This window comes from Pogona vitticeps, chromosome 2, assembly GCF_051106095.1.
Source record: "Pogona vitticeps strain Pit_001003342236 chromosome 2, PviZW2.1, whole genome shotgun sequence".
Lineage (NCBI taxonomy): Eukaryota > Metazoa > Chordata > Lepidosauria > Squamata > Agamidae > Pogona > Pogona vitticeps.
In genome coordinates this window covers 267,365,273-267,611,927 of record NC_135784.1, presented here as the reverse complement: position 1 = coordinate 267,611,927, position 246,655 = coordinate 267,365,273, and the positions used below count along the sequence as shown (strand labels likewise).

Genomic DNA, 246,655 nt, shown 5'->3' with positions numbered 1-246,655 from the left:
CTTTTCTTTTCCTGCTCTGTTTGGTTACATTTCAATGTACACTGTAAATCTTCCCCCTCTCTCTTCTCTCTTTCTCTCTCCCGCTGGAAAACAATACAAGCACTTCCTGAGTCAAGTATATCTTTTATTGTGCCTCATTAATATGCATGTTTTTGGCACTCAGTTGGGTTCAGCTGGTATGCTTTCCAATATCTCATTCTTTATTTATATGAGACTGGGAGGTGTGACCTATGGAGCCAGTTGGCTGTCATGAATTGGAATATTCATTAAGCCTTGTGAATTATGCATCTGACTGCTTATAATACCATGATCAACACTAGATGCTGCCAGAACTCTCAGCTACTTCCTGTTCAATGGAATGCTCCACAACTGGGTTGCAAAGCACATGTACGCTGAGCACTCTGGAAATACAGCTGATCTGTGATGTATTTTCAGCATGGTGATGCCTAGAAAATTTTTATAATTTAGACATTAAAAATAATCAGGGCATTTCTCTGTCTTCACATTACAATAAACTGGTGATCTGAAATTTTTATAATTTCATTGACCCTCACCTCAGAATAAAACCTTTCTGCAGTATATATCTGCTATGGCTTAAATCCTCTACGAAGTTACCATTAGAGTTAGGCCATTGAATCAGTGGGGTAAGACAACACCTATGTTAGTTCCATTAGCTCAATTGGCTTTCTTTCTTTCTTTCTTTCTTTCTTTCTTTCTTTCTTTCTTTCTTTCTTTCTTTCTTTCTTTCTTTCTTTCTTTCTTTCTTTCTTTCTTTCTTTCTTTCTTTCTTTCATATACCACCTCATTAGTGCACAGCACTGTTCTGGACACTGTACATGTAAAACCAAACAAAATGGTATAATAACATAGTCAAACATAATAAAACCAAATGATAGTAGGCTAAAATAGAGCAAGCGTTAAGCCTAGATGGCACAATGAAACCAAGCAGCAATATGGAATGGGCAAGATCAAAGGAGGCCGCCACCAAAGACTTCTTGGAAGAGATGAGTCTTCAGCAGCTTCTTGAAATGCAGGCAAGAGGAGGTCAGGTGTAGCTTCATCAAGAGGTGATCCAAAGAGTTGGTGCCATCCCTGAGAAGGCCTGACTTCTTGTGGGAGATTTTCTGGCTACTTGAAGGAACATCGCCTGAAAAGACCTGGTGGTGCAGGCAAATAACCTTGGGAAGAGGCACTCTGACATGACCCCAAAACATGGACAGCTTTGTAAGTGAGCATCAGGACCTTGAACCTCCTACTGGATTTCAGCCTCTGATTCTTTGTGTATAGTAGGAAACAGTAGTAAAATGTTCTTTATCACAATTTCATTTTGGTTTTTCTGAAGAAAGCACTATGTTGTGACAGCGCCACAGATGCAAAGTATCCAAACACCATACCAATAATAAAGGGTTGCTAGTGTAGCAGCTGGCAGTTGCCGGAAATTTTAAGGCCAAAACCTGAGGCCTGGGAGTGCAGAAAACCTCTGTGGGAGTATCTCTCACTTTGGGGTATGGGGAAGTTAATTTTCACCCACCTACTTTTGCCAGTGCTATTCTAAAGCAAAACCAATTTATGCAAGTGCTCTGGATGGTTGCTGTAAACAAAATTGCAGCAAATCACTGGGTCTTGCAAAAGAACAAAAATCATTAACATGGAAGAAAAGCCATAAATTAATAAGTCAATGTTGTTAAAAAAAAAACCTTTCATTTAGTGATAGCTTGCAGTTTTGCTGTACGAGGGCAGGTCCAAAGGAACATTTTCATGTATTATGCAAGCATGGAGAGGTGAAGCCATATTGCAATCGCTTTTACAAAACTGAGCATCCTTTTTAAAATATTTGCATGTATACCTCCTCCAAGGAATACAAACTTCTCCCCATTCATCACAAACCTGCAAAGACTGAGTCAGGGCCATTTATTCAAGACCACGAGAGCTTCATGGCGGATGACTGGGGATGTGAAATCCAATCTCTCCTGACTTCATCCAAATACTTCACTGAATTGGTACTCAGGAGTCTAGAAGCAATTTTTGAGATGCTGCTGTTCTTTCCAGAGTGACCATGTCTCAGAGTGTTGCCTGAAGTCTGAGGGAATTGCTGTGCTTTTCTGGGTTGTTAGGCAGTGGGATCAGTCTCTGGGTGAGTAGTGCTAGAGAAGGAAAATGTTTAGGGTGTGGTATGGTGGTTTCAATGCTTAGGTATCTGGCTCCTCCCTACGGATCACATTGGTGTAGAGTCAAGGTGTCTGTATGTGTGTTGCACACACAAATTTTAAGTGCAGCACATTTCGGTCCTATTCTTTCCTATACATAGCTGTGCACATGTATGAGTTTACAATTGTTACACACATGGGCCCCCTTTCCACTTCAGTCCCTCTTTCCATGATCTGCTCCTTTTAGTCACTCCCCACACTGCCAGGGAACAAAATGGGGGCAGGAAGTCTATTTTTTCCTCACCTGCTTCCTGTGAATCCAAGCCATTCAGTTTATCATTTGATCACTGTTTATCACTGGCATTAAGTTACCCAATAATACTGAAAAACCATCAGATATGAAATAGTTATGTTGATTTTATCTTAATGAGCTGGCTTTATCCCCTCTATAGTGTAGATTCACACTTTTTTTTCCTCATGATTTTCTTTAGATCTCTTAGCAAAACTAAATCATGCACATAATAAAATTGTATGAAGCACCCGTAAGTGTGGAAACCCCAGGCCAAGATGAATACAGGAAGCTTGAACAGCAATGGTAGAACACTGATCAATCATTAATTGTGCTTAGAATTTGAGCCCCCTCTAGTTTTAAAAAGCAAACTCTCCATTGCATCTTCAGTGAAAAGAATCAGGAGCAAGGGATGCCTATAATCTTGCAGACCTGCTACCATTCAGATTAAACAAAACTAAGCTAGGTAGACAAATATGACCCAATGTAAGGCAGCATCTGTGCTCATCATTCTACCACTAGTCCCAAGTAAAAGTGGTTCCACCAAATCCATTGTTGAATGGTAAATCAACTGTGATTGATTGATTGATTGGTTGGTTGGTTGGTTGGTTGGTTGGTTGATTGATTGATTTGATTTGATTTGATTTGATTTGTACTCTGCCCATCTGGTCTATACGACCACTCTAGGCGGCTTCCAATAAAACATAAAGCAATAAAATAACACAAAATATTACATAAATCATACAATAACAAATACAATACAAAGCCAGAATAAGAAATAAAGGAAGGGCAGAAAGAAAAATCAAATATTAGCTGGAGGGAAGGCCTGAATATACAGCCATGTTTTTAATTGACTTTTAAAGGTGCCCAGCGTGGGGGCCACGTGAATCTCCAGAGGGAGGTTGTTCCAGAGGCGAGGAGCCACCGCCGAGAAGGCATGATTTCATGTATTTTCCTTCCAGGCCTCTCTCAGCGTCAGGCTCCTCAGCCTCACCTCCTGACTCGCATGGGTGATCCGGATAGATCTTGGTGGGAGCAGGCATTCCGCCAAATATCGAGGTCCTAAACCATTTAGGGCCTTATAAGTAAGCATTAAAACTTTGAAGTCGATGCGGAAACGAATGGGCAGCCAGTGCAGCATGGCCAGAATAGGAGAAATATGCTGGAATTTTCTTGCTCCACTAAGGAGTCTGGCCGCTGCATTCTGCACCACCTGAAGTTTCTGCATCAGCCTCAAAGGCAGCCCCACGTAGAGCGCGATGTACATCCTATTGAGTCAAAATCTCTACTCCAATTGGGAGCAGCAATAGGAGACTGGTCTATGCACGTACCCCTTAGGTAGATTAAAAAACAAAGTATTCTGCTTATCTACCACTCTCTGGGCAGTTTACACTTTCATTGTGCAGGCTATACATTGTTCCCTCCAGCAAGCTGGGTGCTCATTTTAGTGACCTCGGAATTATAGAAGGTTGAGTCAGCCTTGAGCCAGTTACCTGAATTCCCTGGTATCAAACTAGTTCATGAGCAGAGTTTCACTGTAGTACAGCAATTTAACCGTTATGCCACGAGGCTCTTCTAATATAGATTAGAATGAGTAACCCCAAAATGTCATATCATATATTGCAGTAAAACAACTTGGTTATGTTATGTTGGCCAAAATCCGGTTGCTCTGTGTAGAACATTACACTAGAGTAGGCCCATTGAATCAATGGGGATTTGGTGAGTCAACCTCTCCATAGATTCCATTGACTGTAATCGGCCAACTCTAAATGCCACTTACTTCAGTACAGTAAATCAAAATTAGAGTAGGCCCATTTAAATCAATTGAACTTAAAGAGAAGTTGACCTGCTACATTCCCGTTGATTCAATGGGCCTATTCTAGTGTGTTTTACTACATTAAGCAACAGAATCTTTGCCCTTGTTTCATAGCTGGGCCTGGATTTGACTCTTACTGCTTACATGATTGCTAAAAATTGATTTGAAAGTTGGGGAGGTACTTATAAGGTACTTATTTGGTCCTATAATTAATAATTATGTGCCATCAAGAAGTTTCTAACTTATGGCAACACTCCCATGAGTTTTTTCAAGTACAACATACTCAGAAATGGTTTAGCAGTCCCTCCTGATGGTGGTGGTTCTGGGGCCATGCACCTTGCCAATGCCACAGATGTGTGCCACCATTACCACACACACTCCAGGTAATCTTGGCTGGCTCATTTCCCAGGAGGCACAGGAATCTGAACTCCCAGCCCTTAGCTTCACAGCCAGGCATAGCAACATAATTTGTCCTATAGTCTACAGTGCTTACGTTCAGAATATATCACATGTTTCTGGAGAATTTGGATTCCGTATTTGTTGCTCTTCCCTTCTGTAGAAACAAATGAACTTCACATCAACACTGTTTTGCAGAAATTACTAGAGAAACTTCAATTTCTATTAAAACAACACTCCCTGACCCATGATATCTCTTTACCGTTTTGTCATTAAATGTTATTATTTAATTAATGCCCTTAATTCAGTTGTTGTGCCTGAGTAGAGCAGACCAATTGAATCAATGGGAACTTGGTAAGCCAACATTTATTAAAGTTCCACTGATTTAATGGATCTATGCTTACTGTGACTAACAACCAGAATTAGACTATAGTGTGTTTTTGTACTAAACAAACGACAAGGGCAATGGTTGGAAAGGTGGCACATTCCCATTTTTGAGAAGATGTAAAGTGGAATAGTTGAGGTTGTTTAAAAATCATGACATGGAAAGATACATGAAAGATTTTAATAGCTTTGGTTATCTGGAGAGCCATAACCAATTTTAAAGCACCACCATTCCTTACCCACCTTATGATCTGTCTGCAGGGCTTTCCAGATGACCGCATGAAAGCTGGAATTGGAACATAGTTCTTTTAAACAAAAACATTCTATTTGGTTTCATTCCTTTTTGAACTCTGTAACAGTCATTTTTCTTGGAACCAGCATAAGCAACCAACCTTTCTTCTCCTGCCTTGCTGCCAGAGAAAAGGAGCAAAAAAAAGAGAAAAAGAATGTGAAACTAAATTTTTTGAAAAGTGCAACTTACAGCATAATCTATATTCACATTATTGTGTTTGATGGGTTCTGTGGCCCACACTGGCCTAGAAGTAGATAGGCTGATCTCTGTAAAGGTCATGGGTGAGGCCTGTGTAAAATGGCATTGTTTATAACTTTTTTAGTAGAGAGATTAGCTGTCACTTATTTTCACATACCTAACTGAAGAGCTTTAAAGGTTCCCAGTGAGAGCATGTTCTCATCTCTTTCTCAGCCTGTCACATCCTTGTCAGTTTCAATAAAATTACTTACCTGAATTATGCAGATGAGCTTTTGTTGTGTCCGGCACCCATCATTGTTCCTCTCCACTACAGCTGAAACTTCTAGCAGGCATCTTGCTTTTACTGTCTGATTCTAGCACTCCTTAGGTCAAGACCTTTCAACCCCAGAGCTTGACTTATGCCACAACCATTTGACAAATCGCAGGGGCTCTCACAAAAGCTGGTTGAGCTCCAGAGTGAGGGATCTCTATGCACCACTGTTTCACAGTTTTGACATTTCCTTCTCACTTTGCCCTTCGGTAATTAGACAAAAGAAGAAAAAGACATTTGTGTCTGAGGAATGCTTTCATTTGAGATGTGATAAATGGCCATTCTATCCAAGAAGCTTTGGTTTTGCTGCACAGTCGAAAGTGCCAGAATTTGAGATAATGTTATCCTTCAAAACACACTGGTTTTTCACTAATACCTGATGTCTAAAACCAGAATGCATTATTAACCGAATTATTTTCTTCGTTTAGAAGCTTGCACCCAATAATGCAACAGCTTTGAACAACCATCACATTTGAAATCACTGCATATGACTTTAAAAACAGCTACACTGAAGGGACGGATCAAGCAAATTTAGGTTAGGAATCCTCTAGTCCCTGGGAGGGCATTCTAGGGACCACAGGACAGTTTGGAACAGACAAACACCTTTGAGAAATATGTTTGCCCATGGAGGGCCAATCTGACTTTGTATGCCTGATCTCCATCTAAGTGAAAACCCCTGTAGCCTTTGCTTTCCCATGTTGGACCTCCATCATTTATAACAACCAAACAGACAAACAAACAAATGGGTTAAATAAGAGGCACTTCATGAGCATCTTGGGAGAGGCTTTGCTCCACAGACTCCCCAACTTAATCCTAATGTCAAGGAAATACATCCTAGCTTTGGAGTTGACATACAGAGGTTCTCATCTGTTGTTCCCAAGGGAAAGGAACTTGTTATTTAAAAAAGGAAAAGAAAAGAAAAGAAAAATGCAACAGGAAAAGAAAAACACACAAGCATTTTTTTCCTCCCCCTCCATTTTAACAGAATAATAAGAGGCCTCCTTGATTAGACAGATGATCTGTTCAAACCAGCATCCTGTTTCTAGCAGGGGTCAGCCACAGGCTTCAGGAAAGCCCAGAAGCAAGACTCTATAGCAACAGAGCCTAGAGATATACTGCATTTCAGTAGAGTAGAAGAAACCTAATCTGCAAATGTACTCACTAATAAGTGGAAATAAAGTATGGGTGGTGAAGTATATTAACGTGATGCCACAGATAGCTTTCTCTTCAATAACCTATCTATGGACCAAAGGGAATTTGGAAGTCAAGACAAATGAATGAAAATATAAGGCGTAGGAGTCTCTTTCAAGTCACTTGGACTCTTCACCTTGGCAATGTTTTGTATGTTGCCACTGGTGCTAAAAAGCAGATGTGTGCTATACATTTACCCACAAACATTGTTGTGTCTGTTTTTTTTACCAAACCACACTCTCTACAGCTAATCTATCTCTTTTGTTTCTGGAACAGCATTAAACAGAGTTTTGACAAATCGGATTACCAAATACCTCAAATTACTTCTATGTTCAGTAACACTTCATAAAGGATAAAAAAAACTTACAAAGCTATCCAAGAACAAGTTTTTACATATAACATGTAAATCCTTTTGAAATTAAGGCTTTCCATCTGAATTAACAAAACAACAACAAGAAAAGGGCCTAGCCTATGTGAAACCATCAATTAAAAATCAGCTAAGGGTTATATTTACTGGATTTTTCTGATTCTAAACACTACAGTCCAAAGAGGGTGGGGGGAGGGAGGGAGGAAGTTGCAAACCACTACATTTAAAATGTTTCACTATCTCTGTCTGTCCATTCTTGCTTTCCTCTTTTGTGGATAGAGCTGGACAATATCAGGGTTGTTCCTCAAATAAGAAATGGATTCCTTGAACAGGTCATGCTTTAAAGGTTTCTTTGAATATGGATCCTTTAATACTATTGCAAAGTTATGTGCTAGACCTGCATCCTTATGCACCCACAACTGGGAGGTTGGGAGTTCGATTCCCCACTGCGCCTCCTTGACAGGGGCTGGACTTGATGATCCATAGGGCCCCTTCCAGTTATGAAGTTCTAAGATTATGATAATGATATTGTGAATGCATTATTTTCCTCTGCAAATAAATATATTCAGTAAGAAGAAAAGAGTCATTGGAACTCAGTCAATGTTTAAGACAAAGTCACACATGCAGTCACACACACACATATTGTTTATAATTTCACTTAACTGATGGGAGCCAAGCTATATACAATCTTAGATAATCTTATACCTGCAGAGCTGGAAGGGACCCAATGGATCATCGAGTCCAGCCCCTGCCAAGGAGGCACAGTGGGGAATCAAACTCCCAACCTCTGGCTCCAGAGCTAGAGGCCTAAATTACTGAGCTATCTATAATGTGTCTGGTAAAGGTAAAGGTTCCCCTTGACAATTTGCACAGTCGTGTCCTTCTTTAGGGAGCAGTGCTCATCTCCATTTCCATCTCATAGAGCTAGCATTTGTCCAAAGACAATCTTCCGTGGTCATGTGGCCAGCACAACTAGACACGGAATGCTGTTACCTTCCCACCATGGTGGTACGTATGTATCTACTTGCATTAGTATTTACATGCTCCAGGGCATGGACTCACCTCCCTCTATTACCATCTCTACACAAGAATTGGAGGTTGTTCATGACTTTGTGTACCTTGGCTCAACAATCTTTGACACCCTCTCTCTAGATGTCGAGCTGGATAAACGCATCGGGAAAGCAGCTACCATGTTCTCAAGACTCACAAAGAGAGTATGGCTCAATAAGAAGCTGACGACATATACCAAGATCCAGGTCTATAGAGCCTGTGTCCTAAGCACACTCCTGTACTGCAGTGAGTCCTGGACCCTTTGTGCATGGCAGGAAAGGAAGCTGAACACATTCCATATGCGTTGCCTCCAATGCATTTTTGGTATCACTTGGCAGGATAAAGTTCCAAATAGAGTAGTCCTAGAATGAGCTGGAATTTTTAGCTCATATACATTACTGAAACAGCGATGTCTACGTTGGCTTGGGCATGTCGTGAGAATGGCTGATGGTCGGATTCCAAAAGATCTCCTGTATGGAGAATTAGTGCAGGGAAATCGCCCCAGAGGTAGACCACAGCTTCGATACAAGGACATCTGCAAGCGGGATCTGAGGGCCTTAGGAATGGATCTCAACAGATGGGAAATCTTGACATCTGAGCGTTCAGCCTGGAGGCAGGCGGTGCATCATGGCCTCTCCCAATTTGAAGATAACCTCGTCCAGCAGGCCGAGGCAAAGAGGCAGTTACGAAAGCAGCAAATTCAGGGAGCTGGACAGGGGACAGATTGGATTTGTCTTCAGTGTGGAAGGGATTGTCACTCTCGAATTGGCCTTCTCAGCCACACTAGATGCTGTTCCAAGTCCTCGATACAGAGCATGATACCATAGTCTTTCGAGACTGAAGGATGCCATTGACTCGCATTTTGCATTTTGCATGCTTTCGAACCGCTAGGTTGGCGGGAGCTGGGACAAGCGACAGGAGCTCACTCTGTGGTGTGGATTCGATCTTATGACTGCAGGTCTTCTGACCTTGCAGCACAGAGGCTTCTGTGGTTTAACCCGCAGCGCCACCACATCCCTTAATGTGTCTGAACATGCAAAAAATATGGAAAACTGTGGGCTCTCTGTTGTGGGAAGTATTTAGGCTGCACAAGCATCCTTCAAGGATGTTTTAATTTTTATTCTGCAGTATCGATCTTGCACTGAACAGAGGGTTGGATTAAGTCTCCATCAAAGGCCATTCCAACTCAAAAATTCTATGATCCTTTAATTGGGGAGAGCATGCCATGTTAGAGTTCAAAAATTACATTTTCCAGAAAGTTTGACAGGATTAATACTAAGAAAGTTGAAATCCATTTTTTAGAGGTTTGTAGTTCTAACTTCTTCCTTAAGTCAGTGTTTTCAAATGTACAAGGTATACCTTACTAAAGAAGAGTAGATTGTTAGTAGTAAGAAAAGCATGTACCACTACCTGAGAACAGCAATTCATCTGATTCGATGGTAAGATCCTTGATCTTGATCACACCAGGACACCAGGGGTCAGTCAGTCTCAGTTCATTTTAAAACACTTCTCTTCCTCTCTCTTTTCTGTTTTAGGCTGACATTCAAATGGGTTTCATTATGATCTGCAGTGATAGTTCTGGGAACTGAGTACATAAATGAAACACTGCAATTGACTTTTGGTTCAAAGCTGGGTCATAGTAACACAGAGTGGTTGTTCATTTTTGAAGCACGGCCAACTTCTACCAGTGTTTTCAGCTTGTCCTCCAGGACTAACAAGAAAGAAGACTGTCAGAGTGGCAGAAGGAATGGTCCTAGTCTCACCACTATTGTTGGTTTCCTAAATAGAATGCAAAATAATCATACGAAAATGCAGGGGATTTTTCCCCCTGTGGTTTTACAGAGTGACTGAGCTGCTTCAGAAATATACAATAACAGGAAGCCCAGAAATTAATGGGGAAAAAAATGAAATGGCATGGCTAACTTGTATAGGTAGGTGTGTCAGTTAATAGATGTGATGAAATGTCCATGATTTCAGCTGAGCTCTTCCACATTTTTGCTCCATTTGTTTATCACTTGACTGCAAGGGTTTGCAAATGGAAGAACTGTTGGCTCCAAAAGCTTTTGTAATATTTAGTGCTACATTTGCCACGGCTGCTCCTAAAACCACTGATGCCATTTTTGCTAGAACAGCCACACCACTCAATGGTTAGTTAGAGCAGGGTACAAACCTGCTTTTTTAAAACCTTCCGTTCTCCTCTAGAAGGGGAGGAGGGGGGTATTCTGAAAGCCCTTTGCACCACAGAAAGCCAATGTACATGCTGGCAAGCCCTTTTCAACTAAAGGGGTGAACTATTTTAACAGTTTTACACAGTGGTTTAAAAATGTAAAGAACGTGAGATTCCTTGGAGACAACATTTTACACCATCAACCATAGTATCCTTCTGGGATGGCCCACAAGAATGGGGACAATGTACCTTACTCTACCTTGGGCTACATCTGAGACACTGGAGTCTGAGAATCATTACTCCCTTCTATTGTCATCAGATTATGAGGTGTTGCAGTTTGTGAGAGGGCTGCAGATAGGTTTCCATCTTCTCCAGACTTTTAAATATGTGCAAGACTAGTGGGTGACGTCATCCAGATGAAATGTTATCAGTACCCAGTTTGTGTCCAGTTCTATGTCTCCTTTTCAGCACATGCTAGAGTGGTGGTAGAAGTCCTGAACCTAGAGGCAGTGAGAGACCAGATGTGAGAAAAGAAACAGAAATTTAATCAGGTGACAAAAGTATGGCTGGACCCGGATCTGCAATTATCTGTGCATAAAGATGTTCCTCTCTTGCAGCTTGACTGTATTCTTTCAAAAGGAGCTGGCGTTAGACCTAATAAACAAAATGTTTTTTTCTAAAACATAGCTAATGAAAGTATTCACACCCGTGAAAAAGGCTGAAAAGTCCAAGCAGAAATGCACTGGCTTTTATTTTGGAATAAAGTGCACACTACAATTTTTATATCCTGGGACTACAGCCTCTCTTTGCTTTGGTGGATGTACCAACTCCTTTTTGAAATCGAACATAGATGCAGTCTTTCCAGGGATATGTATAAACGGCTTTGTTCCAGACAAAGGTTCAGGGGTGTTCTCTGATCCAGCTCTGGATTTAGATGGTTAAATGAATGCGATGATTATAGATCTTCTTTTCTCACTTCGAAGCACTGCCATGCATTATCCCCAAATGACTTGCTTGAACCCAATTACTGTCTTTCAATCTTCCTTCTACCTCGAGTGGCAAGCAAACATTTCAAAACAGAACTAATGCATGCACACTCTTTAGGTTGGTTCCAGATTTAGGTACAAACCACTTGACTGGCAGAAGTGTAATCCTCCACTCTTCTCCGCATGCAGCCCTTCCAAACCCCCTGAAACTGCTGCACGGGGCCCTGGAAACCTGGGTGAGCTTTGATGCAAAGGTAGAAGGGCAATCTGGACAAACATCCTTTCCATCCATGGAAGTTAGATCTTGGCCCAAACCCACCACAAATGAGATGGTCATCCAGCTGAGTGCAAGCATAATGCACATTCACTAATTTGAAAATCAATGACACTGTTTAATAAACCAGTTCTAGCATTTTTTTAAATAAGATTTATCATGGAAAACATAGCATGTGCAAGAATATAAGTTCATTTTGTGCTGAAAAGGGTTCTGACTTCCAAAATAACCCACACTAATTGTTGCACCCTCTGTGCCCAATTATCACCCCTCCTATTCTAGTAATAGAAGCAGAAGATTGCCAGCCATTAAACACTGTTAGCAACTGTGGCTAATGCAAAAGCATTTTTATTAGTTATATTGAAGTCCCATCAAATCTTTAATTTGTATTACCGGGTTTCCCCCGCTTTGATCTCATGCTGAATTTCTAGAGGGAGGTGGCGGTAAAGTGGAGCAGAAAGGAGCAAAAGCAATAGGAGCAGGTGGGAGGAAATTAAAACTCTATGGAACAACAAAGAAGAGAATTGAAAACAAACAGTGAAAAGTTTACAAAGAGGTACCACAAAGAAGGAGAAGGTGGGACAATAGTAATAATAATAATTAGCAATAAAATAGTAACCATATGCACAAGAAGAAATAAACAGAAAACAATGAACTAGTGTAAGGAATAAACACAGCTGTTGTGTGGACAGAGGACAGAGGACATACTTTTCATCTGATTTCATATACACCAGTGGTAAAGGACTTTGCTATCATTTACTCACTCGTTGCAAGTTACAGGGAATGCTCTAATATTCCAGAAAAATCTCCATCCAACAATTTTTCTGATAGCCAAATCCTGTGCATTTTCTGTATTCAGAAGTAAGCTCCACTAAATTCAATGCAACTCCCGAGGAAGTGCTAGAGGATTGCAGCCTTAATATCTTATCCAGGTAACTTATGAGAACATTAGTGCTCAAAGGTTATGCACATGCTGTTCTCTTGGAAAACAGATAATATGCACATGAAGAGCAGATGCCTGACTTACATATCTGCCCATTAAGGAAAGGAATGGAAGGCTGCATCAGAACTGGCAGCTAAAACCACAACTGTTTGTACAAGGTGGCCTATTGCATGGAGTCTGATAATGCTTAGAGGGAATTTTATTGGCTGAGCCTTTGACTCAGATGCAAGTCACATTAATTTCATAGGGACATGTTCTGTGTACTCCCTGACTAATAAACGTGTAGGCTTGCCTGGGTAAATGGCTCCCATCTATCTCTGATTGATTTGGAACCATCAACACACTATTAATGTCACTGTTGTGTTTAAAGATTTCTATTGTGTACACCCTTATAATTTCCTCACACTTTTGCCCCAGGAAATTTCAGAGAGAAAAAAGACCACCACTGAAATGGTATATCCTAGGATTTAGATAACATTTGAAGGGAACTAAAAGTAGAAGCAACACAGCTTGGTTTTCCACAATAGCTCATAGACCTGGCTGTGATCAGACTTTGAGGCTATTTAGCACACTATTTGGAGTGCTGCAGAGATGGGGTGGTATGCTCTTAAAGGCGGCAATCAGATTACGTCTTTGCTGCAGCACACCAACCTGCCCTCAGAGTGTTCCTACCTGCAGCATTCTGGCCCCTGTCAAGGGGCTTCTACTTTTCTGGTGTGGGTAGGATCACTCCGGTTTGGATTGGCTTGAGCACATGTGACCACTCAGAAGCAAGCCTTTCTTTTTCAAGTTGCCAATATCATGAAGTGGCTTAAAAAGCGAGCCACCTCAGGATATTGACAAATTAATCATGTCCCCTGCTGATCAGAGGACAGGGGAAGTTTTATATATTTGGCAATATATATATTGGCAATAGCCTATATACAGCAATATTTTTTTTCACTTTCTAACAAATGTTAATTTTCCTAATACAGTATCCTGAAGTGGCTCACTTTTTAAGGCACATCACAATACTGGCAGGAGCCATTTTTATGTGAAGGGTCAGACCTGACTAGATTGGCCCAATCAATTCCAGCCATTCCCAAGTGACCCACACTAGCTCACTCTCTGCTGCTATTGCAGCTATACCCTCACTCTGCAACAACATGGCTATCCCCATCTCTTATCCTACTAGTCATTCCTTTTAGTTTTCCTAGCATTCAAAATTAGTTCTGTCATGCTTAATGGCCTGATCCTTATGAAAGGTGAAATCTTTGGCAAAGAAAACTGAAACTCTTATATAACATCCACAGTTCCACCTAGGATATTTGTTTCTGCCATCCTGAAAGAGAAACACTGATTTCTTCTTACCAACTTTCCACAACTTAGTGAACTCCAGTCTATTTGGACTCCCATCAGCCTAGGCTACCATCAGCCCCAGCACACATGCTTTTGAATGGTGATGGATCACAGGATCTGAAATCTAAAATATCAGGTTGGGGAAAACATTTTTGAAATCCAGATATGATCAAGATCCAAACAACCCCCACAAACTTCAAAGATGAGAAGTAGATTATAGTGGAATTGTTTCTCTCCCATCAGCTCCTAACATATAGGGGGAGAAATAAACTTCCTTATTTAGCCCCTTTCCATTATACTGAGAGGTGAACGTAATGCTACTGCCTCAAGAGTAGCAGCAGTGGGGTCAAGACTGAAGGCTTATGTCCCTTATCCCAAAACCAAACTGATTAAATTTGATCAGCGGTGCTGGGATGTTTGTTGTGCTATGTACAAAGGGCACCACATTCAATAAAAGTATGTTGTCTTGGTATGGTATTGAAAAAAACAAAGGTGCTGTGAGTATTCTCACTCTCCTAGATTGACAATTAAACTGTATTTAAACTCTGTAATATGGTGGGGATGAAGTAGTTTTAAAATACAGTTGCCAAGATCTTTTTAGGAGTCCATTTGCAACTTTCCTTACTGTAAGATGTTTTACCGTATGATACAAAACTGTGCACTGATTATTTTATTTGTGAATGCAACAGTTACTGGGTAAAAGCCCTGTTGAATTCAGTCATGATGGATCAGGGCCAAAGCAACTGAATAAATTTGCAGCATATGTATATTTTAATATATATTAAAGGGGCAGGAAAGAAATGTCTTTGAGACATCAAACAAGACAAGGAATTGACACAAATGAGAAAAACTGTTTCATCAATATTGTTGGTAGATTTTGCTTTTCTCTTAACATTTCCTATGTTTTATTTGGCATATGCACATTAGAACTTTTAAAACTCTTCTAAGAGAGGGCAAATACCAGGTGTATTAAACAAATATATTCCCACATATTGAAATCCCCTTCCCACCTACTGAGTGGTTTCTTGAAAATGCAGATAACCATTCACACATGCACATCAGCCAGATATGCAGTAGTGCTGCCTTTTAAAAATAAAATCAAAATATCATACATCATTTTTGCATTCTTCCAACTATATTAATATAAAAACTGGGAAAGGACTTGTAAGTCCTGCAGTCTTGGATGGTGTGATTAAAACAATCAGAAAGAGCATTTCAAACAAATCTAATTGTGCTGTAATTTACACAGGACAAATTAGTACAAAATTAATTGGACCAAATCTTAATTAACACCCTTTCCCTCCAGCAAACTTTTTAACTTCTTTTAATTTTGTCCCCTTCGTCATTTTGATCTCCTTTCCTTGTACATCTGTTGTCTAGTCCAAGAATGCTCCCTTCCCCCCTTCCTCCCCAGAAGCAGTCCTGTAAAATCTGGCTGAGTGCAGAACTGAAGTGCTCTGAAATGTGAAGTGAAACAGCTGCCTGTAATCACTTGCACAAGTGAGGACTTCAGGGCTATAGTTTCAACTCTCATCTGCCTGGAATCTTGCATTTCCTGTGTCCTGATCAAGTGTCAGACAACGCCTTTGATATATGGACACCATTTTCTTGGGTTCACTGCGTTAGGCTTTTCTTTAATAATCTCTGCACGCTTTTCTCCTTTCATATGGTGTTTTTTTGTTGTTGTTGTTTTGGAGGGGAACTTCATTCAAATTCAGGTAAGGATCCTCCCCATTGGATAGAGGTATACACTCACCATGCATGCTTGAGAACCATTTTTCAAGTCAACGGTAGGTTGATTAATGGAGGAGTTTCTGGCTCACCAATAGGGAAGAACAAGCCCCTTGGAATGTCAAGTATACAGCTGCTTGCAGCAAACAGAATTTCATTCACCTCATTTCCTTAATGCACCTTGACCGTCACCTAATGAGAACATCCGTCTCTCACAATTCTATTGTAGACTTCACTTAGCCTGGCTTGCTTTATTGAACTGTCACTGAACTGAACAGTCAGTCCTTTGCAGACACAGACACCTTGGCACATAAGACAGCAAGAGGAGACAACAAATACGGAATGTTACATCCCCAGGCGGTTCTCTCTGAGGACAGTGATTAGCTACATAGATGACAAGAAATCCTTACTTCTTTTCAAGTCCTATAACAAAAACATCCATGGTCTTGGACACAACTCTTTGTACTCCAGAAATATGTGCAACAGCAGGAAAAAGAAAAGAAATCAATGATCTTGAATTGACTTTTTCCTGTAATGTGTGGCTGGACTTATTTGAGTCAGCTGAAGCTGTGTGTGTTCTGCAAATTTATAAGCTGTATTGTGGCTTTATTGGCTGTTATTTATTTGTTGCATGTATATACTGTCTTTCATCCAATGAGCTCAAAGCAACTTACATAGCTCTCTCCTCCTCCTCCTCCTCCTCTCAACAAGCCTGTAAAGTAGGTCCAGCTGACTTCCTCTTGTACAATTTGGCAATGACTGGACCCAAATCATCCAGTCAGTTTTGCCAAGCCCCAGTCCAACACCCTAGTCACTATACCACAGAAGTTTATTAGTCTGCTGTTTATGTAGTGCAATACAGAGGTAACACGGATGGTACTGTTTGGAGTCAAATGTGATGTTTTAGCAACATCCAGATCTATCTGGTAACTAGTAGGGTAACAAGGAGAGGCATGCACATTTCTGTACTGAGAGGATTTAGCTGGTTTCTTTCCACTACAGAAGTGAACAGGAGCAAGAAGCGCCTTCTATTCTGGATGTCAAATGATAAGCACAGAGTACCATGCGGTAGAAGAGAGACCCACCAATTATCACCTAGGCAGGGTTAAAGAAGTGCCCAGAAGCCACCATAGACCACATCCATGTTACCTTGCAGGAGAAGGAAGGATGCTAAGCTGTCTTCCCAGAAGTCTTGAGGAAAGTAAGAGGGAGGGCTCACCATCCTTCCCTCTTCCCTCTTTGCTGCACATCACAGAAAGCTGAGCAAGCCTCTTGTTTCATGCAAGGCCCTGGAGGAGGGGAAAGCAGCAAGGTCACCTTCCTTCTCAGGTGTCCATGTAAAATAAAAGAACTCTCTGTTTATGGGCACCCAGGCTCTTTATTGAACTCCCCCCCCCCCCCCAGACAGAGAGAGTAAGAATTTATGTGGGAAGCAAGTGGTTCATTCAATGACAGGGGTCTGTAAATACAGCATTTCACCTTCAACTCTACTTTATTTTTCCTCATTCAGAAGACAAAGGAATTGAATGGTGGAACAATGAATCAAAAGACATTTCTACACCTGTGGTACTGAGTGGTAACAGGATGGAACTTCTGCAGCCCAAAACAATGATTTATGTCAATCATTCATTCATGGGGTACATTTATATCACAGCTTTGAAGAGTTACTTTTTGGACTACAATTCCCACCATCATTCAGCCAATGTAGCCACCTCCAAGCTTTGACTTGCATGGTGTTCTTCAATAAATGCCGAGGACAGTTTATGTAAAAAGAAGGAAAAGTCTTTAAATTACAGCTACAGATCCTGTTAAATCCTGTTCAGAATCACATCAGAACACAGCCTCTGTTACTCACAATCACATGTGCATGTCGGGTCAAATGGTGTGTTGCTTGATGACACATGATTCTAACTAGAATCATTTCAGTGTCCCAGATACATGATTCTGGCAGACGTTCTGGCAGATCTCTGACTTGTAAAAGACAGCCATGTGCATATCCAAAAGACCAATCAGAAAACAAAGAATTCTAATTTTCAAACTACAAGAGGTATGAAAATCCCGTTTTCAACAACCCAGACACTTGCATTATTTAAGGAATTCCTTTTTCTAAATATGTACTCTCCCAATACTTAGTTTAACACTTGTGGAGTGTAAATTCAGATACTCTCTGTTTCTTGTATCAAAACAAGAGAGAAGGAGAGAGAGAGGGAGGGATAGAGGATAGTGAGCCTTGTCTTGTTGATTGCTTCTCCTGTGTGCCCATTATTGAAGTGAAAGGACATTGTCCAATGTTCCACTGGTCATTGGCTCTCAACATTGTACAAGCAAGATGTAACAAACAGAAAAGATGGGCTGGACTGAACTAGATGTGGTGCATTGGCTTCAAGAGCACTGTTGAGCTAGTTTATGCCTTGCACCAGCAGCTAGTTAGTCGAATACATCTTGTAGTGAATGAATGTTCAGCCAGCCAGCCATGCATACTTTTATTCATCCTGTCTTCCATTATGATTCAATGCACCCCAAGAAAAGTAAACATCCTCCTTCCCACCAATAAGTTGAGCACCACTTACAATAATGACTTCGGACTATCCTAGGGCAGAACAGAGCCAGCCAATGATGGTTTGTTGCTGGTAAACGATTATGTGTCCAACAGCTCTGGGATTGTAAATACAAAACCAAATTGAACTTGCAGTAAAATCATACTGGCAGTGGGACAATGCACCCTACTTCTTCACAGGCCAGTAGTCTAGTTTAGGAGACGCAAAAGGACAACCAGGTGACAGGGACAGCTCTGTCCTCCAACAGAGGGAAACGGCCAGTGGTCCCTGAAGAAACCATTGGGGGAAAACCCAATCCAGCCAAAAGTTGGCATTTTTGAGGCCTATTGATTTGAACTGCAAAGTTGAGCAGAGAATGTTTAACACACCAATTAAGTATCAGACTTGAGAGATATGACTTCTAAGCCTCACTTGGCTGCTGGGCCAGTCATAGCCTCACAGCCTGACTGACCTCACAAGGTTGTTGTTACAAGAAAAAAGCAGAGGGGAAGAGTACACCGAATGCCCCCCTCAACAGCCAACATCCTGTTAAGGAAAACCATACAGAGAAGGACAATTTCACAAGCAGGTTGTTTGGTTTTTTTGCCAGCTGTCCCCTGCACATCAGGTAATGAAATCATGTGTGACATACAGCTGGCAAAACAGCGTACACCATTTTGCAATTCTCCAATTATGCTCTTCACCTCTGGGGTGTGTATTTTGTAGATACACACTAAATATATAATTTATATATGTTCTTCACTACATATAATATGAGTAATACCTGCTGAGAACATGGGGACATTTAAGAGCAATGGCCCCAGTATAAAGGATGAATTAGATGAGTTCCATTTCCCAAGAATCTGAAACTATAATAGCTCCAAACATGAATTAATTAAGTCTATGGGGAAGTATACTTTAAGAAAGAAGGGGGGGGGACCTTTTAATGCACCTTTTTTTGATCAAACTGGGTCTTCTATGTAGCTTAAAGAAATATGAAATAACAATCATTAAAATTAGGAAATGTCCTTAACACAGCAGATTTCATAAGTCCCCAGTGAAAATAAAACATTAAATCTGATTCAGACCCAGTCCTCAGCATACTTATTAGGAAATAAGTTTCCAATGAACTTGCAACTAAATCTACTTAGGATCAGACTGCCAATCAATGAGGGAGCATTTTGCCACATTTCATGCATCCCTGGGGATCCCATGATGAATGACAGTACAAATGCTTCTAGGATATGATGTTACTGCTCTGATCGACAGGGATATAGTACTGCAGTTGTTGGGTGTAACTTCACTAAGAAATATGCAGCATATGAATGACTCTGGAGAGAAGTAGGTGTCACAAGAGGAGGGTTTGGAATCTCATACCGTATCGTAAGAAGATACTGTAAAAAGCAGAATTTGGAAAATACAGAAACGTCAGTGAATTTCTTTATTTAATTGCACATCTCCATACAGGCTTTCTAAAATTAGCTGGCAGTAGGAAATCTCAGTGAGACATGCAGTGCAATCCTATCCTTTTTTACTCAGAAGTCTTTTTAGTTCAATAACATTTATTTCCAGGTTAGTATAAATTAGACATGTGCCAATCTGATTTTGAGCATGTGTGTAAAAATTAACTGAATCAGAGGTATTTGTGCATTTCCATGGTCACCACAGGGTGAAACAAAGAGCCCAAAGGCATTAATGGTGTGAAGTGACAAACTCCCCTGGTCCCTTGTATGAAATCTGACATTCATGTGTTATGATTAGAAGTGGGGAAAGAGAAAGATAAACCCAGGAAGATAAAGGAGGATCCTCTTTACCTTAGAAATGGACTTTCCTTTGCCTTTCCTGCTGCAGAGGCATTGATTAAATCTTCAAAGTCTTGTGGATGAAGTACAATTTCAGATCCAAGGGACAGAAAGAGTGTATGGAATAAAGCAGTGTAGAGAAGAGCAGGCTCCCTGCATTGCCCTTTTAATTAGACATCAAATAGGAATGTACACATTGCCCTTTTAAAGTTATTCACTCATTCTCTTCCCAGTGATTGCCTTAAGAAGCTGCTGGGGGCTATCTCCTCATGACTGAATAAAATAAAGGGAAAAATAAAAATAAAAACAGAACAGAGTGCCCAGCTCTGCAAGGGTCACTGCCCTGATTAGATGTCCTTTTATCCTGCCCATGCCATTTACTCTATGGACTTGCCATTTGCTTTTCCCCATTTTCAGGAATGTGGTCTTCACAGATAACTGTATATGCAGAAATATGTTCATGGAACCAAACATGGATGAGATCAAAGGGCCTCCAAAAGGACACCCCAGTCTCTGTGTCCTTTATTCAGGCACAGAACAGGTCGAGGGATTCCATATATCTCCAATATAGATTCAGTGGTTGCTTAAATCTTTAAAATAAATCTTGTTAATATCTCAGGCAAGCATCTGGTAACAATGAGCATTTAAAAGAAAAACTATTTACTGTCAATATTTTCATCTACTTTTTGCACAGTATGGAAATCACTTGACTTATGAGCTGTTCAACATAAACTCTGCTACAACGTTTTTTACAAACAGCTTTCTGATCAATGAAGCTTTGAAATATGTATGGGATGATAATACTGAATGTTGTTCATCACTTCAAATCCACTTTTCTTTTTGCTGAGCATAAAGACAGGTGCTGACTGACGTACTTCCAGTTGTACACCTCTCCTGTTCTCATATAGGAACAATTATCTCTAACAGGTTTTTTAAGTGATTTAGTCCTCAACAGAAAGTGCTGCAAGTACGGGCAGCAGTCCTATTCATATGTTGTTAATTTCCAAACTCACAGGTTAAAACAGGCTGTAGAGTTACTGAAAATGTGAAGCCAATTTCCCTGAGGTAAAAGGCATTCAGCAGTTTCTGTGTAATTGGATTATTTCCACCACCACCACCACCAGTTCACTCCGCCATGTTCATCTGTTAAATATGTTTAGGCCCATGTGACTCCTGTTGTAACAAACAGCGGGCCAACTGAACTGGGCTCCTCCCCCTGCCTCAGATGTCTATCTTTTCCTTTCTTATTCATTTGGCATCTGAAATTATTTCAGTTCCTAACAGCTTCTGTCAGAGAATGAGGGACTATGTTCCTCTAGTGCAGTGATGGTGAACCTATGGCTCGCCTGCCACAGGTGGCACGCAGAGCCCTCTCTGTGGGCATGTGAGCCATAAGTCGCTGGATCGCTACCCCAAGCAGCCAAACCTGAGGAGGAGGCTGCAGCCACAGTGCTAGTGCCCCAACAGGCGGTGGGCCAGGATCCAGAGCAGCTCGCGGCAGCAGGCTGACCAAGGTATAGGCAGTGGCAGGGTTGGGCAAGACTGGAGGTGGATCCGGAGTGGATTCTGGAGGCACCTCCGTGCCCAGGATTCCCACTTCCACTACCACTACTGCTTCCACTGCCACCACTATCACTTCCGCCACCACTGCCACCTGCTGGGTTGATTGTGTGTTTTTATTATTATTATTATTATTATTATTATTATTATTATTATTATTATTATTATTATTATTATTATTATTATTATTATTATTATTATTATTATTATTATTATTATTATTATTATTATTATTATTATTATTATTATTATTATTATTATTATTATTATTTGCAGTTTGGGCACTCAGGCTCAAAGAGGTTCACCATCACTGCTCTAGTGTTATTTCTGTTGTAGCAACTCATCATGCAAAAACTCCAACCACCACCCACGGCAAAAAAGAGGCATAATCAAATCACTGGTAGACTGTGCAAATCGGAACTGTGAAGCTCAGTTTCTCAACACTGAACTCGACCACCTGAACTGGGCCCTACAGGCAAACGGCTACTCCAAAAATGAAATCACAAGAGCCATCAAACCAAGAAAACAACACGGAACTGAAGAAGAAAAACAGCCACCCACAAACAAAGTATTTCTGCCATACATCAAAGGGGTCACAGACTGCATGGGGAAATTTCTGGAAAAACACAACCTAAAAACAGTATTCAAGCCCACCACAAAAATACAACAAATGTTACAGTCAGCAAAGGACAGAAGGGACCCCCTCACCACTGCAGGAGTATACCAGATACCTTGCAGTTGTGGCCAGGTATACATTGGAACCACAAAACGAAGCATCCACACCAGAATCAAAGAACATGAGAGACACTGCAGACTAAAACAACCAAAAAAATCTGCAGTAGCTGAACATGCCCTAAAACAAACTGGACATGAAATTCTATTTCAAAATACGGAAATACTGGACAACACCAGCAATCATTACGTCAGACTGCACAGGGAAGCCATTGAAATCCACAAGCACCAGAAAAACTTCAATAAAAAAGAGGAAAGTTTGAAACTCAACAAAACTTGGCTCCCAGCTCTCTAAATACAGCATGCAAAAAGGTCACAAACTCTACCCAACCACAAGGTCAAGGGGATCACCACCATCAACCACAGTGACAGACAATCTCCTTATCACAACAATACACACACAACAAAACACAACAACCATTAGATCCCGGCCATGAAAGCCTTCACGAATACAGTTGGTAGAAAGCTTCATGTACATGTGAATTCCAATAAACTCGCAGGAATTATTTCTTTATTCTACATTGATCCTACCTTTTCTCCAAGGGTGGTATCCCGGCTTACCCCTCCCATCTTATACTACCCCACCTCACAACACCTCACACTTTTCTCTTTACAGGAACCCCATGAGATAGGCTAGAGTGGAAGATCATGACTGTCCTATGACTACCTGGTGCTAATGGTTGGTACAATGCCAGGAACATGCCCGGTCATACAGTTGGCAAGCAACTGGTACCTCACCAAGTAGCTACTTTTGCACATTAGTGAACAGCAGCAGGATATTCACCCTTGAATGTGATCTTTAAACATTGCTTTCCTGTATTGTCTTCCTTTAAACTCCTGTTTTTAACTCTAATTCAAACTTCTGTTTTAAATTCCTGGGCTTTTCTCTCATCCTTTAAACCCCCCTTGTTAACGAGATGGACTGTGATCCACTGCATGTAACTTGCACTGAACCGCATAAGGAATTCTTTGTTTCACAACAACAAGTAAAATTGTTTACTCCAGTTAATTTCATGATATTCTGTACTATATTATCTCTTAGAAACTGAGGTGCTAAGGGTATTAAAACTGAGATCTTCAAAAAGACGCTCATTGCAGTTCATGAGCCAAAATTCAATGCTTTGTCTGTTCTTCCCATATATCCAGAGAAGATAACACAGGGATAAAACCCATTTTCATATTAAAATGCAAAGCTTGGCTGCAAATCTGATTATTTAAAGCCTTATTCTATACAAGCTATTAAAGTATATGTTCCACATTGCCAGATTTTTAAGGTTGCTCCGTGTTCTTCATTAGTCTCTCTAAGTTACCCTGTAGATCTTGGAAGGCTAATTAAATATTAAAGGTAATATTAATGGAAAAGAACAAAGCATAATGAATATTCCTCAGTTTATTAGGAAATATAATGAAGATTGATGTGTCTATTCAGAAGTATTTTGATAAGGGATAAAAATTTAGATTATAGTAAATGGTTCTCTTTTGTTTTGCTTCATAAGACCAATGTGGTGCTATATTGATTCCACTACTATATTTCACTATAGTGCCATCCTATTTATGTTTACTCAAAAGCAAATCCCACTGTCTTCGGTGGAGCTTCCTCTTGAGTAAGTACTTAGGACAAGCTCTAAACTCTTTAGGACAAATGTAAGTGAAAGTATTTTGAGGACAAGGGAGAAAATGCCCAAGAAAAATTATATATGTGAGTGACAACATTCAGTTGTGGTCCTCCATTGGTGTCTGCTTTGGCATCTGACCAGTGGTGAATGATGGCATTCTGAAGTGGCATACCTGGCAACATACCATATGCTTGGAGAAAGATTTAATGGATGTGATAGCACACTGGTGCCATATATAACTGAGCAGTGGAAGGATGAAGCCCTTCCTTAAGACTGACATTGTTAATTGGCACTCAGTGTTCTATAGCCCACAGCCTTCCAGTCACCAATCCCAAACATCCAAAATCAAAATTTCCCCCTAAATGACTTCTTCAGTCAAATATAGGCTGGAGAGCAGTGAGCCTAAACTGATTAATGTACTGAAGACTACCCAATCCACAACCTAGTTAAGCTGAAATTAATGTCTGTTCACCTATTTTACCACTTTCAGTCATCTGACATCCATATGCTTCCCCCCCCCCCACAAGACCTCAAGAATTTTTCAATGATGGGAACTCGTGTATTAAATAAAACTGTTGCCTGACATATTCATAGCTGTTGTTTTCCTCATCTTTACCTATATTTTTTTCCTTTAGGTCTCAAGGTGGCTTACAGTGGAACAGGGATGGACAACATGTGGGCCTCTGGGTATTATTGAACTTATGTTAGCCCGTATAGTCAATGATGAGGAATGCGGGGATTCCCATGTGCACCATAGGAGGTAGCTTACAAATCCTTTCAAAGGTTTTTCAGGCAAAACCCAAAGGAACAACAACGACAACGAACCATGGCACCTTAAAGACTAACTTTTATATTTTAATGTGAGCTTTCATGAACTGATCCTCTTCTTCAGGCATATAGAGTGAAATACAATAAAATATAGAGAAGGTGACCATGTTCTACTTGAGTTCTTGATTTCCACGGAAACAAAAGCAGATGTAGCTGCATATATGCTTTGGTTTTTAGGAAAGTCAGTTTTAAGAACAATGATAAGTAAAGTCCCATGGCAGAAGAGCCTAATGGGAAAAGGAGTCCAAGATGAGTGGGAGTTCCATTAAAAGGAAATTCTAAAGGCAGAATTATATACAATTCAAACAAGAGGAGAGGTGGAAGACAGCCCAAAAAAGAGAAAAAGAACAATGTAGCTTCACAAAAAGCTACAAAAGGACCTGAAAATAAAAAAGGACACATATAGGAAATGGAGGGAAGGCCAGGCCACAAAGAAAGTGTACAGACAAGAAGCAAAGAATTGAAGGGATGCTGTTAGAAAAATGGTAACAGATGACAAAGTAAAGGCAGAAGTGCTCAATTTCTATGTCAGTTCAGTCTTCTCCCAAAAAACAGTCTTTGCTCCTCCAGCACCATGTGAAGTACAAAGGGAGGGGATAGCATGGCAGCTTGAGGTAATCAAATAGTCAAAGAGTACCTTACTACTTTAAGTTCAGATCCCTGGGGCCGGATAAACTGCATTCAAGGATATTAAAGGAACTGGCTGAAGAGATCACAGAACCACTGTCTATTATTTTCTTGAAATCGTAGAGGATGGGTGAAGTGCCAGATGACTGGAGGAGGACTAACCTTGTCCCTCTCTTCCAGGTCACCAAGGAAGAGTAGAGACAAGAAGCAAGGAAATGCAGGGATGGCATTAGGAGAGCAAAAGCTGAGAATCAGCTGAGATTAGCTAGAGACACTAAAAGCAATTTTTAAAAAGCATTCTTCAGGTATATGTGAAGCAAAAGACAAAGAAAAGAGACAGTGGCACAGATACTGAATGGAAATAGAAAAAATGATAACCAATGACAAAGAAAAGGCAGAGGTGCTTCAATTCCTATTTTAGCTCCTATACATGTCTCTTTTTTTTGTTTACAGGTCCTCCCTGAGCTTTCTGTGAAACCACATTCGGCTTTTTTTGCTGCCTCCCACTACCTTTTTTTTCTTGTTGGAATTGTTTGTCGCTGTGCTTTTAAATTTATTTATTTTTTAAAAGAAACTCCCACCCTTCTTAGACTCCTTTTCTTGTTAGGCTCTCCTTCTGTGGGACCTTACTCATCCTTGTTCTGAGATTATTAAAATTTGCTTTTTAAAAAATCCAGCACATGTGTGTGGCTACACTCTGCTTTGGTTCCCTTTAAAATCAAGCATTCTAGTAGAACATGGTCACTCTGTCCCAGAGCTCCCCTTACTGCCACTTCTTCCACCAAGTTGTCTTTATTGGTTAGAATAAAGTCAAGGATAGCTAGTTCTCTAGTCCACTTTTTGTACAAGAAAATTATCAGCCACGCAAGCCAGAAATTTCTTGGGAGGACCATACTTGGCAGGCTTTGCCTCCCAACAGATATTCAGAAAATTGAAATCTCCCATCACTGCTACATTGGGTCTCTTCGACATCCTTGCTATTTGTTTTTCAAAAGTTTCATGTGCTTCCTCTCCTTGATTGGGCAGCTGATAGTAGACTCCAACTAGCATGTTCCTTTTGTTTTTTGCCCCAACTACTGTATATTGACCCACATGCTCTCAATGGGACATCCAACCTCCTCCTCCTATATTTCTGTGCAGGAATGTGTATCTTTTGCAAATCCACCTCCCTTTCTATTCTCTATATTCTTTTTGAACAATTTATATCCTTCAATTGCTGTATTCCAAAGTATGGTCTCCAAATGAAGTATTAGTTCCCTTGTATTGGGCACTTTTGGACCTCATCCTGATTACTGTGCCCAGTTCTAGACACCACATTTTAAGAAAGAGGCCAACATCCTGGAATAAGTTCAGAGGAGGGCAACAAGGATGATGGGGCACTGGAAAAGAAACCCTGTGAGGAAAAACTGAAAAATCTGGGCATGTTTATCCTTGAGAAAAGAAGACTGAAGGAAGATAAGATAGCACTCCTGTGCTGTCAAGTAAGAACTGATTAATAGCAACCTTAACAGGGCTTCAAAGTAAATGAGATATTTAAGGAGTGGTTTTATTAGTACCATTCCCCAAGTGAGTTTCCATGTCTGAGTGGGGATTTGAACCCTGGTCCTAGTCAATCACTCTATCCACTACACCAGGTAGAGAATATTCAGAAGTGGTTTACCATTCCCTTATATTGGGGGCATCTCTGGGACTGTGCAGCTTGCCCAAAGCCACACAGACCGATTCTTCCTCTAGGAGGCACAGTGCGGGATTGAACTCTCAGCCTCTGGATCTGCAGCCAGATCTGTAAAACACTGAGCTATCCAGCCAGCGCTATTTGATTAGATAGAATAGTTTTATTCCAGGTTTCAGTCACTAAAAGAAAAGAATTTTCTCATATATCTCCATCCTCACAGTCTCTACCAATAATGGTCAGTGATAATATTTATAGCGGTAAACAGCTATATGTGATAGGAGGAAAAAGGAAATCCTAGACCTTGGATCCTTGTGCATGGGGTAAAAATATTGATTTTCATTTTGTTCAAGGAGCTTCCATGAGTGATTTAAGAGCTTAACATCTATATGAGTTTGGCTTTGTCCCCAAAATAATTCATTACACAGCAGTTATTATTCTGCATTTGCAATTAATCAGCTTGGTAAAGTGCTTCATTTGGTGGGTATGTATTGTTTAAATAAATCTGGAAACACTAACCTTGTCACGTTCAGGGGTCGAGTGTGGGAATGAATCTTTAGAACTACAGAGGGCAAAATACTTAAAGGCGTAGCCACAAGAGATTTCAGCTGGACAATCAGAATTTATTTTCTAAGTGGATGGTATACCCAGCAAGCACTGTGGCATGTTTTAAGGTCTCCTTAACCTGTCTGAACAAATTGAATAAATCACAGCAATAAAAATCATCCCATTCAAAATGCTAGCACTGAAGAGCACTGACCAGTTTTTGACCTCCTGTTCTGGGCCCCAAGTGACCCTAACTTAGAAGTTCAAATGGTCAATAGCAGGTCAGGAAGGGCAGTTACCTAGCCATTTTAATTTCAGTTTGATTGTAAGGTTCAAGCAGTGCAATGGAGGTACTTGTCCCAGCTTTCTCTAGTCTTCCAACTCACAGCAGAGCATGCGGATCTCATGAAGCAGCCAAGGAATGCATGCCATCCCTCACTCCTTCCACCTTTCCCTTAAAATAAATGTAAGAGGGACAAAACACAAACAGGTTACTTTCCTTCTGGCATAAACCAAGTTGGTCATTTATCAGTATAATGGATCTATGGACAACCTTAAACAATTGTCAAACATTCTTTTAAAAGCCATTAATTTCTCAACTAATATATATATCTGTTTTGTGCATTTGTTGAACCCTTCACTTGTCATTGGAAAGGCCCTGTAAAACTAAGCAGAGGCCTGATCAGTTTTCAGTGAGCTCTGAGCTTCAGAGTTCGCCTGGGTCACCCACAAGATTTATGAGACTTAGTACCAACATCTGATTGGAACTGTTAGGCCTGAGAGAAAGCTTGTGCTCCCTCCCCTGCACGCGGAGTCCAGTAACTCCACTCATACATTCCCAGTGGCTGTCAAAGAGGCAGAAAAAATGGATGGCCTCTGCAGATACCAAAGTGGACATCAATAAAAGGAGATGGATGTGAACCTGTCGAGTGACATACCTCGCCACTGGGGTGGCAGGGGAGATGAGGGGAACAGGTTAAAACAACACTGGAAAGTTATTTATATAAGCTTCAAGGACAAGGAGTTTGTCACTACTAGCTTAAGGATTTAATCTTCAAATGCCTTGTATTCTGGATTTCATCATCCTCTAGTTAACTCACAGAGAAAGTCAAATGTGTTGGCAGCTATATGTCCTAACAAAAGGCATTATACATGGGAAATTATGTTTAAATTTCAAGGAAAAAAAGAAAAGAAAAGAGCAAATATATACTAGATGGCTCACTTTTTCTTAATACCTTCTAAAAGACTGTCCATCCCAAACACTGCACCCTATTTATAAGCTAAATTGGTCTTGTTCCACACATATTAGAAACGCTCCAAACTAATATACTTGAAAATGATGATTAAATTCCATGAGGAAAGTGAAGGAGGACCTGCATCAGAGGAAAGAAATAGACCAGCTGAGGATATCCTTTTCTTCCAGGAACTTTTTCTAGGAAACAACAGCAACAAAGCACTTTTTAATAATACATTGAGTAATACTGATACATTTTTGCTGTGTGCCTGGCAGACAGCTTGAGTGACCTTGGGCAAGCTGCAGAGTTCCAGAGTTCCACTTCTGACTACTCTATAATGTACCGAGAAAACCCTGGAAAATGTCGCCATAAGTCAGAATCAACTTGATGGCAGTAATTATTATATTAATATATTACAAACTTGTTCATCAATCAAGATCACCTTCAGATGCTTTTATCCATGCGTCCTCACCTTTGTAAGTGAAACAATAAGTGTTTTTATAATAATGCCCAAACTCCAGAACTTTACTCTAGATACTGCATGTTCACTGGTATTTTCATTGCTAACTTTCATTTATTAAGTGAAGTCCATCCTCATTGGCTTTAGCCATTGTTCTTGTTTTGCTATTTATTCTTTTCTACTTTTTAACTGTGTCCTTAAGCATGTCATCATCAAGAGCTGTCTTTGACAATGAAAGGGATGCTACAGAAGGTGCAGTATGTAGCAGCTAGACAGGAACATTCTTCAAAACTGTAGGCCTCTTCAGTCTTGAGAGACTATGGCAATGTGCTCTGAATAGAGGTCTTGGAACAGCATCTAGTGTGGCTGAGAAGACCACACTAGAATCTTCAAGAATCTTTTGAATCTTCAAAACTAGAAATGGATAAAAACAGCCAGTTTGGCAGTTTGTGCCAGTTCGTCCTTTGGGTGTACAGGTGTTTAGAGGTTCCTAGCCCCACCTCCTCCAGCAGATTTCCACCTGGAGGAAGCAAGGCAGGGAAACCAGGGCACTACCTCTGAGTGGGCGCCAAATGCCTAGTGAGCGGTGAACCACCAAATGCCTGTTTATCCAAAGGATGAACCAACATGAACTGCCAAATCAGCAGTGTGTGCCCAACACTATTCAGAACCCACATGCCACCCATTCTGAAGGATTGACATTGGCTCCAAATATGCTTTTGGTCCAAATCCTAGGTTTTAGTACTGTGGCTTTAATGTTTTTTTTTTAATGTTTGAATGCTTTACATTTTTGCTGCTTAATTTTAAATTGATTTAAATATCTTAGAACAGTTTATATACAGTTTTGTAACCCCCCATGAGATCCTGTGATAAAGCATGGGCTATTAATGTTTGTAATGGAATTCCCAGTAGTTTAGTGAAGTGGATAGAGTGATGAACTAGGACTCTAAAGAACAGGGTTCGAATCCCCACTTGGCCATAGAAATTCACGGGGTAGGCGGAACAAAGTAAAATCATTCTTTAAATATCTCACTTACCCTGAGAGCCCTATTAGGGTCTCTATAAATCATTTCTGACTTGACAGCACAGGACAGACAGACAGACAGACAGACAGACCTACATTGATTCCAGGGAACAATAAAACTGTTGTGGTCCCTGGGAGGATATCATAGCAACAAGAAGCATAGTGATTTCCCAGAGACTTTGACTCACATAGACCCCAGAGCACCATCTATCCTCACTATGGCTGATGGGAGTAACCGTTCAACAGCATCCAAAAGGAGGGACATACCTCATAAAGATAAATCAGAAGGGACGGTGGTTTTCAGGTCCCTAAGTGTCCTGCTTCCACTGAGGAATTAAATGGGAATTCTGCTGCAGACAATCAAGTATTTGTGCATTTACAGATTCCTAGAAAGTGCACATTTTTAAAGTTCACCTGTTAGAGATATTCTTCATGGAGCTAGGAAACCAACAGTTTTTGTATCCATGAAGGAAAGACAATGAAACTTCACTTGAGATTAAACCAGCAAAAGTGATATTGTTTAAAATCCTGATGACTATCTCTGACTTTAAAAAAAAGAAAGAAAGAAAGGCTAAGGAAACCAACAAAGAAATTGTTTCCAAGACTTCTTCCATGTTATGCTCAAAGTGTTTATTTGCCCTCTGGGACATTTTCTGCATTCTTATGTATTATGTAAATGAGATCTAAATCTAAAATGTGATCTGTGTACTTCGAAGCATTATGCATTCAACCATGTAAAAAGAAATGGCAGATTCTCTAGATCATGATGTTTACAAAGGACTTTTTTTCCCTGTGTACTTAAAGTACTCTGAGTTGATAGAGCATTTCCAGTGAAGAAACAAATGGTCTGAGGCAGTGCAACTAACAAAGGTAGAGATAACAGAGTAGAAAATATACCCATGAAATATTAAATATATTCTGTTGATCGAGCTCAGCAATAAAAGCCAAACAAATACTAATTCAGCAACCGAGTCATGAGAGGTTTTTTTCCCATCTTTCTTAGTAACATGGAAATTGTAGGGCAAAATCCTGTTGCATAAAGGCACACCAGCGTAAACTGGATCCGACAGCAGAAATAATGAATTTAAATGAAATGAAAGCTTCCTATTCCCTCCATTTCTGAAAGCTCCTAGAGCTCCATTTTGCTATGGAGAAGCCTTTGGGAGCCTTGGGATGGGAGAAAAGCCTTTGACAGTCAAAAAATCATTTCCAAATTGCCACCACCAGGATTGGGACCACCAATGGGGATCTGACAGCTATTTCTGACTACAGGTATTTCCCCCCTCCATTCCCAAAGCTTCCAAATATCTCCTCAGGGTAAAAGGGAGTCTTAGGCAGCTTTGGAACTTGGAAGGTAGATTGGGAAGCTTTCGGTTTATCTGAATGAATTATTCTAGTGCCAGAATTGGCTTACACCACTGTAACTTTATGCAACCGGATTTGGCCAACAGACTCACAGAACTGTGGAATTGGTGAGGATCTCAGGGATATTGAGCCCAACCCCGGCAGAAGATAAAACTTCCCTGAGATATGGCCTTTATCTATCTTTATTCAGAAAGCTCCAGTGGGAAAAAAAAGTCCACTGAAGCAGTCCATTTCATGATTAAACAATTTTTACTATCAGATTGGCCTGCCTAGTGTTTATTTGGACCTCATCATTTGTGTCCATCAATTACAGTATCTTGTAATTTCAATCCATACATTCAGCTCTTTGGAGCTGGGCAAAACATGTTTGCTCCATATTCCACATGAAAGCCCTTCAGATATTGGAAGATAGCTCTCATATCACTTCTCAGTCTTTTATTCTTCCATCCAACACAGCCCATACTCCCAACTGTTCCTCTGTCATAGGGATAGGTTTCCAGAGCTTTTACCATCTTGGCCACTTTTCTCTGAGTCTGGACATATTCCAGGCTGATGACACCCTTTTAAATTGTGGTGTCCAGATATGGACCATGTATTCCAGGTGAGTTCTGACCAAATCAAAATAAAATGATGTTCCTTCTCCTGTTCTAGGCACAGCAGTTCTGTTGACACAGCCTAACACTGAATTAGCTGTCAAACTGCAATGCTGTTCTGCTGTTGGCTGTTCTGCTGTTGGCACATATTTGTGATCCACTAAGATCCCTAAATCATTTCCACATACATTCCTCCCAAACCAGCTGTCACCATCATATATTTGTGCATCTGATTTTTCCTACCAAAATGCTGAACATTACGTTTGTCTTTTCTGAAGACCATTTCATTTCCTTTTAGCTCAGTTCTCCAATCCATTAAGGTCATCTTCATTCCTGAGCCTGTCTTCTGCAATATTAGCTACTTTTCTGTTTGGTGTAATCCACAAATTCAATGTATTCCCTCTACTACTTCACCCAAGTCATTTTAAAATGCTAGAGAGACAAGCAACAAATCCACCAAACTAGCATCAACTAGCCCACAGTTTGCCAACATTGCCATAAGAATATAATTGGGAACCTTCTTGAAAGCCTCACACAGATCAAGATATGCTATATCCACACTGGGCTAGTCAGGTATAATCTAAACCAAATCCCTTATGAATACATAGTGGAAGTGAGAAACAGATTTAAGAAACTAGATTTGGTGGACAGAGTGTCTGAAGAACTATGGATGGAGGCTCGCAACATTGTACAGAAGGCAGCAACAAAAACCATCCCAAAGAAGAAGAAATGCAAGAAAGCAAGGTGGCTGTCCAATGTGGCCTTACAAATAGCAGAGAAGAGAAGGGAATTAAAATGCAAGAAAGATAGGGAAAGTTACAGAAAACTGAATGCAGACTTCCAAAGAATAGCAAAGAGAGACAAGAGGGCCTTCCTAATTGAACAATGCAAAAAAATAGAGGAAAATAATAAAAAGGGGAACATTTTGTGCAAAGATGGACATGATAAAGGACAAAAATGGTAGGGCCCTAACAGAAGCAGAAGACATCAAGAAGAGGTGGCAAAAATACAAAGAGGAATTATACCAGAAAGATCTGGATGTCCCGGACAACCCAGATAGTGGTTGCTGACCTTGAGCCAGACATCCTGGAGAAATCTATATGTGGGACATAACTCCTGAGAAATCTCTATGTGGGACAGGAAGCAACAGTTAGAACTGGATATGGAATAACTGATTGGTTCAAAATTGGGAAAGGAGTACGACAAGGCAGCAAATTGTCTCCCTGCTTGTTTAACTTGTATGCAGGGTACATCATGCGAAAGGCTGGACTGGAGGAGTCCCAAAATGGAATTAAGACTGTGAGAAGAAATATCAACAACCTCAGATATGCAGATGATACCACTCTGATGGCAGAAAGTGAGGAGGAATTAAAGATCCTCTTAATGAGGGTGAAGGAGGAGAGTGCAGAAAATGGACTGAAGCTCAACAGCAAAAAATGATCATGGCCACTGGTCCAATCACCTCCTGAGAAATAGAAAGGGAAGATATGGAGGTAGTGACAGATTTTACTTTCCTGGGCTCCATGATCACTGCAGATGGTGGCAGCAGCCATGAGATTAAAAGACACCTGTTCATGGGAGGAACTGGTTTTTCCAGTAGTGATGTATGGAAGTGAGAGCTGGACCATAAAGAAGGCTGACCACCGAAGAATTGATGCTTTTGAATTGTGGTGCTGGAAGAGACTCTTGAGAGTCCCCTGGACTGCAAGGAGATCAAACCTATCCATTCTGAAGGAAATCAACCGTGAGTGCTCACTGGAAGGACAGATCTTGAAGCTGAGGCTCTAATACTTTGGCCATCTCATGAGAAGAGAGAACTCCCTGGAAAAGACCCTGATGTTGGGAAAGTGTGAAGGCAAGAGGAGAAGAGGACGAGAGAGGACAAGATGGTTGGACAGTGTCATCAAAGCTACCAACATGAATTTGACCAAACTCCAGGAGGCAGTGGAAGACAGGAGGACCTGGCGTGCTCTGGTCCATGGGGTCACGAAAAGTCAGACACAACTTAACGACTAGACAACAACAACAACATGTATTCATTGTCAGTGTACTTAAGATAAGGATAAAGACTCTTACAGGTCTGATTTAAGATTACGTAACTCAAAAGGGTGGTATGGACAAGTAAGGCTAACTAGTGCCTGGAGCATTTGCTGTACTGGCTCCTTGCTTTCGTGAAGTAATAATGATGGTGAAAGATCTCCTCAGCAGTAAGAGCTCAGGTGCAGTTCACTGCCTTTTTCACTCTCCCACTCCCACTCCCACTCTACCAAATTCAAGATGATAATATTTGGGGCTATATGATTTTCACACTGGTTTGTCCTTGTGACACATGGTGACTCTAACTGGGCTTTTCATGTGTGAGACTTGTTCCAAAGCTTTGCTACCAGCCCTGCATGAGCTTCCATGGGATTGAATGCAGGTCTTTTGAAGCCTGCTCTTCCATGCTACTCTTACACTACATTGACTATCATGGTTTTCACATACTATCTAGCAAAAGTTAAATTACCACTAGCAACATTCCCTCTAATTTTCTACCCCTCATGCACGATTCCCCCTCTGTGGGGTTGTAACATGACTGAAACCAAAGGGGCTGAAAGTGATTGCTGTGGGTGCGCAGAGAAGAAGGTGTGGAAGAGCAGAAGCGTGTAGCACAGGCGCACACCTTAGGGAACCTTGACTGCTAGTATTTTATCAAAAACAATAAAATTTGGTTTTGCTGAATTAAAAAATAAGTCGGGTTTGGTATTGAAACCTGGTTAATTTTTGCAGGAATAGATTATACCTTTATTGGATCACTAAGAAAAAATACTGTGGAGGGAAAGCTTTTGATGATAATTCACCTTCCTCAGGCTTTGCACCAAGTTCTCGTGGGTAGCTCCAAAATAATATATTTATGTTAAAGTCCAAAAAGTCTCATGGCCAATGTTGGGGTCCAGGTGCAGCTTCTTAGATGAAGTTAGCTGTAATTTGCAGTCTGCAAGAGTCAGTGGTTTGGAATTTATGACCCATCGTTCTTAACAAAAGGTGGTGAAATATCATTGAAAGCTTGCTCTATTTTTTTGTTTTATTTTTTTAATGGTTCAATAACGGTATTACCTCTTCCTGCATTTGTATTGTTTTGAGGACTATGCCCCTAGTCCTGATTTTTTCTGTTTAATATTTGTCAGTGGAAGATAAGTTGATGGCAAGCTGGACTGGACTGCAAATCATGTGATCCTAAGCATGCTACATAGCATATCCTGTTGAAATCACTTGGGCTTCCTTGATGTAATATGCCTAGAGCTGCCCTAAATAGCTCTTCTGTGCTTATCTCTCCTTGGTTTCAGTGGCACAGGGCCAAGGGCCATCACAGGCTTAAGCGCTATTTACCTTGGCCACCCAATCTAGTATTTGCCATTGATACATTATTTTCCAAGCATGTGTTCAGGTACAAGTTTCCAAGGGTGTACATTCCATTTATCTTTGTTTTAGTGAGATTGACATGGTGAATTATGAAGTCAAACCCTAGGCTACAAGATGCCTATAAAGATTAAGCCATTTCCCCCTTTCCTTAACAATTAGCAACACTAGGCTGCTAAGCAGAGATCAATTGTAATTGGGACACTGAAAGAAGACAATAAACAAATTATTCGTGTTTTCACTGAAGCCTGTTGGTTTACAAGACCAACTGTTATTTAATCTCAAAGCCTTTTTGTAGGCTGTAAATTACCCATTACACTTGTCACTGGCCCCTGAACAAGAGTTAGTTACTGCAAGAAAGAGTGAGGAAGGAAACAATCCAGTTCTTGTGGTGAAACTGAACCACTGCAAATCATTAATGGCTTTTAAATCTTGCTGCTTATGTCCAAAAGCTTAAAAAACTAAGTCGTAATTCTGATAAGGCTTTAAGTATTGACTTCAGTGGCAGGGAGCACAATTCAATACTTCACCTGAAACAGCAGGATATCACAGGCCAACACTGTATTTTACATTCACTCCCAAATGCAGATGTGCATATTACATTGTAATCTTGCTATGGGAAAGGATGGAAAGCGAAGGTGTTAAACTTCTAGAAATTCCTTGCTAAGACATATATTGTAGTTGCTTTAAAGCCAGTAAAATAAAAGGGCATTAGAATGTTGATGAAACTTCTTAGCAAATGAACGGAATGTGTGTGGTGCCATCACACAGGTAAGGAGCATAAGCTGTGCAACTGGAAGTCTCAGGTTCAGTTTATGGAATTTCCAGTTGGGGCTAAGAAAGTCCCCAGTTTGAAGCTAGCTGTTGTTAGTTGGTGGGAAGTGTATGCAGACAAAGTTCAACTAGATCGGCAAATAAGCCAATGATATGACTTCAGTATAGTGTGACTACAGTATATACCTTTTAATGGTGTGTATGCTGTTGTTGAAAATCAGGACCTATAATTCAGAAGTAGTGTACAAAGGGTCTTAGGTCATCTGAGGTCATCTAAGGAGAGGGACATATTCTCCTGCCTCAGGCTGTCTTGAGTGAACCAGATGAAGCTTTTGATTCTGCAAATTACAGATCCTCCCATTTCATTCTTAAAAGAAATTGCATAAAGGAAAAAGTAAAGAATTTTCCATGAATGAATTTTTACTCAATCAACTCTACCTACCCTGTTTCCCTGAAAATAAGACCTAACCGGAAAATAAGTCCTAACCTGAAAATAAGACCTAGTATGATTTTTCAGGATGCTCGTAATATAAGCCCTCCTCCAAAAATAAGCCCCAGTTAAGTGAAACCCCACCCTCCACCACTGTGCAGCGCAGAAGAAGATGACATGACTATATTTGAATAAGTGTAGATTGTTGTTCATGAAAAAAATAAAACATCCCCTGAAAATAAGCCCCCTGCTTTTTTTTTTTTTTTTTTTTTTTTTTTTTTTTTTTTTTTTTGAGCACAAATTAATATAAGACCCCGTCTTATTTTCGGGGAAACACGGTATAAGACCAATAGAGATTAATGGACAGTAGTTTTAGGTTTCTTGGAATCATGTCAATGACTTAGCAGACTAAAGTAAAAGCTAACATTTGGGTTGCCTGCGTCACTTTCTATAACAAGAGCTGAATTATCAGTATTTGTTTTCCTAGTTTATTTGACTGATCCTCATTTGATCTAATTTGCTATCTCCTTAGATGTTGTTGTTAATGATGATGATAATGAAGTAAGCTTGTTCGGAATGATTTAGAACCTTTCACATGCATCTTCAGAGTCATGATGTATAATGAAAAGTACGCATGTCAGACTTGAAAAGATGGAAAGAATCAAAACAATAAGACACACCCTAAATGGCAGGAACAACCACTGATACAAACAAAGGAGACCCACAATCATCTCAGAGGTAATACTTTAAGATGAATGTTAAAAAGTTGGATAGTAAATTTATAAAGGTACATAGTAACAGGATATTGACAATAAGAGCTGTAAAACCATGTCATCAAAAGGCTTTTTAAAATAAGATAAAATAAACAGCCACTACCCAAGAAGATGATTTTGGCCTAATAAAAGCTAAAACGGAGTACAAAAGGAAGGATTTATTGACATTGGAGGATTCTTCAATCCTATTAGTTGTTTCTTATAATATTTTACTAGTGAAAAGAAGATTTTATTTTGGCACTTTGCAGGTGATTTCTTTGCCAAGAAAAAACATAATGTTTAACTTTTTGATAGATGAGCTTAGAATATTGTCTTATTTTTGACAGTAGATTAGTCAACAGGGCAGATGCACAATCTACTATACAAATATATGTTTGGTTCTTGTCTAGCCATCTGTGAACAGAAGGAGCCCTTCCATGCACAAATGAAACCAAAATCTAGCAAAGCTTCACATTGGCAGAAGATGGAAGGACAGTTGTAGATGAATCCTCTCTCCCCATGCAGCCAACTTTTCTGGAAATCCCTCAGAAGCTAATTTTTGGGGTCATGAGAGGTGGCAGAGGAGATGAGGAATTGGGAAAGCTTGACTCCATCCTCTTCTGTGAGTAGGAGCATCTGCGAATTAATGTCTACCCAAAGTTTGAGGAAACTCACACTCCTGACAATAATATCACAGCTTATGGCATTGACCAATAATAGTAATTGAAGACAAAGCTACTTAGGGCAGTGGTCCCCAACCTTGGGCCTCCAAATGTTCGTGGACTTCAGCTCCCAGAAATCCTGGCCAGCAGATGTGGTGGTGAAGGTTTCTGGGTGTTGTAGACCAAGAACATCTGGAGGCCCAAGGTTGGGGACCACTGACTTTGGGTACTATAAAGCACATAGGTTTAATTGTTGAATTGGGTGTGCTTGATAACTATGAAGTATATCTCTTCTCTCATAAGAACAGAGAAAGCTGCCTTGAACTGAATGACATCATTAATCCATCTAGGCCAACACCAGCTGGCAGCAACTCTCCAAACTTTTAGATAAGAGTCTTTCCAGCTCTACATTAGTGAACTCATGATTGAACCTGGAATCTTCTCCATGTTGAACATTGTGCTCTACAACTAAACTATGGTGTTATCTCACACTGAAAGCTGCCTTATTACTGTCAGGCCACTGGACCATCTAGCTCATGATTATTGTCCCCTGATGGGGTTCTTTCTCATACCTACTAGGAGATGATTGGGATTGAACTAGGAAATTTTTGAGCATCAAATGTGTGCTTTAACATTGAACACAGCTTTTCAACAGAGCAAAATGTATGTCAAGGTCTGGAGTTTCAGTATGAAGATATTCCAGTATAAGGAAAGAAAAGGCAAATAGTTGAAACTTGAGCCTTAATTAGATGCTTTAAATTTAAGAATGTTTGCGTAAAGCTAGACAGATAGAAGCTGTATACTACATTTATATGAGACAGAAACAATGAGGAAGTTTTGTTGGCAAATGCTTTTGTTATAGTTGAATACAGCAACTTAGGTCTTACCATTGCTGCTCCTAGAAAAGAGGTTCCCCACTCCAAGTCTCAAAGAAGTAAATGAAGGAGTAATAAAGTGGAATTGCAAAAAAGAAAAGCATGAAGGTGTTCACAGTTTTAGTGGGTAGATAATCAGAAGCCAACCACTATCATTAGTGCACAGCAGTATAAATAAAGCTGTGCTGTTTCCCACTGCAAAACAAAAATAAACTAATTTGCCACAGACAAGCTGATATTAGAATAAACAAACTATCTTTTTCCACTAAGAGGGTACCACTTCTAGATACAGAATCAGTGTCTTGTCTACTGAGCCCTTATACAATAGTACCCATTTATTAGGTAGCACTAAGCATTAAGCAACAATTTCCATATCATGATTTTAGAAACCATGGCGTGCATAACTAGATTGTCAGTACCTAGAGAGCAGGCAGTGTGTTGCAGAATGTATAGACATTTGGCTACATGGTATCAAAACAGAAAGCACAGCTTATGCTTCTTTGGCAATGGCTGAAATCCTGTTGGGTGATTGTGCTGCTCAATAGGAATGATGTCTGTCAGCAGTTGATTGCTACTGATTAAAGACTTCATTTTTCAGTTCCAGGGTACATGTGACTTTGTCTCATTCAATGCAATCTAACCATACCTAAAATACAAAAGGAAGTCTTTTATCAGTAGAAATCTGCTACTAATGATGCAGGTGGAGCTGCAGAATAGGATCTTCGTCTTCATGACATATATAAGGCCTAATGACCAATTGTACTCCCAACTGATTACCACAAACTAATTTTCACTTATTCTAAACCAACTTTCATTTAGATTAATGCCTTCTCAAATATGTATTTGAATGTAACATCAGTTAGAAAGTTGAAATAAAATAAGCATTTTTGTTTAAAAGTAAGTTTTTCATAATAATATTACCACACAGAAAAAGGCAGGGAACTTAATGTACTGATTTGGATGCACACATGGTATTATTCTTATAATATGAATGTTTCCTTAAATAATTAGAACACATTTAATTTTGTCTGAATATTATTTGAATACAATTTTTGTTGTTTAGTCGTCCTAACTACTAAACAGGGCTTTAAAGCAACTCAGTAAACAAGATCATTATTTCTGTTTCAGATTTCAAACCCAGTGTTTCACTTCATTTTTCCAGCTGAACCATACATGTAGATGAGGAAGTCACATTTGCAAATAACCTGGATTAGAATGGTATCTACTGTGCTTATGGTAAGTAACTGACACTTATTGACTGAGTTCAGGGAAGTAAGATACTGTACAGGAGAACACCAAGAGGAAATTGATGGGGGAAATGGAAAGGTGTATAATAGCACTGTTAAAGTTCTGAAAGAGTGTAGCCCATTACTTTAGTTTGTAACTTAGACATACATATGCACATATAAGATATAGGTATGTATGGATAAGGTATATGCCACTCATCCTAATTTCTCATGGGGCAAAAAATGAGTACTGATTTTGATATGAGTGGTTATCCTGGAATTCATTATCAATATGTTAAAATACAAATGGTTGGATATGCACTGTGGATTTATTGTCCCCATTCAGTTTGTTCCATTAGTAGTTAATGGCCATCAAAGTTTTTAATTTTATAATGCAAAGGATCATTATTATTTAAAATGCTATTATATTACTGTAGACCAGGTCCGTTAAAAACAAATAACCATGAAATCCAAATGAGACATTTCACATGCACAGGCTGAAAGATGTCTATCTAAATGATTGTCTACCATTTCCCACCAGTCCTGGGATGTACTTTAAAAATGGCCTCATCTTCCTGGAGAAAGCAAAGCAAAGTGTGCTGCTTATATACTGCCCCATAGCGCTTCAAGCACTCTCTAGAAGGCTGAGTGAATCATGAGCCGGCTACCTGGGTTTGAACCCTGGGTCATGAGCATAGTTTTAGCTGCAGTACAGCAGTTTAACCACTGTGCCACAAGCCAGTTTAAGGCAGCATGATCTTGGGGGAAATGCTGTTGCTGCTGCTGCATGAACTGGCATCGTCTAGGGACAGCAACAGATGAGGAAAAGGTTGAATCCCCCTTCCATGCCTTTTCCCATTCCATTAATTATCATCCCCCACTCTATCTAATGCAATTTACATTTTTTAAATTTCTGCACTTTAGAGGGCAGTGACAGAAAGATATATGCTAAGTCACATCTAGTTTGACCCTCGTGCCTTCCCTGCTTGTACAAAAGGGCCACAGTCTTATTTTTCTGTGTTTTATCCAATAATTTAGTAGCACTTGTAAGCCTAATGATGTACAAGGAATCTACATATGCAAATAAAGAAAACATGAGGCTTCCTTCAGGATGACCCATGCCTCCTTCAGTTTCTCCTCATGAGGTTAAGAAAATGGAGGCTTCCTGGTGGAAACCCTTTTTTTCCTGCAGCTTTCCTCAGAGAGAGAAGTTCGTATCCCCTTCCACAATAAAATAGTGTTTTTATGGATCCATTATTTTAGTTGCATCTCATTGTCATTGCATATTCATGCATTCATGACATTATGTCATTGTTATGAATGTATATAAAAATACTATATAAATCATCCTAATGAGATAAACAATCAGTACGGCTGCCTGTTAATCATCCGAGGCATCATTTGTGACCTCAATACATTATAAACACACAGTGCAGATTGCACAGAATGCTCTTCAGCTGCATAAATCCTGAGAAAAATTCAGTCAATGCTGCACATGGCGTGACTTGGTATCCAAAGCAGAGGGTCATGCTGGTCAAACACTCTTGGATCAATGTGATTCCAGTGTTTAGGTAGGGCTGTTAACATTCCAAAAAGGCCTGCTCATTGATAACTAGTTTATTTCCCTTCCTCCCATTCTCAGTAGACAGCATTAATTCTGTTTCTAATTAGAATTGCACAATTTAATTCTTCTGCTCTGGGCTATACAGAGGATATGGTTCATGTAACAGCAGCTTGGAGCATACACACTCCTTGTAATCTATTTGTAACTTGTGCTACAGATGCTCAAAGAAGCAGAACTTCTGATGTTACTGCATGCAGTTGGGCATCCACCAGGGATCATTTCCCCAGCATGTAAAAGAATCCCTCTGTGAACCTCCTGCTGTGTTTCGCCAGTTGAAACCCATCACACTGCTGCTGCAGAAGCCCTATGCTTCTGCGAGCAATGATGACTCAGTACATCATGGCAGATTTTCCTCCTTCTGTGAATCAAGTGTCATCAAACAGTCGGTGGGAATTTCTGTTCCGTTTATTGGTCATCGTCTTTTTAACTAACAGTAATCTTTCACAATCTGTCCTAGAGAATGATTATCAAATTAAGTGTCCACCAGGCCAGCTCCTGGGAGGGGGTGGCTTTATTTAATAATCACTGAAGTGATGTGAGAGGCTTTTTAAAATAGGACTGAACAAATCCTGAGAAAGGACACCCTGTTCTGTTCATCCTGTATTCACGCATTTTATATAGAGCATGCTTAGCATGACAAATGGGTCAGTCCAAAGATTCAGATACACACAATGCTCTGTGGCGTATGCTAACTTCCCAATTTATTTCAATGGATGAATAATTTCTTGGGAAACTATCTATATAGCAACTGAGGTCTGGCAAAGTCTTGAAATAACTATGACCACTCCAAGGGAATTGCCAGGTGGGCCATTTTGTATATCTGACAGTCAGGATGCAGTTGTTGAAAGTTTTCAGATACAGTGGTGCCTCGCTTGATGAGGATAATTCATTCAGTTCAAATCGCTGTTAAGCGAAATCCTCGTCAAGCGAAATTTAAAAAGCCCATTGAAATGCATTGAAAACCGGTTCAATGCATTCCAATGGGCGAAATATCTGCTCGTTTTGCGAAGATCCTCCATAAAGCGGCCATTTTCCAGTGCCTGTAATGCGAGGAATCCATCCTAAAGCACAGCGGAGAGCCATTTTGCACAGCAGGCGGCCATTTTAGAGCTGCCAATCAGCTGTTTTAAAATTGTTGTCTAGCAAAAAATCAATTCCCGAAGCAGGGAACCGATCATTGTGAAGCGAATTTTACCCATAGGAACATCATTTTGCGATTACAATAGCGATCGCAAAAACTTCATCGTCAAGTGGTTTTGTCATTTAACGAGGTAATCATTAAGCAAGGCACCACTGTACATACAGCAGGTGCATTCTGTTGAAGGCAATAACAACATTCCTATTAAGTTGTATGGAATGCATCAAGGAAGGAATATATATATGGTGTGCAGGGCACAGAAGAGAGAGACATAGTGGGAGCAGTGAAATACAGACTTGAAGCAAAATATGGAAACACCCAATGGATTCATGTTGTATGTATAGAAATGAAGCAACTTTCCCACTATGTCTCTCTCTTCTATGCCCTGCGCAACACACCTAATTCAGGTGTTGAGTCCTGTTATACTCTGCTTTTGCTAAACCAGCCACTCACATGCACCTGTGAGGAAAGCAACTGTAATAAAACAAAGCTTAAAAACAGATTTAAAACATCTCACTAAAGACCTTTCAGCAGTGACCTAGTTTAAATGCCAATGGCTTATCAGAACGAAATGGCTTTTGCTTGCTGGCAGAATGGAAAGAAAACGAGATTCCTTTGGCAGAGAGCTTAGCGGGCCTGACTCCCAGTTAAGTATGGCCAGGGTGGCAACCTGCACTTCGTAGCTGGCCTGAGCTGCTGGTGATAGGCATTTTGCATTTTGGCAAGCAAGCGTTTGTTGAAACGTACATATTACAGTGCACTCATTTAACCATCAATCATGTCGCATTCATCTGACATCTTTATATGCTGTCATTTTGACTGAGAAAAAGTGCTGCACACTGACTTGTGTTGTAGTAGAATAAAGGTGGGCTAATTGTAAGACAAACTTTTATTTTAGGCATCTGTTGTGATTGATGAGAGTCTTTTTTTCTACAAGCATACTCAAAAGATGTCACACTGAGATATTTCTACCATTTGAAGAATATAGGTGAAGCTCATAACATGCCAAAGTAAAATACACATGGCTTAGCTAATGAGCCCAGTCACATTCTACTGACAAGGTTTTTCCAGCCAACTAGTAGCCCAAGAGAATGGGTGCAGGTGTGGTTTCCGTCCCTACCACTTGGCAAAGAGGAAACATGCCTACACTTAATGCTGCAGTGATGAACATGTACAGTAGCGATTGGCAAGATATGGCCATCCAGATTCTGGACAGTAACTCCCAGTACAGTATTCCTCACTGTTGGTTGGTGGCGAGAATTACAGTCCAGTAACATCTGCAGCATTGCGCCTTGCTCACCTAAATATAGAGGTTCGTGCTTGCAGGGGAAAACGTTGCCTGGAACGCACGCAGAGTTCTGAATCAGAAGTTCAGTTTGTTGTAATAATAACACTATCAGTTGATGAGATGTTATTACCTGCATTTTTTACTAGGTAGGTAAGGTAACAACCCATGTATCGTTGCAATGGTAAGAAAAGCTAAGGCAAAGATTTCTGCTCACGAGCAACCTCTTAAAGGTATTTAACAGAAAACAAGCATTCTAACTATAACTAAGTGTCTCTGTAGGAAGACACACAAAGGGTTTAATTTAGCAACAGTCTGCACCATAAAATATTAGTCAAGTGCTAACATAGCCATTAATACTCTTTTTTAACAGAAGGCAATTTCACAGACTCATTTACCAACTGGAATCTCCCAAGTCTAGTTGATAATTGTGCTTTTTATTCATCTCTGTAAATTCCATTTAGTGCTTTTTAGCTGTTTCTTAGCATAAATGCATTGAATGTTGTTAAATTGGATTAATAGCTTTTATATGTAATATATATTATGTATTCATTTAACTGGAGGTGTTTCAACTCATATTGCTGCAATCTCTCTTTTTAAAAATGCTGTTTTATTTTGTGATTACTTTTTTTTTACTTTTCCCCCTTTGGGAATTTTTTTTGCGCTATATATTTATGATGCATGCCTTATAAACAGAGACTTACTTGACACCAGAGGATGGGATTGTGGTCATCTCAACTCAGTTTCATCTTCCTTTTGCCTGGAGAAAGCCTATGGAGATTATTATTAATTTAGGTAAGTTAGAAGCAATCTTATTTAAGAAATCAAAAATAATCTTACAGGAGCATTTAACAGAATTATCTTAGTACTGTACAGTGACTTAGAAAAGGGCACACAGTTAAAGCACAATACTCTATGCAATATATCTGTGTGATATGGTAACATTCTAGTGTTTAAAAATTTTATTCATGATATAACATTGGCTCACCTTACAATATTCAGATTAGTAGACCATGATTTTTATGAAATCCGTCCACGGAAAAAAATATGTTTGTTTGTTTCAATTGCTATGCCACCCTATTAATTTTGCCTCTCTGGGTGGTTCACAATATGCAATAAAATCATACACTAAAACACTATATAACAAGTACAAAAAAAATACAATGTTAAAAATCTGTGGGTAGAAAAATCTGATGATTATTTTGTAGTGAGATCAATCAATATGGAGTTCCTACTCCAGTCCTCTGAAGATGCCAGCCACAGAGACTGGCAAAACATCAGGAAGAACAACCTTCAGAACACATCCAAAGAGCCCGAAAAACCCACAATAACCATTAGATCCCGGCCGTGAAAGCCTTCGCGAATGCGAGCTCAATCAATAGTTCGACTGGTCTAACCAAAAAAAAGTTCACTACATGCTTTAAGTTACTCAGATAATCCATTGACTTTACAAAATGCTTTTCAAACCGAAGCTCATTTTTCCTTTCTACAAAACTGGAGGATTTAAATGAAGAATGGAATCTGAAATAAAGTGACTTCTCCTGTGACACCTGGCGAACTATAGCCCCCTGCTGATCCCTTGACTATGGCTCACATTTCTCTCCTCAGCCCCACTTTACTGCAGACCTACAATCCAGTCAACATTTATGTCAGCCAGTCGCCTTAAATATTCTAGGGAGGATCCACTGGTTGTCATCTGCTGATGAAGCAGCCAGATATTGCAGAACTGGGAGGGGTAACCTCTTCCCACTGTAACTTCCCATGCCTCCCACAACAGACTTCTAAGATCAGATTTGGGAGCACCATGGAGCCTTGCAGGAGGCACAAGGAGGGACCAAAACAATAGAAGCTTTGCTAGCAAAATATTGGCCTCATCCCCAGGTTTCTTGTCACAAAACAATAGGCCATGAACCAAATCCTTAAATTCCAAGTCTTCAAAAAAAGAGAGAGAAAGATTTAATGATATTGATTGATATGCTCAGAGTTTGAAAGGTTCAACATGCAGCTTGCAGATTTGCTTTGGTCCCAGTTTCACCTGAAGGTATTGCATCGAAGTCACATTGAGGCCTATAACCAGTACAGAAAAACTGTAAGTTATGTCTTGTTGCTTTCAGAGAAAATTAGGCTTCGATGCTAAGTATGCTGACGAGAGTAAGGTCTAATGAAGTAAATGGGATTTACTTTTAAGAAAATCTGCATATTGAGATGACTGAAAATGAACTGAAGTCAGACTGGAATCACTACATGAAGTATAAATGTCATTTTTTTAAAAAAAATGATATATGCATTTTTGCAGAAGATAATTAATCCTTACCACCCAAGCTTGCCCACCCTGGGAGTGTCTTCTTTTCTTCTTTCTTCTGTGTGGGAAACAATGTCCCTTTCATTCTCTACTATGGTTTTTAGTGTTGACATTGTAGGGAACTGAGAGATACTGTGCAGTTCGAAGAATTATCACCAGCATAGCTCCCAGTATGAATTGTCCTGTTCCTCTGTTATTGCCACACTCTAATAAAAGCTGAACAATATTTGCAGGTTTTGTGAGATAGAAACATTGATTCATATTTAATCCTACAGTTGTTCACTCTGGAAACAAGTTTCAATCTTCCATCAGATTTCAAATGTACTCCTGTCATTTGCATACAGCATATATTTTATTCAGATGTTTTTATCTCTGAAATCTATATCATTTGCTCATTCTGGGGGGGGAGAGACATTGTCAGTGAGATGTTTATATACTTTGGATCTCAGTAAGGATATGGCAGGCATTTCCCCCCCAATCTTTGTGAAATGGTACAGAATCTGTAGAGTTTCCATTCACAGTGGTCAGTGGTATTAAAATAGGTGGCACTGCCTTTACCATTATAGCACACACTAGTCTGCTTTTTACAGTGTTTTAGTCTCCATGTCATTCATAAATACTTGCATTCAAGTTAGATGCAGCCTTCCATTTCATGCCATTTCAAAAAAGAATCTTATATTCAACAGGTTTCCTTCCTTTGCCCGTAGTTAAAGTTTTTTTTTTTACATCTTGTAAAGAACTGAGGAAGAAAAACACTAGCCAGTGGCTCTAATCCAGCAACACCTTTCTTTAAGCTCCTATGATTTCTGGACAGTATGCATAACTGTACTACATTGGGGCCAGTATGTTTAACAGTAGTGCCATTTGTATAAAATTCATTCCCCTAAATGAAGTGCTACTGGCGGGGGGGGGGGGTGTGAATAGAATCAAGAATTGCAAGGAGCATGAGTATGTAAACTGAATATTTCCACAGGATGACACAATAGTTTTTACATTTCCTGAAGCATGGAAGGCTACAACATTTTCAAATTAATTATGTTAGTGGCTATTGACTGGAAGGACACTCTAAAATGGTGTGTACTCATGAAAAGAGAAGACTCCCTGGAAAAGACCCTGATGTTGGGAAAGTGTGAAGGCTAGAGGAGAAGGGGACGACAGAGGATGAGATGGTTGGACAGTGTCACCGAAGCTACCAACATGAATTTGACCAAACTCTGGGAGGCAGTAGAAGAGAGGAGAGCCTGGTGTGCTCTGGTCCATGGGGTCACAAAGAGTTGGACATGACTTAACAACAACAAAAGGAGTGACTGGTAGCAGCAGGGGAAAAGAAGGAAATAGCTGTCTACCCTGATGCAAAAAGACTTTACAGGAGGAGCTACTTCCTCACATTATCCTCTGGACTTCAACTGCAGCCCAGAAAGGGGTGCAGGCAGCAGACAACTGGAGACAATGCCAGACTAGCATCCAAGCCCAATAAGCTACAATTAAGGAGCCCCACAGGACAGTGGTTAAACTGCAGCTCTGCAGTCAAGACTTCTCACTTCCTGAGTTCAATCCCGATGGACTCAGCTAGCCGGCTCGAAGTTGGTAAGTTGAGTACCCAGCTTGCTGGGAAGGAGAGGCAATGTGTAGCCTACAGAATTCAATTGTTAACTGCCCAGAGAGTGCTTTAAGAACCAGAAGTATGTAAGTAGCACACTTTGCTTCGTTTGCTTTGCTTTACTTGGTTTAGGACCTCAGCTTAAGAAGCCCTTTTATAATTCCTTTACAACTTAATATGAAATTTTATATAATGCTGTGGGCCCATTAAACTTCACATAGCTAAGGATCTATTCTCAGTGTGTCTTAATCCAACCCTGGCAGGATATATAATCATACAATGATCATACGTCTGTCTGTCTCTGTCTTTGCCTCTCTCTCCTTGGCCACCTCATAGCTTAGGTAAGCTCAAGACCCCTGCATTATTTTCACAAAAAACTCATCAAAATGCTCACCTTCTCTGTGTGTTTTTTTAACTCACTTTTAAAAAACCAAATAAGGATTTTTTCCCCTAATATACTTATATATAAATCATTGAGAAATGCAGAAGATATATATATTGCACAGCCCTAACTGTAACTGCTACTCCTGCTGTTGCTTCGGTACTGCAAGTGTACCGGATCAGAATGGCAGAAAAACAACTAATGTTCCCATCAAGAAATGACAAGCCTGAACTGAGCTTCAAACACCATATATAGATCAAACCAGGTGAATAAGAACTGTTCTATATCCTACACCAAATTTGATGTGACTGACATGAAACACTGATAAAGAAAACCATCTTCACTGATAAATTCCATTCATAGTATTTTTTTTCCTGTAAGAGAAATTGTCCTTGACTTTCAGATATAGTATCGTCTTTTGAATGCTTCCAAAAATAGATAGCTCATGAAGTCTTGCTCATTCTGATAAAACAGAAATTGTAATGTGTTTTAGATGTGACTAGCTTCTGAACTGGTAGCAAGGATGCAAAAATCTAGGTGCCACCATAGATTCCAATCACATCATACTGTAACTGGCTGGAAAGGGGAAAGAAGGAGTCACGGCATGGCCATCACTCCCTAAAACCTGCCACAGTCATCTAATTATGATTTTTGCACAAATTCAATGAAATTGTACAAATAGGGCAAAAAAAGCCCCCACAAATTGATCATATTTGGTGCTTAGCTGCATGGACATTTAAGGATTTGGAGCTACAGAGGAATTGTGTGCATCTTCTGCTTTCTGTGTATGTGTGCTTTCAATGTAAAAGGGAAAGAGCACTAGTTTGGGGCAAACAAATAGCAATACAATACCTATAGCAGGACTTAAAAGGTCATTGAAGCTTTATTCTGTGGTTGCTGAAGTGTCCCTAGGAAACACTCTGTGGTCCAGTACCTAGAAGACATGTTGTAAAAAATCAAAAGCCAGGGTGTACTCAGGGAGGGGATCAGAGGGCATGACAACTGGAGAACAGAGGTGCTATGGGCCTGTGGAGAAATATTTGTCAGTCCCAAATTGTCAGCAGCAAGGGAAGTAGTGGAGGGGGCAGGCATCTGTGGCAAAATCAGCCATCAATTTATTGGTGTTAATTTTTTAAAGAGGGGAATCTCGCAGGCTAGAGGAAATCTCGTAATAGCACATGGTTGTGCTCCCTTGCAATGAGCACAAGTCATGCCTCCTTACTCTTTCTGAAGAGATGTTTAGCCCAGGTTTGCTTGAAAGACAAGTCCCTCAGAAGAGAAACCTTTAAGCTGCCTGTCAACAGGCTGCATCTAAACAGCAGAGAGGGCTGGCATACACATCATCTGGTCAAACTCTTCTCTGCTATAAACCACATTCATATTTAAATTCTAGTAATCATTTTTTTATTGACAACCTGTGTAATGTAGTGGATTGAATGTCAGACTAGGACTCAGAAGACCTGAGTTCAAATTTCTGCTGGGCCATGGAAGCTCACTGGGAGTTGCAGTGGTAAAACCACTCTTTAAATATCTCATGTATCTCAGAAATCCTACTGAGTGTCACCATAACTAAGAATTGACTTGACAGAACATCACACATACACTTCCCTATTTGCATCTATTTACATACATGAACAGTCTGTGCCCCCCTTTTTGGGTATATGTGAAACTTCTTCATGTGTAGTGATGCCCGAGAGGGCACAAATGCATCTCTGTGTGATCTCAAATCACAACTAAGGAAGTCTGTTCCAAATTGAGATTGCAACATAGTAAGCAGACATTAATAATTTTGCTCTCATTTTCTGTTGAAAAGTGGCCCACCTCTACACTGGTATTTATTTGTCTATTTGGTAGGAAAAATGAGTTAGGTTATGATACCAGGTATGCTCTTCTCCATGGAAGTAGGTAAAAACCTCTGAGTGACTAGGGATCTAAAATTCAGCAGCTGTCTATTGTCTTGCATGCCTTCTTGCCCTCTGAGATGCTTCCTGCATTTGGCAAAATTAGACCGCTGCTGGTTCAGCAGAATTAAGGGAGCGAGTAAAGTGTAAACATTAGAATAAAAGAATATGCCTGAAGTGGTTAATTTAAAATATGAGTAAATATTTGAAGAAAATGTGTGTGTTCTTCTTCTTTTAGCACCTCAGGGCTCACTCATAAATCAGAAAAACTAAAGCTCCTTTAAATTTTTTTACTCAAATGATTATATAATTTATATCCAAGGAGTTTTACAGCTAACCTGTATCACCTGTGACAGCCACAGGTAAATCTTAGATTGGAATTGCTGTTCAAATCTAAAATGGATCCTTTCTCATATTGCCCTCAGCCTCCTTGGTTTATGAATTTTGTCGTGTGTTAGGATAGCATTCAGAGATAAGAAAAGAACAGAGATTAGATATGTTCTGTGTAAATGTCGTTCTTTTCAGATGTCTGGTGGGTTGGAGGGAGAGAAGCTTTTAAAGTTGGAGGAATGTTTCCAAAAAAAATTGCTGAATTGATATGTGGTGTATTTCATTTTTTTAATACAAGGTGACAGCACATATGAGATGTAAAGACAAGTTCAGTCAGGCAATTACCCCTTGTTGATAACAGATTATTTCCTCTATGAAACTAAAAAATAACTTTGTTGTGTATAAGTCACTGCTGTTCTAGGATCCTGTAATTCATGCTCCTGTCCTTTTTTATATATGAGTATATTTATTTAAATCAGTACAGTTTGGAGTAGTTCTTTTTTCACCCTCTTACATGTAACATAGGAGAGTTCATTTTTTACACATGGGGGGAAACGAGGAAAGGAGTTGATGTATTGCTAAGGAAAAATTTTAGTGTCAGAAATCACATCTTATGTGCTGTTTCCCATATGAAGAATGTGGCATTCATTTCTACAGCAATGGTTCGATCTTTTTTCTCAGCTAGGCAATGTATAGAGAGTTAATAGGCACTATAATTAACAGCCATTGTCAAGTGGATAGTAATCCAGAAAATCTCATGCTAAAACAAATCTCTTAGACTTAAAGCTGCCACAAGACTCTCTACCCCTTCCTTTTTTGTTCTGAAATAGTGAAACTAAATAGAGGTATAAGGTGGGGGAAGCAGAGAAGGCTTCGGGTTACAACCAGTACAATGTCCTCAAGAAATACTATATCATAAGTAGAGATCGAGACGACACACCATTTTGGCGAGTCATCCTGCTTCGTGAGTCGTCAAAAGTTGACGACCCACAAAGCACGAAGTTGCTCCCATGAAGTGATGAATAATGAATATATTTGTCAATTCATGGGGGGGTATTAAAAAAAATACCAAAACCACCCACTGCCACTGCCACCCCCCTCCACCACCCATACCTGCAAACCCCTCATGATGATACTCTTTTATCACATGCCAAGAGAACCGTTTGAGTTAAAATGTAAGCTTACTGCATGATTGGGCATGCTATACCTGGTCATGGAATCAGGAAAGAATTAGAAAAATAATGTGCGCTCCCTTTACCCATTCAATGCAAATAGGAGGTGCAGGGGGGGTTAATGAAGATTAAGACTAGGTAGGGAGGCAAAGGGTTGTAACTCCTAGCCCACTCCCCCACAAGTCTTCCAAGGCTTCATATCTCTATCTACTAGAGATAAGAAAAGCTGTCTGTCTCTTTTTGTAGGGTTTCCCAGAGTCCCACCATCAGGAGATTTCTTTGCCCCCCCCAAAAAAAGGCCAGACAGGTAAGTCAGGGAGTGGAGGCACCAAATGGCTTTGAGACCTACCTATGGCCTTAAGCAGGGATGTTGGCAGGTTTTTGGGTCCAAATCCCAGGCCCAAGTCTGAGTCCCTGTTAAAAACAAGCTCTTTTCTCTAGAAGAAAGAGAGGGGTGGGTGGGTCAAGGGTTGAGTCCAAGTCATTGGGGGGGGGGGACACCATGAGTCGAATCCGAGTCAAGTCACCAGTACAACTTAAGTCTGACTTGAGAGTCAGTCCCGAAAAACAAGGCCCCATCTCTGGTCTTCAGAACCTGTGATTCCCTTCACTGAACTAATAGTTTATATACACCAGAGAGATGTATGGGTTCATTATGGTTCAGTGTAACCCAAAGGTGCAACGAAGCAGTTAGTTCAACCGATCAAGAGATATTATGCAGATATTTGATTTTTTTTCTTGGTGTTTTGATTTGATTTTTTTTGTTGAAGGCGTCCTTCATAATTTAGAACTTGAAATTCCATTTTGATTTCTTAGCAGACTGTCTGCACAAGCCAGGCCATCACGTCTTGTCCAATGTTTGCACTTTCTGCTTGAAACCCAAGTTTTATAACATCTTTGCCTGATGAAGGTTTCTGTAGAACTCAAAAGCTTACTGTATTTATACGGTTTTAGTGATCCAATAAAGATATTTACCAAGTAAGATTTTTTTGCTTCTATAAATGGATGACCTGGTTGTTCTTTGTATCTTGATAATATAGTTGGTAAAAGACTTCTGTCTGATTGAGATTTGAGGCTTTGAAACAATAATGGAACAGAAATAGAAGGTGCTGGATTACACTGGTGGTTAGTTCAGTTCAAGTGAGCACCACATTTGCCTTGATGGATAATACTCTGCTCAGCCAAGACAAAGGGAAACCTTCCTGTATGTCTTAATTTGCACTAGCCCAGAAAAAAGTAACATGTAGAAGGTCTCCCTGTGGGTTGTCTTAACATAAAACTTCTCCCCTCCTCATTCTGGCTCAGCTGTTGCTTGGTCCTTCGCTTCCTGGGCCAGTTTAGACTGCAGCCCTGTAGATGCTTACTCAGGAGTGAAACTGACTTCTAAGGAAACATGTGCGAGGTAGCGCTATTAGAGATACGAATTAAAAGGCACAAGTGAAATAGAGCTAGATCTGTGAGGCTGGATTACTGTTGGTGAAGTCTAGACAAGGAAATGCTTCCAGTGCACAATTGTACTCAAATATTACCATTACTATTTAATTACTGACATTCCTTTATATAATTTACACATGAAATTTAATAGGAAACCGCATAAAAGTGATTAATGTACTAAGCAAATTTAAAGAAAGTAAATATAAATCACATATGAAGGAAGGGTAAAGAAAACAATGGCTTTAGAGTAGCAATGATTAAAAAGGCAGGATATGCCAACATTTACCACAGAGCAATGTGTATAAAGCCACAAATATTTTCTGTCCTAAGTCTAAAGTAAACATATGGTATCCAGATAGTACCTATTAATTTTAATGTGAGTTACTCCCTTGCATCTTAATTTTTAAGAAGGTGAGGTCTGCCAGTGCTTTAAATTGTAAATGCATTTAATTGGTTACTTTAATAGTCTTTATATTAATATTTCATCAATGGGACTGTTCTGGTGACTGAACTGATGCTGTCTGAAAAATTTTTTCATGCTATGAAAAAGGTAAATTCAACCAGATCTCTGCAAAATTTCTATTTCAGGGACACAAACTCTACATGGCACTGTAGAGGATGGGCAACATCCAAATGGATTGTTTCCATTGGTTTAGCACTATAGACACAAGAAAAAAAATCTCCCCCAGAGAGAGTGCTGTCCTCCGAAGATGCCAGCCACAGAGACTGGTGAAACGTTAGGAAGAACAACCTTCAGAACACGGCCAAAGAGCCTGAAAACCCACAACAACCAAATCTCCCCCCCCCTTTTTTTGCCTTTCTGCAGAGAGTAGAAGTACAGATACTTTTCCATTTCATTATACTTCACTAAAGTATGGACTTGTAGAAACCACAGAGGTTTGATTGTGGTTTAGAATCATGATTGGTGGGCAAACCATGGTTTACTGGGGCTTATTTATTGGCAAACTGTGATTTGTAACTTCATCCAACTAATCTGTGTACTCAAGGGGATGTGGAAGGCAAAAAGGAACAAGAAAGGGAGAGGAGAATAATAAGGACAACAGATGCTTTCAATTTCAAACCATAGTTTAATATCCATTACTTATATTACATATATGCCCATAATTTTAAGTTCTGCAATGCTCTGATACAAATCAAGAAGACCAGTCTGATTTCCACCCTGACCCACCTTATAACACTTCTGTGAAGAGAATCAACATTCTTTCTTGCTTCATGATTTAGGAAGCTTCTTTAAATTCACAGTGGCTGAAATCCAGTAGTAAGTCAAAACTAGAGTAAGCCCATTGAACGAGTAGAACTTACAAAAGAGTTGACTCAAGAAATCACAGTGATTCAATGGGCATACTCTAGTTGTGACATACTACAGGTTTTCAGCAGGACTCAAGGCCAGGATTCCCAGATCCAAGATAAAGTATTTGCTACTTCAATGGCTCCCAACCTAGGATAACACAGGTGTTCTTGGACTGCCAACTCCCAGAAGCTCTGGCCATCACAGCTGGTGGTGAAGGCTTCTTGGAGCTGCAGTCCAAGAATACCTGGGTCATCCAAGGTTGGGAACCACTGTGCTATATCATATTATCTACCCTCTGTGGAAAGTATCCATGAATCTGTATATTAAGTTATCGTAAAGCAGACAATGCCTGTAAATATCAGATTGGGAGAGGATGTAAATAATGAAAAAATACAGTATACTTTTTCAAAACAATGTCTTTTTCATACCTTGCTAGTGTATATAACCTTCATTTCCATGCTTGAATCACAAGGGAAAAGAGTATCTGTACAGTTTTTAAATACTCTGTTTGACAGGTGTTTCCCAATGGACGAGAAGGCCAGCAGCAAGAAAGGATGACAAAAATTCACAGAGAACCTAGAAAATTGACTATTTCCCATAGATGATTTTTTTTTGTAATATGCCAACCATACAGCAGGCTAATAATCTGGCTTTCTCCAGTTATGATGGACTAGAATTCTTCAGTTATCTTGGGCTACAACATGCTGGATCGTGTTGATGAGAATCACAGTCCTTGCATTGGGATGGCATCAGGTAAGGGAGGCTTAACATTTTGACCTAAATTTGCTTCTGATTTTGAGAAAATAAAATCCCTCTCGCAACACACACATACACTACAACAAGTGTATGTACTTGTCTAGAAGCTCCCTAGATAGCTCCCTCCTCTTTAGCTCTTTCAACCTGTACGGTAAAGTACATGTTACAGGACAGCTATAAACTAGCTATATGGGGCCCTTCCCGACAAGACTTTTATTGGGCAATCATCCTGCCACCAGTACAGAATTTTACAGAGCAGTTCAGATGAAGCTGTCTTTCATCTGTCCCACCACTGTTTGCCATCTTTTTCCTCATTGCAAAAAAAAAAAACCCACCAAGAAAAAAAGGCTGCATAATATCTCTTGATTGGTTGTTCTAAGAAATAACTGCTTTGTAGCACCTTTGGGTTACACTGAACCATAATGAACCCATACATCTCTCTGTGTATATATACTATGCCATTTCTTTTCCTGTCTAAACAGAAGAGCTCTTAGGGGCAAATAGGGCTGGGAAAGATTTTTAGATGTGTTTGCATTATCTAACAAAGATATCTTTTTTGCATCTTGCAATACAGACTTGCGAGGAAGTGCACCTTGACCAAGAAATATGTACCTTTCTTAGGCTTGTTGTTATACATATTGTTACAGGGGGGAAAATGTGCACAACTGAAATTGCAGTTTTGGAAAATCTGCACACACATGCTATAGTTCAGTGAAGGGAATCACAGGTTCTGAAGACCAGAGATGGGGCCTTGATTTTCGGGACAGACTGTCAAGTCAGACTTAAGTTGTACTGGTAACTTGACTCAGATTAGACTCATGGTGTTTTTTTCTTCCCAATGACTTGGACTCAATCCTTGACTCAGAACCCACCCAGCCCTCTCTTTCTTCTAGGGAAAAGAGCTTGTTTTTAACAGGGACTCAGATTTGGCCTGGGACTAGATACCAAAGGCTTGGACTCAGACTCGGGCTTGGGACTTGGACCCAAAAACCTGCCAACATCCCTGCTGGAGGCCATAGGTAGGTCTCAAAGCCATTTTGTGCCACCACTCCCTGACTTACCTGCCTAGCCTTTTTGGAGGGGGGGCAAGGCCAAAGAAATCTCCTGATGGTGGTACTCTGGGAAACTCTAAAAAAAGAGACAGACAGCTTTTCTTATCTCTAGTAGAATTGATGCCATTCCCGTAATTAGCTATTCGCTGATTAGGTTTTTAAATGAATTGTTTCCGAAAGGGACATGGTAGAAATAGAGAGCCTGAGCTAACTTGGAAAACCTGTGGAGAAGTGGGCTAGGAGTTACAACTCTTTGCCTCCCTACCTAGTCTTAATCTTCATTAACCCCCCCCCCTGCACCTCCTATTTGCATTGAATGGGTAAAGGGAGCTCACATTATTTTTCTAATTCTTTCCTGATTCCATGACCAAGTATAGCATGCCCAATCATGCAGTAAGCTTACATTTTAACTCAAACTGTTCTCCTGGCATGTGATAAAGGAGTAGTCATCATGAGGGATATCTGTGGAATAGGCCTGCCTGCCACACAGATGTTTAACTAATTGCTTTACAACAGGTGCCTAAATAAGGTTTGAAATCACAAAACAGCATGCTTATCCAGAGTTTAAGCATTTATTTTATTGATTCAGAGAAATTTATATTATAAAACAGCCTCGGAGAGCAGCTAGCATAATTCAAAGATACAATAAAACTATAGCAATATGGCAAAGGAGAAAAAGTGAGAGGAGGCACATGAAAAGAGAAGCATGGGGAAAAAAATTAGCTTTGACAGCCAGTGTGTCTGGGGGACTTGGCAAATCAGGGAAACATTGGGTCAAAAAAGATATATTTGGGGAATGCAGCTGCCAGAAGATCCTAGCCATCTCTGTCCATTGTGTTATCACTCCTGCCATTCCTTTAAGAAAACACAATAAAGCTGAGAGCAAACAGTCTTAATATATGTGGATTCCTACCCATTTAGATTTTAGAGGTTAAAACCAGCATTTCCCATTGAACAGAAGCCCTGAAATCCATTGAACAACAGTGCAATTGTGTTCCATGCATATAATTCCAGTTAGCAACCATTCTAACATATTTTGTAGTTCTGGCCATTCTATAAAACCATCTTCAAGAACAAGCCCCAGATGTCCCACATGCAGTGCACTGTGGAAATTCAGATCTGATGGCAGCAGAGCATGAACAACTGTGGCAAGCCTTACCTCTACATGGAAGGCACTCAGCAGTGCACCATTCTTACCTAGTGCGAAGCATTTTATGCTTTGGTACTGGGTTGGATTTGATAGCCCTTGGGGTGTTTTCCATTTCTACAAGTCTATGATTCTATGGCCAGAATCATTTTAGCATAACTGATGTAACTTTCAGTAGCAAATTGCTACAGGTTAAGAAGTCGGGGATGTGGTGGCGCTGTGGGTTAAACCGCAGAAGCCTCTGTGCTGCAAGGTCAGAAGACCAGCAGTCGTAAGACCACATGACAGAGGGAGCTCCCATCACTTGTCCCAGCTCCTGCCAACCTAGCAGTTCGAAAGCAGGTAAATGCGAGTAGATAAATAGGCACCACCTCTGTGGGAAGGTAACGGCATTCCATGTCTAGTCGTGTTGGCCACGTGACCACGGAAACTGTCTATGGACAAACACTGGCTCTACGGCTTGGAGACAGGGATGAGCACCATGCCCTAGAGTCAGACATGACTGGACTAAATGTCAAGCGGAATCTTTACCTTTACCTAAGAAGTCAGCATAGGCATTTCCTGTTGCACACTAATCACATGACTGAGTATGATAGCAAATGCCTACACTGACTTCTTAACTTGCAGCAATTCATGTTTGCAAGTTACACCAATGGAATTGCATTCCTTGTAAATATGCAACAAGATTCCAGTCATTGTGTACAAGGCTACATGGTTCCTAAAAAATAGGAATAGACATAACTGCACCTGAGACTAGATACTTGGTTCTTCAGAGTGATGTAGCACCATTCTAACAAGGCTAAGTCTCATCTCTTAACACACCTGTATTGTCTGCCAATGGTCCGCTCTAGCTTATTGGGACCAAAACTCAATTAATTGCCCTTCGTTTTTCAGTGAGTGATCTCCTTTCCCTCAGGTTAATCTGTGTCTAAGTCTTGAATTCAAAAATACATGTCTTGTATCTTATTCACTATAATCCCTGGTTCAACAGATCTGTTTGTTTGTTCTTCCCAACTATAATTCCACATAATGACAACACATGTGATAAAAGAAATTTGTACAGGGGTTAGGTACGAAGCAGTATTTGATAGGTGTATATGCTCAGCCTTACTTTATTAAAACAGTGGCTATACCTCTGTGCCAAACTAAGGAGTGTGCATTTTTTTAAAGAAGGATGTTAAACTTCTTCATGTAAACACCAGTGGGATTCCAGCTGGTATATTTCAATTCCACATTGACTAAATCTCTTATTTGCTTGCTTGTGTGCATGCCAAGCTGCCAAAAGCATAAGGAAGTAATAATCATTTTTAAAGGGTTTAATTTATATGCTGCTGGTGGTAAGTTTGTTACAGTGATATATGCAATGTATACTCTCTACCTCAATTTCCACATTGATGTTGCAATAAAATATTTAAGGTTCTTCACTTGAGGTAACAGAGCAGGATTATGGACAGGTTTGTCACATGTGATAATGCAGTGGTGAAATTACAATATCATAAACACCTTTGTACCAAATTTCCACACATGGGCTAAGGATCCATTCCAAGTAGTAGAAAATATTACTTGAAAGTAAGAAGGCACATGAACTATGCCAATTATATTTGCAGTCTCCAAGAAACTAAGAAGAAATGGACAGTTAATGTTTCATATTTTTGACTAAGAATATTTGAAGCCATTTTAATGCCTGCTTGTCACAGCATGTAGCTGTTGTCATTGTGCTAAAGACTATGTTTTAACTCTAGAATTGGATCATGAGCTGCCAATCCAGGATATGAAGTGTTTGTTCTATTAGAGAAGGGGGGAACCAAGTTCCAGTACAATCTGCCTCTGAAGGAAGATGGCAGGGCAGTGGTTTTTAGCAGTTCCTCTTTGCCTCTATAGTCCCTAGTACCACGGTATATTCCCCAGACTTGGAAATGTTACTTTCTGGACTATAGATCCGAGAATCCCATAATAAGCCATTGACAGTGCTTGGGACGTCTTGGACTCATAGTCCAAAAACAAGGTAGGTTTCATGCTTCTGAACCATCCTGATCAGATGGAGGAGGAAGAGGAAGAGGAAGAGGAGGAGGAGGAGGAAGAAGAAGAAGAAGAAGAAGAAGAAGAAGAAACACCATCCAACCCTCAATTTTTAGGATAATCTAATTCACAGAACTTTGCTCAGTGCAATACTGGATCCAATCCTTGCATTTCATTGAGTTCTTTGAAAAGATATACAGTATACAGATCAAGCTTGCAATGAGAATGAGTATCTTCTTGGCAGCAGAATTTCATATTTGTTAGTGCTTCACTCCAAGCCACAAAGGCTGGTGGGATCCAGAGAGTTCAGGCTAAGACCTCGGCCCATTATTCTTCTTTGCAGAACAGCCCTCTGGCAAAACTATTTGTTGATAGGGGGTTTGACACTGCCATCAGGAAAAGAGATTCAGTCTCACAAAGCTTGCACAGATATACATATTTTGCATAATTTAGTCTGAGCACAGAGTCTGATGATTTTGATGTATTCCTTTCCACAAACCCAGCTATTAATCACTCTGTTCTGATAAACTCCCTGTTTCCTTTTCAACAGGAAGTTGGGAAATCTATGAGAATTATTCTGCCTCTGGTAAAATAATCATTCTGTTCTTTAAGGATGTCAAATTATCATCATATCTATGTTAACATGTCAAAGTATAGCTTGGATCCGAAAGTAAGTAAAGAGAAAGAAATCTGCAGATTTTCCTGTCTCTTCTTACTCCTGCAGATATTTGTGCATCCCAAGAAAATTCTTCCAGTAGATTTGGAGTCCCTCTTGATCAATGTGGGATGGAGCATGGTGGCACTGAGGGAGGAATTGCCCCAAATTGTGTGGCCATCTCTGATTTGAGGCAATTAGAATGTCTCCCGATGGCCCCTTTAAGACCCACTTTCCAGACCTACTGGAAAGATGTCTTAGTGCAAAGGCAGCTGAAGTTGGGCCCATTGATTTGTATCCAAATATCTGTGTTTTTTCACTATCCAAAAATGGGTTCTTGTCCAAGGCCTATAAAATCTGAATATGCGTGAGAACCATATTTCCTGGTACTACTTTTCACTTAAAACCTGACAAAATTTCTGCCTGGATTTCAAAGAAATTGGTCTGTCCCTGCACCCCTCAAAAAGAAACCCAGAAATATGGCATTATTTTTCCTTCACAAGGGTAGTGGTTTGGTTTGGACTCAGATGCAGTTTTAGATTGGATGGTTTGGGTCTATTAAAGATACACATATCAATACAGGAATGTCCACTGCTGTGAAAACTGCTATAGTTGGCATAGCTACTAAAGCAAGCATATGGTATCCTTCCAACAAACTCAAGATGCTGGTTCCAAAAATTCTCTCATCAATAAAAATACATATTTCTTTGTCCGCATCATAGCTTTCTACATGTTTACTATAATATCCCTCTGGACTTACTTCAAACTAAATCACAGAATCATAAAATAATAGAGATCGAAGGGACCTATAAGGTCATCAAATCCAACTTCCTGCTTATTGCAAGAATTCATGTTCATGTATATCTGACAAATGGCTATCTAGCTTTCTCTTGAATACCTCTAGTGCTGAGCAGCTCAACACACCCTGAGATAACTGGTTCCATTGTCATACATTCCATTTCATACAGATGTAAAGTTTTTCCTAACATTCAGCCAAAATCTGGCTTTCTGTAACTTGACTTCATTATTAAATGTTCAGCATGCTGGAATGACTGAGAACAGATCCTGCCCATCTTCTATGTGACAACTTTTCAGGTATTTGAAGAGTGCTATCATATATCCCCACCCCCTTCATGGATTGCTGCCTTGTCTTGGCAAAGGGGCTTCAGTAATTCAGAGAAGCTTTAGGCTATGCCGTGCACGGACACCCAAGAAGGACAGGTCATAGTGGAGAGTTCTAACTAAATGTGATCCAACAGGAGCAGGAACTGGAAACCCACTCAGTATCTTTGCCAAGAAAACTCCATGGACAGAAACAAAAGGTTAAAAGATATGATGCTGGAAGATGAGCCCCTCAGGTCGGAAGGCGTTCAACATGCTACTGAGGAAGAGCGGAGGACAAGTACAAGTAGCTCCAGAGCTAATGATGTGGTTGGGCCAAAGCCGAAAGGACGTTCAGCTGTGGACACGCCTGGAAGTAAAGGAAAGTCCAATTCTGCAAAGAAAAATATTGCATAGGAACCTGGAATGTAGGATCTATGAACCTTGGTAAGCTGCATGTGGTTAAACATTGACATCCTGGGCATCAGTGAACTAAAATGTTGGGGAATGGGCAAATTCAATTCCGATGATTATCATATCTACTACTGTGGATAAGAATCCCGTAGAAGAAATGGAGTAGCCCTCATAGTCAACAAAAGAGTGGGAAAAGCTGTACTGGGATATAATCTCAAAAATGATAGAATGTTTCAATACGAATCCAAGGCAGACCGTTCAATATCATAGTAATCAAAGTTTATGCACCAACCACCAGTGCTGAAGAAGCTGAAACTGATCAATTCTATGAAGACTTACAAAACCTTCTAGAACTGACACCAAAGAAAGATTTTCTTCTCATTATAGGGGACTGGAATGCTAAAGTAGGGACTCAAGAGATAAAAGGAACAACAGGCAAGTTTGTCCTTGGAGTTCAAAATGAAGCAAGGCAAAGGCTAATAGAGTTTTGTCAAGAGAACAAGCTGGTCATCACAAACACTCTTTTCCAACAACATAAATTACACATGGACATCACCAGATGGGCAATACCAAAATCAGATTGATTATATTCTCTGCAGTTAAAGATGGAGAATCTCTATACAGTCACCAAAAACAAGACCTGGAGCTGATTGTGGCTCTGATCATCAGCTTCTTATAACAAAACTCAAGCTTAAACTGAAGAAAGTAGGAAAAACCACTGGGCTAGTCAGGTATAATCTAAACCAAACCCCTTATGAATACGCAGTGGAAGTGAAGAACAAATTTAAGGAACTAGATTTGGTGGAGTGAATGCCTGAAGAATTATGGATAGAGGCTCGTAACATTGTACAGGAGACAGCAACAAAAACCATCCCAAAGAAGAGGAAATGCAAGAAAGCAATGTGGTTGTCCAATGAGGCCTTACAAATAGCAGAGAAGAGAAGGGAAACTAAATGCAAGGGAGATAGGGAAAGTTACAGAAAATCGAATGAAACTTCCAAAGAATAGCAAGGAGAGACAAGAGGGCCTTCTTAAACGAACAGTGCAAAGAAATAGAGGAAAATAATAGAAAGAGAAAAACCAGAGATCTGTTCAAGAAAACTGGAGATATTAATGGAACATTTTATGCAAGGATGGACATGATAAAGGGCAAAAATGGTAGGGACCTCACAGAAGCAAAAGACATCAAGACAAGGTGGCAAGAATGCACAGAGGAATTATACCAGAAAGGTCTGGATGTCCCGGACAACCCAGATAGTGTAGTTGCTGACCTTGAGCCAGACATCCTGGAGAGTGAAGTCAAGTGGGTCTTAGAAAGCATGGCTAACAACAAGGCCAGTGGAAGTGATGGCATTCCAGTTGAACTATTTAAAACCTTAAAAGATGACACTGTTAAGGTGCTACATTCAATATCCTAGAGAGTTTGGAAAATTCAGTAGTGGCCGGAGGATTGGAAAAGATCAGTCTACATCCCAATCCCAAAGAAAGGCAGTGGTAAAGAATGCTCCAACTATTGTACAATTGCTCTCATTTCACATGCTAGCGAGGTTATGCTCAATATCCTACAAGGTAGGCTTCAGCAGTATGTGGACCAAGAACTCCCAGAAGTACAAAATGGATTTCAAAGGGGCAGAGGAACTACAGACCAAATTGCTAAAATGTGCTGGATTATGGAGAAAGGAGAGTTCCAGAAAACATCTTCTTCTGCTTCATTAATTACGCAAAAACCTTTGACTGTGTTGATGGCAGCAAACTATGGCAAGTTCTTAAAGAAATGGGAGTGCCTGAGCACCTTATCTATTTCCTGAGAAATCTGTATGTGGGACAGGAAGCAACGGTTAGAACTGGATATGGAACTACTGATTGGTTCAAAATGGGGAAAGGAGTAGGACAAGGCTGTGTATTGTCTCCCTGCTTATTTAACTTATATGCAGAATACATCATGCAAAAGGCAGGGCTGGATGAATCCCAAGCTGGAATTAAGGTTGCTGGAGGAAATATCAACAACCTCAGATATGCAGGGTGGAAATATGTTATCTATCATTGGGGCTGAAAAAAATTGAAAGAACAGATCTGAAATGGGGTGGTAAAAGGGGTGCAAGGAATTGAGGATTATCTGGGAGTTTTGCACAGTTCTACCGGTGATTCTGCTTCTCTTACTGTTTTACCATGTGCACCTTTCCTTCAGTTGTGTTTTCTTTCTTGGTCATATGAGATATATGCTTTCGAGATAAAGACAAAAATCTGTTTAATGTCTACTTTCTTTCCTTGCTGCTGGTTGTAATCCATGGCACTCTCTCAGCCATACGATGCTTACAACTAGAGATATGACAAATGCATTGTGACGTTTCCAGTGCAAACCACAGTATTGTCCTCTGAGTACTAAATTTAGCAGCAAAAGTACAGCTAATGCTTTTGAGAATAACTAAACAACAAAATCATTATATCACGTTACTGGCTTGTATCGAGGGCTTTTGCAGTATCATTTGAAATGATACAAAGCTGCCACCTGTATAAGAACAATTTCTGTGCTATGTGATTTGTGACACCAGACAACGAGCTGTTGCATGTATTGCATCAGCACCAATAACAGCTCAGAATCAATGTGGGTGTTAATGACATTGTGAGAAGACAAATACAGGGGCTGAAATCCAGATCCCATAACAGCCTTCCTACACTGAACATTGTCTCTGCCAGTGGCATATTAATGGCCTGATTCCAGGAGCTCACAAGATGAACTTGCCTTGACTTTGTGATATGTTCCCATCCAGTCCCTGTGAATCCCTCCAACAGAGCCCTATATGTGTATTTTTCAGAGAAAGCGTCAGCCAATGTGTTCCGCTTACACTAAAGAGTGCAGTTGTTTAACACTTTGTCCAACAGTTAGCGAGGGTTGTGTCAACACACCGGGGTGCATCTTTTATAATTTCATTTGAATGGATTTTTGACCTATGAATCAATGAGCCCTTTACAGGCTGAGTAATATTTGCTTCCTGAAAGACTGTACAGAAGCAACAAGGTCACAGTTTATTGTCAATTTTTAAATTAAAAAAAAAAACCTTACACTTGGGGCACTTAACATATTTTGACAAGGTGACCCACAATTATCCATTAGCGCTGTATTTGTCTAAGCCCCTCTGCACTGAGATGTGAGGACTATGAAATAGTTCATTGATGTCCCATTTGGGGGTGGGGAATAAGGCAAGTGGGACTTTTCCAAGGTCTTTTGCTGACAGAATACATCTAGCTATTGCTGTATTGATTAAACATTTGAGTAGTTAATCAACACAGCTAAGGCCTTTTAACCTGCCATGTGCTGTATTCAGAAAGAAAAGCCTATTAGAAAGAATCATGAAGATGCTATATTTATTTCCCATGTAGCTTGGAAATATATGTTTTTATAGACACAAAGCTCACCAGAAAGACACGGTGTGGAAAGGTATTCCTTGTGTGAATACTTAGAGCTGCTCCTTTATTTATACCTACATTTATATTTGACCTGCATTCTAAACAAGTGGTAGAATTCAGATTTAGGAATACTGACCTGGTCAGCCAGAAACAGAATTTCCAGACCCCCCCCCTTTGCAGCAGCCCCTCCAGGTACACATACCATCTTCACCAGGGTTCAGGACACCCTGGTGAAGGTGGTATGTGGTGATATGGGAGAAGGGGCGGCGACATGATGATTGCTTGATCCAGTTTGGTGAAATCTTCCACTTCCATGTAGCATTGGGAGTGGGAGAATGGGAAATCATGTTTTGCATGGAGAGGCATGGCTAACTCTTATTCAGTTCTATTTTTTTGCTACCGAAAAATAACAGTGTTTGGTGCTTAAAAAGTAAGGAACCGCATCAGTCTCACTCTGTTCCATTTTGGGTGGTTTTATGTCCCACATGTGGAGCATTCCATCAGAATTTGCAGTTTCTTTGGGGTGAATAGAGATATTCCCCTTTTAAAAAACCATATTTATGAAAATCACAGTTGAGTAAATGGATTTGTATGTGGTTGGATGCAACGTCTTCCATCTATCACATGTGTTGTTGGCGACAGTCTGCATGCAGTATTTTATAACATTTTTAACCAAAGTATTTTGTATGTTGACCAAGACATCTTTGTACTATGGATATTTAATGTATAAAGACCTACATTTAAAAAATAAAAAATAAGAACAACTACGGCTTAGATCCTGATACTCCCATGATGAGCTACTCCTCCTAAGATTATCTATTCACAGAATGATCTTGCTGACAGAAAGTAGATGAGTTGCAGTAAGGAGCTAGGTACTTGTAACTAGTAATTTGCAACTACATCATACAGCTTGAAATGTATTGCTTGCTTGCTTGCTTGCTTGCTTGCTTGCTTGCTTGCTTGCTTGCTTGCTTGCTTGCTTGCTTGCTTGACTAGCTACTTGCCTTTGTGACAGCAGGCTGGATTGAGAAGCACAGGGCAAGTTGTGTGGTATACCCAGCTCTCTGCTCCACACAGGGAACAGTTGAATAGTCCACAAAGCACACCTTAGAGACCGCTGTGTAAACTATTAGTAGGGTTGTCTTGTCACCTCTCTTTCTACTTGTGTGTTGATATTCTTTTTTAAGAAATGAAAAAGGAAATCTAAATCTGTGCATGTGCACATTTCCATCTTATCACAGCAACATAATTGAACAAATGCTGCCAACGGTTGTAGGAAAATGGCCCAAACAAAGTTATGATCACTGATGCAGCTGTTAAGCAAGGTGTGAAATATATCTTCAGTCTTAAATTATAAACTTCGTGGATGTTCCTAATTTAATGGTTATTTTGTTTAATATAGGGACGTGGTGGCACTGCGGGCTAAACCACAGAAGCCTGTGCTGCAGGATCAGAAGACCAAGCAGTCATAAGATCGAATCCACATGATGGAGTGAGCGCCTGTTGCTGGTCCCAGCTCCTGCCAACCTAGGTTCGAAAGCATGCAAATGCAAGTAGATAAATAGGGACCACCTCGGTGGGAATGTAACAGTGTCCCGTGTCTAAGTCACACTGGCCATGTGACCACGGAAGATTGTCTTCGGACAAAAACGCTGGCTCTATGGCTTGGAAACGGGGATGAGCACCGCCCCCTAGAGTCGAACACGACTGGACAAAAATTGTCAAGGGGAATCTTAACCTTTACCTTTACCTTTACCTTGTTTAATATGCTTCTAGTGATGTTTGTCAGCTACCTTACTTGCTATGTTTTTTAACTGAGGAAAAGAAATTCAAAGGAGATGAAAGGAATTCTGCCTTGAAAGGGCACAAGTAGTTCCCTTGTTTCAGCAATAGGGCCTCAAACCTAGCAGATCTTATTTTCTCAACACAGCTTGCACATGTGCCCTTGCAGCATGACATAGCTGTGGTATGATTGACTCACCTTGATGGAAGAAGCAATAGATCCTTACATGGATTTATATGGGGCAGATACAGAAATTATGGACACATGATGGTGGCACAATCCTGCCCTGTGTTTTAGGCCATTAATGAGTCTAAAAGATTTTTATAGCAAGGGGGATAGAGATGTTAACAATATGCCCCTGAATATATATCAACTAATCAGGAGGGATTTGGATAGCTGCTGGCAGTGCATACTGATCATGGGACTTGACAGAAGAGAAGATATAGTAGTAATACGATATGGATTGTTCCAGAGATTGCATAGATGAATATATCTGTGTATGTGTGCAGTTCTTGAATCAAACTGAATCCCAGCACAGTCAACAACAGAAGCCTTTCTGTCAAATTGACTGACACTTTGGGCTCTCCCCACTGAACCCTGCATTCTTTCATTAGGGATGTCTGAGACTAGAGGAAACATTCTGTAGATGAATTAGTTTGCCTGATAATAGTCACTGATAGTGTGTGGAACATCTGGAAGAATCAAATCCATTCAAAAGTAGGTCTTACTGGATTCCCCTGTATTTCAGCATTTGGAAGCTTCCTTTTACACTTAAGGTTGTTCCTCACTCTGTGTAGACACTGGTCAGTATCCCAAGAATTAGGAGGGCATTGTACCAAATCACTGGATATTCTTAGGGTGGTACACATGCATGATAGATGTAGAATAATGTGCTGTCATGGGAACCATATTCCCCATACTCCATTCAGTAGCACTCAGGGATTTTTCAAAGGGTGCAGTGTGCATGATGCACCTAGAGGCTTACCTGATACTGTACTCTTAAGTCTGGATGTGTCCTTAGAGATAGCTCATGGGATAAGGCATACTTTGCAAGTATGAAGGGGTCTGCCTCATCCCAAGGGATGGGGAACACAAATGGCCTCCCAGTGTCACCCATCTTTAGGAAGGAAACTTGGAAACAGTGGTAAGCTCAATCAGAGAACATTTATTCAGAACTATTTACACCTACCTTCCACCAACAAGTTTGATACACATTTTTTCCATGTGGGAAACACCACTCACAATGCTCCACTCTTGTGAGTCACTTATGACTGGACAAGGATGAGGTTACCTTCACTATGAACCCAGCCAGTCCAGCCATCAGTTCAGGTTTATAGACCCATCAATCTTCCTCCTGAATGTCTTTAGACAGTATCTTTGGCACAGTCTCTTAAATTATCTCTGGTGATGTTAGCAACACAACTGGATCGAAGTTGGTTCAGACATCACAGCAGGGTCCCTTTCCCTGCCTTCAGGCATGACACCCATTCTGACCTTGGCCCCACTCAAGCCTCCAGAATCCCTCCCAGATTCTATTGTTAGTCCCTTCAATAGTGAGGATGGGAGGGTATAACCTAGAGGAGGACTTCCTTCTAGAGAAGCAAAGACAGATAAACAATGGTGTCTGATTCCACACCACTCCACTCTGGAGCATCAACCCACTCTTCCATCTTATTCTCCTCCTCTTCTCTTCCAATAGTGTCCAAGGTCATTTTCCCTTTTCCCTACCTGCTAGGGGTAATTATGCCTTTTATATCCTCCTTTTGACAGATTGTACCCTGCCTGTCTCTTTCCACCCCTTAGAATCCATCTTGGTACCTTGTTCAAGGGAAGAGGGTGCTTTGCAGGAATATCCTGGATCCATCCCAAGTCCAAGGATCCATGGAGGGCCAATGGGATATAGAAGCAGACCCTTCCTGTAGCCCAAACTCACCCACTCTCAGCAAGTTATTAAGTATATCTATGTATCAGCAAATTTCTGGGACTTGATAAGATTTACCATAAAGTCCCACGTAAAACCCATGCCACATTTGCCTTCATGGAATCCATACCACCCAGCTAAAATTGGGCTAGACATCTTTCAGGGGTGATTATATCCTGTTTGTATTGTATGTCCTACAGCTAAGACGTACATAAGGTTTTCATAAGGGTTTTCAGCCTTTGTTCATCATGTGGAAGAGCAACAGCAGAAAGAAAAAAATTGGACCTTCCACCTGAGAAACAAGGAGAAACCCCAACCATAGAAAAATGAGAGTCATCTCTTTTAAAGATTGCACATAAAATAGATCACAATAACCCAGTGTAAACATATAATAAAACCATGTGAGAAAAGAATATATAATAACAAACGATATCAAGCCTTAAAATAAAACTTGAATGCATAAAAGTATAGCATTAAAAGATGTTAAAGAATACTAAAAGATACTTTAAAAATGCTAAAAAGTTGCCAATGTGGACACCAGGTAGACCTCCTTTTTTTCTCTCTCACCACCCCTTTCCATACAACAAATTGAAAACATGCTTGCAGAACATCCTCCATCAATTAATATAAGGTTTTGGTCAGCAGGTACATTTACAAAGCAGTGTTCCCTCTAGTGAGAGTACTCAGCCTTATGCAAATTGTAAAAAAAAAAAAAAAAAAAAAAAGCAAAGCGTGCTGCTTATATACCGCCCCATGGCGCTTCAAGCACTCTCTGGGCGGTTTACAAGTTAATTATACAGGCTACACATTGCCCCCCCAGTGAGCTGGGTACTCATTTTACTGACCTTGGAAGGATAGAAGGCTGAGTCAACCTTGAGCCGGCTACCTGGGATTTGAACCCCAGGTTGTGAGCACAGTTTTAGCCGCAGTACAGCAGTTTAACCACTGCGCCACGAAGCTCCTTATTAATTTTGTCCACATATAGGGTACTCCTATTGCTACTGCTAACTTCACTGCTACAACAGTAGCAAAAGCTAACCGTTTTCACCTTTATTCCTTTCAAAGCAAGACAAGAGCAGCATCTGTGCATCATTTCCCAGTCTCCTATTGTTCTCTGAAGGCTCCCAGTAACATCTCTAGCCTTGTAATCATAGCGCCCACGCCTTCTCGTTCCTCACTTCTAATGGAAATAGTGATATTTCCACAGCATTTCTGGTAAGTTTCCAGGAACACTGTTAGTCTAGGAAAATGGGGTGTGAGCACAGCACATCCACGTTTCAAAGGGAGAGAAGATGGAAAGTTTTGGGTCATTATCACTGTCACAGCAAATTCATCAGTGGCTTGGGTTTCTCTTGGGAGAGAGTTTGGCAATAGTAGCAGTGAATGAGGATAGCCCCAGATTGCCCATCCTGCCTTTATGTTCTGAGTTCTCAAGCCATGCAAAAATTTTTATGATTACTGTTTTACATGGGGCCAGGGAAGAGATTGGAAACTGGTATATGAAGAGCAAAGTAAAGGAAAGATGGAATCAGTATAACATACATCATCTGGTCACAGCTGAAACTTTGTATTAGCTGAATTTTTTAAGTACTGTAGCCCTTTGGGCAATCCTACGATCAACACTAGGTAGTAACTGAAAGAGGAAATTACTAGAACATGGACCATTGGAACCAGATTATTTGTGTTTTTGTTCATTATCGCTGGTAAATGGGAGTCAAATCTTGCCATACTAAGGTTGATAAATTAATATACCATAAACAAGCAAGAAACCTGTTGATAATCCTGAAGAACAAAATTTATCTCTGCACTGAAAATATACAACATGGGTGATACTCAAGCATTCATCTGAAGAGGTCATGTCTAAACCTAACTTCTATTAGCTGTGAGAACACAGAGAAACAGGATAATGTTCTTGAGCATTTGAAAATCTTTTGCTTTACTGCTTTTAACACATCTTTAATATTTTACATTCGTCTTATTAGAGTCAGAAGCCTTGAGATGTTGGTGCTCTTTTTGCAGACTTTTAGAGTTCAGTGCACTGCCACAATTCTGAGGGGAAATTTCACACATTTATGGAAAATAAGACATTTTTGCAGTAAAGTTGCAAAGTGTGAAAAAAATTCTTGTTTTATCTGCCTTACTTATCCTGTTTATGAGTTATTTTGCCTGGAAGTAAATTGACAAGTTGTCAATGAACAATAGGCAGTGCTTCAGCTAGGCTTTTCACAGGTTTCAGTGCCTTTGGGCAAAAGGACGAAATCTGTAGCTTGCAATCTAGCATATGGAGGAAGAAAATAAAGTGGCAATGGGGTGAGAGACACTTGCTGAGAAATTTCTGCGGCTGCTGATCTCTCGCAGTCCATTTGGCCTGGGGTTTATGAATTCAAGCAAAAAGGCTCTTCCTCAGGTTCTGGAGAAAGATTTTCAGCTCACGTCTAATGACCCAATTTTGTTTGTACCTGGAACGCTACATCTCACCCTCGGTTTGTAGTAATGAAGTTCCTTTTGGGGGAAGGGGGGGGAGGAAGCATACCACTGCTGTACATTTTTGTTCCTCACCTCAATATTGACTCTGTAATTGTCCTAATTAGCACACTATTGATGCATTTTTTTTCTCTGCCCTCATTATTAGTACACCCTCTTGAGGTGTCAGGTGCATTGTACACTTTGCGGAGTCATTAAGTGGATTTCATAGGTGCATTACCATAGCAAGAGAGACCTTGGTGAGGTTTCCCTTTACGTGATGTCTTATTTGTCAGGAAAGTCTAATGCACAAGGGTGAAATAAGGTGACACCAAAAGCTCTGTAGGTTTCCAGATCATTTTCAGCAACACGGTTTCTGGATGTGAATGCTGCAAGGGCGGGGGGGGGGGAGCCAAGGCACAAAGAGACTCTAAAACATGAAAAACCGGGGGGGGGGGGGAGGAAAGGGATGTTCCATGGGAGAGAGGAGATGATGAGCTGCAACTTAGTAATTTATTCATGGCTAAAAGAGATCTTTTTAGATATTTATGTACTGTTGAATTTTTATCCTTCATTAAAAGGACTGCTAGCCAAGAACAAGTTCATTCCACATTATATTTTTGCTGCCAGTCTGTGTGCGGATAGAGCTTTGCAGTGGAGCACTTAAACAAGATACTAGAATTGTCAAAATCATTTATGTACTTTAGAGCATTTCAGTGTGAAATAACACACATCCTGCTAAATAATTAACTGACAAAAAGAGTACTAGATTAGTTTGGTTACCACAATTAATTAACACACATTAATATTTCTTGATTTCAGCACCTTGTATCAAAAATGTATTCCGTAAAGTTCAAATGAGGAAAGGAGGGGAGAGATATGATAAATTTAAATACAATGCATTATGTAATGACCTCAGCTGTGCTCAAGCACAAGAGTGAACTTGTGTGGGCTAAATGTGCAAACTGAACAAGGGTGCATGTGCAAGCCTTGGATGTCCTTAAACACAAAATTCATAAAAACCTCTTTCTAAGCTTGCATGAAATTTCAGGGAGGAGTTGGATACAATGCTTTTAATATGTGTCATTTGTCACGTCTCTATACAAGTCCAGGCAAATACATGAACAGGGCTTTAACTATGGTGAAGATAACAGCTCCAGTCACAACTAAGTTATATAAGGCTGTTAAGCCTTTCTCTGCACTTTGTGAGCAAGAATGTGGAGGTACAGACTTATGTATGCTCTTCTCCCATGTTCAGTTTTAGCCCACGCTGCTGCAGTTTAATGCCTTGTTTTGGATGTAGGCTTTGACAAATATTTTTAAATCATTGGATAAACAGTGCCTAACAGGCCATATTCTCCTTAGCCACAGAAAGAGGTCTAAGGGTAGCAATGAGAAGGTGAAATAAAAGTCATGGCAAAACGATAAGATGATGTTGCGCTAGCTTCTTCCAAGCCACAGGCCCTCAGTAAGGTCATGCAGTTCTTTTCTGCTTTCTCCATTATACTTATGTAGTACGAAAATATGCAGAACACTGTAGGGTGAATCTGCTCAATGTAAACAAAGTGGAGGATATGAGGGAATATAGAACAGATATAACAGGTGGGACAAAATGGCTGTGGGAAGCTCATTTTGTTTGAAATTGCTTAAATTCCTCCACATCACATACCTTATATTCTGTGATTTTTCCAGGTTCTGTGAAACACAGTGAAAACCACATCAATATGTAACCAAATCTGATTGGTTATATGATATAAGCAGAAAGACTATTTAGAGTGAGGTCAGTGTCTCTTGAAGTCATCATGTATTGAAATATAATTGACTGCATGATGATGACCAACAGCTGCTGGTATTTGACCAACTGATATCCTGTTTGAGGGCAGGAAGAAGTATAAAACAAAGATAACCAGTATAAAAGAAAGTGAAGGAAAAATTGTGAATGAAATTTCACCCAAATTAGGGAAACATTTGAGGTGAATCTCAAAGCAGTTGAAGAGCATATTATATTTTTCTAACTTTTCATGCAGCTATACATGGGAGCAATAAGATGTTTTGGTTTCTTAAGCCTCACTCTTGTGATTCAGAGGTGATGTTATTTTTCTTATAAAGTTCCACAAGATTGTTCATTTGTGTTTTTTTTTTATTTTCAGTATATTTGTCTGCATTGTAGTCCCTTAGTAGTAACCAAAATGTGGACAATAATGTTTTATTTTCTGCTTTAAATACTATACCTAAAAACATGGGGATGGGATAAGCAGACCAGTAATACTCCTTCAAAATTGGAAATGGCCATAAGCACAAAGCACTGTGGTATCCGCTTGAGGCAAACAGTCAGATTCCTCACTTTTTCTTTTCCATTTTTTCCATGTGGCATTTGACAAGTTCTCAAATATAACAGAAAGATCGGCCTTGTTACAGTTGTTTTCTTATGCCTTGGCTAAGTTTTCCTTAATTATTTCTCCAATCCTGTCAAACAGTGTTATTGCCCCTCTAGTTTAAAGGTTAAACAAAGTGCCAAATCTGTCAAAGTGAGTGAAACCAACTGGTGAAGAGCTATCAGAAAGTAATCAGCACTAATAGGTACATAATGGTCAACAGTGAGTTGTTTGCACTCAGATACATCACAGCAGAGAGAATATAGCCATCACCATCACCAAAGTCAGAGCTAGAAAAAAACATGGCATTCAGCATTGGCTGAAATCCTGTTCCTTAGCATAATAACTATTTGAATCAGTGGGGATTTGATCAGTCAAGTCCTCCATGTGCTCCATTGATTCAGTGGGCCTGCTCTAATTGTGGTTTACTAGGTCGAGCAACAGGACTTCAGATATTACATGGTGTAGCGAACAGCCCTGCCCTCCCCTGTCCGTCACAGCTGAGCAGTGGAGAAGGAGCCAATGAGTGGACGGAAGGCAGTGCCAAGGGGGGAGGGGTTTGGATATAAAAGCTGGTGAATGGAGTATGAGAGAGATTCAGTGAGTGAGAAGAGAATCTGTGAGTGAGAGAGATTCTGGTAGTGAGAGACTGTGTGAAACTTAAGAGTGACCTAAGGGTGATTACTTAAGAGTGAATTAAGGGAGAAGACTCCTTGGAAAAAACCTTGATGTTAGGAAAGTGCGACGGCAAGAGGAGAAGGGGACAACCGAGGATGAAATGGCTGGACAGTGTCTGCAAAGCAACCAACATGAATTTGACACTCCGGGAGGCAGTGGAAGATAGGAGGGCCTGGCGTGCTCTGGTCCATGGGGTCACTAAGAGTCGGACACGACTAAACGACTAAACGACGAAGGGTGATTGAGAGATCTGTGAGAACGCTGAATGGTACAGATAGTGGATAGAGCTTTAAAGTTAAAGTAGTACTGATTCAGTTTCAAGTGATTAGCAACCTGCGATTTACCTACTGTATATTAATCCGATGTTACCCTCCCTGATCAAATAAATAAGTTAAGTTTCAAAAGTACACATGTCTCCTTGAGTGAATGGTATTGAGACAGCAATACCTGGTGGCAGCGAAGAAGGAAGAAGAGCAAGAACCTCGTGAAGGCCTGGGGGAATAGGGGCTTCAGAGGAGATCGTCACACGTGGTTACCATATTTTAGCTAGTGGTGATGGAGAGAGATTGAAGACTCATGATCAAGACAAGATCTTCAAATTATTGTCACTACTGCTTTTGTTATAGCTAAATCATCATTCAAGAATTTATCAAGCTCCTACACGTATAGGTTTAATTCTTTCTTAAGGGACAAAATGTGAAAGTTTCACATAAAAAACTGTTCTGGGTATAAAGGAAAAAGTTGGTGTGATATGTTTTAAACTTGTGATTACGAGTTGCTCAGTAGTAGTCCATGCAGTTTATACTCAAATATACATCTGCTTGTTGAAATTTACAGCAAAGCCATGGCTATGAGGCTCCTGCCTTATAGCCTAATCTTTAACACTTGTAACCTACTCTTCATCTAAAACAGCCACCCTTTTTTGTGTAGAGTTGCATTAGAATGTTTGTTTTGTTCACCCTGACAAGTCCTCTGTGAGGTTAACATTGTGATTCCCAGTTTACAGACAGGAAACTGATACTGAGTCTGCACAAAGTATGTGTGAGGACGTAAATTTAGATTATTAGCAGAGCAAGCAGCATCAAGCAGCAGCTAAGAGGTTGTGGATTCCATCCCAGACCACATGTCCCCCTTTGGAAAGAAATCTGTACTTCTCTCTCTAAAAGAATAAAAAAGGTAAGGTGATTAGATAAATAAGCTGAGATGAGAAAGCTAAGAGAAATCTTAATTCTTGGTGATGAACATGGAGACACATTGAGCAGTGGCTGCCCCCTCACCTCTTGAGAACTGTCGCATTCCCCCAATGTCCTCTGTTTGTTTTACCCCAAACACAGGTTCACCTTCAGACATGATGTATTATTTTCTCCCTTTGCCTGCTGCCACCAGTGGATCTTTATCCACTCTGTACCAAATAAGTTTCTTAGACCCAGGCTGCCAAATATAACAGGTTTATTTATCGTTTGATTGGTAAAACACAGAAGTCATAAGTAAAGTTCTTTTATTGTTCAATCATTAATTTGGATAGGATTATACATTTGCTTGTTTGTATTCATTCACATTAACCACTGTAATAATATCTTATGACTATCTATTTTCTATTACTTATATCTCTTATCTATTCTCTAACACACACCAACTTTCCAATCTCTGTCTGGACCCTTCAGAACCTCTTCTCTAACTCCCCTCAGTCTCAAACTGTTCTCTTGACTCTGCCCCTCCTGTCCTGCCATAGGCTCCTGCCCTAGAGCTCCATATGATGGACAGGCGTGACTTGCACCTTCCGCCACAAGTACAAAGATCACAGAACCATAGAATCATAGAAAAGTGAAGTTGGAAGGGGCCTACAAGGCCATCAAGTCCAACCCCCTGCTTAATGCAGGAATACAATCAAAGCATATCTGCCAGGTGATTATCTAAGTTTTTCTTGAATGCCTCTGGTGTTGGAGCACTCACCAGCTCCCAAGGTAACTGGTTCCACTGTCGTACAGCTCTAACTATTAGGAAGTTTTTCCTGATATTCATACGAAATCTGGCTTCCTTTAACTTGAGCCCATTGTTGCGTGTCCTGCACTTGGATAATTGAGAACTGATCCTGCCCCTCCTCTGTACAACAGTTTTTCAAATATTTGAAAGGTGCTATGATATCACTCTTCAGTCTTCTTTTCTCAAGGCTAAACATGCCCCATTCTTTCACCCTTTCCTTATAAGGCTTGGTTTCCAGCCCCCTGATCATCCTTGTCATCTTCCTCTGAACTTGTTCCAATTTGTTAGCATCTTTCTTGAAGTGAAGGCCTAACCAGTGCTGAATATCTCCTCTGTCCTCTCTCTATGATAATCAAGAAAATAAAACAAGAAGGAAGGAGAGGACATCAGGAAAACTTGAGAAAGAAGGAAGGTTAGCATAGATGAGAGAAGCACAATCTAGGAAACATGGGGAAACTTTCTCTTTCTGTATGCCCCTCACTGTACTAAGGACATGCACCATCAGAGTAAAGCAAGTTACAAAAAGTCTCATCGAGCAGAAATCAAATCCTCTGGAATTGACTGAGTTTGTCTCTAAAACCACATGTCCTTAGCAGAAGCAATACAAGGCAGGGGTTTACACTTAGCACTTAAATATAGTTCTAGAAATTTAGGACAATTTTCATTTACATTATTTTAAAAAATTACCAGTTACTGAAAATGAAAAAAGATGATTCAAAAACCATCACTTCACTGAGGGTGACACAGACATTTGTAGCATCTGGTATTTTAAAAAAATTATATAGTGTATCTACTGGGTTTTTCTTTTTTAAAGCATTGGCTTGTATTTGTTTTTGTGCTACCATATTCAACAGTAATTCTAGATATACCCCTTTACAATGGCAGAATATCATCACTGGTACTGTAATGGCAACAACCATAATCATTTGTCTTAATGCAAGTTGTAGCTACAGCAATTCTTAGAATCAGGCCACTAAACATCTAAACAGAAAGATTACATTTCAGCTACAAAAGCGGAACCATGGCCATGCTGTGTGGAAGGCAGGAAAGCTCCTTTCAAAATCTGGTCTATCCAGGAAGGCCCTGTGGCTACAGACACACAATGCTATGTATTCATTGCCTGTGGACAATAAGACCACAGCAGATATTTTAGTCTGCAGACTTCAGCGAACGATAGGAAGCTAGTAGGATGCCACAGCTAATTGAAACCATGGAATAATTTTGGGGAGCAGAATACAATTACTCAAAGTGCTATCTGACTTAGAAAATACCTGTCTTCTGCTTGCAAAATATATCACAATCACCTTACAAATCACAAGAATCTGCTTTTTGAAACCTATTTCTCACATACATCACAGGACTTAAAACAGTACAGATGTCACTTGGGGCATTGGAGCATGCCAGGCCACTGGGGTTAGGGCTGAGTCAGTGGAAAGAGCAGATCAACAGCATAACTTTCGTGCAGCACCTGGCTTTCCCTTGGCCATATTTTGACCAGGCTTGACCTTGCTTCGTTTGTGAGATCTGATGAGGTCAAAGCCCAGGGTAGAATGAATGTTTCCAGAGAAATCATTCACAGGTGAGGCAAAGAGAATTTAATAACAGTTGCAAAACTAGAATTAAACCATGAGAACATGGCGAGGAAGAGCAAAGAAACAGCGACAGAATGCAGAGAAATGGAATGTAAATTGTTTTAAAAAAAAAAACATGGAGGCCAACTTGGGGAAAATAATTACTTACTTTCACCCATAGAAAGAAATAATTCTTTTGCTCTAAAACAGTGATGGTGAACCTTTTTGGAGCCTGAGTGCCCAAACTGCAACACAAAATCAACTTATTTATTACAAAGTGCCAATACTGCAATTAAAACCTGAATGCTGAGCTTTTAGTTTAGAAAAAACAACTGCTCCTGCACTGCAAGGGTTAAATCTTTGGGCTTCCCCCCCTTTTTTTTTTTCCTATGGGCGGTATTAACAAATAAATACTTACTGGTTCTCCAATCCCCATTGGGCTAGACCGGTTATGGTTGCCATTGCACCCCTCCGCACATCGGAACCCCATATCTGCGGGGGATTGGTTACAAGCCCCCCACGGATGCTGAAAACTGGATAGTAGAGAACACTATAATAATAACTAGCGTGGTAAAACAGCAAAATCCAAGAATATGTATTTTCACCTATATCACCAGAACTGGCCAACCAAGGGAGCCAGAGACCATACTATGTAGTCTTCAACAATAACAATACCTAGTATGGTCTCAGGCTCCCTTTTATTAGGCCACTAATACAAAAAAATTTAAAAATCATGCAAAATGAAAGCTTTTGTGGGTGAATCACATGATCAGAGGGACTGTTGACATCATCTTCAGGACTCAGCCAATCTCGAGGGTGCTGCTGCCACCTAGGGAACCCAATCCCATTCACCTGGGTCTTTGTGACCTCACAGGGGCCCCACCTCTCTGCTGGCAGATAAAAGGGGCTTGCTGGGCAGGGAGACCAGAAGGGAGAAACCAGAAGGGAGTCCAGTAGGCAGAGGGCAGTCCGGCAGAGAGAGTGGCAGCGGCTGCAGGAGACCCAGCCCTTCTGCCCAAGGCAAGTTCTCTTGCGAAAGCAGGTGAACTTGCTAAGCGGGCTTGTGAGTTAACAGCTCGAGGCTGGCAGACACCCATGACTTGAAACTGGCTGATGGACCGGGGGGGTGGGGAGTCAGTGGATGTTGGCAGACAGAAGTGGTGGAATCTCCCTGCGGAAGCTGGCTGAGGCCACAAGGTGAAGGCCGACAGAGGTTGGTGGATGAAGCCGGACGTAGCCTCCTGAAACCAGCTGGCGGAAGCTTGCTGGATATCGATGGATGGAAGCCCGGGTGTCAGTGTGAATGGCTGGTGGAGTGAAGGTGTGTGTGTGTGTGTGTGTGTGTGTGTTTGTGTGTGTGTGTGTCGGGGATAGCAGCTCTCTCTCTCTCTCTCTCTCTCTCTCTGTGTGTGTGTGTGTGTGTGTGTGTGTGTGTGTGAGAGAGAGAGAGAGAGAGAGAGAGAGAGAGAGAGAGAGAGAGAGAGAAAATGGGCTGGCTGGCATTCTCTGGGGATGCTGCCGGGCGTATGTGTGACCCAAGTATTCAGGAGCTGGCAGAGGCTGGCTTCAGAAGCAGAGTGGAAAAGATGAATGGGTAGATACAGTATTCCTGGTGGGAGCCAGTGGATGTTGGCAGCCGGAAGTTCGGGATGAAGTTGCCAGAACATTGGTTGGTGGATATGTCTGGGTTGAAGCCGGTTGACAGCAGTGGACAAGCTCATCCCTTAGTTGTTTTTTTCTCTTTCTCTTGCAGGGCCCGAAGCTTCCTCTTCCCCAGGGGGATGCAAGGGACCAGAAGGCAGGCATCCTGCTGGAGCTGAACCAGGCCATTGTCTCCACTGAGGATACCCATTTTGCCTCTTTTCCAAAACCAATAAAAGAATTTTTCCAGAATGGTTTTGAAGTGGTATCTTGTTTGTCAGGGGCTGTCATGTGATTATCTCCCCCATCCCCTCATTATATCTGGGACCCAATGCCTGGGGTGGCTCATGGCGTGGGGCCTTGTGATGTCACAGGAATTGGGAACATAATATTTCTCCATGCATGTGTGAGGGAGTGAGCTAGTCATTGTGGGTTCCCTGTCTGAGCTCCTAAGCAAGTATATTATGTATCGTGTTGGACACGCAGGAAGCCAATGAGCCCTGGTGCCATTCAGAGAGGGTTGGAGTTGGGTATCCAAGCACTATGGCCACCCTGTAACAATAAACAAGACTCACTCCTTCCCTTTCACCACTGCTCCTCACATTCGTTTGCCTGGCCTGGAGATTCAGGGGAGCCCAGCCATTTCCTGGCACAGTGGCTCATTCTCTGAGACCTGGAAAGCCTCATCTTCATCATCAACACCGTAAGCACTCCATGGACAGCTCCTTGCAGAGTACAAGTGAGGAGAAAATATGCCACTTCAAAGAAGCTTCCAGTCCAACCTCTTATGCCAGTGCCACAACCAAGGAAATGGAGATGGCAATGATTTGGAGATGAGCATACATTAAAATTCATGTGGATCCATGCCTTGGATAGATGGCAAAAATACACTGGTACTGCAAAAGCTGCTCCTTGAGGGCAGTGACTGCCTCTGAGCACCTAGTCCAGTGATGGTGAACCTTTTTGAGCTCGAGTGACCAAATTGCAACACAAAATCAACTTATTTATTTCAAAGTGGCAATACTACAATTAAAACCTGAATGCTGAAGTTTTAGTTTAGAAAAAAAAAACAACTGCTCCTGCACTGCAATGGTTAAGTGCTTGGGCTTTCCCCCCCTTTTTATGGGCGGTATTAACAAATAAATACTTACTGGTCCTCCAATCCCCCATTGGGTTAGACCAGTAATGGTCGCCATTGCACCCCTCTGCTGGACCACTGCACCAGCAGACGGGAGTGCCAAAATCCGGGATCAGAGGCCGGGTAAGTATTTCTCTATGGCGACTTATGGCTCGTGTGCCCACAGAGAGAGTTCTGTGTGCCAGCTGTGGCATTTCAGAATGTTCTTATTCATACAAATTGTGTGTGTGTGTGTGTGTGTGTGTGTGTGTGAGAGAGAGAGAGAGAGAGAGAGAGAGAGATTAATTGCTTTTTGTATGTTTTGGCTTTATTCATAGCATCTTATGGTTCTCCAAATAACAGGCAGAACTCTGTAACTCTTCCCTACACAACTGTTTTGCTGCTTTGCACTGAACTAGACCAACAGTCTGTCTGCCTTAATAGGAGCAGCATGTGTGAGGTAAGGTGCCTCTTACTCAGACTATGAGCTGTTTCTTAGTGTTGGCTAGCAATGGCTTTTCAGGGTTTTGGCCAGGAATCTATTCCAGCCCTCCCTGGAGATGCTGAAGACTGAGACACAGCCAACCAGCCTGCTGACATCAGACTGTCTCTAGTGCTGATACCTGGATTTCTTTCTTTTTTTTTACTTTGAAGACAGAGATAGCAGAGAATTAGAGTCCACGCACCACAGGCCCATTGCCTTCCCACCCTGGAATAAAGAGGCGAGACGCAGGTGGTGGGGTAAACTAGGGCCACACTTTACTTAAAACACCTCATGTAGATTCTTGCCCACAGAAAATCAGGGGCCTGCAGTAGTGCGGGAACAGGTTTGGAGCCAACGGTCTCATGGGCCCCCCCTCCCCAACCTTATATGAACGAGTCCCATGCCCCATTGTTGCGCGGTCCTTAAGACCGCATGACCCCGGCCAGCAAAATATCAAGTCCCCACTGGACCTGTAAGTCCTTGCTCTTTGGCGGCCCTCAGCCTGGCAGAGGCCCCAGGCTGTCCTTCCTTCCAGCACTGTAACCTCACAATTCTCAGCACCTCGAGGTCGGATATGCTATCACTTCCATTATATTCCCTGGGCACTCACCGATCCTTGTTCCTTCCACACTACCCGCGGTGTGACCTAAACAAGTAACTCAGCAACCAAACACAATTACCCCTTGCCAGTATGGGATAGGCAAAAAATCTGCATGAACACCATGCCAATCCTGGTAGCGGGTAAAAAAATGTCTATCTGGCCCCCAATAATGTGACCAGTCAGACTCACACTGGTTTAAAGGGAGAGTAGGTGAGATGAAAGCCTCGGAAAAGGCTAAGCATGTGGTGGACCTTCCTGTTAAGGACACTCCCCCCTCTCCCCTCCCCCAGGGTAACTAATGTAAGTTCGCATCTCCTTGTCCCAGGCAGTGCAGGCAATGGTGAGGGGTTATAGGAATTATAATCCAACGTTGTCTGGAAGATCACAGTTGTCCACTCCTGCCTCACAGTATTCTTCACAAATTGTTTTATGTGTCATGAGTAGGGGGAAGGGAGGGGGACAGACAGTGCATGAGAGCAAGAGAGAGAGAGACCAGGTAACCTAGAACCCACTTCCTAAACATAATATAGAAAAAGGTTTCAGGTGATTGGGAAAATAAAACAGTATTACTTCTTATTTTCTTCCTGAATGCTCCTTGTAGTTTCTTCAATTGATTTCACTATGTCTATCAATCAGTTATGCACCAACATAAGCCAAACTACGCAGCCACTCAGAGTGTTCTAGGCTTTAAGGTACTCTTACCAATTCCTCCTTCTGAAAGCTTGACCAACTCCACAAAGGCACGTAATCCCATCAGACGGCCTGCACTCTGGGTGATCTCGACATGTCTTTCTCCTGAGAGGCACAGTGAGGGCTCAAACCCATTGGGCTCCATCCAATTCTGTCTCTCAGGTGGTGTGAAAATGTCCTATAAAGATGTTAGCTCAGCCTGTGCTGGTTTAAAAGAAAAGAACAGCAGTTGCTGTGAAAATGTTATTGGGGAAGTCATGGACTAGTTATACAGCTCGTAGCTGAACATAGCAATACTAAAGTTGTTATCGATTAAAGAATGTTGGACTTTTAAATTCACTTTTAACTCTAGAGCACTGGAGACTATTTGCTACAACAAAACCTAATGCAAAAGCAAGATCTTTTGTCTTCCATTAAAACATCTGAACCCTCTGCTTTAAAAAAATAAATAAATAAACATCCCTCCCCACACATATTTATGTTTTCTAATACTGAGTAATGTTGTTTCAGGAATGCTCCCTTAATCACAGAATGCGTCATTTGCCCTTGGGCACATTCTTTGCTCTCTAAAAATAGAAAAGGGCATATGTATTCCATAGATTGTGTAGGATGGTCACTTTGTGACTGGTTGTTATAAATAAGGGCTCCGAGGTCAAACCTGCCTTCTCTTTAAAGAGGTTAGAAGGCTTTACCCTGAAAGGAACATCAGCCCTGGAGTCTCAATAACTAGTTCCCCAAAGGAATTTTTTGGACAAATGCCTTTAAAAATGAAAAGATACGGCATTTCAAATGTCGTCTTATATAAAAGCGTGTTCTGGTGTTTGAAATGGCGGCTTGTGAAAGGAAAGCAGCTTTTGCACTAATTTGTTAGGGTTTTGTGTTTGTTGGTGTCACCAACAATAACCACCATGGCAGCCTACAAAACAATCTAGGTAGAGGACTGGTTTTATCTTTTTTTTTTGTCCTGGCATTTAACTGTAATAGTGACATGTCTTATCAGGCAAATCAGTGTACAGGATTGGTGTAAATGTCTGAATGCAAAAACATTATCTTGCACTCTTTTTCTGGTGTAAGAACACAATTCTGCAGTCTTGTCTGCAGCTCTCCAGAGGCTGTCACACAAGGGCCCTGTTCAGGCATTTACGTCACCTGTAGAATAAATATATAGCACTACTGCACTTACCCCCATTTACCATTATTCCTGTGATCCTCAACTTGTGGAGAGTGATGGGCAATGGTACAGTGCTAAATCTGGAAGCATACATGGTCGTTATGACAGTCCCCATAACCATTTTCCCCTCAAGTATAGTCTGAAATTCAGGCAGCTAGATCAATCTCTGCCAACACGTAAGTTCTAGCCATTTTTGTTCCCACCAGTAACAAGTCTTTTGTAAAACTAATAGCACTTAATTGCTTCTGCAAGACCAAAACACCCTCAAATACTTTTCACTGACACGAGTAACAGTTCAACCAAGGTACTGTTCTGAGAAAAATGCCATTGTGAAGATTGCAGCTAAGTTCAGACAAAACAGGAAAATCTGTCAGTGAGAAAGTCCAGGGGTTTTGATCCAAAGAATCTACAATACTGCTGATGGTGTCTGCTGTTTGTATAAGCTTCTTGCATGAGTTGGAAGTCTGAGGAATCAGGGTCCAATTTCATGTGGATAGCAGAAGCTCTCTCTTTCAGACTGTTGCCCTTCACATATAGGAGGGTGACAGAATAGAAACAGAGAGTGGTGGCTAGTACTGTACACACAAACACTCCTAATGTGTTCAATTTACGTATGAAGTGAATGCCTGAATACAGCTAATTTCTGCCAGATTGCTTCTTCTGTCACCCACAGGTAGATAAGGAATAAACTGTCCAGCTCCTTGAAAATGAAGGACTAACTATGGGATCTCTGGAGAAGTTGTAAAACTTTTTAGTTTGCCATTTGTTAATAAGAGGCATGCCCCTTAGTTCATTTTTCTCTCAAGCTGAAGATGTCAGCAGTTCACATTTCTTTTTTCTGTTCCTTTTTTTATATATCTAAAGAAGCACCAAAGTGGAAACAGATTCTTCTGGTCTATGGTTAATGCTCAGGCAGCTTTGTTAACTCCACAAATACATAAGTCATGGCTTCCATGAAAATAAGTAGTGCATCCATTACCACTCTCCCATCAACCCTTCCATACAGCTATCATCTTCATGATGAGGGAAAGCTCCTTTCAGTGGCATTTGCTCTCTGTTAGTTATTGACTGCCTTTACAGCACGTTAACTCCCTTTCTGTTTGATCTGTAAAAGAAGCGCTGAAAGGGTAAGTCAAGTAAGTGCTGGAAAGAATCACAGGAACTTAAGTGTTTAATTCCTGAACAGCCTCCTGAGGACCTGGATCATATTATATATTTCTCCTGAACTCATAGGTAGACTTTAAACTATGAGGCAAGTAGGGGTGTCAAGTTGAGTGCAGTTGTTTAAGTTCCTTTGTTTCTTTGCTTGCAATGCTGTAACAACACAGAGTTATATTCACTGCAATGCAGGCCAAAACCCTTTTTCAGTTTCATCAGTGTAACATAAATTATGTGACATTTAGAGGTGAACTGCCTCAAACTGAGAAATGACAGTAGAAATTAGTTTTCCATATTGTGTCACACAACAGGTAATGTCTATGTTGAATTCTTTACTTGAGAAAATTCACCTCCCAAATTACACTGCTTGCATAGTACTGGTATAACTACACAAAAGATTTTTAGCTGTAACTATGTAGCATCTTGGGACGTGGTGGCGCTGTGGGTTAAACCACAGAAGCCTCTGTGCTGCAAGGTCAGAAGACCAACGGAGTGAGCTCCTGACACTTGCCCCAACTCCTGCCAACCTAGCAGTTTGAAAGCATGCAAATGCAAGTAGGTAAATACATAACACCTCGGTGGGAAGGTAACGGCATTCCGTGTCTAGTCACACTGGCCACGTGACCACGGCAACTGTCTACTGACAAACGCTGGCTCTATGGCTTGGAGACGGGGATGAGCCCCATGCCCTAGAGTCGGACACGACTGGACTAAATGTCAAGGGAAACCTTTACCTTATGTAGCTGCTATTGAACTGCTCTTCTTCAGATACGGTTAATACTCAAGCCAGCTTTCTTAACTCCACAAATACAAAAGTATGCTGTTTCTGTCCTTCTGCAATATATTAGAATCATTATCACTGTGATCAGTCTTTATGGTTTAATCAATGTGAGCACAGAAGCAGTTTGAATTTTTAAAAAATCAGATGGATTTGTATGAATGTCTTTGTATAAATACTGAATGGTCTTCTCTTTCCTGATCACTTTCACCTTTGGCTTCCATATTGGACAATATAGCCTCTGCTGATAAATGCTGTGGTCAGTATGCTATTGCTAGTCCCAACTAGAATAGATCTATTGACTCACTGCAGTTCACTAAGTGTTGCTTTACCATTCACCAATTCATTTAAGAGGTCTACTCTGGTTGAGACAAACATTAGGATCCTGGCCTAAGAATGCATTTTGTAATAGATACTTAAACACAGTTGATCTAAAATAAATGTTTTAAGTCTTTATAAACAATGTTGAAGTTCAACCAAATTTTTATGTGCTGTATTTTCCCCACAGTATACCACTATGCTATGGGGGTTTTTTTGGCACATTGTTTAGTAAGCCCTGGTATTGCAAAGATGTTGAGATTAAAGGCTATTGTTTCTGACATGTTCCATTCCAACATCTTGATATTTATCTAGGAAATCAATACAAGTTTTAAAAGAAGAGACTGCTATGTTGAGTATTATTATAAAATACAACTATTCATTTATCTTCTCACTCGTTAAGTGGGTTTATGGCAAAAAGCCAAAGCTAGAGGCTAGACATACTCTTACAAGGCTAGATTTTTAAAAAGTAATATAGTCATGCAGGGGAAATTTTTCAGGTTCAGAAAGTCATTATGATCCCAGTGCAAGGGTCTGAGTAGCCCCTTCCATATGTTAATCAAGGAGTTGCAAGGGCAACGTGCAGGCCTTGCACCCACCCCTGACTTCACATCATTGCTTCGATCCAGCTGCGGTGTCCACACATGAGGCTCAGACATCCACAAAGGCTTCCATATATTCTCAAATCTCAATCTTAATGATGAATGGAAATCTGCATGCATTAACATCCATGCACTTTTCCTTTAAATTCCCTTTACAGATGCCCATGTTTAACCTGTGATTATTGGGGGGGGGCATGATGAGGAAACTGTGACCTCACCTTTTTCTTTAATTAATCCATAATTAAATAAAGGGAAATAGCCAAATTAGGCAGCAAGTTGCTGGCTATTGGTTTATACCCATTGTACTTTACTTTTTCTTTCAAGAAAGGGGAGAGTAGCTTGGCATACCATTGGACTGAACGAAGGAGCCACATCAGATGGTATGTTGGGGAGGGGGAGTGCAAAACCATGGCAAGGAGTTTAAGGACAAAGCTGTATATGTCACATAACCAGTCCTGTGACCACAAGCTGGTTTACTCTGTCCATATCAATGCATGCAGAAATGCATGGGAGAGGACATCTAGTTCTTTGCCTTGAGCAACGCCATTTCTTGAGCTGCCAAGAGATGGCTGGCAGGTTTTCTTCCTCTGGCACCAAAATAGCTTGAGTGACTATGGGTACTATAAAAATGACTTTGAGAGAAAGGCTGTTATGTGCTGCTGTGCCTTATAGACCAAAATGTTTGGGGCTAACAAGGTGAAAACCAAGCAGACAATGAACAGATATGTCAGATCAAAAGTATCAGCACATATTGTTAACATCAGACCAAAATTAGAACAGTCAGCACAGTAATAGGTAGACTGTAACAAACATATATATTAACCTTTTCCCCATTCTAAAGTAGTCTCAAGCTGGCTGGATATCTCAGTGGTTTAGGTATTGGGTTATGGAGCCACAAGCTGAGTTCAATTCCTCACTGTGCATTCCAGAAGAACCAGCCTGTGTCACCTTGGGCAAGCAGTGCAATCTCAGGGTGCCCCCAGAAGGAGGGAAACCTCCTCCGAGTACTCTCTACCTCAAAAACCCTGGAAAATCAACTTGACAGCATAATTGACTTGACAACACACCATACATGCAGACAGACAGACAGACAGACAGACAGACAGACAGACAGACACATACATACATACATACATACATACATACATACATACATACATACATACATACATACATACATACATACATACATACATACATACATACATACATACATACATACATACATACATATTTATTTTTATTTATTTATTTATTTATTGTATTTATACCCCGCCTATCTAGTCATTTTGACCACTCTAGGCGGCTTACAACATAAGGATAACAAGTTCTTTAAAAATTTATAACAATTAATTAAATGATTCTATAAGATGGGAAAAATAAAAATAAATCAAATAAAGAGGAAAAAAAGGAAAGAGGACAAGAATTAACTGGAAGGGAAGGCCTGCCTATACAGCCATGTTTTTAGTTGGTTCTTAAAAGTACCCAGCGAGGGTGCAGCGCGAATCTCCGGAGGTAGGTTATTTCAGAGATGAGGAGCCACCGCCGAGAAAGCCCGGTTTCTAGTTCTTTCTTTCTGGGTCTCCCTCAGCGTCAGGCTCCTCAGCCTCACCTCCTGGCTCGTGCGGGTGACATGGGTAGAACTAGTTGGGAGTAAGCACGCACGCACGCACGCACGCACGCACGCACGCACGCACACACGCACGCACGCACGCACGCACACATACATACATACATACATACATACATACATACATACATACATACATACATACATACATACATACAGTGGTGCCTCGCATAACAATGTTAATTGGTTCCATTAAAAACATCGTTATGTGAAAACATCGTCAAGCGAAACACCGTTTCCCATAGGAATGCATTGAAAACCAGATAATCCGTTCCAATAAGACCCTATTCAATACATTTCAATGGTGAAAAAAAATCACCAAAAATTCAAAAAGACTCAGAACGAAGCCAAATTACTTTAATAAAGGTTTTATTAGGTGCACTAACGATTCCAAGCATTTTAAACATTTTTTAAATATTTTAGAATATTTTTAAAATATCGAAAACAGGGCTGTCAAAAAAAAACGTTAAGCGAAACAGGGGACCTAAAACTGTCATCGTTAAGTGAAGCAAGGTCCCAAACATTGTTATGCGAAAATCCCCCATAGGAAACATCGTTAGGTGAGGCAGCAAAATTTCCAGCAAAGGCCATCGTTATGCGAATTCATCGTTGAGCGAGGCACTCGTTAAGCGAGGCACCACTGCACATACATACATACATACATACATACATACATACATACATACATACATACATACATACATACATACATACATACATACATACATACATACATATGTTAGTCTTAAGCTGCAGAATATTCAAAATTGAGAATTTTATATGAACATGAAGATATATACCAAAGAATATCCATCAACCAGGTTTTAAAAAACAATCTTATTTTTAGTCTCTCTTTCATTCTCTTACTCCCTACAGGTCCAAGAATTATTTTATGTGTAACATTAAAGTCTCCTCCTTTTCTAAATAGATTATCACTTGATCACTTTCCCAATTAGAATTAACTATGTATTTTCAATATGTCAGAAATCTCTGGAAAGAATCTGTGTGCTAATATCTGAGAGAACTGAGGAACTAATGAATACTCTTTTAAAAGCTTAAGTTTCAGTGTGAATCTTTAGAAGCCTTGCCATTCTGTGTATGTAAATACAGCAAGTATTTTCCCATGTGCTATGAATGGCTGACACTGGGACTATTAGACCTTCAGGTAATCTTTGTTTGTGGCAACAAAGCCCTTCTTCTGACATCCATAGTACACCTATTTCTTTTCTCTTTTCTTTTCTTCCTTACTCCGGCTCAGTATAATTAGCTTTGATCTTCATTTATGTACAAATCTACATTAGAAGTATATTTTAAAATCAACCCTCCCTTGTCTGCCCCCAAACCATTGATGCTGTCTTGTGTTGATTTTAGTCTGTCATGTGGGTAAATGAATATAGTGATAGAAAAAAAATCGTACCTTGTTAATTTATGTAGTGGAAATTAAATTAAATTACTATATCAAAGACTACAATTCTATAGTCTGATAACATTTAGATGATATAATATCAGTTTAGTAAACCATTGTTTATCAGCCTTGGAAGGGCACAAGGCCCAAATATCAACCCATGGCATCAGCCTAAGTATCTTCTCTTTCTTTCTCCCATCATGCGCCTGGCTTCAGTAACTCTTGCTAAATCATAATTTCCTCTGTCATCTGGACCAGAAATCTGCAGTTACGGGTTTGCTTACAAATCAGAATGTGAAGACATATCAGCCCAGAATTTGACGTGTGAACTAAGCCATCCTGTCTTAGTTTTTATGCTGAATAACAGGATTGTTTCCACAATATGTGCACTGCACACTTGTGCAAATCTTGGTGTGCACCTCTATGATGTATGTCTTTACAAAGATGCCTTTTGCATATAGGACCAAAATAAATGTGATAATGGCATCATACCCTATTTGTCCTGTTCTACATTTAAACTGGGAGGGTAATCTTACTCTTACAGAAAAAGCAGCACACAGTGAAAGGTCACTGACTCCTTACTAGTCATGCTTTGTCATGCACTCCAATTGTTATCCCAATAAGCTCCCCTCGCACTGCATGTGTAAATGCAACGGATATGTTAAAAAGATCGCATGTCTATCACTATCACATTTAGTTAGGCCTTAACACTTGGTATTTTTAAAATGCAGGCTCCTACAGTATATGTGAAGAAATCATACAAATATTGACAAATACTGTGTTCATAACCATTAATATTATTTATTCTGAGATCATGTTGAGCAGACTTTCTCCTTTCTTCCTCATTTAATGCACAGGAGTAGGTACTTAGCTTCTGATTCGGTTAGCTGTAATAAGAAATGAAAGTCATCTCCATTGTAAACTTATCCTGACAAACAATGTCAACCCTCAGCCGCAATATATCAGTGTCACTCACTCAGCACTCATCCAGCAAGTAAGCTGCTGCTGGATTTAGCCATCAAAAGCTCCTCATTGTTTGACAAGTTAGAAAAGGTGGTGATACTGCTAGTAATTGGAAGCCCACAACTCTGTCCCTGGGGGTGGTCTTGTCCTTAAACTAAACCCTAGCCAACTCCAAGTAAAGCACCTTAATTGGCAGTGTGGTTACTATGACTGTTCCTTCCATTCCTCCAAAGATGTACATTGAAGAGAAGGCCTGGTTGAAGAGAAAATTGGAATAATATGGTGCAGAGATTAAATGCGGACACCTCAGATCATGTTGGCATGTTTTGTCCCAAGCTGCCTCTGGATCCAGGCTTACCTCTCTTGGGTTTTTCTCTTTCCAGATGCTTTGCATACTAATTAACATTCATACACTATCTACATTCTACGGGAGTTACTAGAAACAGCACAGTTGCAGTTAGGATTTTAACTTTCATTACTGTGAAAGCAGTTTCCTAAGTTTCTTTCAGTGAGGGTAACAAAGAAGATGGTTGAAATCCTATTTATGCAGCTATGCCCGGGTAAGGCTGATGAAGTAATCACCAGGAGGGATGTACAGATACCCTAAACCAATGGCCAAAATCCTGTTGCTTAGTGTAGTATATCTTAGAGTAGGCTCATTGACTCATTGGGAATTTGGTGAGCCAACCTCTCTGTTCAGTTCCATTGATTCAAATGGGCCTCCTCTAACTGCACCTTACTATGACTAAATAAGTCACAGTTACAGTAGACCCATCTGAATCCATACAACCTATGGAGGAGTTAACTCACTAAATCATCACTGAATCAACAAAGATTTAGTGAGTCCTCCTCCATAGGTCCTATGATTTTGTATATATTTGGACCCGGTGCAGTTTCACATTTGCAATTTGTTTAATCAGAGAAGCAATGTGACTCCAAGAGTAAAATGGAGCTACCATTTACTGCCCTGCTGCTTGCACATTTTGTGGTTGCAAAGGGCTTCCTTAAAGCAGAAATAATAAAACCCACCATGTCAATAGCCTTCCAGCCGTGTCCTGACTATAAAATCTTTTTTATACTCAGGCTGTGGCTAGCAGGGAAAAGTTGCCACAGTGAGTAGCATCGGCCCTAGTGTGCCCCAACATGGTTATGCTGGACTAGCTCACTAGAGACATTTACCCTTGAATCACCACCTACCGCTCTCTCGATGGTCATTTAGGAGTCAAGGTCTCTGGTGCCAAGGTCCAGACCCAACTGTGCCAATAGCTGTTTTATATCAGGCAGCAAGACTGTCTTCTGCCAATCCAGAGACAAAGCTTATAACACTTACCTAGGCAGAAGCCTTCTCAGATTGCTATTTTTCAGTTTTGCAAGGGAAGAACTGAGCTTGAGTGATGATTACTTATCAAAGTCCCCCTTCCTTTCCACAGATCCATCTTTCCACAGATGAAAGATTTGAATTTGAGAACCCTGACCAAGTTATTGTCGTATTTGGGAGGGAGGGTGTACATATTGGCTTCATTTCTCCGTAATTACAATAATACTTGCTATCTGTTGATGCCCTTTATTATTAAGAGCTAGTTTCAGATTTGCAAAATCAATGCAAGGTCCTATTTTCACACTGCCTTTGTTATATATATCAATATCAAGTGAAAGAGAGTACACTTGGCATATTCCAAGAACCAGCAGTACTAGGGCATATGGAAATACAAAACGCGGGCCTTAGAAGCATAATAAATAGATTTTGAAAGAAAGAGGTCATTGCACTTTTTCTAAGCAACTGGCTCATACAGAATCTTGAAAAATTGATTCACATTGGAACTTCCCCAAAAATGATGGTGTCACTGTTGCATATATCTTAGAAAGTGAGACAGAATAAATCATATCAAGAGGTTTTTTTAATGGCAAAATCTGGGGGGGGTGAGTTTTCACCTTCCCCATTCTAAATAAATATTCTAGTTATTGGGTACACTGCTCTTTTTTTTTTTTTTTTAGAACTGCAGGGTTGATTTTGTGAATGGTGTACAGAAAAGAGATCCAAGAACAGTTCCAAGGAGAGTGATTTAATTCAGGACAATAGCTTGTAAAAAAGCTTGAACACTTCCTTTCCACATTCCCTCCTCCAGCTGATATTGGTACGGTTTGGTTTTAGAAGGAGAAGAAAATTGCATTGCAAATTTAATCATGAAACTTCAACAACTGGTGCAGTTTGGTCTTTACTAGAGATGTGGGTATTCGTATTCGCCACTCTTCGACCTAGCAGAGAGGCTAGTCGTCCCACCTCCTGCCAGGAGTGGCAAGCTGAATGCAATCTCCAGAGCCATTGGAAGACACCACGGCACCCGCAGCTGCAGCAGATTGGTGATTGGACCATTCGGCCCCATGGGGCTGGACCTTTGTTATGTCCACCTGTGCGGGGATATTTGTGTATGAATACCCCCATCTCTAGTCTTTACCAGATGCAAGGCACTGAAGATTTTTTTTTAAAAAAAATACTCACATGGTATAATAACCATAATAACTAAAAGACTCAGGTGTGGCTTGGATGTCCCATACTTCTAACCTGAACTTATTAATGTACCTTAAGCAAGCCAATGTTTTCTCATTTACCATATAGTGTATTACAACAATGATGATGATATAGTAATACTGATCTGTAGGGACTGCAGAGCTTATCATCCCATGAAGCTCTTTGGGCAGGGTAAAACACAATCTACAACTAAATATCATTATGCAAAGCAAATAGGGCCCCAAAATATTTTGCAGAATTCAAGGAAGATTTGAAAATAAATATGGGTGCCCCTATGGTCCCACAGACATGTTCTAATCAAGGAACGTTTAGAAAGCTGGGCTGCACATGCAGTTGCTTTTTTACGTAAATATAAAATAATCATTCCAGCTAGTTGCACCAATGCCGCTGACATTCCTGGGCGCAATTCAGAAGTCATTTGTGACTAAATCCAATTGATTTCAATGGGATGACACTTAATATGAGTTCTTATTATCCACTGATGGAACACTGAAGACGAAAAGGGGACCCTGTCGTCTGGCCTTGCTCATGCAAAGTTTGGAGTATTGCTGTTGTCTATTTTCTTACTAGTTGGTTTCCCAAAGTAATTTACAACCTTGACTCTTTACTTCATATTAAAGTTAAACATGTAACTGACACATTACTGGGGCACGTGGGTTTAGTGAGGTACTGCTAAAATTATTAAAGTGGTCCCTGTTTAGTACTGACTAATACAGTACATGCTACATTTTCAGCTTAGAGCGGGGTGGTGGTGGGGAATAGCATTTTCTTGGATTTTTAACAGACACGGTATTTCCTAGGATCCAAAATCTGCCACATTCTGTATCATAAAGGCAAAAAGATAACACAGCCCTGAACAGCAAGAGCTCTAGAGAAAACCAGGGGGAGAAATCCGGAATGTGTATGCCATTTACTTTTTAAGACAAATGTGCCTTCTGCCTTAAAGTATGATGTCTCATTTTATTGTATTCAAGGACACCTAGTTAGGGCCTTGCAAGCTCAACAAATTTGGCACAGAGAGGGTGGATAACATTCTGGGTTCAGTCAGCCTTTAGTTCAGCAATATCCCTTGTGGCTTAATTTATTTCTTCCTCATAAGACTGTAATAATATCTGCCCAACAAATATGCTGTCCTTTGCTCTGAATATTAATATTGGTTCTTGGTGCTTCTCCTTGGAAAACACGATGGTGCCTAGGACCCAATTAAAACATACGTTCCTTAGAATATCATGCAGTGTGTGATTTTTGCCCTTATTACTTAGTCCTTTCCCTAGAGGAAGATCATACAAGACTTTAGAAATTAACTGCCTGTCGAATGAGTCCCTTCTAGGCTGTATTACTGGCTTGGCAGTGCACACAATGCACCAAGATGTCTTGAACCAGTGGATCATTAATGAATTATTGAGTGTAAACATTTAATTGCATGGTAGTAAGTAATAATGTAAGTAGTATGCAGCTAAAATTTATACAGTTTGTTTTATGACCTCTCTTATAATAATCAACATTAGAAGCTCTCCTGTCACAGCTCAGGACATACCTCCAGAAGTTTGAGATCATCTGTCAAGTGGCACAAATATCATGTCAAAGAGTTCTGCATGTCAGGGAACCTATGGCGCTTTAAGATGTTGCTGAACTACAGTTCTTATAATTATTTGCTGATGATCATGATAGAGGGGTCAGATAGGAGTCAGACGCCAACAACATCTGGGGGCTAGCAAGATTCTTAGCCCTGCTATAAAAAAATTCCTTGATTTCCTCCAAATTATCAAGTTACTTGTTCTTAAAGACTCAGCTAGCTTGCAAGTTTCTTTCAAGGGTAGTCATGTATTTCTCTCCACCAACAGAGGCCATCTCTTTTCCTGTTTCACAGCCCTTGAGGATAGGATGCTTGTCAAAACTGGCCATTCATAGAGCAGAATCATGCCTTGTGACTTCCACAGGTACCATAATATTTCAAATCATATTAATCTCTAGGCCAAGAGGTGACAAACTGAGGCCTGCAGACTGTGTGTGCTCCTCCAAGATCCTGAATCATCCATAGCACCCCTGGCACCCCAAAATGAAAGAATGAAAAAAAAAGATCTCATCATCTCTAGCTGGTCATAGAGGAACATTCACTGTGATTTGGGCCTCCTGACCTGTTTTAGGCTGCAAACCAGGGCTTTTTCAAAACCAAAACCAAAACCAATCACTTTGACCCTGCCCCTGGGGTCGAAAACATGCCAGAGAAGCAAAAAACATGACAAAATTTCCCCCAAGCATCCTAAAGAATATGGGAGTTTTTTAAAAAGCATTTGCACTGTCAGAGAGGCCCTCTTCAAGGTCTAGAGCATATGTGTGTGGCTCACAGATTCTAAAAAGCTGTTTATCCCTTCTAGGCCAAGTTCCCTTTGATAGTAATGTTTCAGATTTTTAAAGTCATGAATGTGGCAAGTTAGTTACAGAAAGTTGCCGAGTAAAAAAATAACTTTATACATGCCAAATGAAGCTTTCCTGTGTTTTCTTACATTAGTATATCTAATTTTGGAGTCATTTTATACAGTATGCCCCACCCATTTTTTTCCATATGTCATGTCTTTTCTGCATGCCTGAACCACTGATATTGACCTCTTTCCTCAGCTGGAGTTTAAACTCTGTTGTGCTTAGGCCCAAACATTGACTTTTTTTGCTTTCTATGAAATCTCCCATTATTGCCTGACATTCATTGGTAGTGAATTAATTCCAACCTCAGAAGTATCAATCATCTTATACTGAATTAACAGACTGTTCTGTATGACAAAAAACCTGTGAGAGGACAAAGTTTTTGGACAAATCAAGATCTTCTGCCTTTAATCAATTAGCAAAGTTCTTTTTCCAGGCCCCTGCCTTCCCCCTCTTCAGAGGAAGTTTGCTTGTTTCTGGTTGCTTTGCTTTGTTCCTGTTCTTTTCTTCTCTGACTTTCAATCAGGGGAAACATGTTTCTCTCTGCTTCCTAACCTTCAGACCATGTGGTCACTTGGATTTCTTCCTCTTCCAGATGGTTGAGAAATCCATTGTCCTCTTTATTTATCATTTTTACTCTTCTGATTGATTGTAACTGAAGATCCACCGTAAGTGAAAATGTTTTTCCTTTCTACTTAAGCTACTTATAGAGTGATTTTTATATGCAAAGGACTAGTGTGATTGTGAAAACAAAGGGGCTGGGTGGAAGCTGAGATGTTTAGATATTCTTCTTCATAGTTACTGTGTGAACCAGTTGTTTGTGATTTTTGTATTTTATGCTCTGCTAACTGAAAGGAATTAACCAAAATTCCTCTAATAAAATCCTGATGTGGATTTTAGAAAGGATTATTTAGATCAACTGCCTCTCATAATGTTCTATGACCCTTGTGAGATGCCAGCAAAAGAGTGTTCCTTTATGTTACAGTTTGTCATTCCCAACCATTCCTCTGTCAAATGTACTGTATCTTGCTACATGGCTTTATATTTCTGCCTTATACTAGATATTTGGAAAGGCTTGACAATGTATTTGTATTTCATTGCAGTTTTAATATCTGCTGTACAAATAGGTGCAGAACTGCAGACTCTTATACAAAACCTATTTCTCTGGGTGTATATTTGTGTGCTCGTTTCTAAATACGCCTGTCATATTCTTTTCAAGGAGTTGAAAAACAGACTTTCTCATAGACAAAGTCAATTATGTGAAACTATTTTCAGAAACATTTTTGTTTTGTTCCTTTATTTGCCTGTTTGTTTATTTATTTTTGAAAGGTTCTAGAACTCAGGAAAGCAACAGCACTACGCTTCCCAGAACCCGGATATGCCCTTATGGTTAACTGTAGTGTTTACTTCATGCACAGGCACAGTCTCTTATTCATATCTTGGTCTTTTTTCTTTATTCTTTGCATTCATATCCAGCCTTTCCTCCAAGCAGTTTTAGGTGGTTTTTGTGGTTCTCCTTCCCATTTTTTTATCCTCACAACCATCCAGTCAAGAAGGCTGAACTGAGTTAGTAAATGGCTCCTGGATATTCTGGGAGCTTCAGGGCCAAAGAAGGATTTGAACCCAAATCCTCTGAGCCTTATCTAGGAACACAAGACCGTATTGTCCCTTCTTTTGCTGTAAATCACCTGGGTGACCCATCAGGCGGGCAAGCTCTTCTGTGTCACAGTAAGCATGTGAATGTTGGCTGCTCCCTGTTTTCTCTCCTGCCTCTCCCTCCCAAACTCCCATTAAAGCCTCCTCTCTTCAAAAGTATTCTGTAACTAATGCACAATGCTAATAACAGTAAGATAACATAATAGATACTAATGTTTCACAAAGGTGTTGCACAAGAAGACTATTAAGCTCAAGTGTGAATGAAAATGAAGCAGTCATGTTTAATAAGATGTCTCAAGCATTATCTTGCTAATTTTCCAAGGAGCAGGTACAGACTACACTGCATTTATGAAATAATTAGAAATCCATCCTAATTGTTTTTTTAATTAACAACAAAACTTTAAAAATACTTCTATCCACCACCACCCCCATCTCCTTCTGTATTAATTTTGTTTAAGCTTGGAAAGCTAGTTGGGCCCAAGAGATTTGCAACTGTAGACTCGAAGAACAGAAAAGAATAAGGGTGGGTACATGTTTCCACTTTGCGAGCTGAGGTAAATCCACTGTTCTTTCAAGGCTATTGATGTGCTCCTGGAACCTGATTGTCTTTTCTGAGGTGTTCATATCTCATATAATGTTTGTTTCTAATTAACTGAAGTTATCTCTTATTAATTATATATTTATCCCCATTTTCACATGACCCTCTTTAAGGTTATGCACTTGACGTCAGAGGGGAAATTTACTGGTGGTAAGTTTCTGAATCCTGGTTTTGTCTCAGGCTGTTTGATTTCTACTGGTGTATGCTGGCACTTTCCTCGTTATGAACACCTACTCTCAAACCTACAGTATAAGCCTAGAATTGCTTCTTCCACAAACCACAGAATTTGGCCTGTTTTGGACATGATTGTACTTCCTTCATTTTCATGGACACTACTGTAAAATCAGCATGGCCTTTGGGTGTACAGAAGTCCCTTAACTAAGACTGGTGCATTAGAGGTGGACCCTCCTGGACAGACAGGACTATCATTACTCATACTCTGGCATAGACTGCTGCAAGTTGTCCTGTATGGAATTCCCTCTGGTGACTACAAAGAAGCTTCATTTGACTCTCAACACAGCGGTAAGATTAGAGCTTAGAATTTTACTTTTATGAAGCAATCAAAGTGGTAAAATTTTCTTTCCTGGCAGGACAGATGCTACGGCCATGAAGGTGGTTTTCCACGTTGAGACCCATCTGTGCTGATGTCTGACTCTTTCTCCAAAGGCAGGAAACTGATCTGTGTAATTATTTTATTATGCTTTAAATAGTTATAAAGTAATCAGTTATGACTATTGCTGAAAGGCTACAAGAATTAGCTAATCCAAAAACAAGGCCAAGTAATGTGCCATATCTGTATCACTGGGTTTCTTTGAATGGAACAGAGGAAAGTCAAACCATCATCCTGGTCAGATGTGAAGGCAGCACTAGGATGATTTTTGGACTTTTCTGACTCCCCTTCCTGCATGTTGTAGTACTCCAAGACAATATTAAAAATAAATACACATACATAGACATATAGGAAGAAACAAAACAAAATATCAACCAGATTAGCACATTCTATATATTAGTAATCAGTTCTCCCACAATCCCTTCTGCACAAATTAGATCCTTTCAGAACCAAATACCAGCTCTGGAAATTCATCAAAGTGCTGCTTCACTGTATCAGATAAAGGACTCTTCCAAAGTTGACTCTTGATTGAGACTCTTGCCACTTTGCATAGGAAAGCAAACTCTTGCCACCCTCATAGGAAGTGTGGAACCATCCACTGAAACTGAGATGCATCCAATCACCATACTTACTTGTGTCAGTAATGCTATTATCACCTTGCTAATCCATTTCATGTGCCAACCCTCTAAATAATCAGGGTTTTGCTTCACTTCAATGCATCTGAAGAAGTGGGTATATCCACAAAGAGTCATACCGAAATGTAACAGCCTTTAAAGTGCCACAATACTTTTGTTGTTTAGGATTTTGTTTTGATTCATCTCTGGATATTTCTGAGTAGATAAAAGCAGAATTTGCCTTTTTAGCCAATAGCTAAAATCCTGTTGCCTAGCAAAGTAACTTGCAGGTATATGGAGGAGTTGGCTCACCAAATTCCATCTGTTCCAATGGGCCTACTCTAGTTGTGACTTATGATGCAAAGCACTAGGATTTCAACATTGTTTCCAGTTGCAACCTAAGACTGAAATGTTGATGGTAAAAAAAAAAATGGCCTGTTATAATCAGACAATGGTTTAGATATGCTATTCTGAAATTGTCCTCATTTAAAAAACAAAGTAACAAAGCCCTCCAATTGAAGAGTTCCTGGTCAGTGTTTGGAATTAAAACAGTATTCTGTTCATAATACAGAGTAGATTGTGGCGCTCCAGACAGTAGCAGCTTTCTCTTTTTTTATCATTTATTTATTTATTTTATTTTGCCATTACTCTCACATGAGTGCTATTGAATCATGAAAGAAAATCTGCCCCAAAGCTTGTTTATGCTAATGTTTTTATTTGCACTTTATTCAACATTTTCTGTTCTGGCAATTTATTCTGTGTCGTTCTTTCCAATATTGCTTTATTCTCAGGTCAGGTTCCCATGTTGGAGCTCATGTTAAATTAAGAGGTGTGCAGTTCTTAGAATTTTGCCTGTCTTATGTTAATAAAAGATAAGCATGTGAAAACATGTTAGCCCAGCAGGGAGAGGGATGTGTGATATGATGCCAGCTCTAAAGAGAAATTACTGGCGTGAGGATGGCCTACGTGAAAAAGTCTTGTGGTGATGCTGATTGGAAGTGAAAATTAGTCGCCTATTCATGAGCAGGCGCTATCGGTCCAACAGCGCGCTCTGCAAAGCAGGTAAAAGTATAATCAAGGGTTGCCACACTTCTGGAATTAAAAGAAATATTTCCACTGACAGCAAACGAGAATGTCTAAAAGGGGACAAAAGATTACCTGCAGTGTTTGCAATGCATGTGTCCTTCACTACTATCTCAAGTGCAGAACATCATTCTATCTCCGCCTTAGCAAATAATTAAATCTGTCCTTTCGCTAATTTGGACACAAGGTGGTTAGCAAAAAAGGTTTTAATTTGTATTAAATCTGGGATCTGAGACCAAAGTGTTCTGAATGAATGCATCACTTAAATCAGCCTTTCCCCCATCCTGGTATCCTCTAGATGTATTCTGAAGCACAACAGCTGTACTGACTAGAAAAGACGGGAGCTTTAATCCCTGAGAACCAGAGGGAAGTCTGGCCACACTGGTTGGAGTATTCTGGGCACTGTGATGGTAGGAGGTGCATTTCTACACATCTGGCTTGGCTGGCTGGGTTATTGCAAGCATGATAGTACAAAATGTAACTTTCCCCATCTCTACAGAGGAACATTAAAGTTTATAGTAGCCTGGGGCAATAGGGACGCAATACCCTAATTCAGCACAATGGCAACATAGCAACTAATCATGGGCTTGAGGTTTCCTATCTGCCAAAGGAATCATTCAGGTTTTAGTTTGTTTTTGCAGTCCAGAGCTTCCCAGGATCTATCTTTACAGTTATAGCTTATAATTAGGGCATAGTTCCATTACACGTGGCACACATGGTCAGTGTACCTACCTGTCATGCTACAAGAGAGCACATTCAAACTTTGGCATCTCCAGTAGTAGATCTGAAAACATTTCTTTGCTGAGCAGTCAGAGAGTCATTGTTACTTACAGTGTGTTCTAAGTCCTAGATGCACCCATATTTCTGGCTTACAAAGAAAGCTCCCAGCTAGCATCAGAGCAGAGACAAGTTTGGGCAGACCTAAATTTCAAAGTTTCCAAAGTTAGGTCTTTCTCCATGTGTATCACATTTAGGTGTTTGTAAGGAGTCTGCAGGGCATGCTTTGGACGGGGGAAGACCTTGTCCCCAAGTGTTTCTACACAGATTGATCCATCTTTACCCTTTAACAGCTGCTGTGCACCCTTCTGGCCCAGCAGTGGGGCGTGCATTCTTTTTGGCATGCTCATTGTTCAGCTGAGAGATAGGAGCCTCCAGCAGCCTCAGCTTCCAAACAGAAAGGGGTGGGGCGGGGAAGAGAGAACAAGGGAAGTAAAACACATTGCTCCCAGCCCACATCTCAACAGACCCTTTGTAGCCTGATCCACACCACACCCAAAATAGCCAGTCTGGACAGGCCCTGATTTGAGGCAATAAAAGAATAATTGCTGTGCAATTAGTTTAAAAGGTTTGTTTTTGTGAAGAAACTGTGGAAAATTCTGAGTAGAAACAAGCATCCATCTATATATTTATCACGAGCTAAATATGTTTAAAAATAAAGAAAGAGTGAAGTAAAATGAAATGACTTTTGATTGTACAATAATAATACTGCAGCCAAAACACTGTTCATAACATGGGTTCAATCCCAGGTAGCCAGCTTGAGGTGCACTCAGCCTTCCATCTTTCTGATATTGGTCAATTGAGTACCCACCTTGCTGGGGCAGTGGGCAATGTGTAGCCTGTGTAATTAAATTGTAGACCATCCAGAGGCAGTATATAAGCAGCACACTTTTGCTTTGTTTTGCTTTTGTGTTTACTTCCATTCTTTTTGGTTTGCAAATCATTATTATTATTGAAGAAAGCAGTCTCAAGTCATTACAGTGGCATACACCTCTGGTCAGTGCTTGGACACAGTTCTGAAATCCAGTAGTAACATGTGACCAACTTTCCCTCTAATTTTCAGCCCTGCTGGGTGGGGCTCCTCCCCTCTTGCACATGATACCACCCCCCCCATGCAACTCACACACACCCCAAGCAGTGTTCCATCACAACTGTAAACAAAAGGGCTGGAACCACTCACTGTGAGTGCATGGAGGGGGAGGAAAGCTTTATGGAGGGGGCAGAGTCATGCACACTCGTGCAGCTATGCACCTTAGAGGGAACCATTGGCAATGACTAGAAGTAGGCTGTTTGTATTTGTATCCCTGGGGAAACGGATCTGAATACCACGGTTGCCACTGAGGTCCATTCCCTCCCCCCAGAAGCAGCTGGTCCACTCACCAGTTGCCATGCAGCATGTGTATCTGTCATTGTCGACATCAATTGTGGAAGCAGTCCAGCCCGCTCTTCCCTACTTCCCCACACAGCTAACTGCTCAACAGCTGAGCGGGGAGACTCTTCATCTCACCTCCTCACCAGAGCGGTCAACTGCGCAGGGAGCCAGGGAAGCGGCAGCAGAGCTACTTCCATGATTGCCATGATGTTGACAAGAACTGACACATGTGACAAGCAGCAACCAGTCAGTGGACTGGCTAGTGCCAGGGTGAGGGAACAGACCTCCATGGCACCTATGATATCCTCAGGGATACCAATACGAATAACCCATCACTAATGTTGATTCACCAAGTTGGCACTGATTCAATGGGCCTACTCTACTTGTCATTTACTACTGGATTTCAGCCCTAGTTTATTTAGTGACACTGGAGTAACAAAGGCTAGAGTGGTCCTGAGTTGACTAGATAGGTGGGATATAAATAAAATAAATAAATAAAATAAAATTTTTTACCAGAGCCATTCTAACTCTTTTAAATGGGCCAAATAAAGTTGGTCTTTAGCTGTGGCAGTATTTCAACAGCAATAGAAAGGAAAACATGTCTGAAAGAGACAATCCAGGGGAAGGAGTATGTGTTCACAAGTTAAAGAGCAACTTCAAACCTAGTGTAGGAGTTTAAAGATGGTTCTTGTTTGGGAGGTGGGGGTGGCACACACTGGACAAAGCTGGTGAGGGAGCACTAGAAGTAGTTCCATTCCAAAGAAGATTTTAGGGTGATATACGTTAAGCACAATCCAATCAAACACCTAAAATGTAAAATATAAAATGAAGAGACCTAAAATTGTATCAGATACACAGATAATGGAGTGTCTGTGCCAACAAAAAAGGCTTGTCATCCGCTGTGAAAAAGAATGCAGATTTGGTCCAAGCATACCTTTCGTGGGAAGGCATTCCAAAGCTGGGGGACCAGCTGATGCATAGCAGGACCTTTTCATTATTTATATACTGCAATTCCTTTCTGTCATAAAGGCTGAAGTGTATGTCCTTTCTGACATCTCCCCGTTCTTGGAAGTCGCATTTTCAAGCAAATCAAGCCCTTGTGTTCATGCATATATTCTTGTATGTAAAATACTACTTCCTCATATTTCGTGCTACTAGACATGTTTGTGTGCTCGCGTGTGCATGTGCATGCACGTCTGTGCATTGCTATTCCAATTGCAGTACCCTGTCCCCAGCTGAGAAAGTCTAAAGGGCTTTTTTGTAAAGTGGTCTCCAAAACCTACTCCAGTCTCCCTGGGGACCAATTACATCTGAGAGGCTGCCTGATCGGTTACTGGTTTCCCCCAGCAGCTCATTGTGCTGTAATCATTTTGCCACCTGATCAGTCCCCCTTTTCTTGCTTCTATTTGAAATAGGGTGCTACCAATCTTAGATCTATGTCAGAGCTCATGTACTGCTTTAGGCTGCTTTAGGGAATAGATTAGCATTGTGGTGTTGCCAAGCCACATGGTCATCATTACAAAGATGAAGGAACCTGCTGAAATACAGGGGCAGATAATGTAACTCCTTTAACTGAGTGATAACATTATATACTTGAACTGATAAAAGCTTATACACGGCTTTCTTATACTTAATAGGTGATCATGTTTCAAAATTTTATTATCAGTTGTTGATTTTCTAGGGGTATATCCTTCATAATAGCTAAACTTTGAAAAAAGGAAAAACATTGAACTGTAGATACTTTTCCAAATGAACTAGCATCTGTGATGATAGATATGGCCTAGATCTAAAATCAGAGAAAAATTTGCCTTCTGTAACTAGCTCCAAAATTTGCAGGGTGTGAAAAGTGGCTAATTAGCAAGCTGGTGGACATCAAATGAACTGGCTGAGTTCCGGAATGCTGCCAGAAAGGCACATAATTTCTTCCAGAATTTCTAAATGAGAAGTATTTCAGAGCTCAGTGAGAGGAGAGATTGGCAGCCTTACCTACGATAAAATTGCTTTCCTTTTTCATACATCTTTTCCTTGCTAGTGTGTGTTTGGTTCAAGCATTTGATTTAAAAAAGAAATTTGGTATGTCTCTCTGAAAATAACTACAGAATTTAGGTCACAGCAATCATGGACATCCATGATTCTTCATCATTTTTTGTCTTTTAATAGCAACTGAATTTCTTCTTCATGGTCTCTGTGATTCACAAACACTAGTACTTCTGTACCTGAACAGACAACCCCAGGTACATTCTAGGGCCCCAATCCCTCCCCTCAGATAATATACCTCTCCACCCAACTGCCACTTCTCAATTTCATCTAACCCTAGGAGCTTCTTGTGAGCTTCAGAGTGAGTATTTTCTCTTCAAACTTTGCTCATTATAAAGATTTTCTTCTTACTCACCAGTTAACTTATCTTTAGCTCCTCATAGTCTCTTTGTTTACTTTCTGTTCTTAAATATATACTGTATATAAAATCATTGTTGATCATCACCATTTATGGCCTCTAAGGTGCCAGGAAGTGACCACCATGAGAAGTGCCTCTACATTCTGGCCGAGGGTCACAAGACCCAGAACTGTAAAATCCAAGGACAGAGATGTGTGTCACAGAACTCACTCTCAGGTCAGACTTAAGTCACTTTGATGGCTTGACTTTGATGGCTTGACTCAGACTTGACTCTTTTTTTCCCAATGACTCAGACTTGACTCATGAGTCAGACCTTACCTACCCCTCCCTTTTTTCTGGGGGATGACGGCTTGTTTTTAATAGGGATTGGTACCAAAGGCTTGTACTTGGGACTCGGACCCAAAAACTGGTAATATCTGTCAAAACTTCACAAAAGTCACCCTTAAGAACAGATAGTCAAGATTAAAATTCTTCTTGTGGGATCAGTCACTTTAGGCCATTCACACCACCTCTCATGAACAGGCCTCAACTTGGGTTACAACCATCTGCAAAGTCCTATCTAGAACTACTGTGATGGAGGCAATTATTAAGGGGGGGCAGACTACTAAACAGAGCAAATCCACAGACTTGATACCAGCCAGATGCAATAACAAGCTGCCTGTGTCAATTTCAGAATCAGAATACAACACAACAGTCAATTTCAAAGTCCCAAATGCTTTGATACCATCATCTTCAGTATCAAAGAAAAGAAAGAAGATCACAGAATATATATTTGATACCGAAACACCTCAACACTGAGGAGCAAAGAAGAATAAAAAGAGAGCAAAAGATGACTCAGTGGATCTTAACGAAGACATTGTGTTCCTTGGTTCTTTGAAACCAAGGAAGGATAATTCAGAATCAACCAGTTAAAGCAGATCAGAACACAAGTGTCTTGGCTTCTAAACAATGAAATCCAGCTCAAAGTGTGCTGAGTTGGTACCAGCCAAAGCTAAAGACCTGTACATCTATTCGTCCCAAAAGAAAACAGAGGAAAAGCATGCTGGCTACAATCACACTGACACAGACTCTTTTGATATGGAGGTTGATCAAGAATCCTCTCCACCTATCTCTCTTGTCCTGAATCAGATATTGGAGATACCAATGCCTTATTATATCCTTCTTATGATATCCATAATTACTCAGATATGATGCCAAGAATGACAAAATCTTTAAAAAACTGAAGTAGTCAGACCATCACTGTTGTTTGAAGAAATCCAAAAGAACAATGTTCAAGCAGTACAGATTCAATTACTACAAATATTATCTGATTTAGTCAAAGCATCTTGGCAAAAGCTGTCCTCTTTACCATCAGTGTCTGAAATAAGAGAAAACTTATATAAAGTTCAGGAAGAGGATGTGTCTTTTCTCTTCAAACCCCACCCCCAGCTGAATTCAATAATTGTGGAAGCCTCTCAGACCAGATCTAAAGACAAACCACATTCCACACCTATCAACAAGGAAGGTTGAAAAACAGATTTGATAGGTGGGTGCATCTATTCAACATCAGACCTAGGAATAAGAGTGGCAAATATCAGGCAGCAATGGGAGCCCACCATCATTTCGTACAAAGCCTTCCAGAAGAAAAAGAACTATTGCTATGACATTCCATCAGGAAGATCACTCCATTGATCCACTCAGCCAGACATTCCACAGACTGTGCTGCAAAAAATATGTCACAGCTGGTGTGTTATGGAGGTATGCTTGGTTAAGATCTTCAGGTGTACCAGATGAATCCAGATGTTGTATTGAAAATTTAGCTTTTAATGGAGAAGGTCTATTTAATACAAGGACTGATGACATCATGGAAGACCTGACCCAAAAAAAGAGAAAGAAATATCACAAAGAGTCTGGGCTTTACTCAATAGTACATCACCTGAAAAAGACAATACATTTACCCGAGAGGGAGACCTTGTGTAGAAAGGTAAAGATCATCTTCATAGCTGTTCCCTGCTACCCTGTTTCCCTGAAAATAAGACCTAACCCGAAAATAAGCTCGAGTATGATTTTTCAGGAAGCTGGTAATATAAGCCCTACCCCCTAAATAAGCCCTAGTTAAGTAAAACCCCGCCCTCTACCATTGTGCAGCAACCAGAAGAAGATAACGCAGCTTTATTTGAATAAATGTAGATGGTTGTACATGGAAAAAACAAAACACCCCCTGAAAATAAGCCCTAATGCATTTTTGGAGCAGAAATTAATATAAGACCCTGTCTTACTTTCAGGGAAACACGGTATCGATGAACAACAGAAGTCAAGACAAAACTTTATGTCTACAACAATGTCCAAAAAAGAATACCAAAAATAGATTTTAACTTGAGTACACACAAGACCAGAAATACAAAGCAATTGCTTGTAAAATGTGTACATATTCAATCCTCTATTCCTTCTTTAGCACCTCATTACAATATTTGGCATTCAGTCACTGACGACCGTTGGGTGCCCACCATTGTAGCCCATGGTTATTCCATCAAATTCAAAACAATACCACCAACTGGTGTCTTTCAATCAACAAAATTCTCAGCATTTCCAGAGGAGGAGATTGCATCTTTCTAGAGAAGAATGCTATTGCAGAGTTCAACCAAAAATATATGGATAATGGGTTCTATTCCTGTTACTTTGCTGTGCCAAAGAAGGATGGAGGCGTACATCTAATATTGGACCTGCAGAATGTAGACTCTTACATTACCACCAAAAAATTCAAAATGGTGACTTTAACAAACATCTGTTGAAGGAAGGGGGCTGATTTGCAGTAGTGGATCAAAAAGATGCTTACTTCTATATAGTTATAACACCAAACCATTGTACTTTGTTTTGACTTATCAAAAAAGATTATAGGGTGCTCCCATTTGACCTTTCAACAGCTCCCAGAATTTTTACCAAGTATATGGTTCCTGTTGCAGCATACTTCAAAGTTAAAATAGACATATACATATAGATGACTGATTAATTATGGTGAGTTTGAAGGAAAACATACAGAACAGTATTCACTTGCCCTTACTCCAGTTGAAAATCCATTTTAAAAAGTCAAGTCTACAACCTACTAAGACAAACCAATATCTAGTTGCTATCTTGGACTCAAACAAAGAAAAAGCTTACTTTTCCCAAGAAAGAGTAACCAAAATTATTTCACTGGCATTGAAGTTTCAACCAAATAGGAAAGTATTGGCACGCACAGCGCAGATACTGCTGGACTTGATGTCATCCACCACTGCATTAGTAGCCCATGCAAAGCAGCAAATCAGATTTCTACAGTCGTGGTTCCTATTCCTTTCCAACAGTGTGAATGGCAGTCTACAAAAGGGACTTTGAGTATCCAAAGAACTGGCACCTCAATTGACACAGTGGCAAGACAGAGGCAACCTGGAGATGGGAATGCCATTCAAATCTCCACAACCATCTGTAGCAATATTGACAGACGCCAGCTTGACAGGCTGGAGTGCACATTGCCAAGGAAGGGAGATTCATGCACTCTGGTCTCTTCAAGAAAGAAACCAGCACATAAATCAACTAGAAATCCTAGCACACATCAAAACAGTTTTCGAACATATTGTGTTGGTAAAAGTATATGCATTACATTAATAAACAAGCAGAACCCATTCTATGGCCCTCTTACTCCTAATGACTTATTTGTGGGAAGGGTGTATTGAGAGAAATACTTACCTGGTATTGATACACATTGATTGCAAAGACAATCATCTGCATCCTGCAGATGCTCTAAGCAGGAATAAGAAGAAAACTCCTCAATGGGAGCACTTAAAATTTACAAACATGCAACACTGAAGTGAGGGTTGCCACAAATAGACATTTTTGCTAATCAAATGAACCAAAAACTATTACATGTCCTGTTTTTGAACAGGCAAGGACAAAATTGTGAGATGCATTTGCACAAACCTGGTTGAGTGCCCTAATGTATTTGTTCCCTCCTGTTCTGTTAATTGAGCAAGCAATTGTAAAAATCAAACAGGAGGGGAGAGATGCAATCCTAATAACCCCTTGGTGGCCACGACAGCCATGCTTTGCAACCCTGCTTCTAATGTCAGTGGACAGTTTGAGACTGCCTGTCACTCCAGATATCCTAACCTGGTCAGATTTGTCATCCAGACACCGAAATGTTAAAACTGACAGTGTGGAGAATTTCTCCCTCATTAACAAAGATTTAAGGGAGTCTAAAAAGAAGTCTACTAGAAAGTGTTATTATAAATGAAGGACATTTAAGGACTTTGCAAGATGCATTGATGAGCTATGTTTACCAACAACATTGCACTGCATACTTCGCTTTCCTTTAGATCTTAGAGAGGAATCTTCAGTTAAAGTTCACTTGTCTGCTGTTGTGCCAGATCAACTAGAGGGCTCTAACACATCAAAACTTTTTACAAATCCCATAATAAAAAAGACTGGAGTCTGTGGCTGTGACTCATTTGAGCCTTCTGACTTAGAAAACAATGTTTCTAATAGGCAGAATTTTGGCTAAGGCATGCCACTTTGCATTGTGACAAACCTTACTTACATTTCATAAAGATAAGGTGACTCTGTTTATGGACATGTCATTCTTACCTTAGGGACGTGGTGGCGCTGCGGGCTAAACCGCAGAAGCCTGTGCTGCAGGGTCAGAAGACCAAGCAGTCGTAAGATCGAATCCACGCGACGGAGTGAGCTCCCGTCGCTTGTCCCAGCTCCCGCCAACCTAGCGGTTCGAAAGCATGCAAATGCAAGTAGATAAATAGGGACCACTTCGGTGGGAAGGTAACAGCGTTCCGTGTCTAAGTCGCACTGGCCATGTGACCACGGAAAGATTGTCTTCGGACAAAATCGCTGGCTCTATGGCTTGGAAACGGGGATGAGCACCACCCCCTAGAGTCGAACACAACTGGACAAAAATTGTCAAGGGGAACCTTTACTTTACCATTCTTACCTAAGGTAGTTTCAAGTTTTCTTATGAACCAGCTGTTAATATTTTTCCCAACACTTATATCCTCCCTGAAAAAGACACTTCACACACTGGATGTTAAACCTGCTCTTGCATTCTATGTTGATAGAATGAGCTAAAATTTAAAAGGATATGCATTGGAAATGGAAGAACAGAAAAGTATACAAACATATAGCTAATATTTATAGAGAATATAAGGAGGGGAAAAGCTCAGAATAACCTGAGATTTGGAAGAGAGATTAAAGGCAATAAAAATAGGTTTTCCAGCTATGCACAGAACAAGGGGAAGAACAAGGAAGCAGTATGCCTGCAGTGTGGAAAGAAAGGAAAGATGCTAATTAGCGAAGGTGAAACTGCTCAACATCTACTTTCCTCTGCCTTCAACCAAAAGGTACAAAGTGTTCAACCAAGTGCAAGTAGAACAAAGGAAGCGGTGATAAGGCTGCTGCTCGATATAGGGAAAGGAGTGGCAGAATAACACCTAGCTATTTTAAATGAATTGAAATGTGACATTCTCAGTCACTATCTATGGGTCTGAAAGCTGGACAGTGAAGAAAGATGATAGGAAAAAAAGATGATTCAATTGAAATACAGTCCTGGAGGAAAGCTCTGTGGATACAGAATGAACAAATGGGTCCTAGAGCAAATCAAGCCTGACCTATCTCAAAATATGATGAAACTGAGGCTGCCCTACCTTAGGCACATCATGAAAAGGCAAGATTTGCTAGAAAGATAAACATGCTGGGAAAGGTGAAAGGCAACAGGAAAAGAGGAAGACCAAGTATGAGATGGACTGACTTCATAAAAGGAAGCCACAGTTTTGAGTTTGCAAGAACTCAGCCAAGTTATTAATCATATGAAATTATGGAGGTCATTCATTCATAGAGTCACCATAAGCACAGACAACGATACATAACGACAACAATAGTCAAATGTAATCCTACTTTTGTACTTTCTTCTTTCACCTTCATCATGAGCCATTTCAAGTCATGCTGCTTTCTGTCAGTAATATGGTATCATCTGCATATCTTGTTGATGCTTCTTCCACCGATTTTCACTCTTCGTCGGAACTTAATCCATGTTTCTGTCTTAGTTTTAAAAGAGTCAGCTGTGTTAGTCTGTGCTAGTATATTCGGCAAAAACAAAATAAAAAATAAAGAAGACCAAAATGTTGTGGCACCTTAAGGGCTAACTGCTATATTTTAATGTAAGCTTTTGTGGACAAGTCGATTTCCTCAGACACAAGAGTGGAACTACATGCCAAATATTTATACAATTATACATGGCCCCAAATCAGAAATTGTACTGTATTTGGGTGCAAGTTGCTGACCTGGCAATGTTGATATTCACTTCCCAGGAAGCATTGTTCTGTAAACAATGACAATGATTTGTGGCTAAATTAATCCCAGGCTATAGATAACAAGCAGGAACAATATGGTAAAGAGTATCTCTAATCACCAATGGGGTGTGGGAAGCAACACTAGTAGATAGAAAAGAAATAGCACAGGAACTGTTGCATAGTTCAATAGCTGGGAATTTCAGCTGATACTACACAGTATTTTTATAATCACCTAGGAAACCTTGGCTTATATTGAGTCAAATGAGATGAGTTTTAAACATGTGTATATATTTTACCTCCATTCTTTCTCTCTCTAGTCTTGTCCTGCAATTTATCTTCTCCTGAATGGCAAATTTCAGGACTTGTGCAGAGTGACCAGGTAAATTAAAATTATTTGAAACAAGTTTTTGTGTATTCCCATTCCTGGTGTCCAATTTGTGTCCATTGACTCCTGTACAGAGACTGCCTTGTTTGTCCTTTGTTTTATATATTCTGCATACTGATTGAACAGGTAGGGAGATAATATACATCCTTGTCTGTGGAAAATCATTATGTTTCTCTGTATTCTATCCTAATAGTAGTGTCTTGTCCAAAGCAGAGTTTATGCATTGAGACAATCAAGTGTTGAGGCACAGTCATTTCTCCTAGAACAATCCATTGCTTTTCATGATCCACACAGTCAAAGGGTTTTCTGTAATCTACAAAGCATAGACTGTTCTTTTGAAATTCTTTGGTATGCTCCAGTAGTCAATCTATGTTTGCAATATGGTCTCTAGTGCCTCTTTTCAAAATCCAACTTGGACATCAAGCATTTTTTTTGCTCCATATAGCGTAAAAATCAATGTTGCAACACTTTGAACATTACTTTCCTTGTATGGGAAATGTTTGCAATGGCCCTGTAGTTATCATACTCCTTGGTATCTCCTTTCTTGGAGAATTCATATCACATATGAAGAAAGCACATGAAATATTTCCAGTTTGAGGGCCATTGTTCTACAATTTCCCATATGTGTTGGCATATTTGTGAAGAATTTCAACAGGTTCAGTCTCTGTACCTTGAAACATTTCTGATTGGTACTCCATCTACTCCTAATTTTACTTTCAAGAGCTTTGAGAATAGCTTTTAAATCCATAGAATTGCAGTGTTTTTGTTATGGATTCTTCTTCAAAAGAATCTGTCATCCTTGTATCTGTTCTGTATAGTTCTTCAGTATTTGTTTCTGTTTTCCTTTTATTTTATCCCGATCAGATAATCTGTTCCCCTGCTGATCTTTCATCAAGCCTAGGTTTAAATTTCCCTTAGATTTCTTGGATCTTATTGAAGAGACCTCTAGTTTTATCTCTTCTTTGTTCCCCTCTATTTCTTTGGACTGGTCATTGTAGTAGTTCTCCTTGTCTCTATATGATAGAGACAATAAAAGTTGCATTTTCACCTGTCTTTAACAATTTAAAGTGTTTTTTCAGTCATCCATTGGGGCTTTTCTTTTGACTACAGGTATAGTCTTTGCATTCCTCCAAGAGAATATCTTAGGTTACAAGACACAGTTCTTCTGGTCAATTCAATTTAGTAATACAAAGGCATTCTTTGTAGTTTAAGCTTAACAGAAATATTCTTTAAATTATAATACTACACTTATTCAATCTTTTGCTCTTTAACCAGAAGCAAAGGGCACACAAGTACATGCAGCAAGGCACCAACCAAATGAAAAAGAATAGGGCAGTCGCTGCTGGGGAAAGCATGGGCAATTTGTTTCCTGCCTCAGGCAGCAAGACTGCTTGGGCAACCCTGAGCATTAGATATAGTCACGAGAGAAAAGTTGTTGTGTGATTTTTTATACATATACGATATCTGAAACAGAACTGTGTTTGTTGATGTCCTACCTTTCCCCCAGAAACTGGGGCATGAGGTGGGTTAGAGTGCAATTATATATTTTAAAAATCCAACTGAAAAACAAGACAGGATAAATATTAAAACCTTATTAAATTAGTTTTTGTATTAAAAACAGAATACAGTTTAAAACCATTGGAAACTTTATGGTTAGAATCATTCCAAACAGGGAACAGAAAAGAACGGGACTTCAGGAGAAGCCTTGATTCATCCATTCCCAAAGTCTTAAAGAAGAAGGTTTTTGTATGTATGTTTAGCAGCAGCTGAAAAGGTCCTCTCTTACACCCTTACCATGCATATCTTTAAAGGTCTCAGGACCTAGAAAAGAACTTGCCCTGCAAGTATTAAAGCCTGGGCAGGTTTTTATAGGAGATAGCCTGGACTCAAGTCATTTTGGGCTTTGAAGATTATAACCAGCACTTTGAACTATTCCCTCAACTAGGGCATAAATCAGTGAAGTTGCTGTGACAGATGCATTACATGCATCCTAAAACTGGACTCTGCCAGCTGTCTGACACAGCATTTTGGATCAGCTGTGGCTTCCAAATAGTCTTCAAAGTTGGATGGATAATTAATTAAACATGAGAATGAGAAGCCCCCCCCCCAAATCATGTTTTACATTACGTATTATGATTCAAACCTATTTCACTGGTTGCCAATATTTAAATAAATTCAAAGGCTAACTTTGGACTCTATGCATAGCATGTTCTCAGGCCAATGATATTCATAAGGAAGTCATACGGATGTATTTAACCGATGTACTGTTTGGTAAACAGAGGGGCTGCCTTGGTTCATAAGCTTAATGTGTATTCCAAGTCCCTTCTGGCTTTAATCATCAGTTTCATTTTGAATTCCCAATATAAAAATTAATTGCAGGTGTCTGCCTCCAACAAGAGTGTAGTCTTTAAATTATACATGTCAGTGCATCACTTACACCGTGTCACATCCTGTTAAATTTCTTCTCATTGTAACTCTATGTAACAAAATGTGACATTAGAGAAGTTTTAGCATATTATAGTATACTGATACGTTGAGTTACCTTTACGTGGCCAAGATGAATGGGCATAGAATTACAGCATCATGGAGTTGGAAAGGGTCTGTAAAGTCATCAAGTCCAACCCACTGCTCAATGCAGGAATTCAAATCAAAGTATATCTGAGAGATGGTTGCCTAATTTTCTATAGAATGCCTTCAGTGTTGGAGCACTCACTAACTTGCGAGGCAATTAGCTCCACTGTTGTACTGCTCTAACAGGAAGTTTTTCCTGATATTGAACCAAAATCTGGCTTCCTGTAATATGAGCCCATTGTTACATGTCTTGTACTTTGGAATGCTTGAGAACAGATCTCGTCCCACCTTTGTATGAAAATCTTTCAAGCTTTCGAAGATCACCATCATATCTCCGCTCCAAATTTTTTTTTTCAAGGCTAAACATGCCCAGTTCTTTCAGTCTTTCCTCGCTGAGCTTGGTTTTCAGCCCCCTGATCATCCTTGTTGTCCTCTGAACTTGTTCCAGTTTGTCAATATCATTCTTAAAGTGTCATATCTAGAACAGGACACAGTACTCAAGATGAGGCCTAACCAGTGCGAAATAGAGAGGAACTAGTATTTTACATGATTTGTAGACTATACTTCTAGTAGGTCATCCAACATGATCTAGACTCTATGCACAGTTTGGTTGATTGGATAGAGATCCCTGATACCTCACTTCCCTCTGCCCAGTAAGTCTAGTTTCAGCCTGTAATATCCAAGGTGGTGTCCAGAGCTCTGGTATACTTGGTTAAGTTTTCAAAACCAAATTTTGACAAGATGAACCCCAACCAATCAGGTTTGCCAGGTGAACAGCATCCCACTCACTGAGATTTTGGAGCCAGAGTCTGAAGAGAATGAAATCAAGAGCCTGAGTCTCAGGGTCAAGACCCAAGTCTGGCTACCGTAGCCGCAATCAGAGCACCATTAGTGTGTTTTCCTATGTGGGTCTGGGGATTCTATATGAGGTTTCTTATATTGACTGAAGATCTGAACTCCTTTTCATAAAATAGGTTTGGAATATCAGAAGCAAGCAACTACAAACACACTCACTGAACTGTCCACCCGGCTCATTTTGCATATAGCAGCCCAATATCATTATTTATTTATTTATTTATTTATTTATTTTATAATATTTTTATTCGCTCTTTCTCCTTAAAAGGATCCAAGGCAGGTTACGTCCAAGGCAGGTTACTTCTAAACATTGTTGTTTAGAAGCTTAGTCGTGTCCGACTCTTCGTGACCCCATGGACCAGAGCACGCCAGGCCCTCCTGTCTTCTGCTGCCTCCTGGAGTTGGGTCAAATTCATGTTGGTAGCTTCAATGACACTGTCCAACCATCTTGTCCTCTCTCGTCCCCTTCTCCTGCTGCCTTCACACTTTCCCAACACCAGGGGCTTTTCCAGGGAGTCTTTTCATTTCATGAGATGGTCAAAGTATTGGAGCCTTAGCTTCAGGATCTGTCCTTCCAGTAAGCACTCAGGGTTGATTTCCTTTCGAATGGATAGGTTTGTTCTCTTTGCAGTCCAGGGGACTCTCAAGAGTCTCCTCCAGCACCACAATTCAAAGGCATCAATTCTTCGGTGGTCAGCTTTCTTTATGGTCTAGCTCTCACTTCCATACATCACTACAGGAAAAAACATAGCTTTGACTATGGGGACTTTTGGCAGCAAGGTGATGTCTCTGCTTTTTAAGATGTCATCGCTTTCCTCCCAAGAAGCAGGTGTCTTTTAATTTCATGGCTGCTGTCACCATCTGCAGTGAACATGGAGCCCAAGAAAGTAAAATCTGGTTGTTGTGAGTTTTTCAGGCTCTTTGGCCGTTTTCTGAAAGTTGTTCTTCCTAACGTTTCGCCAGTCTCTGTGGCCGGCATCTTCAGAGGTCAGCACTCTGTGCTCTGGTGCAGTTTTTTGGAAACTGCACCAGAGCCCAGAGTGCTGTCCTCTGAAGATGCCGACCACAGAGACTGGTGAAACGTTAGGAAGAACAACCTTCCGAACATGGCCAAAGAACGCAAAAAAACAACAGCAACCATTAGATACCGGCCGTGAAAGCCTTCACAAATACAAAATAAAATCTGTCACTGCCTCCATATCTATCCCTTCTCTTTGCCAAGAGGTGATGGGACCAGTGGCCATGATGTTGAGCTTCAGACCATTTTTTGCACTCTCCTCTTTCACCCTCATTTAGAGGTTCTTTAATTCCTCCTCACTTTCTGCCATCAGAGTGGTATCATCTGCATATCTGAGGTTGTGGATATTTCTTCCGGCAATCTTAATTCCAGTTTGGGATTCCTCCAGTTTGGCCTTTCACATGATGTATTCTGCATATAAGTTATATAAGCTGGGGCACAATATTCAACCTTGTCGTACTACTTTCCCAATTTTCAACCAATCAGTTGTTCCATATCCAGTTCTAACTGTTGCTTCCTGTCCCACGTATAAGTTTCTCAGGAGATGGATAAGGTGGTCAGCCACTCCCATTTCTTTAAAAACTTGCCATAGTTTGCTGTGGCCCACACAGTCAAAGGCTTTTGCGTAGTCAATGAAGCAGAATTAGATGTTTTTCTGGAACTCTCTGGCTTTCTCCATAATCTAGCACATGTTAGCAATTTGGTCTCTTGTTCCTCTGCCCCTTCGAAATCCAGCTTGTACTTCTGGGAGTTCTTGGTCCACATAGTGCTGAAGCCTACCTCGAGGGATTTTGGGCATAACCTTGCTAGCGTGTGAAATGAGTGCAATTGTATGGTAGTTGGAGCATTCTTTGGCACTGCCTTCTTCGGGATTCAGATGAAGATTGATCTTTTCCAATCCTCTGGCCACTGTTGAGTTTTCCAAACTAGCTGGCATATTGAGTGTAGCACCTTAACAGCATAATCTTTTAAGATTTTAAATAGTTCAACTGGAATATCATCACCTCCACTGGCCTTGTTGTTAGTCATGCTTTCTAAGGCCCACTAGACTTCACTCTCCAGGATGTCTGGCTCAAGGTGAGCATCCACACTCATTGTGTTGTCCGGGATATCCAGATCTTTCTGGTATAATTCCTCTGTGTATTCTTGCCACCTCTTCTTGATGTCTTCTGCTTCCATTAGGTCCCTACCATTTTTGCCCTTTATCATGTCCATCTTTGCACAAAATGTTCCTTTAATATTTCCAATTTTCTTGGACAGATCTCTGGTTTTTCCCTTTCTATTATTTTTCTCTATTTCTTTGCACTGTTCATTTAAAAAGGCCGTCTTGTCTCTCCTTGCTATTCTTTGGAAGTCTGCATTCAACTTTCTGTAACTTTCCCTATCTCCCTTGCATTTGGTTTCCCTTCTCTTCTCTGCTATTTGTAAGGCCTCGTTGGGCAGCCACTTTGCTTTCTTGCATTTCCTTTTCTTTGGAATGGTTTTTATTGCTGCCTCCTGTACAATGTTATGAGCCTCCATCCATAGTTCTTTAAGCACTGTGTCCACCAAACCGAGTTCCTTAAATCTGTTCTTCACTTCCATTGTGTATTCACAAGGGATTTGGTTTACATTACACCTGACTAGCCCAGTTGTTTTTCCTACTTTCTTCAGTTTAAGCTTGAATTTTGCTATAAGAAGCTGATGATCAGAGCCACAATCAGCCCCAGGTCTTGTTTTTGCTGACTGTATAGAGATTCTTCATCTTTGGCTGCAGAGAATATAATCAATCTAATTTTGGTATAGCCCATCTGGTGATGTCCATGTGTAGAGTTGCCTCTTGTGTTGTTGGAAAAGAGTGTTTGTGATGACCAGCTTGTTCTCTTGACAAAACTCTATTAGCCTTTGCCCTGCTTCGTTTTGAACTCCAAGGCCAAACTTAGCTGTTGTTCCTTTTATCTCTTGACTCCCTACTTTAGCATTCCAGTCCCCTATAATGATAAGAACATTTTCTTTGGTGTCAGTTCTAGAAGGTGTTGTAAGTCTTCATAGAATTGGTCAATTTCAGCTTCATCAGCATTTGTGGTTGGTGCATAAACTTGGATTACTGTGATGTTGAAAGGTCTGCCTTAGATTCGTATTGAAATCATTCTATCATTTTTGAGATTGTATCCCAGTACAGCTTTTCCCACTCTTCTGTTGACTATGAGGGCTACTCCATTCCTTCTACAAGATTCTTGCCCACAACAATAGATATGATAATCGTCTGAAATGAATTTGTCCATTCCCCTCCATTTTAGTTCACTGACACCCAGGATGTCAATGTTTATTCTTGCCATCTTCTATTTGACCACATCCAGCTTACCAAGGTTCATAGATCTTACATTCCAGGTTCCTATGCAGTATTTTTCTTTGCAGCATTGGACTTTCCTTTCACTTCCAGGCACGTCCACAGCTGAGCGTCCTTTCAGCTTTGGCCCAACCACTTCATTAGCTCTGGAGCTACTTGTACTTGTCCTCCGGTCTTCCTCAGTAGCATGTTGGATGCCTTCCAACCTGAGGGGCTCATCTTCCAGTGTCATATCTTTTACCCTTTTGTTTCTGTTCATGGGGTATTCTTGGCAAAGATACTGGAGTGGCTTGCCAATTCCTGCTCCAGGGGGATCGTGTTTAGTCAGAACTCTCCATTATGACCTGTCTGTCTTTGGGGTCCCTGCACGGCATAGCCCATAGCTTCTCTGAATTACTCAAACCCCTTCACCATGACAAGGCAGCAATCCATGAAGGGGAGGTTATGTCATTAGACAGACAATATTTAAAAGCTAAAAATGTTAAGTATACAAATATTTACAAAGAATTAAACAAGTATTGTGTTAAAAACAGTAAATAAAATCAGTACTAAAAATGTATTTTTTCACTTTTTATTTTAATTATTGTATAAGATAAAATCCTCAGGTCACATACCAAAAAATAAAAAAGTAATAATTACCTATAATTACAGTTAACACTTCTAATAATTTTCTTATCTATAATATATTAATAATTTTTAAAAACTTTTAAATACATTCTACTTCTAACCCTACAGTTATTTAAACTAACCAGCATTTCCAATTCATCTCCTGCACCAGAGGCCAATAAGGGATTCCATACATCCATAAATTTATCTTGGTTTATTTCATCTCTATTGAGTTTAATGCAATAGCGCAGTTTTTCCATCAGAGCCAGTCTCCATATTCTATTTTGAAATCTTTCCAAGGACAAGTCCTGAGAGTCCTTCTAATGTTGGGCAATTTCATTACGGGCTCCTCCTAATATACTCGCAATTAGTGCTTTATTCACAATGTTTTCATTCCCTCCCGTAAATAATGAAAAAAGTAACAAAGTTTCATTTGAGATTATTTTTTGTTGTTTTTATACTTTCCAACCACTTAATTATCCCAGACCAGAAAATTTCCACTCTTCAGCATGTTAACCACATATGTTCCAAAGTTCCTTTATTCCTGCACTTCCTCCAACACATGTCCGATATTCCTTTATTTATTCTATTTAATTTTACAGGGTATAAAGTGCAATCTGTGCCCTACTTTTAACACCATTTCTTTAGCTTGAGATGAAACTGATTTGTAAGGTTGAGAGATCCATATTTTTTCCCATGTGTTTTCTAATATCGCAGTTTTAAAGTCTGTCTCCCAAACTATCTTGGATCCCATATTGTCTCCAAGTTGTTTATCTATGGTACTTTTATAAATTACTGAAATTAACCTTGTTTTCCTTTTATTCCCTATCTCTATACAATATTTCTCTATTTCTGTTAATGGTCTATTTGAGCCCGGTGTTTTATGCAGCTGAGTTGCCAAATTTCTAATTTGGATTATCCGATACCAATTAGTTGCTATATGCCTAGTTTTCTCCTGGAACTGTCCGATTGTAATAGGTTTTCCTTGTATAAACAAGTCTCTTATCCTATACATTCCTATCTCTTTCCATTGTTTAAATTAGGTGTCTTTATCTTGAAATTTAAATTTAGGGTGTTCTAATATAGGACATAATGGAGATATAGGGGGAGCGAAGACTATCATATATTTCCTCTATATACAGAGTAATTCTTTAGTAAAAGGATTCCATACTTGTTTCTCATTTGTCAAGATTCTTTCTTTATATAAATATACATCCAATGACCTTCCTTGTTCTTCGCTCTCCATTCTTGCCCATTCAAGAGTCTCATAATTTTCTATAAGTTTGATTACTTGGGCCATTTGGAAAGCTTCATAATATTTTAGTAAATAAGGTATTGTGAGCCCTCCAGTTCTACTTGGGCCATACTTAACTGTGTGTATAAATCTCAGGGATTTACTTTTCCCTGCAATAAATTTTTCCAATATGTTTTGCCATTGTTTTATCTTTTTCGTTTCCAATTGTAGAGGGATATTTTGAAACAGAAATAGAATTTTTGTAGGATATGAGCTTTTACTATTGCAATTCTTCCCAATTGTGTTAGATTTAATCTTTTCCATTTTTAATTTTTTTCCTTTATAGAACTAAATATTTTTATAGTTCCTTTAGACTAGTTGCCTTATATTTTTGTTATCCAATATTATTCTTTTTGTTCTAGCATAGCAGTATTTATGCATAGCAATTTAGATTTATCATAATTAATTTTTAATCCTGTATAACATTTGAGTTCTTCCAATATTAGTTTCAATGTTTCTATACTTTCCATCGGGGATACTAGGAATAAAAGTACAGTGGTGCCTCGTTTAACGAGTGCCCCGGTTAACGATGAATTCGCATAGCGATGGCAAAAAAGCAATCTCTTTTGCCATCGCTTTGCGATGTTGCCTATGGGGAAAAATCGCTTTGCGATGTTTTCCCCATAGGCCCAATTTTCCCCCAGCTGAGTGGCGGGAGCCTCCAAAGGACCGCTCCCGCTGCTCAGCTGGGGGAAAATGCCGGTGGTAGCCTCGGAAGGACCCTTCCGAAGGGTCGTTCCAAGGCGCCGCCGGGATTCCCCTTCGGATGCCTGAAAGGCATCCGGACCCCTGCCGCCGGCGCCGCCACTTGTATCCGCCCCGCGGCCGGCTACCCCCGCCATGGTCAGACTCTCAGGAGTCCGACCATGGATGGGGTAGCCGGCCGCGACGCGGATCCAAGCGGCGGCGGCAGGGGTCCGGATGCCTATCAGGCATCCGGGGCTAGGATCCGCCCCCCGGCCGGTTCCCCTTCCATGGTCGGACTCTCAGGAGTCCGGCCATGAATGGGGTAACCGGCCGGGAGGCGGATCCAAGCCCCACCGCCACCGCCGCCGCTTGGAACCGACCATGCAAGGGAAACCGGCCGGGGGCCAGATCCAAGCGGCGGCAGCAGCGGTAGGGGCTTGGATCCGCCCCCAGCCGGTTACCACATCCATGGCTGGACTCCTGAGAGTCCGACCATGGAAGGGAAAGCCGGCCGGGGGGGAAATCCAAGCAGCGGCGGCGGCGGCGGTAGGAGCTTGGATCCGACCCCTGGCTGGTTCCCCTTGCATGGTCAGATCAGACCATGCAAGGGGAACCGGCCGGGGGCCGGATCCAAGCCCCTACCGCCGTCGCCGCCGCTTGGATTCGCCCCCGGCCAGTTCCCCTTGTATGGTCGGTTCAGACCATGCAAGGGGAACCGGCCGGGGGCCGGATCCAAGCCCCTACCGCCGCCGCCGCCGCTTGGATTCGCCCCCGGCCAGTTCCCCTTGTATGGTCTGTTCAGACCATGCAAGGGGAACCGGCCGGGGGCCGGATCCAAGCTCCTACCGCCACCGCCGCCGCCTGGATTCGCCCCCGGCCGGTTCCCCTTGTATGGTCGGATCAGACCATGCAAGGGGAACCGGCCGGGGGCCGGATCCAAGCCCCTACCGCCGCCGCCGCCGCTTGGATTCGCCCCCGGCCAGTTCCCCTTGCATGGTCGGATCAGACCATGCAAGGGGAACCGGCCGGGGGCTGGATCCAAGCGGCGGCGGCGGCAGTAGGAGCTTGGATCCGCCCCCCGGCCGGTTACCCCATCCATGGCTGGACTCCTGAGAGTCCGACCATGGAAGGGAAAGCCGGCCGGGGGGAGAATCCAAGCGGCGGAGGCGGCAGTAGGAGCTTGGATTCGCCCCCCCGGCCGGCTTTCCCTTCCATGGTCGGACTGGAGTCCAGCCATGGATGGGGTAACCGGCCGGGGGGCGGATCCAAGCTCCTACCGCTGCCGCCGCCGCTTGGATCCGGCCCCCGGCCGGTTCCCCTTGCATGGTCTGAACCGACCATACAAGGGGAACTGGCCGGGGGCGAATCCAAGCGGCGGCGGCGGTGGTAGGGGCTTGGATCCGGCCCCCGGCCGGTTCCCCTTGCATGGTCTGATCCGACCATACAAGGGGAACCGGCCGGGGGCGAATCCAAGTGGCGGCGGCAGCGGTAGGGGCTTGGATCCGGCCCCCAGCCAGTTCCCCTTGCATGGTCTGATCTGACCATGCAAGTGGAACCGGCCAGGGGTCGGATCCAAGCTCCTACCACCGCCGCCGCCGCTTGGATTTCCCCCCCAGCCGGCTTTCCCTTCCATGGTCAGACTCTCAGGAGTTACCCTAACCGGCGGCGGGTGGGATCCAAGCCCGGGATGCCTGAAAGGCATTCCAATCCCACCACCCTCCCCCCGCGGCTTGGATCCGAGCCGCGGCGGCTACCCCAGCCATGGCCGGACTCTAGGGAGTCCAGCCACGGCTGAGGTAGCCGCCGGGGGTCAGATCCAAGCCGCGCGGGGGGGGAGAAAACCAGATAATCCGTTCCTATTGGAACGGATTATCCGGTTTTCAATGCATTCCTATGGGAAATGGTGTTTCGCATAGCGATGGTTTCACATAGCGATGTTTTTTTTGGAACGCATTAACATCGCTATGCGAGGCACCACTGTATATCGTCAGCATATAAATTAATTTTATGCTGTTTATTTCTAACCATTATTCCCCTAATAATAATATTTTTTCTAATAAGTGCTGCAAGTGGCTCTATGGCAAGTGCAAATATTAATGGAGACAAAGGTTCTCCCTGTCTTGTTCCTCTATATAATTCAATTTTTTCAGATTCAATTCTGTTTCCTAATATTGAAGCCCTTGCCCCTTCATATAGCTTCTTTAGAACACTGATAAATATTCCACCCATATTAATTTTTCTAATAATTTGAACATATACCGCCATTCCACGCGGTCAAAAGCTTTTAGGGTGTCTAATGAGAGTATTGCTACCTTCTGTTTTTTTCTGATGCAATATGTATAATATTTAATATCTTACTCATCGCATCGGACATTTTTCTTCCTGGCATAAATCCATATTTGTCTCTGTGAATATAATTTGTAATGAAGCTATTTACTCTTTGTGCCATAATAGATGAGAATTTTTTTTATCTTGATTCTGTAAAGTTATTGGCTTATACGCAGATGAAAATGTAGTGTCTATCTTGTTTTGAGATAGCTATCATTCTCACTTCTTTCCAGGAGATTGGAACTCCCCCCCCCCATTCATTATTGAGTTATATACGTACTTCTAATAAATGTTCAGCTAGTTTGTCTTCCCATATTTTATAGAAGTCTGCTGTGAAACCATCACAACCCGGTGACTTTCCCTTCTTAAGTTTTTTTATAGTTATTTTTATCTCTTTAAGTGTTATTGGTGAGTTAATTTGGTTTTTTATGTTCTTTACTAAAAGCATATTTAAAAGCAACAGAACACAACAATCCTTTTTTAAAAAAAACCCTTTCAGATCACCAATCACTAAGGGGAAAACCTGCCTGAAGAAGCCTGCTTGAGGAAGAAAAGCAAAGATGAGGCCAGCCTGGCTTCCCATGGGATGGAATTCCAGAACCTGGGAATAATGACAGAGAAGGCCCTCTCCTGTGTCCCCACCAAGTGTACCTGTCACGGTGGTGGGACTAAGAGAAAGGCCTCCTCTGATAATGTTAATGCCCAGGCAGGGTCATAGATGGAGATGCAATCTTTTTTAGATAGCTTACATCCAAGTTATTTAGGGCCTTATAGCTTAAAATCCAGCACTTTGAATTCTACCAAGAAATGGATCAACAGCCAGTGAATCTGCTGTAACTGGGGAGTTATATATTCCCTGTAACCAGACCCATTTAGTGATCTGGCTGCAGCATTTTGTACCTGCTCGAGTTTCTGAACACTTTCCAATGGCAGCCCGGTGCAATAAATAACTAAGGAAAAAATTTCCATTGTAGCATGAGTGAAATCTAACATTGTGTAAGTAGGTTTCCACTCACTCAGTGGGACTTCTTCCTTTTCTCTGTACATCTGCAGCACTTCTAATCCCAATCTGTTCCAGAGGTTCCCCAGCTCATCAGAGGAGATTCTGAGACTATGGTTAAAGGAACTGCAAGGGTAAAGAAAATCACCTTTTTTTTCTCCCTTCCTTCAAGAAGAGGACTTAGTAATTAATTCTCCCATTCTTTGTCTTCATTGAATATTCAAATATCAATTTTAGCCTTTGCTTTAATTTCCCAAAAAATATACTTTATTTTTCTTTATTTTACTGTCCAACAGCCTCAAGAGTCAATAGATACAGATGGCTAATTCATTAATTTGTCTCATAGTGAATCTGTTTTCTTCACTGTGAAATATATGCAGGTATTTGCCTCAGAATCAGCACTTGAGTAATGTGTCTAGTGTGCAAGCATAAAGATAGGAAAGTCTTTGAAGATATCCCAATCAGATTAAAATACAAGTGAGGAAACTAAAAGCTACAATTCAGTAGCCACTTTGTGAAATTGTCCATTTGTCCTGTAGCAGATTAGACTTGCACACTGTAAGGCTTCTCACCCTTTATTGAACTCTTCTCTGAAGCTCCATGTATTCAAAGTCATTCAGAATCATGCAAATAATGTCTTTTTGTTCTTGGGATTGCTCTTCTCGCACAATTTTCTATTACAGTTATGAAGCAATTCAGGTATAATGCTGATGCTTACTACCACTGAATTGGTTTTAGGATCTATAAGCACTTCCAGAGGTTGCTTTGTTTCTTGGAAATTTAAACTAGACCAAATATATTTTGGACATATTTTATTTTATTTTTACATAAAGGAATCATTTCCTTGGAATGAATATCAGAGACATGATATTAACATCAGGCCGGGGGGGGGGGATAAGAATGAGTCAAAGATGGATCTTTTGGTGATTTGCAGTCAATCAACAAGGAGTTCTGACTTTCTTGTTCTTTTAACACTTGAGCAAATGTGAATTGTTCTCCTGGAATAAAGGAGTTTCTGATGTGAAAGGACTGCAAGTTCTGTTCAATTCTGGTGTGAAAAAAAAAATCCTGGGCTCAGAATTCTCCGTAACTGAAGGTGTGCCCTCTGCACAGTTGGTGGCTCAGAGTAGAAAAAAAATTAAATTTATTCCTCAGACCTGAGATCTTCTCACCCCAGCCCAAAACCACTAAAATCCATACAAATACGCGTTAATTTTATATCCAAACCCAAGTTGTACTAAACTGTATGATCTCAATCACAATGCCTGACTTGAACAACAAGAATTTGGAAAATCTTTAGGTATGACAACTGGAAGTAAACCCCACTGATCAAATTGAGACTTACTCCTTGGCATTATTACTCAATGAATGCATTGAGCTGGTATAACTCAGGGGGTTGAAGTATCTCTCTGTGAAGCCAGGGGTCAAAGGTTCACATCCCCACAATGCCCCCCCCCAGGAGAGGAGGTAGCCAAAATCACTTGGGACATGTTTTACATACCCTGCCACCTATGTGCCGAGGGGCAAACTCCACAGTTCCAGAGCACCATCAGAAGGAAACCACTTTGTAAAACATTTCTAAGTACTTAATACCTAGAAGATCCTGGCAAAGTCACCAGAGGTCAGCATTAGAGATGGGGGCATTCGTATTCGATGCTGACTAGAGATGGGGGTATTCGTGTTCATATACAAATATGAATATCCCCGCATAGCTGGAGTTAACGAGGGTTTGGCCCCAGGGGCCGGATCATCCACTCATGCATCCAGCAGCAGTGGCAGCCTCACTCATCCTTCCAATCACTCCCTGAGCTCCACTCTCTTCCCACTCAACTAGCCACTCCAGGCAAGGGGAAGGAGGACAAGTCTCCCTGCACAGCTGCTGAGTAGCTAGCCAAGTGGGAAGAGAGCACAGCTCAGGGAGTGATTGGAAGGATGAGTGAGGCTGCCACTGCTGCTGGATGCATGAGTGGATGATCCGGCCCCTGGGGCCAAACCCTCGTTAACTCCAGCTATGCGGGGATATTCATATTTGTATATGAACACGAATACCCCCATCTCTAATCAGCATCAACTTGAAGAACCAAATATTATCGATTATTATTGTGACAAAAGTGCTGGTCAAGATGCATGCACTTTTACAGCATAATAAGGAATGTTTAACAATTAACAAATTATTCCAGCCCCTCTCCTTCCCTTTCAATAGAATTGATAATTTTTATCATTGGTTTTATATCAAGACTCTCTGCGTGTTCTAACTTCTGGACTGGAAGCAAGAGCCATGCACACAGCATTCATATAGCAGTTCCTTATTTCACTAAGATGCAAGGGCAGGGGTGCTTCCATGCTGAAATGGCTTCTAGCTGACTCAGTCAGTGTGTTCCAAAGTAAATGGAATTCTTGGAGTTGTTCCTTTCCTAAATAGAGAGCAAAAATGATTGATCTGCACTCCATTAAAGATTTTCTGAGCATTCTTGTACTAGAAAACATTTCTTGGAGTCAATTCCCTTGGACTACTTTGGGACTTACTTTCAAATACTGTACTGAGTTTCTATGCATAGCATAAAAGCCAGCATAGCGTAGAGGCTACAGTGTCTGGCTGGAAGAGGGAAGACCCACATTCAAATTCTTGTTCAGCCATGAAGTTCACTAGATGATCTTGTGTCAGTCACTCACCCCTCAGTCTAAAGTATTGCAAAAGGTTGTTTAAGAGGATAAAGGGGATGAACTTGCAATCCCACTCAGAACACCAAGGTGAAAGAGTGGGTCAAACTACCAGCTGTATAGATGCTACTGCGCAGGGCTATCATTCATGGTCCTGATTCAGAAATTTCATGTACAGTATGTATGCACTAAGTCCCACTTTCCGACCTCTTCTAAAAGAGATTTTTGTCCTAAAAGAAAGTCTGCTGCATGGCTTATGTTTCTTATTTGTTCTGCTGTGCTTTGGGAGAGAGTTTGAAGCACTAAGCATTAAAGATAGCAGTCGGAAAGCCCTCCGAAAGAGACATAACAATAATAATTAAGGAAAAAAGAAAGGAGCCATTTCATTATAAATGAAATAAATCAGACACAGTGACAGAACAGTTTTCTGCATTAAAATGCATGGCATTTACAGAAAGTGAGATACAATTCAGTTACTCATAAAATCTTGCAAGACTTCCCACCAGACAACATTGGCATTTTGTATTCTTCCCAATATTTTCATTTAAATGGGAGTTGCTGTGCAAAATAATGTCCTTGTCTGTCCCTTCCTCATACAACCCTCCAATCAAATTTAATAAAGCTAGTTTGATACAATGCCAGCCTACACTTGGTTTACCCTTGGTCGACTTTAATAGGGTCAAAAATATTTTCGCATTGGCAGTGTACGCATTAATCATTTTTCCAGAGGATTTAGAAAATTGGAAGAGACAAGGCCAAGCAAAATTTTAAATTAATTGGGCCTACCCGGCGTTCAAGGGTCACCTTGTGTCAGTTGTCCCACATTTTCCAGGTCACAGAGTTCCTGTGCATCCTACAGCTGCCATGAAGAGAGATCGGTGCTGTGGGCACACAAAGGTGAAAGAATTTCCCTCGGAAAGTGCAAATTTTCCTACGGGCAACCACAACAATTGTAGCTTCCAGATTGTCGCCAGACACCAACCACTTAAATAATGCATGCTTCGCTGATGCCTCTACTTGGTGCATTTTCTAATCGAGTAGTCAGGAAAATTTGCAAACATTCTGTCATTTACCATAAACCTGCTGCCTGCCCATGACTGCTGAGTAATTAATTTCAGTGTTGCTCAGATATATTAATTTTAGCTGGGAAATTCATCTTTCCCACTACTACTACTTAACCCCTATTAGAGTTTCAAATATTTCTTGATAGGGATCAGAACATCAAAGCACTATTCTTACAAAGGAAATTCTGTTTGTGGCAATATTAATGTGCCCTTCCAGTATGACACCAATAATTGCTGAACATTTCTCATCTTAACCTTTAATAATGCCCCCTCAGTATTAGGCTGGCTGACCAGATGAAAATGGCAATAGAAAATCAGGGCAGTTGGTGAAAGTCTTTCTTGAGGGATGTAATTAATTTATTAGTTCTCAAAAGGGCTTGCTATGTGGTTGTCAGTGCATAGACCTTTTAGCTATCGCTGTGATACAGGAGAGCCAAAGTGCCACAATCTAAGCATCAAGAATAACTAGAGGGAAGGAAGTTACGGTGAATGATTTATTGTGTGCTTAAAACGTTCTAAGAACAAAACAATATGAAGAAGGGGAGAGGAATTAGGTCAACCAAGACAATGATATTCTATTGATTTATAAGGAGAATATATTTCTAAGGAAATAGAGAGGGGGTATATAAGAAAGAAACCCACTTGTTGACAGAGATCCTATTAAAAGGTAAACATTTGGATTTATATTATAAGAAATTCAAAATAGTCCAAGCTCTTGTTCCTGCCTGTTTCGTTATTTTTTTTTTGTTCATTCGTTGAGGATAATTTATATTCCAGCCTATATCTTACAACCTCTGGGCAGAGTACAACAATAAAAACAGTATAAAAGCAATTCTGGTTTAAAACATTTAAAATATTAGAACTATGTGCATGCATTTAAAATGTTGGATATGATGCTGAAAGAGGCTCTTTTACATAGTTACGGAGTCTTGTGTTTGGAGCTCTTTTTAAGTCACAGCTTAGCCACCGACAGACTTTGCAACAGTGATATCCAAGATGTAAAAATCAAGCATTAGATTTATATTAATGTGCATCCTGAAATTACAGTGGAAGAGATTGGGATCAAATGTGCATACCGTCTTTACAGGCTAGGTAGAAAATAACAACATGGTCAGAACAATGGCTGTCCTTCCCAGTAGAAAACTGGAGTCTCAGTGCTTGCTGTAAAAGGATCAATGTTAAGCTTAGGGTTGAATTTGCATAGTTCTTTGTACTCAGTGCAGTTGGACTGAGAAAAAGGAGAAATAAATTAGAGTAAAAATGCTTTTAAAACACCATTCTATATACGTATTTCAAAGAATAATTGTACAGACAGTCTGGTCTTTAGCTCCAATTTAAGTTGATATGACATAACCAGGAGCTTCTGCTGTATTTTCTAAAGGAATTTTGTGTTCTAAGTTGTTTACAAGCACCTTGTAAGCCTCATAGCAGTTCCTGTCATTTTTAAACAAATACATACAGTGCTTTGTCATTTTTCACTCTTCATAAGTAAACAGTAATAAATACAGGGTGAGCACTTGGTTAGCTCCGCCTTTCTTGCTTCTAAATACATACTATAAATGCATTTATGCCTGCTACATTCTTTAGGTGCATACAACATTGTGTTCACATGATGCTCTGCCAAAGGTTCTTGAGATCCAGCTGTCCCTAGAATGTACCCGTCTGTCACTTCACTGGAGGAGCCGTTTGTACAGTACTGTACTGCAGTATTTCTGGGTGAGAGAAACGACTTCTATAGGACATTGTTGCAGCATTTTCAATGGCTACTGGTATCTTAACACAGGAGACAAGGACAGAGTAGCTTCCAGCTGGAGGTTATTCCTTTGTGGTTATTCTATTCTGTTTGTGATAATTTGAGAATACAGACTAACTGTTGCAATTGGCTACTACTGCATCCAGATGGCCTGTACTCCAGTTATAACCACTATAAAAAAAACCTTGATGTAGAATTGACTTTTTATGTATCAAAGAACTTTTATTAGTAAGAGAGGGAACCAGGCTCCAGCAGAGGAAAAGTGGGGAAGTAACTGATTTGACCATATTCTCATCCTAGCGCATGTTTTAGAAGGATCTTTTTGATCACCTCATTTTGCAGAAGGGATTATGACTCTGTTAAAGCATGAATCTGTATTCTTTTCCCTCTTGTCCATGAATAGATCCACCACCACCATGCTCTGCTATCTGAAACTGCTTTTTTGTGTATAATTTATTTAATTATTTATTTATTTAAAATATTTTTACCCTGCCTTTCTCCTTGAAAAGAACCCAAGGCAGATTACAACAATGAAAGACAACATTAAAACAAGGCATATACAACAGTGGTTAACATCACTAGACTATGATATTTAAAAATTATAAACAAGGAATAAGGAGGCATCTTACATCAATTAACAGGCAATATTAAGATGAAGATCAATAAGTATACAAACATTTAAACAGAGAACACAAGAATAGAAAATACAAGTAATACTAACAATCATAACTCTCTAGCCTCTGCACCTATACCTCTGAAAATTTGCCTGCTTTTTTCATTCAGAGTATTCTGTTATATGTGCCATTTTCATACAATGTGTGCAGGTTCAGCTCCAGCACTTCATCAGTTAAGCACGAATAGCCATGGCAAGTTATGAAAAACCTCTGGAAATATAAATAGGACTTCAGCCACTCTTTCACAAAAAATCCTTGCAGCTATCCATCTGAAACTTGCCTCCTTTGATGCCCTCAAAAAAAAAAAGGCAACACTGCCTGAAAATCTTGCCCACTTCTACCAGGAAATAAAAAGTTATTTTCAGTTCCATTTTTAAAAAACAAAACTGAAAGGTGCATAGCTCAAACAACTCCGCAGGGCCTATTTTTCTTCACAACTTGGTAGCCCAGTCTCTTCCAAAGAAAATACTGTGAATACAAATTTCAACCCATTCTGGCAATGAGGGGGAAATGGGCAATATTTGGATTTCTGATTACACTGAATGGTGTGTACAAACATGAATTTCTGAATCTTGAATTGGGTTCCAAATCCAGGTTGAAGTTTGTGAGTTTTTAATGAGTCTGAGCAAGTGTCTCATTTTCTGAAGTGAACTGTGGTCTAAACTGAATTTTGTGGTCAACCAATGTCCCTGGGTGGCTGGTGAACCAAACAGGAGGGGCACTTCCCCCACAGTTTCAGGATGAGATTCACCCCACTACTTAGTCCATGAGTCTCCACTCTAAACTTCTGAAGAATAAATTCTTCTGGGTACCCAGCAGGCAGAGAAATGTGCTACGAATCCTCCTGAGACCAGGATCCTGCTGAGTAGAACAAACAGCATTTTCTTTGGGTGCTAAACTCAGTATGGTGCTGAACTTGACTCAGTGGGGTGTCATGGATCACATTATAAAACCTTTATCTTACATGTTCAACTTTTTAAAAGGAGCTCTTAGACTGTGTTTTCTTTTCCTTTTCTGTAATAAAACAGTTTCAGTTTGAGGAATATTGTAAATATTATGACAACAGGGAAGGTTCAACTCTATTAATTAAGCCCTATTGTTAAACAAAATCCGAGCTACAGAAATGTGTAACCAATGTATCTGACACAGAGTATTAGGAAACTGTGACAGGAGTGGTTACAACAGTTTACAAATGCCTGGATATGCCCATAGACTGTGACACTAAATGGATTTAACAGATAACATGTCAATATCTGGATTTAATTGTTATTCCTATGAAGGATGTATAGAGTTTTTCAGATTATTACACTTATTAATCAAGATCATTTCAAACTTTAATTTAATTCAGAATATTTTGTTTCAAAAGCTGCCCTGTACTGCTCATCATTGTATTTTGACAGCAAACCGAATTCTTGTTCACAACTACAGAATTTGTTTAGCTCCAGGCATCTGTGTTTGGATTACGAGCATGCTGATTGGTTCATTGCCAGGGGCACTTAAAGGTCAAGCTGTCCTTTTAAAGGAATTTTGTGTGAGAATGTACATATGTGTGTGTGTGTATGTGTGTGCGTGCGTGTGTGTCTAAGAGTTTGGCTCATTAATCAGAGTTAAAAGTAAGAGGAGGGGGAGGCAGTGACTTGAAATCATTTGATTCTTTTACAAGGCTTATTCTAAAAAGCAGGATTCAAATGTTAGTGTTAGAGGTTGAGTAGATGTTTGTATGGATCATACTGACATACTTCTGACAGGTGACCTGAAACCTTTCAAACTGACATCTGTCACAGAGAGAGACAGAGGTTTTTTAGCCCCAGAGCCTGTTTTCATGACATTTCATTTTTTCATCAGATTTTGAGGGAAGGGGGGGTGAAGAGAAGATGAACTTGAAAAATCTTGCCAGGGGCAGAAAATGAGATCAGGTTTTCTGCAGCTGTCTAGCTCACCTTTAAAGGTTAGAGGTCCAAGAAAAGTGAAGATAAAGGTCTCATTCTGAGATTAACTAAAAGAACAGATTAGCGCTTTAAACATATGTATAAATGCTTGCTTGTCAGTACAGAATGGCACAGTGGCATGGAGGATTGTGATGTTGTGCTGTTGTGCATTCTCCAAAGATAAATTAGGGGTCCAAAATCCAAACTATCTCGAACATCTCATGCCCTTTTACAGATTGTTATTTTTCACTGAGAGCCAGTGTGATGGAGTAGTCAAACTCAGGAGACCTGGGTTCACATCCTCACTTGGTCATGGAATCTTTCTGGGGAATGGTAAGCCACTCCTTGTGCATCTCACATGAAAACCCTGTTGAGTTTGATGTAAGTTGGAAGTGACTTCCTGAGCTGTAACTAGCCACTTTGGCACCCCAGCCAAACACTTCAGGAATGGCTACTGCAAGGTAGCCTACAGTGAGCCTCATCTCTTTCTGGACAGAGATTATTGTAACGGACAGGGGCAAATTGATGATTTAATCATTTGTCATTTGCTGCTCTTTTCCCTGTTAGTTGTTTAGATTTTTTTAAAAGTAGGCAAGATAAAAACATTAATTACAAAATAGATGATCAAGAGAACAATTAATTCCCTTGCCACACTCTTGTTGACAAAGATGACACAATATTTGTGGCCATAACTTTACGATGTGACAACAGAGTGCCATGAGTACATGATTTGAAATGGGATCTGCGGTGTAAATTCAGAAAATAAAATAAAAGGTTCCCAAAATTAACAAAACAAGTCCAGTCTGCCATTCTTTTGTGCAGGGTTTTATCCTTTGAAACTCTCTTACCATATGTCTCTACCTCCAGGAAGCAGCTTTTGACCTTTTTGCCGCGTGTGTGCTTTGATTAGTCTTTTCTCCCAGTTACAATCTGCCCAGGGCTACCAGCCTTGTAAATTAGGCACCAGATCCATCAGGTGCCCATTCCCAAGAGTTTAAAAAGAAGATAAAAAGAGGAAGGCAAGGCAAGGCAAATGAAAAAGGAAAAAAAAGAGGAGGAATGTATTAGTCTCAGTGCAGCTGTCTCCTAGGTCAGTGGATGTGGGACTCCAGGTTCAAGCAAAAGGATCTGTTTCAATACCAGAAAATAAATATTGTATTTACATTGATGGTGGAGTAAGTAAGGAAAGTTCAACACACTGTATATTTTGAATTATTTGCCCAAATCTAGCTATTGCCTGAGGACCAAAGAAAGCATGACTATGTATGCCAAGGATGCATTCAGTCAGCACTGAGAGAGACACTGATCATTTTTGCCAAGTCCAAGTGCTAAAATGTTCCTGAACAATTCTGGGCTTCTCAGCCAACTCACAGCATCAGCAATGAGCTTTCAGAAGACCACAGGTTTGCTCACTCCTGAAATATGTGATTTTTTAAAAGAAACAAAGAACACACCCTACATAGTTCTTTTGATTTTTGCTTACTTTTTATCTTAGGAGATTCTATCACTTCTATTAATTTTATTATCTCTGTGATCATTTTCCTGAGCTCAGAGAGAGCTAATTTGCCATGAAAATGGTTTCCAAAACATAAAGTGACAGTGAAAGAAGCCAGGCGTCTCCAACAGGCAACTTTCTAATTGCATTAGTACCTCACAATGTGCTTGCATTATAATGAGCCCCAAGTATTCAAAGTATATTTAAAATGGCTAGAGCTTTATTATTTTGGATGCTGATATAGACTGTTCCCTGGAGACAGGAGAAAATTAAAACAAAAGTATCAATAGGAGTCAATCCAATAAATTAAAAACTCTTAAAGAGGTTCCCCTCTCCCCTATTTTCAATTCACTTAGGGAATAGTCTGAGAAAATGCAAGAGGTGAAAGATCTGTACTCAAATACCTGGCAAGCTGAACAGAAGTGCAGATAATCTGACAATTAAAATTAAGTCATTTTCTGCTCCAAGGATGTGGAGCTCTTGTGGAATTTCCTTGCCTGAGAACTCTGCTTGACCCTTTCCCTTTTGACTTTCACACAATCCCCCCAAACTCTTTTCTTCCCAGAAAAGTTATACTATTCTGTTATTGTTGGCTCCTTTTACATAAAAGATGGGTAGAGTTTGGGTTTATGTTGCTTTATTTTTTTTTTTATTCGAAGTCCACAAGAACAAGCAAGCTGCAGTATAGCAGCTCAAGAAGGTAGACAGAGCCCTTAATCCAGCTGAACAAATGTTGTTTCTAGGAAGAGCCATTAAGTCATTTCCAAATACGGACCCTATGGATCATCAAGTCCAGCCCCTGTAAAGGAGGCACAGCATCCAAATGCCTAAACCACTGAGCATGGACAAGGCTTGCTGCTGGTGTGGACAGTAAATGCCTGTTCTGCTCTCCTAATTTGCAGCAATTCACGGCCAAGATTTATGTGAATGACGTTTGTTTTCAGTACCAAAATTGGAATTTAGCATTAAAACAGGCAACAGCTACACACTTAGAAGTGTGGTTCCCCTCAGAGTTAAAGAATGTTTTTCTTTCTAGGTATTTCAAGTTTGCAAGTCGCAAATTAGGTTGCTGTTTATCTGTGTTTCCAAATACTAGTATTAATGTACGTATAGCCAGGATCAGCCATACTTTCTCCTGTTCTGTGCAGCAGGGTTTGCCACCCTTCATTATGCTGTCAATTTGAGGCAAGAGTCCTTTTGGGCAATTCCTGGAACCCCCACCTGCAAAAAGAGAGGGGGGAGGAGGAAGAGGCCAAAACTAGGGAATCATATCACCCAAGGCCTCCAGGCATGTGGAACTCAGTTTCAGTGCCCTTTAGCCCATCTCCACACTACACATTGTGTAGATCTCCAATTGCATTTTAGGGAACCTATGTATGATCATCAAGTTAATCCTGGCTTTGTAAATGGGTGGCTTCAGTCCAGATATGTCTGAGGCATGAAGAATTGGGTGGATAAACTCATGGACCTTCCTTAGCTAGCCACCCTTTTGTTGTTAACAGATTCGACTGTTCACCTCACTTTCCACTGCTTTTTGCATTGCTACCCTGAACCCATAATCTAACCAGTCATGTCTGTAGCTGGTTAAAAACCCTTCCCTCTCCAAAATTCTTTGTTTTAGCTTAATAATTGTTGAGACTTTCTCCTAAATCTATATAACTACAATGGGGTCTCTGATACAACCGAAACAACATGTTTTTGCAATGCCTGGCATTTAAAAATATACTTATTTGCAAAGTATTTATTGTATGTAGCAAGAAAAGAATTATGCCTGCAAAGCTTTGCTGTAATGTTTTACAAACTGCCTACAAATATAGGCTTAATGCTGAGACTTTTGCCAGTAACAAATCAGTATCACATGCCAGCAATTCACATGGCATTACATTAAACAGGAGAGTAGTGTTCAGTAGAAAGGATCTGCAACTCATTCCTAAAAGAAAGAGTTTTTGAGGGTGGTAAACAAGTATGTTGGCCAACTTCCAGACATTGTTTCCTGAAGTTAAATAGATATCAAGGTGCATGACAGTCGTGAAAGAAGTATCTCAAGTTGCACTTGAATTTAGGGTGGGGGACTGAGTTATTGTACAGGACAGAGTGAGCAACCTCCAGAGACCAAACTCCGTTTTCTGGACCTTGGAGGTCTGCTCCCACGAATCCATACCCTTCCAAATCTTGCAAAAATTGGATGTTTCATACTGAAAAGCCCCGTTCTACATCCTAGGGGTAGCGCATCAAGAGAGGCCTCAAATCATGGCAAAATTGCCCTTTTGACCTTGAAGGCATGAGGGACTTAAAATGCCACATTTGGGCCTCTGAGGGCTGCATGGGGCTCAAAGGGCCCACATTGCCTACTCTAGTGCAGGAAACAGAAAACGTGATCTGTCTTGAAAGACTCTTGAGGTAAGTTTCTAAATTATAAATATATAAAAAATGTTTCTTCAAGAGTTCTGGAGAACTCAGAAGCCCACACACTTCTGTCTATTTACAAAGAAACGATAGGACTGTATATTAAGGCTTAGGTAAAGTTAAAGGTTCCCCTTGACAATTTTTGTCCAGTCGTGTTCGACTCTAGGGGCCGGTGCTCATCCCCGTTTCCAAGCCATAGAGCCAGCGTTTGTCCAAAGACAATCTTCCGTGGTCACATGGCCAGTGCGACTTAGACACGGAACGCTGTTACCTTCCCACCGAAGTGGTCCCTATTTATCTACTTGCATTTGCATGCTTTCGAACCGCTAGGTTGGCGGGAGCTGGGACAAGTGACGGGCACTCACTCCGTCACATGGATTCGATCTTACGACTGCTTGGTCTTCTGACCCTGCAGCACAGGCTTCTGCGGTTTAACCCACAGCGCCACCACGTCCCTTCATATTAAGGCTTACCCACAGTCATTTGTTCCCTGTGGCAGAGCATAACATGATATCCCTTCCATCTACCCAAGTCAAGGCACATTGTTCCTGAAGCCAGACAAGTTTTATTTTTTATCAGAAGAGGCAAAACACCTTACAAGTACCTCTCTCAATCCCTTAAATAGTTATTTAAATAATTAGCAATTCAGGAACATTTGCATTCCATTCAATTAGCCTTCCTCTCAAGATTCAGTTTCCCTGGAGGTAAGTGCTTCAGGAATCAGACTTGCAAACTAAGGCCCTGTTTCTTTTCTGATGACCATTCACAAAACAAAGCCAGCTGGTATGCAAAGTACTGAGAAGAGTCCATGCTAGGAAAAGCAGACATTTTCAACCACTTCAAGGAGTGCCCTTTCTAAATACTGTATAGGCAAAGCATGAGGGTGACTATGCGGACATTTAGCCTCACACACAGAAGGCTGTCATCATCAGGGGAGGCTGAGAGTGGGAGAGGGGAAGTAAATGTCCCACCAAAAATGAAACCGGCTTTTAGCCCAGCACATTGTGCATGTGGCTCGCCAATGCGCCCCAGTGAGCAAGCTATGTAGACTTTCCTAGCCCCATCAAGAAGTGACTGCTTCATCACCTATTCACCCCATGGCTAATGGTGAGCCTTTGGGTGATTTGCTAGTCCCACCCAATCTGTGGCACAAGCAGGCTAAACCAACACCCATCACCCAAAGATCCCTGGGCCTGTCCATCTGAATACTGAGAGGTGCTGCCAGTGCACTGCTCCTGAGTCCCACATCAGTCCTGGCTACCAAAGCAGTTCAGTTGCTGCCCACTTGCAAGTCTACTGCCCTGTAGGCTTGACTTCTGCATCTGACCCCTCCAAAGCCACTGGGTTTCACCACCACATAGCCAGACCAATTGCCTGCTGAGCAGTCTGCTAACATGTTCTGTAACCATTCAGCTCCAGGGAGGGACTAGAATTAGAGTGGGATTGCCTTATAAATGGCTGTGACTGAAGGCATTGCCATAGCTGTCCTTCTCCCCTCCAAGTCAACAGAGTCCCTGCCTGAGCAGCAAGCACATGCTGGTGGAGCCAGCCCTTCCGATCATAGTCTAACTTACTTTTACTTGGATAACCATAATCACCAAATCAGAAAAAAAAACATGTCTTTTTTTTTTTAATCCACAGACTTTAAAATCCCTTTCCTTGCAAGGTAGTCCTTCTGGGACAACATTTTTTGTCTTGACAACTTGTTCTAACTTTTAAAAGCTCTTTGTAAAAGAAATCTTTGCAACTTCCCTACCCAGCTTAGCTCTCATTCGCACCTTGCTCCCAGCAGTACAAGTGCTTAGCCCGGATCTAGATCACTTCCCTGCCTCCTTTCTTGTACACCGCCATGCTGAACTGCTGCTTCCTGTTCTACCCTATTAGAATCCTTGGTGGCAACAACAGCTGATCAAGATTGTTATTTTTAAGTGCTAAAGAGGAAGAGAAAATATTGTTTTATTGGTTTTTGTGAAAGGCAGAAATTGGTTTGTGTTTTTCTTGTTCTGGTGTATTACACATTGGTCCACTGCCAACATTTTCCTGCCTTGTAAATTGATTTACAGCCCAATCCTCCAAGTGTTCTCTTGGCACAGGTCCCACAGACGTAAAAAGAACTTACACTAAAAAAGGACTGAGAGAAAACATGTCCAAAGATAAGGAGGTTAATGATATAGTTGTGCTTTTATTTACTGAACTTTATTACATTTGGAATACAACAAAAATTGCATGCATGATACTAAATACTCTCCCCCTCTTCAGAAGTATTGGTTTGGTCCAAAGTTAGAAGCTCACACCTCTATAATTTGCTTAAATATGGTAACTCGTGTGGATAGGAGCTATGGAGGGTTTGTTTCCTACTCAATCTGCACTCCACTAGGATGGATGGGATCGAGCCCCCCCCCCCAAAAAAAGAAAACCAGATCAGGCTGGAAAGACCCTACTGATTGCCCTCATATACTTTATAGTCAGTCATGGCATCCACACATTATCACATGTGAGTATTAGCTCAAATGGCAGTTATCTTTTGTGGATCATTAAAATATGCCTTCCCCTTACATCATGTTCAGTGTTTGAGATAAATTATATTACTTTAAGGTGCCCATGACTGCAGAAATCTATGATTATCAATAATTAAAATGACTCAGCTATAAGAGATCTCCTCTGCTGCTCTGCTAAAGAAGGGTGGAGGCAAACATTTTACATGGCTACTGGGAATGGGAGAGATGTTGAGAAATACTGGAGTTACATTGCAGCTTATGACTGAGCGGTCCTCAGCTAACTTGGCACACACTTGCATTGCAGTGTGAGGTTAGCTCCTCCCCACCAGGGCCAGATTCTTGACTTTCAACGGAACTGTCTACAGTAAAAAGCATAGGTGCTTTATTTTGTAACTACTACAAAGCACTGAGATAGCGATGGGGAGGAGGTTTAAGGTGTGAATTTAAATTCACTGAAATTCAGATGATATGGGGTACAATTGAATGGACATTTCTCCCACTGTTTGATCTGTTATGGCAACCAGGCTGGTTCAGTTCTTTTTCCAGAAATCACATGCCATAATCACTGGAGCAAACCAGCCCATCCCCAGAGCATTCCTACCCACACGTTTCTGGGATCCTGTCAGGTGCTTCTGCTTTTTTTGGTACAAGTAGATTGCAGAATTTTGGTCCGTTGCATGCAGTCACTGAAAACAGACCAAAGTGGAACTTCTGGCTGTCAATCTGACTTCTTCTTCAATTGCCTACATCATTAAATGGCTTAAGAAGATAGCCACTGCATGAAAAAGGGGGCTTAAACACTTCCTCTGGTCCTTTTTTATTGTTCAGTGGCTCTTTTCTTAAGCCGCCTGACAATATGGGAAACTGGAAGACAAAAGAGCTGGACCCGATGTGATCGCTTGAGGTGCATATGCCATTTGGATGCAAGGATCGCACAAAGTGGCATATTGGACCTATGCCCAATCTTAAGTGACTCTATTGAGCCTTCCCCTGCCCATTCCAAATAAGCTCTTGTAGACAAGTCCATGGCCTTTTTAAATGGGGCACAGCATGCAAAGGTAGATACAGGATGTTATAGTTAAATAACTATAATGCCAACCTAGTTAAGTAACTATGATGTCAAGAACCCTGAAGTCCTATTTTCACCATCAAGGCTGTTCCCAAGACATGTCCGTCATGACTTGGATGTTTCAGAGAACAGACATCAGTTGCGGCTGGCTGGCCTCATGCATCAAAGGCTTTTTGCCTGTTGACAGGATGACTGGGCCAAAAACCCCTTCACTTCTCTTGGATGTTCTGATTTGAGAAACAAGGAGAAGAACTAATACTCTGGGGTTCCAAGCCAGGATAGCAATGCCAAAATTTTGGAAATAACCATGTGATTCCAGGTTTGAGACTTAGGGTATGATCACAAATGCATATAGCTCACATTTATGACTGCTTGTGAGGACAGCTCTTTTTTGGTCCACCAGTAGAGCTATTGCTTTTGGGGGCAGGGCTGGAGTGATTCCCTGACACACAGGAGAGTTGCTTTAGGAGAGATCACTCCCAGCAAAATAAAGTGTCTCATCACTTTGTTCCTGTGTCCTTGCATAATATGAGGAGCTACAGCTTCAGTGAAACAGGGGCCCAGCTCAAAATAGGAAAAGACAAAAGCCTCTCACTCCTACAAATAACCAGCCTGAACACTGCAGAGAGAATCCCTCTTCAGATGTTAAGAAAGAGGGAGTCTATAAATGGAGGCTTTTGACATTTCACAGCAAGTGTCCACCAAGTAAGAGCACATATTTATTTATTTGAAATACTTATGGATGTGTTCTCATGTAATGAAAAATTTATTGGAATTGCTTTTGTGGCCCTTTATGGCTGTTGATGGAGTTGTACTATAATCCAGCGGGAGGCCAGGATGATGGAAGCCCTATTATTTATTTATTTATATTTCAAGGAATATCTTCCATAATCTTTATGTTGGGAAGGAGTAAAACCTGTGTTAGCAGGATGCTTGCCTCACCTCATCTTTCTTTTTCAGTAAATGAGATACTTTGTAATTAACATATTTATATGCTTCATGCAAGATTTAATGCTTTTCTTCCAAATATATTTTCTCCTTATCTGTTCTGGTATTTTTGCCCTCGGATCTTTCCATCCCTGAAGAATCAGTATCAGTTTACTAAGCAGAGAGTATTTTCTACTTTTTCTTCCCTTTGATCAAGATACATTTATCCAAATTAGGAACATGCCCGCCCAAATTGGAACAGACAAAGACCCCATATAAGCAATTATTTCAAACAAATCTTAAAACAAAACAGCTGTACCAGTCATGCTCAGAAAGAATGTGTAGTATGTGTGATTCTAAATGTTTGCTTCTACACAAACTGAAGATTTTATTTAAGAGCTATTCAGAGACTGCGGCACAATAGTGGATGTTTTTTAAGTTCATTAAGAACTTAAGGAGCTATGGTTCATGATTTATGAGCAAAGCCTGTGGGTTTACAGACCAGAAACAGCAAAAATATTTTCTCTAGGCCAGTTAAAATTGTATGGGAAATTGTTTACAATAGTTAAAACTGGCTTTCACCAAGGTGATAGATAATTTTTAATGTCATTAGTTCATGACATCATATTAAAGATATCAGACACAATCCACCAGTAGTGTGTCATTTTCTGTGCCCTTTGAAATGAATGGAAGTTTCATAAGAACACATCAGTGCTTTTGTGTAATTCCCTTTCACTTCAATGGGGGTTGCATACAGAGTAGTAGCATTTGTGATCCCATTGCAAATGTTCAAAGCTCTTGTCAGATTCATACACTATGCACTGCTAATTTACTAGACCCGTATGCAGCTTATATTAATCTCTTTCTTTTCACCTCTGTGGAGCATGTATTACAACAACTTGCTGTCTTCCTGCTTATAAATTCTTAATACTTTCTCATGTGAATATTTCTGCAGAGTCTATGTAATAATAATAACAACCAATACGATGAATTTATTTGTCAGTGAGACTTAAATTTAGCTGTAGACATTTGACACAATATCGTCTTTATCCCTCCCAATTCATGCCAAGGAGACAGAGAAAAACAGGCACTTTCTCTCTCTAATTGGAAAAATGACGGGTGAATAATCTTTGGAGTAGAAAACACACCCAGTATCATTGTGATGTACCAAAATATAGCACTGAAAGGGATCTAATTCACAACTATATTTACAGATTAGAGTCAAAACAAGTTGATTTCCCTCCAGGCCCCCAGTAAAATTAAAGCCAATTCTGCTTTTATTTACCTTGTTTTGGGACACATTTCCAAAATGCTGGGGTTTCAACTTCTGTACAGATGAAAGCAGGCTTCACTGAATCTGGTGGAAATTACTTCTGAATAAAAATGCACAGGCTCAACTATTACCAACAATACAATGATATACTTTGAAGTGTTGGCATTCATCATGCAAGCTCCCATAGTGGCAAACCCCCAGGAGAGTCTTAAAAATGCAGTCAGGTGTTTTGATCCATACCAGCAAACAGGTTCTTGCAGTTTTCATGTCAACCAGGAACAGGCTACTGCTAAATCCAATGAGTCTTGATTTCCCATTGAAGTCACCCCCAAATACTTTCCAACAGAGATAGTTCAAAATGTGTGGACAGATCTTTTCTTCCCCCAGCTACTGTGGGGATTGCAGTTAATCTCAGACAGAAGAGAGACGCCTGAGAGGGGTGGCAAATAGCATAATTTTCTAAATCAAAAAACCCCAGAAATTTGACATTGTGAACCCAGTCTGTGTTATGCCACTAGCTATTGGTGCTACAATAAACTTACGGGATGCAATTGACACATAGCCATCTTTTGTTCACTCACATCTTGGACTCAATAGACCCTTAGAAGTGGGTTAACTAGGACCAAGGCTTTGTTAATTTTACACATACAGAGATATCTAGAAAATGTGCTTATGCTGTGGGAAACTAAACTAACAGAGGAACAACTATGCACCTATCTCTATGTTAAAATACGGTGATCCTACTGAGCGAAACAGTATGTGTTTTCTGCTTCCTCAGTAACCAGCCATGCCTCATTGTGGCCCTCATTCACAAAGTCTCATTGTATCAGAGCTATGCTGGCTGCATAAGGCAACCTTGGTGGAAAACATATAGATTCTTTAAGGGCATTGTTCCATACCAGGGATATATCTGTCAGTAAGACTACAAACACAAATGGCAAAAAATCTGGAAGACAATTAGACCACTTTACATACATGTTCCTTCTCACTCCTTATTTTTTTACCTCTCTTTCCTCTTTGTCCTTTTGTCCAGCTCTGAAAAAAGAGAGCAAAAAAGAGATTCTGCATGTTGGAGAGCAAAGAAGAACCTTGAGACATGGGAACCGATCTGGCAGAGCATTGCTAGTTGCCTATTCTCCATGAGAAATTTTGTAGGCATCCTTCAGTCTCGAAAGACAATGGTAACGTGCTCTGTATGGAGGACTTGGAACAGCGTCTAGTGTGGCTGAGAAGGCCAATTCAAGAGTGACAATCTCTTCCACACTGAAGACAAATACAATCTGTCCCCTGTCCAGCTCCCTGGTTTTGCTGCTTTTGTGACTTCCTCTTTGCCTCGGCCTGCTGGACAAGGGTCTCTTCAAATTGGGAGAGGCCATGATGTAATGCCTGCCTCCAGGCTGAACGCTCAGATGTCAGGATTTCCCATGTGTTGAGGTCCATTCCTAAGGCCTTCAGATACTGATTGCAGATATCCTTGTATCGCAGCTGTGGTCTCCCTCTGGGGCAATTTCCCTGCACTAATTATCCATACAGGACATCCTTTGGAATCCGACCATCAGCCATTCTCACGACGTGCCCAAGCCAACGTAGACGTCACTGTTTCAGTAATGTATGCATGCTGAAAATTCCAGCTCGTTCTAGGACTACTCTATTTGGAACTTTATCCTGCCATGTGATACCAAAAATCCATTGGAAGCAACGTGTATGGAAGTGTTCAGCTTCCTCTCCTGCCGGGCACAAAGTGTCCAGGACTCACTGCAGTACAGGAGTGTGCTCAGGACACAGGCTCTATAGACCTGGATCTTGGTATGTGTCATCAGCTTCTTATTGAGCCATACTCTCTTTGTGAGTCTAGAGAACATGGTAGCTACTTTGCCAATGCGTTTATCCAGCTCGATATCTAGAGAGAGGGTGTCAGAGATGGTTGAGCCAAGGTACACAAAGTCATGAACAACCTCCAATTCTTGTGTGGAGATGGTAATAGAGGGAGGTGAGTCCACACCGTGGCCCATGACTTGTGTTTTCTTCAGGCTGATTGTTAGTCCAAAGTCTTGGCAGGCCTAGCTGAAACGATTCATGAGTTGTTGGAGGTCTTCAGCAGAGTGGGCAACAATGGCTGCATCATCTGCAAAGAGGAAGTCCCGCATGCATTTCAGTTGGACTTTGGTCTTTGCTTTCAATCTAGAGAGATTAAAGAGCTTTCCATCTGATCTCGTCCGGAGATAGACACCTTCCGTTGCAGTTCCAAAGGAATGCTTCAGCATGACAGCAAAAAAGATCCCAAAAAGGGTTGGTGCAAGGACACAGCCCTGTTTCACTCCGCTTCAGATGTGAAAGGGATCTGATGTTGAGCCGTCAAAAACTACACTGCCTTTCATTCCATCATGGAAGGACCTGATGATGTTAAGGAGACGAGGTGGATATCCAATCTTGGGAAGTATTTTGAAAAGGCCATCCCTACTAACCAAGTCGAATGCTTTTGTAAGGTCTATGAAGGCCACTAAGAGTGGCTGTTGTTGTTCCCTGCATTTTTCCTGCAACTGTCAGAGGGAGAATACCATGTCAGTGGTGGATCTATTAGCTCGAAATCCATCTCCATGAGAAATATTGCAATGATTATTGTGCTACAGTTGGTAATGTGCCTGGCCCTTGCCACATGTGGCTGCATACTGCTATTGGATTTGATCAAATATTTGTATGCTTGTAATATTTTGGACCAACAAACTGGGGCCCAGTTACTGAGAAGAATTTTGTCCAGAGTACAGGTTGCTGTCCTATGAAGATGCCAGCCACAGAGACTGGCGAAACGTCAGGAAGAACAACCTTCAGAACACGGCCAAAGAGCCCGAAAAACCCAGAAGAACCATTTGTCCTACAACCCTCAAGTGCATGAACACACATGCACACATGCAAACATATCTAGTGGGGAAAATCCTGGCAATCTTGCATATGGTACTAGTTGCTATATTCACCACTTTCAATAGTATTGCTTACATTTTGCTCTACCCTTGCCAAATATTCCACCATCATGTGGTTGCTCTGTCAAGGGCTGGGAACTAATCTACAATAGCATAAAATTACAAGTTTCACATTGCTGCTTGTCTCAGTAACCAAAAGATGGGAGCCATGAAACTCATGAGGTGGTCTTGCACCCATTATTCTCTCTCTATCTTACTCACATCACAGAATTGCTACAGTTATGAAAGTAGGCAGAAGAAGGATAATGTACAATCTCATTAGAAGAGATGCATGATATAAATGTAATGTGTAGGTAGCCTGGACTTTATTGCTGTCTCCATCTATGGCAAAAGGGATCATGGGTTCCTGATTATGTGGGGATTTCTACTCACACTCAGATGAATGTGGACAAGCTAATCCCCTTCTAATGTGCTATCACTACAAGGAACTCCTGGTCCTTCCTAATACTCAAACCAGCAGGAGGGTGGCTTTCTCTTTGTAAAAATAGAATCATATTTTCCAATAGAGAAATGAATGTCACACCAGGTGTCTAAAAAGTAACAGTGGAAGCAGTAGTAATTTGTGAAATTTATTGGCTGTGCTTAGGTATGCATACCAGTGACAGGGCCGTGCAAAATATTGCACCCGTTACCTTTTAAACTATCATTTACAGTGCATCATAAATGCATAAGCTCCCTTGCAAAAATTTATAACACAGGATTCTACAAGAAATCAGCTGGATAAATCACATTATGCTCAAATCCTATGCACAAAGACAATGTATAATAACCAAACGGCTTGTACATTGTCTAAGAAAAAATCTAAATGATTTAACCTTTTTGTTAGTAAATGACCAAAACATTCCATTTCCATTGGATTTCTCCTTGATTCATTGCCTTTAAAAGTACCTTCTCTAATACTTCATGACAAGATAAATGTATTTAATAGCGATAAAATTTAAGGTACAGACTAAACATATATAAATATAACTTATTTTCCATAATTCAGGGTAGGAGTCATTCTCCACTTGACATTTTCTACAACCAGAACTTGAGGACCATTTTCTGATACTGTTTTCTTATCCTCAGTACTTGGAAGTCAAGTATAAATGTATTGGACTTATTACTACAACATTTCCTATAACAGGTCTGTATTTTTAAAGTTTCACTAACTTCTGAAATTTGGGGAAACAAGCTTATTGTCCAGTATGAAAACAAGAATGATGATATCTTTTTGAAAGAAAACACATGAAAATTCAAATAGCAATGAAGCACTTAATTTATTCTCATTGCTTTTTAGAAAGTAAAATTAAATATAATTTTCAGTTTTTATTGTTACTGCTCAATTTTCACTGAAATACAGACCAGAAATAGATGTCTTGAAAGTAAAACATGAACATACACATTCATTAGGAGAAAACTTCAGTAGTTATATAGTAATTGCTGCTCACAATTTGTGTGTGTGTGTGTGTGTGTGTGTGTGTGTGTGTGTGTGTGTGTGTGTGTGTGTGTGTGTGTGTGTGTGTGTGTGTGTGTGTGTAAAAGCTGAGTGAAATTTGTTGTATTGCAAATAAGCAATCTTCCTACTTTGTCACAAATGCTGTATATTAGAATAAAGCTGAACATTCAGATAAACATAATGAACAGGTGTCATCAAACGGACAACATAAATCTTCTGTTTATGTTCTTTTCTGGTTTTATGGAGAATTTATGAGATGCCAAAATTCTCTTGTTTTTTTCCCCCTTGGCTGCACTGCTGAAGTAATTCAGAATATTGCTACATCGCTCTCTATTCCACTTTCTCAGAAACAAAATATTTCACAAAATAGAAGAAATAAGACTTGTCAATTTCCTTCAATTCATATAAAAACATAATTTAAAGGTTTACAATGAAGTCATAGCCTTATATCCCAAAAAATAAAATCATGCTTGGCTGGAAAGCACAGTGTGTCAGTTCATGGGGACAGTCCCTAAGATGTGGCACACTTTGAAAAGGAATGGCACCATTGTCATGTATTGTATACTGCTTTAAAACAGTAATGTGAGTTAAAGAAGAGGGATTTAGAAGGACTTCAAAAGTATGACATATTATGGATGTTCCCATGTGAGGTACTAGGGCAGTCTGATTTATAATTAGATAGCTGTTTATATAAAGCAGTACACCACTTGAAAACCTTAATATTTGTAAGCTTCTTGCTACTTCCATGTTCCTGTTGGTGCCTGATATTAACATGGAGATCCTTTATGGTTTGAGAACAATACATGTTGTAGGCGGACTGAAAACTATAAAACCAAGAGATGGGTTGCACCTCACAAGAACTGGGAAGAATGTGTTTGGCCACAGAATGAAGAACTTCATCAGGAGGGCTTTAAACACAATTGGAATGGGTGGGAGAAAGAAACACAGAGGTAAAGATGGATGAAGCCTTACACACAATAAAAGGAATGAACAGTTCTTAAGGGGGTCAATAATGACATTAACAATAATGATATTCATTAAAAGGTACCCAAAAAAAGCAGGCCACAAATCACACAATCTCCATTGTCTATATACAAACGCCAGGAGTATGGGAAACAAACAAGAAGAACTGGAAATCTTAGTTCAGGAGGGTAAAAATGACTTGATAGGAATAACTGGAACTGTATCCCCATGACTGGAATACAGCAATTGAAGAATATAAATTGTTCAGAAGGAATAGAAAGGCAGGTGGAGTTTCAATGTATGTCAAAAATACACATTCTTGCACAGAAATACAAGAAGAAGAGATTGGCTGTCCTGTTGAGAGCATCTTGATCAATGTAGCTGGGGTGAAAAATAAAAGCAACATAGTAGCTGGAGCCTACTACCAACTGCCCAATCAAGAAGAGGATGCAAATGAAACTTTTAAAAAACAAATTGCAAAGATTTCCAAGAGATATGATGTAGCAGATTTCAATTATATTGTAGGGAGACAAATTCTGCCAAACATGGTCCTTCCAAGAAATTCCTGGCTTGTGTGGCTGATAATATTCTCCTACAAAAAGTGGAGAAAGAAACTATAGAACTAGCTATCCTTGACTTGATTCTATCTGAGAGGGACAACTTGATAGAGAAAAGGGAACCCTGGGCTAGAGTGACCATGCTCTAATAGAATTCCTGATTTCAAAGAAACCAAAGCAGAAGGTAATCACACATATAAGCTGGATTTAAAAAAAAACTACAGTGGTGCCTCGCATAACGAGCGCACCGTTTAACGACGAATCCGCATAGCGACGCGTTTTTTGCAATTGCTAATGAGATCACATTGCAATGTTTAGATAGGCTAAACATCGCATTGTGATGATTGGTAAGCGTTTCGCTTACCGATCTTCGCATTGCGATGTTTAGAAAACAGCTGATCGGTGGTTCCAATATGGCCGCCGGATCAGCAAAATGGCCACCCGCAGTGTTTTCGTGCCCTGCCCTCTCTTACCGGGCAGCGAAAATGGCGGCCGGATGGGGGAATCTTCGCTTACCAGTGAGTTTTTCCCCCATAGGAACACATTAAACTGAGTTTAATGCATTCCTATGGGGTTCCCCCCCCGCATAGCAACGAATCCGGATAGCAACATTAATCCTGGAATGGATTAATGTTGCTATGCGGGGCACCACTGTAGTTTTAATGAACTCAGAACAAGGGTAAGTAAGGTCCCATGGCAGGAGATCCTAACAAAAAAGAAGTCCAAGAAGGGTGGGAGTTTCTGTAAAAGGAAATTCTAAAGGCATAACTACAAACAGTTCCAGCAAGAAAAAAAGAGTAGGAGACAACAAAAAAGGCCAATGTGAAGACAGCAAAAAAGGCCAGCACAAGAAGCTCAGAGTGGATCTGAACACAAACAAAATCATGTATATGAAGTGGAAAGAAGGCCAGGCCACAAAGGAAGAGTACAGACAGGTAGCAGGGATTGCATTAGAAAGGCAAAAGCTGAGAATGATCTGAGATTACTGTATTTTTCTGTGTATCAGATGCCCCCATGTATAAGACGCCCCCCATTTTTCTAACCCAAAATTAAGAAGTCTAAGTGGGGCTTAGCATGTGGAGAAGAAAGCAGCAATCAAAGCCCTGCAGGATCACTTTGATCGCTGCTTTCCCCTCCACTTGTTTTTGTTCTCTCCTCAGCTTACTTCCATGTATAAGACGACCCTCAATTTTTAGTCTAAAGATTTTAGACAAAAGTATAGTCTTATACACAGAAAAATACGGTAGCTAGAGACACTAAAAGCAACAAAAAAGCATTATTCAGGTATGTGGGTAGTAGAAGACAAAAAAGAAACAGCAGCTCAGATACTCAGTGGAGATGGAAAAAATATGACAGACAACAAAGAAAAGGCAAAAGTGCTAAATTCCTATTTTAGCTCAGTTTTTCCAAAAGGACAGACTATGACCAAACAAATGTGAAGTGCAAACAGAGGGGGCAGGGTTGCAGCTGGAGATTGAAAAACAAATAATGAAAGGCCAGGATGACTTACACCCAAGAGTATTGAAGGAACTGGATGAAGAACTCTCAGAACCACTGCTTCTTATTTTCTTAAAATCATGGGAAATGGGTGAGGTGCCAGGTGATTGGAGGAGGGCTAATGTTGTCATTATCTTCAAAGGGGGCAAAAAGGAGGAGCCTTAGAACAGAAACCCTGACATCAATCCCAGGGAAAATGCTGGAACAGATTATAAAGTCACTAACCAAACACCTAAAAAACAGTGCATTGATATCTAGAAGCCAACATGGAATTGTCAAGAACAAACCTGGCCAGACTAATCTGATCTCAGTTTTTGAATGGGTAACCTCCCGGATAGACAGAGAGAATGCTGTAGACATCATATATCTTGACTTCAGCAAAGCTTTTGACAAAGTGCCCCAGGATATTCTGATTAGCAAGCTAACTAGATGTGAGCTGGAGAAAACTGTCAGGTGAATACAAAGTTTGGTACAGAATCCTACTCAGAAAATGATTATTAATGGCTTCCTTCCCAAACTGGGAGGAGGTAACAAGTGGGGTATCCCAGAAGTCAGTCTTGGGCCCAGTGCTCTTCAACATTTTTATTAATGACCTGGATCAGGGGGTTCAGCGAATGCTAATCAGATTTGCAGATGCAACAAAATTGGGTGGAACAGCTAATACTCTGGAAGACAGAAACAAAATTCAAAATGATCTAGATAGGCTGGAGTACTGAGCTTAAAATAACATCCCTGAAATTCAACAGGGATAAATGCATAGTACTGTATTTAGGAAAAAGAAACCATACACACAGTTACAAGATGGGTGTTACCTGGCTGAGTAATACTATGAGCAAAAAGATCTTGGAATCATCATAGTTCACAAGTTGAATATGGGCCAACAGTGTGATGTGGCCACAAAAAAGGCAAATGTTATTTTAGGTTACATTAATAGAAGTACAGTCTCTAAATCCCATGAGATACCAGTTCCCCTCTATTTGACAATGCTTAGGCCTCATCTTGAGTATTGTGTCCAGTTCTGGACACCGCACTTCAAGAAGGATGCTGACAAATTGGAACAAGTTCAGAGGAGGACGACAAGGATATTAGGGGGCTAGAAACCAAGCCCTATGAGTTAAAACTGGAGGAATTGGGCATGCATAGCCTTGAGAAAAAAGGACTGTGGGGAGATAAGATAGCACTTTCTAAATACTTGAAAGGCTGACATAAAGAGGAGGGGCAGGATCTGTTCTGGATCAACCCAGAATGCAGGACATGTAACAATGAGCTCAAGTTACAGGAAGCCAGATTTCAATTGAATATCAGGAAAAACTTCTTAACTGTTAGAGCAGTATGACAATGGAACCAATTACCTTGAGAGGTGCTGAGTGCTCCAACACTGGAGGCATCCATGAGAAATTTATCTTTTGATTTATCTATTTCTGCATTGACCAGGGTGTTGACCTTATAGCCCCCTTCCAACTTCATTATTCTATGATTCTATGAAAACCAACGTAGAGCACCACTATGTGGAAGTAGTTGTCAAGCAGAGCCTCTGAAACAACGGGAAGCCCAAAGCCCAAGGACTTTTTCTCCAGAAAAAAGGCCATTTCACCAAACAATTTAATTAATTTACAATACTAGTCTTCACAGGACATTATGCATATATGAAAACAGCTCTCTGACGTCCCACATGTATCTATTAAACCACTATTATTGTACTCTGATCTGCATTTGCCCCACTGAAGGCCAAACCCCAGAAGATTGTCATTTTAATAGGGTTAAGATCAGCAGCTCAAAACACAAAGGCACAAATTCTGAGTACAGTCTATAGGCAGATAACATCTATTGTTCATCTGACCATCGTTTTTAATCCTCACTTTGTATTCCTTAAATATATTGCCAGAAATGTCTCCGGCCACCTCCTGTGAAATTAGAACTTTGACCTAAATTCTGAGGGGAGTGGAAGTAGCAACTGACAGACCAAATAGTGGACGAAGATCAAACAAGAACCTCCCTTACGCTATACAGCAGCAATGTGTTTTCTGTCTCCATTCAACTTGGATAAAAATGTGATTTATTTTGAGGAACATGTTGCAGATAAGCAAACAGTCATCTGGAAACATTCTTTTCCAAATGGTACATTTCTGGAAGGTCCCTCATTTACAAGTGATTTCTGGAAAATTTCTTGATTAATACAAGTTCATGAATAAACTTTAACGGATGCCTTTGTTATTGCTTTGGCACAGTATGTTAACAACAGCGCAAGCTCTGCCAAACTGTGAGAGTTCTTTCAAATGGATTATGGACTTGTTTACATATCCAGCTGTAGTGAGTCCTTGTCCATAGTGGTAATCTCACAAAGTCCCCAGTGGGGGTGCCCATTAGGGGAGGGTATACTAAGTGGAGTTTAGTTTATTTAAATTGAGCAAGAATGTGCAGCAGGACTCTGATCTTTTAGAAACGTGTTGGAATTCTGTACTTTCTGGATTTTGTTTCATTTCACTTTGTTTGTAATGAGGATGTTTGGGCCACTTAGAAATTACGGGAGACAAGATGACAGTGTAAAAACACTTCAGAATGTTATGCAAACTGTTGAGACAAAATTGAGAAAGGAAGAGAAGTATAAATAACAAAGTAGAAATAATAAGCCCAGGCGATCCCAGAAAATGTTTGTATTAACTGAAAAGATAAGGCATACTCAATTGAATATGGGTGTTTTTCTTTTTCTATTGTTATTATTATTCTTTTTCCCTATTAGTGGCCATATTTTTGGCTGTTTCTCCTAACTGATTTCATGGTAAGTAATGTAAAAATAATTTATATACAGATGTGTCTTGGGTTATGTGTGCATAAATCACTTTCAAATAAGGTAGATAAGTGGTCATGGGGAGCATCGTCAAACCAAAGAGTTTATTGCAGAAATATGATAATTTTATAATACTGTGTCTATGAGCAGTTACTGTTCTCATTTCCCACTATTTTGAGGAACCCTACTCTGGAATACAAAAACTCATCACTATGAATTTTGTAAAATAGTGTCTTGCAAATTACAAACTGGGGTTATAGTTCATATATGGCACAGGTGAAATAGAATTTAATAAATGTATAAAATTTAGTAGTAGAGGTTTATTTATCATCTTAATACATTTCAAATTCTCTGCAGGTGTGTGATAATTTTATCATGATTTTATTATCATGCAGCATTATTTACATAAATTTAAAAAACACTTTAATGGAAATTTTAAAAATTACCTTACATGTAAGTTAAAACTGGGTGATATTTTACTCCTGAGGAGCTTTTGTCAGTAACAATCACCTATGGTTCTATGTGTTCTGCTTATGCCTACTTCTTGTCATTTATCAGGTTTTCTACAAAAATATTTCTGTACTTACACTGAGATTTATAGAAAACATGTATGATGATCTTCCTGTCCATTTAGTATTTTAATGAACAAGTTTTCCCAGAAGCCAAAGCTAGTGTTTTTTACTCTGTGGGAAAATTTGTGGGGTTTTTTTCCAACATAAAGATTAGATAGCAGTTTATGCTAGGGATGTGCACCAGCACCAAAATTCAGATTCAGAATTTCACTTTCACTTCTTCCTCTAGCAAGCAGAGGAAGCCTTTTGCTTTCTTATCTACAGGAGGAAATGGGACTCCAAACAGTCGAAATTATTATTACAGATATTCGGAACTATCAAATTCAGATTTGGATGTATTCAGAACTGTGTGAATATGACATCATTCTGTGCATTCCAAATATTTCTGAATCTGAGTACACATCATTAATTTACACCACTTTTTAGAGCACAAGGTGGATTGGGGTTTGTTTTTGTTTTTTCCACTATGCAATCAGTGTTTAAATCCCTACTTAAAAATGATTTAGCTAATACACACACATACTTGCATTATTCATGTGAGACATATGTGCGCTGACATCTGAACCATGTGTGGGCAACATCTAGATATTGTTGAACTGTAGCTCCCAACAGCCAAAGCAAGCATAGGAATGACAGAAAGTGCACTCTGACAATACCTGGAGAGCCAACTGATTGACTGATTTAAACATTTATACCCCACCATCTATCAATTTAAAATCAAACAAAACAACATTAAAACACCCAAATATTAAAAATATAAGAGTAAAACTTGCTAGGCCTCAAAGGCTCTAATAAATTAGTATGTCTTGACTTAGTACCGAAATGATGTCACTATTGGTGCCAATTGAGCCTTCAAGGGGAAAGCATTCCACACTTGGAGTGCTACGTGTCTCCATATAATGAACTGTTCTCAATGATGGGATACAGAGAAAGACATCAAGCAGGTTTATACAGGGAGAGGCACTCCTTCAGAGATCCAAACCATCCAGGGATATTTGGATAACCTGAGTGGGCTTCTTTGATCACAAGATTCTATGACTCACTCATCTTCATTGATCAGAGAAATGTTGGGTTCCGATCCAATATTTAGGTTGTGGACAGATAAAATACCCTAAATAAGATGACTTCAGACTCCTATTCTCAATATGCTGACAACACATTTCCCCTTTGATGGTGTACCATAGGAAGCTCCAAAGTTCTTGGTTTATGATTTGACTGCTTCCCATTAGTGCATTGCCTCATATCTAGAACAATATTGGTGTGGAAAAGAGCTAAAGTTCATCCATGAAGCTCATGGCTTGTTATGCTGTTCCAGCAACTTATAAAGAAGTTTAGTCACAGTGGCATCCACATCACCAACATAATGTATAAAAAGGATCTATGTCTTCCTTTGTCCTCAGCTCTTGCTTGGTTGCTCATTCTGGAGCACAGCATCTATAAGCCATAGATTTGAAATTTGTCCCTCATATTTCATCCACCCTCTTCGAAAGGTCTTATCTGTACAGAATGAAATTTTCTGAATACTTTAGCTATACAATATCTGTGGCTACAATAGCAATAGTTCCAGGTTTGTTTGTGTTTTTTTGCCACTCAAACCACTGATGCCACTATGCCTGTTTTCCGGTTGCAGATACTGCATAGCTGAATGGCTGGAACCAAGTATATTAATCAACACACAATTACACCCACCATCTGCTACTTACCAAAGAGCAACAAAGAGACCAGATGTATTAGTCAAACCATCCTAATTCCAGAGATAGAAATTAATTAATTACAATTAATTGTTTACTGTGAATTGATTCTTTTTTTTTTCAATAACACAAGGCAGACTTAAATTACATTGTGATTATAATGTAATAGGATATAACTTTGCTCTTTTCCAGTTTAAATGTAACATTTTAAACTGTCTTTTGTACCCCAGGACAACACCTCTGCTTGTATGATTCAGTTTCTTTTGAATAATGTGACAGAGGATCTATTTTAGTTCCCTTAGAATAATAAGAAAGCAAAAAGTCATTCTTCTAGTAGTAACTGTACCAATAACTAACTACCTCCTAGGGCCATGGAAATGAAACTATGGCTAATTATTTTTAAACTGATTTTTAAAAGCTCTGCCTCTGTCCAATCCCATCCCTTTTAAAGGCTTTCATTTGTACATCTGTTCCATCCATTACTGTATGAATCTCTGTTTGAACAGGTCTGAATATATATCTTAATATTTTTTCTTTACTTAAAACACATTTATTTTCTCTCAAACTAAGCATTTGAGTGTCTATTAATGTACATTTTTGAGCCAAGAATTATGTCCAAAACAAATGTACTCAATGTCACATTTTTTTAAGGACTACAACTCCTGGAGCATGTCCAGGGAGGTAGCCAATAGAATAAACTTCTTCCATCTCTAGTCAGAACACTCAGGAAACAAAAAACAGAAGTTCTGTTCCACACATTGCTGCTGAGGGTGCAAATCTACTTGCTGACTGCTGGAATTTATAAAGCCAAAACCTATTTGGCCATGCTTAAAAGTACATGGAGGCCATGGGTTGTGTTGTGTTGAGGGGAGTATGTGGAGGCCAGGTATGTGTGGAGGGGAGCACATTAGTCCCACCTCCTGTCATCTTTTTCATCATGGACATGCAGCTTTCACAGGGGTTGTCCTCCGATACTACCTCCATGTGAGGCACACATACCCATTAGGATACTGGTTCATGTACAGAAACAAGCTGGGTTCAGCAGCTAACCCCATCTTCAGACAGTCCTATTTCCATGATTAAAAGATGGGAAAGGGGCAGGGCTAGCAGACCTCCTTCACTATGTGTGAGTTCCACATATAGTTATGAGCTGAACTGAATATGACTTTGATTTCTCAACTTTCCTAGCTTCTACATGCCTTCACCATAATAAGAAAACAGGAAATCTCCCATTTTTCCCTTCAAGGAAAGTTATTTAGCTAAATCCTATTTTAGAATGTGGATTAATTTTATTCAACATTCTCATTGTCAAATTTTTCTATTTTTAATCCTGAGACTTGGCAGAAAAACATTTTGTCACATCAGCATCCCGTGTTAAGTTTTTATAAGTTCACAGGGATGTAATTGTGATTAATGTTTCCTAATGTCAGCTTTACATGTGTTAGTAATGACCCTTAATATGAAATACTGTAGAAACAAATCCTCCTATCTTAGTGTTATACATGACGAAGGATCATCAGTGGCTTTATAAACTTAAATGTCAGCTACAGAGAAAAGCAATTTTCCTGTTTCTTTTTATAAGTACCTGAATTGTATTTTAGGTTATAGTTTGAAAAAGCAACCAAAGTTTTGTCCGACTGTTACCGCACATAAATTCTTTGTTTGGAGAAATATAACAATTTCAAAACCAAGAACATCTATGAGAAAATTTGAGTTCATATTTATTTTATATGACTAGCCAAGGAATCTTGAGTTTACATGCCCTAGATCTTAAAACTACATATACTTCAAATATAGCTGTAGAAACATGGTTAACAAAAAACCCTGACACTCTTCTCAATGTATCTGTAAATAATTAAAATTGGTGGGAAATGGGATCACCCATTCAATTGATTGATATTTTCATCCAAACTTACATTCAGAACAATTCTTTGTTTGTACTAAGATAATGGAAATTGTACATTTGAAACAAATGCTATTGATTAGTACAATTCTTCAGTTTGTGAATAATGTGTAAGATGCATAATTTCATATGAAAATTAACCTCCATTGTGCTTTTGTTAATAAAACAATAATAATCTGGTGGTATACATTGCTGACTGAAAAAACAGGGGTTGGAAATTCAATTCCCTACTGTGCTTGCTAGACAAATAGCCAGCCTATGTGGCTTTAGGCAAGCTGCATAGTCCCAGGGCACTGGGACAGTTGGTGCTGTTGTTTATTATATCACAGTTGTTGTTTAGTCAATAAGTCGTGTCCAACTCTTCGTGACCCCATGGGCCAGAGCACACCAGGCCCTCCTGTCTTCCATTGCCTCCCAGAGTTGGGTCGAATTCATGTTGGTAGCTTCAATGACACTGTCGGACCATCTCATTCTCTGTCATCCCCTTTTCCTCTTGCCTTCAGACTTTCCCAACATCAGGATCTTTTCCAGGGAGTCTTCTCTTCCCATGAGATGGCCAAAGTATTGGAGCCTCAACTTCAGGATCTGTCCTTCCAGTGAGTACTCAGGGTTGATTTCCTTCAAAATGCATAGGTTTGATCTCCTTGCAGTCCAGGGGACTCTCAAGAGTCTCCTCCGACACCACAATTCAAAAGCATCAATTCTTTGGTGGTCAGCCTTCTTTATGGTCCAGCTCTCACTTCCATACATCACTCCTGGAAAAACCATGGCTTTGACTATGCAGACCTTTGTCGGCAGGGTGAGTCTCTGCTTTTTAAGATGCTGTCTAGGTTTGTCATTGCTTTCCTCCCAAGAAGTATTGGAGCCTCTGCTTCAGGATCTGTCCTTCCAGTCAGCACTCAGGCTTGATTTCCTTCAGAATTGATAGGTTTGTTCTCCTTGCAGTCCAGGGGACTCTCAACAGTCTCCTCCAGCACCACATTTCAAAAGCATCAATTCTTTGGTGGTCAGCCTTCTATATCACAGTACTCTCTCTAAAACTGATCATCAAGTCCACACTGAATGCCCTATGATAAGGCAAAAGGCTTATAACCACAGGAGAAAAAAATATCTGATATTAACAGAAGACTCCTGCTCTTTGAGCTCATTAGACAAAACTGATTTGAACATTAGAATACATTTAAATGCCCAAATGGCTAATAAACTGTTAATAAATTGAAGAGTTAATCAGGAGATTCCTGTTCTTAACCTACCTCTTTAATTTCTATATAAATAATGTACTGGGGCAATTGAAATATCCTCATTTTTGCCAGCTGTCTCCAATTGTAAGATAATATGGCTCTTATCTCTTTAACCCAAGTAGGCTAAAATACTTACTAAGGAAGTTGCATTTCTCTGCCAACATGAATAGTTTGTCCTCAGTTACCCTATGGGTGGACCACCCATGAGCCTCCAGGTGTTATTGGACCCCAGTTCCCACTAGCTCCGGCCAGTATGGACAGTGCTCATGGACAATAATATCAAGAGCATCACATCTTCTCGAGTCCTTAGATAAAAAAAAGCTGAAGTCAAAAAACTGTTTGGGACAAGTGGTGCTGCAGAACTCATTTCAGTACAGAGTAGGTCATAACTTTTGAATAGCTAGACTTCCTACTTAAAGAGCGACTATCTTGATGAAAGCATAAGTCCACTTCATGGTTGTTCATTCTTCTGAGCAGTTCAAGTAGCCTTCATTAAAACAAACAAACTAGAAATCGATTACCTCATGAGTCGAATCAACTCCCTTTGCAATAATTGAATGGATAACAAGCCAGAACAAGATCTCTTGCTGCTTGGAGCAAAGGATCAGATTGGTTGCCCTTCCCATTCCATATGCAGAAACCCACCAAGGTGATAAGTGAATGTCACTGCCAATAAAACAGCATTCCCCCATCATAGATGAGGGCAGTCAGATAAGTTAGGTGGTTTGGGCCAGGCTAAGTAGCATTCATAGATCTGTTCCCCACCACCTCACTGTTGCCCATCTGTAGCACCATCTAATCTGTCTAATTGTAGGAACAGGCCTGTCTGACTCCGGTCCAATGAATTTTTGTAATAACAAAGCAGGACTAATGATAGATTTACTCATATTCATTTCAGTATCTTATTGCCATGCCTAAGCATCCAGATGCCATCACCTCTAGGCTGACAGCTACATGTCTGACAAGGACATCATTTATCTGTATAAAAATGATTTGTGCAATAACTGGTTTAGAATAGTTGGGCAAAGAAAAACAGGTACTGCTTTCTTATGCTATGTGAGAATGGTGACAGCAGTAAGGAGTCATAGACTACCAAAGGTGATTGAAGATTTGATAAGGATTCAATATCAGACATGTTCACTGTTTGCACTAGTACTGTATTACTTTTTTCAAGGTAGATCAAACCTAGTTTTAATAGTGCTATCTTCTGCGAGTCTGTTAAATTGTAAGCCCAATGAAGTCCAATGGGGCTTGGTACTCCAAAGTAAGTGTGTGCAAGTTTGTAGCCTAAGGAAAATATATACAAGACTGGCTTTCTGGATGATGCCTTCAGCTGTCTTGGACAGCAGGTACACTGGAGTGCTAGTAAACTTACATTTTTGTATATGCAGCCAAAATGTAATTGAGGATCTTACTATTATGTTTGACATTGCTTAGCCAAAAAAAAAAAAACACTCCAAAAATGACCAGTTTCATACTAATCTGTTGGGATTTGCAGTGTTTTAGATAATTTTCTACTTACTCACTGAGGTGGATGCACTTCTTACCTCTTAGTTTGTCCAGACCATTGAAATTTCCTGTTGTGGAAATCATCTGATATAAACTGTCATGAAAGCCATTGCATAAAATCTTCATTTCCAACTAGCTTGCTTGTGTCATCTCCTGGTTTATTCATATATCTGTACATTTTTCCCACCATTATACTTGATTTGTAAGGATATTTTTGTGATGACCTATGGTTGAAACAAATAAATTGACTGACTCATTGTGTCCAGGTAGGAGCTGTATGTACAGAATGAAGCATTCACAATTCTTAAGCCTTCTCTATGTTTGATAGCAAAATTGCCCTTCACTACCTGTCCAACTTGTGACTAGGACACTATTACATAAATAACCGGGTAGTGTCATATCCGTGTTGACTGAATGACCTCAAAACTGAGTGACTGATATGGCTAGGTACTATGCTATTCAAAAACCTATGAAGCTGTATTCAGCCATTCAGAATCTGGATGGGATAAACCTCTAAAACAGGCCAGAATCTTCATGCAAATGAGAACTTTTGCCCGTTTTCTTGTGGCCTGTTGTTTCATGTAAGCAAACTGACAACAGAGCGGGGGGGTGCCTTGCTTATTTTCCTTTTTGTGTGTGTTTTGCATATTTGAGTGACGGAATAATGCTGTAGTCTATAAGCAATTCCTATGTTCTGCACTGTAGGAAACTTTGCTCTTAGCTCTTTCAAATCATTTGCACCCATTTGTCCCGTCCTATGTTATACAATGTTCCTATGTCATCAGAAAAACTAAGTCAAAGGGATTCATTGACATATGCCTACCTAATCCCTCTGTGACATCGAAGCTGTGGATATACCATTCAGCTAACAAAAGTTAACAACACGCTGGTGATATTTCGTGTACCTTCACTGCATTATCAAGCATTGAGAACCTATACTAAAATGCAAAGCTAAGTATAATCTCAGTTGAAAACAACCTTTTAAAAAAGTTCCAAGATAGGGAGCCACTACTGAGGAGGTGACATGTTATCCTAGCATATAATCATGGCATGGTTTCTGTATATGCAAGGGAACAAAATTCAAGTGATTTGCCATTTGTCACATTCAGAATGTTGCTGGAAGAGCCTTAATTATGCTTTTTTTCAGGAATCTCATCATCTTTTGCTGTTTCTCTGAGCATCATCCAGGTCTGTCCCAGTAGCATGAGCAAAAGATTTCAGCCTTCTGTTCCCCACCTTCCACAGTATTTATCAGGTACTGCCAACCTATTATTAGTTGAAATTTAGATCAACCATGATTCAGTTACGTTAATAGCAACAGTTTTTTGCTTGCATTCAAAATGAGTTGTAATTCACCATTACTATACTCATCAATGTCATATATGATTAAATGGAACAGACAAATCTTGTTTATTATGCACATGTGCCATTTAAGTAAGGAACAACAACAACAACAATCTTTGTAGCCCCATCTTTTGAACTGATTGTATAGGCAAACTGCAAGAACCTGCATTCATATGTAACATTAGACCAAGACAACCTTTATTATTACAGTATGAAATCTCTGAAAAAATGCACCCTGGTTTTAGCTAGGTTGTAATTTAGTATGAAATAAAACAAGACATTTAAACCTGGGGAAAAATATATGAGAATGGTACAACTATCAAACTATGTGTGCAATTTCCTTGTGCTCAAATTGCATTTTCTCCCTTCAGTGTTATACGGAACAAGGTCCTGCCCTCTAGATTAGAGACTTTTGCATTAGAGGAAACTAGGTTATGTCTTCCACTGTCACAGATAGAAATTATGAGCTGAAGTGCATTTTAGCCAGCCACTCTGAAAAATGTTAGCCCAAGGGGGTAATAATTAGAACTGTTTTTGTCAGGTGACTGCTTTTTAAGCAGTGATGTGTCTGAAAATCTAGCTAAGGGGGTTTAATATAAATATAAATATTTTTTTCAGTCAGCACTGTGGCTAGATATATTTTGTTCTTTTCCTTTTCATTTCAAATGTAAGCACTTTCCCCCAGAAATTATCAGCTAAAGCGTAATACCGCTTAGCTTTATGGTGACCTGATAATATTATCTCCTTCATAAACCAATAATTCAATGCAGCCTCAGACATCCTTAGGTATAGCTGTAAACTGGCCCATTACATCTCTTTCGTGAATGCTTCTGCTCATATGCACACACAAATGTTCAGCAAGGGCTCTTTTTTTAAAACAGTAACAACTACTGCTGCTGCATTAAATAAGAAAAATTAAACTACACACAAACACATTGAAATGTGTGCTTCTTTCAAATGTTTTGTTATCACAGATAGATTTTATAGGATTTAATGGTTGTTGTGGGTTTTTCAGACTCTTTGGCCGTGTTCTCAAGGTTGTTCTTCCTAACGCTTTGCCAGTCTCTGTGGCCAACATCTTCAGCGGACAGCACTGAGGACACACAGAGTGCTGTCCTCTGAAGATGCCGGCCACAGAGACTGGCGAAACGTTAGTAAGAACAATCTTCAGAACACGGCCAAAGAGCCTGAAAAACCCACAACAACCATTAGATTGCGGCCATGAAAGCCTTCGCGAATACATTTATAGGATTTATTAAACAGGGGGAAAAAGCCTTTTTAGGGTGCCACCCTACATAGTCATGTGAACGTACATTCTATAGCAATCCATTACATTAACTTCCATGTAAACAGGGATCACATTGTCCTAAGTCTAGTGAAAGTAGATGTATTGTCAAGAAGACACAAAGTGATGTTTTTGCCAATAAGATATTAAACGTTAGTGTCTTGGATTGTATCTTTTGTGGCTTTCCACTCCTTGATGATCCATCATCCTCTGGAGGCATCTGTGAAGTGTCATGCTACTCAACATTAGGATACCTCATATAAAAGTTTTATTTATTTATTTATTTATTTATTTATTTATTTATTTATTTATTTATTTATTTATTATCGTATTTTTCGCACCATAAGACACACTTTTTTCCCACAAAACGGGGGGTGGAAAGCCTTATGGAGCAAAGAAAACAGATTATATTTTTCTGTTTTCTTCTCCTAAAAAATTGGTGCATCTTATGGAGCGAAAAATACGGTACTTACTTACTTACTTACTTACTTACTTACTTACTTACTTACTTACTTACTTACTTACTTACTTACTTACTTACTTACTTACTTACTTACTTACTTACTTACTTACTTACTTACTTACTTACTTACTTACTTACTTACTTACTTACTTACTTACTTATTCCCCAGCCATTTAATGAACATACCACTACTCTGGGCAGCTTACAAAATATTATTATTTTGTAATATTGCTCTTGTTCACATCTGTTGTTGTTATGTGTCATTGTGAGTATCTGCTCAGGGTAAGGATAGTAGAGAGACCCTTCTCAGTCATGGCTTCCATAAACTCCAGGCACCCAGAGCTGCTGAAAACAGATTGTATTTGTGTTAAGGAATGGGGTATAAGAAAAGACTGGCCACCGGTTGCACCGCATCTTGCCAGTTTGCTGTGGGGCTGTGTTGGCTTCACCAGCCCCCCACCAATTCCAGGCTGTATCTGAACCCCTGTTTCTGGCACTGGGTTTGAGTTGTTTAAAGGCTGTTGGCAGTCTCAGGCCAACTCATGCCCTTTAAGGAAGGATTTTAGTAATGGCTGTTCACCACTCTTCAGCCCTGCCTACTCCCTCCTGACATTCCTTTTGATACTTCCACCTCCAGCACTTTCATTGGGACACGGTGGGGGCTGTGGGGCTTCTCCAGTCACCATGGTCTCCACAAGATAGATTCAGGAAGTGGAGATACCAGTGGGCTGAAGGTAAGGGCATTTCTGCCAGTTCTCCCCTCCTCAGCTGAAGGATATTCAAACCCATTCTCCTATCCAAGGGTTCTGGACTTCAGCATACTCCTCCTGGCCCACAGCAGAGAAGACTAGGTCTAGCTCCTCCTCAGCTTCTTCCCACTCTTCCCCCTTAGATCCAGATGAGGGCAATGAGACACATACACCCATTCTTTCTCCCCCTCCTCTTTTATACCCAGCTACACCCAGCCGCCGAAGGGACATGGTGGCGCTGCGGGTTAAACCGCAGAAGCCTCTGTGCTGCAGAGTTAGAAGACCAGCAGTCGTAAGATCAAATCCATGCGATGGAGTGAGCTCCCGTCACTTTGTCCCAGCTCCTCGCCAACCTAGCAGTTCGAAAGCAGGCAAATGCGAGTAGATAAATAGGTACCACCTCGGTGGGAAGGTAAAACAGCGTTCCATAGTCATGCTGGCCACGTGACAATGGAAACTGTCTTTGGACAAACGCTGGCTCTACGGCTTGAAAACAGGATGAGCACCGCCCCCTAAAGTCGGACATGACTGGACTGAAAATGTCAAGGGGAACCTTTACCTTTACCTAGACCCAGCCGCCACCTCCTCACACACTTCAGCCAGTTCCTCTATCACACTTGTGGCCTCTTCCTGTCTGCACCCTCCTGGTTCCCAGTAACTGAAGTCTCCATCAGGATCATTAACAGGCATGGTGCAAGGGCACCATAGGACTCCTCCAGGGACACCGAAAGCATCCCCCTTGCAGTCATCAAGGGCTTGTCCACATGTCCATTCTGAAGTAGGCTGGATCAGGCTAAATAGGGTTGCTAGGAGGTGTGCTTTGCCATTTGCTAAGTGACCCTATTAGATCCACACCAGCCCATTATTAATTTGCCAGTATCATAAGGTGGCTTCTAAAGGATCTCCTGTATGGAGAATTAGTGCAGGGAAATCATCCCACAGGGAGATCACAGCTGCAATACAAGGACATCTGCAAGCGGGATCTGAAGGCCTTAGGAATGGACCTCAACAGATGGGAAATCCTGACATCTGAGCGTTCAGCCTGGAGGCAGACAGTGCATCATGGCCTCTCTCAATTTGAAGAGACCCTTGTCCAGCAGGCCGAGGCAAAGAGGAAGTCACAAAAGCAGCAAAATCAGGGAGCAGGACAGGGCACAGATTGTATTTGTCTTCAGTATGGAAGGGACTGTCACTCTCAAATCGACCTCCTCAGCCACACTAGATGCTGTTCCAAATCCTCCATACAGAGCACGTTACCATAGTCTTTCAAGACTGAAGGATGCCTAACCTAACCATAAGATGGCTTAAGAAGAGAGTCACTTCAGAATATTGGCAAATTAAACACTTTCTCAGCTCTGTGAAGGGGGCAAGGAAGCTCAACAACAACAGGTATACTCCGGCAGCACATGTGCACTGCATCACTTTTTTAAAAACACACAAACTGAAAACTTCCTCCCAGAAGCAGAAGTGGAACGAAGCGGAAGCAGGAAGGGCAACAAGTGGAATTTTTGTTGGCATTTCTCTTAAAGGTCTGGTCAAAAACCAGTCAAAAAAAGCAAACAAAAATCCCCTTCATTGCCCCTCCTTTCTCCTCCCATTTTTCCATTTGTATTTAGTTTTTTTAAGTAATGCAGATTTTAAGTGATGCACTGCCCTAATATACTTTAAACCATTTTTTTCACTTCCTCAACCCATCCACAGAAGTAAATCTGTGGATTCAGCTGCAGATAATTTCTTGACCGGTTCTTTAAGACAAAGCAATACTTCCATCTTTTAAAAGAATTACTTCCCCTGCCCCTCCACCAAGGAGCAGAAGAAGTGTTTAATTTGCTGATATCCTGAAGTGCCTCACTTATTAAGCCACTTCGCAATAACGTAAATTCCCACAGGAAGGAGCTGGACCAAACAGAGATGCTTGAGCTCTGATATGCCATTTGGATGTGATGATCACACCAAATGGCATATCACACCACTTGAGGTGGGTATTTGCCCACGCCAGCCTACTCCAAAAGGGCCAGCATGGACAAGCCCTCAGTCCCTTTTATGAAGGCAAATGGGATATATTTGCAGTTACAGTGGGGTCTCTACTTAAGAACTTAATCCGTATTGGAAGGTGGTTCTCAAGTTGAAAAGTTCTTATGTTGAATCTGCATTTCCCATAGGAATGCATTGAAAACCATTTAATCCGTATCTGCTCTTTTCCATCCATAGAAACTACAGTGGAACCTCTACTTCAGAACTTAATCCGTTTTGGAATGGTGTTCTTAAGTTGAAACGTTCTTAAGTTGAAGCAAAATTTCCCATAGGAATGGACTGAAAACCAATTAATCCGTTCTGGCTGTTTTGTTTTTTTGTTTTTTTGTTTTTTTGTTTGTTTGTTTGTTTGTTTGTTTGTTTGTTTGTTTGTTTGTTTGGTTATGTAGAGGTGTGTTTGTACATTGAAGCATTAGTTCCCATAGGAACTAATACGTACTCTACCACTGGTTAATACGTACTCTACCACTAGGGGGAGAATTTTTTTTAAACCTAAGATGACCTAAGGTTAAAAAAAGAGCAGGAAAGGTTTTTTTTTTCCTGTTCTTATCTTGGATTTCTGTTCTCAAGTAGAAGCAAAATTTAGCAAATGGAGCTGTTCTTAAGTTGGATTGTTCTTAAGTAGGGACGTTCTTAAGTAGAGACCCCACTGTACTTGTTGAGTTATAATTGTTTCTTATGCGCCTTCCCTCTTTCATTTTTCCTTTAAGTGGTGGATGGAGATCCCCATTCAACTTGTGTCATTTGTTTTCCATTTTATGCTGCATGAAAGGAAGGAGAATAAAAATCTTTAAAATAAATACATTGCAAAATGTGTACAGCTTCCAGTTGCCTATCTCTAACAGACCTTAGCTATGAGTGCCTTTGATGATAACATACTAGCAGTGACCTAGTCATCTAACCCTTTGTAGTGGCCCCTTACTTGCTAGTTTTAGAAAGCTGTAGAAGGCATGATATCCTTAACTGTGGAGAAATCAGGGATGAGCTTATGGATTTTATTAATGCTCCCATCTAACTTTCCACCCAGAACTGGACCACTTGGTTTTTAGCTTCCAGAGGCAAGAGACCTTTGTCTGAAGACAAACCTTATGGCCATTTTCTAAAGAATGCTAAAATGAAGCAAAGGGCAAACAGTATAAGATATGGGAGCTTTACACCAATCTAGCTTAGAGGCATCATCTAAAACACAGCTAGTTGTATATGAATGGAACTACTTCATAAGCAATTCTTTTGTTCCTTAATTTATGTACAACTGGCACTTAGGCTGCAATCCTTTGCATACGTATGTCTGAGACAATATGTACACAATTGCAGTCCTGATTAACTACTACAATGCTGTGATTTAAAATAGCCATTGATAACTAATCCTGGAAGCAGTTTATTATTGGCTATCCAAGATCTAGAAATTTTTCTTCCACAGATGAATGGTAGAGAAATTTAAATACTGATGCCTTTTGGTCTCTTCCTCCCCCTTTTTGCTTCAAAAATAAATGCTATAATAGACCCACCAAGGTTAATACCTGTCCTTGCACCTTGAATGAATCCATGGCTAGAACGTGTTTTATTGCTCTGCCATAGCTAAAATTGCTTAGTCCATACAATCCATAAGACACATCATTTTTCAATGGAGAAACTTCCAAGTTTCATCAGGAAAGAGCATGTTGCACTCAGAGTGAATGAGTATTAGAGTACAAAGTACACACCAAACCACTTTTAGTGAAGCAGAGTTTAGCAAACTCTAGCTTTTATTAGGAAAAAGCCTTATGTACAGAAATGCTCTATATTAGCTATAAATGTGCAGTTGCAATTAAAGGCTATGTCTATGACATCTACACGTGCATTTTCATGCTGATTATCTGTTTTGTCAGAGAAAATGTCCTGAAGGAGACTGAATCAGTGAGCTATTCCCAGTCATGAATGCTTGGGTCCAGGATATCTGATGGCCTGTTATTACCCCATATGAGCTTCCTCAGCTTTTAAGATGTTCTGGAGAGGCTCCCTTCTCAATTCCACCATAGTCACAGGGTTATTTGATGAGGACAGAACAGAGGACCTTCTCAGTAGCTGCCCCCAGCTTTGGAATGCACTACTATGGGGAGATAGGTTGGCCCCCTCTCTCTTGTCCTTCCATCATCAGGCAAGGACCTTCCTTTTCAGGCAGGCTCTTAAGTAATAAATTGGGTGTTTGGTTTTGTTTTGGAATGCTGCATGTTTTGGATTCAAAGAATTTAAGAATGCTTTTTAAAAAAGAATTAAAATTATTTTTAATTGTGGTTTTTAATATTGTTGTATGTTTACTTGTTTTCAGCATTCTTTCTTATGCTGTTTAGAATTGTGATTACCATGTAGTTTTAATTGACTACGAGGTCTCATGAGTCTCCTATGGGGAGAAAGGCAGCATATTAGACAGACAGACAGACAGACAGACAGACAGACAGACAGACAGACAGACAGACAGACAGAGGCATTTTATAGGGTTTTAAAATCAATATGAATTGACAAATCAGTTTGTCAAATCGTCAGAAAAAATCATAAATTTGTGATTCGTGATTCATCAATGATGAATTACAAATCATGGTGAATTGCCATTTTTTCAATTCACACCCATCTCTAGTCTCCACCAGTATAAAACTGCAACACAATTTAAAATTACAGTCTGATTTTCTTTCCCCCAGGACAAAAACATAGGCAAAGGTTCCCCTTAACAATTATCCAGTTGTGTCCTACTCTAGGGGCCGGTGCTCATCCCCATTTCCAAGCCATAGAGATAGCATTTGTCCATAGACAGTTTCCATGGTCACATGACCTTCCCACCATGGTGGTACCTATTTATCTACTTGCATTTACATGCTTTCGAACTGCTAGGTTGGCAGGAGCTGGGACAAGCGACAGGAACTCACTCCGTCACATGGATTCTATATCAATTCAGGGCTACCAAATGTATTCTGATTCAGTCTGGAGCAATCTGTGCCCCTTCCTGTTCAGTTTGTCCTTGGATTATTTCAGTTTGATTTCAGTTAATGAGTTTGTCAATTTTTCAAGTCAATGCATTGGAAAACAAAATGGCTGTCATTGTTTTGTTTTTGCACTTAGATATATGAAACTTAGGTACATAACATATCCTAAAAAGGTAGTAGATTTACCAAATTTCAGACATCTAGCTTCAGGCAGTTACATTTTAAACACTACTATAATTTGCTTTTTAAAAGAACAATAGTTTTTACTGCTGCTTTTGCCCTATCCAATCTAGTTTATATCCCAGATCCAAAATGATTTGCAAATTCACTTTGCTTCACCACAGAACCAAATCTATCCATTACGTTTTGACCAAGACTCTGTTCAAATCAGGCCTGTTTTGTTCAGTCTGAGATTTGAGGCACAGCCCTAGTACAAGCTAACATCCAGTGCTACCGCTGAAATCAAAATGGTGCCTCAGTTTCAAAATGCTGTAAAATTAGTGAAAAAACTGAGTTTTCTCAAGAAAACTTCTCAGCTCATTTTGGACAATTCAACTCTCAGGCAATAATGGTGGTTTTAAACTGAGGCTACACTATGATTAGACACCCATAGTGTCTAATCATAGATTAGAAGAAGAAGAAGAAGAAGTTAAAAATAGAAGATGGCCTTGCTAATAGGACTTCTTCTTAAAAGAAAAATTTACATGTTTATGTTCCTTTTTGGCCCCGTTTCCAACAATAACATCTGGCTCTGATTTCACAGAAATGGTGCCATATTTATCTTCCTTAAACAACAATAGGTTCTCCTTCCTAGTGAAGGGTAAAGAATTCAAAACCAGTTTATAACTGTCAAACTCAGCTAAGGACACAACTGAAGATCAGACAGGGAAAACTCAACCCTGAGTTTCAATGGCAGTGGAGTGGGGATGTACTACCAAGACTTCTTGGGGAACAACAAGTCCCTGGCTCTCTTAGTTAGCATATGGAGGAATCAAATGGAATGAACAAACTGCTTTCTGAGATATCTATGCAAATAATTTGAAGAATTAATTGCTCAAGGATTCGGTACAGGATAATCTTGGACAAAGGACACAATGAGTCAGTTCTGTCAATGAATGAAAGACACTTCTGTGCTCCTGATAATGTGTAGAGGAGGTAGCTATTTGATGGAGACAAGCTCACTAGTTAAAACAAAAGAGGATCATTAAATGTGCTTGGGCTTGTTAGCCTTACACCATGACCTGGCTAACTGGATTGATGGGTTAAGATATTGTCAGCTGAGAGGATTTTTTCACCAGGGCTTTTGATGAACCAGTTAAGGGGTGCTTCAGAGAGTAAGCAGGCTGGATATTGGCATGGCAATCTGGCAGTACCTTTTGCTGATTTACTTTCAAAATTGCACTACCTTTGTCCGTAGAATATTTTTTCCCCTAAAATTTATATCCTTTCTTTCCTCCTATGAGCTCAAAGAGAAGCACATGGCTCTTTTCCCTCCACTTTGTTTAAATGTACAGATGACTGTGTCAAAACGCTCAGATTCATGCTCAGTCACTATAACACCCCTCTGTAATTCTACAACAAACTCAAACCCATAATTTCACCAACATGCACAGAGCTCTTAAACCTGCTGTTGTCAAATCAGTATAAGGGTGGGAGCTGCTGGGAACTTGCCACTGATGAATAAGAGTTTCCATCTCTATGACACTTCAGGAAATGATTTACTATTTCTGGTATTTGTGTTAGACTGAAATGTTCAAAGACACAGCTTTTCACCTCAATAAAGAGAATATTAATTTCAATTGTAGCTTTAGCGATAGTTCAATCTTCCATTTCAGAACGTTGCCCTCTCTTTCTTAAAGCACTAATGTTGGCCCCTACAGTGCATTTGTCTCAGGTTGTGTCTTCTTAGAAGTTCACAGATTGGATGATGGCTTGTTTTTCTTTTTTCTAATTACTTTCTAAACTATTTCTCAAGAAAGCAAAAAGCATTTGTTTCACAGAATGAATGATCTCATTGAAACGCATTTCTACAATATTGGCTGGAATACTACTGGTATTTGCAAAAGTTCTGCCCAATTTGCTGTAGCTAATTGTGACTAATTGATGACATGCCAAGCCCCACCTCAGGTGAATGAGCAGACACATGACTGAAACACACCCCAGCATTTTATCACTTAGCTACAACTAGGCACATCAAGTCATATAGACTTTACGCAAATAGAAATAGAATTATGCCCATTAAGTACCTCACATATTTCCCAATTTGAACAATAGATGCAAAAATGCATTAGTTGAGCAAGATTTAAAGTGAGCTAGACTTGCTTCAAATATTTTGCAAATAAGTTGCAAAGAGTTCATTTTCTAAAATTTTATAGTATATAGTGACATAATTCACTATAACCTTATAGTTCTGCAATTTATTTATTTATTTATTTTACCATAAAGCCTTGTACAATCTAACTGTTGAAAGAGTGGCATTCAACACCGGACTTCCTCTCATGAGAATAGCAGATTCTAACAGAAGAGGGATATAATATATCTTACTACAAACCACATACATCCCTCCAGGACTGGGAAACCCTCAGGAGCTACTCTTTGGACAGCTCAAATGCTTTATGGAAGAGAGATGGAAGAAAATTCCCATATACTGGCAAGGGAGCATCATAGTGATATTATTTAAAATCCTGTTGTTTAACATAGTAAATTTCATTATAGCGGGCCTGTTGAATCAGCGGGGATATGGTCGGTCAACACCTTCATAACTTCTATTGGTTCAAACATGGCTATGCTAACTGTGACATCCTTATCACTGCAACCTACAGACAAGTAGTCTCACCAAATCCTTGTTGAGAGAAAGGAAGAATATCAAACAAACAAACAAGGTAAGATATTTAATTATTCTCTGAAATGACCTGTACCTTGTATTTCTGCATCTTCCTAAAGATGATTATAGAGGGAAAAAGAATATAAGCTCACTGACATTTTACTGAAATACCTAGCTAGGCAACAATCAGTTATTTCTAGAAGGGTCTGAACAGTGTTCCTGGGACTAATTTCACATCTGAAGTTCACACCAAAGCAATATGCCATGCTATATCCTTCCAGCCCTTCTTCAGTAACTATTTCAGTTGTGTGGTTTGCATAGCTTCACACAAAATGATTCCTCATTGAACAGTTTTACTTTAAAAAAATAAGAGAGGACTGATTAGATACATTAACCAATCAAATCCTCTGCTTTCCCTGCTTAGGCAAGAAAACTCACTAAGGATAGGGTGGCTATTTTCATGTCACCAGAAAGGAGGACAGTTCTTCAAATGGAGGACTAAGTCTTCAACTATTCTAGGAAAAAACCTCAGGAACTTAAACAATTTGCCAGTTGCAATTTTTCTTCATGAAGATATTCTCATATCAATGCCAACTAGCTGAGAGTGAGTAAAGATGACTTCAACATTCTCATGGGAAACATGACATTCTTCCATCCCCAGTCCTAAAAAAAAATTCAGAAACATTTACTCCATCTTGCCAAGTCTAAAACCAAGCAACTGAGTTTAGAGCTTCTGATTAAACCTTCAGTGGTGTGTTTCTCTTAGACAAAGCATTTGTCATCAGTAGTATGTTGTCTAGAGTATGATTTATGCCACTGGACTGAAATTGGCTGAATAATTTATGCTGTTTATTGCTCAGAGAGGATTTTTTTTAAAAAAAAGTAGAACAAGCAATGGCAAAAATGAGAAAACAAATATAGATTCTGGACACTGATAACTCTGGGGGATGTTATTTTCCTCATGTTTACATTTAATGGGATAAATCTAAAGAGGAAACACCTTACACAAGAGGACAGGTCTGGTAGGTGCACCCGTTGTCAGCATATTCCATGAAACCAATTGGCTAAGAGAGGCTAGCAAATAGGTGTGAAATGAGGTGAAATTACTAGGGAAACACTTTCTTTTAAGGTACTTTGCTTTGTTCCTTCCAGTGCCTTGCAGCAAAAAATTTAATTTAAATACTGGAAATGGAAAGCTGCTGCATTGATTTAAATTTGCTCAGAAAGTCTTAGAATCTATTTCTTTTTTCATAGGTGAAATGCATACTCGTGTGTGTGTGTGTGTGTGTGTGTGTGTGTGTGTGTGTGTGTGTGTGTGTGTGTGTGTGTGTGTGTGTGTGTGTGTGTGTGTTCCACTACTCAGGTTTTCCACTATTTATGAGTATATCAGAGTTTATTAGATCCTGCTATACTGTGTATTAGCATAAAACACATAACTTGAATTGTCAGTTTATAAAATTTTCAGAATGTATGATTATGGGTTTGTTCTTACTTAAATTTTTACACTACTTGCATGATTTATATTATTGGCTGAAATGCTGTTTTTTATGTCCCCACCCCACCCCATTTTAACAGATAAATTTAATAGCCCAAACCTATGGCAGAGGAAGCGTTACAGACAATAGGAAGGATGGATAGATGTGTGTGTTGGGAGGAAGAGGAAAAGATATGTAGCTCAATTCAGCTGAAACTATTTCACAGATAATTCACTTATGCCATACGTGGAGAAAAACAAAAAATACAAATAAAGAATTGAAAAGTTTACAGGCTGCACATTATATATGTGTGACATATTAAACCAGACTCCTATCAGCTGCTTCATAACCTTTCCAGACAAACTCCTTAAAAGAAATCAAGCAAAATCGCAACCACTGGTCTGCTGTGCTGTTTCTAATTTGAAGGCAAATGCGTCTCTGACATATAGCAGATTCTGTGCAGGTGGAAGCAAGCCCCTTACTGTTCCTCTCTCTGCCAGTCAAATTATGTCATCAGTGAAGGATCACTGGGTTTTAATGATACGGTGGCCTCCATACTGAGAAGCAGGTCCTGGCAGAGCAATATGCATAGCCAATAAAATGGCTGTCACCAAATTACAATTGACACTTAACATCACTAAATCTGCAGTGTAATTCCTTGTGACAGTTGTGTAGGTATATTAGAAGAAAATAATTTACTTCAAACCCAGCATGTAAGACACCATTTCGTGGATATAATTCATGTCATATTTACAGTAGCCAAAGCAAGCAGTCTCCAGGCAACCTTAATTTGAGAGACGAGAATGTAGAGGGTAACATGTTCATTGGAGTATGATTATTTATGTGTGCAATAAACAAGGCTGGAGCAGTTGCTCATTGCAGGTTTTAATTGTTATTGGGGGTTTTTAATTGTTATTGGGTTTTAAATGAATATTAGCTACTTTTGCTGTAGGGATTAAGAAAACTATAAATACGGAGCAAGGTTTCAAATGGAAAAACTGGCAGCCACTGAAAACATCTTGGCAGGTTCAGGAATCAGAAACCTGATGAGTGTACTTGACTATGTTTTTCAATCCTTCTTGTTTCACTGGTCCCTGGGAATGAATATAAATGTTCAGGTATGTAGGTACCCCTCTGTGTATGACAACATCTTAATATGGCATATATAAGCACTCTCAGAAGTACTAGTAAAGCTAAAGGCTGTCAATGCAAGAATCAATGCCCATATTTTTTTCCTCTTGAAGTAATAATCTTGCCATGTTAAAGGTCTGATGGGGGGAACCACACATCCACGTACATGTACATCCCTCTCCCCAAAAAGACCCTTTTATTCCAGATTGTCTATTCCGACAAGCCATTCTCTCTCAAACCTGTTTCCAGAGAAGCAGCTGCATTAATCTGTTTCAGCTAAAAAAAAAAAAACAGAAGTATTGTGCATTTTCAAACTTATTTCAGAGTGGATTAAAATTCACTTCTTCAGAGAGATGCCTGAACAATGTGTCCAAGGAAGTGGATTGTAATCCACACAAACTCACAATGAAAGCCCTGTCAGGTGTTTGAATTGATTACAGATGAGGAATAAGATCTTCATAGAGTATGAATCTTCATGAAGACAAAAGAAGTGGCTAGGCAGGGCTAAACCCCTAACACCTTGCAAATCCCACAGAGTTAAACCCACCCAGCCATTTCCCTTGTCTTCCTGAAGATTCATCACATCTGGGGAGCCTTAATTCCTCAGCTGTAAGTGGTTCAAAACACCTGCAAAGTGTTTGATTTTTTTATTATTTTTATTATTTTGCTAAAGCCCCCAGCATTCCAGAGGAATTCCTGCAGAATTCTGGGGGCTGTAGTCCAAAACATACAAAAGCCTAGTACAAATATCCAACAGAAAGCCTCAGATACCCAAACAATTATAAGACCATAAATAGCTAGTAGTCATGACAACTCTATGCTATCTTCAGTATTAGAGACAATATGCCTCCCAGTACCATGGGACAAAAGGGCTATTTGCCTCTACATTTTCCTTGTATGCCTTCTATAGGTGAGGGGCTTGCCATAGTGGCATCAGAGCATTGGACTAAATAGGTCTTTATTCTCATCCAGTATGATCTTTCTTATGCTCCTTAAACTGGTCTCCACCACTGGAATGTAGATTCCTTATCTGATGTATTAAAGTATTAAAATACAACATATTGTGCTGATTTCTTTCATGAGCATGATGCATTTTGCTCATGATAAAATGTTTGCCCTTGTTGTAGACTCTAGGAATAAATTGGGAAATACAGATAGCATGGAACAACTATTTTTATCTTTCTTATGATGCATTTATTTATTGCCATTTTAGTTCACCCGAGTAATCAGAATTATTTAATCAGTGTGCAAAATACACAGATATAAAATACTAATAACAGTTGAAGATAGAACAGAATCAAGTCAAAATAAAACTGAGAGCACAACACATGAAATAAAAATAAAACCAGTGCTCACACACACACACACACACACACACAGAGAGAGAGAGAGAGAGAGAGAGAGAGAGAGAGAGAGGTTCAAGGTTGACTCGGCTTTCCATCCTTCTGAGGTCAGTAAAATGTGTGCTCAGCCTGTGGGGGCGGGGCCAAAGTGTTCCTTGCATAATCATGTTGTAAACTGTCTAGAGAGTGCTCTAGCACTATGAATATAAGTCAAAATAATAATGACAACTACAGCAGCACCTAAGAAAATTCCTGAAATTCCAAAAAAATGATATGGTCTTTGTGTAGTACTAAAGAATAATGATAATATAGGTGCCAGGTGAGCTTCTCTGCATGTGACGTTCTACAAATGGCATGCTAACGCAGCCTAGGTGTTCTTCCTTGTTGCCGGTGCCTCAGCTAATGTACTGGGGCATCTGGAGAGGAATCTTGGAAAGTAACTTAAGGGAACAATGCATGGAATGAGACACTCCTTCACATAACATAGCTCCATTCTGATTAACACTTTGAACTTCTGGGGAGGACAAATTACTTCATAAAGTCCTCTTGTGCCATCATGGGGGTGTGGAATGTAATTTGGCCAGGTTTTGAAGTGCTCCCAGCGACCTTGCCCCACCATTCACACACCCAAAAAAAAAACCCAAATTAAAAGAGTAACTAGAGGGTACAAGGGGGCTTTTTCAAGACCTAATAAAAACAGACAGAGTTCTGACTCCTGTCCTCTGAGGATGCTGGCCACAGAGGCTGGCGAAACGTTAGGAAGAAAAACCTTTAAAACACGGCCAAAAAGCCTGGAAAACCCACAACAACCATCTAATAAAAACACTTTTGTAAGAAATATTTGGGGGTGTGATGGGGTTGTAGCAGCATTGGCAGCTCCCCAATGTCCAGAGTTGAGGGTCTGTATGCCTGCCCAACCTCAGTCACTTCTACATTAAAGAATAAAGCCAATATTTTCAGATTGGACTTCAAATAGCTGATTATGCAAGGAAACTGAATAATTGTCAGTGCTCAAAGGGCCTTCTTACAACATTCCTTTAAAGACTGCATAGAAATTATATATTAATATTGCTTTCTTATATAGAATTGTGGCTGGCTAGAAAAACAATATAAAATGGTGGTTTAATTTAACTGACACCAGGTGCAATCTAAGCTCCTAGTCTCCCCTCACTGCCAAAGTGGCTCATAGTTCAGTTTTTTAGCTTGGGGAGATACATCCTGAACACCTGGCCTGTTACCTTAATATTTTGCTTACAGAATTCTGTTTCTAAAGATACTATGCAATTCTGAGATTTATAATATTTATGTACATGAGCCTGTGGAGATTTCTGGTATAAATAGTCCCTATCTCAAGATGTTCATCATCTCCTGTCTCTGGAGGAGAGGTTAACGTTCCTATCTATTCAAACTTCTACCTCTAAATTTATTTCTATGTATCCTACCTAATACCAAAATGCCAAGTCCCATAGGGCAGAAAAGACAACCGTCACCATCAGAGTGTCTAACACCTTTTTTCTCAAAAAGAAAAAACAGACAGAAATGAGTTGTATTTTGGTTAGCCTTTCGTATTGTAGAATTTTGTCTGGAATTTGTGTCAGCCTAGATACTATTTTAAAAAAATTATCCTGCACTCAGAATTCCTGATATTTCTGTCTTGTACCTAACTCTGGTTGATGGATCTCAAGGCTTCAGTCAGAGGTTTAATAATAGACACATCAGTGGACCTTTTCATCAACAGGGACAACAACTCACCTTGGATTTCTATGTTCCTATTGAGTTTTGTAGCAATCCTCATAGTGGCTGTGGGGAAGTGCCTCCCCCAGCAGCAATATGTTGGTGGTCAGTGTGCAAGAGGAATCATGGAAGTTGCCACAGCTCATTGACAAGGTGGGGGCTGCATGCCTGGTTGTGTTTCCAGTTGCACACCAGTCACATGCCTAGCACCATATAAGTTAAGATGGATTAGCTGCTGCAGCTTCCGCAATTCCTCCTGGACAGGCATAAATATCCAACAGGACTTTGTTCACTGTGGTTTATCCCTATTGTTAAGGCAAGAATTTCAAGGTAATGTGGTCCTGAATAGGAAGTGAAAGTCCACTAGCTTTGCAAAAGACCTGCTCCCAGTTTCTTGACAGATAACCTGCTTTCCTCTGTTTTGGAGAAAATATTTTTCTAGTGGTCTTGTCCTTGTTGGGAAGGCTTAAATAGGTAGAGGAGGCTTAAACTCATCATTTGTTTCCCCTAAATTTCCCTTCTTCCCATAGAGAAGTACCAGTTGAGAGGGCTTAGTTTCTTTTTAGGGTGAATGGTGGCTGCAGGTGAAAACTTTGTATCTTTCTTTGGTTGTTTAAGTTGATCTCAGATCCTAAACCACTTACTTCAGGAAAAGAGAACAATTGAGGTCCACATCTAACAGTCTAACAATCCCTGTTTTGACAGGATTTCCCTGCAATGTCTAGGTGAGTCCTGCCTTGCTCCTTGCCATGCTGAATTCAGAAATCCCCAAAGTTCTTTATTTTTTAAAATTAAGTCTCTAGACCCCCTGAAAGCAGAAATACAAGCCAAAGCATACAGTTTGGTTCCTATCCTATTGTTTTTCAAGAAACGACTTTGTCATTGCCTTTCAGTGTGGTTAGCCAGTGAAGCTGACAGGCTGATTGACAAGGTCATAGATTTAAAATGTAAAGTGATCTGTCCTCTCCCCTTAGGTCCCGGATAAGTTTTGCAGAGCTGCCCACAAACAGTGCATAGAAAGCAAGGAAGCCAGAAGAGGTCTTATGGTACCTTAAAGACAAACAAATTTCATTTGTCATAAGCTTTCATGAGCAGCAACCTCAAACTGCCAGCTTAAATTTTATTGGAAGTCTTCTGTTTTTCTGTCCAGATGCAATCCTGGACACACTATGCTAGAAATAAGTTCTATTAAACATAATGAAGCTTTCTCCTGAACAGACAGATGTAAGATTGTGCTGCTAATTTGTTTCCATAGCACCAGTAAATTTTACTTGGTTCCACCTGTATTCCCCATGTGAGAATCACATGCAGAAGTACAACAGAGAAACTTCTCGAGAAAAATGATTAGGGTCATTCTGCAAGACATTTGGATGGTTTCTTTAATGTGCTTTCTTTTTAAATACATTAGAAGAAAGTTGCCAAAAAGCATACCCTCCCTCAAGAGAAAACAACCACTGAACAACATGAAATAGCAACAAATATGTTAACTTTATTGTTCCGTTAAGTGGTTTGTTACTTTCAATGAAGTACAATGGAGCCCCTTATTTTCCCAATATGGGCAAATGCTATCTTGTGGGGCAAGCATGTAACGTATTTTCATTCTCAGAAAATATTATGCATATATTAAGCTTTTTTCCCCTCCTTTTCTCAGATTTTTTTAAAAAATTCAGAAATTCTTGTGCTTCACATTGCTAGGCAGGTTTTTTAAATGTGTTTTTCCTTATTAATACATTTTGCATTTGGCCATATTTTTGGATTGCCCAGCCACATCCTTGACCATGGTGTCACATTTCCTGATCACACCTTCTTGACCACACCCCTTATGGAGCCATGTGTTTCCTTTGTTTTCATCTGTGAAATATTGCAGGCATAGGTCCAGCTACACGCTGCATATTTAACACAACATGTCATTTATCCCTTAGTCTGCAGGCCTGTTTACACTAGAGATGGGCATGAAGTAAAAACAAACTGCAAAATCCACCACAGATCACTAATTCATTGATTCATAGTAATCCACATCAATGCCCCATCAACAAACACAAATCAATGATTTTTTAGAGATTTTTGATTTGTTGATTCATTTGGCTATAAAATGCCCCCCCCCCGGCACCTAGAGACACCAAACTTGCATGGAAGCTTCCTCTGGCACTCCCCTACAATCCCTCTGAGTATCTGCCTCCAGAGATTCGCACGGCTCCCTCGCTGGGTACTTTTAAGAAACAACTGAAAACATAGATGTTCAGGCAGGCCTTCCCTCCTAGTTAATCCCTGACCTTTTCCCTTTCCTTCTTTATTATGTCTTCTATCCCCATCTTATCGTAATTCCTTTTTTATTTATATATTGTTCTTGTATATTTTTTCCCTTTGTGTGTTGTAAGCCGCCTAGAGTGGTCAATATGACCAGATAGGCAGGGTATAAATGGAATAAATAAATAAATAAATAAATAAATAAATAAATAAATAAATAAATAAATAAATAGTGAAAATTGGGTACTTTCCTGGGGACCCACTTTATGGGTGGATGACTCAGATGTCTAAAACCCAATATTCGCCAAACCTGGAGATATTTTAGAGGAGAGTCAGGGAAGTGTCTTTGTGATTTCAGTGTCTTTAGGTTGCTGGGCGGAACTTTCCGTGGGTGTATAACTCAGATGTCCAAAATCGAAACTTCACCATACTTGTCCAGATGTGTAGAGGAGAGTAAGAGGAAGCTTCTCTGTGATTTTTCTGTCTCTAGGTGCATGGAGGACATATTATAGGGTTTAAAAGGCAAGAACAAAATTGACAAATCAATTGTCATCAGAAAAAAATCATAGATTCCTTATTCATGATTCAACCTTGATGAATTACAAATCACCATTTTTCCAGTTCATGCCCATCTTTAGTTTATATACTGTATTCTAGCAATTAAAAGTAAGATAAAGGGAAGACTGGAGTCATGCGTGTTAGGCCCAATTCTGCAGTCTTAGCCATAAGAAACCAAAGAAGGAGAGGCCATCTGCAAATACAAGACTGTTGTCTGCACATCACATTCCATCACCAAGAGTATCCTGATGTGGAATTCTGATTTATTTATTTATTTTATGTATTTGTTTTATTTATAGATTGCCTTTCTCCTGATAAGGTGACCCAAGCCAGGTGTGAAAAACCTGGTCATGCAGGGTTTCCACACTGTACAAGGGGAGCATATTCACTTCAATACAGCTGGCTCCCCTCCCTTCAAAGCCTGCACAGCAAGAATGTGCACCAGACAGGGGGCATCAAGGTTAGGACATGTCACATGACTGTGCCCATTTCTGTCTCTCACTTGATAATTGCACAAGGAAAAATACTTGAATGAGACTTAGGTTGCTGTTACTTTTACAAGTTCCTCAGTCATAAAACCAGAATGTCTAGAAATCTATTGAACTCACAGCTTGCCAAGTTCACCTATGGCTTCAGCAGCTGGTTATTGCTGTGTCAATGAAATGTGATCGGAACAGATCATAACTACCACTTTGAAATTTCACAATTGTCTTCCTTTGACCAGGTTTGTGATTGACTTTAGAACACTGCAACTTAGTCCAGCAACAGCAGTAGTGTACAATATACATGTGAATAATTTATTTGAGTAGTTTTTAAAACAGAAGTAATAGACCTTCCAGAAATCCATATATTGTGCTTTGTTTTGCTGCTGCTTCCTTTTTTTTACTACCCTTCATTTTTTTCCTCATCCATACCTGACTTCCAGCCTCCAGTTCCTCAGCTTTTCTCCACTCCCCTCACACCCCTTCCTTCACTTGCCATGTAGTATCCCACTCCCTTAGATGCCTTCATTTCATATTCTCAGTTTCTATATTGGAATGCCAGACCCTCTCCCCTTCTTTTTCTATTATAGAATGGAGCTATAATGGTAAGCTTACAAAAGTTTCGGATCAGGATGTTCCCACTGTGGGCATTACTGCCTGTAGGAGGTGCTGTTCTGCTAAACTCTTTCCCAGTACATACTGATACAGAAGATAAACTTCAGGAGGGTCAGAAAAGTACCCGGATTCATTTAAAAAGGGTGCAAAGCACATTAAGAAAAGCAACATTCTGGATGTCAGGACATTTTTTAATCTGGGCTGCTCTTTAAGGTAGAAGAGATGCTGTGCCTGAAAAACCCTTGTGGTGAAATGATGCAAATCCTTCTTTATGGTGCAAATCCTTTGTCAACTGCCATCATAATATATTCACAATGCTGGTTAGCAGTGCAACAGAAAAATATCTGCATAGTGGATTTCATGGGTGCAATAACAATTAGTTTTAAGTGAACTCTTGCTGAAATCCTGTTGCAGAAAATTATACCACATAACACTGATGACATCATCATTTGTGACAATTTTTCTAAAATGAAAAAAATTTGCTCCCTCCACCCCACCCCAAGGTCCTGAAGTTCTCGTGAGAGCTTTCTAATTTTAGGATGATTTTCCTTGAGTTGGGGATGTTCTAAAATTAAAGACTCCTGCCCTAGGTCCTGTGCCACCCTCCTCCAGTGGATTCCCCACTTAAAATGGGATTCCACCGGAGCCTCAGGACCTTCAGGGGGAATTGGAAAATTTTTATTTTTGAAAAATTGCCACAGATGACGACATCATCAGCTTTATGCAGCGTAACTGTATGAACAGAATTTCAGCCAACAAGACTGTAGTTTCCACATCAAATTGTGTCTGAATAGATGCCTGTGTGAAGTTATCTGCTGGAAGAACAAATATTAATTGGATCTTTTGAATTCTTTGGCTTTCCAGGGTGATTGTGTTAACAATCGATTAGGATAGAACTGTGTTTCTTTCAATGGGTTTGGCTAATATTTAACATGAAAAAAAATCTGAGACTGCTCATATATTTAAAATTCTACCAACATCTGGAGATGCTGCTGGGCAAGAGACAAGAGAACTGAGGCTGCAGTCCTGTTATTTACCTGCAAGCAAGAACTGAACGTAGAGGAACGTAAGTAACCATACAGAAGCGAACATGCTGGCGTTCACCAAAATGTTTAGGACTGGTAAATAAACAGATCTGACAACATGAGCCTTGACCTTATGAGACTAAATTATATTCTCCTCATCAACTGTTTAAAAATGTTTCCCTACATCTATTATCCAATGCTATATTTAGATACAGAGATATATTTTAACTCTCACAATGGTCTGCAGTGGACAAGCTGAGCACCTTTATCCCCGAAGCTGAGAACATAACAGAACCAAACCTGAAATGTTTCTCTTTAACTCAGACAAGTTTAGGATGAGGATTTAAGTTATCAGAGCTTCAAAACTGGAATGAGACAAAGCTAGGCTGCAGTGCTTCATATTGTATGAAACAGTAAGAGAACTACTGTACATCATGGCTAACATATGTAAAAGTAGCCAGGCTTTTTAAAAAGTTATTTTAAAGCTCTTTTCAGATTATGTCAAATAACCTAACTGGGCAATGTGCAGACAAAGGTGAAATTTTTAAAAAAAATTACTTTGAGGAAAATCCGTTGTTCACGCTTCCTGCTTCAGATAAAGAAGAATGTTATTTTAGCTTAACCAGAGTTTTGCCATCTAAATGAAAGTGTATTTTGGTGTCTTATTTGCCCAATGATTTTATAATTGATCCGCCTTGTTGGCCTTTCTTGTCAATCCATCCCTCCACTTCTATTGTGAATCAGACCTTTGTGTGATACAGGTAGTGCCCTGCATGTTTGATCTTTGACCTCAACTTACAGGCTGTTTTATGTAGAAAAGCCCCATGATTATTGCCTTCACTTTCTTTAACCTACTTTTTCACCTTGAAGTGTAAAAGGTCACAGCTAGGGCCTGGCTCTTATTACAGTCCTTAAGATGAAGCATATTCTATGAAAAGCACTCTGTTTTTATTTCTTGAGAATTACTGGCTTTCATGCCTTTGAATCTGATGAAGATAATTACTGTTTTGTTTTTCTTGGGGGGGGGGCTGATATTTGATTCTCTTGAGTGGAATAGATTACCTGTCTAATAGGGAGCTTTAATTGGTAGTTGCAGGGCCAATGTGCACACTCCACACTAAACTGTTTTATTATTTTAAAACTACCATATTACCATGCAGGATAAGCTGTAGTTAACCCTTAATAGAAGCTGTGAATCATAATGAGATTTTCGCCCTCTTTTGACACAGTTAATCAGGAAGTTTATACCTATCTGGGTGTGAACAATCAATATTACAACTGCATGAAAGAAAGAATGGAATGAAGCTTTATCAAAATATATGTATTCTTTATTTCCAGTGGTTGATCACACCAACCACAATCCTATGAAGGTATAGCTTTTGAAGTCACTGTGTTTTTTTTTCCAGGAAGTGAGATCAGATTCTGACAAATGACTCTTAGCTCATCAAGATGATCCCAGAACCCATTAAAGCTCAAAGCAGGGACTAGACAAGTTTGGGGAAAAAACACATCTAGTATTGGATTAATTGGATCAAATCCTGGGAAGCTTGCAAGAATTCAAACGGAGTCCTCGTACTTTATAAAGTACTCGCTGCCCGTTGTGACAGTTTCCATTAGATCTTACTTTATGAGCTTCTTTTTGGAAGAAAAAGTGCCTCTTTTTTTTCTTTTTTGTATTAAGTATGTGGAGCAAAAAGTCCTTCCGAAGGGCAAAACATCCATACAGATATTCAGAGTGGTAAGGATGTGTGAATGAAGCTTTTAAACAGGGGTATTCCAAGGCGGGGGAGAGAGGATTTCTCCCAAAGTAATAAATGTCAAGAAACATAACATCTATATGGGGAGATATATATATATATATATATATATATATATATATATATATATATATATATATATATATATATATATATATATATATATATATATATATATATATATATATATATATATATATATATATATATATATATAACTTGGGTGTTCTAATAAGCATGATATTACTTAAACAAATACACCATTTAATACACAAAATTATTTACTCTAACAGTGCCATTAGCTATCATGAGACACCATAATAAGTGGCTTCATCTTTGTTATGACATGATCTTTCCTACTGTTTATTGACCTTTCAATACAAGGGGGAGGGAACATTCCCAACCCCCAGCCCCCCAAACCTTTAAGCAGCTACTGTAAAGCTGTGGTTTTCTTCTCAGCTGGAATCTTTAGAAACCCTTCGAGCTAAATACCTTGGTGTACTACTTAAACACCAACAACAGCCTTATGGGGCCATACCCAACCTTAAACACATCTCCTTTTTTTCCCTGCCTGTTGAGAATATTACGTTCTGTAAGCTAACCCTGGGCTCACATTAAATATACTAACCTCATTGAAGCTCACTGAATTGAACTGAGTTCCTTTTTGTTTTATTCTCTCTTTACTTCACCCCCAACTGAGACTGGGCAGCCTTTCTTCCACTGGAGCGTGCTTTAAAGTAGCCCAAAGAAGAGAATAAGAGGTAGATTGGGGGGGGGGGGGCAAAAAGAAGAACGATGGGGGGGAAGGTGCTGCTTAGACCCATAATTAGTCTTGATCCTTAGAGTCTAAAATATTTTAACGCCAGGTTTCTGATTGCAGTGCAGCAAAGTGGATTTGGGAATGCAGAAAAGTAATTAGGTCTGTGCATTGAAGTGTGGAGAGCATTTAAAAGTGAATGGGTGGTTACTACATTCTTGGCAGGCTGTTTTTTATCTTTTCATGCTCTGCTGTTGTTAGAGGTGATGGGTTTATTGCAGTTTTAGCACTTTGGAGGTGGCAGTGTTTTTCTTAACCAAGCCTTTCACTTCCCTGTCTCTTCAGATGAATACTTGTGACAGAATGGAAATTGGAAAAAAAATGCTAAAAAGAAAAAATCTTTAAAAGCCAGGAATCCTTGCACCACCACCCCACCCAAAAATAATCATAATAATTTGGTGAAGGAGAACAAGGCCGTATAAGCCTTAGCCTTGAAGCAGGCCACAGACAAAGAAACTGCCTTTAATTAATGACTCACTATGTATAGAACCGACCAGAGACAATGGTCACCCTAAGGAGAAGAAAAAGAAAACATTTGTTCTCTTGGAGGGTATGTTCACATGAGGGGGAGGGATCCACCAAGCGTTGCCATCTTACAATCCTTGTTCCCTTCAGCAAGGCTTACATGACAACCTGCTGAGGTTGTGCGGCGGTTGTGCTTTGCAGATTGTGCCCACTGTCGTCTGCAGAAAACATCCCATGTACGTAAAGACTATATGGAGGTGTACCGCACCTTGCAGTAATTTGTAGATTATTGCCACTTCAACATAACCACTGCAGATTTTTCACACAAAAATCTCTCAGCAGGAGCCCACCATTCTTTATATTCTCAAAACCCGGCTGCCTCGTTCATTTGCTACTCAGAATCTCGTCGGCACTGACCTGAATGTCACAGAAATTTCCTGCTTAAAAAAGGAAAAGACGTGGGGAGAGAATGAGATAGAAAACCTGTGCATTTCACAGTTCTCCCTATGGGGAGATGGGGAGACATTTTGCAGTTCTCTTTGACAGTGCTTGTAATTATAGGCCACTATATTAAAAGAGCAGTGGTAGAAAGACAGGGAATTAGGAAGCGAGAGAAAAATGCAGGAGAGCCACTTATTAACTTTGAGGAATTGCCTTTTTAAAAAGGCAAAAGAGATCTATTGAACTCCACGTAGAGAGTGAACAATAGACACCTGAGGTGTAATCCACTGGGACGTTCTCCTGAGAAAGCCCCATTACAATCAATGAAAACTACACAAGAGCACGTAATTCATTTCCATGGGCTTGGGAACTTCCAGGTGGATTGCAACACAGTAAATAACCCCATGGCACTTATAGCTTCTATCTTCTGCAAGTCTAGCCAATGAGAAAGAAAAATCACCCTTCTCCTTAATAAACAGCATAATGATTTTCTTGAACAGGATTTCTCCAATTCATTTGAGGATCATGTTTGCAGCTCTTTAAAACTGACTGATGAAAAATAGTTTCATTTCATATTGGAAGAACAGATATATTTTACTCTATAATCGAAGATTAGCTAACACGTTGTTTGTGTTTTAGATTTCATATAGTCTAGAACATTTTCCTCTATTTTGTCTGGTGTTCAGGAGATGTTAGAGAAGTATCTTTACCTTTATGTACTCTGTCAAGCTAATATGTAGGCTAAAACATGCCACCTGAAGTTAGCACACAATTAAGACTTCTACTCTTTACTAAGATGGTAGAGGAAAGAGCTTCTTTGAAAAAGTAAGCGCTCCTTGTTGTGTGCTGTCAAGTCACTTCCTCTTAAGCTACCTCATGGTTAATTTCAATCCAATCACATATTCACCAGCTGTGCTTATTTAATAGGTACTATGGCAATTTCCCTGCCACAGGTCCCAATTGCATTTAATACTCCAGTGATACCTTTGTGTTGGCAACAGACCAATGTTGGAAGTGAATACAAGAACATTTTTTTTCATATATGAATGTTAAGAATCCACAAACTTTGGCCCCAGTCCAACTCTAGCTAGAGAGAAGTAATCGAGTGTAACAAGACACATCAAAAGGCACATCCAGCCCATTCAGTGTATATTTACATTTTCATGTGCAGCATAGCCCTAAAGACACTTCTGTGTGATGGCTTCTCAGATTAAATCAGGTCATGCATAGTGTGCATACCAGTGAAAAATGTACAAATGTGTACAATCTAATTACTCTACATTTCTAACTAGCAGGACCAAGTATATTTGGAATATCTCTAAATCTGATGTAAATTATTATTAATTCCTTTTTCCAAAAAGAAAACTATAGCTAAGCTATTATTTTAAATTAATAATGGCTAATTTCACTTCCTTTGCACTGTGACTATAAACCTCTAATTCTTTTTAGAATGACACATCCACAGAATCACTAAAGGCAGGAGGAGTGATATCACGGTCTCAAAAACTGGTTCATGCTCTGCTTTGTGTTGCCACATTCAGATTTTTTTAAAAAGAAGCAGCTAACAATATATTTGAGAAAGAATAGTTACTTTTAAAAACTTACAGCGAAAATAACGACTTCGGGGCTTGGAGCTATAACTGTGACAAATTACTTTTTAAAATTAATTTTCCAAGCTCTATCCAAAGAAAGCAAGTTTTTCACTCCACTTGGAATCTCCTGTATTCTGATGAGTTATTATCTGAAGCAGAAAAGGAAGGTATACTTACTTGTCCTTATCAGCTCTTGGAAGATATATAACAGGCAGTGCAAAGATAACAATGGAATATAAAAGCAAATATATAGAGATGTGTGGTAAGAAGGATAATGGCATATATTGTGGAAAAACTGATGAGAAGCTATCTGTTTATACACAGTGGATATTGGAACCGAGGCTGACTGCTGGATACATGAGTAGTTAGTTTCTGAAATGGCTGGGTGAGAAGGGCTCCCCCCCCCCCAATCACTGGCAGCAACCAGGGTAGAGTAACTGAGATCATTCTTTTGAATTGAGTTCCCACACAGTTCGCTTGCCTAGCATGAAGGGTGGACATTATCTACAACCCTATTTTGACCTTAGTGACCTTTGTGCTGGTCTAAGCCCAATATTTAAATAGTGAGGGTTACTAAAGAGTGGAATGCCCAGACAAAGAAAAGGGAGCCTGCAAACAGATGGATGGTAAGATACACTTGCAAATATTTGGAAATAGTGCTCCCAGGAGCAAAAGGACAAACTAATAAAGATTGCGCTGTTTGAAGCTATCCTCTTCTTCCGCTGAGAGTATCCCACAGCAGAGCAACAGTTTAAATGGTTTCAAGATTATAGGGAAAGAATCCTCTGTTTTGTTATGTCCTTTTTTGCCCCATTTCTATATTGTCGCAACTAAGATGCCATCACATAATGATCCCACATATAAGAAGCTTATGAGTAGTAGATCAGCTATTCCTGTAAGGTCTTGTCCATGCTAACAAGAAAAACTTGTGCTCCCAGAGGTTCTGATGTACCGGCAAGTAGTAAGTGTTGTATCAGTGCTGGCTCACTGCCATGGTGATAACCTGGCCATTACCTTACTTTTTGTGGGGGCCAAGGGAGCATGTTGTTCTGGTCTCTACATGGTCTTTGGGCCAATTGCATTTTCTGCACCAACATTTCAAAAGCAGAGATGTCTTCTGTAACTTCCAATAACCTTTTACAGGGCTTCACAAAAGCCTCAGTGGGTACAAAATGGTGGAGGCCACCTCCCATTAAATGCCAGAAGTAGGACCGTTGGAAGCCTTTGTTTTAGCAGATAAACTGGATACTGGTACACTTCTAGGCTCAATTCAGGGTGTCATCCCTTCCTCCCTCTCGTTCATCAAGCCACCATAGTTATCTTCTTTCATCAGTTTGGACTTGTTGCACTTACCATTGGTTTGTGTTATATAAAATGCAGCTTTTAGGCATCATGCTACCTTGGAGATAACCACTGCTCCAGAAGCGCATAGTCCCCTGGGCCACTCAAGTTATTTTGACACTTGAGGCAAAAACCACACAAGTTTGACACCCCTGTCCTCACAGTGAAAGTACAAGAATAACTTGTATAATTGAGGTGCCTGTTTCACTCTGCCAACTTTAATGTGAAAATCTCCATTAAAAGATGCGGCAATTAAATCTGTGTTCCAGGGTTGTACAATGTCCTTCTTCTGGAACTGAGGAATTGTTCCTTCCGAAACCTTCTCTGTTTTTTCCTTAGGACTTTGAGATTACTCTGTTGAGGGACATTTTGAGCTGGCAGTTGTTACATTTATTTATTTATTTATTTATTTACAATATTTGTATCCTGCCTTTCTCCTTAAAAAGGAGCTTATAAAAATTGAACAAAGTATTTAAGCTAACAAGAGTGACTGTACAATACTAAAAGGATCAAATAAATACAATCCTTTAAAAAATAAGCAACATCCAAACACATTTAATGCAGTAAAGTATTTATTCATTCATTCATTCAATTTATACCCCGTTCATCTAGACTGAAGTCTGCTCTGGGCAGCTAACAACAATACATAAAAGTAAAAGCAATTTAAAATAAAAACAATGGTATTAATATAATTTAAGACAGTAAAGAATAGATTAGGTGATGACAGGAGGGAAGGCCTGCCTAAAGAGCCAGATCTTAAGTTTGCTCTTAAAATCACTCAGCGAAGGAGCCAGGCAGATTTCTGCGGGTAAACTGTTCCAGAGGCGAGGGTCCACTGCTGAGAAGGCCTGATTTCTTCTTCCTTCTCTCCAGGCCTCCCTCAGCTGCCCATCCTGGCTAGAACAAGTGATTCGGGTAGATTTAGGTGGAAGGAGACGTTCTGCTAGATATCGAGGTCCTAAACCATTTAGGGCTTTATATGTTATAATTAACAGCTCAAAATCAATCCAGTGAGAAGTCTGGTTGCTGCATTCTGCACCATTTGAAGCTTCTGCATCAATGTCAAAGCTAGCCCCATGTAGAGCGCATTACAGTAGTCTAATCTTGAGATTATAAGTGGTGAGCACCCTAACATCAAGATAGGGATGCAGCTGGTCAATCCACCAGAGATGGAAATAGGCAGAGCAGACCACAGACGCTACCTGGGTTTCTGTGGTGAGCACCGGATCCACATGGCCCCCAAACTGCTAACCTCACTCTTCACAGTGAGAGTCACTCCCCCAAAAGAGAGGGAGTTTTCCAAACGACCGATGAGGGGTCACCCACCCTCAGGACCTCCATCTTGTCTGGATTCAGCCTCATTCCATTCTCCTGCATCCATTGCAATACAGCCTGCAAGCAGCACTGAAGGGACAGAATGACACCCACTGTTGTAGGGAATTAGGAGATGCAGAACTGGGTATCATCAGCAAAGCCCCACACTCCCTGATGACCCCACCCAGTGGCCTCATGTAGATATTAAACAGTATTGGGGAGATAATCAAGCCCTGCGGAACCCCACAATTGAGACTCCACTGGGCCGATACACTCTCCCCAATCTGTACTCTCCAAGGATGGTCCTTCAAGAAGGATCGGAGCCAGGCAAGCACCAGACCACCGATTTCCAACTTGGACATCCTCCCCAGAAAGATACCATGGCCAATGGTATTGAAGGCTGAGATATCAAGGAAGACCAACAGAGATGTTTTGCTCCTGTCGGCCTCCCTCCACAGGTCTTCAAACAGAGCAACCCAAGTCATTTCTGTGCCATGGGGTTGCCAATGGAAAGTGTACAACAGTCTATTTTTAAAAAATCACTCAGGCAGCCAGTCACTGAGGGAAAGCTTGCCTGAAAAGAAAGGTCTTTGCCTGCTTGGGAAAGGACTGTAAAGGCGGGACCAGTCTAGCCTCCTGTGGAAGGGAGTTCCAGAGTCTGGGAGCAGTGACAGAGAAGGCCCTCTCTCATGTATACACCAGATGCATCTGTGAAAGCAGTGGGACTGACATCTTGATGATTTAAACAATTGAGGCTCATAAAGGGAGATGTCCTTGAGATGGCTTGGGACCAAGCCATTTAAGGCTTTATAAGTTAGAACCAGCACTTTGAATTGTGCCCAGAAATGGATCATCAGCCAGTGGTGCTGCTGTAACAGGGATTTGCAGTGATCCCTGTGACCAGCCCCAGTAAGCAGTCTGACTGCTTTGTTTTGGGCCTGCTGAAGTTTCCTGACACTTTCCATTGGCAGACCCATGTCGGATGTGTTACACTAATAAAGCCAGGATATAATTAAGGCATGTGTCACCATGGCCAGAAACGACCTATCCAGGAACAGGTGGTTTTAACTGCAAATGCACTTCTGGCCACCACCAATTTATTTATTTATTTATTTGATTTTTTACCCCATCCCTCTAGACAACGTCTACTCGGGGCAGTTTACATGAATTAAAACAGATCAAGAAAACATATCTAAAAATACAATTATTACAATTAGTTCTAAACAACACATTTCCAAGATGGCAAGACTCAAGAAGAGGAGAAAAGTTTTTTAACTTAATTGACTGGAGGGAAGGGCTGTTTAAATAACCAAGTTTTTAACTGGCTTTTGAAAATGCCCAGCGAGGGTGCCAGCCGAATTTCAGTAGGGAGAGTGTTCCACAGCTGAGGGGCCACTGCCAAGAAGGCCCAGTTTCTTGTTTTTTCCTCCTGGGCCTCCCTTGGCGTCAGGCCCCTCAGCCGTCCCTGCTGGCTGTGTCGGGTGATTCAGGTAGATCTGGGTGGGAGAAGACGATCTGCCAAATATTGAGGAAAACCTATGTCACATGTTCTGTCACACAAATATATTCAGCAAGCTCTCTGTTGCATGCCTGTTTTTGCTCTGGTGGTGAGACCGGTCATATGGCCCATCCTGTGATAGCATCTGCCAGAGCAGGGTGCAGGGTGACACTTAAACAATTGCACTCCCACTCCATGTTTCTGCAATAGGATACTGGCCTAAGGTCCCAATTCTCTTTTATATTTTTTTATTTATTGTTGGTGGTTTATTCTACTATAAGATGCTTTGAACACATGCTGGGGAAGCAGCATACAAATAACTGTCACCATTCAGTAAATGATTTAAGGGATGAGCCTGGAATTATCAGTTGGATTTAAGATAACATGCTGACAAGTTGTTTCCATAACAAACATTTCTTCCCCTCCAGTGAAGCAGTATTCAAGTAATAATACACCCCATTGTAAGACCTAGAGCTATGCAATGCTGATAGTGGTGGACTAGGACTTGAGGGACCTGGGTTCAAATCCATGTTAGTCCATGGAAACTCAAGGAGGGAAGGGGGGGCATTGGTAAAGCCATACCTTAAGCATCTCACATACCTTGAAAACCCACATAAAGGTTGTTATAAATCATAAGCAGCTTGTTATCACATCAAAAGTCTATCTCTAGACATGCTTTTTCCATGCAGGATCCATGCAGATGAATTAAAAGGATGAGTTAGCATTCTTTGTCAAAAGAACTTTATTACAGTTTCATCTGACATGTAGACTTCCTTCCACCATGAGAATAAGAATCTTGCAATCATTATCCACAATACTTATAAGGATTAATTTACACACACACTACACACAAAAGACAAGCTAATGACACCCATCAATCACAGTGACAGATAATCTCTCCTCCTTATCACAACAATACACCCACAACAACACACTAATCACCCATCCCCTGAATAGGACAAAAGCCTATCTCACAGCCATAAATACTCCACTCCCAAGCAAACTACACCAGAGCACAGTTCTCTGAAGATGCCAGCCACAGAGACTGGCGAAACGTTAGGAAGAACAACTTTCAGAACATGGCCAAAGAGCCCGAAAAATCAACAACAACGATTAATTTATTATTTGTACATACTTTTCCTGACATTAAACGTACATAGTGTCCAAAAATTTACTACCTGGGCAAAATATCATGGCCCACCAGTTAGTTGGAACAGAGCTTGGCTGCAACTAACGGTAACAAAGGCATAACTAACATTATGACTGTAACGTAACAAGAGACAACTTCACTGTTTTGCTACAGTTTCAGCTCCTTTTATACTTAAAGGGAGTAGCTGGCCTCAAGAGCCAGTGTTGTTAATGGACAGAGTGTCAGACAAGGAGTCAAGAGACCTGGGTTCAAATCCCTCCTTGGCCATGGAAACTCACAGAGAGGAAGTGGCAAAATAACACCACTCCATAAATATTTCCTATTCCTTGAAAACAACTATTAGGGCAACTATAAGTGTAATGGTTCAGTAGAAAAGGCACCAGGACCCAGTCCAGAGCAAGACCACAGGAACAAGTTAGAAACAACTCTACAGCCCAAGCAGAGACCAACCAACTAGGGGTTTGAGTCCAAACAGCAGCCAAGTAGAAGAATGATAAAAATCATGGTCAGACAATCCAGGAGTCAAAATCAGGGGAAACAGTATCCAGGCAGCAGGGTCCAGGGACCACAAGGAGAGGCAAAGCAGGTACAATTGGGTAAGCAGACATGGTAGGAACCACTGAGCAAAGCAGGAACAAGGAAGGAGACAAGGCAGGAGTAACACCACAGCACAGCCAGAGACCTTTGTTGCTGAGATGAAGGTAGGGAAAAGTCTGTAGGGAAAGCCTGTTCTCATATAGCCCAGTCCTCAGCTTCCACAGGTGGCACTTCTGAGGAGCTGGGCAACAGCTGCAGGGAAAGGGCCCAGTCCTTCAATCTTCTAGAGCAGTGGGCCCCAACCTTGGGCCTCCAGATGTTCTTGGACTTCAACCCCCAGAAATCCTGGCCAGCAGAGGTGATGGTGAAGGCTTCTGGGAGTTGTAGTTCAAGAACATCTGGAGGCCCAAGGTTGGAGACCACTGTTCTAGAGCAGTTCTCCCCAGAGGGGTGGGGCTGATCCTGTATGCACTAAGGTTGCATGGTTCTGGCATGGCCCCAGTCCTGACAATAAGGGGGCAGCAGCACAGGCATTTAGCCCACTATTTGGTTCACTGTGGGGACAGGCTGGTTTGCTTCTTAAAATGGCAATCAGACAATGTGTTTTCTGGAATGAACTAGCCTGCCCCGAGAGAAGTCCTACCCACACCTTTCTTCCCCTGTCAGGGGCTACTTTTTTGGTGGGGGTAGGTTTACTTTGTTTTGGTTTATTTCCAGCTCATGCAATCACTGGTTATGAACCAAAAGCAAGCCTTCCACTGTCAATTTGCCAGCAGTCTGAAGTGGCTTAAAAAGAGAGCCACTTCAAGATATTAGCAAATTAAATATTTCTTCACCTCTGCGAAGGAGCCAAGGATGTGGGAAATGAATTTTGTTAAATGTATAATAAATGAATTTTGTTAAATGTATAATAAAATAATAAAAGACAAATTGAAAACTTTTTCCCAGAAGTGACAGGAGTCAGGAGGCAATGAGGTCATTTTATTTATAATTCCTGTTATGTATTCTTTGTGTAATTTTTTTTTTCTGTTGGAAGGACAACAAACAGAACAATTCTATACATCTCTGCTCAAAAACAAATCCTGTTGAGTTGAATGAGGCAGGTAAATAGATGCAAAACTGCAACCCTGGAAGAAGTGATATGTAATAATTAAGCAATTATTTCCCCATTGTGACAGATCCGTACATGAGCAGATTTTGGATCCTATGTCCTAGTTTAGCATTCAGTTCTGCAGTTTTTTCTTTAGTGCATGTTTTGGTAACCATTTATATTTGAGCATACTAAGTTATTACAAGGAAATAAAACTCTTTTAATCAGAAAAAATGGGAATAGTGACTCATACACTCAAAGTAATCATTTGTTTCTATATATCACAGAATGTGTGCCGTAATTCCTACTAAAACACATGTGTACATAAAGCCAGCTGGTCCAGAATATGGACCAGTTTTAAATGGTTGATTATTCCTGTTTACAGGAATTGTCTGAATTGAGACATCTGCTAAAAAGCAATGACATTAAATAAATTATAAACAAAAAAAATAGAAGTAGTGTAAATTTTAATTGGAGACCTGCAAGAAGATTGTATTCTGGATTTTCCCCCCAACATGCTTCAATAATAAAATGGATCAAGGGTTTCTCTTTAAGCTATAAGCTGTTAAATATTTTTTATGAAACAGAGACCTCCTTTACAGCATAAAAGATTCTCTACAAATCATTTTCACCTTATAACAATGGTAGAAATGCCACTGGTTCTAAAAATATCATGGGATACATAAATGGCTCGTACATAGGAAGAATCAGAGCAATAACAGGAGGCAACCGAAATATTTTCCTGGGGCATACAGAGCTGAGGGACACCAAACAAATATATGCAATTTGCATCTATTGTCCCAAGCATGTCAGATAGAAAAGTTGCATTTCTATCACCCTATTAAGTTGTTTCCTACCTAGAAAAGTTCACCATGCTGAAAGAGGAGCAGCTAGCCCTCCCCCTCGCTGTCATTATTTTCTACACATGGAGGATAATCTCTGCAGCGGGATGTTTCACCTTGCATGTAGGGTTTACATGTGAGCAAAGTCCCTGATTTTTCCAGGTCTTTGCTTGTGTGTTTGACCTGCACATGAAGAGGAATGTCTCTTCTGTAGACATGCATATAGGAAGCAATGATGGAGAGGGAAGGGACTAACTAGTCATTCCCCTGGAAGTATGCTGAATCCATCTGTGTAAGGAATGACTGCACATGGCAGATAAATTCAAATTGAATCAAGTGTTGCAAGATTCAACACTTGAGAAGAAGCTTTCCATTTAAAAAAAACATTTTAAGTGACATAGTGCATCAGTGCTCCCTTAAAGGGCTTTAAAAATATTTGCTCCTTCTCTCTCACACACTTCATGAGCAAGCTGGATGAAGCTTTTGATTTCTCAAGATCATGGACAGATATGCCATGTATTTTATTTGCATGCACTGTATATGGTTTATTTTTCTTTTATTATTTGATTTATTTGTATTATTATTAACTGTATTCAATTTATGTTTATTTACTTTATGTATATCATTTTTGTGCACTGTCTTACTGTATATGGTTAATGTTCTTTTTTTTTATTTGACTTAGTTGTATTAAGTAAATTTTCTTTTAATTTTCTTTTCTCCTTTTCCCCTCCTTTCCTGCTTCTCTCCCCCCCTTTCTTTTTCCCTCCCCTCCTTTCCCCTCTGACATGGAATGGACGGCCTGCCCTCCCAGCGAGAGACCCCAAAACATTTCTGTGGTCAGGGGTAGAGGGCGTTATGGCGTTGGCACGGTCCCCACTCATGCAAGAAGAACGATGAACAGATGTCTGAAGGCTGTACATTGTTCTGAGACCGTGACCAGCCCCCAGTATCGAGGCAGCCAGACCAGTCAGCCTTCCACCCTACGCCTGGTGTTGTTGAATGCCAGGTCTGTATCCAATAAGGCCCAGGTAATCTACGACCTTATCCTGGAGGAGGATGCAGACCTGGCTTGCATAACCGAAACATGGATTGGCGGAGAGGGGGGTCCCCCTCTGGCACTCATCTGCCCACCCGGTTATGCTGTCCAACACCAGGGTAGACTGGAGGGCCGGGGGGGGGAGTAGCCATTGTCCACAAATCCAACTTGGAGGTCACTAGGCGCTCCTCAGTGGTAAAGCCGGATCTTGAGGCCCTCCACGTGTCGATTGGGGCCAGGGATGGTATTGGGATCTTGCTGGGTTACCGAGCTCCCCGCGACCCAGCCATTTCCTTACCGGAGCTGGTGGACTTTGTCTCCGCGGCACTGCTGAGTTCCCCGAACCTATTGGTTTTGGGGGATTTCAACGTGCATGTGGGGGCAGAGACCTCCGGGCCAGCTCTTGAGTTCTTGGAGACCATGGCCTTCTTGAACATGTTCCAACATGTTAACGGCCCCACCCACGTGGGTGGCCACACACTTGACTTGGTTTTTTCCACTAATGGGAGCGAGAGTGGTCCGATGGTGACTGACCTTGAGTCGGTACCCTTGTCATGGTCGGACCACCACCTAATAAAGTGTACCATTAAAATGGCTCTCCCCCCCTGCAGGGAGCAGGGATCTATTGTTATGGTCCGCCCTCGAAGGCTACTGGATCCGGTTGGATTCCAGGATGCCATGAGAGGTGTTACGGCTGACCTGGCTGGCGCTCCTGTCGAGGCTCTGGTGGATGGCTGGTTTGCTGCCGCGACTAGGGCTGTTGACATGATCGCACCTAAACGCCCTCTCCGTTGCAGAGACCGCCCGGCACCCTGGTTTAATCGGGACCTCCGGGCGAGGAAGCGGGTCAGGAGACGGCTAGAGCGCAAATGGAGAAAGGTCCCAACGGATTTCAATAGGATAGCTGTCAGGGTCGCTACTAACCTTTATCTTGCTAAGGTAAAGGCTGCTAGTAGATCATACCTCGCTAACCGGATAAGCGAGGCGTCCAACCAGCAGGCGGAGTTATTCCGTATAGTACGCGACCTATCCGGAATTGGTCCGGGCGATGGGCCTCCCCCTAGTTTTTCGCCGGACCAATTTGCAGCATTTTTTAAATCAAAAGTGGAGGCCATCCGCCGGGACCTCTCTCCTTTTTTGAGCACAGTGAGTCGAGCTGAGATGTCCAGCGCTCCGTCTTGCCCGGTGATCCTGGACACCTTTCAGCCTGTTACGCCTGACACTGTCTCCAGGGCGCTTGACCGCTGTCATGCCACCACCTCCTCTTTGGACCCTTGCCCGGCCTGGCTAATCAAAGCAGCCAGGCCGCTAACAACGGAGTGGGCCACGGCTATAATAAATGGGTCTCTCCTTTAGGGCAGATTTCCATCTGCCCTGAAGGACACACTCATTAGGCCCATCAGGAAGAAACCTAGTTTGGCGGCGGACGAAATTGGCAACTACAGGCCCGTCGCCAATGTTTCCTTCCTTAGCAAGGTAGTCGAGAGGGTGGTGGCCGACCAGCTTCAGGCGCTCTTGGAAGAAACAGATGCCCTGGATCCATTCCAGTCGGGCTTCAGGCCGCGCCACGGCACAGAAACGGCTTTGGTCGCCCTGTGTGATGACCTACTGAGGGAGGCCGATAGGGGCAAAGTGTCCCTGTTGGTCCTCCTCGACATCTCAGCGGCCTTTGATACCATTGACCACGGTATCCTCCTGGGGAGGCTCTCCGAGTTGGGAATAGGTGGCCTGGCATTGTCCTGGCTCCGTTCCTTCTTGGAGGACCGTCCCCAGAGAGTTCAGCTTGGGGAGAGGGTCTCGGCCCCGTGGAGCCTCAATTGTGGGGTTCCACAGGGGTCGATTATCTCCCCAATGCTATTTAACATCTATATGAGGCCGCTGGGTGGGGTCATCAGGGGGTGTGGTGCTTCGTGTCACCAGTATGCGGACGACACGCAGCTCTACATCTCCTTTTTGCCAACCGCAGGAGAAGCCGTCCTGTGCCTCCAGCGCTGCCTGGGGACTATACTGGAATGGATGCAGGAGAACGGGCTTAGGCTGAACCCGGACAAGACGGAAGTACTGAGGGTGGGCCCTCCCACAGTTGGGGATTTGGGAAACTCCCTCTCTTTTGGGGGGGTGACTCTCCCTGCAAAGGATGGTGTACGCAGCTTGGGGATCCATCTGGACCCGGTGCTCTCCATGGAGTCCCAGGTGGCGTCCGTGGTCCGCACCGCCTTTTTTCACCTCAGGCGGATAGCCCAGCTGCGGCCCTACCTGGATGTGGGGGCGCTCACCATCTTAGTACACGCGCTCGTAATCTCAAGATTAGACCACTGTAATGCGCTCTACGTGGGGCTTCCTTTGAGGTTGCTGCGGAAATTACAGGTGGTGCAGAATGCGGCGGCCAGATTACTCAGTGGAGTGAAAAAATTCCAACATATTTCGCCCACTCTGGCCGCATTGCATTGGCTGCCCATCAGGTTCCGCATCGACTTCAAAGTGTTAACGCTTACGTATAAAGCCCTAAACGGTTTAGGGCCTTGATACCTGGCGGAACGCCTACTCCCACCAAGTTCTACCCGGGTCACACGGGCGAGCCAGGAGGTGAGGCTGAGGAGCTTAACGCCGAGGGAGGCCCGAAAAGAGAAAACAAGAAATAGGGCCTTCTCGGCGGTGGCTCCTTGCCTTTGGAATAACTTACCTCCTGGCATTCGCGGAGCTCCCTCGCTGGGCACCTTTAAGAACTTATTAAAGACTTGGATGTTTCGGCAGGCCTTCTCTCCAGATTACTTTTGATTTTTTCTCTCCTTTATTGTTTCCCTACTTTTAACTGTTGTTGTAATTATGCTGTTTTATGTTATTGTATTTTATCTTTGTTGTTGGCCGCCTAGAGTAGTCCACCACGACTAGATAGGCGGGATATAAATTAAATTATTATTATTATTATTATTATTATTATTATTATTATTATTATTATTATTATTATTATTATTATTATTATTATTATTATTATTATTATTATTATTATTATTATTATTATTATTATTATTATTAATAATAATAATAATAATAATAATAATAATAATAATAATAATAATAATAATAATAATAATAATAATAATAATAATAATAATAATAATAATAATAATAATAATAATAATAATAATAATAATAATAATAATAATAATAATAATATCTTAAGCCACCCGCTTTGGTTCAATCCCAGTGGGAAGTGAACCAATGTGGAGTGATCCTACCCAACCCCCACAAAACAAAATCAAAAACACCCAGTAATTCTTGACATGGACTACATGGATCAGGAATAGGCTGGTTCACAATAGACTACACATCATGTGGTTGCCAGAAAAAGGAGCAAACCAGACCAAATCATAGGACAAATCCCTATCCTGTCACATCCTCAGTCAGCTAGCTAGTTAGTTAACCCACCAATCTGACCAAAACCCTTGCAGTTGCATATTGTAATCTAAAAATCATCATCTGTTTAAAATCCAGTACAAATAATCCACAAAAGTCAAATCCAGCTAAACTCGGAAAAGTTAATGCTCTAAAGAGCATCTTCAACATGTTGCCCAAAAAGATGAAAACTGTTAAATCCCATAGTGGAGTTCCCTACTGCTGAGAATACCCCAGATCCTGTGCCTACCATGCCTCTGATAATGGCAAGGGTATACAAAGGAAAGGGGAGGGTAAGGAGTCAAGGCATCTGCACAGAAACAGGAAAAGGGATTTCCAGTTACACAAGATACACATTATTAAGGCAACAAGTTTCAAATGAAATCTTTCTCAAGGGCGTCTAAAGCACAATATTCTGTGACGTGTTGTCCAGACACTCTTGCGAAAGAGCATACGTAATATTTATTTATCTCTCTTTCTTTTGGTACTCACAACAGAGCCTATTTTGATACAAGAATACAGGATGGGCAATCACAGGGAAGCACTCCTTCAGATAGCAATTTATTTTCCTTATTTATCACATTTATAGTCCACCTTTGTACCAAAAAATGCTATTCTAGGTTGCAAACCACTGTAACATTCCAATACAGGACAAATATATTTAAAACATAAAACTGCTTAAGACAGATATGAAAACACACCAATGAAAATAAACAAGATCCCTTTCAATTAAAACTAGGTACATGTGTCAACTTTGGACAAATGTCTCAAAACAGACCAATTCGGGGATATCTGTGTGACTCCAGAGTGAATGAAGGGCAAAGCAAAGAACCACTGGTTGCCCACAAGCCTAAACCAACACCCACCACAGATCCTTCATGTTTCCTTTTTGGAAATAAACCATGAAATGTCTTAATTTTGTACTTGAAACAGCTCTGGTCTGCACACATAACCTACTGTTAGCAGGCCTGCCAATGAAATGAAATAACGGAAATCCTAAGAGCAGCCATAGCAGCTAAATGCATCCTCCTGGAGGTCCTCTACAACACTGCACATTGAACACTGGACGGGAGAGCTCATGGACTTGGCCACAGATGAAAAAACTAGCATACAACAGGAGGGAGGCAAGCAAAATCAAAAATCAAAACATATACACCACTTTCCTGAAGTTTTCCGATGATTGACCTGTGAAATTGTTGAAGCTGCTAGACTAATGTTACCTTCCTGGTTTCACTCCATTTCATTCTCTACCTCTACCCTGTCCTACTAGGTCCTTGAAGTTGATGGCATGGCATAGTAGCCCCACCCTTCTTCAGCCTTGTCACCCACCACATGTAGAAGGGTAACGAAACCAGGGGTGGAGCAACAAAGCTGGAACTCTCCTCTCTGGGTGAACATTTTACATATTTTTCAGCAGCTGAATAGGGCTAATGGCGGCAGAGAAGAAAAAATTCTTCGCTACTATGACAATAGACTAAGCCTTATGTTCAGATCCACTTTGCGTTTTCTGCCACGATCAGTTTTATTACTGTCCAGCTCATTTCATCACTCACATTTCCCTAGAAAACTAGGAAACATGATGAGCAGTATGGTAGGGTGGGAGCAATTGTGTGAACTGTCTGTGACATTGCCCTGTTTTAGAGGTCAACCAGGGCTTGGCCAGCAACATCTGCCAAGGTAACAGGAGAAATCCCCAAAAATGTTTACTTTACTTACTTTACTTTATTTAGACTTATACCCCGCCCCTCTAGACAAAGTCTACTCTGGGCAGCTTACATGAGTGATAAAATATAATAGAATAACATACATAATAATACATTATAAAAAACCTACTAACTGATACATATATACATTATCAAGACGGGATAAATGAAAAACACAGAGAAAGTCAGAAAACCATCCAAATCCATCAACCTCCTGGGGCAGATCATTTTAATACACATATTTGCATATCCCAGCAAGTCTAATCTACGATTTCATGTTAGGTTCATGACAATGGAACTATAGAAAATTCTTCCATCACCCCACCCATCGCCATCATTCCACCCCACATAAAAAACCTAGTGTTGGTTTTTTACTTAGATCATTTAGAATTCAGTTCTGTACACAACTTCCCTGAAGGTAAACTCAATTGAGTTCCAGAGATCTTACTGCTAAGAATGCATGTACAGTGGGGTCTCTACTTAAGAACTTAATCCGTATTGGAAGGTGGTTCTCAAGTTGAAAAGTTCTTATGTTGAATCTGCATTTCCCATAGGAATGCATTAAAAACCATTTAATCCATATCTGCTCTTTTCCGTCCATAGAAACTACAGTGGAACCTCTACTTAAGAACTTAATCAGTTTTGGAATGGTGTTCTTAAGTTGAAACGTTCTTAAATTGAAGCAAAATTTCCCATAGGAATGGACTGAAAACCAATTAATCCGTTCTGGCTGTTTTTTTGTTATGTAGAGGTGCGTTCGTACATTGAAGCATTAGTTCCCATAGGAACTAATGCAAAGCTGGTTAATGCGTACTCTACCACTAGGGGGAGAAATTTTTTTAACCTAAGATGACCTGAGGTTAAAAAAACAGCAGGAAAGGTTTTTTTTCCCTGTTCTTATCTTGGATTTCTGTTCTCAAGTAGAAGCAAAATTTAGCAAATGGAGCTGTTCTTAAGTTGGATTGTTCTTAAGTAGGGACGTTCTTAAGTAGAGACCCCACTGTATAGAACTGCACTGTTAGAGATTTAAATAAGCACTGTTCAGTGGGCCTAGAAACAGCCTAACCTCTGTTATATGAAGGATCTGGCTGCTGGATTGTGCAGCAAGTGTAACTTCCACAAAGTTGTCAAGGGTAGCCTCACACCATGTGTGTTATATCTGCATGTGAGCAAAAATGAAACTAGTTTTAGAGATCAAAAATGCTACAATGTGATGACATCCAAGAAGTCAAGCTTTTCCTATGAACTGAAAAAGAATACAGTACATAACAAAACAATATAAAACACTAGGAAGAACAACCTTCAGAATATGGCCAAAGAGCCCAAAAAACCCACAACAACCAATACACATTACTTTTAGAACTGATATCCAAGCTAGTATTTATCATATCTTTGCACTACTGCATGGATTCCACCACCCTGCCCTCACCCTCCAAGGAATGAACATGTCAGGGAGTTCATCTCTATGGCATTTGTTGTTGTTGTTTTGCCACCAACTTGTTCTTTCCTGCAAAATGGTAAATTGCCAGATAATGCTAACCCAACATTCTGGGAGGAAAATCCATTTTCACATTTGCTTCCTTCTTCAAGCTGACAGCTGAAAGATACCAAGTTTCATTGATGGCTGTCATTAGGTTAGGATGACTAAATTTCAGCTCCTTGGCAAGATGCACAGAGGTCCCCTAGAGAACATTCACTAAAATGAAAAAAAGAAAGAAGGAAGGAAAGAAAGAAACCCTGAAAAATATCTTCTCACTCTTTCATATCTCTTTTTATAGTGCCTGTTGCATTCCCATGGGTGCCTTCAGTTAAAATCCAGAATCTGTCACTCTTTCCCTTATTTCAGATCCTCTGATAGCAAGTGGCTATACTGTACAAGTCCAGAGTATTACTAATGGCAGCCCCCAAAAGACTGGTATTCCCCTCCTTTCTTCAAAGGAAATTGTTTAAATTTTTGTAGCAACGTGAAAAAACAAGAATTGTTGACAAGTTAACAACACACAATAAGGGCCAAATGATTTAAGTCCACATGGTTCCACGTCAAACTTAATTAACTATTGATGCAGATAGCATCATTTTTGAGATATTTTTTCCTTCCAGGGACAGGGGAAAATTCAAAACTGAAACCATATTTCTTTATGAAAACATTAGTTTGTTCAACAACAACAAAAGTACCCACACTGTTTTTATCTCTAAACCAAATTCCTTCTTTAAAAGGGTACTTAAACATGCTTAAATCCCACTACAATAGATATTTTGTTAGTTAGCGAGTTGTCTCTTTCCATATGGGCAATGAGGTTTATAAATATAACCACCTGGAGCCATAGAAGATTATGGTAGTATGGAAGCCATAGTATATTCTGCACCTAAGTCTTTACACTGGATTTCTGGATCCAGTTTTCACATGACTAATCACAGTTTTGGATGAACCTGAGGAAACTGAATTAAGCTTCTCAGACTTCCAAATCCCCAGCCCTCTCAAAGGTAAGAGGACACGCAGCTTTTTGGATGACTCTAAGTATATCCAGGCAGCAAACGCATATATACAGTAACATGCAGCTAACCCACCACTGCTTGGCCATATTTATTTCATTATTTATTTATTTTATGTGGCTTTTATACCGCCCATCTACATGAATCTACTCTGGGCGGTTTACAGTCAAAAAAAGGCAATAAAATTAAAATCATCAATAAAAAGACTAAAACAAGCCAAAAACCAGAGGAAAAATTATCTCTTTTCTGAAACAGGATACTGAATGAATAAAACATAAACATAAGAAGACTATTACAAGGTACGGTATTACAATAAAAATGTCCATCTAGATACATTTATTACAAACATGATTTACCCATTGCAAGAACAATGCCAATGACTGGTTGGTTCATTGATTGGTTGGTTGGTTTCTGTGAACTTGAATCTACTGTGGGGTCCAGCTTGCCTTCCTCCTAGCATTGACAAGCATTTCATTGATCAGACTTGTAGATTACACTTATGTTTGCCTCCTATAAGCAATCACAAAGCAAAATAGACTGGAATGCAAGATGGTGGAGGGGAGACTCACCCAAGGACAAACCAGATGTCTTCCACCACTTTGGGGACTTTATATAAAGAAGAATTCCCAAAAGTGATGGAAGAAATCTGTTTGTCCTTGTCCCTATTATCACCCAGCTTGATACTAGGCCTCGTGTTCCCCAAAGCTCTCCTCTCAAAGAACATCATAGATAGCAAATGAATGTTTCTGCCTGGTCAAGTGATACAAACTACAATCTATCACAGGAATAAGGGTTGCCTGGATAGTTACCGGCCGGATGGCATAACTACAGTATCTCAGTGAAAGCATCTCACATGTCCTGGTCAGGATTCTTAATTAATCAATCTTTCTGATTTCCAAACCTTCAAGAGAAAATGAAAAGAGAACATCATGCTGATCCAGAACTTTCAAGCTTCTTCAAACCCTTGAACTGAATGGTGAGTTTCTTCTTGTGTTAGGGTTGTTTCTATATTTCTTATGAACAGTAGAATAAAGTGGAAGTGGTTTAGCAGATGAAGACTGAAACGTTACTTGAAGAAATATCTACTTGGAATAGCACCACTAAATCATGTTGATGGTCATTTCCCTACCATTCATTCACAGCTCCTTTCCTGCCTTAAGTTCTTTTCTCTGTTTCTCCTCTCTTTTACTCCTCTCTTTCTGCAAAATCAAGATCTTCATCCTCCAATGTTTTTTCTAGCTCTCTTGTACTCTCCCCTGAATATGCAAGTTGGATTCCTCTTTGGATTCCAGAAATTGACAGTCACCACATTTTGATCAGCGTAAGGAATTGGTCTGAGCAAATGGATGGAGCAGGGAATATTTATGAGAGAATACTGCACCCCTAATTGTCCTATAAATACTTTCCTTTCATAGCAATCTCTATGAGGTTCCCTTTTCTTAGATGTATATATGAGTAGTTCTACAGTAAGGTGAGACATACTGTATAACTTGAGTTCATTTTACAGTTCTTTTACATTTAAATATTGCTAAGCTTCTCACACTGTGAATTTTATCATAAATGATCTGCTTATTGAAAAGTTGGCACCTCCTGATGTCTCTCTCACACCAGCTAATGTAGCTTCTTTTTTATCTTCCCTGCACAATCTGCCAATGCTTATAAATACTAGGACTCTGCAGTTGACAAGGAATCCCAAGGACCAGTTAAAGATATGTACTTGTAGAAATGGGAGTTCTCTGGTGAGGTCTAATCTGCAAACTAGCCCAAGGCAGACCTGGTGTAAAGTTTCAGATAAACAACCAAACAAAACTCTCATCTTGTTTACTCCTACAGCAATGACACGACTTCCTTCTCTTCATTTCTGTTCTTTCATTTTACCCCAAATCTTCACAACCAATTTTCTCCCTGTTCTTACTAAGTAGGAAATTTAAAGAAATATATGATGTTATGCAGAAGAGAAGTAGGTTGTGTGTAACATTGTTATTCATATGTGCCTGCCCCAGGGAACATAATGCAAAATACGTAGTAGCGAAGTTCCACACATTTGGATTTCTGCAGGAACAATGTGCATTGCATACTTTTAACTGCTCACTTCAAAGCAAGGAAGGCTGGAAACACAGCCACACATGAGCTGCAGGTCTAAGGAACTGTGACTCTATGCCAGTAGATGGAGGATTGCTTTTTGGTCAAAGACTGATTTGTAAATAACCCATTCTTTCAGTAGTAGAGATAGCAGTATTTTAGACTTCCAGTGACTTTCATGTATCTGTCCAGAGGACATAATCAGATGGGGTTCTCCTTTTTAAGAAGACTCCACCAGGACATCTACCAACAGAACTACCAGAGTCATTCATTTTTAAGAAATTGTCTTTGGGCAGTGGGTGTCCTTATCCTCACAACCATTTTGGGAAGCTATATTCCCATAACACTCCCGTTATACTCTCTCTCTCTCTCTCTCTCTCTCTCTCTCTCTCTCAAATTCATGTGTGTCTCTTATGTTCAGATCACTTGCCTTGTACTGACAGAAAACAGTGACATTTTGATCAGTACAGAATCAGGATACTGAATTATTTTATCTGTGAAAAATGGTCTCTGCTTAAAAGGAATGCAAGATCCATCGAAGGTTGGTTTGGGATATTATAGGGCCTTGAGTAAGCAGTACGCCTATTTGCGGTTGGAATAAGCTATGTTTGTCAGTCCCCTTATGGCACACTGCTTTTGCTACCATTTTTATTAAATACGAAGAATATATATTGAGCTTCAATTGTTAATTACAATCAACTTTTGTATTTTAAATGTAAACAACGTATTTTAAGTGACTAAATACACCTGCACCCTGCCTACAATAGACCCACAGAAATGGGAAAATCAACTACAACAGACATACACCCCCTGATATTCTAAGTAGTGGCATTAGCTTACTTTCAGTTTTACCACATACAGTACAGCTTGCTGCTACTGGAAAAACGTAAGAAGAGTAATGGACTACAGTTAAGTCTAGATAGAGCATAGATCTCAGAGCATAGATTAAAATGATGTTCCTATTAAACATGCAGATTTAGGATGCTTCTCAAGATGGTAACCCCCCCCCCAAAAAAGGAAGCTTGTGTAAGAGAAGCCTAAGTTAAAATATTAAAAGTTTTATTTCAAGATAACACCTGTATTGATATATCCTTTTCAGAATTACTTTATTGATTCTTGACACCATGGGTTTAATGAAGACAAAGTAACACAAGCTCCCATTTACTTCAGAAAGCAGCATTTTCTGAGTACACTGTCTAAAACATGAATGAAATAAACAAGATGTACAAGTGTCTTGCTGTAGTTGAGACTGTGCCCAGAATTCTAGTGTTGCCTCTATATAGCAACAGCAAAGAACCTTTTCCCCTTGAGGACCACATTCCCTTGTGACATCAGCCATATTCAGTTATGCTGAAAGTTGTTGAAGAACACACGCAATGAGGGGATCATGCTAGCCTGTCCCCAACATTATTGCTTTAATAATGCAACAGCTACAATCTGAAGATGAGGAAGCTGGTGTATCTGTGTAGGCTCTCCTATATTACCAAAAACTCCAATTGTTTCTGTGTTCTAAGAATATAGAAGCATAATATTGATCTTAGTTGCCATTTTAATATAATATTTATTTATTTATTTATTTATTTATTTATTTATTTATTTATTTATTTATTTATTTATTTATTTATTTAATTTATACCCCGCCCATCTAGACCATAATTACTTATGTAATTCTTTTTTAGTATCTATATTTAACTTGCTGTTTTTAGCTTTTAAATGCTGTTTTAATGATGTAAGCCACCTTCAGTCCTTTTGGGCAGAAGGGTGGGATAGAAAATTTTTAAATAAATAAATATTAAATAAATAAATAAATTCCCCTCACATAAACTTCCCCAAACGTAAGATACAAAGTTATTTTATCAGAATGTCACATCTATACAAATACAGCATGTCCCTATTCCTGTTACTGCCCCATAATAACTGAGCTATCCTTTGCCATTGCTCTGAAATCTTTATTTAAAATGTTACCTGTTATTTATATGTGTGGCATATGTGCTCCTTCTAAAATATGAAGAAAATAAACATCAGAAATGGTTTTGTTGGTTTTTTTAGAAATTGTTAAATAACAGACAATATGCACTTGTGGTGCTAGTGTTGAAGAACATAGTGGTGAGTTGGCAAGGCCATTCATTTTCCTATAATACAGTCTGGAAGCTGACCACATAGATTTTAACAGGATACTGAATCAGTCAAAGAGTAAATGGAGACTCTGTAAGCAACATTTGTATTCAGACAGGCATTTGGCTTTCAAGCCAACTTGTGTGCTGAAACAGATTTAAACCAGTAGGTGCTCATTAGTTCTGTCATTGATGTGTTTAAGTAATGTGTTTTCAGTGGATTCTTATGTTTGATTTCTACTCCCACCAAAATCTACCCGTATTACTTGATCGAGTCAGGAGGTGAGGCTGAGGAGCTTGACGCTGAGGGAGGCCTGGAAGGAAAAAATGAGAAACCAGGCCTTCTCGGCGGTAACTCCTAGCCTCTGGAATAACCTTCCTCCGGAGATTTGTGCAGCCCCTTCACTGGGCATCTTTAAAAACCAACTGAAAACTTGGATGTTCCTGCAGGCCTACCCTCCAGCTAATACTTGATTTCTTTTTCTTTTTTCTTTCCTCTTTTTCTTTTTCTTTTCATATTTTCTCTTTTTCCCTTCCTTCATCTTGATTAAATTGTCTATTGATGTTTAAAATTTTTGTTATAGTTTATACATGGTTATTTATGTTGGTAGCTACCTAGAGTGGCCGTTTGACCAGATATATACTGTATATAAATAAATTCCTTAGCACACCTCTGTTGATTATTGACAGCCATCTTGCACACTATATTTAGTGGACAGGTAGCATGTGAATCTAATAAATACATGCACACACAAACTGTTCTAGATAATACCCTGTTTCCCTGAAAAATAAGACCTAACCTAAATATAAGCCCTAGTATAATTTTCAGGATGCTCATAATATAAACCCTACCTCAAAAATAAGCCCTAGTTAAGTGAAACACCACCCTCCACCATTGTGCAGCAACCAGAAGATGATGACATGACTGTATTTGAATAAATGTAGATTATCGTACCTCAAAAAAAATAAAACATCCCCTGAAAATAAGCCCTAATGCGTTTTTGAAGCAAAAATTAATATAAAACCCTGTCTTATTTTCGGGGAAGCGTGGTATCCAAATTCTGATATTATTTCCATCACTTTTTACACCTCTTAGACTCTACATTCTACAGTATAATTTTAAAAAAACCATACAAATGTGTCTGAATCCAGTGACTCAGATTCAATGAATGCAAAATTTAACATGCAAACATTGAAAGACTCATACAAGTGTTAAAAATGCCTAAAGTTTAGGGTTACAACAGTGAATGTTGATTATACCTACATATCTGCAAATCTAGTCATTTCAATGTGAAGTAGAGCAAAGGGGTGATGTGATGATTAAGATTCAAATAATTGTGGCTGTGTGATTGGATCAAGGACTGACACAGAATCAGTTCTGAGTATTTGGCCGCAGAATACAATATTTCAGTTTGCATCAGTTATTCTGCGAAGATATATTCCCTCTCATGATTTTTAAGCACTTTATATTAATCTTATGTGGAAATAAGAAGAAATGTTCAATTATAAATTTTTATTCTTGTGCTCTGTGGAACAATAAAATGTACTTCCTGGGAGGGGATAACTTTGTTTTTGCTTTATCAGAAATCAAATAAATCCTTGGCTAGAGGTGCCAAGAAAACTTTCACTGGAGTCCTTGGCAGTGCTTTACCTGCTGTCTGTTTTTTCACTTTTCTTCCCAACATGAGGTAAGATAGTACCCTACGTTCCCCAAAGTACAAGCCACCACTGCCCATGTGGCCTGAGACCCATGTGTATTTGGAGACTGCATATTCCCAAATGAGACCAGAAGTTATATCTACAGTATCTTAAAAGAAACACTGGACATGGTGTGTTCATACTGCAGGAACCAACCTCTCTGAAAAGGAACAGGGCCTTTTATCACAGCTATTCTCAAACTCTGAGATTAACTCATTGATGAGGCCTGAAGCAGTTGTATTCTTCCAGCTTTGCCAGATTGGATCCAAAACTGTGTTCTTCTAAAAACCCTGTGGCTATCAAGAGGGCATTTTTAGCTCTGTGTTTCTGCTGCTGTCAATCCTGTGGCATTTATTTATCATTTACTTTAATGCTACTTTTATTGCTTTGTTGTTTATGATCAGTTGAAAGCCACCTCAAGCCTTGAAGAGGCAAGGTATAAATGTTTCAGATAAATAAATAATGAAACCCTTGTGTTATATTCCTCCTCAGAAAGTATAATATACACATAAATATTATGTGAATAACAAGTAGATGTAGAATTGCAGCATGAGAAGAGTTTATATTGACACTGACAGAAAACACTTCAGTAGCCACACAGCTTTACAGCCCCACAAACGCTGATTATTGGGGTGGATTTCTGCTTCTAGAAATTTTAATACCTATAGGCCTTTATATAATACAAGTGCAGGAGTAGGTGATAACTTTATTTGACCACTAAAAAAACTAGCAATCAGCAAGCTTTTGTGGGTTATGTCCACTTCTTCAGACCATGCACCAATGTTTATTAATTTAAAATTATTTGAAATATTTTTATCCTGCCTTTCTCCTTAAAATAATCCATCCATATGTTATGGATAGTGCAGAAAAATTATGAGTGTCCCAGAAGTTCATGGTAGATGTTTGTGCCAGGACTGCTTCTTAGAGGTGAGTTAGAAAAAATGCTAGCTGCACTGGGTAACCAATGCATCCATCAGTCTTTCAGAGAGTACAGACTTGTAGTATTTTCTTCAGTAATTCAGATTATTTCTGACTATTTTTATTTTGGTGGTGACTGAGGGCAGTTCCACACTGGTGAAACCCAACACAAAAGCACATACGTAAATACCACAAGCCCATAGTCCCTGAAAGTCTGATTGATATATTTAGCACAGTAGTGGTGTTTCATTTTCTAGGAGCAATAAATCATGGCAAGTTTTTCACATACTGCATTCATGTTTCTTCTGGTGATAGGAGTCATCTTGTAAAACTTTCCATCTGCCAGGCTAGAGCTTCTTGTCTTTCAGTAATATCCCTATCATTTCTATCTTCAACTAACATTTGCTTCCATGTTTCTATATCTGCACGCAAAGAGGGAAAACATCTTTGGTTTAAGGGGAAAGGTATGGTTAAAAATATACCAGAAAAAGTAAGAAACAGGAAGCCACAGATCAAACCTTTTCAAAACATGGGTACATCAATGTAGCCTTCTAGCACAGCATTTCTCAACTTTTTTCAAGCCCCGACCTCCTTTTATAATAGTCAAGTAACTTGTGACTTCACCACCACATTTGCTTTAAAAAGTATTTTAATAGGGTAAAGAGAAAAAATAAAAATATATTTTTTCAGAAGATAATTCAACCTAATATATTCATATTAATGTAATGATACATAATTATGGGGGGGGGCAGTAATACAGCTTCTCCCAGATAAAATTTAAGAAAGAAAAAATGTCAATACACTTTGAGGGGTTGGGGTGTAGAAATGACCATGTCTCCTCCTCCCCTTAGTGAAGAGCCCCTCCCACTCAAGTCAAAATAAAAACCTCCTCTATGGCCCCCCTGTGCCTGCCCTCCCTCCCTGGTTCTCCTCCCTCACCTTTTTGCCCCTCTTGCCTTTCTCTTCCATGACTCAGGTGGGGCCAGGAGGCATCTCCTACCCGCTTTCCCTCTCCCTTCAGTGAGCCATATCACCACACCTGGAAGAGAGTGAGACTCAGGTGAAGTGAAAGGCACCACTGCCAGGGCGGCAGCAACTTTTCAATCCTTCCGCCATCTCAGGCTTGAGTATTCCTGGCATGGGCTATGTGCTCACCTCATCCAGGCCTCTTTGAGCTGGGCTAACACTTGGGTCTGAAGGGCTGAAGTCAGTCCTTCAAAGGGGGATGCAGAGGACCAGAGAGAAGCAAGCAAGAGCAGCTCTTTCAGACTGGGTAAGAGTGATCCACATGCATTAAAGGAAAATCCACCCAAAAGGGCACAGAAATAACTAAGAACTCTAGGTTGCCTGGAATTCTAGTTCAGAATAAAATCATCTATCTGTTGGCCAAGAGGATTAAAATAAAACAGCATTGTGTGTACCATATTTAATTTAATAAATTTAAAAATATTTGCAACTAAATATAACTGCAGCAACACACCCGAAAAGACTTTGCAATCCCCTTGGGGGTCCCATTTCCCAGGTTAGGAACCTATGTTCCAACATTGTAACTCTCATCCCAAGCAAGCATAAAAGATGTGCACAGTTCTTTGACTACCAACACCATCTGCTTTACTAAGGTGGTGACTACATTTAGCATCTACCCTACAGTTTGCATTGGAACTGGCACAGATGAAATTGAATTCAAAACTAGTGACTATATGACCTAAAGCTAAGTGTGGGGAATTGTCCCTACCAGTTTCTGTGAAGAGGGAGTCTCTATTTAAGGATCTCTCTTAGAAAGACAGTCCTACTTACTATCATCCGTTCATTCGTTTAGTTGCTTAGTCGTGTCCGACTCTTCGTGACCCCATGGACCAGAGCACACCAGGCCCTCCTCACTTACTATAAGGTGTTACAAATCTATCACCACCCCCACCTGAGAATTTGGTGGGCGATACAGATTTGTTACAACAAAATCAAATCTTACCTAAAGCATTAGAAAGAGGGTTAGAAATTACAATATTCACCCCGTAATTGGTACAGTGAATTATCTATTTGAGTAGAAATAGGAAGTAGACTTCCACATTTTCAGGAAATGGCAGAATTGAAAGATAGAACTTACAGCCCAAGTGAGAAACAGCCAAAATAAAAAAGCTGCCAAAAAAGGGGGTGGGGGAAGAACACCCTCTCTACCATTGCTTTCTAGGAAGGCAATCACATGCAAACCTCTTGTTCTCCTCAATTATAAGATAGCCAGAACCATAGTAAAACAGAACCATAGAACCATAGTATAGTGACTTCTGACATTTGCAGATATTTCATCCAGATTTGATTTGATTTTGCATTCTATACACATAGCCATGTAATTGCATCTGTCATTGTTTGAGAAGAGTAAGGAGCATTTGGCAGCTTGACCTTGACAAAATTTGCATTGGTGGTCTAATTTTGTCAGGAAATGCACAGATACAGAGAGTGAAAAACTGTGATACAGGTGACATAACCATCAGGAATTCTCCTTCGCTGAGCACGTTGATCCTTTATTCTAATTTACATTCCGTTTTCGGTCCTGGAGCCACAATCTGGAAGCAATCTGGAAGCATTCAGAGTCCCCCAGCCGGCATGGTATGTAGCTATGCTGGTTGGCAAATAACTGGAAGCTGAAAGTCAAACAAGCAACTTTTCAATGCTGAGCCTGAAACCTAGGCATAGGAGTTTCTGTTGCTGTTCAAGTATGGTAATATATATTTTAATTGTATTTTAATTGTTCTAAATTTTATTGTATTTTAAATGTTGTAAGCCGCCCAGAGACCTTTGGGTAGTGTGGACAGCATAAAAATAAAATAAAATAAAATAAAATAAAATAAAATAAAATAAAATAAAATAAAATAAATAAATAAATAAATAAATAAATAAATAAATAAATAAATAAATAAATAAATAAATAAAGGCACTGATGCTGGAAAATACATATTGCAAAGATAAGAATAGGCTTGTTGAAGAAGGACTTTCTGTTAACATTGCTCTAGCTTCTATTGAGGCAGCAGGAGAAGGACCTCTTGGGCTACCATCTGGATCTTGTTTCATTATTTATTCATTGCTCAGGATAATTCATATCCTGCTACTTTAGTTCTAAAAAAGGAACTCAAAAGCAACTATTAAGACATATTATAGGAATAAAATAAAACAATGGGGTAGATCCAACATTGTCATTCCGTCTCATGGCATTGATCCCAGCCCTACCCACTGCAGTTACACATGAGCCCTCAGAATTTGCTCTAGAAGGTTGGAATAGCCTTTCAGAGCAGATGTTTGAATGGCACTGACGGCCCCCAGTGAAGAGGAGAGGGGAGAAATCAGGTTATGTCAACAGATCTCCACTGGTGTGTCACTAGAGCTGATACACTTAAAAGTTAATCTCCTAGCAACAGTATAGAAGATTCTGATTTAAAGCTTAACTACTTAAAACTTAAATAACAGAACAGGGGTGGGAAACTCCCAAAGGCCATACCCACTCTTTGTAGTGCTTTGCAGGCTACGCCCACACACCACCAAAACCAATTGAAAATGCAGCAGAATTAGAAAGTCACTTTTGCTGGATTTTAGGTCCAGGGGAGGGCTTTTTCTTTTTTCTTTTCCCCCAAAACCAGAAGTCATCCACTATTTCTTCCAATTATGAGAAATAAGACATTTTTAGCTGATGTGCCATCTTCCAACTCTAAACTGTGGTACAACGTAGGCTCTCTGAGCTCCGTGTGCTTTTGCTTGAAACAGTTATACCGTATCAGCTTGATGCCACTTTAACTGTCCTGGGTCCATTTTATGGAATCCTGTAATTTATAATTTTTTGAGAATGTTACAGTGTCTACTAGAGGGTTTTAGCATCATTCCTTTGTTGGGGTTAATTTATAAATGCCATGGAGCCCCTGCCCCATCAACATTTCTGGTTCTGATATGTTTTCAGAAGTGTCATGATGGCCATGAGTGATGATAAAATACTATCATGGCCTTTTAATGTCTACCTAAAGCTGTTGATACTAACATGAATGAATTGCACGGCTGTGTTTGGTTTTCAATGAGACATATGTAAATGTGTGAATTGGACTACAGCCGGAAACATTCTGGGAACCAATTTTTGAAGTTAAGATATAATTTATTGATGATTATTGGCACCTTTTACCATGTGTGTGCACAAGATTGCAAACAAAGTCATTTCTACACCTATGCTTGCTCATTAGGTAGAATTTTGAAGAGGGGGGCCCTACCATTAATTAAAAAATTAGAACAACTATATGCTGTACCTTTTTGTAATGTTCTACAAACTTTCTTAAACACAGATGGGAGACCTGCTGTTTGAATTTGGCGTACTCATTTACCTTCCTTGACTGTGTCTCCAAACTGTTGAGTGGGGAAAAAATTAAACGACAATTATAAAAGCAATCAAGAAAGATATTACTGTCTTCATTCAGAGATCCAGCAGCTTTTCTATGGACTTACAGAGGTCTGCAAAAAGCTTTCACTCTCCTCCAACCTGATGAAGCAAGAGATAGTTAGTCATCCGCATGTAGTCCTGAACATAATGGGATGGGAAAGAATGTGATGACCAAATGATATTGGTTTATTTCCAAATAATTTTGTCTTCATATTGTTGCCTTTTCTTTCATTTATGCCATATAAACATGGTTTGCAGTCTAATGAGTGGCCAATTAGAATCCCAGAGCCCTCTTCCAATTGCAGATAATGTATTGCTAATTGCTGTCTGATAAAGATTGAGACCCTGGCAACCTGCAAATTGCAATAATAAAGGTATTTCACATGCAAGCATAGCAATTGGACAAGTAGCAAAGTATCAACATTAACAGTAAAATCATATTCAAGAGAATTTATGTCACATTATGTTTTGGGAAGGATGTGTATGACCATTGAATCAGACACACTTCCTTTTATGTTTTGCTGAATAGTACTTTAAATTGTAGAATTAAATGCTCAGAGCAGAAACCTTGTCAGTTACAGTGTCAGTGAATCAAATGCTGTAAAGATGAAGTAGTCCTGCTGTTCTTGCTGTCAAAGCCTTCTGGCTATACTTCACATTCAGTACCTTTATTTGTTCCTCCATTTCAATTTTGGAAAATGAAATGTCGAAACAACAGTGTGTGCTATGAAACACGGAGAGTAAATATAAGGAACTGAACCTACACAGAGTTGGGAAAAATCTCAGTAGAAGCAACTCAAAGTCTTAGTTTGGCAAATAAAGTATTTTCTTGTGTAGATTAAAAAAAGGAAGGAAAGTGTAGGTATTATGCACCCTTTGTAAAATGCTGGTCTTTCCTTGCAGAGAAACTAGAGCTAGTGTTATGCTCTTTGTTTGGTCATGCGTAATTGTTTCTGCACTCTTTTTCACAAAGAGCTGACACTGTGTTTGGACAAATAGACAGCACTAATACAGAGAGACCCAGTCCATAGAACACTCCAACAAGCCTGGGGAATTCTGAGAGAGCTGGTTTAAAAAAAATGTTTCCAAGCTCTGTAGAGGACCTTAAGTGATCAAAAGAGCAAATATAGGCAGCCAAAGGACATATAAATATTCCCATTATGTTTTTAAAGTCATGTGAAAAAGAAAGTACTGTATGCCTCTTTGAGTTCTATCGTTTTACATATCAGGACATAATAAAAAAAAATCATCTGGTCCTTAGCAGGTCTGAAAAGTAGGTAAATACAACCTCAGATGAACAACAAAACATGACATATTACACTGTGTCATGATTTATTTCACAAAAATATAGCCAAAATGGAGAAGCCATGTGTGAAAAACTGAGTACACCTCATGATTCAATAGTTTGTAGAGCCACCTTTAGCAGCAATAACTTGAAGCAAGTGTTTTCTGTATGACTTTATCTGTTTTCTCACATTGTTGTGGAAGAATGTTGACCCACTCTTCTTTACCATGTTGCGTCAGTTCATTGAGGCTTACAGGCATTTGTTTATACACACCTCTTGTAAGGTCCTGCCATAGAATTTCAATTGGGTTGAGGGCTGGACTTTGACTGGGCCATTGCAACACCTTGATTCTTTTCTTTTTCAGCCATTCTCTTGTAGATTTGCTGGTGTGCTTGGGATCATTGTTCTGTTGCATGATCCAGTTTTTGGCTAAGCTTTAGCTGTCAGACGCATTTGGCCTCACATTTGAATCTGGAATACTTTGGCATACAGAGGAGTTCACGGTCAAGTCCATGCTTGCAGGGTGCCCAGGTCCTGTGGCTGCAAAACCAGACCAAATCATCGCCCCATACCACCATGCTTGACAGTAAGTATAAGGTGTTTGTGCTGATAGGCTGTGTTTGGTTTTCACCAAATGTGACACTGTGCATTACACCAAACATCTCCACGTTGGTCTCATCTGTTCAAAGGACATTGTCCAGAAGTCTTGTGGTTTGTCCAGATGCAATTTGGCAAACCTAAGCTGTGCTGTCATGTTCATTTTAGAGAGAACAGGCTTTCTTCTGGCAACCCTTTAAAACAAACCATACTTGGTCAGTGTATTTCTAATTGTATTGTCATGAACTTTAATTTTAAACATGCTAACTGAAGCCTGTAGAGTCTTAGATGTAGCTCTTGGGGGGGTTGCAGTTTATCTTAGCACGGTCCGAACTTGGGGTGAATTTGCTTGGATGTCCACTCTTGGGAAGACTGGCAACTGTCTTGAATGTTTTGCACTTGTGAATAATCTTCCTCACTGTAGAATGCTGGACTTTAAAATGTTTGGAAATGACCTTAGAACCTTTCCCAGACTGTTGGGCAGCAACAATTCCTTCTCTACAATCATTGCTGATGTGTTTCCTCTTTGGCAGTGTGTTAATACACACCTGAATGCTCCAGACCAGCAAACTGCTGAAACTGTGGTTTTTATAGAGGTAGTCACACTTGCTGATGATCAGTTACCCAAGGCATTTGGTTAGCAGTACCTGGCTGCTACTTTGCCTCTTGATTCCTATGGAAACAATAAGGATGTACTTAGTTTTTCACACATGGCTTCTCCGTTTTGGCTTTCCTTTTGTAAAATAAATCATGACACGGTGTAATATGTCATGTGTTGTTGTTCATCTGAGGTTGTATTTACCTAATTTTCAGACCTACTAAGGACCAGATGATTTTTAATACATCCTGTTAAATAAAACCATAGAATTCAAAGAGGGTGTACTTGCCCTCCTGAAGACAGGAATAGTAAGACACTTCTGAGTACTCTTTACCTAGAAAACCATGAAAGCAGTACACCATTAGTAATATTGTTTTTTCACCTGATCACGAGCCACTTGGAATCCACTATAGGGAGAAGGGTGGCATATAAATTAAATAAATAAATATCTTCTAGGATTGGCTTTACCAACTCCATGAAAAACCCCAAACAATCTACCCTCTCTCCATTCACAGGGCCCCTCTATAGCTAAGTTCATTACAGAAAAGTGGACCCACAAAGCCGGAGGCTGGGTCTTCAGGGCACCTCATTCTGAATTTGTGCTGGAATGGCAATGTTCAAAACCAAAAGCAATCTAAAGATATTGTGTCATTAAACACAGTAGATTTCACTATATTTTTCTTTGGTTACAAAGTGCTCTTGTCGAGAAAGCTCTAAACAATTACATTTCATTTTGTGAAATAAAAATAACATTTTGTATTTGGTTGCTACAATTTCTTTTAAGAGAAAGAACACTTTATCGGCAAGTACATGAATAAACATCTCTGCATTACAGTTGATCATATTTAAACTTATTTTCAAAAAGCATTGCATGTACCTTGGGCACAGAGATGGGAGGAGGGAGGGAGCTGCCAGCATTTTTGTGTGAGTCATCCCTGTGTGTCAAGTTCCTGATATAAGCACAGATGCACACACAGACATACTGACACAAACAGAGAGACAGACACAGAAACACAGGGGGGGGGGAGAGAGAGAGAGAATCAGTTACACTTTCTCTAGTTGCTGTATGCAGAGATTTAATCTTTGTGGCTATTGTCTGAAATCGTACAGTCTGAAATTGTATGGTCTGAACAATGTGAATAAAAATCAAATGTCAGAAAACTGAGTTCAGTGTTAACCCATATCAGCAATCTTTGTATTAAAATGCAACACTAATTGCACATGTCTTCTATATCCAAAATGAATCAATGTTATAAAATTAGGAAGTAAGGGGTGGGCCAGGGAGTGCAAGACTAAAGTTAAACCTCAGCCCAGAGAACTAAGTGACTTCACACATGTTGCTACCAGTTCCAATGCTTGTTCTGCAGAAGAACTGTAACATCATACTATTACTCTGAATGCAAACAGTGTATAGTGTGCTTCAGAATTTGGAACACTGCTTTTTTAAAAAGCAGTTGACTGTTTAGCACCTGCTATGGATCAGTTAGGGTACATAGGGTGGTGTAGTGATCAGAGTGATGCACTAGGACTGAGGATTAGGGTTGCTATACATTAGTTCTGACTTGATGGCACCTAAAAGCAACTGTTCACTTAGCTACTATTACAGTTACATTTAAAAAACTAGAATAGTTCATTTTCTTTATTAGGGACAGGAGAAATGTAACAAGCCACTGACCTGCAATGTGCGCACTCATTCTGACCACTTCTTTGCCATCTCAACAGGGCAGGAGACATCAAGACAATGCATAGCACTTGAGCATTTAGTGACGGCACTTTCTAATAATAAAAGTAGCTTAAAAACTGCTGTTACATCACAGAAGAACTGAAGGTATCCCTTGTTACATTAAAGTCATAGCTTTATGTAGTTTCACTTCAATATTTAGGAAAACAAACTAATGATTGGAACCTAGGAATATAATCATCGTCATCTTATCTGGAAGTTGAGTCATGGCAACTGGTCTTCTCTCTTGTTAGGTTGAACTTAACAAGAAAGAAGGCCAGTTGCTATGACTCAACTTCCTGATAACCACACCTGGATGACTGAGAATCTTCACAGATATTTCATCTTATCTAAATGCTTTGTCAAGAGACTGTAAGAGATATATTCCAAAAAAGTGCCTTTCCCCACCTGCATTCAGGGAACATTTAAAGACGTTGCCAGAACCAGCAGTACTGTTTTAATCACCTGTGAGTCTTTCACTGAATGAAGTAGAGTGATAGCATTATGTGAATTGGGATATCATTTCATCTTTGACAATTATGTGGCCTTTAAGGCAGAACAAAAAGGGGCAATGTATAGCCATGTGTAGACATTGTGTACTGCCTTATCTCACACTTCACCCTTAAAATATCTTCTTGACAGATGACTTGATTTCATATACTCCCACAGTTGTTGTGTAAAATAAAGCATTCCACATAACTCAATTCAGCTGTTATCAGAGTAAAATTTACTTGAGCAGACTGACATAATTTATGTTCCTGGCTTAACCTAGAGTCAAGAAACAGCAGGTATGAGTCACCCGCTTTTTGACTGTGTGTGGTAATTCCCAGCACACAAGACATGGTCCCAGAAAGAGTTTTTGCTTTTGATGTTGCTTTTTGACCTTGTGGAGTGTATAAAAGGAAATCCTTTATAACATACAGTGAAGATATGAAGATTTCTCAGCCTATTTTACGTAGGCCCAGTTGGTGTTTGACAAGAAGGCTCCATACTGAAAATATTCCAGTAAGCTCAAGAGGGAATCTCCATCCAATAGAAAGTTAATTATTATAAGGGCATATGGTCTTATTTTGGAGGCGCTTCAACAATGCATGATGGCAGTAGGTATTTGTTTAAACCTGGCTCTGTCCCAGTTTCATAGAAAGCATATGGGAGGTAGTGATTTCTAGAACAAATGAAATATTTGTTTATTTATTTACTCAAGGCAACTTCCAAAATGTTTTTTTTAAGATGTGATTTAAAATATGGTACAATATTAAAAAATGTGAGTAAAATATATGAAAACAGCCACTGAATTACAATTTTGAAACTTTTATAAATATGTCCTTAGAAGTGCAGCATCCCTTTTTTAAAAAAACACACATTCTTATGCAGCCCATTTAGTGACCCAAACTGTTGACATGAACTTATCTATCCCACATCCTCAGGCTTCCTTCTCGGGAGTGTCTCCCCATCCCCTTCTCCCAACCTGGTCTCTCAGTATCAAATCTGTTAGGCAAAAGAGAGAAAGAGTTCAGGTGACAGACTGTGAATTGATAAACCAGGGTGATGGCTCAGTTTCCTTCATGGCAGATCTATTTTTGCTTTGGAAATGGAGCTCTCCAGTCCGTTTTCTGAACTAGAGACCATCTAGCTGGAGTTGGTCATGCCTTGGTCCCCACTCTTCATCTGGTTCATTTTTACCTAGCCCACAAAACCTGGCCTTTGGTGAAGTACATTCATCATTCATAGGCATCCTTCAGTCTCAACAGACTATGGTAACGTGCTCTGTATGGAGGACTTGGAACAGCGTCTAGTGTTTTGATGCTGTATGCAAAGCTGGAGTGTTCTCTCCAGGGCACAAAGCCTGGGTAAAATAATATGGAGGATAGGTTGTTACCCAAGCAGCAAATCCCCCCTCTCCACATCACTGAAATAATCCAATGGAAAGGCAAGAGCCAATACAACTGGTTCTAGCGACATCGCAGGAGTTGCCAAAATGACATGAACTGCCTCCGGGACTCCAGCTCCGGATTTTGCCTCTAGGTTAACTCCTGAAGCCTTTTCCATCAGTGAATATAGCCACAAGGCAGTGGAGGTTTGAAATCAGAATTTTCCTTCTCCTAGATGGGCTGCCTTCCAGGGCCGAAGGAGTCCCACCTACTCATGGCATGGGCGACAATGGCAGCACCTCAGTGGGGGGTTGAAATCAGAGTTTTCCTTCTCCTAGATGGGCTGCCTTCCAGGGCTGTGCAAGAAGGTCTCCACAGGACCCGAACAGGACCTGTAGCTCAGAGTACATTTTGTTTTAGATAAGCTGTATTTCTGCAGCTATCTCAAACATATTTTTGTATTTTATATTTCTACTTTTGACATTAATATGAATTATGAGCTGGCTATTTAATCTTATCTATCTGTCTGTCTATCCATCTACCTATATACTTAGATCCCAATTATATCTAATGAGCCCAAGATACCTAGTTAGCTACACCCTTATTTTATCTTCATAACATCCCATAAGGCAATCCAGGCCAATAGAGACAATGATTTTCCCAAAATCGCCCATCTCGTTTCATAATTCTTTTGGCTGGTTGAAATAGGAGCTCCTCATCTGGAAGTACTTCAAAAGAATCCTGTTGTCCACAACAGTTTGTTTATGGTGTATTTGAAGACAGAGTAGCACAGAAAAAAAAGGACATTTGCAATATTTTATACTTTCAATATATTTAAAGTGGTCGTTATTTAGGGTTAAATCTGGACTAAACAAACCCATTGCAGTACAATTTAGCCTAGATTCGTAAGTCCAGTGTTGTCAGTTCACTGACAGTCTCAACATTATAATGTTTCTAATGTGATTACGTGAGTCAGCAGACTTGGTCTTGAGCAGCAGTTCAGCAGTACTGTAATAAATGGCTTTCTGCAGGAACTTACACCACTGTTTTCCCCAGAAGTAGTCACTTAGCTGGAGCCACTCCACTGACACATCAAGACAGGAATACAGTGAGAGCAGCACTAGAATTCCTTATTGCATATTTAAAGACAAAATTACTAATTCAACATACATATGCAGAACACTGAGATATTGACTAAGCAGATTAGTACAGGAAAATCTCCTTAGTAAAAGAACTCCTTTGGCAACATATGTTGAAATGCTGCTACAGAAGCCTACAGGGGTTAAAAACTTTTTAAAAGTGTGAATTCACAGAAAAACTATACTGTACTCTTCTCCAATCAGGTTCCTCTCCAAAGGAAGGAGGGGTGTTATTAACAGAGATATTTATTCCAGAAAAAAAAAATTGAGATACTTTGAAATTGCCCCTCTCCAGCAATGTTACAGTTGTGCCATCATTCCCAACTGAACTTGGATTATAGCAGGAATGGTCAAAGTGCAGCCTTCCAGATGTTCTTAGACCCTTAAGTCCCATCAAACCAAACCAGCACTGACAATGGTGAGCTGAGAATGGCAACCTAACATCTGGAATAAATATTAAGATGACTATTAGGAATATAGTCATGTGAAAAATAAAGTGCAGCCTCTTTTAATTCTATGGTTTTATATATAAGGACATAATAAAAAAAATCTGGTCCTCAGCAGGTCTGAAAATTAGGTAAATACAATCTCAGATGAACAACACCACATCATGATTTATTAAGTCCTATGTCAGCTGTCACCAATAGGCATCTTCCAAATGTGTTGGTCTGTCAATCCCATCATCCCCATCCGTACAGGTTGAGGTGGTGATAATTGTAAAACATCTGGAAGGCACCTGATTGGGAGAAGCTGCCTCATGTAATTTCTACTATGCTCAGAGAAGATGGTGGAACACTGAAAGCTTATGCAAATATTTGATTCAAAGAAACGGCCAGATTCCATTATGCGTTGGTTTTACTCTTAGCCAGCTGACAAAAGACAGGATCCTGAAATGGTTGTATACTTAGGTTAGTAAAGAAAACAAAGATTCTTGGGTCTTGTTGAAGACTAACAAGTTTTAATACATACAACTTTTTGTAGAGTGCGGTCCTCATATGGCAAATAAAATTTGTTACCCTTACAGAATATGTATATGTATGTTGAATTAGGAATTTCATCTTTCAGTATGCAACAGGACTGTTGTTTATTTTTGCTGCAACAGACTAACACCACTATCTCCTTAGAAAAGGGGAATTGCATTGAGATACTAAAGGTATTCAGTCAGGGAACTGACCACACAGGAGATTCTAAGGCTTTATAAATGAGCCACTGACAACATGTTGCTGTTTCTAAATCCATTGCCCTCCAGAACTCCCACTTAATATAGGAAAATCCATTCTGGAACCCTAGATCTCTTTCCCACCCCTTACAAGCATTCTTTGAAATACTTGGATCCAGTTTGATTTGCCCACTGAATGCAGAATCCTTTTCTTATCAATCTCAGACATGCCAAGAGAAATGCAAAGAAGGCATTGTTGGGTCCATGGCATGATCACCGAAAAGGTGGTAAAATGACAAGAAGAGGAGGCGGCCTGGCCAAGAGCCGTTCATGAATCCGGGATGGAATGAGTCGAAACACCAGATTTGAAAGCTGGAGCTGGAGGAGAGCTGTGTGGTTACACTGGACGGCCAGAAAGACCCAACAAGCGACTCTTAGATCAAATCATGCCTGAGCAATCTCCGCAGGCGAAGATGATGACACTGAGGCTGTCCTACTTTGGGTGGATCATGAGAAGACAGGGTTCTCTGGAAAAGACCATCATGTGGGGAAAGGTGGAAGGCAGCAGGAAAAGAGGAAGACCCCCCCCATACGAGATGAACGGACTCCCTAAAAGAAACCACAGGCTTGAGTTTGCAAGAGCTGAGCCAGGATGCTGAGGACGGGGCCTTTGGGGGGCCACTCATCCGTAGGGCCACTGTAAAACATGATGGCACAGAACAAGGGCGTATCTCTGATCTTTAGTTTGCCATCTGTGGCCAAATGTGATTGTTTTTCCTGACTGGCAGTTTTGGCTTTAACAGTTGAGTTCAGGGTTCAATTTCCACTGGGCAAGGTTTTTATTTTCATGTGGCAAGTGAAATGGCTAATGAAACTGAGGTGGCGGTTTTGCCTTGTGCTGTGTTACAGGATTACTGTGAATTCCGATGGAAGCTGCTTGGTTTTCTGACTAAGTGCGAATTTATTTATTTATTTAAAATAGGCTTGACCCTGGCTTTCTCCTTAAAAAAGGACCCAAGGTACCTTTTTTTAAAAAAAAAATGCTTAATTCCAGGATTCCCTCTCATAAACCTCTGTTTTTCACATCCCGTTCTCCCCCATCCCTTCCAGGTGCCGTCTCCCTGCTCGTGAAACGCAGGTCTGAGAGGAAAATGGTCTCTCCAGCACAGTCCTTAACAGAAACCAAGGCATGCTAGACAGCGACCAAAATGCTGGGCAGTCCAGTACATAAGAGAACCCAGAGTGGATTTTTTTTTTCTGTTATAAATCAGTGTGGAGGGAATAAAAGTTTGGAAGAGGAAGGAGGATCGTTTAAATTTTGAGGCAGAGAGAGTGTGCAGGGAGTGGAGAGTCAGAGCGTGACTGGTATTAGTTAAGATAGAAGAGATTACATATATAAAAGCTGCAACCAAATGAGAGATACTTGTTTGTTTATTTGTTTGTTTATTAATTAAAATTTTATCCCACCCATCTAGACCAAAGGTCTATTAGTTAAGATAGAAGGGGTGAAAGGGAAAATTCTGAAGCTTTGTGTAACTTTAAGAATGTGCGTAAGAACCATTCCTGAAATAACCTAAAAACCAATAAACCTGTTTTTATTTCAACGTGAAGTCTTGAATGGACCTCAGTCTTTCATAGGAGATATAATTAGGAAAGAGATCAACTGGTGGCACTTTTTTACCATGAAAGGAGTCCCCAGGCCAGCAGCCTCCCTGGTCAGTATGAGTCATCATCTCCTGTCACAATAGCAAAACCAGCCTTCCCCTCCTCACACACCCTTTGCCCCATCACTTTACTGTTTCCAGTAGAGAGAGAGACTGGTTAGCCGATCAGTCTCCTGATGATGGAAGCGATGCTTGTAGACGGCCATGACTCTGTCAGAGTCCTGACTGGCAAAGAAGAGGAGGTCCTTTCCCAAGGACCAGCCATGAACATGATTGATCACCTGAACACTTCGGCCCCAGGAAGGAATAAAGTTCTGTGGCCGAAGCTCTTGTCCCTTGTGGTGGCAGAGAAATACACTCCTGCTCTGACACCACTCTGCAGGCACCTGAAGGAGCTGGCTGCCCTTCGGCCGGAAGGATCCAGGCTGTACCTCGGGTCTTGCCAAGGAGGAGTAAAACTTCCAAGTCCACAGCAGCTCCTTGCGCGGCTTCTGGGCTCGGCTGCCCGTCGTAGCCAGAGAGGGTTCTGGGCCCTCCAACTTCTGCACGCCCTACGTGCCGACATCAACAAAGCCGTGGTTCAGCTGTGGGCAGAGGAGATCCCGGAGATCTAGGGATTTTGCCAGGCAGAAGTCCCGAGAGCGAGCCAGCCAGAATGGAAGCAGAAGCTTCTGCAGTTGCTGAGGAAAACCTTGAAGATCATAGAGGATGATGGGTGGACCCAAAATGTCATCATCAAACTGGAAGACCAGAGGTCCAGTTACACCGATGGGTCCCCGGAAAAGAGCTTCCTCTATAAAGTGCTGGGAGTGTCGCTGGCCTGTTGCAAGGACCAGGCATTCGTTCAGGGCAGGCTGAAGGTGCTGGTGGAAAAATCTGATTTCCGGGAAGCAGCACAGATAGAGAAAGTGGCCAAGATCCTTTCCTTCTCTGCTGCGGGGCATTTGGGCCTCACTCTGGCCACATTAGAGGACTGCATAGCTGGGATGGCTGCCCCTCTCGCCCACCAGACAAATGACCACAATAGTGGGCGAGGCCAGCTCCACCAAGCCCTGGTTTTCATCTACGGCCAGATCGCCCTCCAGGCCCCGAAAGAGATCTTGTCGCTGGAGGCGGGGACGGGCATCCTGAGGCGAGCCCTCGGCCATTACAGGGCCAGCTGCCAACTCCTGGGTGTCACCGCTGAGAACAAGGGCACCCACCTGGAACTGACATTCTGCAAAAGCATGACAGACATTTACAACACCGTCCACGAAGCCCAGAATGCCAGCTTCCGGCTGGGCTGCAAGGAAGAGATCCTGGACAATTTGTTGGGCTTCCTTGGAAGGGAACGCTTCTTTGAAACTTCCCTTTGCCCGACAGCCATCACAGCTGTAGTCTCTGTCAGCCAACTCAAGCCGTGCCTGCCAGCTGAAGACCTCCAGGGTCTGCTGGCTCTCATCACCAGGTGCCTGTTTCCCCTCCCCTGGAGCGCCTGAAAAAGAGGGCCAGGATGGAGCAGGAGGCTTCCGACGTAGAGATCAAGTACACCAGCTCCATGGAAGCTATGGGGAAGCTCATCCAGGTCCTCGTGAAGGAAGATCCAACCTCAGAGACGAGTGAGGAAATGATCCAGGTGATGGAGCCCTGGCTGACACGATCCGAGTGGATCCGAGAGAGGGCCCTGCAGGCCAGTTGCCAGGTGCTGGCTGCCTTCCAGGTCACTGCAGGTCTTCCGGATGGAGAAAATCTGAACGCCTATGGTGGCCGGGTGATCCTTCTAGCCCCCTATACCTGGGAGAGCTCCATCGAGTGCTGGTGATGGGCGGCCAAGGGTATCAGCCACTTGGTGTGCATTCAAGGCCAGTCAAGAATCACAGAGGATGAAGAGAAAGAATTGGATTCCGCCCTCTGTGATCTGCAAGCGGAATTCCCCCTGATCTGACTGGGGCCTCGGCCACACTGGCTAAGGTGGTGAGCACCCACCTCCCTGAGGATCAGGTGCTAGACTTCACGGAAGCCCTCCTGGAAGACCTTGCCTCCAGGATCCCCATCTGTCCCAGGGCTGGGGGTTGCTGGATGCTCACCCTAGTCCAAAACCATGGGGATACGATAAAGAGCCAGATCCCAGGGCTCATGGACCTTATCTTCATCCACCTGCCGACCACCACGCAGTATGGCTTGGAGGAGGTCCTGATGGAGGTGTCTCCACCCTGGCCCACCAGCACCTGGACACCTTCGTGAGTCACCTCCTCCGCCAACGCCTTCCACTGGCCTGTGGGACCAGCAGGATCTGGAGGCACTTAGGTGGGGACCCATCCCTGGCCTTGCTGATCCTCCCGAAGCTGCTGTCCGTCATGACCCGGTCATCCATCCTGAGGACCATTTCCGGCTCTGGCCGTGAAGAGCTTGAGGAGGAAGTGGGAGTAAAACACCTCAAGGCCACCTGTGCCATGTATGAAGTGCTCTTGGGGCTGCACATGGAGGCGATGGTGCACAACGCGTTTCCCCAGCTCCTGTACTCTCTCCCGGAGCAACTGAAGTCCTGGGGCTCGTTTGGGGTGTTACATACAGCACTGATGTTACCTGTCTGTCATGGGTTTGGAGGGAAAGTTCCATCCTATGGGGAGTGGAAGGCGGGACATCAGGAGGAGGGGCTGTACTGTATATATATGTGGAGTTTGTGTGGAGAAGTTAAGAAGAAGCTGGAGGAGAGCTGAGAGAAGAAGCTGGTGTGGGAGTCTGTGTGTCAGACAGGGTACTACTGTGTGTCAGTCAGTACCAACCTGATAGGTTCAGGTGTCTGTATGGTTAGCCAGAACTGATAGGTTCAGGGTCTGTGCTTCAAGTTAAGTGTTCTGTGTGAACCAAACTGTGTGTATGTATGATTGAGACTAAGCCACGTTACTGTATCTTATTCACTTGATCATTTTATTTTCCCTGTGTGTTATGTAAATAAACCTTGTTCTTTTATTTGTTTAAAAATCCATTCCTGGTCTGTGTGACTCCTTACAGGGAATGGTTGGTGGCAGCTTAGTGAAACTGTGGCATATCCTAGTAGGTCTGGGGTTGTCACATTGATTGGTGTCCAGCGTGTGGGATACGACTGGTCCAGTTGTCCAGTGGTCCAGCAAAGCCTTGGCAAGTGTGCCCAGAGCAAGGGGGGTCTAGTCAGGGACAATCTGAGGGCGCGTAGGTAATCTTCTAGGCGTACCTCACGGGGAGGTGCGCTAGTGGAAGAATGTGCCAACTGGGGACTAGATTAGGGAGCTCTGAGGCAACCTGTTTTGGCGGGAAAAAGGCTGAGGCAAAACTGTGTGAAGTAGAAGTGATCTAGCCTGCCTGCTGAGAGGCCTAGCAGAGGGGGTAGACTCTGGCTTGCAACAGTTGCAAGTTAGTGCTGAAGAACAGCAGTAATCTATAGAAAGCTGGTTCTGAGGCAAAAGAAAAAAAAAGTGGTCGCTTTATTTTGAGGCTTGACTTTTGAAAGCAGCCTGTTCTGGGGGGGGGATTATGCCCTTGACTCGAAGCCAAATGGCAGAAATGGGTGAAGTGAAAGACCCCCAGGTTGACCAAGGTTCTGAGGATGAATTTGGCTCAGTGCAGGGTGACAGCACGGGAGAACAGAACCCAGAACTCAGGAAAATACTCCTAGCCCAACAGCATGAACTGAGGGTGAGGGAAATGGAGGAAAGGGAAAGAGAGAAACAAAGGCAATTTGAAAAAGAAGAAAGATTAGAGAGACAGAGAATGGAAATGGAATTGCAGAGAGAGAAAATGGCGTTTGAGTTAAGAAAATTGGAACTGATGAATCAGAACAATAATAACAATAGGGATTCTGAGGGAGGCCAATTGTCTAAAGCTGACCTGAAGAAATTCCCTGTGTACCACAAGGGAGATTGTCCTGAGGTGTTCTTTTCCCTAGTGGAAAGAGCGTTTGTGGACTTCTCAGTAAGGGAAACTGAGAAGATGACCATCATGCGATCTTTAATCAGTGGCAGCCTGGCAGAAGTCTATGCAGAGATGCCAGAGGAACTGATGAAAGATTTTGCAGAATTTAAAAAACTGGTGTTTGCCAGACATGGGATAAATGCGGAACAGCTGAGGCAGAGATTCAGGTCCCTCACAAAGAAACCAGAGCAGACTTTTACCCAAGTGGGGGCCCAATTGGTGAGGCTGCTAGAGAAATGGCTATCTCAGGAGGGAACAGAGACCTACCAGCAGCTCAAAGACCTGATAGCGCTGGAACAGTTCTATTCAGTCCTGCATGGGGAACTGAAGTTCCAGGTGAGGGAAAGGAAACCGAAATCTGTGGCAGAAGCAGCCGAGATCGCAGATTTTATTTCCCAAATAAGAAAGCCCTTAGGTGCTGAGGGGAAATCGATAGGTAAACCCAAAGAAACCTACAGCAAGTACTCTCAGGGACCAGGGAAAAACCAGCAAGGGGGAGGGGCCCATGGTGAAGGGAAGCCCTCAGACATGAAACCAAGACCTCAGATTTTGGAGGGAAAACCCAAACCAGATGAGAAAGACTCCAAGTACAGCAGAAAATGTTATTTCTGTCAAGGAAAGGGCCATCTAATCTCAGAGTGTGAGAAATTAAAGCAGCTAAAAGGAATTGTGCCTCATGATTTGAGTGGAACCAAGCCAAAAGCTGTGTTCTGTGTCCAGAAAGAGCAAAGCTCCTTGCCACAGAGGGAGCCTGTTGCCATGGCGACTCAATCTGGAACAGTTACATCTGCTGATCAGGCTGAGGAAAATGGTCCTCTTGTGGAGGTCAAGCGCTGCTTGCTAGTGAGAACAGATTCTCAGTTGTTTGAAACAGCAGGGGTGGACGTAGGAATACTTGACCATCAGTATCGGGGGTTAAGGGATACTTGTTCCCAGGTGACCCTGGGCCATCCAGATATTATTCCTAGGGAGTATATAATCCCGAATGAGAGCATAAAGGTGGCAGGGATTGAGGGACAGGTGATCTCGCTGCCAGTAGCGGAGATACCTGTGAACTTTCAAGGCTGGAGGGGAGTTTGGCGGCTAGCGATTTCATCGACTCTGCCAGCAGCCGTGCTCGTGGGAAATGACCTGGCTGAACATGTGAAACGGGTGCTAGTGATTACACGTTCACAAGCCACCACGGGGACAGTTCAGGGGGGTACTGATGAGCCCGAGACGGAAGCAGGTGGGGGAAGTTCAGAGGCTGTGGTGGAAACCTTAACCACAGACAGCAGATTTGGCCAAGAGCAAAAGGCAGACGCCACTCTCCAAAAGTGTTTTGAACAGGTGACAGACGCCCAGCTAACACCTGAAACCCCAGTGAGATTTCTAGAGAAAAAGGGGATTTTATATAGAGAGACCCTGAGGAATATCTCAAAAGGGGGAGATGGGATCAGAAGTCAGCTAGTGGTACCTGAAAAGTATCGCCCCATGATCTTACAAAGGGGGCACTCTGACATGTTTGCTGCGCACTTAGGGGTGAACAAAACACAGCAGAGAATCACACAGAATTTTTACTGGCCTGAAATAGGGAAGCAGATCAAAGAGTTCTGTAAACAATGTGATGTGTGTCAAAGGCAGGGGAATAGCCGCGACAGGACCAAAGCAAAGTTGTGGCCTTTGCCTGTGATTGACACTCCGTTCAAATGCATAGGGGTGGATATTGTGGGACCTTTGCCCAAGGCCACAAAGAGGGGGAACAGGTTCATTCTCACCATTGTGGACCATGCCACGAGGTACCCTGAAGCCATTCCCTTGACTAACATTGAAACTAACACAGTGGCAGATGCCTTGGTGGGGTATATGTCCAGGATGGGATTTGCCTCAGAAATAATCACAGATTTGGGCGCATCGTTTACATCGAAGCTCATGAAACGGTTATGGCAAATCTGTGGAATTAAACACAAGGAAACCACTGCCTATCACCCTGAAAGTAATGGGTTAACGGAGAAGTTCAATGGGACTCTAATGCGCATGATTAGGGCTTACCTGGCAGAGAATCCAAACAATTGGGACCAGAAGCTGCAATCCCTTTTGTTTGCTTATCGATCAGTGCCACAAGCCAGTACCGGGTTCAGTCCGTTTGAACTCTTGTTTGGGAGAAGGGTGAAAGGGCCCCTTGATTTAATCAAACAAAATTGGGAGCAGATCACCCAGGATGACCCACAAGATGTTGTGATATATATAGACTCTTTAAGGAAGGACCTAAAGAGAAACCTAGAGCTAGCAGCAGAGACCCTGCAAGCTCAAAAGGTCAGAAAGAAAGCTTGGGATGATCAGGAAGGCAGGGAGAGGCACTTTGACCCAGGGGAGGAAGTGCTTTGGCCTAGGCCCTGCAAAGAGAGCAAGTGTCAGCTGGGTATCCCAGAAACAAAATATTTGGGTCACATGGTAGGGGGAGGAGTGATCAAACCCCTAGAGGCCAAGATAGAAGCAGTTCGTGATTGGCCTAGACCCAACACCAAGAAAAAAGTAAAATCATTTCTTGGGTTGGTGGGCTACTACAGAAAGTTCATCCCGAGGTTTAGCGAGATAGCGACTCCGCTGACCGATCTGACGAGGAAGAAGACTGATGACCGCATCCCATGGACCAGCGACTGTGAGGAGGCGTTCCAGAGGTTGAAGGAGGCCCTCATCAACTATCCAGTGCTGCGTGCTCCAGACTTCGACTGGGAGTTCATCATCTACACCGATGCGTCTAACAGCGGGGTAGGAGCAGTTCTTTGCCAGGAGGATGAGAATGGTGACCAGCATCCAGTGTCCTACCTGAGTAGGAAACTCCAGAAAGGTGAGAGACATCTGGCAACCGTGGAAAGGAGTGCCTGGCCATAGTCTACGTGATCCAGAAGGCCAAGCATTACATCTGGGGAAGACATTTTATTCTGTGCACTGACCATTCACCACTGCAATGGTTAAAGACAATGAAAACCCACAATAGTAAACTTATGAGGTGGGCTTTAAACCTGCAGGACTATGACTTTGAAGTGAAGGTGGTCAGAGGGTCAGTGAACTGTGTTGCTGACGCCTTGTCAAGAAGACCTGAAGATTGAAGACGGCGAAAGAAACATGGACTATGTATATATTTTGGTGACCAAAGGTTAAATGTACTTGTTTATTAAACATACTTGGTTTGTATGAATAAAGGTAACTTGATGTATTGTAAATGGTAAATGTTTAAATGCCTAATTGATATGTTTATCCTAAAGTAAGTATGGTATTGTATGTTAATATATAAATGTTTTTGTATGTTTTGGATACAGGTTGTTTTTTGGAGAAAAGCACTTTAGCTTTCCCCCTACAAAACAACTTATAAAGAGGGGAGGTGTTACATACAGCACTGATGTTACCTGTCTGTCATGGGTTTGGAGGGAAAGTTCCATCCTATGGGGAGTGGAAGGCGGGACATCAGGAGGAGGGGCTGTACTGTATATATATGTGGAGTTTGTGTGGAGAAGTTAAGAAGAAGCTGGAGGAGAGCTGAGAGAAGAAGCTGGTGTGGGAGTCTGTGTGTCAGACAGGGTACTACTGTGTGTCAGTCAGTACCAACCTGATAGGTTCAGGTGTCTGTATGGTTAGCCAGAACTGATAGGTTCAGGGTCTGTGCTTCAAGTTAAGTGTTCTGTGTGAACCAAACTGTGTGTATGTATGATTGAGACTAAGCCACGTTACTGTATCTTATTCACTTGATCATTTTATTTTCCCTGTGTGTTATGTAAATAAACCTTGTTCTTTTATTTGTTTAAAAATCCATTCCTGGTCTGTGTGACTCCTTACAGGGAATGGTTGGTGGCAGCTTAGTGAAACTGTGGCATATCCCAGTAGGTCTGGGGTTGTCACATGGGGATCCTGCGACTCGCCCGGAGGGCCTCCGCATGTTGACCGGGTGCCTGCTGCAGACTGGCATACCCGAGGGTGTGCTCATCCAGAGGGTCCTTCCCTGGATGAGGTCGGGGTCCTCAAAGCTCTGGCTCCTGGGAACCACAATCTTGACAGAGGTGATTCCACTCTGCGGCAAAAAAGGATCCGGCTGAGAGCCTTCCTTCCGGTCCTGAAGGAACAAGCCGAAGACCGGCAGCCGGACATCCGCCTCATGGCTCTGAGAAGCTTGGGCCGGCTTCTCTTTTGGGCACCGGTTGAGGTGAGAGGACAAAAGAAGGTGATCCTTCAAGTCCTTTGCGGTCACCTACGGGACGCCCCGGTGGTGGCTGAAGTGTTGGGCACCTTGGCCCTCGTTCCCCAGCACCTCAGGTGGGGCAAAGTGGCCTCTGTCTTCAAAGACATCTGCAGGAACATCACAGTGTTCCTGTCTGACGAGGATGACCACGTTCGCGGGGCAGCCTTCCACCTCTTTGCGGTCTTGGCTACCTGGGCCAAATGGCAGTGCCCGGCTTTTTTGCGGAGCAGGTGAAGCAAAATCTGGCGCCCCTGCTCGTCCATCAGAGCGACCACAACTGCAAAGTCTCGGAGGCATGCAGAGTTGCTTTTTCCCACGCTCTGGATTTTGTGGCAGAAAAACGGCTTCGGCATCTGTGTAAGACAACCAACATCAGCTCCACAAAAATTATTGTAGACCTCTGCCAGCACCTGGTCAAAGAAAGCCCCAAACGGAGCGTGGACCTCCTGAGAAAAACGGCAACCTATTTCTCGAGCGGCCAGGACGAGGTCTGGATGAAAGCTCTGGAAATTTCAAGGGACCTTTTACAGAGCATCCCAGTGACAGAGATTGAAGATGAGACACTGCATCTTCTTCTGACTGAGCTGGAGGCATTGCGGGAGAGGGCCGGCCCAAACCTGCCGAGGGCAGCCACTGCCACGGGGCTCTGGAAGCCATGATCCTGAAGAAGAAGGCTGTTCTTCTACAGGCCACCACCAGCACCACTCCGAGAGGTCACACCTGGCAAAAGAGGCTTCTGTTTTGGCGGCGACACTAAATTCCATTCAAAACAAACAGGCCACCTCCTGAAAATGAACAACACAGCCAGACATTCACCAGCCATAGGACAAGATCCAAGACCTGGCCTGTGGGACTGGAGAAACTGGAGTTCAGGTTCCAATGCATCGCCTCCTGTGAGATCCTCGCCTAATAGAGAGACAATCATGTGGCGATGAATTCTGTAGGTTGGTCCACCTCAGACCCATTTATTGATTTCTGGGTAGCCCAGATAACCTGTTTTTTATTTTTATTTTTTAAAAAAATTGCCTTGATGAAAACAGACAAAACCAAACAAGATGAAGACAAGAGGAATACAAAATTTTATGAAAGCACGACAAAAATAAATGTGAATTCTAGGGAGGAAGAGGAAACGAGGAGAAAAGAGACAAAACCAAACAAGATGAATACAAGAATAATATGAATACAAGAATAATACAAAAATTTTAAAGGGATTGCTGTGCTCCTTGTTTTTGAATGTGTTTTTAGTACTGATTTCATTGACCATTTTAAATGATAATGTATCATCCTCACCACAATATAGAAAATTCATTGACTTAAAAAAAAACAATCTAACAAGCTGGAAAGCTAAAAATCAGCAGCCAGGGACTTAATTTTACAGGTTACATATTCAAAGTCGAGCTAAAGCCTGCCTGAAAAGGTGGGTCTTCAGTTGTGGGCAGAAGGATAAAAGGGAGGGGGCCAACCTCATCTCCCAAGGGAGAGCACCCCATCACCTTGGAGCTTTCACGGAGAAGGCCCTGACTCATGATCCGATCAGTCGTGTTTGCAAGGGGACCGAGAGGTAGGCCCAGTTAGATGATCTTAAGAGCCAAGAAGGATCCTAGGGAGAGATACGGTCCTTCTGTCTCCATTTACATGTTTGTCTGGACACTGTGCTTATCTGTCCAAGTTCCTAACTCTCTGAGCTATCCAGCCAGCTTGTTTGTGAAGGTTAAGTTTGTCCTTTTCTCGCCTTACAGCTCTCCGTAAAAGAAGGGAAAGAGAACGTTGGTCTGGAAAACACTCAGGATAAAAGTCCTGTTGGACGTGATGCCAAGAGAGAATCAGAGCCTCTTCCCGAAGCTGCGCCTTAAATCCAGAGTCAGGGACACCCTCGGGTGGCAAAGTGGTCTTATCTCCAATCACAGGCAACACAAGTGACTCCCCACCGGAGGATGAGCGGGATCTGACCATGGCGAAATGCGGGCGCTGGTCATACAGCCAGCTGGATGTCTCCTTCACTCAAAGCCTCCTGGACCACAGGCCATCTTCTCCTCCTCCGAGTCTCGGCCTCTCCGACACTTCCACACCGAACCACAGGCCGGAGAAGCGCCAAACTCTCTTTGGTTTTGCGAGAAGCTCCTGGCGCTGGGCAGCGAGGCCGACGTGTCTCCCCCGAATCCAGACACCGCTCAGAAGCTGACAGGGGCAGAAATGGGGACCCCTCCTGAGCCAGATCTAAACCTCCCAGGCATTTTGTTCATCAGAGAAGGACGAAAGAAAAAGAAGATGCCACAATTCAATGTAAGCATTGTTTGGGGGAAGAAGTCGGATAAAAAAGACGGTGATCACGGGAGAGGGGCCTTCTCTGTGGCTGCTCCACAGAGACTGAGGAACTCCCTCCCACTGGAGGCCAGGCTGGCCCCGTCTTGGCGGTTCTTCTGCAAGCAGGCAAAGAGACCCTTCTCTTCTGGCAGGGCTTCCCTCCGTTACGGGCTGTCTAGGAAAGGCTTTAAAATTACAGTGGTGCCTCGCATAGCGAGCGCTTCGCTATGTGATGAAACAGCACAACGAGGGGTCCCGGGCCATTGCTGGAGCGTTCGCTCAGCGATGGCCCCTATGGGCTTTTTTCGCTATGCGATGATCGCGCGGACGCGATCAAAGCATAGCGAACAGCTGATTGGCGGTTCCAAAATGGCCGCCGCTAAAACAAAATGGTGACCGCTGTTTTGCCTCACTAACGAGGCATCCAAAATGGCCACCGCAATGAAGGAAACTCGCAGAACGGTGAGTTTAAAGCCCATAGGAACGTATTAAATCAGTTTTAATACGTTCCTATGGGCTTTTTTATTTCACTTAACAATAGATTCGCTGAGCAAGTGTTAATCCAGAACGGATTAACCTCGCTAAGCGAGGCACCACTGTATATGGTTGGCATTTTGTTGCTTCTAAACCTGTTTTCGTGACGCTTTGCCTAACATTCTTAATATAAGGTTATTAATTTGCGTAATATTTGAAAAATGCACTTTTACCTTTAGCATTGTGTTTTAATGATGTAAGCTGCCTTCTGTCTTTTCTTAGGAGAAAGGCAGGGTAAAAATATTTTAAGTACGGTAAATAAATGTTCTGAAAAGCACGTGTGGAAAGAAGGTTTGAATCTTGACCATAGTACATCATAGACCCAAATCCTGTTGCTTAGCGCAGTAAATTACACTGGAGTAGGTCCTTTGGGTCCATGGAGATTTGGAAAGAGCTGTGACTTCCTAAGGCAAAGTAAGTTGCAGTTAAAGTAATCCCATTGAAATCAATGGAATGTAGGGAGGAATTGACTCACTGAGTCTCCAAATTGTTTAAGATTAACATAAAGCCATGGGGTAAAAATCCCAGGAGGTGGTAGAGCAAATCAAGCCTGAACTGGAGGCAAAAACATTGAAGCTGAGGTTGTCCGATTTCAGAATCTAGTATGCCTGGCTCAGAACTTGAGCTAAAGTGACAGAAAATTCTGATATTTTAAAAAGAACCAAGGGCTTCCCCCTTTGGTGTCCGGTGGATTTTTATTTCAAGCAAATAAACCAAAATACAGCCCCCCCCCCAACCTCTACAGATTATGTTAGCCTGCAGCTCATTGAAATTCTGAAAGAAATTGCCTTTCTGGGTATTTCCTGTTAAAATGCTGTAAGATTGCTCATTCTCTTGATATTTTAGTGAACAACAGAATGATGTCAACATGAAGATCCTGCTTCTGGGAAGGCAAAGGATTCTATTTAACTTCTGTCGGGTTGTCCTAAAGGAATTCTGCATGATAATATTTATTGCTTCTGGGAGACATTGTGGATGTGAATAAAAGGGGATTGGGCATTGGGCAGAGGCAGCTGTGAGTGCAGGTACCATATTTTATTGCAGTTGCTAAAGTAACAGCTTTCCTCCCTCTTCCAAAACAGCCAAAAGGAGACATAACAAAGATGCTTCAAATTACACATGCTGCACCTTTTCGTTTCAGCACTTTCCTCCAAATTGTTTTAATGAAATCTCTCCTTTGTCAATTCAAATGTATTGCTTTTTATGTATCGTAGTGGATGGTGTCTGTATGAAAGGTTGAGAAATGAAGCCCTGACTATATTTATTTTCTGATTTTAAACAGCAGGAATGCTACCCCATATTCTTCTAATATATTTTATTATCCATTATGCTTTATAGAAGCATCAGAGTCTGGTGGAGTATTCATGTTTCCACACAAAACACACACAAAAAAAATGACTGGCTCATACCAAAGTATATAACACTGATTCCTCTGCGCCTGATTACCTTTTCCTGAGGACCATCAGCTAAATATATGAACTGACTTCATTGAAAAGCATTGTGCTGGAGCCAAAATGACCTGACATACAAGTTCTGTCTCTGGCTTTAGATGTTTGATGGACGATTCACACATACAGAACATGGCCTTATGCTACTCAACAAATAAATATTATGCATGTGTAAATAAGAATGTCATGAACCTTAAAAACGATCTGTCGCATAAGGTAACACAGCTTTACTGGATTAATGAATGGGGACTTCATGTCATTTCTTACATTATCGCTTACAATGTTATAGCATATGTTTCCCATTCTCTCAGGGTGACATGAAGAGCACCAAACCAAGTCCAAAGAAGTCCTATTCCAGGTAGTGCAAAAGAAGGGCTTTTCCTACTAAATTGAGCATTACCTCCAAAGGTTTGGGCCATAAGAACTGTAAGATTAAGTCTCCAAACTGTCGTTCTCTCTCTTTTCATTCTGGTTCACACTGATCTAGAGGAAAAATGGTGGGTTTGACAATGGGTGGTGACATTCAGTGATAGGGGGAAGTTAATGGGACTAAGTGGTTGACATCTAATCACTCTGATAGAACTGAATTGTCTTTTAAAGCTGCCTGGGTGCTTTAATATAAAATGTTTGCAAGCAAATACAACGGGCAATGTAGGATTAATACATATTGGCCAAAATCCTATTCCACAACTATGCGCACACAACTGAAGATTATGCCCATGGTAGTTCTGCTAGAACCAAGACAGATGTGCTGTCCCTGAAACACTTCTGCTGGTGCATTGCGCAGTTGGTCATGCTAGGGATGTGCAACTGGTTGCACAATTCCATAGTGCAATTCCTTGTTGCTGAGCATAACACCCAGCATATTTATCATGGAATAACTTTACACTAGCATTAACAGGATACTGGCCATGACATATCATACTCTAATATAGAGAGCAGACAAGGTCAACTCTAGGATAAGTAATACTGTGAGCAAGGAGTGTCTTCAAAGATTGCCTCCTGACATGGTCAGCTTGGCAAAGCTATACAGGAGTGGATGGTGACTATGGCAAGTGTGATCCTGAGGGCACTGCTGCTGCCTTCTACAAACACCCATGTGGGAGAGGCATGCAAATAGTTTCATGTGAGAATTATTGCACTGATGGAAAATATTTGTGGACTCTCACTTGCAGACCTTCCTTGCCCTGGGATCAGGAAGGATGATAGACCATCCTACATTTTCCTTATGGAAAATCATTATAAGGATAAGGAAATACTAATTAATGATGCTTCTTCCTAGTAAAGGTAAGGTAAAAGTTCTCCTTGACATTTAGTCCATTCATGTCCGACTCTAGGGCGCTGTGCTCATCCCCGTCTCCAAGCCATAGAGCCAGCGTTTGTCCGAAGACAGTTTCCATGGCCATGTGGCCAGCGCGACTATACACTGAACACCATTACCTTCCCACTGGGGGCGTACCTATTTATCTACTCACATTTACATGCTTTCGAACTGCTAGGTTGGCAGGAGCTGGGACAAGCGACGGGAGCTCACTCCATCGCATGGATTTGATCTTACGACTGCTGATCTTCTGACTTTGCAACACAGAGGCTTCTGCGGTTTAACCCACAGTGCCACAATGTCCCAATTCTTCTTAGTACCATGTCCAAATTCCAACCCCCTTCTGGATGATCTTCTTTCAGCTTCCGGGTGTTTAGTTTCAGTGATATTTTGATTATGACCTGTTCCTGCCCTTCACCACTATTCACTCAGTAGGGTTTTTTCCCCTTTTAAAGCTTGGCTTCACACTACTGCTATGTCTATTGCAGTAAATATCACAGAAATTCCTAGAGGGGCAATCTCAGAAGGTGGTGAAGAACTCCTGTTCCTAAAGGTAGAAGACACCCAACTCTACCTCTTCTTTCTGTCTAATTCCAATAAAACTGCTCCTGTTCTAAACCAGTATCTAGTGTTGGTAATAGACTGGATTGGAACCTAATCCAGACAGGTAAGAGGTGCTCCTGGTCTATCAATGGGCAGACCAGGGAATAGGGATTCAACCCATGCTGGATGGAGTCACAGTCCCCCTGAAAATTCTGACTCACAGCTTTGGTGTACTCCTGGACTCATCACTGAACCTGGATGCTCACGTTTTAGCAGTGACCAGGAGTGTATTTGCATGGTTAAAGTTGATGTTCTAGCTTCATCCTTTCTTTGAGGTCTGAAAAAGTGGACTTGTGTACAAAAGCTCACATTAAAATATAACAGTTTTTGATGTGCCGCATTTGTGTCTTCTTTATTTTTTTTATTTTTCATTGGTTTTTGCCTGATATGCTAGCACAGATTGACCCAGCTACCTCTTCTAAAACCTTTCCTTAAGATGTCTGATTTGGAAATGGTGACATATGCCTTAGGTATATCCCACTTGCATTATTGTAACATGGTCTACATGGAGCTGCCTTTGAAGATGGGTTGGAAACTTCAGCTTATTCAGAATGCTATAGCTAGGCTGCTGACCTGGAGACACATAACACTAATTTATGGTGTTACAGCAGCTCCAATGGCTGCCAATCAGTTACTTGACACAATTTAAAGTACTGGTTTTAACCCTCAATGGCCTGGGTCCAAGCTATCTCAAAGACCATACCTCCCATTATGAACTGGCTCAGGTATTAAGATAATCAGGAGAGGGCTTTCTCTCAGTTCCACCACCTTCACAGGTGTATCTGATGGAGACACAGGAGAGAGCCTTCTCTGTTATTGCTCCCAGACTCTGGAATTCTCTCCCACAGGAGGCCAGCTTGGCCCCAATTTTGCTGTCCTTCCACAAGCAGGCAAAGATCTTTCTCTTCAGGCAAGCCTTCCCTCAGTAACCAGCTACCTGTGTAATTTTTAGATACATTGTTATGCATTACTACTTTGACTGGATTGTTAGGACTACTTGTTTTCCATTTTTGTGTTCCCATTTCTCAGAGTGACAATTTTTAAAAAAAAATTGTATACTTATTGATTTTGCCTTAATCTTGCCTGTTATAATTGATGTAAGATGCCTCCTTATTCATTGTTTATAATTTTTAAATATCGTATTTTAATGATGTTAACCACCATCGTATAATTGTTTTCAACTTTAAATATTGTCTTTCATTCTTGTAAGCCAACAGGTCCTTTTCAAGGAGAAAGGTGAGGTAAAATATTTTAAATAAATAAAATTAAAATGGTGATACCATTAGAGAGAAGCAACTTAAGACACATAATAGCAAGATCCTTTCTTCCAAAACAACTTCTGTAGCATCTTTCTGAATCATCTGTCTGGAAAACACTGCACTGTGTTATCCCCATTCATCTTTTGTGGATAGCTTTGAGATGCCAGGAGAGAATCCTTAATCTGCACTTTTCCTCTGTCATTCCGCAGGGTATTACTTCATCCCTGGCATTCTTTGACATCTCCATATAATGGAATACGTTTATTTTTAGTGTTGAGGTTGAATGTGCTGATAACTATACTTCTTTTTATCACAGTCATGGAAGACGATGGAACTGGTGTTTGGGACTAGAGCATACATATTTTACCACCTCCACATCAGATCCATGTCCGTGTCTGTCCATTTGTGTTGCATTGTTTATTGAGTGACATCCATCTCTCTCTTTTGTGTGTATTTTTCTGAACAGTCTAAATTGTCTGTGCATTTTTTTTCAAACTGTAGATATGAATAAGTCCCCCACCGAACTGAATAAGTCCCCCACCGTTGACTAAAATATATTTTCTTTTTCTTGTATGTGTGTGCGTAACAGATTGCTATGCACACCTTGCAAAATGTCCAATATTTTATCAGACACATCTTAAACCCCTTGGTAATGTGTGGATTCTGGAATGCAATGTGTAACTGAGCCATATCCAGTGCAAGCAGTGTAGACCAGGGGAAGCCTGCATTAAAAATCCACTGGAGCAGATTTCTCAGACATCCTTAGTCTGGGGTCTGCAATAAAGAGATCATCAACTGAAGTTCATTCATATTCCTTCTCACTTTTGTTCCACACTGATTGTTGTTTAAGGTGGGATGCGAATTAGCCTGGAAATGAGCAAAGTCGTTTCTAATGTGGGGGAGATATTTTGCCCTATTTCCAGCCTAATCCAATGCAAGCAACAGCTTTGCATTTTAAAAAAATTAAATTCCAAATATTGTCCTTCACTAGAACACATATTTGAAATGCCCTTCTCACACAGATGTTGCAGGTTTACAGGGTTTTGTTATTTATCTCTTTTTGAATGCAATGAAGTTAATATTCCAAATCTAAATTTATAAAACATAACTTTTATTGGTGGCTTTCTTTAGGAAGGTCTTAAAATTTCATTTCTTCACTTTGGCTTTTAACTATCAATTCATATGGCACTTGCTGCTAATAGGTAGTGTGAGCTGGCATTTCATTGACTGAGGTTTAAGTTAAAATGTTTAGATTTATATTTATTTTGTTAATAGGCATATGGTATTGCTTTTTATTATTATGCATATTTTGATCAGAACTTGGAAAAGTAACTTTTTGGACTACAACTCCCAGATTTCCCCAGCCAGTATGGCCACTATCCATTATGGGTTCTGGGAGCTGTCCCCAAAAGTAACTTTTTAGATTCTGATTGTAATTGTTTCCATGCTATAACCCACCTAGCTGGTTGGATAGCTCAGTGGTCTAGGTATCTGGCTGAGGAGTCAGAAGTTGGGAATTCAATTCCCCACTGAAACTCCTGGGAGTAGAACCAGCCTGTGTGGTCTTGGGCAAGCTGCAGAGTCCTAGGGTGCCATTAGAAGCAGGGGATGGTAAAATACATCTGAGTACTTTCTACCTGGAAACCCTTGAGAAGGGTCACCATAAGTCAGAATTGACTTGACAGCATGTTGTTGTTGTTGTTGTTGTTGTTGTTGTTGTTGCTGCTGCTGCTGCTGCTGCTGCTGCAGTTATTTTGTTGTTGTTGTTCCCTGCCTTGGGAAGACTAATCCTGGGAAGCAGAATGAAATTACTTAAATAAAGACAAATGTAAATAGAAATATATTATTTTATGATAGTCAAATCACTATATTTGCATGTCTACATAGTAGGAAAATAAGTAATTAATATATAAATGTGAGGAGGATGAAATCTGTGTTGATAAAGCACAGTCTAAGATTATGCTATGTTAGCAGATATCTATACAGGAAACAGCAATCCTCTTCCTTTCCCAGAAGGCTTAAATGATATTTTTGTTGCTGTGGCAAGGACAATTTCCTGAGCCAAGATAAAACTGTTTATAAGGCATGACTTCTATATAACATATTGGTAGTAACAAGAGAAGGATTAGAAGGAGAATTCCTGTTGTTGCTGGTACAGCTGTTAAGATTTTTAAAACACTACATCTCTGAGTCCCACGAGGAAGCAAAAAAGAAAAGGAGGGGACCCTACTCAGAAGATGATCAACATGCTGTTTCCTTACATTCAACAAATCAAGAGTGATTCGCTAACTGCAAAATGTGTGGAGGTTTTTCCTCTCCTTTTCCTGTTCACGGCCATTTATAATATGCTGAATCATGTACTTACGGGTTTTAAGTCTGTTTCATAGACCCTGTAGTTTTTCCTCACATATGCCTGCTGGCTTTTTCCTTTAATTATCCAAACATTGTTGTTTTTGGCCAGGCTGTACTTTCCATCTTGAAATGTTTACCTGCCAAAGAGGCCTCTCTCCTTCTTATCTTCATTGGCTTATTGATATTTCCTATTCCAACAACTCTCTTCCTCCCAAAACACAGTGTAAGAACATTCTCTTCTAGCCAGCCATAGCCTCACTTTCACTGCTCACTTCTCTCTCTTTTTCTCTCCTCCTTTTTGAGTAATAAGCTATTTCCTCTCTCATTTCCTCTCCCAGAAAATGTTTTTGGACTTGTTCCCAAAAATCTCTGACATTAAATTATGCCCACTCTACTCTTGTGTTTCAGCGGGCAGCCCTCCAGATGGGTTTCATCAGCCTAGGCATTTTGGCCTGAAATGCTGGATAGTTCTGACTCCCTAAATCACCTTGACTGCTCTGTCCAGCTCTTTGGAAGTCCTGGACAAAGGTAACAGGATTGGTAAGACTTCATCCATTGATCCAAAGTTATTTATTTCTTCAGCTCATTAAACACTTCGGCTACAAAAAACTTTCTTTCTTTTCTTTTCTTTTCTTTTCTTTCTTTCTTTCTTTCTTTCTTTCTTTCTTTCTTTCTTTCTTTCTGAAAAAAAATAGATTGAGGAGAAGAAATGCTGACTTGGTTACATTTTGCCAAGTGCAACACATTTTCAGTTTACATTATGGTATATATCATATACTTTCAGATGGCTGACAAAATTCAGCATTGTCAGGAAATCAGCTTGACCAATCTAGTATAAACAAGCAAAACCAGTTCACTTAACCATTCAGAGAGAAAAGTTCAGGGGGGAACCATATGTGTAGTGCAAATCTTATATATGTTTACTCAGAAGAAGATCCTGTTGAGTTCAGTGGGTCTTTCTTCCATATACAGATGCTCAGGACTGTAGCCTTATTAAAACACAACGAAAATATTCTCAAGCAAATTTTCTATTTTTTTTAATTAACAATATTTGCTTATTGAATTATACAACAACATTTAAGACTTGGTACAGGGGCCTTGCCCTATCTTTTGGGACTTGATCCTACCCCAAAGAGAGGAGGAACCACACTCTATCATGTGACCTAGTACACTGTTCACTACTACAAAGCGATTTGATGACTAAGAGTACAGTATAGAGAAGTACATCTGTCATACATTGTGGGTCCCAAGGTTTTAAATCATGGGAACCATAAGTCCCTTCTGAAATCTTGCTATAATCATTATATTCAAAATAAAATGAATTGTATGAAAGTAGATGATACTTTTGAATATTATTAATATATCTGGGTAAAAAAGCATATTCAAGCGTAAAGAGTATATACCTATGGTGAGGTTCCCTCTTCATCCCTGCTCATGCTGGGTTGGATTCAAGTTTAGTCATGCTCAAGTAACCTAAATCCCAAAGGTTTCAGTGACTCTACTTCAGGGGACTTAATCTAAGGACAACTAAGTCTAAATCCAATCCATTGCTCATTACGTTGATAATTAAGTTTGCCTAAAGTTAGACAGAAGGTTGCTGGTGTGATTATTATGTGATCGACATGTTAATATATCTTCCCTTCTAAGATTCTGGCAATTTAAAACCACATTTTTATGTATTATTTTAAACCTTTTTTAACATAATGACTTACCAACATAACTCACACCTGAACAAATATATTCATAAACAATTTTTTGCAATACCAGCTATATTTGAAAGCTCTGAAGGATATTCAGAACAATAAAATAAAACAAGAGAGGACACATCTGTTTTCCTGGATGTGTCTGATTATGATTTTACGATTACATATCCTGTGAAGCCTTGTTCCTCATATAATAATGCTAAAAGAATGTGTAGGAATGACCAAACTTGAATTGTATATTCAAAATCTCAGCAGTTGTACATCAGAGGGTATGAGCAGATTCAGTGTGATTCAAAGATTTTTTTTGATAGTCAAAACATATTTGAGAGAAAGATATAAGGATATAACCCTCAAAATACCACCATAATAATTCATTGGCATGGAATGGGGCATGGGATGAAACCTGGGTCAAAAAAAGGTAACTGAATGAAGGAATAGGGCTAATGTTGTCCCTGCCTTCAGAAAAAAAGGCAAGAAGAAGAAGAAACCTAGGAAGTAAAGATCAGTTAGCCTGACATCAATCCTAGGGAAAATTCTAGATTATAAAGCAGTCACTCTGCAAGCACCTTGAAAACAATGCTGTAATAACTAAAAACTGACACAGATTTGTGAAGAACAAGTCCTACCCAACTAATCTTCTCTCTTCTTCTGAGCAGGTAACCTCCCTGGTAGATGGTGGGAATACTGTAGACATAATATATCTTGACTTCAACAAAGCTTTTGATAAAGTGATCCATAATATTCTGATTAGCAAGCTAACTAGGTGTGGGCTGGATAGAAAAACTGTCAGGTGGATACACAGTTGGCTACTGAAAAAGTGATTATCAGTGGTTCCCCCTCAAACTGGGAGAAGGTAACAAATGGGGTACACTTTTTTGGGGGCTGGCCCCATTTTTAGAGTTCTCTTACAGAATGTTGATTTCTTCCAACAGCACAAGACTCTTGTGCAGCAATAATTCAGGAATTGAGACTTTTGCCAGAGTGTTATGTGAGTCTATTCCAACTCTTCCTTTATGCTCTGAATCAGAGCACAATCTTTGCTTGCTAAATTAGACAGGAAGGAACTAATTTTCTCATTCCCAAAACCAGTTGATGCAGCGAACGCTATCTCCAGGTCAGGAACTGATAATTGTAAACATATTGTTCTTAAATTTGTGGCCATATCAAAACATGAACTCCACTTCATTTAGGGGTTGTTGTTTTTTTCATTTGTATCAAATCTGTCAGCATCTGTACATGGAGCTCCCAGATGTTCTCTCATTCAGGTAATGACCAGAGAAAAGCCTGCTAAGCCTCAGAAATGGAAATGTGTTTGGATAGTTCAGCATCATTAGTCGAACACTGAAGGACGGCTTCTTGTGGAAAAATATAAAGAAAACCTCTTCTTTAATTTTAGAACAGGGTGCCTAGTTCCCATTTTCTGATCACTCTTAATATGGCTATGAAAGTTTAAGAACAGGCTGATATAATATCTATAAATAATATCAGCCTATTCTTAAACTCTTAAAGATTTTCAAGAAAGGTCCTTCTTTCAATTCCATGACCCTCACAGAAGTGTTTGGTGAAGATGCAAAAGAGTGTCTTTTTAACATCAGTTCCCATGTTGTGGAATGCCCATCCTTGGAGTGCCAGGTTGGCTCTTTCCCACTGGCTTGCAAAGGTTTTCCTTCTTAACCAAATTTTCAGCAACTGAATTGGACAGCTAAGAAATACATTTTAATGTGAGATGCTGTACTTCTGTTTCCTTGGGGAGGAGGGTATGTGCTTTTAAATTCTTTTTAAAGTAGTGGTCTTTTTAATATTACTGTATATGTTTGATTTCTTTTAAAAGCATAACTTACTCTGTTTTTTTCCTGTTTTTTAATAATTTGCAAGTTGCCTTGGATTACTAGGTTAGGTAAAGGTAAAGGTTCCCCTTGACATTTAGTCCAGTTGTGTCCGACTCTAGGGCACAGTACTCATCCCCATTTCCAAGCCATAGAGCCAGTGTTTGTCCATAGACAGTTTCTGTGGTCACATGGCCAGTGCAACTAGACACGGAACACCATTACCTTCTTACCGTGGTGGTACCTATTTATCTACTTGCATTTTTACATGCTTTCAAACTGCTAGGTTGGCGGGAGCTGGGACAAGGGACGGGAGCTCACTCCATTGCATGGATTCGAACTTATGACTGCTGGTCTTCTGACCTTGCAGCACAGAGGCTTCTGCAGTTTAACCTGCAGCTCCACCATGTCCCATTAGCAGGTTAGGTAGCTTAAAAATGAAATAAAAAATTAAAAATGAGAGAATGTTTAATTTTGCACAAATGACATTGACAGAAGTTATTCTGACATACAAATGAATGTAGGAATGAAGCTAAATATAGTAAAACCCAGTGTATTGAAATGGAGGGAGGGAATGTTCTGTATATCTTGCAAGCTAGAATTCATAGGGGTGAAAGAAAATGTAAGAAATGTTTTTATCATCAGTTACAGATTCAGGTATCTAGGTAGCTGCCAGAAGGCCTACTTGTGCTAAATCCATTTGTCTGTGATGAATTTAGAGTGAGGATCAACAATAATGATATTCAGATCTCTTCTTCCCCATTGCTGAATATAGGAAGCTCATCTGTAAGGACTTATTGCTTAGCATCGCTTTAAACATATTGTAATGTGGTCTCAAGTTGCTTCTGACTTATGGCAACACTATTAAGAGGTTTTCAAGGTAA

At 40.6% G+C, this 246,655-nt stretch overlaps 3 long non-coding RNA genes across 4 annotated transcripts in view; 2 read left to right on the top strand and 1 right to left on the bottom strand.

Annotated features, from left to right (window-relative positions):
- Window positions 1–15,750, bottom strand: part of LOC140704937 (uncharacterized) — an 18,614-nt gene extending 2,864 nt beyond the window's left edge. The window contains exons 1-4 of one of the 2 annotated variants that reach the window (XR_013542816.1): window positions 5,774–15,750; window positions 5,276–5,442; window positions 1,888–2,144; window positions 1–83 (exon numbers count right to left, since the gene is read on the bottom strand). The exon at window positions 1–83 is cut by the window's left edge and continues 2,864 nt beyond it. This is a non-coding gene — a long non-coding RNA (uncharacterized LOC140704937). The remainder of the gene's footprint in view (window positions 84–1,887; window positions 2,145–5,275; window positions 5,443–5,773) is intronic. The other variant, XR_012084463.2, reaches the window with a different exon arrangement.
- A 46,566-nt stretch (window positions 15,751–62,316) lies between these two features.
- Window positions 62,317–231,995, top strand: LOC144587038 (uncharacterized). The gene is made up of 2 exons (XR_013542187.1): window positions 62,317–63,308; window positions 231,570–231,995. It is a non-coding gene; the product is annotated as an uncharacterized LOC144587038 (long non-coding RNA).
- Window positions 179,703–191,686, top strand: LOC144587039 (uncharacterized). Its single transcript, XR_013542188.1, has 2 exons — window positions 179,703–179,884; window positions 181,386–191,686. It is a non-coding gene; the product is annotated as an uncharacterized LOC144587039 (long non-coding RNA).
- Window positions 231,996–246,655: the final 14,660 nt, after the last annotated feature.